Source organism: Elgaria multicarinata, chromosome 2, assembly GCF_023053635.1.
Source record: "Elgaria multicarinata webbii isolate HBS135686 ecotype San Diego chromosome 2, rElgMul1.1.pri, whole genome shotgun sequence".
NCBI lineage: Eukaryota > Metazoa > Chordata > Lepidosauria > Squamata > Anguidae > Elgaria > Elgaria multicarinata.
The window spans coordinates 119,123,399-119,334,605 of NC_086172.1; the positions used below are offsets into that span (position 1 = coordinate 119,123,399).

General features: G+C 41.3%; 1 protein-coding gene across 3 annotated transcripts; it reads left to right on the forward strand.

Annotated features, from left to right (window-relative positions):
- The first annotated feature begins 16,041 nt into the window (after positions 1 to 16,041).
- Positions 16,042 to 208,007, forward strand: TSPAN18 (tetraspanin 18). Of its 3 annotated transcripts, none has more exons than XM_063117449.1 (10): positions 16,042 to 16,111; positions 62,122 to 62,223; positions 174,910 to 174,987; positions 183,667 to 183,759; positions 186,120 to 186,314; positions 192,028 to 192,102; positions 203,142 to 203,240; positions 203,848 to 204,027; positions 205,181 to 205,264; positions 206,565 to 208,007. In XM_063117449.1, the coding sequence occupies exons 4-10, from the start codon at positions 183,697 to 183,699 to the stop codon at positions 206,610 to 206,612; spliced, it is 744 nt and encodes a 247-aa protein (XP_062973519.1). In that variant the 5' UTR covers positions 16,042 to 16,111; positions 62,122 to 62,223; positions 174,910 to 174,987; positions 183,667 to 183,696; the 3' UTR covers positions 206,613 to 208,007. The 3 variants fall into 3 exon arrangements, with proteins under 3 accessions (XP_062973519.1, XP_062973518.1, XP_062973520.1); XM_063117448.1 differs by lacking the exon at positions 16,042 to 16,111 and adding an exon at positions 16,437 to 16,517; XM_063117450.1 differs by lacking the exons at positions 16,042 to 16,111; positions 62,122 to 62,223 and adding an exon at positions 16,437 to 16,517.
- The last annotated feature ends 3,200 nt before the right edge of the window (positions 208,008 to 211,207 follow it).

Genomic DNA, 211,207 nt, shown 5'->3' on the forward strand with positions numbered 1-211,207 from the left:
TATGTATGGTTTTATGATGCCAATGGAACACAGAATATGAAAGGCAGAATGTGTTATGAATTGCTGACTACTGCCCCACGTGGTGAGCCATGTAACTGCAGCATTTATTTATTTATTTATTTATTTATTTATTTATTTATTTATTGCATTTATATCCCACCTTTTTTCCTCAAGGAACCCAAGGCGGTGTACATAATCCTCCCCCTCTCCACTTTATCCTCACAACAACAACCCTGTGAGGTGGATTGGGCTGAGAATCTGTGACTGGCCCAAAGTCACCAAGTGGATTTCCATGGCTTAGTGAGGACTAGAACCCGGAACTCCCGACTCCGAGTCCAACACTTTAGCCACTACACCACACTGGCTCTCAGAGAAGAACCTTCCAGATCTGGCTTGGCTCTACTTGCTATGGTTGGCTGTTGCCTCTTCCTGGGCAAGGGGTAGTAAAGAATTTCCTTTTCCGGATGAGCCTTGCTTAAACAACAAAATCTGCCTGAGCTCTATTGTGTCTCATATTTATGGTCTTGATCCTGTCTTTTGGTTTGCCATCAGATCCTGATTGCTTTTTAGTCTTTGGCTCCTGATTCTCCCTGAACCACTGCTTGTAGACCAGCCCTGAAAAACTGTTATTGAATTAATGTCACTGTATCGCATGTGAGAAGACACAAGAGGGGATTGTACCATAGACTCACTTCAACTGAAAGACATGCTTTAATTTCTCTCTATCTTTGTTTGTTGTCTGTAAAATGGGTTTAATAATGAAAATATGACCGTCTGCTGTACTCTCTCTTTATATTCTTTCTCCGGGAATAAGATGTACCTTTGACAACTCAGTGGCTGCTTAGTCAACAGTGGGGTAATAATCAACTTGACAGTTTATCTAAGGGGTACTCCCCACACAAGATGATAATAATCAACCTTGGTGTGGATTAAGATTAGCGTTGGGTTGACTATTAGTCCATGCTGAATTGACTCACTCATGTCCTACCCTCTTTCCCCTCCTCAATCCTCCTGCTAGTAACCCATCAGCCATTGCTGCTGAAAATATGACCTGCTGGCTGGACTAGAGCGGCACCTGACGTTTCAACCACTCTTGCCTTGTGACTCTGTGGCTGACGAAATAAGCAATGGTGGCCAAGGAAATAACCAATGGTGCCCTCCACACAACACGATAACCAACGGTGGTTCCAAAAGCCAACCCTGCACAGCGTTGGTTATTTGCGTTGGTTATTTCAGCCAAATAATGGTTAAAAAAACCCTACCTCCACACAACACAATAACCCACAAAGTGGAATAAATAACCAATCATTGACTATTTAAACCACTCTGCTGCTAAGATCATCTTCTTGGCTCACCGCTCTGACCATGTTACTCCACTTCTGAAATCTCTTGGCTTCCAATTCACCTCAGAATCCAATATAAACTTCTCCTGTTGACCTACAAAGCTTTTCACAGCCTAGCTCCTTCCTATCTTTCCTCTCTCATCTCACACTATTGCCCCACTCATGCTCTTCGCTCCTCTGATGCATGTTTCTTACCTGCCCAAGGGTCTCCACTTCCCTTGCTCAGCTTCATCCATTTTCTTCCGCTGCCCCTTACGCCTGGAATGCTCTTCCAGAACATTTGCGAACTACAAGTTCAGTCGCAGTTTTTAAAGCTCAGCTAAAAACTTTTCTTTTTTCTAAAGCTTTTAAAACTTGATTTTGATCTTTTATACTGTTAGTTTTACTCTACCCTGTGCCTGTTGGTGCATTCTCTTCCCCTTCTTATTGTTTTATTATGATTCTATTAGAATGTAAGCCTATGCGGCAGGGTTTTGCTATTTTATTGTTTTACTCTGTACAGCACCATGTACACTGATGGTGCTATATAAATAAATAAATAAATAATAATAATAAACCACTTTTGGTTATCATGTTGTTTGAACCCAGTCAGTGTCTGCTATCTTGATTAGAAACATCACAAAATGGACAGAATGTATTTAAGGAAACTAGGCTTGTCAACTTCTAACTAAATTATAGAGCCACTGCATTAGGATCTTGCAGAAGAGGTCTAACATCCATAAATGGAGTCAAATGGTCCTTGGGTCAGTACTCAGACACAGTTCCAGCTCCAGCATTGGATAGGTACCTGCTTTTGGTATTGCTGATTATTCCTTATTCCTGAATAGCCATCTTGAATTCAAGAATATTATTAACTAAATAGCTCAGTTGTGTTACACAAGGAGCACATAAAGCCTTGCTGGAAATAAGTTCAGGCTGGGGCCCCTTGGAACTGCCAACTGAAAGTTCCCAAACTCTGTATTGGAGGATCACAAAGACTGAACAGTTAATCAATGCTAGTTGTGCTCTGTATTATTTGTCTGTTACCCAGACAGCAATGGATAACTCTCCATCCTTGCCATCCTCTACACACAAAATAGCTAATAGAATATAACTCACGTTTAAAACTGCAATAAACACCTTTGGGCGATTAAATCCCATTCAGTACTCAGAACATACTTCTGTGTACACATATATAGGATTGTGCTGTGAGTGTCCTTAAATAACCTTTAAGCACTGGGGGAATGTACCAATTCCTACCCAGCCCAGCAGTTATTTTTCTGCAAGAGTGAATCTGAATGAGCATGGCAGATGGGAACTTCTTCCTTGAATGGGCTTCCATTGTTGCCTTTTCATAAGCCCCACCTCTTTGCAGTCTCTATAACTTGTCAGTATGGATTAGTCTGCATCACAAGAGATGAATGACCACCTTTTCCCCAATCATGAAAACTTTACAGGCATAGGTGTGTGCAAGAGCTGTGCCGGATATGCTCAGGCACACCTTAACATCTCACGCAATAAGCGTCAAATTGAGGGGGGCATTGAGTAGGGGTCCAGAGGGAGTTCCAGACACAGCTGGAATGGTCCTCTGACTGCCTTCTGGCTGCCTTCCAACTGCTCCACTGCCACCATCTCCAACAGTGTGCCTTTGCTCCCAGGAGCCACACTTCAAAGAGGCCAGGAGGAGGGCCCCTGAAGGCTAATATCACCTCATAAGATCATCCTCCAGCCAGTGTCACCACAAAGCCCCACCAATGCTGGGCCTTAAGGAGCATCTCTTCATTCCCCCTTCACCTGCAACAGCCCTCCTGTGATCAGGCAAACCAAACACAGAGGAGAGCATCAGTGTCTACAGTGTTTAATAAATAAATGAATAAAAAGAATGTCCTTTATTTATTTATTTATTACATTTTTATACCGCCCAATAGCCGAAGCTCTCTGGGCGGTTCACAAAAATTAAAACCACAATAAAACACCCAACAGGTTAGAACACAATTACGAAATGATTGAGTATTTATGATTGAGTATTCAATAAATGTTTGCCTTTAAACAGATTAAAAAAAAAATACCTGGGTGCATACCCTAACAAAATGTGCTGTGCATACCTATGGATATAGGCAGTTCTCTCTCTTCTATGAGTTTTACACATGGAATGCATAGGACCACTCCAGAATAAGTCAATGCCATTTTAGACTCTGAAATGCTTTGAAGAAAGGAATCTGGGAGCATGCAAGTTTTTTAAAAGCATTTCTTGTTAAGTCCATCCTAACCAAGTAGGAAACTGATGCAATAATCCTTTGTTTTTCCTATGTTTCATGCTATGTTTTTCTGCTTCTCTATAATAAAATTAACTGGGTCAGGCTGTAATATAATTATTCAGGGAAAATTCAGAACACAGCAGCTCCTATTAAAGACAGCCACAATGAAGATAAAGAATATGCCTCTAACTGAAGGAAAATCTATTATTCTTTTTAGCTTGGTCTGTATGAGATGCAGACTGCTCCCTGGCTTCAGAAAACTTCAGGGTCAATAAATGATCAGGCCCCCATCTTTATGGTGGCACTTTGCACTGTGAGTCTCCTTGCACCTGCCCTTGCGTTCATTCCCGGCATCTGCACGGGAAGGAAGGCAAGTGCGAATTTTTCGGACCCTCACCTCTGGAAAAGTAAAAATAAAAAGTGTGTGTGTGTGTGTTTATACTTAGCTGGTTTTGTGTTTGTTGTTTTGAGCCATCTCATGTCTGCTTTGCAGAGAAAGGTGGGAGATAAATTTTGTCAGCAGAACCAGGAGGAGAGTGATTCCCCATCTCCAAGCCGCCCTCAAAACCTGCTCCAGACTGCTGGTAAATTCTCCAGAGCAGATATTCAGGAAGTGCAGACGACTGCACGGCAAGGGAAGAGGAAATCGTATCCTGCTAGTAGATTTCCACTTTTGCAACATCATACAGTATTTACACAAAGAAATGAATATATGAACTTGTTATTATCTTCATGGTGAAAGATAACAAGTGCTTCAGAAAATTCTAAAGATTAATTGCTATGCCACTTCTGTAATACTACATTGTTTCAAATGCTTTGCTTTTGCTTCAGATGCTCTGTTTTTGTTTCTGGGGCATCTGTACTTCAAAAGGGAAAAAGGAAGGGCAAGGTGATTTTGTGAAAATGTAGGAATATTTCTTTCTTGCAGTTTTTGCTGATTTTTTTTTAAATGCCCAGTCTTCAAATGTTGACACTGTTGCAGAATTAAATTCATAATCAGAGTCCAACCTTGCAATAATACTAGTTTAACAGTGATTCTATATTCACATAATGCCAAGACTGGAGAAATGCCACAGCTGCGCTGATGGAAAATCCACTTTATCCAATGCACGCTCAGCCTGGGAGGAGAAGGGGAAACCACAGGAGGAGTTTTTTTAAAGTGTCAAAATGCTGGACGTGGCCATAGTGTCCCTAATCCTAGCCGTGCCAAGAAAGCCAGTCTTTTTTTCTTTTTTAAAAAAAGCAACAACAACCCTTGTACTGAAGAAAAATGGGGACTGGATTGAGGGTACAAAGTACACCTGAAGTATAACTATGGTTAACCTAAGGTTGGACAAAACAATGTGAGAGAAAATGCAACGCACACATGCAAGGCTGTGAGATTTTAATTCTCAGATTCTCTTCAGCTGATACTGGTGAAGCAGAGCAAGGGGAAGACAGCATCAAGGTTTAATTATAAATATAATAGAATCAAGTTTTAACAGTGTCCCTGCAACTTGTACATCATGCACACTTCACTCTGATTTCCCACAGTCTCTGATCTCCCTGCCAGGATCTGGATAAACTGTGTAGATTACTAATCAGCGCAGCTACAGACAGAGCTGTTGGCAATTTGAAAATTAGGTCACTTAAGTGTTGCTTTAATATCGGGTTAGGCTCCAATTTAAAGCACTCACATTTGAAATGTCAGACTCAGTTTTTAAAGGGGCTTATATGTGCTTGATTTGGCTCCATGGACATTTCATGGCATACATGCACATAATGTTAACATATTTGAGTCCCAAAGAACACAGATTGGTCCTGGGTCTCAGCATCTTTCTGGAAAAAGAGAAGCACTTAGGTTCCAGCAAACAGCACCCTGGGCAATTCTTTGTGCCCATCTGCCTAGGCACTGAACTGTGTTAAGTACAAGTGTAAGAAAAGGAACTAGAGCCAAGTGAGTTTCTGCAGTTGGGTCACTTTTGACATTTATTCCGTTAGAAAAGACATGAGTGGAAATAAGAGAGGAAAATGTAAAGAGGATAGAGGAATCTAAGGCTATGGGAGATGCTGGGAGAGGAGAAAAACACACAGTCAGAAATGGGAATGAACGAAGGACAGAAAACAAGGAACGAGTCAGAAGGGGAATGGAATGGAACATACAATAGTGTGGCCAAATCCATCTCTAAGGGCATGTCTATACCAGCCCTAAATCCCTGGATTGTTCCTGTGCATCCAAATTCCACACAGGGGATCCCAGGAGGAGGCAGGGACGATTCTTCCATTTTCCTGGGATAACCCTTAGGTGTAGAAAGGGCTTAAGTTTACTACCAGAAATGAGTAGTTAGATGTATCAACTAATTTACTCATAATAGAATTTCCTGGGGAGGAAGGGCAAATTATTTACATGGGGAGCAGTTAATCATGTAATCAGAATAACAAGTAAAGAATGCAATAGTAGTAGAAATGGGAACCCAATGTATTCTCATTTTTTCAGATCATGGTAATTAAGAGGACACTTGAACTATGTGTGCTGGGAAAGATATTTTGCCAACTCTCTCTTTCTCTCTTTCTGGCCTTAGCTAGACCTAAGGTTTATCCTAGGATCATCCCAGGGTCATCCCTGTTCATCTAAGTGACGCACAGGAGATCCCGGGAGCAGGCAGGGATGACTCCAGGACAATCCCAGGATAAACCTTAGGTCTAGCTAAGGCCTCTCTCTCTCTCTCTTGCTAGTTTTAAAAATAAATAAAAGTACAACATTTGAAAAGAAATAGATGGCAAAATATAAAATCAATTGAGTCTTTGGAGAGGTAACAACTGTCTATATGTCCAGCTGTGTACAGAGCTGCATGTGACCAATTGCCCCTGCAGCCCCTATCTTTGTTATTCCACTTTATCTTCTAAAGAGCAGCTTTGCTTCCAAGGAGTGTGAAAGGTTGCATATCTCTGTCTTTTAGCAACCACAGGATACACTCATTTGGGTGCATCCTCTGGAATGACTGGAGATAACATTGTGCAGCTGCTAAGTAAGTACTTCACTTGAGGACCTTTCCTTTCCTATAGTATCAGCAGAATAGGCAACCAGGAGGCAACATGCAGTGGTGATGCTGAGAACAGAATAAGTGTCCAAGGTAAAATAGAGGAATAAAGAGCTGCATGTGTATGGGACAAAGACTAAAGTGAGGATTAAGGGCGCAGAGGCCCATTTCAATAGCGGTGTGACAACAGCCTTGCAACAAACACATTTATAAAACCAGGGGGAAAGAGTGGCACTGGGGAAAATATGCAGGAGGATCCTCCAAAACTGCAAGCTAACAGAGTCCTCAGCAACAATTGCAGACGTGGCTCTGATGAAATCTAATAGTTCAATGGGTTTTCTAAAGACAAACAACCTCCAACATTATATCCTGGGGTTAAGGCTTGGAAGAGCAGTAGAATTCAGGAGCTGGTCACAAGGTTATTGCACCCAGCTGTAACTGAGGACTTAAATACAAAAAGTTAACTTCACATTTTTACCTGTGAACTCGACAGACTCCAGGATTGTGGGGGACCTTGGACAAAGTTGGGGCTTGTCTATACGGCATCTTTAACCTGCCATTAATGCTCATTTTCCCGTTTTATGTCACATGACAAAGCCGCATATTCACCGCAGTGCCAGGTTTTACATGAGATAATCGAATCCATGCTGTTGGAATGGTGGGGCCTTTGGACCCCAGCAAGTGGTCAACCTCTCTGCTGGAACCAGGCCTACTTGATTCTCCTATCATTTATGTCCCCTCCACCCCACCCCACCCCACCCCAATAGATTCCACAATGAGTTGCATAGAAATCATTCGGCAAGTGTTGCATCACAACTGCTTTGCCTCAACTAAGGGTCATGATATTTGTTGTTCCCTCTTTTCTTTACTTGTAGTGGAGACTGGAGGTTGGGTGTCTGCAAAGCTTAATGCCTTAGGGCAAGGGTGGAATACTTGAGGCCCTCCGGATATTGTTTGACTGCAACCTCCATGGCAAGGGCTGATGGCAGTCCAACAACATCTGGAGGGCCACTAATTCCCAACTTATGGACTCTGCCTTAAGGTTTCCAAAGCCAAACAGTCTCTTCCTCTAAGAATGTACCTGTCCACTGTGATCTACTTCTGAGGCCTTTCCCCAAATATTTCTTCTGAAGGGCTTTGGAGGACGGCAACAAGGGCGGGGGCCTTCTTGGTGATGGCCCTCCGATAGTGGGATGCAGTCCCCAGTGAGGTCCACCTGGTGGCAACGTTGTCATTTTTTCAGCACCAGAATGAGACATTTCATGACATGTACTGCACCTTTTTTTTCTTTTTCTTTTTCTTTTTTAATGTTAGTTGTTTTATTGAGTCCTGGTAGTTAATTGTTAATTGTTTTTAGCTGTTTTAAAGTGTTTCAAATTTTTGTACATTAAAGATTTATTATATTATGTGGAGGCAGTGACAGACTTTGTATTTCTGGGCGCAAAGATTACTGCAGACGCTGACTGCAGCCAGGAAATCAGAAGATGTTTACTTCTTGGGAGGAGAGCAATGACAAATCTTGATAAAATAGTTAAGAGCAGAGACACCACACTGACAACAAAGGTCCGCATAGTTAAAGCAATGGTATTCCCCGTAGTAACCTATGGCTGCGAGAGCTGGACCATAAGGAAAGCTGAGCGAAGGAAGATAGATGCTTTTGAACTGTGGTGTTGGAGGAAAATTCTGAGAGTGCCTTGGACTGCAAGAAGATCAAACCAGTCCATACTCCAGGAAATAAAGCCAGACTGCTCACTTGAGGGAATGGTATTAAAGGCAAAACTGAAGTACTTTGGCCACATAATGAGAAGACAGGATACCCTGGAGAAGAGGCTGATGCTAGGGAAAGTGGAAGGCAAAAGGAAGAGGGCAAGGGCAAGATGGATGGATGATATTCTGGAGGTGACAGACTTGACCTTGGGGAAGCTGGGGGTGGCGACAGCTGACAGAAAGCTCTGGCGTGGGCTGGTCCATGAAGTCACGAAGAGTTGGAAACGACTGAACGAATAAACAACAACTTTAGGGTCTTAAGTATCATAAACCACCCAGAAAGCTTTGGATATTGAGTGCTATAGAAATATAATTAATGAATGAGAATATCTCCATCTCAGAACTGCGCTGAACACACCAAAAATATTATAGCCATTGGTTAAGTGAAGATCTAATAACCTTCAAGGATGATGCCTTTCTTGCTCTAGAAAGAATGATCTCATAACTGCTTAATTATGTTGTAGCTATTATCTTGGTTTAAGCTGCATGACAAACCTAGACAATTTGGCAAAGAGAATGCCATGCATCCATGCAAAACTAATTTTGGCCTATCTGATGGAGTTACAAATGCCATTTCTGTAATTGTGGAAATATATCCCTTGGGATCGTCATATTTGCTACCAGCTTGCAGCATATTGCTGGGCAGGCTTTTTAGACCATTAAGCCTGCACCAGACACTGCAGCACATAAAGTTTCTGTCTTCTTGAAGCAGAAGCCAAAATGTTGCTACATTTGTACTCTGAATCCACCACATTAAGGACAGGAAACAGACTCTCAAATGGATTGGTGGAAAGTTGATGGTTATTTATATATATTCAAAAGTTATTTCGGAAGGGTGACAGAAGGGAGTGGGAATAAAGAAAACTGCCTTCTGGAAAATACCAAGGCTACCATTAACGTACTTTGTGTGGCTGCTGGATGCTTACAATGCCTTTGCAGGACACTGAGCAGAATGGGATGTTTGACTGGGATTACAACACATTTGCTCTGCAAGGGATTGCATAGATATGGCTAATGATTCTCCTGGAAAACCAGGCATTAACATTTTGCGCTAAGGATGCAAAGGAAGAGCTAGCTATAAAAAATGTGAACTGCTGAATTCAAAGTGCTACCAGAATGAGGTTTTAATTCACATAAGGGTCATGTTGTATAACTTTATCCTGAAAATAAAGGATCATTAAGTTGATTTTATATGAATTCGTAATCAGGGGAAAGTAAGATATGGTGAACTGTGCTCAGTAAAAATACATTGAGTGTTACTTTCTTTGGCTATACTGCTGCTATTTTAGCCAGTTATGGGTTGAAAGCTTTAAAATTACATCTATTGTGCACTGGAAATCAGTCTCATCCCACATTCCATCAATTTAATAAACTTCCATAATGCATGCTAAGCAGAAATACTGCCTTATCTATAACTCTGTCCCCAGCCCTGCTGGTGCAACTTTCCTTCATGGAATTCTGATGAAACCCGAGGGTGTAAAAAATAATAATAAAAAATACTGCTTTTACACATCCAATCCTTTTTTATACCCAAACTTCCAAAAAAACCTTTGATAAGCAACTTGGTGTGAGCAGGAAGAGTTACTACAGCATCAAGCTGCAACATGCCCAATCCCTAAAACAGGGTTATTGAAAGGGCCTGCAGGCTAAGGCCCTTTCTACACCTACGGGTGTAGAGGGAGGGAGAGGGGGCGATCCTGGACTTACCTGTTTCTGGGATCATCAACCTCAGTCCACATGGGCCACGTGACATCTGGGAGTCGAGTCCGTTGTGGCATCCATTTTTTAAAAAAATAAGAAGAGCTGGAGTGCACTTGTGCTCCAGTGAAAATTAAGGTAAAAAAGAAAAAGCCCCGACCCCAGTTCTCAACTCACCCTTGATGGCCCTGGACTCCCCCTGCCTAGCTCCTTCCCTCTGCTGGGACAGAGGGAAGAAACTGGGACAGGCGCCTGCACTGCACACTGTCCTCAGGATCATCCCGGACTGCAGGTAAAACCGGGATAACTGAAGTTTCAGTTATCCCGGGATCCCCTGTGCATCATATGGATGCACAGGGATGATACAGGGATGATCCCTGGAAAAACGGATGGTGTAGAAAGGGCCTGTGTCTGGCTCACTAGGGATCCCAATCCACCAATCATTTGGTGGTTTCCCAGCTCTTGCCCAGTTTTTTCCCCCATTTGAAAAGTTGAAATGCCTCTCCTAAGGCTTAGTTACTAGCAGTAAGTGAATTAAGGTAAAATTGGCTGACATTTTTGGCATTTTGGCCTGCTGTTTTTTGCCTTTGGCCCTACAGCTTTTGCCTTCAACCTTCCGCAACACTGGAATGTGGTCCCCAAGAGCTTCTCTGGAAACTGGGGCTGTAGCTAGACCTAAGGTTTATCCCAGGATTGTCCTGGGGTCAAACCTGTTCATCTAAGTGCCACACAGGGCATCCAGTGCTCAGGCAGGGATGAACCCGGGATTATCCTGGGATAAACCTTAGGTCTAGCTACAGCCTGGGTTTGGCCCTCAGGCTGAAATGGGTTCGGCATCCCTCCCCTAAATAGTGCTGCTTCCAAGTTTTGGGAACCCTCCTTGACTGCACATACCTCCTGCTCATCACTACTGTTGAACTATGCATTTATAAACCAATCTGCATTTATAAACCAATCTAATCTACATCATCACCCAGAGAGAATAAGGCATGCAGAGGTTACTGCTCCTTATCCTTGCTTCTCTCACTGCAGGCAAACAGGCAACAATAGCAAGGAGGAGCAGCAGCAGTTTCTCAACAATACCGATCCCTAGTGCCATCTCTGGGCATGTCTAGATGGGGCGATATCCTGTGGATCACCCCAGGATCATCCCAGTGCATCCACATGACAAAAGGGATGATCCCTCCCTTTCCCCAGGATATCACCCTACCCTTCTATCCTGACTTTCCCTGCAGTCCCGGGATGATCCCGAGACCGTGGGATGTGTGGCCGGGCATCCCATTTTTGTCCCGGCTCCTTGCGAGTAACTGCTAGGAGCCAGGATCCTCAGGAGCTCCGTGCCCATCAGGGGTGGGGTGGGGGAAGCGGGAATATACGCATGCACACACACACACACACACACACACACACACACACACACACACACATTTTTCGGTGGAACGCTCCTGCACTCTTTTCCAATAAAAAAGCAAAAACAAAATGGCGGGTGCGATGTCCTCTTCCTCCTGGGATGTTGCACGCTGTGTCTAGACACCCTGCAACGATCCCAGAAGCATGTAAGTCCAGGATCATCCCACTGTCGTGTGCTGTAGCTGCTCAAGTGCCTCCAAGAAGTCAGAATTAAGGAAAGTTCTTAGGCTAATCTACAAAGCTTTATTGCAAATAATTAACACTTCTGTAACACAAACTAGGCACCTTTATGGGAAAATCCTCCCTAGGCAATGCTATGCAAACTAAGCAAAACAATTGACTGTTCAAAGGAAAGAAAAGGCTTTTCAAATGTCTCAAGCTTCAAGGTGGAGGAGGGTGCGTACTGCGTAGATGCCTTCTCACACAATCTCTCCGACTGTCTCTTTGCTGCTAATCTCACTGAACGTTTTAACTTCTGGCGATTCTTAGCATCAAGTAAAGTTTTGGAATGTTCACCCCCTGAAGTTGACTCCCTGTCTCCTGAGAGCATAGGATCTGGCTTTGAGGAGACAGACTCTGGGAGGGGCACATTTGCAGCTGGAGGCTCTCCCATGTGAACTTCCTCCCCCACTGGCTCGGCATCTTCTGAATCAGAATCTGTTTCTGATTGATTACCTGCATAATCCAGTAGGGACATACATGACACCCACCTCCCTCCCTCTACACTGTATGGTGTAGACAAGTCCTAAGTTCACATTCATGGTTACATCATGATAGAATGTGGAACTCATCCAACAGAACCTGTCAGAAGCGAGATCTTACATTGTAATGTATGCTCCATTGTGATGAATGTTTGTGTATGTTCTTGGGCTAGAAGTGAACATTGCCTGATTTCACCAATGTTGCATGCTTTGGAGGTTTTAGGCCAGCTTTGACTTTTAGGATGTGGCATGCAACCAACATAGGCAGTGATGAAAGAGGAAAATAAGAATAAGTATTATGAGAAAAAATGCTGAAAGTTTTCTTTAAAAACCCAGCTAATGCTACATGGTCACAATGATCCCTTTTGGCCTTAAAACTGCTGTCAGCTACAGCAATTTGCAATCATTGACTGATCTGCTATGTGTAGCTCTGTTCCCATCACCTTTGGGTTTTTTCCCCTCCCACACTGCTTGGCATAGTGATTGATAATACACACAGATTTTTATGGGAAGCCAAACATTATTGCACATTCCTGTAAGTGAAGTACTAAATAATACTCTCCACAGCACAGGGGATCTGGAAACTCTACGTTTTGCTTATTAGTCAATGTATGAAAGCTTCACGTGGGTGGGTGGGGGTGTTATATGATAAATGAGTTTGGGCTAATACTCTTTTTTGCCCTCCCTCCTCTCCATTTCAGTTGCATCTGGATGCCAGATCAAATTTGCACTAGAAAGAAGAGTGTGGAGTTGCACTGCCCATGCCTGTCAAGTGTCCCTAATTTGAACCTAAATTTTAAACTGCCCTCTGGCCCTCATTATTCTTTCAGTCTCTGATTCTCACCATGTGTTTTGGTTCTTTTGGCTTTCCCTGCAATTGTGCCTAATATAGATGACATTGCCTGCAAAACTAGCCATGAATGGTCCTTTGCCCAGCTGCTTTCATTGCTTGGGTCATTGCAGAACATGAAGTTCTTCCAATGAACAAGCCCTCCCCTTGAACAAAACCCCTCAACTCTCCATTAAGTATGTCTTAAATATAGCAAGATGCACACCCGTAAATGTCCTTATTACATGGCTGTATAGCCCTAACTTTCATGACCCAGCTGAAGGAAGTGGGAGGCTAAAGAGGTGATTCAGGATGGAATCCCCGCAAATCCAGGAGCTGACTTGTGGAGGATGGGGAAAAAAGAACCAATTCACCAGAGATACACTACTTCTTTCATCTTCTCATCCATCACTGAGAGCCACCATCACTATGGTGGCTTATGTTGGTACAGCAACAATGTCCAAAATGGGTTCCGAAGATATCTACTAAATTAATTAGTTTAAAAAATCCATTTACAACACAATCTGATGCATGATTGTTGAGGATAAAATCACTCCATGTTCAATAGGGCTTCCTACCCTTTAGATGTGCAGTGTGAGCTTGCCCATCACTAGTGGTGCTGGGTGGAGGATGGGAAAAGTTGGGGAAGAATAGATGCGTAGAGCTGGCAAGGAAGAAATTTGGTCTAGAGGCTTCTCCCACCCAAACACCAACTGTAAAAAGTCATTTCATTATATCACATCATTTCTAAGGGCCCAAAGTCTTTCACATACATCTTAACAGCAATTCTTATCACATTTTGAAGAGCACTAAGTCTGTGTCAATTACTTGTCTAAGCCTTAGACAAGAACCAGCTATTTAAATATCTGATGAGAAACACATAGAATTCGTCTGTGCTTTATGTGCTTGGTGGGAAAAGAGGCCAAATTGGTAAGATTTGCAACTTCTCCAAAATAGAATTTGACTTTCAGCTGAGAAAGGTTTGTCACCCCTGGTCTAAGGCAATCAAATTACTTCCATGCTGCATATCTTTATTAGGGACTTCCATCAGCTCCCATGAAATACTCCTATTCTTGTGGAATAGCAAACCAGGAACACTTGAAGCTGCAGATGTGATGTCTCTTGACAGCAGGGATGAGGAATGTGTGTTCCTCCAGGTGTTTTTGGACTACAGCTCCATCATCCCTCACCAGTGGCTGTGTTGGCTGGGGCAGATGGGAGTTGCAATCCATCATCATCATCTGGAGATGACAAGTTTTCCTCACCTGCTTTACAGCCTATGAATGTGTTTAATAAACTTGTGATAGCTGACCTCCCCCTCCAAATTTAACTAGAGGCAAACATTACTTCACTTTTATATCCTGCATTTCAACTTACTGGCTGTGTTTTTTGCTGCAGCACACTAACACACACAGCTGCCCTCTGGAATAAGGAATGACCATTAACTTTTTCCAAAGTGGGAGAAAAGGGTGGGGGAGGGGCTGGGTAGAATGTCTTAAGAAAGGGATGGTTTCAAAGTGCGAAGGGGGGAAAAGAAATGTGATCACTAGGCCAGATTCAATTACCTCCACCTAAAAGTAAGTGAGATGGTTTCCCACTTGGAGTGAGAAAAAGGGCTTCCTGAGGAAACCTTCACAAAGGAAAGGAGATGGCCTCTTTGATGCCTCTTTGGCTAGCATAATTATAAAGTTCATCCACAATAATTTGCAAGGTCTCATAGGTTTGTGTATTGTTGCCCAATGTTTATTAATAAGAACACAAGAAGAGCCCTGTTGGCTCAAGTAACTGTCATATCTAGTCCAACATCCTTTCCCCACAGTGTAATTATCATTCCCCAACAACTAGTGTTCAGATACTCAAGGTAGTATAATAGCCATCCTGCAGCACTTCCAGGTTTGAAGGTGTCTTGGGTAAAGTGGTTGTTTCATGTTGCCCTGGCTGCTCCGTTGTTGCTGTGCTCTGCTGCCCTCTCCTCTTCCTGGCTGGTCCCACTGCTCTTTCTCTCTCTCTCCCCACCCCCCAATCTTAGCAATTGGAAGTGCCCCCTACATTTAGTCAGATGGGTGTGCAGTGCAGCAGAGCACCTTCACTGGACATGGCTGGAGACAAACAAAGAGGCAAACGAAGATCGCAGGTGTGGTTGGAGCAGCAGATCTGCTCAACTAAATGTTAAAAAAGAAAAGGCATACTGTGCGGTGACATGTGTCAGGCCCAGTATGTAGCTGCCCATGCCAGGCATTGACCCTGCACCTGTTTCTGCTGCCACTGTGTTCCCCATCTCCGCTGCTGGTTGTTTGAAGGGATCCCTAGGCTGTGGGGGCCCTGGGCTTGGGCCCCAAAGTCCAGTTCCAACAAAGCCACTGTGGCCTTCATGACTAGAAACCATAGATAGCCTTATCCTCTAGTAACACAGGTAAACTGATCCAGCACAGTTCTTCTTGTGCTCTAACTCCCTTTAAAGTTGGTGGCCATCACATCTTGTGGTAGTGAAGCCCATAGGCTCTGTGCGGGAAAGTATTTGTCCTACATCTCCCACCATGGGATGAAACCCGGTGAGAGGGCACTATTACACTCAAGTCCTGCTTTTGGGTTTCGTGTGGGCAGCGATGGTCCACTATATGAACAAAATGATGTATTAGATGGGCCCTTGGTCTCTTCTTATGCTCTTAGGTTATTTATTATTATTTATTACACTTTTATATTGCTCAATAGTGAAGGCTGTCTGGACAGTTCACAAAACATTCATTCATCTCCAGAAGGAGAACTAAACGTTTTCCGAGTGAGGGAGAGAGAGGCTGAGTTCGAACGACAGGCTAATCAATGGCTGTTTCCCATTCTGTTCCTTTTACCTCCCCACCGCCCGGTTGATTAGCGTGTCGTCCGAACTCAGCCAGTTAGTCGAAGCGGGGGGAAAGCAGGAAAAGGCAGAAACTTGTAAAGCTCTCCGGGAGGCTATGGAGTGGGTGGGTGGAGGGAAACAACCGTTTGCCCGGAGAGGGAGGCGGGAAAGACAGAAAACAGAGGAGGGCCGGAGACATTCCAGAAAACAAGGACAGGCGCTGAGATACCGCCAGGCAGGGACAGGACGCGTCTGCTGCTCCGCGCAGTGAGTGAATGCAGGGAACAATGCGCCGAAGACGCAATGGCCGGGAGGGAAGGGAAGCGGGGAGAGGGGAGCGTGAGGGAGGGGGCACGGCGGGGAGGTGGAGCTGTGGCTGCAGCTGGCGACTCCACTTCTCCCAAGCTGCTGGGCGAAGGGGATCCTCCGCACACGCAGCGAGAGAACGCCGAGCGGCTGCAACGGAGCTAGCAGCCCTTTCCTCGCGTCAGCGCGAGCAGCTCCTGGTAGCAACTTGGGCGCCACAGGCGGCGGCTGCTGGTGCCGCCCCCGCCGGCCTCTGGGCTCCTCGGAAAGTTACCTCAGCGCTTTGGGGAAGAAGCTGCAGTTACTGCCTGCGTGAGGAGGAGGAGGAGGAGGAGAGGCGGCTAGACTGCCTCCTGCTGCTCCGAGGGTAAGACCGGGTTGCTGCTTGGGCGCGCATTCCCTCGCCTCGGGAACAACTTCCCACCTCCCGCGTGTGCACCGCCGGGATTTCTTTTACCCGCGGCCCAGCCTGGCCAAAGCACCCCTCTGGGGCCGCTGTCCCTTGAAGCAGCCCCCTCCTCCCCGGCTCACGCTCTGGGGGTCTCATGGCCTCCCCCGAGGTCTCCTGGTCGGACACTCTACTTAAAGCTCCCCCTTTTCATTACTTTTTTGCTCTGGAGTTCGAATAGCTTTAATGCCCACCCCAAACTTTGGAGCGCTGCCGACCCTCTCAGACCTTCTTAAAAACGCGCTCCCCATTGGGGTTCTCCTGCGTCTGGGATTTTGCCCCTTTCCACGTTCTTCAAACTAGGACGCTTCTTCTCCATTAAGCATCCTTCTCCGCACACACATCGCCCTTTTCTCCCTTCCTGTATGTACCATAGCATTCTGGGCATGTCAGTAGAGGGGAAGCATCATGTGTCAGAGTCCTGAACCTTGGGCTTTTGACACCCCATCAGTTTTGGGATGCTTCCCCCCCCAACTCAAATTTGGCCACCCTTCGCTAGTAATTCTTCACTGTCTCCACCAAATGCTCTGCACTGTGGCTCTTCCACAAGGGCTGCCTGCCTTTAGTCCTTTTCTTTGCCCATATTAAAGTCGCACTTTCATGGATGCAGCTCATTCACAAAACTTCTTCAGGCGTGAAGTTTGGTGCTGCTTCCTCTAAAGTCTTCTTCTCTTCACGCTGCTACCTTCGGTGCTTCGTTCTGTCACCCATGTCCATTGTGAGAATGTGGTGCTGCTGTTCTTTTGAATAAGGCAAAGGTAATAGTGAAATCTCCTCCGCCTTTCCAACCCTTGTTATTTATTTTTTTCTTAAGAATGGGTCAAGTGAGTCCAAGCCAGATTGGTAGTGTGTGTTCTATCCCCCACCCCATCAGAATCAGTGGATGTTTACAACCTGTGCTAGTCGGGAGATAAGTGAGAAGGGGGCTTCTGCTCATTCCCCAGACAGGAGTGGTGGTGATGGCTGATCAGAGTGCTCTGTTCCGGTGTCTTTTGCATAGGAAGGGAGTTCCTTGGACCTTGGTTGAATTGCTGGAGCGTGCAGGATTCCTTCCTCACAGCAAACCTGATGTACGTGCTTTCCTTACAATTGCCAGTTAGTTCCTTGTCTCAGTGTTTGATAATAACAGGAAAAGAAGATGTATTTAGAGGTTTCAGATCATCCAAGCCAAACCAAACTTGCAGCTGGTCATAAAACATTTTCTTGATACTACAATCTCAGTGGGTGATCTCCTGTCCTGTCACAGTACATGGAGCCAAATTCCTACCCGTGCTGAACTAGTCTGTTGGCTTATCTTCAAAGATCAGTTTAGTGGGTTGTCACCTTTAATCATCTCGCTTTGTACTGCTTTGTGCTTGTACTGCTTTGTTATTGTGCCACAAACAGCAGGAGGGGAAGTAACTGAATATATTGTTTTCTTACTAGAGTTACTAGAAGGACTTGGAACATTTTGTCATAAGTATTCCTGTGCTTAGTTCTGGGCAAACTGTAACTTGGAAAGTTTCTAATGATCCAGGTGTCAGAGTTGTCTAGTTTTCAGATACAAGTCACGTATCAAATATGTAATTTAATATTTTCTAACATGGAAGAAATACCTCTAATAATCATTCAAGAATATCTCTTTTCTGCTCTGCACAGATCTAGCAACTTAACCATTGTTTCAGCCAAGTCTTCAGCTGCTAATGCTTTATTTTCCTAAAATATAGTGCAGAAAATTTGCTGGTATGATAAACGTATTGCAAGTTGGAATTTCTATTATTAGCTCTAGTACTTTAATATCTTATTTGTTCTCTTCTTAATTCTTAAACTATATTCTGCTTCTGATGCAAAATTCCCCAATGAGGCATCCTCCAGATGTGTTGGACTATAATTCCCATCATCCCCAACCAGCAGATGATGGGAGTTGTAGTTGAACACAACTAGAAAGCACTAGGTTGGAGAAGACTGTTGTATTGCATATGCATAATTTTTATGCTTGTCATAGTATAATTGTACTCCTGAACAATACTGTGATTGTTGGCTTCTGCCATTGAGGTTAGGAGAACAGGCAAAGGTTACTGAAGTTACTAGACCTCCTTGGGGGTGTATTGAATAGCTTGCTGATTCAAAAATGAAGAAATAGGCTGGGCAGTACCATTTCATGCTGCAAGTGTGTCTCTATTTGTATCCTTCCCTCTATAAACAGAAGTATCCTTACACATGCAAGCTTAGCATGTTGAGGGAAAGGATGCTAACCTAGCCTTCTCCCAGACCAGCTTGCCTTGTACAAGGAAGGGTTTGTTTTGTTTAGAAAGGGGAATATTAAAACATTTGATTCACGCCTGTTTTCTAAAGTGAAACAGTCCAGGAAGGGCAGTGGCAGCACTCTGGTGTATTTCTACACATTTGAGATGGTCTCCCTTGTCATGAATGTATTGATCAACTGGTATTTTTTGTGATTCCGTAACTATTGGGAACACTATAACAAAAATAGTATGTTTCCGTTATTCTATAGACTCTAGGAAAGGTCTACAGAATAACTGAAATTGATTGGGGAAAGTTGTTGAATTTCCATCCTTAAGAGATTTTGTAAAAGAAAGTTTAGACTGACATTTCTCTAGTGTTGACAATTTAAGGTATTTTGCCATTCAGTGGTATGCTGGACTTGGTGAATTATGGATTGAAACTTCCAAATCTATGATTCTGTTTTCTAATACACAGTTTTCTTGCTAGCTTGATAAAGTTTAGGACATGTCAAATTACTTTGAAATGAATGGACACAGATATATTCTTATGTTAGTTTTAAATGCCTCCCTGTATATTTTCATCAGCCCAATGTATGTGCACTTAACCTAGTAAAGAGCCAAAATGTATTTGAAAACATGCTTTAATTTTTTGAGCCAAACTTCGCCTACAGGGTCATATATAGGGAGATACTTGTTTATCACCTTGCAAGCAGAGAGGCTGGAGAGGCAGAAATACTACCTTAACTATTTTTGAAAATCTACATAAAACCAGGCTTTCACATGGGTTCGCATGTCACTTGAAGCCATGATGGTTTATAAGCTACACACTGTAGCTTCTTTTGAAAACAAGCTTGTGTTATCCCCCACATGATCAGACAAATAAGCTACTACGTTGGGCTTATTTTCCTCACCCCTCTTCTCATTACAGTCCTCATGCTTTGCCAGGATGGTATCCCAGCTTCCTTTGTGTTGGAATCCAAATCCTGGTGACTTTTGCGCTGCTGCTACATCACCTCCATCTCTTCAAGTGGCCTGTCTCACACTAAAGGTGTATTTTTTTGTCTCCAAACTATGCCGGATCCCAGCCATTGTAGGCACACTGCCAATCATTAGACACTTTTCTGATGTGCAAGGTACTTCTCCAGTGTGCAAGGTGCTTCTTCTCTGTCCTCCCACTACTTCCACCCAGTTCCCAGCTTTCAAAGTCATTCTCTTATGCCTGCCCATGTGCAGCAAAAGGGTGTGTGTGTGTGCAGGAGTGGGGGTGCGGGCGGTCTAACTCTTTGACAGTTTTCTGGAATGGAACAAAATTTTATATGTGGGGTCTTCTCATGGGGACCATCCAAGTGCTGCACTGATTAACTGTGTGATTTTCCTTTTTCATGGAAAAGTAATCAGAAAAGAAAAAAAAGGTATGGGTGGCTGTAACTCTGTAGAAATTTGCAGGCTGCAGTCAAAACTCACACACAGGTGTACCTGATGGGGACGTAACCAATGCACAGGGGAAATTTGCATGGCTGCTGCCGCACACTCAAGAATGTGTTTAAGATTTAGGGAGTTGGTAAGGTGCACTGCCAGGGGAAGGTGTGAGATCGCCAGCCACAAGGCAATGGCAGAAGATGCTGACCCTCACACCTTAGGTACATAATGTTTCTCTGTCTGATTGGCCAGCTGCGTGCTGGGGGTGTCTTCTTTGGTCTCTGCCTTGTTACCACTGATCTCACACTGGTTGGTAATCCTTACCCACTTCCTAGCACCTCCACTGCCATCATCCCAAGCTATTCCACAACACTTCCCACGATCCTGGTTACCAGCCAGATTTCCATGCTTTTTCCTTCTGCCCTGCCTGCCTGCATCCCTGCCTCTCCTCGCACCACCGCAGTGTTCTGTAGCATGGCCATCCGTGGAACACAGCTTCCCCTAGTATTGAGGCACCCAATGTACCATCAAAACCCTGTGCAAGTGCAAAGACATGTGAGTGAAAACACCCAAAAGGGGGTGGCAATTCTAAACCCTTGGAAGTTTATAGGAACAGGACAAAACTTTCCCATTGTGAGGAAGCACCCGAGACAGAACTAAAACCCTGTGCAGCTATGCCTCTCCATGGGAAACGTGGGATCTGACACTTTGGAAGTTTGCAGGGCACATTGCCAAGGGAGATGTGAAGGCAGTTGCAGGTGGAGAGTGCTTTGCTTTGCTAGGCAGATCTTGGAAACAGAGATCTGCTGGCAGGAGCAGAGTGTTTGCAGCCGTTTTGACCACTCTTGACAAGCGACTGTAGGCAATCTTTAAGGAGTGGTTTAAAGTGCCAGGCAACATGGTAAGTCATGATGGTTTAAATAAACCTTACTGCAGACCTTGGACCTATTCACATGCACACTGAGGGAGGGTGGATAGGGGAACTATGGAGAGCAGAGGGGTGGGAAAACCACTACAAGGGGGCTTGTCACATGACCAGGACCCATGCAGTGCTCCATGGTTCATTTACCCATCCCTGCTCCATGCATACATCTGTGTCCTCAGTGGCTGGACATCAGGAAAAAATCCTGATTGTTAGAGCAGCACGACGATGGAACCAGTTACCTAGGGAGGTTGTGGGCTTACCCACACTAGAGCCATTCAAGAGGTAACTGGACAACCGTCAGGTATGCTTTAGGGTGGATTCCTGCATTGAGCGGGGGTTGGACTTGATGGCCTTATAGGCCCCTTCCAACTCTACTATTCTATGATTCTATGGCTGGCATGGTAGGAAAAGGTGCATGCTGACTGCTGCAGCCGTCACTATGCAATGGCATCCATAGAGAAAGTCTGTGCCAGCTTGAGTGTCACTGGAAACGGTGAATGCTCTTGGTGGCCGTTTCTATGGTCGTGGGGATTTCCCCACTTAGCAGCCCCTGTGAACTGTGGAAAGTCTATCACATGACACAGGCACCCTCCCCATGGCCCCTTACCCCACTGCAGAAGGTAGGTAAGGGTGTTGGGTGTTTGACCCATTGTGGGGAGAAAAAATACCTTCCACAAAATCCTAATCCACCATGGATCGTGCTTTTAAGTGATGGGTCGGGTGTTTAACCCATCATGGGGAGAAAAAATACCTTCCACAAAATGCTAATCATGTTTTTAAGCAATCCATGGTGGGTTAGCGTGATGTCTAAACAGGCCCCATAGATTATCAGGGTGGCTTATTTTGACCACCATAGTTGGGGAAAACCGTTCACAGACAACATGAAAAACAAACCATCATGGCTTATTATTTATTTATTTAGAATATTTATATACCCATTGAAAATTTTTTAGAGCAGTGTACAAGATAAAATGAAAAATAAAAACAGAATAAAACAGTTAAAACAAAATTTAAAAGAAGCAAAAACAGAGATTCAAGGTTGCATATTAAGGAAAGGCTTCATAGAATCATAGAATAGCAGAGTTGGAAGGGGCCTATAAGGCCATCGAGTCCAACCCCCTGCTCAATGCAGGAATCCACCTTAAAGCATACCTGACAGCTGGTTATCCAGCTGCCTCTTGAATGCCTCCAGTGTGGGAGAGCCCACGACCTCCCTAGGTAACTGGTTCCATTGTTGTACTGCTCTAACAGTCAGGAAGTTTTTCCTGATGTCCAGCTGGAATCTGGCTTCCTGTAACTTGAGCCCATTATTCCATGTCCTGAACTCTGGGTTGATTGAGAAGAGATCCTGGCCCTCCTCTGTGTAACAACCTTTCAAGTATTTGAAGAGTGCTATCATGTCTCCCTTCAGTCTTCTCTTATCCAGGCTAAACATGACCAGTTCTTTCAGTGACTGGGTTTGGGTGACTGCAGCAGAGGAAGCAACAATTGTGGCTTCTCCCCCCACCTCTGCACAGGCCAGGTGTGCGACCATCATTTTATTCCCTCACTACAGAGAATATCATCCAAGCCTGGTGCGTGGCAGGGGGGCATTGTACCCACCCCACAACCTATGTCGTGCTGTAGAGGTTATAGGGTGGGTACAAAGCTAGCCCCAATACACTGCATTCAGAGGACACACCATCCTGCACGGCAGTACAGGGTATAATGCAAATGGCGGCCACGCACAGGGCAAGTGCAGGGGGAGCAACAATGATGGTGGCTTCCTTTACTGTGTCAGCTGTAATAGTTTGAACATGGCCACAGCCTGAGCCCTTAATTGTATTTTCATTTTTACAATTTGTAAATGCTAGGAATGTCATACATTATTTTATTTTATTTTTTAAAAATACCACCTTTAAAGGACCATATCTGCACATAGACTCTCACTCTAGTTTTTAAAACTTAGAAAATAAGGTTTATTTGTGTTACTTTCAAAGGGATTGTTGAACCTAAAGGGTATTATCACAGAATAATTTGTAAGTCGCAGAGTCCTCTGAAGAAAGCAGGGAAAGTTCTTCCAAGATTACAAGTTTCACTGTACAGAGAGTCTGGAATCAAGATTTCTTCCTCTCCTTTCTTCACCCATTTCATTTGTTTTAAATAGTAGTTCCATGTTATAGTAATTGTGTTGTACAGTACATTACCAATGTCCAACATAAGCAGCACTTTAACTGCAATACATACTGGAATATTAGTTTGGTCCCATTTCAGAGATCAAGCATTTGAATAATTATCAAGAGTATTAAAGTGCTCAGAGGAAAATAAAATAGATCTTTAAAGCAGAATGTACAAATAGTTTCCAAAACAAAGAATTAAAAGTTTCTATTTATAGCAATGCAAGCTTGGCTTAGAACTTAAAACAATCTTAAATTGCTCCTTTACTGACTACATCTTATGCAAACTTCATGGATTGGTTCAGACACAACAAAAAACATGTTTTCCCATTACATAAACAAGCTGTGGGATTGTGTACTCCTCTCTCCCCCCCCCTATTTACAACTGCAAGGAGATCACAATTTTTCACTTCCAATTTAGACAAAGTTTCCCATGATGTGCTTTGGGGAAATGGTGTTTTAAAGTATAATGGTTAGTGAAAACAAGCCAGTATAAAACCATTATTTCGTATCCTGGTTTGTTCTCATTAGAATGTAAACAAATCAAAGTTCCCTGCATTTAAATCTCACACAAAACTCATACAAAAATGGAAGCAGAAGCATCTGATCTCTTCCTCTGACATGCAAAAGAGGAGCAGATGGGAAGGAGAAGCATGCAAGCTAATGTTTGCCATGGCTCATTCATGATGGAAAACTATGATTTCCTGTTATGTCTGAATTTGGACAATGCTTCACCATAGCTTGTACTTGACCATTAATTATTATTGATAACTGACTGCAAACAGGATGACTGGGTTTGCACATCAAAATAAAGCCATTGGGAGCGGTCGTTAGGGGATTTGGAGCTAAATGCCATCAATACGCTGATGACACACAGCTCTATCTCCCTGTGACAACTGAATCAGGTGAGGCTGTGCAGGTCCTGGACCAGTGCCTAGACTCAGTAATGGGCTGGATGAGGGCCAATAAACTGAGACTGAATCCTGGGAAGATGGAAGCCCTGTGGCTGAGTGGTTCCCGAGTCCAGGAGACAGGCTCATTGCCTGTTCTGGATGGGGTTGCACTGCCTCTGAAAGAACAGGTTCGTAGTTTGGGAGCACTCTTAGACCCATTTCTGTTGTTGGAGGCTCAAGTAGCTGCCATGGCTCAGAGTGCCTTTTACCATCTATGGTTGGTTCGCCAACTACGGCCTCTCCTGGACAGGGATAGCTTGGCCACGGTGGTACAGACATTGGTAACTTCGGGGCCAGGTTTAAGGTTCTTGTACTTGTGTACAAAGCCCTAAACAACTTGGGACCAGGATACCTGAGATAGCGCCTTCTCCCTTACCAACCTGCCCAGTCACTGAGGTCATCCAAGGGCCTGCTCCTGGTGGTTCCACATAGATCCATCCTCCGATTGGAGTCCACCAGGGGAAGAGCCTTCAGCGTGGTGGCTCCCCTCCTGTGGAATTCCCTGCCTCTGGAGGTCAGGCAGGCGCCAACCTTGTACTCCTTTCGGCGCCTCCTGAAAAAACTTTATTCCAAGAAGAGAAGGTTGAGGGGCGACATGATAGCACTCTTCAAATACTTAAAAGGTTGTCACACAGAGGTGGGCCAGGATCTCTTCTCGATCCTCCCAGAGTGCAGGACACAGAATAATGGGCTCAAGTTAAAGGAGGCCAGATTCCAGCTGGACATCAGGAAAACTTCCTGACTGTTAGAGAAGTACAACAATGGAATCAGTTGCCTGGTGAGGTTGTGGCCTCTCCCACACTAGAGGCCTTCAAGAGGCAGCTGGACAGTTGGACTCGATGGCATTGTAGGTCCCTTCCAACTCTACTATTCTATGATTCTATGGGGGAGCCATTGCTGTCAGTGGAACTGGAGCTACTGAGATTACCTCTGATCCCTCCTACAGCAGTGGTGCAGGCCCCCTTTCAACCTGAGGGATGGATTCCATTTTGGTGAAACTTTCAGGAGCTGTATTGTAGCGGTGGGTGGAATTGAGGGCAAAAAAGGACAGGGTCAAAAATTCCAAAATACCAGCATGTTTTAGCTTAAAGCTCTTCCTGTCAAGATCTAAGCCTCAGGAGAGGCATTTCAATCTTTTAGAATGGGGAAAGAGCTGCACCAAAGCTGGAAAGCCACCAAGTGAACGTGGTTGGGGCAAAAGGGGCATGACCATCTGGAGAATCCCAGAGGGCTGGATTTGGCCCCCGGGCCTGAGGTTCTACATATCTTCTATTGCAGCAATGAGTTCCTTTAAGGTTATATACAGCCAATAAGATTCCATGTATCAAATGGTCTGATGTAATGATACATAACTTTTCTTAACATCAGTTGCTGAAAGACCCTTGCAAGGAACACAGCTTGGAAAAAATGAATATTTCAGAAGGCCACCCCAATAACCTGGAAATTTAAATTGTTTCAGTTAAGGCTTAATAAAACATACAAGCACAAGAAACCCCCCCTCCCCATCCTTCACCCATTTTGTCCAGAGTTGTCAGTTTGTTAATGTAGAAGTGCTAGTTCTGAAAGACCAGTTTTTCTCCCCTCCACCTCTCTAACAGCATCTTTATCCCAGGATGATATCATGTTTGGCTTCTTGTCTCTTGTTATAGTTTTTTAGGACGGGAAGAGAAGAAGGAAAATAATAATAATTGAAGTATGCTTGTAAAAGTGCTGATCAGTCCTAAATGTCCTGCCAAGTTCTGTAACTGTGTGTGTTTACTTGAAAACATTTAATACACAGTATGCTTTAGATCCATATTAAGCAGGTGAAAAAGGTATGTATAGAAAGGAGTGGAACTACATAAAATGACAACAATATCTGTCCCTGTAATTTTCACTTGTTTCATTATTTATTTATTTATTTGCTGGATTTGTATCCCACTTTTCAGACAATTAAAGCAGTGCACAGCAGTAAAAGAGAGAGAGGCTCAGTTCATGCAACACTTTTCTCAACAGTGGTGTAAGAACTCCACTGTAAAGTTGTTACATCACCGTTGAGAAAAGTGTTGTCTGGAGGGAAAACACCACCAGACGGTGGAGGTTTTTTCCTTTAAAAAAACCCACTCCACTCTGAATCTCCACACTGTGCAGAGGAGAGTTCCTGCACAACCTTTGTGTTCCATGTTGTCTGAAGGGCTCCATGGAGTTTCCTCTTGAGCTGGTTGGAGTTCCCAGTGGCCATAGAGTTCCCTGGCAAGAGCAGTGAAAGGAGCGAGTGCCGCTCTTGGAGAGCCACAGGGATTGCTTTTTTTACAGCAATGGCTGATGGGATACCATTGGGAGGACTGGGGGAGCAGAGAGGGCAAAGGAACTGTCAATCAAATGCTGCATTGACTTTTACTCCACTCCGCAGGAGGCCACACCCACACAACGGTGGAGTTGAAACATGTTGTGTGGTGAGTACCCTCTACAAATTCCACCGTTGAGTGGAGTTTTCCACTGAGTAGAGAAAAGTGTTGTGTGAACTGAGCCAAAGAGAGAGAAAGAAGTCCTGCCTTCAGGTTTACAAATGAAACAGACAGCATAAAACAACAACAACAACAACCCCCAAATCACACACACACACAAGGAAAGGGGAATGGAGGGAAAACGCAGAGAAGTGAGGTCAGGTCTTAAGGCCAGAATAAAGAACCACTATGAAAGTGGTTTGAAAGCAGTATAAAAAATGCAGGAGCCACACTACTGCTTTATAGTGGTATTGAAGTGCACTGACAACTGTTGGGGCCCATTGACACAGACCACATACTGCTTTCATACCACTTTCATAGTGTTATATCCTGTTTCGTGTAGATGTGTCATGAGCCCTAACAGTTGTCAGTGCACTTCATTATTACTATAAAGCAGCAGTGTAGTTCCTGCAGTGCACTTCAATATCTCTATAAAGCAGTAGTGTGGCTCCTGCCTTTTATATACTGCTTTCATACCGCTTTCATAGTGGAATATCCTGCTTGGTGTAGATGAGCCCTTTTAAGTGGGTTTTATATCCAGTTCGAGCCAGGCCAGATTCCCTTGCTGGTGTTCTTGCTTGAATAGCAATTGTTGGCTCTTGTTCCTTTGGCCGATGGATGAGGCTGAGGTGTTCTTTCCCTTTCTCTTTTGCAGTCCCAGCAGGGTAATGGTCAGTTGGATCAGAATGTTCATTCTGGCAGGGAGAGGAAAGTGAGTCCCCCACAAATATTTCTTCTCTGGCCAATAGGTGGGCCAAGTCGATCTCCCCCTTGGCTTAATCTTATTCCTGGGAAATACAGGATGTAGCCTCCCAGTGGCCCTAGGTCTCCTGGCTAATGGGAGAAGCCAGAGTGTGTTTCCCTTCTGCTTTGAAGTCCCAGGAAAACTGGTGAATTGTTTTCTTTTGGACACCTTATTTAGACAGTTTGGATTCTTATATTTAACATCCTACAACAAACCTGTTCTCCTTCCCTGCTGAATTGTAATTGCATTAGATCAATAAGGGGTTTCTTCTAGGGGTGTGCGCTATGCACTGAAAATTAGGAGATTTGACAGACCTCCGACGGACCTCTGAACTCACAGTGCGGCTAGGGGGTGGTTCAAAAACTGATGGAAACCCATGGTGCAGATAGAAGATCATCTGGAGCCCAAAATAGATCCATATCTGAAGGTTTTTTAGGTGACGTGTTTCATGTTGATGGATGGCTAACTGAACCCTTCCATATTAGCAAAGGGGGTGAAGGGGGGGAGTTTTGAGATTGACATCTGTGGCTAACCAATAGCCACACTCTCCTCCCTGTCCCACCTCCAATTGCATTGCTTTGGGGGAGGGAATTGCAAATGATAAAACCCATTTCCATCCACCCTGGAACTCATTCCTCGTGGAGCATTGGGGAAGGGAGGAAGAGGAGATATTCAAGAGAGAAAGAGAGAAAGAGCTCTCAGTTTGTGCTTGCTTGCTCTGTCTGCTTCATTTTTAGCTGCTGAGAGAGAGATAGCTGCTGCTTCCATTTTTGTTTTGTTTTGCTGGGTTGCTTTTCTCTCTGTGTGTCTGTCTGCTTTTATTTGCTCACCCCACGCTCACCCGTTATTGAATGTGTGTGTGTGTGTGTGTGTGTTTTCTTGTTCTACCCTATTACCACTACTGAGAAATTAAGAAAAAAATGTTTATCTTTCCAACTTTTCTTTAAATCCCAGTCTGTCTGTCTCAGTCAGTGTGTTTGAATCGAAGTTGTTTCAAAGCACCCCACCCCTGTGTGTGTGTTTTTCTGTTACCAAGTCTACTCCCCCGCAAAACTACATAAAAATATTTAAAAATCTCTTTTTCTTTCTATTCCAATACTTTATCTTACATTTCATGCCTGCTGTTAGTTAGTTATATTGTGTGTGTGTGTGTGTGTGTGTGTGTACTCTTCCACATAATACGAATAATAATAATAACAACAACAACAACAATCTGTTGTGAGTTCTGTGTTGTGTTTTCTACGGTCTGTCTAGTTTGAGTGTGTGTTGCAGCACACTTTTTTTTCCCTGCACCAGCAGCACACATTTTTTCCTCAATTATTATAGATTTATTATACCATTATGAGGCGTGCAATGGGTGCTGTTGCTGGCTTTGGCTGTGTTGGGAGAGGGAGCAGAAGGAGGGAAAAACAGGGTGGGGGAGCAATGGAGTGCTGGGGCATTGGCGGCCCCTCTTCCTGAAGGGTGGAGACGAGCCACCTCAGAAATCGGAATGGTGAACTTGCTCAGTGGGGCTCTGCGCTGAATTTTGGGGCAGAAAAGAACTGCTCTGCATACCCGTAGTTTCTTCCTCTTGTTCAGCTCCTATTATAGGTCATTAGATAGATGAGGAGGATTTAAAATAGCTTATTTCATGGAATTGGTCCTAGTAAACAGATGACGATTGTTGGTTTTGTATTTTTGTAGCTTGGTTGTGCCATTTAGGCCTGCCAAATCACTGTTCTGAAAAAGCTGACATTTAGGTTTTCTATCATAGCTATTTAGCTAGCTTCTGGGCCCTTAGTCCTGCCAGAGTTAGCATATTTCAATCTACCTATTGAATCGAAGGCTTTTCAGGTTGTATGTTGGATATGTGGTAAGTGAAGCCAAACTATACTTTGACATATGTCAATTGGCTGTAGCTGTGTATTACTGATGATGATTTTATTGGGCACTGTAGATGTGAGAATCACTTGCACTTCTTCATAGTAACTCCATGCCAAAGTCTGCATTGTGATAAATATTTTACATCTGGGGTGAGGCTGTGGAACCTTGGAGCTTACTTTAGGATATGAACGTTGTGGCTGTATATGAGATTTGCATATGATGTTGTTAATGTGCATATAGGGCCAAAAATATTTTCACGTTTGTAATTTATCTGCCCTAAGGCCTGCAGAACATCAGGATGTAAAAACAGGAAAACATATTACATGACTTTCTATTTCTGTAAATAAATTTCTTCTTGCCTTCCCCCATAAGTACAATATTTTAACATTCATCTCCTTGTTGCTTGATACAGGATTCTTTCATGGCTAATGCAGTATGGCTTGCGTTGTGGTAGCAGTTAACTTGATGCTACTAAAAACAAGACATTTTTTATCCACCCGTCCTCTCTTTCCAGTTTCTGGCACTTGGATGTATGACATTTCACCAGCAAATACTTGCCCAATTTAAAAACATGCATACACACAGTTCGAAGACCATATGTGCAGATAATGAGTTTAAGCTGATAAATAGCTAACAGATTTGCTTCAAATGAAGATCTTTCTACCAAGAAGATCCATTTTACTTCAGAATAAATAATCGAATTTGTCTTGTTTTAGTTGATTATGTCAAGTCCTGACTTTTCTCAATTTGTTGTAGGGAAATGTCATATTTGGACTATTCATTATTGATATACGGCTACTGGTCTTTTCTGTTGTTAGGATTTAATCGTCAGTTAGACGATTAAATATTGTTGCAAGGAGTGCTTTACATTGGACTTAAATGGAAAGAAGAACAGAACCTGGGTACTATACCATCCACACATGGCTCATGGTGCAACTTTTCATAACATCAGCCTGGGAAGGCTGAGAGCTTAGATTTGACTTGAGATTGTATGCCAGCATGTATATGAGATAGTCTGGGGGGGGGGGTGTGACGGGGTGACTGACAACCAGAGTACTAACTATTTTGGAATTTATTTTGGAGAAAACCTATTCTTGTTTTTCCTGTTCCTTCAAAAAGGTGAATATTTCTTAAGCCCAGAGCTTTAAAGGTACACTGAGATGCAAGTGGGTTGTGGCTGCAGAGGTCCTTATTTTACATTCTGCTCATGAATAGTGCCTATATCATGATTACTTCTTAGTAGAATGGTTCAGTCTGGGGGCACTACCTGCTCCTCTTCTAGAGTCCTTTTCTTGAGGGGGACAATATATAATCTTAATAGTGTAAAACTTTGTTTTTCAAGAGTGTTCTTTTTTTTTTACCCAGACACATAATAGATTGTCCATTCTCCTCTACAGAACTTCTTAATTTCACTTTATTTATTTGTTTATTTAATTTATATCCCACCTTTTTCCCTCCAAGGAACCCAAGGTGGCGTGCATAATCCTCCTCCTCTCCATTTTATCCTCACAACAACAACCCTGTGAGGTATGTTGGGCTGAGAATCTGTGACTGGCCCAAAGTCACCCAGTGGGTTTCCATGGCCGAGTAGGGACTGGAACTCGGATCTCCCAACTCCGAGTCCAACACCTTAGCCACTACACTACACTTTTGATTTGAATGTCCATAGTTTGCCTTAGTGGGACCAGTTATTTTCTTGTGATGAACAACTGGAGTGTAGCTTAACTGGTCATATGTCTTTTCTTCTAAGTAGGATAGCACTCCTTGCTTAGACAGTTTTGATTTCATCCCAGTTCTGATGTGAGTACTGCCATATTTTCTTCTTTGGCACATTCATCTGGAACACCTGCTCTAAGGTAGGTTCTTCATTAATTTCATCTTTCTAGTCTGTACTCTTTGAACATGTTTTGTCATGAATTTAATTAATCATTCTCCAATATGAGTGATGAAAACTAGCACAGTTAATACTAAACCATTGTTTTAGTATTAGATACACACGCAGAAAAGAGTGGGAGCAAAGCCTTGGGCTCATATGCTCCTGCTTCCTCTCTCCCCCTTCCACATGGCCAGGAGGACAAATAATCCAGGACTCATTTTCACTTTGCCTGATTCTTGGCTTGTTGTTATATGTGAACCAGGAACTGTGGTTTAACATAAAGTCTAGTTTGTTACAGAAGTCAGCTTCATAATGCTCGGTTTGAAGTTGGCTTGTTTTGGAATTGACTAAAGTTTGTTAAACTGTGATTCAAGGTTTGCACACAACAATAAGCCAGGAATTGATTAAAGTGAAACAGAATCCTAGTTTATTCCTCCTCCTGGCTGCACAGGAAGAGAAAAAAGGGAAAGCGGGAATGCACACACATAGCACTAAGCTATGGTTTTGTGTGAACGCAGTCACAGAGTTTGAAGCCATCACCAATTATTGCATAATAGTATATTAATATGCCCCATCCCTACTAGAAAGGCATCATACACTACATCTGGAAATACATCTACCTTTTGACCATTTGGTGGTTCATACCCCAACTGATTGACTGATTCTGTTCCATTCAATCTGCAATCTCCATTTTAAGATTAGGTCAATCTAAACTGCAGACTTCATGGTTACAACATCTAGGCAAATGCTTGGACTTTTCTGTTTCTTCCAACACCCCATGCTTTTTTGTTGTTGTTGCTTTTTTTACCGTCTCAGTTGATGAAAACTTCTGGAGAATTTGAAAGCTTGCATATATTTGTGGAATTTTGGATGGTAGTGACTAATAAAGGTATTGCCCAGCTGTGGATTTTGGAAAAATAAGTGGTTCTTTGCAATTTTGATTTTTTTAAAAAAGAATTGGCCTCTGATAACTTTTGGTGATCATTTGTGTAAACTGTATCAGTGCTGAAGTCATTGAAATAAATCCATTTGAGTTTTGAGAGTCGGAACCTATACAGGTCTTCTGATCTTAAGGGTGGTACATCGGTTAGTGCTCAGTCTCTTTGTTAATTTTGTGAAAAAGCTTCAGCTAGTTAAATGCTAACAAGATGGATCTGATTGTGTTCATCTAGGCAAGACAGCCAATATGTACCTTGGCTAGGAAGCCAATAGCACACTTCATTTCTGTTCTTTGCCATAGAGCACATGTGTTACAGCTTAAATTGGGATACCCTGAGAGAGCCACATTTCAAAAACTGGAATGTTGCCATTCTGTAAGTTTAGTATATTTTCAACAAATAACATAATGTAGATACATTCATGCAGTGCAGCGTCTTTACTACTTTCTAATATTCCTTTGGCACTTAACTGTCATACATCAAAAACTTTTCATGGAAAAGCAAGTACAGTAACTGTTTCCATAATAACTTTTAAAAGGCGTAAGGTGCATAGGGAGGGCAATCTTAAATTCAACACATGAACCATGGCTGTAAAAATGTTATGCGTAGCAGCAGGGTAAAAATTGTCCTACTTAAAACTGGGCATTATGCCACTTCAACTACAGATCATTCCTTCTATTTCCAGTGTTCAGGCATAAGTACTCTTGCCTGTGTAGCAAAAATGGCACAACAGATGCACAAGAAAGTGGTATCATGAGGCATGGCGGACCCCCAAGGAATGCAAAAGTACAAAAGAACTTTAGGGGGAAAACTCTCATGGGGGAACCCCCAAAAAACACCCCACTGAGTATTCTCACTGGCCATGGACTGTTATGTTTGTGTTTGGGGGAAGGGCTACTGGAAAACCAGGGTGAGGAGAGGGGGAATAGAATAAAATACCTTTAGAGAACATGATTTCCCCACACTCTTGTAGTTGCACCCAGTCCCATTTAAGTGTACATCCTAGTGGAAAATTGATGCACAGCAGAAATGGTCAAAGCCCTGTGTTTCTTGTCATTCTGATTCTTCATATGTTCAGATTTGCCATAAGAACATAAGTGCCATGCTGGATCAAGGGTCCATCTAGTCCAGCACTCTGTTCATACAGTGGCTAACCAGCCATTGGCAAAGGATGAACAAGCTGGACATGGTGCAACAGCATCCTCCTACCCATGTTCCCCAGCAACTGGTGCACATAGGCTTATTGCTTCGAATACTGGAGATAGCACACAACCATCAGGGCTAGTAGCCATTGATAGCCTTTGCCTCCAGGAATTTATCCAACCCCCTTTTAAAGCCATCCACATTGGTGGCCAACACTACATCTTGTGGTAGTGAGTTTCATAATTTAACTATGCGCTGTGTGAAGAAGTTGTTTTTATACTGTTGTTTTTCTATTTTTGATGGTTTTAAATTTTGTATACTTTTTTTTACTGTTTATGGTTTTTAACTTTTGTAAAACGCCCAGAGAGCTTCGGCTATGGGGCAGTATATAAATGTAATAAATAAATAATTAAATAAGAAGTACTTCCTTTTATTTGTCCTTGATCTCCCCTTTCTATGCCTTCTCTTATTTAGATAACAAGGTGTATCATTTTTAGTTCTTCAGATTTTTTTTTAAAAGTGTTAGAACATTTTTAGATCTTTGCATTGCCGCCAGCTTTTATCATGGCTACTTCTTTGGTTTATTCTATTTTAAAGTTGTGGTTTTATAATTATGTTTTGCTGTGTTATTGTATTGTATGGTTTTAAGCTTTGTTCTTAAACTGTCCAGAGAGTTTCAGCTAACAGGCAGTATAGAAATGTAATAAATAAATAATAAATAACATTTCCATAATTTAGTTCTTTCATTGAAGTCTCAGTGAGTGTACATATCCAATATAAAGTATTGCTAAAAGTGGCTATTGCTTACCTGTCAGCTTAGCCCCTTCTCCTCCTACTGGTTGAATTTCTGGGATGCCATGAACAATCTAAGGTCTGGTTTTGACGGCACAGCAACCCGTGGTTAAACAAACTGCATGTTGTTCAGAAACATCCTAGGTTCTGCCTGCTTCTGTTGCGCTAAATAATTCAGGGATGCTCCATCCCTGGGTTGGTTAGCACGATGTGTGAATCTGAAATTGTGGGTTGTTGGGGGAGGAACAAACCATATTTGGAACCCATGGTTAAACCCACAACAACCCACAATTCCATGTTTGCATGTTGTACTAAACAACTTGGGCAGAGTATCCCTGGGTTGTTTAGCACAGTGGGAGTTTCTTCCCCTCATTCACAACAGCCCATGGTTTGTTTAAACTGTGAATTGTTGTGCTATTTGAACTGTTGTGCTATTTGAACTGTTGTGCTATTTGAAAATGCAGAATTCAGCTGTAGAATGTTGACAAGCAATGCAGCTTCTTTAAGAAAAATGAAAGGTTAGTTTGTTTTTGAAAAACCTCTTCCATGTCCTAGACAAAAGGATGCTGTGTGTCCTATTAATAGGAAAAGTAGGGCAACTCAGTCTGGAAGGTCTGAGGAGGCTAGTGGGAAACTGGTCTAGACATAGGGGGCCTGAGGGGAAAAGTGAATTAGAGAGGGCAGTTTAATTAACAGGGTCAAAAAGGAAAATTGGCTAATAATGAACCACAGAGGGTCAGGGATAGCAGGGGTTGTGAGCTGCAGTTGGGAAATGGGGCAGACAGACAATACTGTAGGAGGCCAGACAACAAGGCTAATGATAATGTTTGACCTCCCTACTCCATTAACCACAAATGTAGTGGGTGGGGCAAAAAGCACTGTAGGGGGCATTCTGTGCAATGTGATTTTTTTATGCGGGTGGCGGGGGAAATGCCTACTTGGGAATCCTGATCTCTCTCAAGGTGCTGCAGCTGTTGCAGGATATTGCATTTTCCAGATATTATTTTGGCAAGGATTCTGTGCCCCACCCCCACAGACATTTTCCATCTAGTGGGTCCATTGCTATTGCTAATGCAAGCATGGTAATGTGGTTGTGTGAATGTAATGGGTGGTTTCCCCAAATACCTCTCCCCATTCCATTCAAATACAGGGACCTCGTTCCAGGTCATTCTGAGACTTCCCTATAATTATTTTGAGGGTTTGCATTCACCCCACTCTCTTGCTCCACTCTTTTTACATTGTTCACAGCTTTTCCCAGTGACTTCCCAAAGGGCAGAAGGAGCAGGACTGAATGGTTCATAAAACCTTATTTCCTGCTAGAACTGACAGGATTCTGAAGCCCATCTTTCACCATTGCTATTGCTGCTGCCCCTATAAAAGCACTTCTTGGCATGTTAGGCTGTGAGGGGGCAGTCAGGAGGTATGTGCACTCACATACAAAAAAAGGCCAAAGAGATGGCACTCAGGATTGCGCTGGAAAGGAACAACTCAACTTACAGTTCCTCCAGTTTGCTGGCATCAGTACAAGTTTCATTGTGGTAACCTTGGCACTGTGGAATGTACTCCCTGAGGAGGTCCCCCCATAGCTCATTTGCCTCCTTTTAGAGACGGGTAAAAATGTTTTTATTCCATTGGGATTTGGGGAGAGAGGCTCTTAAATTGCTGACTGGGGTTGTAAATTGTGAGCTTTTATGGCTTCATGAGCATTCAGTTCCATTAAGTTTGTTATGTAAATGTGTAGAAAAGCAATATATAAGTATTGTAAATAAAAGTTCACTCTACGGGTGCTGTAAAGTACAATTGCATAACAAATGTGGAACAAGGAACATATAGTTGGGGAGTGCTCTGGGTAGTGTGGAAAGTTCCCCTGTGCCAAATGATTATCTAAAAACACACCCATCCTTGAGCTAGAGGTTTGTTTATTTATTTTTAAAAAGAAGAATGTACTTTTCCTCTTGGAACTTGTCAGCATAAGAACATTTTATTGACTTACAGAGCCAGTTTCTAAACAAAGTCAGTTAGGAGGATTGCCCCTATTTAAGAAAACACTGTTTATGTTTAAGCAAAATTGATATGTCCATCTTAAATAGTTTCTTTATCTCAAATTATATCAGATGGTTCCCCTTGCCAAAATAAACAGGCATCTGTTGTATTTTAGGCTGGGTGCAGACAGTAGTTTCAAAGAGAGCTGGAAGTCAATTCAGAGCAGCTTCCCTTCCTGTGGTGTGCTCACATTTCTCCTGCCAGAGGAGATGTGGGGGTGCTGTAGTGGGGAGAAGAGGATGCAAAAGTCCCATTCCGCAAGTGGTATCCCTTCCACTGGTGGAACAAAGAGTCTGGATCCAAGCCCCTGCATTCGGGCAGCTGTGTAGTTGCAGATCAAGAAAACAGTTCTAGCAGTTTTCCTACCTACCTGGAGATGTGCACTGCCTTGGGCTGAATCCCCAAAATTGAGGCAAGCTGGGCTGATTCGGCCTGGATCTGAGTCAGAACCAGGTCAGCCTGAGGCGCTCCAAGGCTGAAGCAGATCAGTACCAAAGCCTTGGGGCACCTCAGGCCAATTCAGAGCGGCACTGGACTGCTCCCCCCCTTTCTGGAAAGCCACTGCAAGACTGACTGTGAGTCCATTGGACTCACCTCCCTCTTCCCCGCCCTCACCGGTCATAACACCACTGTTGCCTGTCGCCAAGACTTACCTGCAAATCTCAGCCATAAAGAAGAATGGCCCTTTACAGCTGCTGTAGTTTGTGTCCATAGATATAGTAAAAACACAGAGCTGCTGTGATCTTAACTATAAAACATGGCTCGGCTCTCTAGGAGGAGGATACATTTTACAATAAGCCCTGGCAGCGGTCGCTCTGGGTTGCGGGGAGTGGGCTGTGAGTGGGGAATGGAATGTTGCCAGCACCCAGGAACCTGCATGGCTGAGTCATTTTGGGGGTGGAGAATCTCACTCTGGCTTTGGTGCCAAGGTGAGGTGGGCACCCCTGAAGCATCCCAAGTTGGAACGGGGCCATTTCGGAGGCTCCAAAACAGCCTCCAAGGCGAGTTGAGGGGGGCTGTGCATAGCCCTATTTTGTAAAGTTAATGGCTCTAAATTGCCAATTCAAGACAGGACATTATGGAATGATCTTCCCAATGAGGCTCGCCTGGCGCCAACATTGTTATCTTTTTGGTGCCAGGTCAAGACTTTTCTCTTTCCCCAGGCATTTAACAGCATTTAACAATGCTAAGTTTGTTTGTTTTTTAATGGATCCCAGAATGGATACTGTTGTTTTTAATACTGTTTATGTTTTTGATGGTTTTAAATGTTGTATACTTTTTAATGTTCACTGTTTTTAACTTTTGTAAACCACCCAGAGAGCTTCGGCTATGGGGCGGTATATAAATGTAATAAATCAAATCAAATCAAATCAAATCAAATCTACATTACAGGAGGGACATCTCACAATAGTTGCTATGAGGATTGCAACTGTGGAGGGTGACAGGTAATATAAATCCTGCTAATCAAAAAGTCATGATGCTTCAACCCTACGGTGTCCGTAAAGGGCCATTCCTTTTTATGGCCACAATTTACAAATAAGTCTCAGCAATGGGTAATGGTGGTGCGGTGGGAGGTGACCAGGGAGGGTGGGGAAGAGGGAGGTGAGTCCAATGGACTCACGGCTGGCCTTGCATAACTGGCTCCACTACATCACTGAACAGAACGTAATGTAATACCAGTGGACATCTGTTAGCATCCATAGCAACTCCACAGATATGCACCAATTATGGCACAGTTTACTGACTACACCCCCACATCAACTATGTATGAAAGAGACCAATCTATGAATGACAGTGGGTACAAGTATCCATGGTATGAGGTTGTCCCACCACACACCCACACAGATTTAAGGACATTGCAGCTCCCTCAACAGTGTGAACCACAGTGTTGCACCTAGTATAACACCAGTCACTGACACACTCTAGCGATATCTGCAGATGAAAGTTTAGATCCTGCTATACTAAAAATACACGTGGCCAGAAAAAAACAAAGCCTGACCCTTTCAATAAGTAGACAAACAGGGAGGAAAAAACTCACAGTCTAACATAATTCAGCCAGCTCTACAGCTCACTTCTGAGAAGGCTTTTTTTTTTAGCAAGGGGGTGGGGGTGGGAACCAGGAAAAGGATTTACATCCTGCTGGGAGAACCATGTGTCCCTGAGGAGAAAATGCTTTTGTCAAAAGGAGTAAGGATACCCTGGCCATGAAACAATGGGATCCAAGTGAACTCTCACAGGGAACAAGCATTACCTGATAGAGTATTGACATGGGGAATGGAGAAGGGGATGTTGTCATCCCACCAGAAGAAAAATGGAATTAAGGCAAAACTTGCATTATGTGCACCCAGCCAACAATGATAATGTCAGAGGCACAAAACCAAAGGGGACAGGTCTAGAGGCTTTATATCACACTCAACAGAGCAAGTCTCTAATGATACAGCCATGGGACAAAAAGACACAGCATGAAGCAGCTGTAATCTCCTCGTGGCCCAGTCCAGAAATAGCCATAAATAGCAGGACAAAAAGAGCCACATTGCTACCTGTGGCCTAGTGAAACAGTTTAGGCTTGCATGCATGAGGCCCCAAGTGCAAAACCTGCATGTAATCACCCACTAAAAAAGTAGTGGCATGAGTGCATACACACTACTGTTCCACCAGCCGCTCAGTGGTTTGTGGACCATTAGCCCCATGTAGTTTATTGCTTGGCTCTTATTTGCCTCAGAATACCTTTCCATGTGCCCAGTTCCCTTCATCTCATCCATCCACATTGGAGAGCCACCTCTTGGAGAAGATAATTTAGCCATTGAGACAATGTTCTCTCATCCCCGTAGTAAGTTGTAGTGGAATTTTGTTTGGAGTGACTGTTTGTGCAACTGCATGTGACTATGCTGTGATCTTTGAAAAGTACACATGAGAGCTTGCCTGCCTTTGGGAATTTCATGGCCAAGAGTCTTTTCATCCTTTGCACAGTGCATCCTTGCCTTATGTATCCTTAGTGGGAGACATTGCTACTACTTGTTGGGGGGTGGGTGGGTGAGCGGGTAAAGCATTGTTAAGCTAATGCACTGATTTGATTGTATGATTAAATTTGTATCCCCCATTCCACCAAATGGTGCTCAAGGAAACTAACAGCAATGATAAAAATACAATAAAATATTACAAAATACAATAAAACATCCTACCTTTCCAACAAATAGTGCTTAAGGCAGCTAATAACAATAAAATACAAAGTAAAATAACAATCAAAAACATTAAAACAGGTCAGGTAAAACATATCAATAAAAACAATAAAAACAACAACACGTTAAAATAATTTCTGCAAACTTAATAATGGCCATAACTGGTTAGCTTATGAAACCATGGCCCCCAGAATAAAAAGTTATTTGCCAGCTGCAGAAGACCATCAGAGGCAGGGCCAGATGAGCCTCCACTGGCAAACAATTTCAAAGCCTCTCAAGTTCCTGCCAAATCTACTACAGATTTTGATGGGGCAGAAAGAATGGACTCTTCCAAAGATCTAAAAGCTGGGCAGGCTTTTATAGGAGCAGGTGGTCTTTTAGATAACCTGTATTTGGTATCTCTGTGCACTCTGTGTAATTGTACCTAGGATTGCATTCATAGTTCCAGTAAAGCCAGTGAGGTTAGGACTGCAAAGCTGTGCTTCCTTATTTGGGAGTGGAGGGTGATGGAGTACATAAAATATATGTACTCGCTTTCCAGGGCGGGGGATTTAGAAAAAAAATGGAAATTGGTGGGTGGGGGTGAATGGAAAAATCAGCAATACTCTCTCTCTTTTAACATTCTTTACAGATCTAAAATAACTTTGTTGCTTTAAGACAGCTTTTCTTAACCTGGTGTCCTCCAGATATTTTGGACTTCAGCACCCATCAGCCTCAGGCAGCATGGAAAATAGTCAGGAATGCTGGGCAGTGTAGTCCAAATCATCTGGAGGGCACCAGGTTGAAGAGGTCTGTCTTAGGAGCATAAAACAGCCTTTCTGTTCATAAAATTATTTAATGTATAACTTAGTTTGCTCATAAAATTATCACTATATATATTTTTAAAAAGTAAAGTCAATTAGAAAATTTGTAATTATTGTTTGAATAAATTAGATCTACATCAGAGACACAGGACTGTGTAGAACAAAACTCAAACTGTCAAGAATGCATATTTACTGTCAGGAATGCACAATGTTTGGGAAACTGAGCATAAATGTCTATCAGTAAAATATACTTTAAATCAATAATTTTAATAAAGATTGAAACAACTAAGTAGGTTGGGAAACTTACACAGAGAATTAAAAAATCATTTCCCCCCATGGCTTCATTAATGCCAGATATTTTACATCTCTAGTTTTTCTATGAGGGTGTTCTTATTACATAGGTTTTAGAAATTATTTTGGGGGATTAAAGAGTAGGTAACAATATATCAATATTTGTCTTAAATTCTAAAAGAAAATATTTCATAATACAAAGCTGTTTATTTTTTTCTGTTTTTCAGACCCCCTTCCCCCCCCCCCCCCATAAATGGTCTTTGAAAAAAACAATAACGTTGTATTTGAGAGAGTTGTTCCTTATCATCCAGCCTGTTCACTGAGGTCATTGGATGAGTGCTTCTGGTGGTTCTGCATGGACCTGAGATCCATTTAGAATCCACTCAGAATACAGATTTTAGTGTATTGTCAAGATACAGAGGAGAGGCGTGCTATGTTTTCCTTGCTCTGGATTTTGCTCCATGGGTCATAATGTTTTAAATATCTTTCTAATAAGGTGCCTTATTCCAAATTCATGGCCTAGAGGTGGTTTCCAGACTGATAGTGGTTGTAAGTATGCAGTTTAGTGCCAATTAAATATGATACTTCTGCTTTCAAGTTGTAGAAAGGACATGCCAGTTGTGAGTGATGGAGTCTCAAGAGATTAAGAAGCAACCAGTTATCAGAGTCTGAAAGGATTAAGAGTTTTTCCTCACCGTAGTGAAAGGATCAGAAGCTTTCAAAGCTTCTCATTTTGAACATTCACTAGTTGTTCTATTTGGGAAATATTTTTGAGGACTGAGAAGGATGAAATAAATACAGCAAAAAACACATTCCTTTTCTACCTGATAATATTTTCCTTGCATCTTATCTTGAACAAGATAAGTTTTTATTTGCTCAAAACAAGTTGTTTCTATTCAAAATTACTTTCCAATATCTCTCCCTACTTTTATTAACTTATACTTTGTTGCAGTGTTGTTTTGCTTGAAATCACTGTGTTCTTTACAATCTTTCTTTTATAGCCTCATTCTGCCTCCCACCCATCATACATTGTGTGTAGACTTTCTTTTAGATTTCCAGCATGTTTTGTATGAGCAATGTAAGTTTACTCAACTTTCACGCTTCCTGAAGCAATAGCCTTGACATTCTATGAGCTTTGCATTGCACTGAGAATATCTTGAATTCTTAACAAATAATAAATATTAATAATAGGGCTCTTTGAACTTGCAGGCTTCTTGCTACTTAAATCCACCTGTTCCTGCTACTTATCCTTTATTCAAAGCAATTACTATAATCCTCTTATTGTGATACTGTAGTAACTTACAACAGATGGGAATGTGACATGTATTGGATTATATCTCAGAGAGAATCAGCGGAACCATTATATATTACAGATTCTGAAACTCTGCAACACTGAGATGCTTCAAGCTGAGGGAGATTTGCAAAAGTGTAATAGAGATTCATAGGATCACCTGACTTTGTGTTGTCTGCTTGAAATCACTGTGTGCATTTGACTACCCATAGTGAATGTATGCCACACATAGCTGCAGGCATTGCTTTTAGAATGATAGTACTAATCCACATTTAGGATAGTTTGTGATTGTGTGCTAGAAACCCATTGCTTTGTCTAGTAGTGCATATATCATAGGCAGAGTTGTGTTGTATGCAGTGGTTTTAAGAGGACTGGACACCACTTGCATGATGCTTAGAGGAATAGGTCAGCAGACAATCAAGAAGACTAGTGGATGAACAACTAAAGCTCATCTAAAGCTGATAATTTTTGTACTGAGTCCAGGACACTATGGATCAAAAAGTGAGATATAACATCTTTGAAGGAGGTATATTGAAAAATTCAACTAATCATTGTATGTGGTGTGGGGAAAGGACATTTTCCCGAAGATTATACAATGATTCTATGCATGTGAGTTTATATCTATCTGTCTATGGATGTTGTGAAACTGAACTTTGGATTTCTGCAAGATTTTTGCTTTGGATGAACATCCATGTTCTCGCTTTTGCAAAGTGAAGGGCTGTAGGTTAGTGATAAAGCACATGTTTTTCATGCAAAAGGTCTCAGATTCATTGCCCAGCAACTCCAGTTAGGGTTTGGAAAGACCCCCATCTGAAAACTTGGAAGGCTGCTACTAGTCAGTGCAGACCGGCCTTTCCCAACATGGTGCCTTCCAGATGTTTTGGACTACAGTTCCCAGTATCCCTCACCATTGGCCATGCTGTCTGGGACTGATGGGAGTTGAAGTCCAAACATCTGGAGGGCGCCACGTTCAGGAAGGCTGGTGTAGACAAAACTGAACTAGAGAGGCGAGTGGCCTGAGAACAGTATAAGGCAACTTCCTATGCTCTTATGACCCAGGAGATGGTTCACTTCCTTGTGCTGCTCTGGCTGTGTCAACTTATGACCTTTTGAAATGACTTTTTGAATGACATGCACAACAACATTAGTATGTTTTTACCTGTATTATGGATTGTAAGGCTCAGCCAGCCACCAGTCAACACAACACTTTCAGTAGAGCATTTAGTGTTGCAGCACACGTCCTCTGGAACTCTTTGCTTATTTATTTATTTATTTATTACATTTTATGCTGCCCATCAGCCGAAGCTCTCTGGGCAGTGCACAATTAAAAACCATAAAATATAACAACTATAGATAAATTTAAAGCATTGAAAGTTTAAAAAATGCCATATAAAACCAGCTAAGTTAAAATCCAGGGAAAGCCTGTGTGAAAAGGTATGTTTTCAGGAGGTGTTTAAAAGATGTTACGTTTTCCGCCTCCCGAACCACATGAGGGAGGGTTTTCCAGAGGGTGGGTGCTACTACAGAGAAGGCCACAGTTCTTCAGGGTGGCATTCTATTCGTTTCTGAATGGCCAGCAGGACCTCCTCTTAGGATCGTAATTGTTGTCTGGGTGCATTTAAGGGAAGGCGGTCTGCTAGGTATGTTGTTCCCAAGTTGTTTAGGCCTTTGTAGGATAACAGCATAACCTTGAATGTGGCTCAGTAGCTAACAGGCAGCCAGTGCAGTTCTTTTAACACAGGGTTTATATGAGCAGAGCTAGGTGTCCCAGTGAGCACCCTAGCTGCTGCGTTCTGCACTAGCTGCACGTTCTGAACCACACACATGGGTAGCCCCACATAAAGTGCATTACAGTAGTCTAATCATGTGGTTACTATCTGCTATTCCTATTCAGGAACGGGCATAGTTGGCGTACCAACCAAAGTTGATAATGGGCGCTCCAGACCACCGAGGTCACCTGGGCCTCCAGTGACAAAGATGGATCCAGGAGCACCCCAAACTACAGACCTGTTCCTTCAGAGGGAGTGCAACTCCATTCAGAACAGGCAAACACCCCAATTCCCAGACCTGGGAACCATCAACCCACATGGCCTCTGTCTTATCAGGATTCAGCTTCAGTTTGCTGGCCCTCATCCAAGCCATAACTGTCTCCAAACACTGGTTCAGAATGTGCACAGCCTCTCCTGATTCAGATGTTACAGAGAAATAGAGCTGGGTGTCATCAGCATACTGGTGACACCTTTCCCCAAAACTCCTGATGACCGCTCCCAATGGCTTCATATACATATTAAATAACATTGGGGGAAGGATGGTGCCCTATGGCTTCCCCGACCCATGACAACTGTTATAGGGGAACCCTCTGCTTCCATGTCACCCTCCCTTCCACCTTGGCACTTCCTGGTTTGTAGCCACCCCTTCCCCAAAAATTAAAAATAAAAAGGTGAAGAAAAGAAAAAGAAAAGGAAAGAAAAAGGAGAAGGGAGAGGAGAGAATTAAGGAGCAACGACATTGGGCTAGTGCAAGTAGATAAGACCCATACGTGGTTGCATTCTGCCCCCAGTTGGTTGGAGCTCTTGACCTCTGTTTCATTCTCCTCCCCTGGTTATCACTCAGGGGGTACCCCACATGCCACAGCTTCCCCCACCTAAGCTCTCACCATAGGTCAGGGTCACAGGCCTGTCTCACACAGAGCCTGGCAGCCTTCTTACATCCAAAGCAAAAGGGAGGATGTCCCCCATGTGACTTCCCCAAGTGGCAACTCTTTACCAGCTGACATTAGAGAAGACCCCACAATTCTGATGTCTTATAACTTATCCCTTATACAGGCTTTCCCTGAAGTGTGACCCAGCCTACAGTGGTTTGTATCACACAATAGAACATGCGATTTTATTGCTGATTCATTTGTATTGTGTTGCTTTTATTGTTGTTTTTATGACATTGTATTTTATGTTCACCACTTTGATATCTTTGTGGAAAGTGGCATATAAAACGGAATAATAAAATTTAAAAAATAAATAAATCCCCAGGTCCAGTCATTATTATGACCAAAATCTGACTACCTGACTCCGTCCCACAGCAACTATTCCTCCCTCTGAAGCATCCATTCCCAGTGGGAAATACTCTTTCAAAAGGTTTATTATTTTGACAGTGCTTTGAGACTGGTTTGTGTGGAGTGCATGTCTCAAACTAGGATGATAAATTGTTAACTTGAGACCCCAGTAGGCCATTCCTGTGTGTCCCTTTGTAGTTTCTCCATCAAAGAGTTACAAATTTTACTCCTCTTAACTGATATAGAGAAGGAAGCTGCTCTCCGCTGCATCCTGCCAAATAAAGTACTCTGCTGAGTGAATAGAGTCAGAATTGAGAATAAATGTATACATCCTCTTGGATTACAGCAGTATTTTGTCCACACAAAGCACATGGATTTAAGTAAAATGGATTATATTATAAATACACAGGCTAAAAGTCAGTGGCGTGCCATTATGTTACATAGGAGCTTCTTTTTGAAATGTTGATGTGAGAGGGTTTGTTTACATATAATGAAAATTCAGAATTTGTTACCTTGTAACAATATTCCCTGTCTTAGAGCTGACCTACAGGTTATGGCCCTCACCTGAAAAGTGTTACTATGTAGTGGTGATTTCTTATGGGGATTGCACTCTATGGCAGCATTGCTGGCACCACCAGGAAACCCTCTGTGTCAAAGACTGCCAGATATCTGTAGTATTGCTATCGATAATATCCTTTTTGTAGCAACAGGGGTACAGGCTGTTCAGATAAGGGTGAAATAAGTGGAGATCCTCTGGACTTGCCACATTAAGGGTGAAGGCTCTTGATTTTTTACCAGTACACTTCAACATAGGTCTGCCATATTTGGCTAGCCTGGCTAGCCAAACTAAAAATGGTGGTCTCCAGTTTCCTCCCACCTGGTGGCTGGATGGCCAACAGAAAAACCTTTTCTGCAGTGAAGTCAGGAGGCAAGCACTCCAGCTTCAGTTGGTGCTTGGTGAAGGGGCTCAGAATCTCTCTCACAAGCAGGGCACTACAAGCACTTTCCCCATCTTTGCTTCTCTTAGCAGGAAGGAGCTCAGCCAGTCATCAACATTGAAGTTCTGCCCCCCTACTCCTGAGCATTGCCTGATGGAGCGTCCTTCTTTCTACCTATTCTCTTTAGGAAGAGAGAGAAGGGAATCTGCTTCTAACACCTTCCCCCAGGTTTCCTCCCAACCTTGGAGATGGGGAAGGGGAGAAGATAGTTGCAAAACTGCTGGGCCAGTTCCCAACCACCTCAGTCGATTCAGAGTTGGGAAGAAGGCTTTCTATTCATCATACTTTTCAGATGGTGGTGCTGCAGTCACTGGAGAAAAGCTATTGTTGAAGTCTGCACTTCAACCTTTGATTAGCTTATATATTTAAGGTTTTATCATAGATTGCATTAATTTGAAAAGTAATATGTAAAAAGGAAGGTTAACCATGAACCCTACTCCCTGCTGTGCTACTTTTCTGTGTGCAGGGATCTTTATTTTGTAGGGGGGCATTCAATCCTAACCTAAAGTCCAAGAATTTTTGTCCTACTTATTTTCTTTATTTGTGTAGTATGGCTCTAGATAGCAATGCTTGGCTCTGAGGCCAGCGTCTAGATTGGCGTAATTGTCAAGCTTTAAATATAGGATGATTCAGATGACATGCACTAAACTGTAGCCACTTTTAGTCTCTCTGCATAGCAGCTGAATTCACACAGGTAATTGGTTGCCTGTAGTGACAGGCCACACAGTGGAAACCAACATATTGAACACTCATGTTTGCATGAAAATATGAGTAGCAAGGGCACCACAAGACTGGATTCATTACTTGGTCACTCTCTGCCAACAATTGACTTTCTGTTTGGATGCTGCCGCGGCATGGTTCTCTTTAATACACAGAGCAATATGTCTGTGGTCGGTAAGCTCAGCAGGGTTCAGAATCCAGAGAGCTGACCTTAAAGTAATCACAGGGAAAACTGATTCAGGAAAGGATGTACAGCTTCGAAAGGATTGAAGCAAAATGTATGTGTGTGTGGAGTGTAGGGGAGACCAGTCCTTAGGAATGGGACTATCCTACCTGAGGTTGAAGGGTGGTGTTAGTGGTGGTATTGATGGAGATGGAGAAGGAGCCATCAGTACCTCATGGTGGGGATATAAATTTCCATGATGTCCTTCTGGTGTTTGGGTTTGTTAACGCCTGGGAAGAAAAGGCAAGCCAGTGTATTTGCTACACACCTTTCATTCTAAGACTGCTGCTTAGAAAAATCATTAAAGTAGCCCAAAATTCATATGACAGATATCTATGTCTAGACCATAGAAATTGACTAAAGGTCTGTAAAGTAATGGAAAGTGGGAAATTAGCTTCTTAGAACTGGACAAGACATGCTTTGGTTGTGTAATTCCTGAGTAATAGGAGGGAGAGAGAAAGATAAAGTGTAATTCAGTAATATTTATTTATTAAATAGTATTTTGATCTTTTGGGAGGAATGGCTTTATGTTGTAACCCAACCTGCGCCTTTGTGTTATAAACAGGTCCTCTTTATTTATTAAGAAGATTGGAAATAAGGTTAAACATGATAATTGGAGTCTACTACCGACCACCCAATCCAGGAGAAGACGAGGACGAAACTTTTGAGAAACAAATTGCCAGTGTTTCAAGGAAGTGTGATGTAGTAGTGATGGGAGACTTCAATTACCCTGATATCTGTTGGGAGACAAATACTGCCAAAAGCGGCCCTTCCAAGAAATTCCTGACATGTGTGGGTGATAACTTTCTCCTACAGAAAGTGGAGGAAGGAACTAGAGGATCAGTAATCCTTGACTTGATATTGACCAAAAGGGATGACTTAGTGGATAAAGTGGCAGTTACGGGAACTCTGGGGGAAAGTGACCACATCATACTTGAATTCTTGATTATGAAGGAGACAAAAGTTGAGTGTAGCCATACATGTACTCTGGATTTTAGGAAAGCTGATTTTAATAAACTCAGAACTATAATAAGTAAGGTCCCATAGCAAGTGAGCCTAATGAGAAAAGGAGTGCAGGATGGGTGGGAGTATTTAACAGGTGGCGCAGAAGTGCTGAAATGGCGTCAGGAAGGCTAAAGCTGAGAACGAGCTGACGTTAGTGAGGGATGCTAAAAGCAATAAAAAGGCTTTCTTCAGATACGTGAGTAGTAAAAGACAGAGGAAAGAAATGGTGGTTCAACTGCTTAATGAGGATGGCAAATTGATAACAGAAGACAAAGAAAAGGCTGAAGTGCTCAATTCCTACTTTGCCTCAGTCTTCTCCCTGGGAAAATTCATCCATCCCTGGGAAAATTCTGGAGCAGATTATAAAGAAGTCAATCCGTAAACACCTTGAAATCAATGCGGTGATCACTAGAAGTCAACATGGATTTGTCAAGAACAAGTCCTGTCAGACTAATTTGATCTCATTTTTTGATAGGATAACCTCCCTTGTGGACTGTGGGAATGCTGTGGATGTCATTTATCTTGACTTCAGCAAAGCTTTTGACAAAGTGCCCCATGACATTCTGATTAACAAACTAGCTAAAAGTGGGCTAGATGGAACAACTATTAGGTGGATTCACAGTTGGCTACAGAATCGGACTCAAAGAGTACTTATCAATGGAACCTTCTCAAACTGGGGAGAGGCAACGAGTGGGGTGCCGCAGGGATCAGTCCTGGGCCCAGTGCTCTTCAACATTTTTATTAATGATTTGGACGAGGAGGTGCAGGGAACGCTTATCAAATTTGCAGATGACACCAAATTGGGTGGGATAGCTAATACTCTAGAAGACAGAAACAAACTTCAAAGTGATCTTGATAGGCTGGAGTGTTGGGCCGAAAACAACAGAATGAAATTTAATAGGGATAAATGCCAAGTTCTACATTTAGGAAATAAGAAACCAAATGCACAGTTACAAGATGGGGGATACTTGGCTCAGCAATACTACAAACGAGAAGGATCTTGGAATTGTTGTAGATCGCAAGCTGAATATGAGCCAACAGTGTGATATGGCTGCAAGAAAGGCAAATGCTATTTTGGGCTGCATTAATAGAAGTGTAGCTTCCAAATCATGTGAAGTACTGGTTCCTCTCTATTCGGCCCTGATTAGGCCTCATCTAGAGCATTGCGTCCAGTTCTGGGCTCTGCAATTCAAGAAGGATGCAGACAAGCTGGAGCATATTCAGAGGAGGGCAACCAGGATGATCAGGGGTCTGGAAACAAAGCCCTATGAAGAGAGACTGAAAGAACTGGGCATGTTTAGCCTGGAGAAGAGAAGGTTGAGGGGAGACATGATAGCACTCTTCAAATACTTAAAAGGTTGTCACACAGAGGAGGGCCAGGATCTCTTCTCGATCCTCCCAGAGTGCAGGACACGGAATAACGGGCTCAAGTTAAAGGAAGCCAGATTCCAGCTGGACATCAGGAAAAACTTCCTGATTGTTAGAGCAGTACGACAATGGAATCAGTTACCTAGGGAGGTTGTGGGCTCTCCCTCACTAGAGGCATTCAAGAGGCAGCTGGACAACCACCTGTCAGGGATTCTTTAGGGTGGATTCCTGCATTGAGCAGGGGGTTGGACTCGATGGCCTTGTAGGCCCCTTCCAACTCTGCTATTCTAGGATTCTATGATTCTAAACTATGTAGTCTTTCTCCACTTCCCGTACCCCCAGTTTTGTAAGGCTAAAGGAAAGAATGGTTCCACTTCTTTTTCTTCAAAATCTGATTTTGGGGTAAAAAGGAAACAGGCCAAGTTCTCAAACAAAAAGAGCATCTCCATTTACTGAAAAGGCCTTGCCTTCATTTCAGGTATACTTCATAAACCTGCAAGTCATGGAATCATTTTACAATTCCTGGGAGTGATGGAATCATTCAGTTCTGATCCCTGGTTTATATGGCAGCCATTGCTGTGGCTAATTCTATAAGTTTTTGTTGGCTCAGACAGATCCTTTCACACAGAGTTTGCAATAAACCTGAAGCTGTACTAAACGTTTTTCTTGAGCTGTGCTTGGATCAAAATTCCACACACCCCTTTATGGAATGATGAACAAAAATATGCCTGTTAGTTTTAAATTGCAGATTATACAGGCTAAAACAAAACAGTCCTTTTAAAGACAAAGTTTTAAGCTGTTGCTATGTAACTGAGTTAAGTAATAGCAATTCTTCTTTCTCTGAAGCCAGCATATTTAAATTTTAGATACCATACTTTTGTGTTCAGAAGTTCTCTGTTATCCCCCCTATTTTTATTGTCTTTTCTTCAGTACAAACTTCACACATCTCTTTTAATTTCTGTAAATTTCATTCTTTTTTCCTGCATGGAATGAAGCATGTGTGGGGGAAATGGGTGCTGTGAATCAAAGACCATGAGAGCAAATCCCCAGTGTGCTTGCAGCAAAATGACAACACCCCCAGTTTGTGGTTCACATGCTGCTGATTTGTGCACATCATAACTTAAACGTATGATCTCTTTGCTAAGTCACTTAGCCTACGTGCACGCTCAGTTCAAGAAGGAAAAACTGACCTGGAATGACAAATAAGCCATAGAAATTTTATTGTGAACATGCTTCAAGACATAGGAAATTTGTTACAAAACCCTGGAGAATATTTAAGGTTGTTAATTTATAACAGACTATGAAGAAACCAACTCATTTCCCACTTGCCCCAGGCAAGAATAGGCTGCTCCTTAGGATCAGCCAAGTGACATAATGAATTGATGTCTCTCCCTCTCCTATACTGCCACCTCTTCTGTGTTGTGGCTTTCAGTAGACACGAAACAAACTTTTTTGCTAAATAAGATGCAACCTAAGATCCATAGACGTGACAGGTAGATGCCAAAGCAGCACTCCACTGATTAAGCATTTTGTGGTGGTGCCCACAGCAGTTTCTCCAATTCCCAAATGTACCCATGGGTCCAAAAAGGTTGGGGACATCCTGCTCTAAGCATTATTGCCATGTTTTTTTTTCCTAATGCCTAGAAGAGAATAGTCTGACAGCATGTGGTGTTGTTGCATTATCGATGCTAAGCCTGGATAGGATCCTGCCTGGGAACACCATGAATGCCACTCGAGTTTCTCAAATGAAAAATGTAATATAAATGTAATAAGTGAATAAACATTTCAGTGTTCTTTGACTTCTTAGAAGGAAATCCTTGTATTCTAACTTTATCTGATTTCCTGGCTCTTCTTTCTTTCTTTCTTTCTTTCTTTCTTTCTTTCTTTCTTTCTTTCTTTCTAGTTCAGAATTGTGACTTGTAGTAAAAGTAGGCTCTGTCTAGACTCTGAATTGCTTAGTAAGGAGGAGGTGAAACAGATGCATCAATTGTAAGCTGATGATACAGTAATTTTCTGGCTCTTCCAATAACTCTCTAAATGCATTTCAAAGAGGATTCAATTTATTAGCAGCATTTGTTGCTAGGTATAAACTCATGGACATAAATCAAAAGTGTGGCTGGTAGTAATGAAATGGCACAGTGTGCTAAGGCAAACAGTCTGAGTAGGGATCAGAAGCAGTTGCATCCTACCTTTAGATAACTCCATCATCAGAGTCAATATTTTAGAAGATTTATCACCTGTGATGCAGCAACTGGCTTACCTTAAACCTTCTTATTTAGGACCTTCTTATTTAGGAATTGAAAGTGCATGGGACCATTTATTTACCTTTTATCCGTGCCATCTTTCTTTCTTGGTAGAAAATTGAGGTGGTAAAGGATTCATTGGAATGATCCAGTCCTGCATCCCAATTTCATGCATTGCTACAAATGCTTCAAAATTATTGATTTCAGTAGCTTGCTAGGTGGGATGGAAGACTCTGTTGACTTCTCAGTCAACTCCATCAGTTCAGCCAATGCCAGCCAAGAAATAATAATGACTTGAAGAGAAGTCCAAGAAGTGATTGCATTGCTCAACCCTCAAGTAGGATTTGCAGTTCCCGCCAGAATATCCTTTTATGAAAGGATAAAGGTGAATTTAGATGCTGTAATTAAACATCATGGAAAATCCAGGTGTTGCACCTAAAATGAAGTTGAATTAAGTCCTTTATGAAAGCCAGATGTGCCTTTTAATTTTTGGGCAAGTATGAGTTACTGCATATAAAAATGCCTGGGCGCAAATTAAAGAGTAACTGGTTGGTAAGAAAGAGCAACTATTTTAGAATTAAGGACAATCTATGCACTTCATGTGTTCATAAATATGACGTATGAGACCCTTTTGTTTTACTTTGACTTGTCTTCATAAGTCTGGTTTTCATTTGCTAAAGTGTAATCTTTCTTTTGTAATTTCATTTGGGGGCTGTGTAGAGATGTAAATTCACCAGTTGAAATCTTCCAAGTTGCATTGTCAGAACAAGAAATATGTACAGCCCAATCCTATGCATGCATTTTTAGTCAAAAGTAAACACCATCAAGTTGAGCCCAAGGCTGCAGCTGAAATTATTTTAAAGCACGTCCAAGGCATAGGAGTTACAAGTATGCTTTTTAATTGTTATCTACTGTATTTTTCACAACCTAACTTCTGAGGCCTGTTTCTTCCCCTGGCACCCACCCCAAACAAATATGTTGTGCATACTGCAACTTTACTTTCAAGTCAATAATAGACATTCTGGGGGCTCATGAATTTCTAAAGATGAACCAGATTGTCATCAAGGAATTTACAGTGCTTGAAGATAATCACCCTGTTAATTTATTAATGACGTCCCACTGTGGAGAGTGGATTTGTTCTAGTAAGAGGCACCCTTTCTACCTTTAGCGACTGGAGCTGCTCCTCTTCCTCTTCCTCCTTATAAAGAATAGTAAGCTAGCTTGATAGCTGCCTCAAGCTTCGAAGGAAAGGCTGTAAGAGGAGGATTAATCTTTGGGCAATGAATTTTAAAGACTTACTTTTATGTATTGTGGAAAGCTATCAAAATGCTAATGGTTCTGCTGCCTTAGCCTTCAACAGACTCTCTTATTTCTTAATATGTTCAGTGTTTTGTAAACATTTAATTTAATGGTCTAGTGTTGGGAAGATATTAGTACACTTGTACCCATCATGAAATTGACCGTGTTTTGGAGGTTTCTGTTGCTGGTTTTACAAAGTGCTAAAACATCAGATCTGGGGAAGAGTTTGACCTTGATTTTCATGGAGGGAATGCAATCACCTACTTGTTGCATGATTGCTGCCCTGCCTGTTGCTTTACCATCTGAGGGATGTACACCTACCCCTTTGTGTGTTGAATGAATGGGAGGAGGAGGTTGTGGGGCTGTGTGTAGCTTAATGCACATAAATGGTTTTATAAGCAAATATAATGTGAACAAACTCTCCAGTCATTTGCAAGACTTTTACATATATTTTACAGTGCTCTGTGTGACAGGTGAATGAGGCCGAAGAATTCATCTGAAACTCTATAGGCATCTTAGCTTGGAAGCATGTGTGAAACATTTTTTTTTTAAAAAAAGGTTGTATTTTAATTAATTGTTGGATTTTGTTGTTGCAAAGTCATATTTTAGATCTGTATCTACCTTCACAGTATCAGCATTTGGAAAATGGGTCAATGGTCTGATCTTGTACATATTACTTGGAAGTAAATTGCACTGAATACAGACAGGCATCCTTCCCAATAAAGGCCAAACTTCCTGACTGTTATAGCAGTATGATAATGGAACCAATTACCTAGGGAGGTTGTGGGCAATCCCACATGAGAGTTCTTCAAGAGGCAGCTGGACAACCATCTGTCAGGGATGCTTTAAGGTGGATTCCTGCATTGAGCAGGGGGTTGGACTCGATGGCTTTATAGGCCCCTTCCAACTCTACTATTCTATGATTCTATGAAATTAGATGTGACAGAGGAGATACATGTGTCAAGGGAGATACATGCTTAGGATTTCCATTGTTGTTGTTTACTAGAGCCATGTACAAGTGGCTTCTCAGAATTTTCCACCCTATTTGTGGGAAGAGATATTGGTGGGGCAATTTCACTGATATACTCAAACAATTTTTCACAAGTATGCTAGGGTAACCATATGAAAAGGAGGACAGGGCTCCTGTATGTTTAACAGTTGCATAGAAAAAGGAATTTCAGCAGGTGTCATTTGTATACATGTTGCATGTGGTGAAATTTCCTCTTCATCACAACAGTTTAAGCTGTAGGAGCTATACTGCAGCTATACTGTGACCAGATTTAAAAGAGGGCAGGGCACCTGCAGCTTTAATTGTGAAGAAGAGGAAATTTCACCAGGTTCCCCATATATACAAATGACACCTGCTGAAATTCCCTTTTCAATACAACTGTTAAAGCTACAGGAGCCCTGTCCTCCTTTCCATATGGTCATTCTAAGGTAGGCATCACCATTGGTATGTAGAACAGCTTTTTTCTTTCTTTTCCTAAGGGTTTTTGGGTTTTTTGCATGACATCAGCTGTGTTGGCAGCCTGGCCCCCATTTTGCATCCTCCACAATTTCCCATATACTGATCATTACTCCAGGGCGTTGAGGGGAGGGGAATGCAGCCACCACAAAAAATTATGCTGAAGAAAATGTGGCAAAAATTCTGAAAAATGTCCTTTAATTTCTAGGAGGTAAGAAAAGAAGAAATATCAAGAATTTCCTGAAAGTTTTCTTTCTCCGATGAGAGGGGCTTCCATTTTTCTGTGTTATTCTCAGGGCATTTAATAATTGGTTTTGAATGTGTTTTATTGGTGGTTTTTTTAACCTTAATTAATCACTGTGAGGTAGCTATATTTTTCTGTCTATTTTCCTGTCTATATTTTTCTTTCTATTACACATCTCAACATTGCTGTACAGTCTTCCAGGCTACCTGCACTTTCTGATCGCAAAAGGCCCTAGGGGAGGAATAAATTTATGATATCTTCTTCTGGGTGGGAAGTGCAGGAAGCCAAGGAGGCTACAGGCTGTCAGAGATATGAAAGACAGGATGTTGACACACACTCCTAAGCCATCTCCTTAGCACAAGAACACTGAACCAAACCCATGAGAATTCTCTGAAATTTCTTCTCTTTTGAATTTCTTTTCAAAAACAATTCCCCCCCCCCTATCAAATTGAATGAGAAAGGTCGAAATTCTCCTGGGAGAAATTTTTGGCACAGCATTACTGTTTACTAATTAACAGCCTGTGGCAGCTACTTTGAAATCACTGGAAGAAGAGGGTTGAAACTTTCCTCCCATGCCTCTCACCCAATGTAAATCTCCATCCCACCCATAGCTCCTATTAGCAACATGAAGGGAAAAGGGGCATGAATAGCATTTTTACTCCCCTAAGTCTAATATAATTAGCAGCTGCTGCTCTGTGTGTGTTTAATTGTAATTTGTATGTTAATATTGTTGTAATATTGGAAAATAACTTGTGAGGTCAATGCACCCTGAAAGGCAGGGTAACAATCTTTTAAATTAATCAGTAGTAAATAATAGAAAGTTGGGATAGGAAATTTACATTGTTTTGCTAGTAAGTAACAAACAAACTCCACCCCAAACTCTATGAGTTATAGTTTGGACCTAACTCTGCATAGGACTGTAGACCTAGGGTGTTACTAGACGAGGCTGTAGCGCACGTTACCTTCGGCAGTCGCGTCGAGGCTTCCAGATGACGTTCACGACGATCCGTCATTATCCTGGGGTGAAGCCTCTTTATCCCGACTTTAAGAAAGTGAGTTCAAGTGCGCCTTTTCCTGCTGGGCCGCGGTAATTTGGAGTACGTGTGTGAGGATGTGAGGTCACTGCGGTCCGCACTGGTCAGGAAAAGGCATGCTAAGGGGAGTGGCCAGCGGCTTCGGTCAAGCCGCCTCCGCCATTTGCGCCCAGCCCACCAGCTGGGGCAGCGTGGCGGAGCGGCTTTTTTTTTTTATTTCCACAGTGACAGCGCAGGAACGGAGGACCGGAAAAGTGGCTGGTGCGCTGCTGGGGCATCTGCGCCTATTTTTTCCACTGCAACCTCTGCGTGGGTCAGTTTTTGGAAAGCCGGGCATCCCACAGTCCGCCTTCATGGGGAGTTGGTGACTCCTCGCGGTGGGCAGCCACCGTGGCCGCATAATGGCGGTGCTGTACGCTGCCTGTTGGTGTGGGTACCAGGCTGGCAGAGGGCAGAGCTGTTTGTGGGCTGCTGCCATGGCTACGGCCAGATGTGGGTTGGCTCCTTGGGATGGGTCAGAGGGCACAGAGGCGGTCATCGGCGCTGACACCTCAGAGGCATGATGGGAGATGTAGGCACAGAGTGCCCATGCAGACGATTGACTTCGGGTCATATTACACCCGCCACGACCCCCATCAGGAAGTGAGTGCATCAATGTTGACCCTCAACAGCACCAGCAGCACTTCAGCTGGCACTGGCACTGCCGCCGCCGCCGCTGCCTCCGGCTCCGCTGCCGCCGGGGCCGGCGTCGGCATCGCTGACGGCTGCGCAAGTTTGCGGTCTTTTGGACTTGCGCAAACCGTGCGCCGAGCGAAAAAAAAGCCGCGGCAATCAGGCCGGTGTGGCTGCGCAACCGTGCTCGCGGCAGCAGCAGCACAACCAGTGCAAACTTCCGCCACAAATCGAAGGCAGGTGTGGATGATGAGGCGTCACGGCTGAACGGGAAAATCCGCTTTCACCGCTCCTCAATGACGGAACACCCGGTAGGTCTAGCAAAGCCCCTAATATGCACTAGACCTTTATAGATGCTCAAAATGCCTATATGGACAGAAATGAACAGATAATGTAGAATTTCCTCACCAATATCTGCAGTCAACAACTTGCACCCATCCCTAGTCATCCAGAAGTGTGTAAATGTTTCTCTGTCGTGGAGGTAAGAGTAGCAACATATCAAATGAAACTGATAGTTGTCCAAGTATGTTTATCTCCTATGTATTTGTTGCATACACACATGAGCTGTATGGTGGCAGTTATCCATTCTGGCTCAGATTCTGTTTGCTGTCTTTTCTAAACATTTTTTTTTAAATAAATAAAAGTAGTGTTCCTTTGCCACTTTGAAGATACTCGATTATATCTATTTTACAGTTGATATTATATTGCATTTTTAGGTAACAGTCTTTTCTATCCTCTTTGAGATATCAACAAGAGTAAGATTCTGGTAATAATAAACATCTGAGATTGCCATCCCATTATCTTTCCATGAAATACCCTGGAACAATAGAGCTGCCAGTACTTACCTTTAATCATGCCTAGTGAGGCAATTTCAGACTCTGTGGGACATTCTGATTCACTGAACTGCAGCTTTGAGGGTTATAGTCACCATTAGGTCTTCTGATGAGCATGCTATAAGCTATTTTCACCACTAAACAGTATAGTTACACCAGCTACTTTCATCTTTTCTTCCTGCTCTACTCACCCGCTCTGTTTTCTCACCTTTGATCTTCTTACTTGCAGACAAGTTAACAGGATGTTGTGTCATTTTGGTCTAATGAATACTTATGGTAAACTAGGGAATGAATGAGAAATGCTGCACGTCCAAGTCCTTGGGGACCAGGTGGGTGTGTTTATAAGAAGCACAGGAACAAGAAATTGGTGTTGAGAATTGTCAATTACATCTCAGGGGATGAGAGATGCAAAATCCAAGCAGTGTCAACTTTTTATTGCTTCAGTGTCTGTTGGTGAAAAGCTTTACAAATTTCCTCTTGAATCTGGGTTTACATTTCTCTTCTCCTGTTCTCCATGACTACCATTACATACCTTTCCTTGCAATTTTTTTGGTCATATTATGTTATTTGAGCTGGACAGCCTTTGGTCCATGTAAATTTCTCACACATGCATTTTATAAGTCAATCAAGATGAGATTAGAATTATACGCGGTAATCACAATTATACTGGCAATTATACTCACTTTACTAAAGGCTGGGAGATTGCAAAAGGGGGTCCAAATTTAGATAGGGACTGAAGAAGTTGTAGTTAACAGTGAACAGTGTTGGACTTAGACTTGAATTCAAATGACAGGTGAGAGGCATAAACTCAATGTATAGCCTTGCATTAGCCATTATTTAAACTTCAGTTCTTCCTTATTATAGATTCTATAAAATCAGGATGCTATGCTACTAATTTGCAGGATTGTTGTGAAAATGCATAAGGTAAAGACATTGTATATGTCCTGAGCTTTAGGAACAGCTTGAATTATGAAGCCTCAGTCTTGTAGAACTGCTTTTTATATCACTGAATTGCTCTTTGGAGTTGGTGAAGTCACTGAATGCGTACTTCTAGGCTTGGAAGTACAAATTTCAGAAGGCTTATCATTCAATTATGAGATGAATGTTAGAACTCCTTAAACTTTCTCAACCGCCCAAAGAGTTTTGTGAACCTCCCAGAGAGCTCCGGCTATTGGGCGGTATAGAAATGTAATAAATAAATAAATAAAGTTTGGATTTTAATTTGTCTTCCCTTTGACCATCCTTACCTTCAACCCCACTTACCAGGCTTGGATGGCTCCAGTGACTGCAAGTCACAGAGAGAACGAAGAAAGGAAACTTTGTCCCCTTTCCTAGTCTAGACAAGGCCAAAGTCGCTCCTGGGAAATGTTTTTATTTGCTCCTTTGTAGGGATGTTGGCGGAATATGCAACAGAATCAAATGAGTTTAGATATCTATGAATGCAATCCATGGATTCTGCAACTGCCTGGCTCTTTCTCAGATGCACAGATTCTGTGGAATTGCGGACCATTTTATTTTAAACATTCTGGAATTTTATGCAAATGTAGTCATAGAAAAAAACATAAAATAAAATTTAAAAAAGCACCTGCTGAAAATATGCATTTCATAGGCTAAACCAGGAAAATGTGCATTTGGGGAGATTTGCACCTTTTGTGGGGTTTGTGAATTTGTACAAATACGAATTTGTGCAAATTTGGAAAATTGGAAAAGATTTGATTTTGTCAATAAGCAGATAATCCATGAACACAGATGGAATCAATCCATGAAACACAGATTAAATAGTTTTTACAAAATCTGTACATCTCAACTCCTTTGAAGTGATTCCATCTAGCCCACTATGATAGTAAATGTAATATCTGTGTGGATTACGTGCTCACTGCACAGCTGAGCTTCTCTAGTAGTAAAAGTGATCAGCATGTCATGCTTGATGCATTCAATAGGGGTTTGAGTAATGGTCTTTTGGTCTTGCAATACCAGGGAATATTGGTCAGTAGAATTTAAAGCTTCCTAGTATTGCCATCATACCATTGCAGTAATAACTATGTGAAGGACAGTTGGGCTATTTTGGAGCAGCAGAGGACTTGGCTATTACACTTTATCTTAATTCACCACCTTTCCTCAAAGGATGACTGATGTCTTCCATTATTCAATTTTTTTTATTACAAGTAGAACTTACCCTCTTCATATTGTATCCCCTGCCATGTCTGTCTAAAAACTGGGATTGCTCCAATTTGGTGCCATCTTCTGTTTGTATTGCTCTTGCAGCTATAGTCAGGATTTATTTCTCACATATGCCAGAGGTTTAGCAACTAGCATTTATGACATGGATCATTGCATACAGTGGAATAGGAGTGCAGGGGGAAAAATTCATATGCGCCTGGCTTTCCCTGAACAATGCAGATTTGGTTCAATGGGAATTAGGATTAATACTGGATTTACGTTTCTCATAGTTGGCTGGTAATAACCTAATCTTCTTAAGGGTTGCAGGCAGGCAACATTCCCCTCAATACAGTTAGCATTTTGAAAACCTATAAGAAATTGAATTTTGATACTAAGGGGCTTTAACCCTAGAGCCTTTGAAAATGCAGCACTTTGCATTACTATCTCTAAAGCAGCCCTTTAATTTTTTTAATGTATGACATTCACCTAGGTTTCCAGGACTGATACATATTTCAGTAATATTTTTCCATTTGCTGAAGCTTAGTGCTTGTGATGACTTTTAAAAATGCACATATTGCATCCTTCAAATTGACAAAATAAAATCTTCAGTTGCAGAGAAATGTTTATGTCAGGGCAGTGAATGCTTGGGTATTTAGGTTCATGACGCCTCTTTGACTGATGGTCTCAGTAGCTCTGGAGGTGGTGAATGGTTTGAGAGGAATAATTAAATAACAATTTTTCAGTTTATATCCAGCATGGCTTCTCAGTTTCATGTTGATCCAACTAGTAATGGCCTTGGAACTACAGTTACTTTGCAGAGTTAGAAGGAGAAGGGGAGGAGTGCCTTAAATTTAATTTGACTGAGGCTCAGGTCAGACAACACGTTTCTCAGTGGTGGTTTTAGAATTCCGTGGTGGAGTTTTTACACCACCGTTGAGAAATGTGTTGTCTGGTGGGAAAACGTCATGCAACAGTGCAGGTGTTTTGGAAAACACTCCACACAGAATATCCATGCTGTGCAGAGGAGAGTTCCTGCAAAACCATTGTGTTGCATGATGTGTGGTGGGCTCCATGGATTTTTCCTTTGTGCTTTGTTGATTTTCCCATGGACTACTGCATTCCCTGGCAAGAGTGATGAAAGGAGCAAGTGCCGCTCTAGGAGAGTCACCTGGATTGTGGTTTTTTTGCAGCAATGGCTGATGGGATACCATCGGGAGGACAGAGTGCAAGGAAATTGTTACTCAACTCCACAGTAGCCCACAGTCACACAACGGTGGAGTTAGAACATGTTGTGTGGGGAGTAGCTCCTAAAAACTCAACAGTGGGTGGAGTTTTCACACTGCATTGTCTAATGTGTTGACTGAACTGAGCCTGAGTCTTCTGTCCTACATGTATATTAGGAAGGCACTTCGCACATGTTTAAACATACATTAAACATATTATTACTTCTGTTTTGCTTTAACCTACTTTAATAATGTAAGTAGTCATAGCGTTACATAATACTATCTATTATCTTATATATTCTAGTAGTGAGCCATGTATCTATAAAAATAAAAGAGGTAGCATGCCCGTCTGTCTTTCGGTGCCATAGTTTCAAGACCATGAAACCCAGACACATGAAACTTCGCATGAATACTAAGGGGATACTAGGGGAGTGCATTTGCTATTTATTTTGTTTTTAAAATGCTTTAATGAATTTACCTTCAGGCTCCAAACCTCCAGAAAGAATAGAGTAAGTTATACTCAAAGAGCATATCTAACTGCTTAGAATAGAAAAACATCCAAAATTTAGGACTCCCAACAAGATCTCATATGTTTTGCAGGAGACTAAAAACAGTATTTATTTATTTATTTATTTATTTATTTATTGCATTTCTATACTGCTCAATAGCTGAAGCTCACTGGGCGGTTTACAAAATTAAGACAATTCAAAGGATAAAACAACAGTATAAAACCATAATATAAAATACAGTATAAAAGCACAACCAAGATAAAAACAGCAATGCAAAAATACAAATTTAAAATATTACAAATTTACAAATTTGAACATTAACAAAATAAATAGGAAGGTTTGTGGTTGGGTCAAACTGCTTTGAACCTCTGCTTAGCCCTCTGGAACTCTTCCATCTGTTTCCTGGTGCTTTCTCTCCAGTCTTCACCAAGATTTTCCTCCTGACTTGCACTTGCTTGACCTGGATTGGTACCTCAGGCAGTGCTGGCTCCAGGTAATGGATGGCCTGTGGGCAAAACACCCTGAATGGGTTCCCTCCCTTAGTGGGCCTACTTTCTCACCACCACTGCCATCAGTTGCTGTTGCTCCTCCTCCTCTTTCTCCACTTGCTTGATTGACAGGCAGAGAGCCAGTAAGCAAGCAGGCAATATATGTACTGCTCCTTCTTCTCACAACCACTGTTGTCCGAGCTGGAGTGAAAGGCAGGTGACAAGCAGATTGCAATGATAAAGAGGAGAAATAACTCCAGGGGGCTATTGATAGTGGCCCCCTGCTGGGATGAGGGCATCAGCAGGTGCTCAAACATGTCGACCCTTGATGCCAGCCTGAACTCCAGGGTTGGGTTTGCTCTGACCTCGATTCGTAGTCAAACTTGGAATGGAGTGTTGTTTCTAATCCAGTGTGAATAGAGAGGCCATTCCCAGTCGGGCTGCTGTTCAGCCTGCCTCTGAGCTTAGTGGAGCCAGGTTGCTTGCCCTAGGAAGTAAGTTGGGGAAAGGGTGAGATGGAAAGTTGGGTGTTGGGAAGAGGTGAGGTAGAGCTCTCCTGCACCACCATTTTCCTGGCAAATAAAATGGCAACTGGATTAAGATTTGTAAGCAGCAACTTCCAGCACACTGTCTCTTTACTGTATCTGAACATTGCCAGCATCCACTCTTTGTTCAATATGAACAGGAAAGTGCCAGATGTGTCCAGTTAAATGGAATGTGGCAAGGCTTTGTCTGCAAAGGTTTTGTTTTTGAAGGCCATAGTGGGAGAGTGGGGAGAAAGCAGCCTATCTGAAGCTGTTGATTAAAACACTAAAAACTATCTAATCACTTATTTTTTGTTTCTTTTTTTCTTCCACAGTGCACAGAAGTTAGTTGCAAGAACAAGATAGAGGGGGAAAATTGAAGATTTGTGTGGTCCCAAGAGAAAGGAAGGAGCCAAGTTATCACCAGGACACAAAAGGTTTGTTTGGATAACTGAGAGGATGAAGCCTTATACTTCTAAGAGCTGATTAGTCTCAAACAGGAATGCTGTCGTTTGAGTCGTGCACAGTCATATCTCCTTGGGACTCTGGAATGCCTTTTGAACTGCACTCTCAATGACAAATATCCTGAGATACTGTAACCTACACTGCATGAGAGCACCCATTCAGAGATTGGTGGAGCATGGCTCAACGTGTATACATTAATGGAGAGATTTGATAGAGTTTGTTCTGTGGAGTTTAGAAATGTAATTAATCATTTTAAGAACCTTCATTGTAGATAACCAGTGAGATGGTTTTTGAATAGAGCAAAAGAACCAGAAAAAAAGAATAAAAGTAGGATTTATACTGCCGGATATACATTGAAATACTGTGGCAGTGGGTGGTTACTTAGAGAGATGCATCTGATTCGGCCAATGACTATGCCAAATTAGCCTGCTTTGGACCATTTTGGGTGCTTCCTGAAGCAGTGGACTTACCTCTGAATTAACCAGAACTGAAGGTGGACTCTGCATGAGCTTTTGTTTGGCTTTGGAAAGGCAGACAATGTGGCCTAATCTACACCTGCAACCCTTTTGCAACGGAAGAGGGCTCCTTCTGAATGTTCCCCACTTCCACGATTGGCACTCATGGGGCACATGAGAACAATGTTTAATGCCATGACAGGAGTGCCATTGTGGGAGCACGTGTGCCCTGTTATGCCACTTGCACATGTATATCGGTAGAAGGTGTGCAGCTAGGGAGATGGGTATGGGGCAGAGGTTATTTTTTAATGACTTGTGAGGGATGCACACGAATGCAGATGCATAGGAACACATGGGGGGATATGGACTCTGTTGAATATGTGCTCCTGGGCAGAGATATGTTTGTATTAAAACAACAACAACCAGCACACTTGGCTGTAAAACATGCTGATACCCTTGCACATGCCCCTCACAGCTGATTGGCTGTTCGCTGAGCCCAGAACTCACAGCTAACAGCAATGGCCTCACAAAGGGAAGGCACACTGCAAACGTTCTTTGGAATGGACGTGAGAGAGCCAGAAAACCCGCAACAAAAGCAGTCAGGGATATTCCAAGAAAACTGAGAGGTGGAGCCAAGATCACTGCAGGAGCAGGTGAATGTCATGTGCTCTGTTAGTGTTCACTGAGATACAATCCTGCAATAAATGGCTGGTGTAGACTCCCCCTGTATCTCCAAAAATAGTGTCTTTTGGTTTCCTTCTCTAAATGCTGATGGGAGGGGTAGATGTTGAGTGACTGACAGGTCTAATGACAGCATATTTTTTCCAAGGGGCTCCAACCCCTGTGCTTTGTGGGAGGGCAAGGATGGGACTGTGGGGTGGCCATTCTTCCAATGCCACCAGGCTTTACTATGCAAAAAGCCATAAAATGGTCAATCATCACAACTCCCTAGCCCCTCCACCTTTCCTCCTGAAACTTTGTAGTTCTCTTGCCTGGAGACTCTTCCATGATGTGTGCCAGTATGATTAATGTAACCTTTGTGCTAATCTACACAGTGGATACCTTACTAAGCATAAAGATAATTTTAGGAAGATGTTCCATAAACATTAGATTTTGGTATTAGAAATATGTTTTCTACTCTATGTTTCTGTGTCTTTAGAGTTGTTTTCTTACTAATCAGTGCTGACAAACAGGCACTGGTTCAGATAACATATTTTAGCCAATACACACAGTAGAAGAGGCAATCAGTGGTCTTGTGTGTTTAGTTAGAGGAGAACTTGCTCTGTTCCTGTTAAAACCCCTCTGCTTCCCACAGCAATATAATACACATTTTGCTTAAATTGTAATCATAATCCTGTTTGTGGCCGGCCACTGGTCTCCCCACAGGAAGCATGATCAATATCCCAAGTGTGGAGACTTCATTGTTCTCTTACTAGAGGCAAAAGAGTGGAAGTTTAACCTCTTAACTGCCTTTCTGCAAGAAAGGGGACACACTTTTCTAACAATAAATCAGATATTGGAATATTATAAATGTCTGTCTTTTGTTTTGTGAAATTCAGCAGCAAGCATGTTGTCGAAAATTCTTTCAGACATGCGGTATTTTGTGTGGGATAAGCACTTCTCTTTAAAGCAGGGCTTCTAAGCGTCTTCTTTAAATAATCAAACTCATTGGTACAACAGGATGTTCTATTGCACATGGGTAAGCAAACTGGTTCTGTCCTGATATTTTTGTACTACAACTCCCATCTTCCTCATCAAGCATGGCCAATAGTCAGCGATTATGGGAGTCTTTGTCCAAATCACCTGTAGTAGAGGTATCTGGTTGCCTTCCTTTTGTTAAGAAGTTGTATACTACCCTTAATTTCACTTCTGTAAGACAGAAAATATGGATGCTTCCACTCCTACTGAGCAGCCAGTAGCAGCCTTCCCCAACCAGGGGAACGTTATGTATTTCAGCTACTGTCAGCTGCAGCCAGCATGGCCAATGGCCAGGGATGCTGGGAATTTTAGTCTAAAAACTTCTGGAGGGCACAAGGTTGGGGAAGGCTGCTCTATAAGGCCCACTGTCCAGTGGAGGAACAATTGGGTCATCTTTGGCTGTCAAACATAAGCATTTGCATTGCATGATTTGAGGCACATGCATCCTCTGCACAGGGATATGGCTAGATATTTTGACTTTGTACACACATAGATGTGAGAAGGTGTGTTTCTTTCTCTCTGCAATTAAAGGTATGTCAGGTTTCATTTTAATTATGATGGGGAACCATATGTTCAGTGTAACTCTTGTAACAAGAGTTGTTTATATTCTACTAATTCTTATTGCTCAAACTTACATGTGATTTTTTTGGGGTGCAAGGACATTATCTGTCTTGTCAGTATGATGTGGGTTTATACAATTTGGATCTACCAAAATTTGTAATGAATTCATTTCAGTTTTTTAAAGCATTTGCTGTCTGAAATCATCTGATGCCTGAGTGACTATTAGCTTGTAAATAAATAAGATGGAGTGCCCTGGCTCCTGCTTTGCTAAGCTGTTTAGCCTTCATCTGCATAAATGTTTACTCTAGGTGGGGAATAGTCCATGGAACTTTGATGCTAATGAACCTGAATTCTGAATGCTAGTGATGCTGCTGAAGGACTAATCCAAGAGGATACCAAAAACCCACTCTCTAAATAAATAAATAAATAAATTCTCCATATATTAAAAAGTTTCTAACTAAATAAATAGCTGCTGTTAGTTCAAACAAATGAAGCTGGATTCTGTGGCAGCTGACCTTTTTAGTTGTACCTCCTTTTTAAATGTATTTTTAATAGGAATAGCCTTCTTCAACAAGATACGATGTAAAGCATATGATAAATATTAATTCACTAGACAGTCAGTCTACTCTAAGAATACAGTGTACCTCTCTGTCTTTTGGCCTTCCTGATCTGTGAGGTCTATATGTTACATTTGCTTTTAACGTTTGCTTTGCATTTGTTATGATCAACTGCTGTTGTTGTTAGCTCTGATTTTAGAGATGCTTTAGCAATTCAACATGGGGATTTATTTATGAAATATTAGAGCTTTTGTTCAGACCAACAGATAGAGACCCAAAGGTCGCAAGTTCAATGAACAACATCTCAAGTTAAAGGGAGCTTCCCAACAAGGGTTTTATCTTACTATCACCTTGCCTAATTCATGGAATTTTATTGTGGATGGGGTACAGACATACCATCTTCCTCTCATAACACTCCCTTGTTTTCATACCACCTCTTCCATCTCTTTCCTTAGTTCAGAGGATCAGTTAAGAGGAAAGAAAAAATGGAATTGCTGCACAATACCTTCTGTTTGGTAGTGCTTTTATATCCTTTTGTCTGGAAGGAACATGAAGCTCTTGTATAGCAGGGAACGAAAGACTTTTGCCTGGGATCTTGCAGAGGAGAGAATTTTATGTATGTGTATACCAGATATATCCCCAAATATTAAAAATATTTTTTAAATAAAATTCTAACAAGATTATACTAAAATAAACTCAGTGTAATTAACTCAGGCACACAAGACGTTTTACATGGTTTCTGAAATGGGAAATATGCTTATACTTCCCATTTCATGTTGTATGCACAACAACCATGGAAAATGGCTACATCCATACCTTAGTGCATGGACAATTTTGCTAAGTGGACCCTTTGGGTTGAACGTGGAGATCATGATCAAAAGTAAGCAAGACACCAAACAGAAACATTATTGTGAATTATTATGGCTTCTTCTCTGCTAAGCTGTTTAGATTTTATCTGCACAAATATTTCCGGTCTGACCTTTGAACTTAATTGTTGGAAAATATGGATCATGTGTTCAATCCTGTACATGTTGACTCTGAACTAATTTCCACAGATTTCAGTGTGGATTACTGCCAAATGCATGTGCACAGAATTGCAACCTTAGGGCTTACCTAGATGTGATGGTGGTAGACTTATGTCTAGACTAGGGGAGGGGAACCTCTGACCCATGAGCTTAATCCAGTTTGCAGACATTCCCCATCCAGCCTGCAGAGGCTTTGTTTCCCTCCATAGGTCCTGGCCAAGCCCCTCTCCCAGGAGTCTACCAGGGGCTTGGGAAGGTGGCAGGAATTCTTCTGTTATTGCTAATCATTGAACAGAGGGAATGGGGATTATCATCCCATGTCCCAAGCCCTCTGGCAGAAATATGAGTTGGAGGGTAAATGTGATGTATTTACCCTCAATGCCATGTACACACCTACCTACTTTTCTATGTAGGAAAATTTTGGGAAGCCACACAATTGAAGCTGAAATTGATTTGTTCAGGTCAGGTAGCTGTGATTAGTAAAGTTTGTCATCCTTCCTGACAATATTGGGTCACTGTTTCTGTTTGAGAGCTTGTGGAGGAGGTAGAGTATTAATTTATAAATGAATATGAATGTATACTCTTATAAATATAACTTGCTACTGATCACACAGCCTCAGTGTTGATCTAAGAGTGGTAAATTTTTCACAGTGCAGTTTTCCTGCAGAAGTCCATTGAAATATTAATACCCTTCCAACTGTAGCTGCTATGTGTAATGCTCTTTCCACTTCTTATATCAGGCGCCTTACAACTTTATGTCTGTCGTTATAAAAAGATATTTTTGGCAGCTGTTCTTTCTTAATGTTCTTCCGTGCTTTCTCTTTCATTATAAATGCATGTACATTAAAATAGCATCATTATCCAGTTGAAAGTGTAATAGCCACTCTTTTTGTTACAACTTGTATAGTGAAAGTCTGTCTTTGCTTTAAGCACAATGGCTATTTAAAACCCAAGTCTTGCAAATTGTATTTTTTTTTTGCTTCTGTTATTATAGTGATTTCAAACTCCTCCCTGGGTGACTACATCTATTTTCTGTGGTGCTGACTAGGAATTAATGTTATATGCTAAATAAGTATTGGTTGAGTTACTGAAATCATTTTTATTTGGAGTATGCTATTACTTAGTTTTTTGTGTTTATTAAACTCATTTTAGTAGACTTCGTGTGGTGTAGTGGTTAGTGTTGGACTGGGACTTGGGGTATCCAGGTTCTAGTCCCCATTCAGCCACGGAAGCTTAGTGGATGACTTTGAGCCAGTCACAGACTATTGTGAGGATAAAATGGAGAGGAAGAGGATTATGTATGATGCCTTGAGTTTCTTGGAGGAAAAAAAGCGGGATATAAATGTAATAAATGAACAAATAAATAAAATATGTTTATGTTCTCAGAAAGATACTTAGTTATATGATCGTTTCTACTCTTCCTTTCTAGTACTCAGGACAGCTAAGAACACTTAAAATAACATCATCATCATCATAAAACTTCGATATTAAATAAAATCTAGTGGAGACACATAGTACAGATATTTTTATCATGTTTCTCTAAAAAGTAAAATAAAAAGGTCCTCTTACATAATGGGCCTTGCTAGACGAGGCCTTAGCGCGCCTTGAGAGCCGGTTTCCCTGCTGTGCGTCCACATGACGCACAGGGGAATCCGGCCCCAGGCCGCACTGAAGCTTCCTCTAATGCGCCATAAGTGAAGTCGCTTATGGTGCGCGGACCCGGCAGGAGGGGGGAGAGCAGGCATCGGGGATGGCAAGCGGGGAGGGCAGGTGAGAGAGAGAGCGGCGGGCGCCGCTGCCTGGGCAATGCCTGGCATGGAGGGGGTGCGCCGCCACCTGGGGAGGCGCCGGGCGCTGCCGCCCAGCCAAAGCCGGGGACAGGAAGGGCGGATGGCACAGGCATCAGGGATGGGAAGGGCAGGGGGGGCTGGGGGGATGTCTTGGGGGGGCTTAGTTTTTTTAAAAACCAGACTTACCTGATCCGGAGTCTTCGGGCCGCACGTGGCCCCTTTAAACTTAAAAAAAAATGGCGTACGCTGCAGGGATCCCGATGTCCCTGTGCGTCCCACGTCTGGAAGCCGCGGCAGGCACTAACGTCGCCCCGCCTCCCTGCCGGCTTATCCCGGCAGGTCTAGCAAAGCCCATACTCTTGATAAAATAAAACTCTTGTGCAGTACTTCACAAGTGTTCATACATTTGTTTTCCTAAATGGATATTATAGGAACATTTTTGAGTGTGAAGCAGACCAAACTCCTAACTGATAACCCAGAAATTTATTCTTGCCCATTTGTAAAGAAAGACGGAGAGTCTATAGAGCAGCCTCCCTCAACCTTGTGCAGTCGCATGTTCCATGACTATGGAACGTGCTGACTGGGCCTGAAGGAAGTTGAAGATCAAAACATCTGGAAGGCACCAGGTTAGAGAGGGCTACTATATGGTGAAATTTATATATTCTTGTGTGTTGAATCACACAGAGTAGTCAATAATAATAATAATAATAATAATAATAATAATAATAATAATAATGTGTTCTATTTTCTTTGAAAGATTTGTTGAAATTTGTTGAAATTGCTCAATGGCCCTGGTCTAACAGCACAATTGTTCTAAAACTCAGCAAAAGTTGAGTCTTCAACTGACTTTCACTCCTTTTGCCAGCTACTGTACAAAGATTTACTACACTCTATTAGTGAGTGAACAGAAGGCTTATCAAAGGCCTGTCAGGACTAAAGTGTCAGCTGGGACTCCCTCAGCCTGTTTGGGGAGGAACATGACATTAGTGAGGCGTTACTCTGTCAGCAGTGATCTGAGGGAAGAGTGTGCATTTCTGTTTCTCCTGGCTGCAGACGATTCTTTCAGCCAAAGCAGCAAGAGATTTAGAGATCATAAAAACACTTTTCATCTCCCTGTGAACTGTTCTGTTAACTGAAGAGGATGAATTGCCAAGTTGCAGTGGTAGCAGAAGCCATTGGTCTTTCTAAAAATGCACAAAGGCGCTGTGTCTAAGATTTATTTGCAAGGCCTGCTTCTTATCCAGAAGGGAAATGTAACAGTTGTAAAGTTGCAAATGAAAGAATAAGAGGAAGGGGGAAATGACTGACTTACCTTGTAATCTTTTTTTTAAAAACCTGGTCATTTCATCAGTTCAGATCTTCACGCAGCATGCAATTTAATGCTCTTGACTCAGCCAGTGAGGATAGCTCCCACATTGGACACTGTGAAGGTGCATGTGTAAAAATAAATAAAAATGGATTGATCCAGCTCTAAAGTTTCCAGAATTTTTACTAGTTTCCATAGGAGGTATTATTTGTTTTCAAGAAAAATGCCTACATTTCCAGCTGAGTTCAAAGTGCTGGTTTTGACCTTAAACAACTTCAATTGAAGGACCTTTGCAGTAGCAGCGTACCAGTTGTGGACACTTTTCCCAAGGAGGTTTGCCTGGCGCCTACATTATTTTATTTTCAGCATCAGACAGAGGCTGCTTTATTTTCCTGAGATTATTAATATTAATAGTATCATCATCATTTAGTTACCACTTATCTGCTAAAGAAAGCCATTAAGGCAGTGAACAACAATTTTAAATAATAAAAACAAGAACATTATAAACAGTGGAAACATTGAAACTACACATTTTGAAATACTAAATTGAAACAGATGCATCGTTATACCCTTCTTAAATAGAATGGAGCTAATCATAGTTCTTGAGGGAGCATATTCCATAGCTTGGGGTGCAACACAGTGAAAGCCCTTTCATGTATGCCTGGCAAATGAGACTTTGTAGGTAATGATGCCCTGAAAAGGATCTCCCCTGCAGATCTTAATACTTGGGCAGGTTTATAGCAAGATAGTTGGTCCCTCAGATAGCAAGATCCTAACCCATTTAAGGCTTAAAAGTTTAAAAACATCACCTTGAATTGTGCTCCAAAAGTAACTGGCAACCAGTGCAGGTCTTTCAGGACAGATGCAATATGATCCCAATACTGTTTTAATCCTGCTGACTGATTTGTGAATTGGTAGCCTTTCGTTAGTTATTATGTCTTTGGGTAGTATCCAAGTAGGTTCTTCCACTGAAGAAACTACATCTGTCAGCAAAACAGGGAGGGGTTTATTTCCCCTTCCCCCTACAGCCCTCCACATGTCTTCAAAGGGGAGGGGAAAAATAATCATAGAATCATAGAATAGCAGAGTTGGAAGGGGCCTACAAGGCCATCGATGCCAACCCCCTGCTCAATGCAGGAATCCACCCTAAAGCATCCCTGACAGATGGTTGTCCAGCTGCCTCTTGAAGGCCTCTAGTGTGGGAGAGCCCACAACCTCACCAGGCAACTGATTCCATTGTTGTACTGTTCTAACAGTCAGGAAGTTTTTCCTGATGTCCAGATGGAATCGGGTTTCCTTTAACTTGAGCCCGTTATTCCGTGTCCTGCACTCTGGGAGGATCGAGACGAGATCCTAGCCCTCCTCTGTGTGACAACCTTTTAAGTATTTGAAGAGTGCTATCATGTCTCCCCTCAATCTTCTCTTCTCCAGGCTAAACATGCCCAGTTCTTTCAGTCTCTCTTCATAGGGCTTTGTTTCCAGACCCCTGATCATCCTGGTTGCCCTCCTCTGAACACGCTCCAGCTTGTCTGTGTCCTCCTTGAATTGTGGAGCCCAGAACTGGATGCAATACTCTAGATGAGGCCTAACCAGGGCGAATAGAGAGGAACCAGTACCTCACGTGAAAAAAAGTAGATTTTTATGGGACGGGGTGCTGCAGGGGAGAGGAGACATTAGCTTTCATCCTTTGCATTTATATTTTAATTATTCCATTCCTTCTGGAAACTGCCCTTATGGTATATATGACTACAAATTGTCATATCTAATAGCATTGATGGTAAAGGGGTTGGTAACATGTGCAAAACCATTTTCAAGTGATGCCACACTGCTGGGATTGATCAGAATTTCATTTGGTTCATCTATATAAATAAAAATGAAAAAGACCGTTCGTTACTGTCGTTATATCTCCGAAAGTTCTTCACCGATTGCTTTGAAATTTTGACACAGCGTTGCATTCGAATACGCGAGCGTTGTTATGTAACTATGTTCTCTCTGGGGTCAAAGGTTTGTCTTAAAATCGAAGAAATAGGCCTCCTCAAAACCAGTCCTGCTGATCATTGTGACATCACCAACCAGTAGGCCAATCTGCTGCCTCTGCCTCCTCTCCTATTTGAATGTACTCTCGCAATTGGCTGAGTGAATATAGATGTCACACCTGTGACAGTTACACGTTCTGAAGAAAGGTAACTGCCAGGAGTTTCCAGTAACCTCCTCACCGTAAAAACATGCTTTTATATCTCCGAAAGTTCTTCACCGATTGCTTTGAAATTTTGACACAGCGTTGCATTCGAATACGCGAGCGTTGTTATGTAACTGTGTTCTCTATGGGGTCAAAGGTTTGTCTTAAAATCGAAGAAATAGGCCTCCTCAAAACCAGTCCTGCTGATCATTGTGACATCACAAACCAGTAGGCCAATCTGCTGCCTCTGCCTCCTCTCCTATTTGCATGTACTCTCGCAATTGGCTGAGTGAATATAGATGTCACACCTGTGACAGTTACACGTTCTGAAGAAAGGTAACTTAACAATATTATTCAATCTAACATTCAAAGCGAGGCAGTCACATACAAGTCCATTGACACTGTTGTGGAAGCAGATGAAGCGGTTAATTATCCAACAGAATTTTTGAATTCATTTGATCTGCCAGGGATGCCACCGCACGTACTGCAATTGAAAATCGGCATACCAATTATCATGTTGCGAAATATCAACCAGCCAAAACTTTGCAACGGCACGCGGCTTGCAGTAAAAAATTAATGAGCAACGTCATAGAAGGAACAATCTTGATAGGACCTTTCAAAGGTGAAGATGTCCTCATTCCTCGCATTCCTATGATTCCAACAGATATGCCATTTCAATTTAAGAGATTGCAATTCCCCATTCGATTGGCGTTTGCAATCACCATCAACAAAGCTCAGGGCCAATCTTTAGAATTGTGCGGTTTAGATCTAGACACAGATTGCTTCTCACATGGACAATTATATGTTGCGTGTTCTAGAGTCGGCAAACAAGACAATCTCTATATCTACACAGACAATGGAACAACTAAAAATATTGTATATCCACAAGCATTGTGAAATTAAACATATTAGAAAAATCCACTTTGTCTTTTCTTTCTTTTCAATTTAACCAGACTGAGCCACAGCAACGCGTGGCAGGGTACAGCTAGTATTTCAATAAGAACGTACCTCAATCACATTTTTTCCATAAGCAGGAGGGAAAGAACTTAAGATTTAATAATAATGAATGTGAGAGAAAGTGAAACTGACAGATTCATCCCTATATATTCAGCCATGTTTATCATGCTGAATTAGGGCTGCTACATTTCTTTAACGGTCCCCTTGTCTTTAACAGCTACACAGGAGGTGGGTGCAATATGATTCTCTCTGTGCTGGGAATACTGTACCAATTGAAATTGGCTAGTGGTGATGGATGAGAATTTTGTTTAGTTTGTTGATTTGTAAGAAATTACCAAAATCTGCAAATTTTAGACAGGGCATGAAGAATTTTGAGATTTAAAAAGTTTGAATGTGAGAGAAACAAAAATGACAGATTTGGCCTTCCCTAATTAACAACGGACTGGTTTAAGATTGGGAAAGGAATACGGCAGGGTTGTATACTCTTACCTCACCTATTCAACTTGTATGCAGAACACTGCTGGGCTTGACGACTCCAAGGCTGGAGTTAAAATCGCAGGAAGAAACATTCACAATCTCAGATATGCAGATGACACCACTTTGATGGATGAAAGCGAGGAGGAGCTGAGGAGCCTTATGACGAAGGTGAAAGAAGAAAGTGCAAAAGCTGGATTGCAGTTAAACCTCAAAAAAACCAAGATTATGGCAACCAGCTTGATTGATAACTGGCAAATAGAGGGAGGCAGTGACAGACTTTGTATTACTGGGCGCAAAGATTACTGCAGACGCTGACTGCAGCCAGGAAATCAGAAGACGTTTACTTCTTGGGAGGAGAGCAATGACAAATCTTGATAAAATAGTTAAGAGCAGAGACACCACACTGACAACAAAGGTCCGCATAGTTAAAGCAATGGTATTCCCCGTAGTAACCTATGGCTGCGAGAGCTGGACCATAAGGAAGGCTGAACGAAGGAAGATAGATGCTTTTGAACTGTGGTGTTGGAGGAAAATTCTGAGAGTGCCGTGGACTGCAAGAAGATCAAACCAGTCCATACTCCAGGAAATAAAGCCAGACTGCTCACTTGAGGGAATGGTATTAAAGGCAAAACTGGAGTACTTTGGCCACATAATGAGAAGACAGGATACCCTGGAGAAGAGGCTGATGCTAGGGAAAGTGGAAGGCAAAAGGAAGAGGGGCCGACCAAGGGCAAGATGGATGGATGATATTCTGGAGGTGACAGACTTGACCTTGGGGGAGCTAGGGGTGGCGACGGCCGACAGAAAGCTCTGGCGTGGGCTGGTCCATGAAGTCACGAAGAGTCGGAAACGTCTGAACGAATAAACAACAACAATTAATACTTGCAGGGGACTATATCTGTAATCCCTTGACTTTTCTCCAATCATTCTTGTTGGTATACTTTACTATAATAATTTATTATTTTGAAACAGTACTCATAAAAAAACCTAGATAAAATAATGCCAGGTTGTATCCAATAGGTGTGCAAGCAGAAGGCAGCTTGCACAACAGTTTTTTCTCTTCCCCCTGTAGCCCTCTTGCCCCAGTGAAAACCCAGTCCAAAAGTCAGGGAACCCTCCTGAAGAGGGGCTATTTTGTGGAGGACTACAGGGGAAGAGGGAATTGCCTGAAATCCTGTGAAGGAGAAAGGATCTTGTGCCAGTGGGAGCTCTGTTGGTCTCTGTTGGTCTCTGTTGATCTCTTCACCCAATTTCAGGTGATCCTTCCAGTGCAGCTCCATACAACACAGTCCCCACTGTTCAGGAGGACCCTCCAACCCTCTGGATTAAGAGAGTCTTGCACACTGTGAAGGGTTAGATTTCTCCCTTTAGATTTATATTGCAATAACTGTTATTTCATCCTTTCAGCTTATAATGCGGGTAATGGTAGCATAAAAGCACCTGCAATCTCGAGCAACTGTACTGAGAGTTCAAATTAAGCAAAAACATAATGCAAAATCTAGTATAATTGCTGAGAATGTGGCATACCTCTCATAGGTAAAAGCCCCAGAGTCTGTCCACAACTGGTTTGAAAGAAAAAGATAGTTATATTCCATCACGCTGCTCCTGATGATGAATGCAATCTAATGGCGGAGGCTGTAATGGCTTCAAAAGAGTGTGGTGATATAAAAATGTCTAGAATGTTCTTAAAAGGAAGAGATTCTTAGAATAATGCTTCCATATCAGCTTTTAGATTCCAAAGCCAAAAAAACTATTCAAAAACAGGCCTAGAAAACCCATCAACCCTGTCTACCTGCATAGTCCTGTACACCTCTTGGTCACACAGGATTCTGTGTTATTTGATTAGACGAGGGAGATCCTGGATCAGATGCCCACCAAGCCATAAAGCTTACTGTGAACTTTGGGTCTGTCAGTCTGTCTAATGCACCTCACAGGCCAATTGGATAATCTTAATCACTTTGTGGAGGAACCCTGGGATAGAAAGGATTTAGATAAGCAATTAAATACAAGATCTGTCCATTTAGATTATATTGCCTGCTTCCTTTCAATTTAATAATAAAGTTCTATAATTGTCTGTATTTCATGTTGTGGAGCTGGCACACAGATAGTAAAGTTGAAAGGAGGAAGCTCTTAGAATATATTAACATGTAATGGGTTGGGATGTAAGCAAAATTTGTTTGGTTCATATTTTAATATGAACTGACGTAATCCCGGAGTAATACGTAAACTGGAACACAATTATGCTTCTGTCTCCAAACTTCTCCAAATTTTGCAATATAGTTCTCCAATGAAAAGTGCATATATTAGGAAAATTTGCATACAAAAGTGCATGCAGTAGGAAAATGTGTTTAAAAATGCATACATTAAGGGAAAGTGCTTGCAAAAGATGAGTATGTTAGGGGAAATGGTGTACCAAAATGAGTGTTCATTTTCATGGACACAAAAATGTGTTTGGATTTCGAAGCAGATGTTAAAACAACCTTCGCAAACTGATGCAGAGAGAGGATGGAAACAACTTGTGCTTGAAAAAAATGTGAATGTTATAGAAAATGGAACAGACAGATCCATCCATCCCAGTAATGGAGCTTAGGGAAAGAGACAATATCTGGGTGTGTTGGTCAACCATTACAGGCTGCTTTAAGTATCTCTCTTTTCCTGTGGCTTCAGCACATTCTAATGACGAAGAAAAATCCTGGAATTTAAAACAGCTTTCCCCAACATGGAGCCCTCCAGATGTGTTGAGCTACATCTCCAGCCAGCCATGCTGGAAGGAGCCTATTGCCTGGAGAGTTGGAGTTTTCCTTCACAGCGCCGTTTTGCCACTGAACCCTGCGGTTTCACTGCTGTGGTGTAGGGGTGGGTAATCCCCACTGCAGGAGCAGCAGAGGCTGCATGGTCTTTTTCGCGGTCATCTGGGTCCTCGAGTCTGCTCCCTGCCCAGCTTCCAGTCACCACCAGTCCCGGAATGCCCCCTGCTCAACACCAAAGTGAGGTCATGCAACAGAAGAGCTATTGTGACCTTGCTTCAAAGGAAAAAGTCGGGGTACAACCCTGACTTTTTCAAGGTGCAATTTCGATGAAAAGCCCAGCAGTGGCTGTGAGTGGGCGGCTGTGTCATATAATTGATGCAGCGGCACCATGCAGCCACCACAGGGCAAAGAAGACGTACAGACAGACACCTGGAATGGGGATCATAGTCCATTGACATGACTCACAGGGATATAGGAGGGGAAAAGGGCAAGGACAGAAAAGAAGAGACTGGCGGTGCTGTGGTTATAGAAGAGGCTAATAGCTGGGCTTGAGTGAGAGTATGAGCGGAGAGCACATCATTGGAATGTTGAATGTACAGGTGTTGAGGGTGGAGCAAGTGCTGGGATTTGGGTAGTAGCTCAGCTTGAACGCTTCGGAGATAATTGCTGGGGCATTTAATGACTTGTAGGATTGCATATGGTAAGGGCTAATGGTTTTTTTGTCGATGCTATGCTATTTCTTGTTTGCATTTCTTTGCAAATGCCAGCTATTAAAAATGAGACTGTGAATAAGTCTTTATTTTGTGCCCCAGTGTTTAATTTATCCCGTTCTGCAATGTATCATTCTTTCGGGTGGCATTTGACACTTGGCAAATGATGGCATTTGCAACTTGATTGTAGAATTTAATCACTGTAAACTTGCACTTGACTTGCATTTGAAAAGAATTAATTATGGTTTGAATTTTCTTAGTGGACAAAGGCCCATATTTCAGGTATGTACATAAAAAAATATGTACTTCTTTTTTTCTTTTTTCTTTTTTGCTTAAGGAGAATAGGAAAAGGTCATTCCATTGCCACTCAGGTTACATCCTGAATAGGTGTAATAAAATATCCTGCCATATAAAATATGTGTACATTTGCTTTTGAGCCAGATGGGACTAATTTAATCTTTTGAAGGAATCTTGTAGTCTAACAATCACTTAAAGTCCACTTACTTTGACCCAACTGCAGCTTTCTTTGTGTGGGCTCAAAGTATATAGGGTGGCAGAGATGCATGCACCACTTCCACCCCCCAGTGCCCATACCTGTGCAGGCTCTCTCCATTCCATTCCCAACCTTGTTGCACTCAGGGAGCATTTTCCACTTGCAGCAATTAGGCTTGAAAGAGTTAACCCTTCTCTTCCCTAGCTACAATTTTCATGAATATTGCATATCCCATCTGCCCCCTTTCATTGGAGCCAATGGGAGACTTTTTAAAAAGCTCCAGTTGTTGAGTGAGATGTACAGAATCTTTGAAATCAGAGTGTGGTGCATTGAGGGAAGCTGTGATCTCCCAGCTGTGATCTCCATAAAGATTGCACTCCCTTGCATAGCAATTAGCCTCAGAAAAAGCATGACCATCATGTGGGGAGGGCAAGGAGGAGGAGGATGCAGGCCTGAACTCAAAGCTCCACAGGCTGTATCTGATGGTTCTCCACCCAATAAGGCATTATAGAGACGCTTCATGTCAACCCTCAGTTAGTGTGCATTAAGCTGTGCACTGCTGCAGTGTGCCTGGGCACATTGTTCCTGGGAAATCCTTTCATATCTCCACTGAAGAATCAGGTGGCTCTTCCCCTGGACCCCAGTATGCAAATGACTCATACTCTAGACTGGGTTCAGACAACACAATAACCATCAGTGGTTTAAATAGTTGATGGTTGTTTATTAACTCACCGTGGGTTCTCGTGTTGTGTGGAGGGAGTTTTTTTAAGTAACGGTTGGTTATTTGGCTGAAATAGCCAACATATAACCAATACTGTGCAGAATTGACTATTTGAACCACCATTGGTTATCATATGGGGAGGGGACCATTGGTTATTTCCTCTGCCCACGTTGGTTATTTTGTCAGCCACAGAGCCACAAGGCAAGAGTGGTCAAAGCAGTGGCTGCTCCTCTAGTCCAGTTGGCAGAATAGTTTTTCAGCAACACTAGCAGGAGGACTGAGGGAGAAAGAGGGTGGGGGATGAGTGCGTCCACTCAGCATGGACTAATAGTCAACTCAACATTGATCCTAATCCACACCATGGTTGATTATTATCATGGTGTGTGGGGAGTTCTCCCTAGATAACAACTGTCAAGTTGATTATTAGCCCACCGTTGACTCTTGTGTTGTCGGAATGCAGCCTGAATGTTTGCGAGGTGCATTTAACCTTGAGAGAGAAAAGATGACACTGGATCCTTATAAGGGAATTATAGATGGGGCCTCCCATTCAAGAAAATGACTTTTTGTGTTGCTGCATGTCTGCCACTTAGATGGCAAGGAAAGAGAGAAAGGATCTGCAAGGTTCTATAATGATCCTCTTTCATATGCACCGGTTTAGGAGTGCATATGAAAGAAAAAAATGGTTGCATCCTTCATGTTTAAGTTGTCTTGCAGCATTTTAAAATTAATGGAAATACCTGAGTCACATAAAGCTCTGATTCAGAAATCAAGCTAATATGATACTTTATTATTTCTTGACCGCAATATAGCAGCCAAATGAGAGCGATGTGTGTGAGTTCCCGAGAGGCTGATGTATGTTGTGTAACTCATTATCACCTTTGGAGGTCATAATGCATTGTAAAGGGCCAAGAAGAGGTATAAAAATGCATTAATATGAAGTGTGATGAAGAGCAAACACAGACTTTTATTACATTTCAGAATGTAATGATATCCTGCTAGTTGCCCCCAGCAAATTAAAGTCCTAGTGCAATACATGGTGCTCACCTGGCAACAGTCTCATATTTAGTAGTAGAAGGATTAAGATTAACTTTCTATATGGCAGAGATGGGGAATATTTTTTGGCCTGAAGGCCAGATCCCATTTTTGGAGAAGGTCTCCAAGGTCCACCTTGCTCTAGTAGGTGAGGCCACAGGCAAAAGTGGGCATAGTTGAGAAATCCAATCCCCTGCAATTGCGTTGTTTCCAATGTATAGTAGGAAGTGTGTCTACACAGAAGTAAGCATGACCATCATGTCTACTCACAAATAAGCAGAACAAACCTCAGCATGTCTACCCAGAAGTAAGTAGGACTGAATCACTCAGCAGCGCTTTCAAACAGGAGCCAGAATATCAAGTCTCTGCATGATTAATCAGAAGTAAGCATGAGCATCATGTCTACTCACAAGCAAGCATGGTAAATATCTGCATGACCACCCAGAAGTAAAGAGGATGAGCCTTTGCAGGACAAGCAGGACTGTATCACTCAGCAGCTTCCATCCTTGGGTCTTCCTGAAAGCAATTGATTGGAGATAAGAGCTTTCCCCTCTAGCAGAGAGAGCTTTCCCCTCTAGCAGAGAGGGTAGAACCATGGAAAGAAGATGTGGGCTGAAGCTTCCCCATCCTTGCCATATGGGATGGTCTCATCTTAGATGATTGAATCCTGCATAACTTCAGACCTAAATCATATACTTAAAAATACATTCATGTCATACATTTTATGAACTTACAAAACTGACATGCTTTATTAAGGCATTTGCTTTTCTTTCTTTCTTTTTAAAAAAACTAATACATTTATGTATCACCTTCCCCCCTCCTTTTTTAATTTATTCTCACAGTGATGCTGGGAGGCAGGTTAGTTAAAAATAAATTGAGCTGTCCAAGGCTATTTTGGGGCCGCATTCGGGCATCACAATGGCCCATGATGAGTTAATAAGCTACTTATTTTGAAAATAAGCTACTGTTATCCTCCACACAATCAGACAAATAAGCTACTGTGAGTAGTTTATTAAGCTACTGTACATTGTTTGACTCATCCCCCACCCCTTCTAAGGCTTCTTGCTGGTATCCCATCTTCCCTTGCTGTGGAAATATATTCCGCTGACCCTCGCACTGTGGCCACGTTACCTGCCTTTCTCTGATTGGCTGTCTTTATGCTAGGGGAATTGTCTTCTTCCTCCTGGCTCTGCTGGGAATGGGGCAGTTACCTCATCTGTTGATAATTGTGCAAAGTTTTTGATACATCTTGGCACCCCTGCCCAGTAGGTTAATCGCTCCCCGCCCCCCACTAGGAGAGGCTGTCTGTGAAGTTTGGTCCCAGTCCTACAAGCCTCCATGGAATTATGAGCATCACTCCCTTTTTTTTTTTTTTTTTGAAGTACCCATGTTTTCCCCTTCTCTGCCTGTAAGTGCATAGTGTTTACGCGGTGGATTGACACCCTGACCCCACTAGGAGAGGCTACCTGTGAAGTTTGGTCCTAGTCCTACAACCCTCCATGGAGTTTGGGATGTTTGACAAAACCCTTCTTGTGTTATGCTCTCCTGCCCCCAGCCGCTCATTTTTGCCGGGCACTCCCCTTAAAACCTTTTGTTCCTACTGTCACATTCCCCAAACCCTGTTTCAATGCCTGGCTTTGGGCTGTCTGGGCATCATAATCTGAGTTTCTAGTATCCACAATTCAAATCCAATATTTCTGCTAAGAGTGGGAAACTTGTCTTTCAAGTCCCATGATTTTCTGGCTTATAAGTCCCATGATCTCTCACCATTGGCTATGTTGGCTTGGGCTGATGGGAGAAGTTGCCCACTGCTGTGCTACACCATGTTTATCTCCTCTCCAAGAACACAAGTCATCAGCTCTTTCCCAGTCATATTTATATCACTGAAATAGTTTTTAGAAACTTTCAAAACCTATTTATACAATTTCTATTCTTTCAAGTTTTTTGTACTTGTTTTCATTAACATGGAAATCGGAACCTGCAGATAATTGGAAACCAGGTCCATAGATTGATGCATTTGTTTATGTTGTACACATTCAGCTGTGCATGAGGAGTATCCTTTCTTTTGCAAAAGTAACATAGCTTCACCAGCAATTTTTCATTCAAAGTTTATTGTGAAACCCATAGCACTCTCTGTTTCAGAAATTAAATAACGAAGAATGCACACAACTCTTCTTATGTCTATAGATACAAATAAAACATATCCTGTGGGAAGTCTAAAGAAAAGTTCAAAAATGAAAAACAAATAATATCCCCTTTTCTCTACTGAAAACCAAAGGAGTTATCTTTAATACAAACAGATAATGTCAATAACTGGTTATATCAATAGCTTAGATATAGCATTTACAAATTGCTTCCTATTCCTTGTAAGTTCTTGTTCTGCTTACAAACTACTTTTCTGCCTCTTAAATTCCACAGTTCTATGAGCATGAAAGTTATTTGGAATGCTATATAACTGTATTCACACCATTTTATGTGACACTAAGCAGATCCTCTTGTTTAACTTTACTAAGCTTAATCTTGAAATGTCTCTGATCTAGACAGTGCGGGAGTTGCAGGAATAATGATTACTTATCCCCAGGAGACTCAGTACACCCTGCATATTTAAAGATTATTTGTTGTTCTGAGATGTGGGAATTTGGAAGCCTGAGGATTAAACCTATTTGAAGTTGGTGGTGTGTGGTTGTTTCATAAGCTGTGGGTTTGCCTGCTGTTCCTAACTTATCTGAAATGTTTATTTCTCTATACATCTCTTTTGTCTTCTTTCCCTTAATAAAGAGATAGGTGCATTGCAATGCATAGCAGTAATATGCCAGTTGGCTTTCAATTAAATATAAACCTGTCAAGGTTGTGATTAAAAGCAGAAGGCTCCTGGTACCACTTGAGTAGGTAAACGATGAAGCAGTGTTGCTGTCCCAGGTCCTAGACAACCCATTGGTTCCACAAGGACTGAATATAAATATTTCTAAGTCAGTCCTGCAGCTTTGTCTGGACTCTGGCTTTGCTTGTATGTGTTTCTAGCCATGTTTTTCAACCTTGTTAGCCTACCTGTTCCACATGTCTTCCTGCCTACTTTCTCCCCTCTGGGCTAAACTACACATTACTTTAAAAACTTAATTAGCAGCTATGAGTATTTAAGTCACTAAAATAAGAGCAGGGGATCTGATCCAGATCAATACCACAGCATGTTTGCTCCCACTGTAATCCTTATATGGATTGGGCAGGGCAGGGCAGGGCAGGGCAGGGGTAAGCACACCTGCAACTTATATTGACTGAACATTATCCATGTATTTCAGTGTCTATTGCTTCTGTTTGCCTGCCTACCTACTCCATCATTAAGCCTCCATCCAGATAGATATCCTGGTTTGTGCATAACACTGCCTCTATATTGACCATCCTGTGAAACTACACAAGTGTTTCATCTGACTTGCTGACTGCTACCAGCTCCTGTTATATGTAGCAAGATGTCCAGACTGTGGCTCCTGGGATGCACTTGACTCCTGGTACATATGTTTCAGGAAAGTGAATAGCAGTATAATTGAAAGAAGCAGCTCTTTGTGTGTTTATGTATTTTTGGGCTGTGATAGAGACTGACCCTCTAGAGACATTGATACATGCCTACTTCTTCTGCCTGCATCAATTTCACTCTATCCAGACACACATTTTCTCTTGAACATACATGGAAGGAGGTGACTCCCTATGTTCTGCTAGTACGTTTTATGGAGAAACAAATGTGAAACCATTTTACATTTTATCAGATAAGTCTGGGCTGCTATGTCCTTCCAATGTATATTTTAAGAAATATAACCTTTCCAAGTAATAAAGATGTTGTTACATGTCTGCTGCTAATATTCTTCTGTAACGTGAGTTGTACCTTGATTTGTTTTTCATTTTCAAATGTTGCACAGCTGTAGTGATGTTTTGCCATAAAGGTTTGAAGCTAATTGCCTTGTATGTTTAATTAATAACTGATGCTTTCTGTCACTCAAGGAGCCTGGAGAACTTCCATCTGGACCGTGAGTGATTAAAGCCTGGAAGCCCTATTCCTAATTAAGGAGCAGGCTACTGGAAACCTTTTTCCATTATGATTAATAATGGCTGCATATTGCTTCCTCCCCCCTTTTCACACAAGGATTAGAAACGATAGCTTTCACAAAATAAGGTCTGAAATGAAACTAATACTGTAATAGTGTGGTGGGGTTTTTTGGCTCATAGAAAGGGCCACCCTTTCCCTTTCTGACTCTTTCCTTAGCTGCTGCATGTCTTCACAGACTGAGGCAGTCTCCAAGATCTCAGAGTAGAGGATACTGTGTCTTTAAGCTGTACAGTGCTGAAATGTTATGACAGAGCATCTCACAGGGGATGCAGTTTCCATGGCAACCCCACACTGTAAGATAAGCAAGCTGTATTTTTATTTTCTGAAAGGTTCAGGAGCAGAGAAGGAATGAGGCAATCTGTCAGCATGCGAGACTTGAAAAGAGAAAGCCATGTCTGTTCATCCAATGGCCCCAGCTGTTTTGTGTTTTAATTAGTGGACACTATTAAGACTTGAGCGGGTGCCTCTTACTATGGGCTTCTTTTCCTTTCCCTTTTAGGCCCTGGCAAGAATCTCCTCATTTAATGCAGTGAATAGAGTTCGTGGAAAGAGCAGCATTTGCTCTTTCTCTGAGCATATGTATCTCAAGTTCGGGGCTAGAAAACAGCTACTTCTCTGGGTTTAGGGACTCAAGTCATATTCTTTGGCTGTGACCATGAATTCCATGTGGTCTTTTGCCCTATAATGATCTCATGCTGCCCAGGTTATATGCCCACGCATTCGGTCAGATGATAATCCTGATTACAGTGGAGCAGCCTTCTACAACCTGATCCCCTCCAGATGTATTGGACTTTAACACTGGCTGGGGGATGCTGGGAGTTGTAGTGACAGCATCCCCTAGGGCTCTAGTGGAAGGCACTATCTTGGAGAAGGCTGCAATAGAGCTTTGGGTCCTTCGTGTTGTACAAATGCCCTCTCTGGCTTTCATAGAAGTGGATATAAAGTGTCATCCTGTCGTTGTAAAAGCACTCTCTTCTCATTCATGTAGTCATTGTCCACACACCCATGCCCAAAAGAACAGTAGTTCCTTATTTTCCCCTGTATATGTGAAAGAACCACCTTGCAAATGTAGCCACCAGTTCAGAGTGAAGAAGGGCAGGAGGTAAGGGGCAAAGACTCTTGTGGTGGTGTAGAACAAGAGGGTGACTCCTGCTCAAGATAAAAGGGGATTAGCAATTAGAAAAACATTTCAGTAGTAGTTAATGTGCCAGTCTCAGAGATGAAACTGTTGCTGCTGTCTTGTAAACACTCCCATGTGTGGGAGTTCTATTACATACAATGTTTTGACAAGATTTGTTACTGTCAAGCATTACTATGTGTTACCGAAATGTTATTATAAGTGCTACCAAGGCAGCAGAATATTGTTGCTAGCAGTTTTTTTGTTTATCTTTAGTGGAGTATAATGATCTTGTGAACCTTGCCATGATTTATTTCTTTATTACATTTCTATGCCACCCAAGAGCCAAACCTCACTGGACAGTTCACAAAAATTAAAACCATAGGGTAGTATCCAACTGTCCCAACACTCGTGCTAATGACAATGCGCTTGGATAAACCGACTATTGGTCAATGTAAGTAGCACTTGTTATGGCAATGCCAGAAAGCAGCAATTTGGCACTGAAATTTGGCAGTAAAGGCCACTTTTCCCCATTGCCCAAGCAAGTGCTAGTTCACATCATTAGCAGTAGTGCTGGGCTGCAGCTGGATACTACCCATAAAATGCAATATGATAAAACATAATATAAAATCATTAATAGTTAAAAAGCAGGAAAAAAACAAGGTAAAAACCACAGTAAACACCAGCAGATCTAAAAATGCAACACATTTTTTTTTAAAAAAAAACCCTGAAGAACTAAAAAACCTGGCAAAATAAAAAGACTTTCAGCTGGCGCCGAATAGGCCAAAATAACATTTTAAATGTAAACTTTTAAAAATGCAGAGTGATTTTATCAAATAACCAAAGGAATTTGAATTAATTTTGTTGTGATTTTTGCTTCTCAAAAACTGCTGTTTTGTCAAGCAATATGTTGCATAAAGATATTCCCATATATGGGGCTTTTGCCATGAGCACAAAAAGCAAACTCAAAACAATATATTAATAACGCTGACTGGAGGGTGGCGTGGAAAGGAAAACACACACACGAATTACACATACTTCAAGTGTGACATCTGAAGCAGGTATTCCCCATGCTGAGAATTCTAAGGTTTTGTCACAAATGTTGGTCATTTAACTCTTTTCTGGGGTAATGCAAATACCTCCCTTTGAAACTTACCTAGAAAGTGGGAGTAGGTTAAACACATGTCAAACAATCTTTCGTCTGCATGTTTTCAAAGGTGCAAAGCAAGCCTCGTTCAGGGCCATTTTGCATATTGCAATTACATTTCCCATGTTTCCTGGCATGCCTGGATGCTGCTATGCATGGTTGTGGCAGTATCCAGGCATTCAGTGTTTATGTGAACCTTCCCAATGCCACCCCCCACTTCAGTACATTTGGGGAAGGGGTGATGAGGTCTGGAGCCCTAGTGGAAGGCTTCAGGAAAATGGTAGGGTCAGAAGCTTCAAGAATTTGGTAGATGTTCTTCAAATAAATCTCATTTAAATAGTCCCATTCTGAATTGGACAATAATGATCCACACTCATTCCACCAATCCTACATTTGTTTTCTTTTGTTAGAATTTCAAATCTATTTATTTATAAAATCTGTCTGCTGCCCTCGGGGTGTTTTACAACAATAAAAAAATCAAAACAATAAAATAACAACCAAAAAAAATTATTATTATTATTATTTATTTATATAGCACCATCACTAAAAATATTAAAACCATCCCCCAAGGAAGCCTTTATCACTTTCTGGGTATAAGTTCTCAAGACAGGACTATTGGTTGTGTAATCAGCAAAGAGAAAAGATCCAGAGCATAGGTGGACTTGAAACAGCTAGGTAAGACCTTTGAAGATGAAATCTTATGTCTCCGTTCAGTGAAAATGATCTCTGAGTTTATTTTGAACAAAGCATCATTTGTTCAAGATCTGATCCTGACAGAGTTTATTTATGCTCATGCAATGTTAAGTTGCATATCCACATTAGAACAGCTTGAATTATGCCCCTCCCCTTGTTACCCAAGTTAGTTTAATTGGAGATTTGGGGTTGCTTTTTAAACTACATTCATGCTAAAAAAACACACAACCCAACTACTGTATTTTTTCTGTTTGAAATGCAAAGTTTGAATTATTTGTTTCCCATTTTAATATTGCCTGTGGAAGCCTTCAATTAGCAGTGTTTTCATATCTTTAGAAAGGTTGTGAACTGAACAGACTTGCATACATTCATATTTTCATCAGAAGCAGGTGGCTTTTGCATTTGCTCATTTCTGTCTTTTAAGTTTTGATCAGGATAAAGTAAACAAACAAATTTCCCTTCTGTTTAAAGGGATGCAAGATATTTTGCACTCCTGGCAGAAATCCAGTAGAGCTAGGAAAATTAAAAGCCTGAGGCTTTAGCAAGTGCTCTGACCTATATTTGCACTATTAGTTTAGCTAGCTGTATCTCTTGTGTTCCTGACCAGTTTCACATCCCATTACATCTTTTGGCCTGGATCAAGTTAATGTTCCCAGTTCCACAAACCATGGTGGTTTGCAGTGCGAATGAAAAAGAAGCTCAAGTACTTCTTCCTCCCCCGTTCTCTTCCTTCTTCTCTTGCATGCCCAGCTTCAGATGACGTTTTCTGGTATATTAAAGCAGGGATGGGGGAAAGTAGATTTTCTGATGTTTTGGACTTCAACACCCAGCATTCCTGACTATTGACTGTGCTGGCAGGGGCTTCTTGCAGTTAAAATTATAGATCTATATTCTGCCCACCCTGGGTATATTTTTCCGAAGTTGTCTAAACTGGGAAACTGTGTTTTAACTTAAGTGCTTCCTATAAACTAGGATTAATCCTGCTTTGCAGTCCTGGTTTGTAGGGAATACATAATTTTTATTTATTTATTTGTTACATTTTTATACAAAATATTAAATCATAGTTGCTTAATTCAGACATGGAAGTTCATGGGAAGCTCCCAGTTCAAAACTGGGGAAGTCCCCTCTGAAGTGGAGTTCTGTAGCGAAGGAGGGAAGGGATGAGGTAGCGGCTTGAGTTAATTCCCATTCCAAAGCGCCATGCAAATAATTGGAAACCAGGTTTTTGTGTTACAAGCTAGTCTGGTTCTTACATAATATTTTGCAGATAATGGTTCCTATATAACAATAAGTTAAGGGAAAATCTGAACAAACAGGAGTGGCTGAACAAACTATGGTTTGTTTACTGTGATGTGCCAACTGGAAATTGTAACTTGTCAGTTTCCTAGCAAGCCAGAGTCATAAGGCATCAATAAACCATGGTTTATGACTCTGGCTTGTTGGGGGAAAGACATATTAGAGTTTCTGGTTTGCACATCATGGTAAGAAAATCATGGACAGAAGGTCTTTGGCTTGTTCAGCCGCTCCTGCTTGCAGCAGGAGTGATTGAACCATCATTCACCAAACAACAGAATTCTTTAGAATTCTAACTTGTTATTAGGTGAAAACTGGTCCACTGAGTGACCAGACTTTCTCTTCCTACAGTAAAAATAAATTCTAGATTAGCTTAACATAGCTGTTGGCTGCATACTGTATGTACTCAGTGGCCACATGGCAAGCATATCGTAAGTATTCCCCAGTCTGGTGCAATCACCTAGTCCTTTTCTTCTATAGCCACCCACTGCATCTCTAATGGTGGGGCATCTAAAGAAGGGCCTTAGTTGATGATCTTAGTGCATGGATAGGAATGTGTCTGCATTGTGTAATATAGTTAAAGTGATGTGGTGGTTAATTTAGGTGATTCAGCCATGGAGCAAGGTTACTGAGTGATTTTAGGTTATACCATAGTATAACCCTACCATGCAGGATGTTTATGAGGATAAAATGAGGAGAAGAAAAGGTACTTAGAGGGCCCTGGAGGAATGGTGTGATACAATTGTAATAAATTAATAGGTCAAATTGTGTCTTGAAGAGGGCATTCAACTCTTCCCATTTGTGTTCTACATAGCTATTACTATGCTCACATCAATTTGGAAAATGTCTATCATTCATTCCCACAGATACATGCCCCCTGATGACCAAAAACCTATCCTTGTGTATATAATCTTTGACTTCTGACTTTTAATGGCATGAAGCATCAATTTGAGAAACTGCCGTACTAATGTGTAATCTAGGCTTTTAGAATCCATACATCCTTGGAGCTGCTTTACTCATTCTCTCCTTTTGGATTGGTGGTGCTATCTAGATTACAGTCAGCTCCTTATTAACAACTATTGGCTAAAACTACTGCTAGATTTTGGTCTGGCTCCTTGTTGTATAATACATAAGCATTAGACAGAGAAAACTGCCCTTAGCTTGTCCCTGCCAATTAGGATCAGGGTAAGTTAGCCTGTTCATCCATAGCATGTAATGGGAATGTGCAGCTGGACAGCATTAGGCGCTGCTTTCATTATCACTCATGCTGTTTCAAGGTCCCATCCCTATATTTTTTTTATTGATTCTTGCTGAGAAATCATCACCATAATCAGCTGGGTCTTTGTTTTTGCTTTCCTATCCTCCTCTCTTTCTGCTCTAGGGGGTAATGAATTATTTGTGCATTTAAACTGCTTCTCCCCAGGTAATTCGCATTACCTGCAGTTCAGTGTTATTGCTAATACACCACACATATTTCTCACTACATTGCTGTGTTTTCATTGTGCCCTGCTTATAGCTTTTAGGTTCATTTATGGTAAATAAAGATTAAAAACTTCCAGCAAAAACTTAAACGGAACTAGAAAAAAAAGGATGCTATTTATCCTATTGCCATCTCACACCCTAAATTGCTTTAGATAAAACCCTTCCAGAAATGTCTGGATAAAGTAGATAAACATGGAGTGTGCGCTACAGTTTGTCTTTTTCTGGGTTTTTCTGCTAATTCTGTTTTTATCTATTTGCAAATGCTTGTCACTAGCTGTAGCATTCTGTGCAAAAAATCACTGCAATAAATTGTGCCAGTTGTATCAAAATAATCAGGGGGTTTAGATTGCAATCTCTTTAAAGGAATAATTTTCTTCATATGTGTCTTGCCTTTCTCTATAAAATCTTTATTGCATAGCAAAAAATATTGCTATAAAATATATTGTAGGCAACCAAACAGAGTCATAAGGATGAATCAATGCATCATCAATAACAGACATGAAATTTTCTTGTCAATTATACTCATCACTTCTGCAGTCTATTATCTCATTGCTCAACATTCATGAATGAAATTTGGCCATACCCATTGCAAAATAAATAAATAAAACACATGCTTATTGGTATTGTTAAGCAAATAGATAAATTTCAATTTTGCAGACCAAGCAGTCATTTTGGCCATATATGCTTTAAAAATATCTCTCTCAGGGATCTATGCAATGGCAGTAAAGTACATATGTGATGATGCCTTCCACTCTCCAAACCACAAGGGTACAACCATTACTAATATGGAGTGTTATTATAGAATCCAGATGTAACTGGCTCGTCTTGTCCAGAGGAAGAAAGTACAGAATGCTATATGATGGCTGAACACTTTTAAATCTAAGAGAGAAATTGATTATGTATCTGTATAATAAAAAATTAAATAAAAGGTAAGATTTGACGACTTAACTACTCATCATGTTTTCTTCCATATCTCTCAATCTAGATTTTTAAAAATGACCTTAGCTTTCAATAAACATAGATTTAATAGGCACCCTAGCCAGTTCACATCCTAAATTGCTTCAGACAAAACCCTCCTTTGTTAATCTATGCTGTTCAGGAATTATGGGTTCCTTCGACACTATATTTCTGAACAAAATGCGAGTAGATGCTCATTGTCCGTATAATGTATTGTATCCAATAATTTAAATCGGATATATAATTTTAGAAGAAATTGGAAGTATATACATTTTGCATCTAAATATTGCAGCTACAACATTGTTTGGTGTAAAAGAAGTGATCTCAAAACTGATTATATTAGATTCTCTCCCCCCCCCCCCCCGCCCCGCTCCGCGCCATTTCTATTTCATAAAACAACTGAGAAACTGCCCTGGGTACAAAGGCATGCAGAACCTATTTGGTCAGGGTACAGACTCTCAAGCTTGTAGGCTACTTCTAAGGGATTCCTCGGATGGCCCTGCCCTCATTCGTCCAGATACAAATTGTTCGGTGGTCTCCTGGTTTTTGTGCAGTTTTTCCCCATTCTAAAAAGTTGAAATCCCTCTCCTAAGGATTAAAGCAAGAGCTTTAAGCTAAAACGTCATGGCCTTTTTAGTATTTTGGCCACACACCCTTTGCTAGCTGCCCTGTTCCCTTTGCCTTTGGTCCTGTCCACCATTGGAACGTGATCCCTAAAAGCTTCTCCAGAATGGAATTTGGCTGTCAGGCTGAAAGAGGTTCTGTGCTCCTGATCTAAATCTTTGGTGGTCCACACATCTCTCTCTCTCTCTCTCTCCTCTTCTTGCACTCACCACTACAATCAAACCCATCTTGGAACAGCCCACCCCCACCCGTTTCCTTCTGCCTCATTGCTCTTCCTAGGTCAACTACTATTTGTCAGTCCAATTCTCACTCTTCCTTCACAGCAAAGCCTCTCCAGACCACCATACTTGCTTGGGTGCTCCACTATTTTTATTTATTTATTGCATTTTTATACCGCCCAACAGCCGAAGCTCCCTGGGTGGTTCACAAAAACTAAAACCATTCAAATTATAAAACACAGTATAAAAACATGATATAAAATACACATTAAAAACTGATTCAAAACATACCACTAGCTGTTAACTTCTCCTCCTTCTCCCCCTCCTTCTCTCTTTTTCTCTCTCTTTGCCAGTCCTTTATTGGGCTGGATCTCTGCCTCCCTTCAGGGATTTGTGTTTTCAGAAATTGATTCCAAAATAATGTATGTGTTTTCCTTTTGAAATGTGCTAGGTGGTTGATGAAGTAAATTAAGGATTCTTCTGGTAGCTATTGGGTAGATATGTGTTCATGCCTTATGAAACTGAGTTGGATAGTCCATAAGATAAAGGAGATAAGGAGTAATGAGTTTTATTATTGAAACCATCTACATCCAAGCACTGCCAAAGAAGAAATAGTCTGACATGACCAGCATTTGTTGTCTCTACTGTAATTAAATGTCATTTGGTATCAAGCAGGTCAGTGACTAGGATATTTTTCAAGTCTGAGGCTTTTGTGAATTCTGATGAAAATATAGACATTTCCAATTTTAAAGTCTCTGATATTTGGACAGAGATGCTGGCTCTTCTGAGAGACAGTTGGTGAACAGGGTATATTCTAGCCCTTGGCATCCTTACTCAGTGTAATAGAAAAGTAGAAAATATTGTTAAGTTCCTTTACATGAGAGTAATAGAGAGATATAAGTGGGAGTATTCAACAAAATGTGTCTATTCCAGTGAACAGACAAATCTGGGTCTTGGCTCCACCACTGTGACAGCCATCTAGCTCCCAGGTAGTGGTGAAGCTGGAACTAGCCCTAGCTTAGGGTGCCATAACATATTGTCCAAACAACACATCTGTTAAGGAATGGCCCCTAACAGCTATAATTTCCCATCACTTTGGAACTTGAGTGAACATGGAAAGAACCTTAAGAAAACATGTTAAACTAAAAGGGTTTTCGATAATTGAATAGGGCTTTAGTCTTAAGATAACCTTTCCTTCTCTAATTCCTATTGTATTATCTTCTTTTCAACAAATCTCACTGTTGTACAGATACCTTGCTGTTTCCCCTGCCATTGCCATTCTCTGCTTTTTATTTTTTTGAAATATGCCTGAAGATGTTTATACAGAAGACACATTTACTGGAAAGGATTTACATGAATCCAGGTTAAAGAAGGTCTGGAACATGGGGTTGTTTTGTTATCAGGGCAGTTCGATCAATTAGTATAGCTTTATCTGCTGGATGGCAGATCTGTTTGCTGTCAACATCTGCAGAAAACAAAATTGCTGCTAAGGTTTATGGCAAGCTAAGATGTTAGTAGTCTGAAGAAGATTAAATAAGTCCAAAACATAGTCTCTATTGAATTTTCTTTGCTAGGCTCCAAACCGTCGGGTGATTTACTTGAGGCTCTTCTATGGAAGCCTATAAAACAGCTTGTGGCATTTTTGATTATTTCCGAGACACACTTAGTATGATTGAACTGCACTTCGCTATAAAGCGTTTCAAATGTTGTGCTTGGACCACTCTCATTGGAGCTGGTGCTCCTTTCCTCTGTGCAAGCCAGAGACGAAATGTGAAGCTTGTGGTGTCACTTATAAGGTGACACCAACAAACCTGGTATGTTTGTGATAGGGATGGGAAAGAAATTCATTTGGTTTGCATTTTATTATAAGCAGACTGAATCACACTTCCCAGACTAATTCACAAACTGGGACACAATAATCCTTCAGTTGTCACACTTCTCTGAATGTTGAAAGACAATTGTCCAATAAAGAAATGTGTACAAAAATGCACATATTAGGAGAAATTGCTTGCCAAAATAGGTATATTAGGGGAAATGAATACAAAACTGCATATCAGCTTTCATGTGGACTTACCACAAAATTTACAAAATTATGCAAAAATGGGCTGGAACTAACTTGTTTTTCAAAAGGTTTGAAAGTTATAAAAGACAAAACAGTCTGACTTGTCTATCCATAGAGTGGACACTCATGTTTGACAACAATTCTGATCCTCGGTTTGTTTTAAAGTCTTTCATACTGTGGAGCACCACATTTTGATCTGTAAAGATTAATAGAATCATAGAATTGTAGAGTTGGAAGGCGGCTATAAGGCCATTGAGTCCAACCCCCTGCTCAACGCAGGAGTATGCAGGATTCAGTACTTGTATGATGTGTTATGGTAGTGATGAGATTGAGGGCCTCCTGGCTCTTGTATTTCTTCAGAATTTAGCACTTAAAAGATTTGTTTTCTATAAGACCTTTCATATAAGACCTACCTGAAAATACAAGAGTGAAAATAGCAAAAATCCTGGTTGTGCTTTTTTATATTGTATTTTGTATTCGTGTTTTTAAATTGTTGGTTGTTTTTATGCTTTTCATGTTTTATTTTTTGCGAACCGCCCAGGGAGCTTTGGCTATTGGGTGGTATAAAAATGTAATAAAATAAATAAATAAATAAATAAATAGTAGCTGTAATGTTATGTGTCATGTACAAATGAGATGTTAAAGTGGAAAAGTGGGTCTCGTACTCGTGTCTGAGCTTTTAGTCTGTCTTTCAAAAATATGGCATCCAGGGTTATTTTTTTTAGAACAGCCTTCTCCAGCCTGTTGCCCTCCAGATGTTTTGGATTACAACTCTCAGCTGTCTGGGGATGATTTGCATCTTTAAAATTGTCCATTTGTTGTAAAACAGCACAAAGAGTGATACGTAACTTCAGAATGAGCCTTAAGACTGTCATTGAATGGTTGTTCTTCCTTTCCCTTTCTTCTGCCAAATGAATACAGAAAGGAGAGCTAGCCAGCTCTGGAGGACTATGTTCAGTTCAAATAGTTAAGTCTCTGAGGACTTTCCCCTTTTTAATGCTTTTTTTGTTGATGGAGACCTCAAGAGGATAATTCTTCCTTGTGGTAAGGCACATGATTGAGTGATTAATCCCAACCCCGCTGGCAGTAATGGCTTTGACATTTATGAGCGTTGGTACCTCTAAACAGTAGGGATTTTTTTTTAATCAAATGAAGAATCTTTGGTCTTGATCTGATAATATCTCCTTGTGGAAAAAGAGAGAAGAAAATGTCTTATGGAATTGAAATATAAATGTGCACCATTAGGATTTTGTCTCTGCAGTTAGGGGCTTCATCTCTCTTGCTTTTCTACCACTCTGTAGAGCAGCCTTCCCCATTCAAGTACCTTGCAGATATTTTGGACTTCAGTGCCCATCATCCTAAGCCACCATGGTCAATGGTCAGGAATGCTGGGAGCTGTAGTCCAAAACATCTGGAAGGCACCATGTTAAGGAAGGTTGCAGTAGAGCAAGAATTTAAAAATGGGCTGTATTTTATATGGGAATACCACTTAGAGATATGGGAATACCACTAAGAGATATTTTAAATATGTGCAGTGGTACATAAATCGATTGAATAAAAAACAAACAAACAGTGAATAATAAATAACAATCAGTTTTGTGGATTTTGTTGGAATAGTCTCACATACTAAAGATAGTATATGCGTCAACATTTCTCTGGTTTTAGACCTATCCATTAAATAGGCCAAGTGGCCTTTAAGCTATAGCCTTCAGTGCCATTTTCAGAAAACGGAGTAGAAGAGGATATTGAATTGCTTTTATATTTGGTACACACTGTGGGGGAAGAGATCAAAAATCCTCCCTGCTAACCATGATGTTCTGAAGCTTCAATTTTGGGCGTTGTATCTCAGAAATCCTCCTTCTCTATGTGCTATGTTTAATCTAAGAGCTGGATTCTACTGCTCCGGCAGACCTTTGAAAGTTTTAACAACCACCCATTATCCCAACTTTTGCAAGAAGAAAAAGCAAATGCTAGGTTTTGTGAGAATAGACAGCAAGTGAGGTGTTAACAAGCAAGGGCTCCCATGAAGTCTAGTGTCCAGAATTCCATCTCTGCACAACTCCGGAATCCCAAATGTCCAAAATATCAATTTTCCTGCTTCTTAGGATGTGTGTGTGCGCGCGCGTGGTTGTTGGTATGACTACCATATCATACAGATTAGTTCCTGCTTATGTCTAGAATGTTTTTTTTTAATCTTTGGCTTTATAGTGCAGGACTGGATCCTATGTGAGAACTCACTCATCTCTTTCAAAATAGGGCAGCTGTGTTGTTGCAACAGGCACAAAGACCCATTGTCCCAAAGAATCAGGAGGTTACTGACAATTGCTGCTAGATATTGAGTCTAGGGCCAACTCCTCCTTTTTACCCTATGCCTTATAGCAATGTAGGCAAGCCCATGTATGAGAGAAAGAAGTGCAAAGAGGAAGCCCATTGGAATGAGTCTAGGATCAATGCAATGTATCCAGAGGCCAGCAACACTTGCTGCTTCGGCTTTTGTGGGAAAGCAATACTTCTGCATGTAGTAGGAGCACAGTGACAAGCAGCATAGTGGGCTGGTGTGGGAGCCTCAGATGCGTAATGCTGCATGTGCAGGCCCATCCAGAAATATGTTTCTGCCTAAGCTGAAGGAAAATATGGTGATCTCTCCAATTCCACATACAGAAGCCAACTGTTGTGATAGCAGAGTCTTGCTTCAAAACTTACAACATCACAATGTTCTCCACTGCACTTCAGGGCAGCAGGCTAGCTTAGGGGGTACAGGGCAGGCCACATGGCACACAAAGCGTTGTCTTCCAGCACCTCACTGCAACTCCTCACCCTCAGCCAACTCCTCCTGCCTGAGGCAGTCACTGTACTCTGCCTAATGGTAGAGCTGGCCTACCTTCCGTTCAGCAATATTACACTTTTACATCAAATACACATTTCTTCTTCCTTGGCTAGCAACTTCTTTCTTGGCTAGGAACAAGTTGCCATCAGAGGTCTGTCGTGCTCCATCATTGCAGGCTTTTAAGAAAACCTTGAAATCATGTAATTTTCTTGATGTGACTGCTATTGCCATTATTGTTGTTGCTGACTTAATTGTTGGCTTTTAATGTCATTTTTATTGCTATTTTATCGTTTGTACTGCTTTTAATATTTTACCTGTTTTTATGCATTTTATTTCTGTCAGCCTCCTTAGGAGGGCTTCTGGCCTGAAAGGTGGCCACGAAATGTTTCAAATAAAAAATAGTAAGTGCCTTGTTTAAAAAGCACAAGCAATGAGGGCTTTTGTCCTCAGCCATAGGAGGTTGTGGAAATTTGATTACGCATAATTGTGTGTCATTTGAGTAAACATAGTATGGGACTTTTGTTTTTAAGTGTGATGTTTCTGCAAGCAGAGCAGCCTATCTGTTACAGTTAACGCTGTAGCAGGTGGTCTTTGCTTATGGTGCTTCCCCTTGCTCATGTGTGTTTCTGATTAAAAGCAGGTCTGTAGATAATGTTTTGTGGAATCCTCTTGTTATGACAAAGCAGTCTAGGATTTCAGGCCCAGGCTCTTCTGTCTCTCTCCCCTCTTCTATGTTAAACTGCTTTTGGTCTGTGCTGAATTAGGCCCACCATCCCTGCCAGTATTTGGAGGCTGTTTCAGCCAGACAAGGAGGTGTTTTTGTAGAATGTGTTCAACAAGAATATGCAGTGAGAAATGGGGCAAGGTGATTTTTACTAGGGGTGTGCACGGACCCCCCACTCCGCTTCACTTTAAGATCCGCCATTTTCGGATCGGCCCGCTCCGTCCCGCCCCCACTCCGCCTGTGCCCACTCCGCTCCGCTCGGAGCTCCGGATCCGGATCGGAGCTCCGGTCCCCCCCCATAGGAAGGGTTACCGGGCCCTGCCGCCATCGCCGCCCATGCGGCGACGGCGGCAGAGCCCGGTAAGGAGGAGGGGGGCCTTACCTGCCTCCGTCCGTGGTCCGTCACCATCTTCAATTGAGCCCGTGGTTCCACCAGGAAGTCTGGGCCGCAAGTGCGGCCCAGACTTCCTGCTGGAACCACGGGCTCAATTGGAGATGCTGACGGACCGCGGACGGAGGCAGGTAAGGGAGAGGAGGGCGGGGGGGGGGTTACCGGGCCCTGCCGCCATCGCCGCCCATGCGGCGATGGCGGCAGAGCCCGGTAAGAGACCAAGGGGGAGGGGGCCTTACCTGCCTCCGTCCGCGGTCCGTCGCCGTCTTCAATTGAGCCCGCGGTTCCACCAGGAAGTCTGGGCCGCAAGTGTGGCCCAGACTTCCTGCTGGAACCACGGGCTCAATTGGAGACGCTGACGGACCGCGGACGGACGCAGGTAAGGGAGAGGAGGGCGGGGGGGGTTACCGGGCCCCGCCGCCATCGCCGCATGGGCGACAGCGACAGCGGCAGGGCCCGGTAAACCCCACTTACCTTTCCGGCGGAGCTCCGGATCGAGGCGAAGGATCCGCCTTCACCTCGATCCTCTTTGCCACGCTCCGCCGGCCCCCCAATCCTCTTCGCCTCCGCCTTAAGGGCAGGCGAAGCCACCCGCTCCGCTCCTGCTTCTCCGGTCCGATTAGAAGCGGAGCACATCCCTAATTTTTACTGGATATCCTGTGCCTTATTGCTCATCTCTTCTGCAATTTTATTCATTTCATATCCTCATGACAAACCTTGCAATTTTCCTATTACGGTTAGGAACATAGGAAGCTGTCTTATACCAAGTCAGACTATCTGGCAGTAGCTCTCCAAGATCTCAGATTGGAATCTTTCCTAAACTAAAACTAGAGGTGCCAGGAACTGAACCTGGGCTGCTTTGTATGTAAACCATGTGTTCTTCCACTGAGCTTTAGGCCTTCCCCAGATTTCATTTCCCACAAACTTCAAAGTATTTGCTCCTCCCAAGGATAGAGGTACATTGTCTAAATATCAAAGGATTTGTGTCATTGACTGCTACTATTTAATACCAAAAATGCCTCTGAGAAAATTCACATGCCCTCCCTCCCATGGATTAAATATAATTTATTCTGCTTATCATCAAAACTCCAACCTAAAAAAACATTCTCCAATAGTAACCTATATTGTGCAAGTTGCACAGATTATATCAACATTATTTAATGTATTATATGAATTAGTCAATTCATGAAACAACTATCTACCAAAACATTTAGATTTATCTGCTAGAGTTATTACCAATTTATCTATCATGCTGTACCTGCTGTTCTGATTTAGGGTGCAATCCTATGGGTTGCACCATGGGTACTCGTAAGCCCCCAAATGTGGGGATTTACAATTAGCTAGGGCAGGGTGACAACAGCACAGAGGGGATCCTCTCTTCCATTCTCCGTTCACTGTGCTTTTTTGGCTAGATGGCCAATTTTGGCTTTCTAGCTGGGGACTTTGAAGTGGGAGGGGGGAGACTGTGCAGTGCTTAGGAAGCTGTCTAATCCAACTTCTGCAATCACCTCCCCTTTTCCACCCCTGGGAGCGCCCTCTTTGCACATGGTTTTATGAGCACGGAGAGGCAGCCATCACTGTTGACTCCATGTTGGCTGTGAGGGGGAGGGGATGGGGAGCACTGTTTCCTGACTCCCAGCTTGAAGCATTGTCTATAAGCTCAGAACCAGAAAACCAACAAATCCTGTGTCCCCCCAGATGTTCTCTAGGGGACATAGGATCGCTCCCTTAGTTGCTGCTTCCATTTAAAAATAAAAGCTTTGATTTCTGTTGATGTGATGTAAGCATGATGCAATGCATAGGTGAACCAACATATCTTCCAGTACCTTTGTATGAATGAATAGTTGCTTTGAGCATCTTGGCCTGGGGTGTGTGTTTACTGATCAAAGAGGAAGAAGCAAGAGAAACAATTTGCTTCAAATGTTATGAAGTGTATTAAGCCATATTTGAGACAGCAGATGGAATTTACAAAATTTCATGAAAGCTCCTAAAATACTAGTTAATCTAGAAGTCACTTGTAATTGTAACTGGAAAAACAACCCATAAGAAAATATGGGTTAGAAAGGAATGTAGGCATTTAAAGATACATCGACACTGGGCGAATATGTACAGCTGAGACTAGGTAGTGGATTCCTGCTCCATCCCTACTTGAACAGTGAGGCATGTATGGCAGTGTGTGGCATTCAGGGGGAAAATGCTTCCAACCTTTTACGAGTTATGTCAATTTGGTTTAATCATCCAGTAGCAAATGAAGACTGAAAGAATCCACAAGAGAATAAAGTCCAAAGCAGAAAGAATACTACATACTTGGATTAAGTACAATCCCTGTTAATCCCCTCCTCTCTGTCTACATAATAGAAAGGTTATTAACCTGACTGCAAAAGAACCCACTGGGAAATTCAATACCATGTGGAGGGGATTATCACACTTTGAAAAGAATGTATGATAGTGACCATGACATAATAAATGCATTAGATGCCTCTTTATGTCTGCAGAGAGTTGTACAGAAGCACCAATCACTTTGCACAAGGGAAGGATGAGGGAGCTCATTTTTAATGTTTAAATATCAGGCAGGAAATGAGAGCTCAGAGTCACTAATGAAAGGAGTTCATATGTTTTCATTATTCATTTTGCTTTCTTAAAGAGGCCAATAGGGAGTTGTATTAGCATTTGAGTTGTATTAGCATTTTCACATTTTTGCTGCATAGAATAAACTGAGGAAGGAGATTCAGTTTCTAAATCTGTGTCTCTGATGGACCTCCTAAAAATCTAAGTTTATCTCCAGACAGCCTTTGGCTGGAGACTATGCAAAGTAGAGGATGGTTCATTCAGGGAGTGTGGCCAGTTTAGCAAGTAGCAAATGCCTCAGTGATAGAGCTGGTAAATCCTTAATAGTCTAATGTATCCTTAAAGGTCCCAAGCTTGGAATAACCTTTCTACTGTGGGATAAAATGGAGGAAAAGCTGCTGATAGTCCAAGATGGGCAAGAAATTACTTGTTACTTTGAAGGTCATACTTTTCTTAACTCCCTACAAGAAGATGAGTGACCTTTTTGGGAGGGTTTGGAGAGCAAAGGTACTGTGTGGCAAGCAGCTTTCAAGAAAATCCCAAACCCCAGGTTATTTACAAGTCACTCAGAGTTAATGTGTTTCAAGAACTTTGGAACTTAAATCTCTCTTTTATGGTGGCCTGTTAATTATAGTCTTGATTAAATTATGTTAATTCTATTTTCTTCAGTTTCACCATCTGTGTAATGGGGATGCAAAATGCTACTTGAGAAACTAAACAGTGTTATTTTTTCTGGTTAAGCAATGACTGGGAACACTTTCAGAGGGAGACAACACACTCTGGTTTCAGGCAAAGCTGAAAATGTTCCTCTGACAGTACCCTTGGGGCTGACTAGACAGCCCTTTTGGAAAGTTATGAAGGAGAATTCTGTGGAGTGGTTGCAGCTGGATGTCATACAGCAGCTGGGTTGCAAACTCAACGTTAAAAGAAAGTGAAGAAAGAAGTTAAAAGAAGGAAACTCAAGACAGCTATCTGGCTTTAAAAGGAAAAAGGCTTATTACCAGACTTAAGTCTTGGCAATTGCAGATTTGTGTCTCCTTCAGTTTTTTATTCATGTACCACCAAGTGTGGGTAGTCAACTAGACATCAATGTGAGACAATGTCCCTCTTTTGTCCAAAAAAATCTATTTAAATAAAACCTCAAAGGAGACAGCCAGTGTCTGGGTCACCTTTGATTGGTGACCCCAACAGGAAGAAAAAAAACACATATCTTAAATGTGCAGCTAAGCATGCAGTGTAATATGATTACTCATAACTAGTGTGACCCTTCCAATCCATTGGGTTCTGCATTCACAGTGCACTATATATTTTCAGGCACTCCTTGATCTTTTTCAATTAATTCCCTGTTCTCTCTGTTCTAAAGGCAGTGGTCTTGTTTGCACACTTCATTATTCCACGCTTACGTGTGTGTGTGTGTGTGTGAAGTGCCCATAATCCATCCTTCCGAAAGTATTTCCCCCCGACTAGTACAGGATAGGGAGGGTATCACCTATGGGAATAAATAATTTAGCAAAAAATTAGTAACTCAGAGTAAGGTTTCTTGGCTAGTGCTTCATGGCTCTCAAGTTACCTCCAAACAAATTTATATGTAAAGTCATGTGCTGCAAGATCTAACAGAAATTCTGCTGTTTCTTAACTTTGCTTTAAAATTACAATTTGAGGTTATGTCTAGTTTCTTTCTCCTATCAACAAAGTTCCTTAGAAACCTAACTGATGGCAAATGTATAAAGAATGAAATGTGCATATTTTGGGGTGGAACCATTAAACAGGAAATAAGAATGGACTTTCCCAAGTGGAAGATTCTTGTGTTAATGAAGGCCTGCTAGTTGCATCTTAAAAAGGAAACAACCTGGCATCTTCTCCTGCTCTCATAAATTAAGCCTGTGTTGTTTACTCAGCAGATTTGTGCGGTTCTCTCCCCCCACAGCAAGAAGCTGTAATTTCAGTCATGTCAGGGAATATAAAGCTCTCTGAATAAAAACAAAGCACAGGAATCACTTGCAAGGCTGTAACATTATGAAAACAGTGGAGTTCATGAACCAAACAAAGTCAAGCCAGAGAGGTTGCAATCCCCCCTTGAAGTATCTCCAACTTTTGCCTTTAGAAACTAAAAACGTTAAGTCTCAAGGAAAACTGGAGTTTTGCAATTCTTTTTGGCATTTGGGAACAGGATGTCTAGAATCTTTAAGATGTTCCCACATGTAACCTGGTGGGAGGGCTGGCATGCAGTGGGCCAGGAGTGGTGGGTGCAGGGATGAAGGTGACAGGGACCCATTGGCAGCACTATGATGAGAGTCCACTGGAGTCCAGCACCTCACCTTGGCAGTGATTATTGTTGGGTAAAATCCATTTGGGTATTTAATTAATTAATTTATTTATTTATTACATTTTTATACCGCTCAATAGCCGAAGCTCTCTGGGCGGTTCACAAAAATTAAAACCATCATAAAACAACCAATAGGTTAAAAGCACAAATATAAAATATAGTATAAAAAGCACAACCAGGATAAAACCACGCAGCAAAATTGATATAAGATTAAAATACAGAGTTAGAACAGTAAAATTTAAATTTAAGTTAAAATTAAGTGTTAAAATACTGAGAGAATAAAAAGGTCTTCAGTTGGCGACGAAAAGAGTACAGTGTAGGCGCCAGGCAGACCTCTCTGGGGAGCTCATTCCACAATCGGGGTGCCACAGTGGAGAAAGCCCTCCTCCTAGTAGCCACCTGGCTCACTTCCTTTGGCAGGGGCTCACAGAGAAGGGCCCCTGTAGATGATTTTAAGGTCCGGGCAGATACATATGGGAGGAGGCGTTCCTTCAAATAACCTGGCCCCAAACCGTTTAGGGCTTTGAATGTCAATACCAGCACTTTGAATCGGGCCCGGACCTGGACTGGCAGCCAATGAAGTTGTAAAAGGACTGGCGTAATGTGATCTCGCCGGCCAGTTCCTGTTAGTAAATGGGCTGCCGTGTTTTGTACCAGCTGAAGCTTCTGAAAGCTTCTGTTTTCAAAGGCAGCCCCACGTATAACGCATTGCAGTAATCCAAATGAGAGGTTATCAGAGCATGGATAACTGTAGCTAGGCTATCTCTGTCCAGATAAGGGCATAGTTGGTATATCAACCTAAGCTGATAAAATGTGCTCTTTGCCACTGAGTTCACCTGTGCCTCAAGTGACAGTTCTGGATCCAAGAGCACCCCCAAACTACGGACCCGATCCTTTAGGGAGAGTGCAACCCCATCCAGGACAGGGCAAACATCACCTCGCCGGACAGATGAACCACCCGCTAACAGTACCTCCATCTTGTCTGGATTGAGTCTCAGTTTGCTAGCCCTCATCCAGTCCATTACCGTGCCCAGGCACTGGTTCAGAACAGTCACTGCCTTACCAGGGTTTGATGAAAAGGAAAGGTAGAGCTGGGTATCATCCGCATACTGATGACACCTCAGTCCACATCTCTGTATAACCTCATGTATATGTATAAGGCTTCACCTTCACATTGCTTCTCCTCCTTTGAGGTACATGTGGTGAGGCTCTTCGCTCCACTGCGACTGCGGGTTGCAGTTCTGTACCGCCCCCCAGGCTCGTCCTCAAAATTTATCTCTGATTTTGATTCGTGGCTGTCCTTTTTCCTCTCTGACAACTGTCCTACTCTTATCCTGGGTGATTTCAACATTCATGTGGATGACCCTCAAGATGCTGCAGCTCTACGATTTCGCTCATTATCTTCCTCTTATGATCTTAAGCTTTGGTCTGATGCACCCACACATTCCCTTGGACACTGTCTGGATCTTGTTCTCACTCGGAATTGCTCTGTGTTGGACTTTTCTACTGCTCACTTTCCGCTGTCAGATCATCACCTAGTTTCTTTCAATATTACTCACAATCCTCCTCCTTCACGTCCCGCTTCTCGCTCTTGTCGTGACTTGCAATCTATCAATTATGAGGCTTTTTCCCAGTCTCTAGCCTCCTCCCTTCCTTCTGTCTGTTCGGCTGTCTCCTTGGACTCAGCTGTCTCCTTCTTTAATTCCTCCTTATCTTCAACTCTTGATAATCTTGCTCCATCTACAACTCGGATAGCTCGCCCTTCTCAACCCCAACCGTGGCTCACCTCTTCCCTCCGCTACCTTCGCTCTTGTTCCCGGGCAGCTGAATGCCTTTGGCGTAAGACCAGGGACCGGGCAGACTTTGTCCATTACAAATTTGTACTCTCCTCTTTCTCTTCTGCCATCTCACTGGCCAAACAGCAGTACTACTCAACGCTGATCCAATCAAATGCTAGGCATCCTCAGCGGCTCTTTGCGTCCTTCAATTCTCTTCTGAAGCCTAATCCGCCATCTCTCCCCGCCTCTCTGTCTGCTAATAACTTTGCCTCTTTTTTCAATGCTAAAATCCAAACTATCCGCTCTGATCTGGCCAGCTCTGCTCCTCTTCCAGTTCCTGTTCCTCATCTGTCAGCTCCTCCTGCAAATTTCTCTGCGTTTTCTTCGGTCTCTGCAGATGAACTGTCTACAATACTGCGCTCTTCGAAGCCTTCCACTTGTTCTCGTGATCCGATTCCTTCTCGCGTCTTTATTAATCTTATTCCTGCTATCCTCCCTTCCTTGCTACATATTATTAATCTTTCTCTGTCCTCTGGTTCATTTCCTTCTGCTTTTAAACATGCTACAGTCTCTCCCATTCTCAAGAAACCTACTCTTGATAGGCTATCTCTATCTAACTACCGACCTGTCTCTTTGTTGCCGTTTGTTTCAAAGATCCTGGAGCGTGCGGTCTACTCTCGCTGTCTTGACTTTCTTTCTAGTAACTCTGCTTTGGATCCATTTCAATCTGGATTCCGTCCTCTGCATTCCACCGAAACAGCCCTTACTAAGCTCACCAATGATCTCCTTACTGCCAAGTCTAAAGGCCATTATTCCGTTCTTATTCTCCTTGATCTAACTGCAGCCTTTGACACGGTTGATCATGATCTTCTCTTAGATTCCCTTCATGACCTTGGATTTTGTGGCTCTGTCTATAACTGGTTTGCCTCCTATCTAGCGGGTCGCTCTTTCAGCGTGTTGGCTAATGGCAGCTCGTCTTCCTCCTTTCCCCTTTCAGTAGGGGTTCCGCAAGGCTCGGTGCTTGGCCCGTTGTTGTTTTCCTTATACATGTTGCCCTTGGGCAAGCTTATTCAATCTCATGGCCTCCAATATCATCTGTACGCCGATGATACACAACTATATCTGTCATCTCCGGAACTTTCTCCTGATGTTCACGATCGTATCTCGGCATGTCTTTCAGATATCTCAGCTTGGCTGCTTCATCGTCGCTTGAAACTTAACATGGCAAAGACTGAATTGCTTGTTTTTCCTCCTAAACCTTCTCCTCATCTCTCATTCTCTCTTACTGTCAATGATGTTACGCTTACTCCGGTCAAGGAAGCTCGTAGCCTTGGCTTTATCTTCGACTCCTCGCTCTCCTTTATTCCTCATATTGAGGCAGTAGCTAAATCTTGTCGATTTTTCCTGTATAATATTGCCAGGATTCGATCATTTTTGTCTGTCTCTTCTGCCAAGACGCTTGTTCATGCACTGGTTATTTCACGGTTGGACTACTGCAACCTTCTTCTCTCTGGCCTTCCTTCTTCTCACATCAGTCCGTTGGTTTCTGTTCACCACTCTGCCGCAAAGATCATCTTCTTGGCTCGCCGCTCTGACCATGTTACTCCGCTTCTGAAATCTCTTCATTGGCTTCCAATTCACTTCAGAATCCAATATAAACTTCTCCTGTTAACCTTCAAAGCTTTTCACGGTCTAGCTCCTTCCTATCTCTCCTCTCTCATCTCACACTATTGCCCCGCTCGTGCTCTTCGCTCCTCTGATGCCATGTTTCTCGCCTGCCCAAGGGCCTCTACTTCCCTTGCTCGGCTTCGTCCATTTTCGTCTGCTGCCCCTTACGCCTGGAACGCTCTTCCAGAACATTTGAGAACTACAAGTTCAACCACAGCTTTTAAAGCACAACTAAAAACTTTTCTTTTTCCTAAAGCTTTTAAAACTTGATGTTGTGCAGACTTCTACTGTTACTTTCTACTGTTAGTTTTTCCCTACCCAGTGCCTGCTTACCCTACCCTGTACCTGTTTGCATTCTCTTCCCCTCCTTATTGTTTTACTATGATTTTATTAGATTGTAAGCCTATGCGGCAGGGTCTTGCTATTTACTGTTTTACTCTGTACAGCACCATGTACATTGATGGTGCTATATAAATAAATAATAATAATAATAATAAATGTATATGTTAAAGAGCAAAGAGGATAGGATAGAGCCCTGTGGAACCCCATGGCTTAGGAGCCACGGCACAGAGCAATAATCCCCCAGCACCACCTTCTGGAATTGGCCATCCAAGTAGGAGTGGAACCACTGCAACGCAGTACCTTCAACTCCCAGCTCAGACAACCTATCCAGAAGGATACCATGGTCGATGGTATCAAGGGCCGCTGATTTAAAACATTTCTTGACCGCCTTTCAGGGCAGAACCCCTTGCAAGGTGGCTTACAACAATAAAATACATAAAAAGGTTAAAATATCAAAAGCAATCAAAACACAAACACAATAAAATAGCAATAAAAGCCAACAATAAAACCACCAGCAACAACGACAATAGCAGCCACAATAATAGTCATATCATGAGAACGCCACAGTAAAATAATATGTTTTCAAGGCCTTCTTAAAAGCCTGCAATGATGGAGCATGGCAGACCTTCAATGGGATCTTCTTCCAAAGGTGTGGTGCCACTGCAGAGAAGGCCCTCTCATGTATGATCACCCACCCAATTGCTCTCACAGGTGAGCAAATGAGAAGGGCCTCTCGTTCTGATCTTAAAGTAGGGGAAGGCTGGTATGGGTGAAGGCGGTCCTTCAAGTAACTTGGTCCCAACCCATTAAAGGCTTTAAAGCTCAAAACTAGCACTTTGAATTGGGCTCGGAGACACACTTGTAACCAATGCAGCCAGTGCAGTATAAGCATAATCAAATCGCCTCACCCCCACCAATACTCAGGCAGCCACATTCTGCACCAGCTGAAGCTTATGAACTGTCTTCAAACGCAGCCCCTTGTACACGGCATTACAATAGTCCAGCCTGGACATGACTAGTATGTGGATAACTGAGGCAAGGTCCATCCTCTTCAGATAGGACCACAGCTGGCATACCAGCCTAAGCTGGTAGAATGCACTCCTGGACCCTGCAACCACCTGGGCTTTCCCAGTGAGCTCAGAGTCCAGGAGGACTCCCAGACTGCACACATGGGCCATAGCTAGACCTAAGGTTTATCCCTGGATCGTCCAGGGGTCAAACCTGTTCATCTAGGTGACACACAGGGGATCCAGTGCTCAGGAAGGGGCGAACCCTGGATGATCCCAGGATAAACCTTAGGTCTAGCTGTGGCCATGGTCTTTTAGGAGGAGTGCAACCCCTTCTAATACCAATTGTAAACCTCATCCAAAGTAATTGGTTTCCCAACCCACAGTATCTCCATCTTGTCTGGATTAAGTTTCATCTTGTTCACCCTGATCCATCCCAATCAGTCACTATCCACTGGTTCAAGAGTTCCACAGCTTTGCTGGGATGTGCAGATGGAAACGAGAGGTAGAACTGACTATCATTCGCATGCTGATGACACTTCAGGCCAAACAGAACTTTGCAGCACCCTACAGGCTAATGGCCAGAAATCCCCCAGCATCACCTTCTGAACTGTTCCTCCAGAAAATACTGGAACCAATTTCAAACTGTGCCTCTCATGCCCAATCCAGATAATCAGTTGCATTAGCAAGTTGAAATTTTTCACAGCTCTTGTGAATTTATGATAAAAATGTTAGAAGACATTATTGGTAACAGGTGTTTGCAGATTAGGGCATACTTCATATTATTGAGATTATTTGATTATGATATATTACATTATGAATCTGAGTCCTCTGTTAGATAGTAACAGTTTTAGTAAATCACGAGTAATGATTGGTGAACTGACTCTGTCATAATTGATAATTTGCTCATTGAGTTAGAAAACCAACCCTATAAATTTGGATGAAAGTTGTATGTTATTATGAGTTTTTGAATTATCTTCAGATTTCCATGCAGGTCATTGAAGTGCAATGAGCCTCGTGTGGCGCAGAGCAGTAAAGCAGCAGTTTCTGCAGCTGAAACTCTCCCCACGACCTGAGTTCGATCCCAGCGGAAGCTGGTTTCAGGCAGCCGGCTTGGGTCGACTCAGCCTTCCATCCTCCCGAGGTTGGTAAAATGAGTACCCAGTTAGCTGGGGGAAAGGTAATCACGGCCGGGGAAGGCAATGGCAAACCACCCCGCTATAAGGCCTGCCAAGAAAATGTCAGTGAAAGCTGGCGTCCCTCCAAGAGTCAGTAATGACTCAGTGCTTGCACTAGAGGTTCCTTTCCTTTCCATTGAAGTGCATAATAGGAATGTGGTGTAAGTAATATGGTGATTACTTACTTTTCTGCACCATGCATCATGATACCCTTTTCTCTGGCTGTTATCACATGGGCTTTGTTTACAGCAAACAACATATAAGAATGCACAAAGATGGTGGAGTTTGGATATTTGGTCGTAAAGAATTTCCATAGGCAGAAAATATAAATTAACTTGTAATCAATCTTGGTTTGTATTACAAAATATTTTGTTGGAATTACAAACCTACTTGCTTTCACTTACAACCTGTCTAATTACAGGCTTTGGTGGCATCACTAGGATTATTATTTTTAAAAAAATAAAGTTGCAATGCTCTATGTCTTGGACCCTTGCTGCTCAGAAGCCCCCGAACTTGGAGGCTGATGAGATTCCTATGCAAAGCTGGCAGAATGGGAGAAGTGGTAGACATAATCTTTGCTTCCCTGTTGTCCAATCCTTGTCTTTTTCACTAGATGGGCTTTTTGCCAATCTAGCAAGGGCACTTGGGGGGTGGGGAGAAGGAGGCTGGAGGAGGTTTATTTATTATTGTATTTATATCCTGCCTTTTTTCCTCCCAAGAAACCAAAGGTAGTGAACATAATTCTCCTCCTCTCCATTTAATCTTCAGTTAATCTTATACTGTTGTTTTATACTTTGAATGGTTTTAATTTTTGTGAACCGCCCAGAGAGCTCTGGCTATTGGGTGGTATAGAAATGTAATAAATAAATAAATAAACAACAACTCTGTGAGGTAGATTGGGCTAAGAGTCTGTGACTGGCCCAAAGTCATCCAGTGAGCTTCCATGGCCGAGTGGGGACCAGAACCCGGATCTCCTGATTTGCAGTCCAACACTTCAGCCACTACACCACACTGGCTTATAGAAATCATATCTTGGCATCTCGTGTCTCCTCCCCTCCCTGACATCAAAACATCCCCTTTCCCTCCTCTCTGATGTTGATTTTCTGATCTTGTAGAAGCAGCTGGCATGGAGAACTCCATGCCTGCTGTGAGGAGTCATTGGCAGGGGACATAGGATTGCTCTATAAATGATTGATTTCTAACTTTTGAACACCTAAAGTTACCACTGAGCTCATAGATGTTGTTATAAACTCAGCCTTTATATTCTAAAGACAACTAATTCTAAGCAAACCTACTTTATATATTTACTAGAACAATTCTTAGATGGCTGACGTAAATTTTATTTTCATTGACCTTGCAATGTTATACATTTATAGTTGTGTGCCATAAATCAGTGCTACCATTTTAATTTAGTTAATCCTATTTGCAGGCAGCAACTTTTATCAGGCTAGATTTTTAAAAAATAAGGGGGAAAGGATTTAACTTCATAGCTAGGTTCAGTTAGGGTGTCTTAGGGCCTTGCTAGACCTACCTGATAATCCGGAGGAGAGGAGGGGAGATCTCGCATTAGGAATAACGCGAGATCTCGCCCTTATTCAGACGGGAGCCGCAACAAGCTCTGGAGGAGAGCTGTTGCGGCCGCCATTTTTTATTTTTAAAGAGGCAGCAGGAGCCTGGAAAGGTAAGTAGTTTTTTTTAAGTCTCCTTCTCTCCCCCCCGACCCCGTTCTCCTTCTCCCGCCCGTCCCCCAGCCGCAATGTCTGATTCCCCCCAATGTCCCCCAGCCCCGTTCTCCTTCTCCCACCCGCCCCCACCCACGATGTCTCATTCCCCCCAATGTCCCCCAGCCCCGTTCTCCTTCTCCCACTTGATCCCCACCCGCGATGTTCGATCCCCCACCCAATGTCCCCCAGCCCCATTCTCCTTCTCCCACCCACCCCCACCCGCAATGTCTGATTCCCCCCAATGTCCCCCAGCCCCGTTCTCCTTCTCCCGCCCGCCCCCCACCCACGATGTCCGATCCCACACCCAATGTCTCCCGCCCGCAATTTCCCCCCATGTCCCCGGCCTCCGTTTCCCGCCCCCCATGTCCCCATCCCCCGTTTCCTGCCCCGCCCCATGTCCCCGGCCTGTGATGGCCTCCGTTGTCGAGTCCCTGGCCTGTGATGCCTGGCTGGAGGATATGGCAGCGCCGGGCATCACAGGCCGGGGACTTGGCGGCAGAGGCCAACACAGGTCGGGGAAATGGGGGTCGGGAAACACAGGCTGGGGACTCGGTGGCGGTGGGAGCGCTGCAGCCCGTCTGCCGCTTTTCCTAGCTACTCACGGGAGTAGCTGAGGCCGGGACCGCAGGAACTGCTACAAGCGGTTCTGGTTAGCGCGGTTCCAGGGCGGCTCGAGCCCTGGCTGAGGCCGGGATCCCCTGTTAGTCATTTGGATGCACAGGGCCGAGCACGGGCCAAGCACTGCGCAAACCCTGGTCTAGCAAGGCCCTGTGTTAGAAAGGAAGTCTAGCTATTTCAGAAACAAATGTCAGTGCTGTAAAAACCAGTGCAATATTTGTGAAAAGCTATGCACATATGTGATTTCCTTCATTTAGCTCATCCAAATCCCACAATCTTTACGGCAACACTTGCACAGTTTCTGGTTATCCCAGTATGTGCAACTGTCAGCAGATCCTAAACTTGGATACTAAGGGTTGTCAGATGGGGATTTCACCATCAAGATTGAGCCAAAGACAGGAACTATAGGATAATAACTCAGATGAGGGGGGGGGAGTCATTTCAACACCATTAGGCCAGAGTTGGTCCTGTGGTGAGGCCTAACCCCTGTAAAGAACTTCTGATCAGGTTTGCTCTCAGGCCTTCACTACAGTTGTTCTCACATTGGTAACTGCAAATTCATGCAGATTTTGTTCATTATAAGTTCATCCTTCTCATTGACAAATTCAGAGGTCTTTGTTTATCCTCCCTATTATCCTCCCTGACTTTTCTGCTGTCTTTGATACAGTTGATTACTTCTTTTGCTTTAACCCCCTTTGACATCTCTTAGATGTCCATTATTCTTTTGGCAGCTGATTCTTTTCCAATCTCTCTAAAAACTCTTTCAGTTTTTCCATTGTGGGAAGCTCTTCCATGGCTTTCCTTCTCTCCATTAGAATTCCTCAGGGCTCTGTTCATGGCCACTACTATCCTCTCCATAAATATTATCCTATGGGACTTAGAACTAACTATGTACTGACAACATCCAGCTCCAGCTCTCTAGCTCCAAATGTCCTCCTTCTTTCTAATCCTACATCTCCAAGGACCTCTGATATTTCTGCTTGGATACTTCCTCATCTCAAGTTTGAGAAGTTCAAGATTTAACTTCTTATCTTCCTCCCAATCTTTCCTTGTTCACTCTCCTTATTTGTCATCATACTTCTTGTTGATCAGGCATGAAGCCCAGGTTATCCCTTTGACTCTTCTCTTTCCTTTGCAGCCCATATTCAGTCCATGACCAAATCATGTTATTTCCCTCTTTTACAACATCACAAAAATATAGCCCTTCCTCTCCTATCACCTCAGCAAAAATCCTGACCCATGCTTCATTTGCTCCACTTCTGATCAGGACTTCCTGTCCACTATACCTATTGATCACATTTGTGATTAGGGAAGGTTTTAGAGATGATAGAGGGTATTGTAATCATATGTTTGTTGTTGCCATGTTACAATCTATTTATGTTAGGGATAGGCAAATCTACAAACTTCAGTTTCACTGATTTCTCATCTTCCTGACTGCACATTCATTTTGCCACATGTTCATATCAATGTGCAAATATAGCAAAATTCAACAACAAAAAGTCCACATGAAAATTTGTATGCATTTTTGTGTCCATTTTTGTATTCTCATTTTTGTATGCACTCTTTTGCAAGTGTTTTCCCCTAATATAATGCATTTGTGCATGTAATTTCCCCTAATATAATTGGGAGTAGCGATTCCTTTATAAAGTTTTGTGTTTCTAGAAGCCCCTGAAGAAGGAATTGTATTTCTGAAACACACTGGGCAGAATTAACATTTCAGCTACTCTTGTTTTTGTGTGACGTCCAGTGCCGTTCCCTCTTGTTTGGTTTCATGGAACAATTAACAGGAGCTTCCAAGATGGTAGTCATTATTAATTGGCTGTCATTAACATGCTTCCAGAAAGACAGGACACCTTCCTAACACCAAATTTGGGAATCAAATACAGCTGTGAGGGGGGGAACCCAAGGAAACAAAAGACAGCTGCATATATTGGTAACTCCATACACATTTTTGGAGGGGAAAACATTCCTTTGTCAAGAGAAATGCTTATTATTTTAGCTTTTATGTGACTGTATATTATGGTCTGCATATGCATTCTTGAATGCAGTTTATTATATTGGATGATGCTTTTCAGAGTATGTTGGTTGTCATGAATTTTGAATTGATTTTACAGATACCTTCTCTTGATTAAGAAATATTATTCAAAACACTTCCCTAGCCACTTATAGGTTACCTTAGTTTTACGATGACAGTTTCCTAAAGTGCAGGAAGGCTAGCTTTAATATTTAAAAATCAGAAGTCAAGCTAGGGGTGGGCAAGTAAGGATCCTCCAGAATGCAACTCCTATCATCTTTAGGCAGTATAGTCAATGGTGAGGGATAATGGGAGTTGCACATCTGGAGGGTCATGTGTTTATACTTCTGCAGTAGGCATTTTAAACATTGGGGAGGTGTTCCATTGGATTCTGTGATCAAGAAGACATATATTTAGGCTATAATCCTGAATTTACCTGGAAGTAAGCTCCATTGAAAACAATACTTCTGGATAGGCATGTGTAGGATTGCACTGTTACGCTCCCCCCCTTTACACAATGAATCCTAGAACATGGAGGTGAGTGGGAAGAAAACAGGGGATCAAAGTGCTGAATTGTAATTTTAGAAATTGAAACTTCTTCTACCACAAAAAACAAAGCAAAAACCAAGACAAAGGATGGTCAGTGTCATAGTATTATTAGCAGCAAATTTGGCTCCTTGTCAAATGCAAAGGCAAGAATTGTTTGTTAGGAACAGCTGCATAGGCCTCACAAAGCCCCAACCTGGATGCATATATTACTTGCAGCAAAACAAAAATTGAATTGCTTTTAAGATTAGCATTTTGAGTAAAATTAGGAAAACTGATTTACTCAATCTGAATTGTAACAGTCTCATGGGCTGTTTGCCTATGGTAGATGTGCAGTGAACAAAAGCAGAATTTGTTATGAAATGTTGTTTTACTACTTCACATAGCAAGTAAACTATGGAATTCATTACCACAAGATGTAGTGATGGCCATCAATTTGGATGGCTTTAAAAGGGGATTGGATAAATTCCTGGAGGAGAAGGCTACCAATGGCTACTAGTCCTGATGGCTATATGCTACGTCCAGTATCATAGGCAGTAAGCTTATGTACACCAGTTGCTGGAAAACATGGGTGGAGGGGAGGGTATGTTGCACTTGTTACCTACTTCTAGGTTCCTGGTTGACATCTGGTTGGCCACTGTGGGAACAGAATGATGGACTAGATGGATTCTTGGTCTGATTTAGTATGGCTCTTCTTATGTTCTTATCATTGCAAGTTAATAAAACACATGCAAGAAACTTCAGTACCGTAGAAATTTACAAATCTGTCAAGTTTGGTTTTGTTCAGCTTCTCATTTTTCCAACCTTAAGTTCATTTTATCTCATTTCTGCATCAGTTTACAATTTTTTAATATCTTCATGAATTTTTTTTTACACATTTCTATGGTGCATTTCTCCTAATATACACATTTTTGTACATTATTTCCACAAATAAAGGCATTTGGTGGCACTTGTTTCTTCCGCTCTCATCTCACACTATCGCCCCACTCGTGCTCTCCGCTCCTCTGATGCCATGCTTCTCGCCTGCCCAAGGACCTCCACTTCCCGTACTCGGCTTCGTCCATTTTCTTCGGCTGCCCCTTACGCCTGGAACGCTCTTCCAGAACACTTGAGAACTACAAACTCAATCACTGCTTTTAAAACTCAGCTAAAAACTTTTCTTTTCCCTATAGCCTTCAAATATTGAGTTTGTTCTGACTCTATACTGTTAGCTTCACCCTACCCAGTGCCTGTTTACACTTCCCTGTGCCTGTTTGCATTCTCCTTCCCTCTTTATTGTTTACTACAACTTATTAGATTGTAAGCCTATGTGGCAGGGTCTTGCTATTTACTGTGTTATCTGTACAGCATCATGTACATTGATGGTGCTATATAAATCAATAATAATAATAATAATAATAATAATAATAATAATAATAATAATATTTGAAACTTCATTGCAAAATTCAGAAAGTGTGAATATCCAAGTGTAACTGTGGGCCTTGCTAGATCTACCTGTTAATCCGGTGGGGAGTAGGGGTGAGCCCACACTTCAGCTAGCATGGGCCGTCACCCCAGTCTACATGTGACATGCGACGGGGTAAGGGAAAGCCCTGTCGCGTCGGCCATTTTTAAAAAAACTTAAAGGGGCCATGTGCGCAGGAGCGCACCAATGATAAGGTAGGTCTTTTTTAAAAAAGGGTTCCCCGCTCCCCTCTGCCCCCGATTCCCCCCCAATGTCTGATGCCCCCCCGCTCACTCGCCCGCCTGCCCCCCTGCTCGCTCGCTAGCTCGCCTGCCCCCCGCCCGCCCCCTCGCTCACTCGCTCGCCCCAGCCCCCCGCCTGCCTGCCCGCCCCCACTCGCTCGCTTGCCCGCCCCCACTATCCCATCTGCCCCCCTGCTTGCCATGTCCGATGCCCCCTCCGCCCCCCCTGCCACGATCTCCGATCCCCCCTGCCACGATCTCCCCACCCTGGCTCTGCTCTTTTGCCCATCTCTCCCCCCCAGCCCGATGGGCACAGCGCTCGGCTTCTCCCAGCTACTCGTGAGTAAGCCGTGTAGATGGGAAAAGCCACAGAATTCCAGGCTCGGCCTGGGGCTGCGGAAATACCAGGCCACAAGCAGATCCGGTTATCCCAGGTCAAGGGAGGGTTTAGCCCGGGCTGACCCCAGGATCCCCTGTGCGTCATCTGGACACACAGGCGTGAGCCCGGGTATCAGCCCGGGCTAAACCCTTGTCTAACAACAGCCTGTGTTTTGCCGTCCATGTATGATTTTTGAAAATGCAAATTAAGTAGTTTCACATTTTTTAAAAAAAAGTTTTGAAAACTACAATTCAGAAGCCATAGCAGAAAAAGGTGGAGTAGAAAGCTTGGTACAGTTAAGGCTTGCTAGTGGAATAACAAGGAATATTTCTTTTACATGGTGCTTTAGGAAATAATTTCTCTTTCCACTTGGCATTCTCATTTTATGTACTGACCACAAAATTCATTAGTCTGAAGCTGTGAACCCTTTTTTAGTGGCTGTTAGCCAAGTCCTAGAGGTTGGAACTTAATGAAAATGCCAAGATACACAATATGCAATAACTGTGTTTATTGTGGTCACAAGAGCATAGATTACATTCAATGCATTTGAAGGGAATTTCACTAGCTCCAAGTCTTCATTTCTAGAGGAGAATAGGACAGCTCTCTATCCCCTTCCATAAATGCTTGCCAATGTCTTAGGTTCACTTGTGGTTAGCTTTTCTTTAAATATCATTGCTAAGTCTTTCAAAATTATTATTTTTGTTTTGTTTTAAAGTGAAATAATTATATTTTATGGAGACACTTTGTATGGTTAACAGCTGGGGATTGTTTACAGAAAGACAATATCTAGGAGATAGTACCCAAGAATATAAACTCTGTGGATTAAACTTTACATTCCAGAAAGGTCGTGAGGTTAGAAAGCATCCCTTGCATACCAGTTCATTTTTCATTTCTGTACCTATTCCGAATATTTTTTTTGTTAAGACATTGAAATTGCACGAGGTTCTACAGAAGGTCAAGAACTGGAACCTCCACTAAATAAATTCTCTTCTGCTGTTTAGATGGCAATCCAGAAGTCTACATGGAATATTCAGCATGTACAGTTTTAAAGCCCTTTCTAAAAGCAGCTTCATGTAATGCCCAAGCAACTCTTAAAATTTGTGAAATCTTTAGGAGAAGCCTTCAACATAATGAACAGAATTGCAATTGCAGTAGATGTGGAGGGTGGAAACCTTCGTGCAGAATCTCTTGAATGTGCCCCAAACAAGCTATTCAGATTGGCACCTTCAATGATAAGCTGTGCAGGGTCAGAATCCTCAGGGCCAAACTACAGAGTACAGCTGTTGAAATAAATGTAATGTAAAAGTTACACCTACTATGACTAGCATGGATTCGTGCATTGAGCAGGGGGTTGGACTCGATGGCCCTGTAGGCGCCTTCCAACTCTACGATTCTTCAATTCTCTGAAATGTAAACCCACTCCAATGTTATTTGAAGGTGTGGGAAGATCTGGCTGAAAGCCACAGCATAGAAAAAAGGGTTAAAATGCCTACCTTCCATGCTAGGATCCCAATCCAGATCAGGTCCCCTGCACTTACTTTAGACTAAAAAAAGAAAAAATAGACATAATTAGCAGCTAAAAAAAGACATATCCGGCAGTGTTTAAAGCGAGAGTAGGCAAACCAGTGCCAATTCAGTGTTGATTGGATTGCAGTTTTCATAATTTATAATGTTTGGGGAAGATGGGAGTTATAGTCCCAAACATCTGGAGCATACAAGTCTGCCTATCCTTGGTTTAAAGTAATGTGAACTTTGGCCCTCATATAACCACATAACTTAGCTTTCCTTTTTGTTTTTCAGTTAAAAATAATAATTTCTGGAAGTGTCAAGAGGCTTATTAATATGAGACTGCTCTGTGGTATAGCAGAGAGATGTGCAAGCGGGGAGGAGAAAAGGAGGAGGACATGGAAAAATAAAGAACATAAAACAGCCAGGTTCTAAAACAGTATAGGTAATTCATAGGCCTTAGCTAGACCTAAGGTTTATCCCGGGATCGTCCCGGGGTCATCCCTGTTCATGTAAATGACACACAGGATATCCTGAGAGCAGGCAGGGACGACCCCGGGATAAACCTTAGGTCTAGCTAAGGCCATAGAGTGGCATTTCTAACATGCAAGTTTTTGTATGTGTTTTGCTTTATTAACCCAAGGACTTCTTGGCACTTGCCCCAAGAGTACAGAAGAAAATAAAGGGAGAAGCTATAGAAAATATTAGAGGTGTTTACTGATTAGAATTACGTTGATGGTGATGAAGAATCATCTGCCTTTTAGCCAATGAGGTATTTAACCAATTTAAATTTAAACAAATCTACAAATCAACATAACTTCAATATAGGATATTTTGTTTGATGGGGGCGGGGCAGAGTTAATGGGAGAAGTCAACAAAGAAAAGTTTCCACTTGAAAGGAATACTTTTACTATTATCTTTCTGAATTCTCTATAACAGTAGCGCAGAAGGACTATAACAGCTGCAACATTTCAGCTGAGCCAAAACATTCATGAGTTAAAGTTAACAGCTCTAGAAAGTACATGCTAATAGTATGATGAGGCAGACTCCTTGGCTTCCCAAGACAAGCAAAAGGGAATTGCCTCTGAAAGGAAAAATATATTTGGAGACAATTATTTGTGCAGTTTATACAACTCTGATTGAAAAAAAGTGGAAGCAACAGTAACGCTGGTCTGAGGGAAGATGATGCAAAATGATCTGGAAGTTTGTCATTAGTAATACAGAGACTGTTTTATGAAACCTGCCTTTTCAGTTAGAATTATACTATTAGTGCTGTCATTTCTTTCCCCTCCCAGTTTTGGGGCAAGGAGGGTGTTAGGATTAATGAGAGTAAGCAATTGAAGAAAAATATCCTATTATCCCTACCCTTTGGCAAGCCAAGATAATTAGTGGAAGCTTTTGCAAGAAATATCATTTGTTTCAATGTAATTGCAAAATAATTATCTCATATGGTAAGGGTATTAACTGTGTTGATTGATAACATGCAGGTAATATATGAAACATCTGCTTCAGCAAGACATGTGCCACAACACCATTTTAATTGGTCAGGTCAGCGTTAATGGCCTTCAATTAAGTGTATCAAGTACTGTATTGAATATTGTAAGTGCTTGTCATAGACTTGTTGATGTGACATGAGAAAAATGATTTTCTCGCGATGCTTCTGCCTGAAGGTGGGAATCCTTCATATTTGCCCTTTTCAAAGAATTTGTGATTGGACTTATGAGCCTTTCTAATTAATTATATAGAACGTGATGCATATCTAATGGAAATTCTGAAAGAAACACAGAGCAGGAGAAAAGAAAGAGGGAGTAAGAGGTGATTATTCATTAAGTAGTTCTTCTTTATTCAGAAGAAATTTCTCAAACTAGCTCCTGCCTTGGATGAATACTCTTTTGGTGAGGTCCATCATCATCATCTTTGAAATGCTCAGTGTCCTGGACTTGTCAACATGTTCTTAAATTCCAGAGCAAGACTGGATAGCAACACTATGCCCTTCTTTTGTTTCCTTCCTTCCTTCCTTCCTTCCTTCCTTCCTTCCTTCCTTCCTTATTTATTTATTTATATCGTGCCTTTCTGCCAACAAAAAGGAACTCACAATGGCCTATGCCAGAATAATGAAATAATTATTCTATGAACATAATGCTTCTTGGGAGCTCTGGATTGATTTCCCAGTTCTGCTACAGATTTCTTGCATTAAATCTATTAGGCTGCCCCCTCCCATCCATTGAAAAGGAAAACAAAAACAAAAGCACTCCTTACCTTTCACCCTCTGTTTATAGTGTGTATGTATGTGTGTGTTGGTATAGCAGCAATGTGTCCATGAAGTTCAGATTCTAGTGTACAAAGCCTTCTCTGTGTGCATTATTCATTCTCCTTTTTTGCTGGCTATTATAGCTGGAAAGGTCTTTTGGATCTTTGTGTATACCACTTGCCGGCCCATGGGCATGTCAGGGTTAGCCTTCTGCTGGTCCCACAGAAGCTTGGAAGTGTGGCCTCATTGATCATAGGCTTAGCTTCTTTTGTCCAGAGGCTGCACATTCTTATGACAAAGGATGCCACATAATCCTCACAGCTCCATTGTTTCTTTATTTAAGTTGCTACGGTGCACCATTACAGAAAAAGCTTTTTTTTCTTTTTTTCTGTACTGCAGTAGTCAACACTATAACAGACAAGGGCATGTGTTCTATGTAGATTATGAGTCTGTTTTACTCTCTATGACATGAGAGCATTTGACAATTTAGGAAAATTCAAACCAATCATGAAATTACCACTACAAATTTGGTGCTGTATCCTGAGAACTGTGCTGAGTTCAGGAAAGTAAAAATTTCAGAAAAGCTAATCTGTGAGCCATAGGGAAAAAGAGACTGTTTAGATTCAGTCTGTAGTCCAAAGTTTTCTGTGAACCTTGTGTTTTTTCATCTGTGAAATAACACAGTCTATGGAATTGTGTCCACTTTGAGTGAGTTTGGTCTTCAATCCTGTATCTTGGGCTCAGAGCCATTATTATGTTTAGGAATAAATATTGATGATGATGTTACCCAGTTTTGTCCCATGGGATGGAAATCGTTGATTTTACACTGATCTTGCCTGGAATGCCAGTGAAGTTGGAATGAAGCAGTTAAATTTCTGTGTGAGGCTTCCTATATTCCTCATTACCATCCAGATAGATAGAGAATTCCTCTGCCTTTCTTGAAGCCTGTGGGATTTTAGCTACTTAATTATCCTTCTTTCTTGTTAAAGAAGATATCCTTTTATGGACAAAGAACTGTGTTTGACTTCTGTCGAAGAGACTTCCTTGAGCTTTATATCAAAGATTTCAAGCCCCCAAGAGCAGGAGGCCTGTTGCTGTGGAGGCTGTGCTTAGAAACTCTTTTATAATCAGATAGTTGGTGGGGAATAGTGGAGACTCTAGTTAATCATGGCTACCTGATGGAAAAATGTGTGGGCCCTTCTTTCTAACATAGCCACATAGTCCTCAACTGTATTTAATAGTTGTAACACCTTTATTCTTACTATTTGCTCTGCCTACCTGCCTTCCAACTTAGCTCACCTGGCTGGCCCCTACTTTTAAAATGCCTTATTTATTTTTTTACTTGAATGCTACTGAACTCTCCATGCAAGTAGTTAGAGCAAGAAATGGGAACAATTGTATTGGGGGGGAAATTCTTTCAAACATCTTCTATGTGAGTATGTACTTAATTTTTAAATTCCAAAATGTTTCATAGTTAGGCTGTGAAATGCAGTGGGATGACAAAAATTACACAATTGTGCAAATGTGCTTCATGGATTAATTTAAAAAATATATATTTAAAATTAATATTTCCATATTTGGGGAAGTTAGGGCTGTCATCAGACATCAGGTCCCTCCTTTGTTTCTTGGTTCACTATGAGATCCAAATCAGGCAAATTCTGGTTACTACCAAAAATAGTTTGCTTCTATACCAAAATAAGACAATAATTTATTCCCCATCATGATTTACTTATGTGAAAGGGCAAACTGTGTTGATAGGGGCCGCAAGGTTGTGTCTTTTACCTGACATTGTGTATTCTTCCTGATGAAGCATCCATGTGTTAGTGTGGTTGTTGGAGGCATGGAAGTTTTTGTGTAGACTTCTATGCGTGGAGATTTCCTCCGTGTAGACTTTTATGGGTGGAGGTTTTCTCTGTATAGACTTCTATGCATGGGGGTTTCATGCACTCCTGCACAATCCAGGATGGAGAGAAGCCTCCACACATAGAAGTCTATGTGCAAAAGCTTTCCCAGCTCAGATATCTACACTAATGCATGGACCATAATGGGTGGAGCCTGAAGGGAAGCCACAGATGTCAAGGGCGGGCTAAAGGCATGACCCCACAGTCCCTTTCAATATACTTTGCCCCTTTGTACACAAAACACATGAAGAGGACTAATTTGAATTGGTTTTAGTCTGGTTAGTGTGAACCTGGAAGCAGAGGATGGAATCATTACACGAGGAGATGATGAAGAGAAGCTGCATGCAAGCATTACATACATTTCTGACAGCTAAACAATGGCTTGGCTATAATTTCTCAATTGGGCTTTCCCAACTGTCTAGCTCACTACCATAACATGAACCCTTTTTCAGTGAATGTGAAAGCATATCTATTTTACTTTGTCAAAAGCTGATATGTAATCCCCTCCCCTCCCTTAATCTGGTTAGCTCTCTTGACTATTGTTATAAACAGCTAAATTTGCCCATAAGACTCGACATGCATCCGAAAATCACTGTGCCTCATAATCACTTGGCCTTTGCTAAATCTTGCCACCCTCTACTGAAATCTCTTTTCCCTACCACTAAAATCTGGAATAGCTTTCCTTCCTGCTGTCTGCTTCATATGGATGGTTAATTCAGTCCTGTCATGTATGCCTCCAGAGTTTTCAGAACTAGTAAACTATCTTTGTAAATAAACATTCCTTTCAAACAGTATGCTGCTGCTTTGAAATGCCCCATTGTAGGAGCTAAAATTATGATTTCTAGTGATCTTATCTCAGTGCCTGTCAAATTAGTGCCATGTTGGTAGCCATATTTTACCTTCATTTGATCTACTGAGATTTACATTGTGGCTGTCATAAAATGTGTGATAAAATTCCTGTGTGTCTGTGTCTTTCATTTATTTAGTGTTGCTCATCACAATATTAGTCTCACTTCATCCCATCATTCTCTTTTTGTATATAAGCAGCCAGAATCTATTCCTTCTCTCTCTTCTATATTACACACAAGCTTATTTATCCTAATATGCATAACTAATGCGGTTCATATGATCATGAATATCATTATAGAAAGCATATGAGCTGCATGGGAAGAGGGTGCTTAGAAAAACATACTAGCATGAGAAATATTCCCTCTGAATCCCATGTATTGAAATGAAAAATACAGCAGGTGAACTGAATAAACTAAAACCTTTAATGTGGTAGTCAGTTCATTGGCCTTCTCATTCCTCCTCTTCCTAGCCTGGCCAGCTCCACTGGCAAAAGGAAGTACCACAGCAGCTGGGGGTTCCAAGTGTGATTTCAGAATGAAACTCTTTTAACCATACGTTTTAAGTTGCAGCAATCTGAACCAACCAGACACTACCTTTGGGGGGGGGTGACCAATGAGGGCACAGGCATGGTGAAGGGGCTGTTTTTTTCCCCTCAGTTAAAACAGTTAAACATAGAAAATACAAAATGTCTCAGTTAAAATCATTTAAAGTCAAAAGCTAAACTTGCTCAATTAAAACATTAAAATCCAATTGCTAACAAGCTGGGCAGCATACTCAGTCAGGAAAGGCCTGGCTGAAAAGGTAGGTCTTTAACTGGTGCCTCAAACATGCCACAGCTGACACCTTCTGGAGCAGCAGCATGGAGAAAGGCTGCTTCTAGCGATTCAGTGGGTCTATATCAGGGAAGTCGATCCACTCACTAACCTGGTCCCAAGCTGTTAGTGCCTTATATGTCAGCAGCAAGACTTGAACCTGACTTGGTAAGTAATAGACAGGCAGGATAATGGGCAGACACCCCACTCAGCATCCTGGTTGCTGCAGTCTGCTCCAGCTGTAGCTTCCAAACTAAGCACAAGGGTAGACCCACATAAAGTGTAATGTGGTGATCTAAACATGTGGTTACCAATGCATGGATTACAGTGGCCAGGCTATCCTTGTTCAGGAAAGGGTATAATTGGCATACCAACTGAAGCTGGTAATAGGCTCTCCTTACCACAGAAATCATTGGGCTTCGTATATTTTTGTGTGTAATGACAGTTTATATCAATCTTACCCTGACCCAACCCTCTATGCAAGAAAGGCAATTGACCTAGTTAAAGCGTCACCAGCAGAGAAAGGGGACATACAGTCTCAGTTGCTATGTGTGGTCACAGTGTCCTCTATGAATTGCCACAGCATTACTTCTCGCCCAGAATGCTGCCTAGCACACATAGTGCCACCATGCCAAAAATAGCCAAAGTATGTATAAAAGAATAAAGAACTGAGGATGTGCATTCCAAACTAAGCTTTGGACTACCCCAAATCATATACTCAAACTTTAGAGAATACAGTCTCTCTGAGATGCCATAGCCTCATGTAAGGCCCAATGTTTAACTGTGGCACAAGATACAGTCAAGCATGGCATCCCCATGCCAGTAATATCCAATATATATATAAATGAATACATAACTGGAGGTGTTCACCCCACAGTAAACTTTGGGCTACCTCAGATCATACACCCAAACCACCAGTGGAATGTCTTCTATAAGATGGTATATCATCATATTTGTCACTGTGAGAGCTAGTGTGGTGTAGTGGGGGTCAGGAGATCCTGTTTCTAGTCCCCACTTGACCATGGAAATCCACTGGGTGACTTTGGGCCAGTCACAAACTCTTAGCCCAACCTACCTCACAGGGTGTTGTTGTGAGGATAAAATGGAGAAGATTATGTATGCTACCTTGGATTGCTTGGAGGGAAAAGGGTGGCATACATGCAAACCCACACCAATAATAGCCATGGACCTTCTCAGTGGCCACTCATAGGCTCTGGAACTCCCTGCTGAGGGAGACTAGGGCTCTTTCTACACCTAAGGATTATCCCAGGAAAATGGAGGGATCATCCCTGCCTGCTCCCAGGATCCCCTGTGTGTCATTTGGGTGCACAGGGATGATCCCGGGATGACCCCGGGATAAATGGCTGGTGTAGACATGCCCTACGTTGCCTCCCTCCAAGCAGGCAAAGTCATTTTTATTCAGGCAGGCCTTTAAACTGATCCTCTGCTGCAGTTTTTTTTAATTGGCTGGTGCTGCTTATTTTTTTATTGTTGTGAATTGTGTAAATACAATTTGTGTATTTGTTTTTATGCTTTAAGATTTTGTTTAAATTTGGTTTTTATTGTTAGTCGCCTTGAATGCCATTCTTTGGCAGAAAGGCAGGATATAAAATAAATACATGTATAATGATTAAGTAACTTGGGTTGTGTGTACCCCAAACAAAACTTTGGGTCACCCCAATCATCATCATCATCAGTTTATTGTGCTAGCCAACGGCCATGACAAATACATCCATAGAAAAGCATACAACTATAAAAGTACACAACAGTTTAAAATAGCCAAGAGAACCATACAGACAAGCTTAAATTTACTGTGATTAAAGCTCTCATTTCGCTCAGCACATTGAGTCTCCATGGCAGTTTATAGCAATTTTATCTAGTTCTCTCTTCCTAATCTTTTTCGCTGCCAGTGCAAACAGGGCCACTTTATGAGTGACATAACTGTTGGTATCACTAAGGAGGAAGAGAACTGTTTCTGCTTGGGCATTCATGCCTCCATATGTCAGCAGCGGTTTCAGGAGTCTCTCTCTTGGGTCCCTATACAAAGGGCAAGTTAACATATAGTGTGTTATGTCTTCCACTTGTTGTTGACCACAGATACATAATCTCGATTCAAATGGTACCTTGTGGTAGCGTCCATCCAGCACTGCAGTTGGCATCACTTGAAACCTCAATTCAATGAAAGCATTTCTCAGGGGCAGTGGCCTCAGTTTGGACAGATAACGTGCTCTATAGTGTTCTGTTTTTAGAAGAGGGAACCACCGAGAGAATTTAGAATTTTTAATAAGTTGCAGGTCCCTCCTGGAATCTACCCCAAAACACCAATCCCTTAGTTGCTTCTTATCCATGCTTAGAGCAAACTTCAATTCAGGGAGATGATAACTATACAAGAGCTTTTGGAATATTACTGTCCAGTGACAATTGTTATCCATTTCTAGAAAACACTTAGTAGGAAGACGTTCATTTTGCAAGATGGCGATTCGTTTAAAATATTTTAGCTGCGCACTCTCAATTCTTGCCCTAACTGAAGGACTACCAGCTTCTGTGCGCAAAAAAGCTGCAGGGGTACCAGATGGAAGAGAGAAAAGTTTTCGAAGGAAGTTGTTCTGCACAATCTCCAAGGCTTCGGTCGTGGTGTTGTCAGACCCCCAGATTTCAGACCCATAAAGCAGCTGTGGTATTACTTTGGTGTTAAAGATTTTTAGGGCAGGTTCGATCAACTGTCCCCCTTTATTATAATAAAACTTCATTAGAGCCCCTATAGTTTTTTGTGCTTTCAATTTCGCTGCCTCCCTATGCCCTTTCCACGAGAGGGACTCACTAAAGAGAATACCCAGATATCTAAATGAGCGAACCTGGTCAATGACCTGTTGGTCCAAAGTCCATTTGTGTGTAGGTCTGCGGCTGCCGAAGACCATTATCTTTGTCTTAGTATAGTTTATTGCCAGATTTTCAGATTTGCAATAAGAGCTGAGAGTACCTAAAAGCTTTTTCAGGCCCAAACGCGCGAGAGAGATTAGTGCTATGTCATCTGCATACATTAGAGTAAAGATCTTTCTGTTCATGATTACTGAGGAAGGGGAGTTTACTTGGGCTAACTGTGACACTAGGTCGTTAACACAGATGTTAAAGAGGGAAGGGGCCAGGAGACATCCTTGTTTAACTCCCCGGGTTGTTTTAAAGGATTCTGTTAGAAAGCCATTTAGGCCAACTCTAACCCTCATTTCAGTGTTACTATATAGCTCTTTTATCAGGTCACCCCAATCATATATCGAAAGCTCCAGGAGAGTGGGCCCTATGAGATGCCATAGCATAGAATCAGGTCCAATGGTTTGTTGGGGTGCAAGACCTTTTCAAGCAGTCCCCCATGTAAATAATAATGTATGCAGAAATGAATATGGAAGTGGTGGTGTACACCCCAGAATAAGCTTTGGACCTTCCAAGGCCAAACACACAGACCTGGGATAAGTGACATACCATCATGTCTGACTCAACTCTTCAATTGAGCACAGAACACTGACAAGCATGTGAGCGCATACCCACTGAGTGTAGTAATAATTTTTGCTTGGAAAGGCAAAAAGATAACTTGGGACACATGGAGCATTTTTCCAGAAGTCACAGTTGTATACTGGCACAATGCATATCCCTGATAATACCATGGTGCTATTTGAAAGGTTTGTGGTATTTCAAGGAGATCTAAAGTTACCAACATCTGCAGACTAGGTTTGAGAGAGAAAAGATGGTTCTCAGTGGCAACCAAAGTTGTTTTTTTTTTTTGGATATTAATGTTTGGTGTTAATATTAGGTCAGTGTTGGATATAAGATGATATCTCAGAGACAGTATCTTGTATTGTTCAGTAGCATTTTAGTGAACCACTTTCAGGCTTATTTATTTAAAGAGATGTTGTAAGAGTTTCATATTACATTGCGAGCATGTAGACTTCTTGTTTTTTGTCACTGTATATTCCATTTATTTATTTATTACATTTTTATACTGCCCAATAGCCAAAGCTCTCTGGGCGGTTCACAAAAATTAAAACCATGCAAAGCATAAAAACAACCAACAACTTAAAAACATGAATACAAAATACAATATAAAAAGCACAACCAGGATAAAACCACACACCATAAATCGGTATAGGTTAAAATATAGAATTAAAACAGCAAAGTTTAAATTTATGTTAAATTAAGTGTTAAAATTCTGAGAAAATAAAAAGGTCTTCAGCTGGTGACGAAAGGAGTACACTGTAGGTGCCAAGTGAACCTCTCTGGGGAGCTCATTCCACAGCTGGGGTGCCATAGCAGAGAAAGCCCTCCTCCTAGTAGCCACCTGCCTCACTTCCTTTGGTCATCTAATTCTATTGGGATCCTACTGACCACATTCTCTCAATGTTTATAAGCAAAGAGTATAAAAATGAAAAGTCACTTATTTCATGCCAGGGGTAGATGTAAGGGGGGATCATATCAGGAAATGTTTAGGTATTATCCATGCATCTCCATGAGATGTTCAATGTTTTTAACCCAAATAGCACAATTTGGTCAGAAATCCACTCTGCTAACATTCGAGCTTGAGAGAACAAAAGGCAGGAAAATAGTAAAGAACTGAGGAATAATCTATTTGCCAGTATTAAGGCAGTGAAAGCTCACTTTTCAAACTTTTGACTACTGTGCTTGCATATAATAATATAAACTTCCTTGTCTGAGCACCTGCCTTTGCTGCTTAGAAAGTTCCATTAGTGACCCTAATTACTATGGTGCGTCATTTAAAAGAGTCATAGGCTATGGATAGTTTTATATATATAAAAAAATTGTTCCTTCGTAATGTAAAGGGGGGAAAAATACCTGGTGTCACCAAATTCCTCCCCCCACCCCAGTCAGAAACATTGTCTGATTAACCTTAACCATATTTATTTATATAGCACCATCAATGTACATGGTGCTATACACAGTAAAACAATAAAATAGCAAGACCCTGCTACATAGGCTTACATTCTAATATAATCGTAATAAAACAATAAGAAACAGAAGGGAATGTACCAAACAGGCACAGGGGACAATAAAACTAACAGTCTAAAAGTAAGATCAAAATCAAGTTATAAAAGCTTTAGAACAAAGGAAAGTTTTCAATTGAGCTTTAAAAACCGTAATTGCTCTCTGTGTTTTGTGTTTTTACCTGTTTCTAAATTGATAGAGCCATTAATAGACTCTGACCGCATGATATTCCTTTGTCTTTCAAGCTCTGAAGAGGAGTATGCCTATGCCTTCATTTCCCCCCAACAGCAAACTATAACAGCATAGTTTGCAAGGATCCAGATTATATTGTCCTATTATATCTTCCTGTCCACATGCCGCTTGTGATAAATTGATAGATGTGAGTGGGTGGCTTTACTTCAAGGCTCTGTTTCTCAGCTGCTTGGCCTACCCTAAAGCTTATCCTCTGAAGAAGCTGCATGATCTTATCTCTCTTTTCAGCGTCGGAAGAATATGTGGTTATGGAGGAGAATTTAGTTATCAGGAAGCATGGATTGATGACATGTACTGGCTGAGTGTAGTTCATAGGTTGGTCCACAGGGCATATATCACTTTTGGTTCTGCGATTCTCAAACGATGGGTTGCTTTAGGACTCAGCGGGGAAAGAGGGACCTTGATTATTGTTTCAGTGGTTTGATTTATTGGTTTCATTCACTGATTTATTTATATTAATCATGTCTATAATATGACTTTCTGCCACTTTGCACCCTTCAAGGTGACTTACATAATTTAGGGTGACCATATGGAAAGGAGGACAGGGCTCCTGTATATTTAATAGTTGTAGTGAAATAGGAATTTCAGCAGGTGTCATTTGTATGCATGCAGCACCTGGTGGAATTCCCTCTTCATCACAACAGTTAAAGCTGCTCTAGCTATACTAGAGTGACCAGATACAAAAGAGGATAGGGCTTCTGCAGCTTTAACAGTTGTGATGAAGAGGGAGTTTCACAAGGTGCTGCATGCATACAAATGACACTTGCTGAAATTCCTTTTTCAATACAACTCTTAAAAATACAGGGGCCCTGTCCTCCTTTTCATATGGTCACCCTACATAATTACAAATGCCTTTACAATTGAAACTGTAATTGAAAATTGTGTTGCATTCTTCCGTTATGTCTCTTGGATATTAGTTTTATTGTATTGTATCAGTTTTTAAATAATTTCTTATTTATATTTATACTACATTGGAATCTCATTTGATGGATGGTAGAGAAATTATTTACATATTTAAATAAATAAATAATCATTAATATTGAAATCCAGATAAAACTAAGTACCCAAATGCATAATCCACTGTAACAAAAATAGCAGCACCAGCTGGATAGCAATAAAAATACTCATCCAACGAATGCTCAGGGAAATCAAACAATTTTAACTTGGTACGGATGACATAAAAGCCTAGGCAGCAAATGAATATTTCTGAGGAGGGTATTCCACAATTTCTTTCCTTGTTGCCTAGCGCTGAGAGGCTTGCCATGCAACTGCAGTGAGCAACCAAACCATCCCTTTTGCCACTCACAATGCCCGTGATTTTGCATTGCACAGACCTTGAAAAGGGTGATAAAGGGAGTAATTTGCCTGCTCATTTGTTTCAGCTGTCATCTGACATTTGGGGCTTAATAGGTTACATTCTGTCTAATCAAACCATAGTTTGCTATTATATCTAGCCCAGAAAACCATGGTTTGGATGACCCCTCCAGACTCAAAGGATAAGTGAAAAAAAGACGGAAGTGACAGGGAGGAGAGGGGAGAAAGTACTTGAACCCATGGCTTGTTCCTAATATTCCAAACCATTTCTTGGAGATTCCATTAATACTGCCAGTATGTTGTTGTTGTAGTAGTAGTAGTAGTAGTAGTAGTAGTAGTAGTAGTTATGGGATTTGTCATTCCAGAAATGAGGATATAGAAGCTTTTATTCTGTATATCACCAGGATCATCCATGGAGCCCATATGGGTAATCTTGTACCATTCTTTTTGCCATCCAGCTTCCTGAGCAGTGACTCTACTAGCCATACAACAGATATTTTATTCACTTTCCACCTTCTAAAGAAATACTTTTGGGTAGCAGGTTGGTAACTATTATAACTTGCTAGTGAAACATTCTGGACACTTAGCCTGAACTCTGTTCCATTGGACTTAGGGTGCTTTCAGACAAGGCTTTTATGGAGCCATTGTGCTGCTTTGTTGACAGAATTTGATGGGGGTTCAGATTATCCTTCTCTTATAACCCTCCAGTATCTCCTCACTGACTCTCCCATCTTTAACGGCAGAAAATCTGTTAAGGAGAAAAAGACAGAATAGCTGCACAATGCCTTCTCATTAGTAGCTCTAGGAGCCCTTTGTCTGGAAATACCCTTACCTTCAGATAATTGTGCATAGGATCGTAGCCTTCAAGTAAAGGTATACTTGCATAGTAGCCTTGCATGTATACCGAGACAGCAAAATAGAAACCTCTCACTTGTTTCTAAGCAGATATAATTCTGCAGTTTATGTGGGCTGAATGACCAATGGTTTTAGATTATACTCTTAAATAAACTGTGTTTAGTGGTAGATGCATATTTATTTATTTATTTATAATATTTATATGCTGCTCCTCATTCAGAATTTCAGAGAGGTGGACAAAATAAAATAGAATAAAAACAGAACACATTAAAAGTACATTTTAAACGAAACAAACTGCAAAATAAGCTGCTGGTGGTCATTAAGGGAAGGCTTCCTGGAACAATGACGTTTTCAGGAGAAGTCGGATATATTTTAATCGTTGAAGCAATCGGGCACTTCATTTGGCAAGTATATATGCATTTCAAAATGTGCAATTTGATTTAAATCAACAATGTTTGTTTATTTATTATTTTAAGGACTTTTATCCAGTCTTTTATCAAGGTAGCTTACCTTCCATTAAAACAATATGAAAATGATCTTGTTTCTCTGCATGGTAGCAGAAGTCACAGTGAGCTTTCCTCACTTCTGCAGTCTTAGGACAACTGGCAGATAGAGCACAGATCATTCTAATAGGGAGGTTGGAAGCAGACTTTTGTTTTTGTTTGTATGTATGTATTACATATCTATACCACCCATCAGCTGAATCTCTCTACATCTGCTTATTTTCTGGTTGGTGGCTGGGGCCAGGCTGGTCTTCCCCTGGCTATGCTTCTTCTGGAAAGGATGGAGAACAATCTCTCACTGGCTCATTTCCTTTCGCTAGCAGCAGAATCCAGAGTGTCCTGCCTTCAGTTCTGCAGTCCCATGGCAACTAGGATCCAAATTGCTTTTAATCCATCCATCCTTCTAGCATTTTTTCATTTTGTATATATGAACTCAATCCCACATCCTAAAGTTCCGAGGATGTGGGATTGAGTTGGTGTGCACAATTTTGCTGTACAATCCAGTAGTACAAAAAGATACTAACAAAAAGATACTAACACTGATTTGTCTTTGGTCAGGCATGTGCCAGACAAGAGATGCTTGTTTTAAGGCCATTGGTTGATTTTTCAGTTAGAATGGAAGCACAAGGCTGTGTGGTAGAGGACTTGAGACCCAATAACAGTGTCAGGAATGAATCGTACTACCAGAACCCATCCTACAGTAGAAAGTATAGTGAAAGATCTTTGGCATCAGGTTGCAGTCGATTAGATGGAAGAACATAAACCAGATGTTTTTAGTCCTTCTCAATAAACAGTAGATAATAGTATTCCTCATTTGATTGTCAAGTTGGAATAATATAAATGTTGAGAGGGTCGCAAATCTGTCTGTCATGCTGCAATCCCTGGTTCGTGGCATTTGGCCCCGTATTTTTCTGTTTTAACATTCTAAAATATCACACACTGGAGAAAATTAGAACATGTTATGGTTATGGAGGAAAGCAATAACCAGTACACATGATAGGGATCTAATTTAATACACTCCAACATCATGTTAGCACTGGGCAGCTTTCTTCAGTGCTAATGACATTTTCATTTGACTGGCCAGTGAAGTAAGTGCTGCGATAACATTGGACAGCAACACAGCTGTTGCTACTCCCCTGACTTAATGGCTTAAATGGATTACAGGAGTAATTGTGGGGTGGGTGGGGTGATAGTTTTAGGCCAGTTCTATCACTCCCTCTGCAGGCCTGAGGCCAAAACAGAGCTATTGAGAAACAAGAGAGTTATCCACACCCAGGGGAATCTGTGGTGGGTGGGGAGAAGAGTGGAATGACCTGTGTGGACGGAATGGCTGGCTGGAACTCTGAACCAGACCACTCCCATTAGGAACGAAGATACATTGAAAGAATTTTTACTGCGTCCTTCTTGAAAGCATATGCAGTTTCCTGGATAAATGTATAGCTCTGGAGTTACCAGAGCTATATAGATAAGAAAAATGCTAGTCACTGCTGGGGAAGAGATAAATTTGCTATAAATATGGTGGAATCAGTTTGCATTTCTCCATGCCCTGCCCTCTCCGCAAACACCTCCATAGTTTGCATTATCGTTGAAAGAGCCCATGTCTCGTGATATCTTCCCATGTTGCTCCGTGACAGTGGAACCTTGGAAATATGTGGTTGGAAGATTCTGCTTTTCCTAATTTTACTGGAAAGGCATAGTAAAAAGCCATGGAAAAATGATTCCCGCAATGCATTGATAACAGATGAAGGGTCAACAAAGAGGATGTGTTCATAGATCTTGCTTTATATGCTGTAAACTGTCCAGAGAGCTTCAGCTATTGGGTGGTATAAAAATGCAATAAATAAATAAATACGTTAGCATCTTTATTTTCCTGCCATTTACCTACAGCCTCCCAGATATATTATCACCATACTCAAACTCTTCTTTTTGATCCCTTCTCTCCAAACTCATCACCAGCTTTTATCTCCTTGCCTCTCTTTTTAATTTTTTTTACTCACTGTCTTTTGACTCAGTACGTTCTAAGCACAATGGCTTGGGTTTTTTCTTGTTGTTGTTTTTATCTCTCTCTGTATACATATATAACTGGCTCTGCCTTTTGGGGCCCAGAGGCTTTTTGGAAAAGAAATAAGAGACATCTTGGAAAAGAAATGTGGTATTAAATGTTCAAAGAACATAAGAGCCATGCTAGATCAGACCAAGGGTCCATCTAGTCCAGCATTCTGGTCACACAGCAGCCAACTGTCCACCAGTAATTCACAAGCATGACACAAGTGCAACAGCACCATCCTGCCCATGTTCCCCAGCAACTTGTGTATGTAGGCTTACTACCTCTGATACTGGAGGTAGCACATAGCCAGCAGGAATAGTAGCTATTGATATCCTTTTCTAGGAATTTATCTAACCCCCTTTTAAAGCCATCCATATTGGTGGCCATCAGTACATGTTGTGGTTGCAAATTCCATTGTTTAATTATGTACTGTGTAAAGAAATATTTTCTTTTATCTGTCTTGAATCTCCCACCAATCAGCTTCTTGGGATGACCCTGGGTTCTAGTATTTTGAGAGAGGGAGAAAAAATGTCTCCCTATCCACATTCTCCGTACCATGCAACATTTTTTACACCTCTATCATGTCTCCCCTTAGCCTCCTTTTTTCCAAGCTAAACAATCCCAGCTGTAACTTTCTCTCCTAGGGGAGATGCTCCAGCCCCTTAATCATTTTAGTTGCCCTTTTCTGCACTTTCCCCAGTATATATTAAATCTTCTAGCATTGTGATCACTAGGTTCAACAACATTTACATCCCATACTAAGTCGTGGCCTACACCATTTAGGATTAAACCCAGGTTTGCCTCCCCTCTGGTTGGTTCCATGACCACCTATTCTAGGGCACAGTCACTTAGGGCATCAAGAAATTTAACCTCTTTGTTGTGATTGGAATATGCATTTATCCAGTCAATATTGGCATAATTGAAGTTACCCATTATTGTAACACTTATTTGGAGGCTCCCTGTTTTTGTTTTCCATCTCAAGGTCACCTGAGTATTTTGGTCTAGGAGATGGTAGTATGTTCCTAGCACTACATTAGTTTTGGAGCTCAGTATTGTCACCTACAGTGCTTCTGTGGAAGAATCTACCTCTTTTAGGTTTTCTAGTCTGCTCATCACTATGCCTTCTTTGATTAATAGAGCCACACTTACCCCAGTTTGCTCTTCCCGGTCCTTTCTGTAGAGTTTATATCCAGAGATGACCATATCCCACTGGTTTTCTCCATTTCTGTAATGCCCATTATATCTAGGTTGTCCTTTAAAAATCAAGCACTCCAATGCTCCCATTTTGTCTTGGAGGCTTCTAACTTTTGCACAGGAACACCTATATATGGTGTTCCTCCCTAGATGTCACTAGCATGTGCATCTTTTCCTATGGTACTTGGGCCTCTTTGATTGGCTACAATGTTCTATCATATACTTGTGGCCTATTTCCTTCCCTTCTACATTTGGGCAATTGAAAGCATTTTCAACTACATCCTTTGTGATATTATTATTATTATTATTATTATTATTATTATTATTATTATATTTATACAGCACCAACAATGTACTTGGTGCTGTACAAAATATACAAATAAAACAGCGATACCCTGCCTAAAGGCTTACAATCTAAAATCACATTAAAACATACGAAGGGGGGAAAGGGTTCACAAAACAGAAATAAGAGAATAATCATAGTAATAAGAACAGTAAATTTAACCTGAACTAAATGATTCTCAGCTCCTGTCAGCTGTTCCCCAGGGTTTAGTTTAAAAGTTACTCTGCTACTTTTTTTTATGTTTAGAGCTAGCAGTCTGATTCCATTTTTATTCAAGTGGACCCTATCCCTCTTGTGCAGGCCTGGCTTATCCCAAAATGTTCCCCAGTGCCTAACAAATCTGAACTCCTCCTCTGAGCACCACCACCAGTGCATGTAAAAGAAGAAATTGAACAATGCAGACCTAAATATTCTTCTGGCTTTTGACATTCTGCTGTTTACCCCCTTCCCATTTATTCCTGACAGGTCAATGAAACACGAGGACGTGTAAGTTGCTGATGTAGCACCATCCTGTTCAGGGCACACTTATTTCAGCTTGTCTCCTGGAAAACGACAAATACTAAACTGAAAGTCTGCGTTTACCCAGCACAGAAGACTACGGTAAGGGGTTGCAGAAATGGTGGCAAGTTTCTAATGCCTTTAGGAAACTCCTTTGTTTACATTGGCTTGTAATGGACTATGACACTGTTCTGTATTATTGTTTACTTTTGTTGTTGTAAGTTTTTAATTATTTATTTATTTATATTACATTTTTTATTTTAGTGTAAACAGCTTAGAGATTTTATTATATTAAATGGTATATAAGTATTTCTGGGTGCAAAGATTACTGCAGATGCTGACTGCAGCCAGGAAATCAGAAGACGTTTACTTCTTGGGAGGAGAGCAATGACAAACCTTGATAAAATAGTTAAGAGCAGAGATACCACACTGACAACAAAGGTCCACATAGTTAAAGCAATGGTATTGCCCGTAGTAACCTATGGCTGCGAGAGCTGGACCATAAGGAAAGCTGAGCGAAGGAAGATAGATGCTTTTGAACTGTGGTGTTGGAGGAAAATTCTGAGAGTGCCTTGGACTGCAAGAAGATCAAACCAGTCCATACTCCAGGAAATAAAGCCAGACTGCTCACTTGAGGGAATGGTATTAAAGGCAAAACTGAAGTACTTTGGCCACATAATGAGAAGACAGGATACCCTGGAGAAGATGCTGATGCTAGGGAAAGTGGAAGGCAAGAGGAAGAGGGGCCGACCAAGGGCAAGATGGATGGATGATATTCTGGAGGTGACAGACTTGACCTTGGGGGAGCTAGGGGTGGCGACAGCCGACAGAAAGCTCTGGCGTGGGCTGGTCCATGAAGTCACAAAGAGTCGGAAGCGACTGAACGAATAAACAACAACAATTAACACTTGCAGGGGACTATATCTGTAATCCCTTGACTTTTCTCCATTCATTCTTGTTGGTATACTTTACTACAATAATTTATTATTTTGAAACAGTACTCATAAAAAAACCTAGATAAAATAATGCCAGGTTGTATCCAATAGGTGTGCAAGCAGAAGAGTCGGAAGCGACTGAACGAATAAACAACAACAAAAGTATAATACATAAGTCTGGTTTAAGGGCTAGGGGGACTTCAATATTCTTTCCTTGCTTTTATATAGAAAGGCTTATTCCTCCTTTTACATGTTTACAGGGCTTGACATCTTTTAATGTGCTGCTTGTTTAAAGAGATAGATGCCTTCCAGGTAAACATATTAACTCTTAAAGCATTGCAATGGTATTATCTGAGGTGTATCCCCAGACTTCTTTGTAATGATGGGGATTTCCTCCATTTCCTTTGAGAAAGTGTTCCTCTCAAGCACAACTCTTATGTTATCATAGCAATGCAGGAGACATTATTTTGGTAATGACTTGATGGAAGTGACGACATGGGTTGGGTGAATAATAATGTTCCTTTTGATTCAAATATTTCTGGCCTCCAGAATGTGTGACATTGACATATGAAGGAAACACATCTTTCATCCTGCCCTTATGGGTACACTCATCAAGATGATACAAGGGTGGAACAAGGGAAGTAATAAGATAGGAATTGACTGCATCAGATCATGTATGTTGCTAGGAGAGGCTGTAAGAAGTGATTCTCTATACAGTGTTTAATTTAAAACAAACAAACAAACAAAACGGAAGTGCTGAAACTTTCACATACTAAAAGCCCTATTCTCTAAAGCCCTATACAATTCAGGACAAGGTTACCTCAAAAAAATCTCCTTTATGCCAGGGGTGGATAGCTTCCAGAGGTCTGGGGGCAATTTTTGCCCCTCCCAGACCCGTAGTGTGGGCAACAGATCTTGAGGAAGCCCCTGCCCCCAAAAAATGTTCTAGAATGATGGCCACCAATTTGGATGACTTTAAAAGGGGGTTGGATAAATTCCTTGAGGCAAAAGCTGTCAATGGCTACTAGCCCTGATGGTTGTGTGCTATCTCCAATGTTCGAGGCAGTAAGCCTGTGTGCACCTGTTGCTGGGGAACAAGGGTGGCAGGGTGCTGTTGCACCATGTCCTGCTTGTTCATCCCTGGCCGATGGCCGGTTGGCCACTGTGTGAACAGAGTGCTGGACTAGATGGATCCTTGGTCTGATCCAGCAGGGCACTTCTTGTGTTCTTATGTTCTTAATTGCTGGTATGGTACTGAAATAAAGCAGGAAACTGGTCCATAGCACTACAAAATGCAACAGTGGTTAAATTTAAACCTTTTGGTGCTCCGTAGTGGCTACAGGCCGCCACCAAGGGCAAATTTGGCTTGCAAACAAGATAGGTTTGACCATTGTGCTGTATGGTTTATCAATTGTTTTATCTTTTTAAATTGTTTTAAACATTTTTATTTTGCCTGTGGTATTGTTTTATTCATTGTTTTATCTTGTTTAAATTGTTTTAAGTTTTTATTCAAGGTATTCAGAATATAAGTGGGATATAAATTGAAATGATGATGATGACGATGATGATGATGATGATGATGATGATGATGATGGGTACTCTATAGGTGCTACAGATGCCATTTTAGGGGTGGATGATTTTTAAAAAAATTTGGGGGGCGCTGTGGTGGCCACCACAAGGTGCAGTGGGGTTGGCCCAATACCATCCTCACAGGCCATTACAGTCTTTGGGAGGGGGGTGCTGTTGTCTGTGCTGTGGCCTATGGAGAGGTCTGTGGTCTCTGTGCTGACTGTGAAAGGGGGGGGGAGTTGGGGTTGATCTCCATCCCCCCTTTCTGAGATTGGAGTGCTGTCTTTGAACTCGGAGGGGTTTTACAAGTAAGCCTGTGTTCCCTGGGATGCTCTCCCAGGGACCACAGAATTGCTCCTTTAATAAACAATAATAATAGTACCTCATGGGGGCATAGCAAAGAAAAGATACATATATCCCATGATAAATATCACATAGGCTCAGGATGCAATCCTATGCAGAGCTGAGAGTTGTAGGACTTTTTTTCTGTCTGCTAAGCCATATAAGCTAGAAAATCTTCTTGAGTAAGCATTATAGCTCATGAGCTTTAAGTTCCCATGGATAACTTTCTGATACTTTTTTTTTACTCTTGGAAGGATTTCTCTTTAAATTTCTGTTAATATTATCAGTGAAATTGCATGATGGATAAGCAAAAAAACCTAGTGTGTCTTTTTGAATCCCCCCCCCCAAAAAAAAAACCCCTCACATTTTGACATAGTGAAGTAACCAAAATTGCTGGTTACCAGATGCTGCCAGCAGAGAATGAAAACTGTTGTGCTGTGCAAAATGGAGAGTATTTCTTCTGAAACTGCAGTCACTTCTGTGAAAGCATTGCTCTTTCCACTAGACTAGACCCTTTCAAGATACAATGCAATATTAGATAAGATGACTGTTTCATAGTAACAAGATGTGCTGTGAGCTTGTTGCAAGCAGTAGGAAGTGTTACCTTACTTAGTTAGGGTGACCATTTGAAAAGGAGGACAGGGCTCGTGTATCTTTAACAGATGTATTGAAAGGGGAATTTCAGCAGGTGTCATTTGTACGCATGCAGCATTTGGTGAAATTCCCTCTCTATCACAACACTTAAAGCTGCAGGAGCTATACTAGAGTGACCAGATTTAAAAGAGGGCAGGGCACCTGCAGCTTTAACTGTGGTGATGAAGAGGGAATTTCACCAGGTTCCCCATATATACAAATGACACCTGCTGAAATTCCCTTTTCTATGCAACTGTTAAAGATACAGGAGCCCTGTCCTCCTTTTCATATGGTCACCCTATACTAGAGTGACCAGATACAAAAGAGGGCAGGGCTTCTGCAGCTTTTAACTGTTGTGATGAAGAGGGAATTTCACCAGGTACTGCATGCCTACAAATGACACCTGATTAAATTCCCTTTTCCATACAACTGTTAAAGATACAGGAGCCCTGTCCTCCTTTCCATATGGTCATCCTAAGCTTATTGGTCAGCAAAAAGAGCTAGAATATGTTCCTATTGCAAGGAAATATAACAGATAGGATAAAGAAATTTAAGAGAAATAAGTGTTTTGAAGTGGTTGTGATGTTATACAAACTGGCCTGCCACTGTTCCTAACTGATCGAGAAAGTGTAGTTTATGGGCCAAAGAAGTATCTATGTTAGAGGTGCTCAGTTTTTGTCCCCCCAAACCCACCCATGAGCATACCACCCCACTCCCAAAATTATTGTTGCCCCCTTCCAAAATCATCAAATTTCAGCAGCACTTTGATAGTTAGAAAAAAGCCACATTTCCCCTTTAAATTAAATAATGCAGGTAGTATAATACAAGCTTGTACCCGCAGAACCCCCGAGAACAGTGCAATGTTTCATTAAGATAAGGTGGGTGCTCTCCACATGCCTTGTTTTAAGGGGAAAATGTGCCTTTTTTTCCCCTAGCCACTGCTGCATGCTGCTGAAATTCTGTGGCAATTCGGCAGCATGGCAGCAGTGATTTGAGGTTGGCAGGAGCCACACACCACACACATATACAAAGAGAAGAAACTGGGGGCTGCATGTAGCCCATGGACTGTGTGCTGCCCATCCCTGCTCTATATCCTTTCCTACTGCTCTGCTACCAGACTGTGGACAGTTTAGAATATAAGAAATGTGGCTAAATATATTTTGGAAACAAAGGAAGTCAAGCTGCTGTTTTTCTTTTCTTTTTTAAGAGCTGATTTCTGTCTTTTTCACCCCTACGTTCCTCTTTCTTAATCTACCATTTGAGACAGAAGCTCTTAAGATCCGCAGTTTGGAGGCAGCCTAATTGCCTGAACACTCCACACTCTCTCACCTGCATCTGAGGGGTCTTGCTCCACCAGGACAAAACTGGGCTATGCTATGTGTCTCTGCTGCTTCCCTTCCCTTTGAAGCCTGGCTGCTGAAGTGTTTGAACTGATAGGTGAAAGCATTAACTTCAGTGACATTTTAACCACAGTTGCTTGTCTAGTCTGAAATAAGCAATTTGAAAGGCTGAGAAGGACTTAGGAGGTCAGAAAAGAAGGCAGATAAATTGATCGAGGCCAAGGATTCACACATTCAAAGTGGTGGTCATGGGGAGCACTGCTGAGTCAGAAGCTGATAGTGAAGATACTTTTAATATCCTGCAATGCAGGCATTCATAGTATACTATAAATAAATTATTTCACGATAAGATATTTGTTCATTTATTTTGTTATGTTTTGTTGTATTCATAAAAAATATATATCCATGGCCAGCAATATTATTGTTAAAAAAGCAACTATAATAAAATAGTAAACAAACATGATAAAAACAATAAAACAAATCAGCAGTGAGATTGATTGCAGTGGCAACTAACCACTCATAAATGCCCTGGTAAATAGGGCTGTGCAAGATTCGGCCTCAGCTTTGAAAATTTGAAGCACAGAGGCCATTTTATGGTGGAGCTGCCATTTTATGATGGGTCTGCCATTTCATTGCACAGACCTAGGCCCCCATACAGCCTACCACTCCCAGCATGCAGTGGCTGGGACAGCTGTACTTACTGGGGCCCAGGAGCAGAGCTATAGATGCCCCGCTGTCGCCATTGCCTGCTCCTCCTTGGCGCGATCGCCAGCTTCGCGCCACCATTGCAGGCTTCTCCATGAGATCTCTGGCTTCTCCGCCAATAGGACTTCCCTAGCCTCTCGTGTTGGCACAGTCATTCCTTTCTCATGGAAAAGTGGACATCCTTTCTGTTGTGGAATTGGCAGCTCATTATTCTGTTTTTAAAAGGAATATAGGAAGATGAGGCAATTTACAGCTATAGAATTCTCATTAGTAAAAGATAAGTGTTTCCAACATGCAGTTGCTAATAAACTCCTTTTATATATGATTATATCCTGTGCAAATTACTTTGACAAGCAAAACAGGCTCATACAGAATGGCAGATGGAAGAGTCGAGCTGCATTTCATCAAGGTGTGGATTCCTGAAGCAAGCAGTAGAGTTGATGTCACTCATAAGGGATAATAAAGGCATTGGATTCCTTATTTTGATTGCTGCACAGGATGCCGTCTTGTTCTTTTGTGAATTTTAAACACTCCAAGTGAGAGAGGTGAACTTGTCTCAATTACGTTTTGATTTACTGTCACTCTTTTGCTTTAGAGATTCCACTGGGAATTGAAAAGGAAGCGTTTGTATGTATCAAAATACGTTTTGTGCCTGAGATATGGGAAGATTGATCCTTAGAAATCAGAAACATAAAGCAGAGTGCTTACGTTTAAGATTTAACTCTATTAAAATCAAGAGGGCTATTCCAATTTATATGGTTTGTGGTTTGGGCTTTGCACTTCTTGGCAATGTGATTTGAGCCTTGTTCAGCAAGAAGAATAAGCTGTCATGTTTTCCATTATATATTACTAGAAATTTGGAGAGAGCTGAGAGAATAATGCTTTGCTAATGAAGCAACTCAGTAGTTGAAGTAAGAGTACAAGGAGACTTGCAAAGTCTTCTCACTTAGGGCTTTGCTAGACCTACCGGGTGTTCCGTCGTTGAGGAGCGGTGAAAGCGGATTTTCCCGTTCAGCCGTGACGCCTCATGATCCACACCGTCCTTCGATTTGTGGCGGAAGTTTGCGCCGGTTGTGCTGCTGCCGGCACGAGCACGGTTGCGCAGCCACACCGGCCTGATTTACGCCGCTTTTTTTTCGCTCGCCGCATGGTTTGCGCAAGTCCGGAGGACCGCAAACAGCGCCGATCGCTTGCGCAGCCATCAGTGATGCCGCTGCGGCGGCAGCGGCAGTGCCAGTGCCAGCTGAAGTGCTGCTGCTGCTGCTGCTGCTGCTGCTGCTGCTGCGTACCAGCCCCCTCAGGCTGGACGGAGGGGAGCCAGTTGCCATTGGTGGATGGCTCACAGGGGGCGCGGCCAGCGAGCGCTGGTGCTGAGGGTCAACATTGATGCGGTCACTTCCTGATGGGGGTCGTGGCGGGTGTCATATGACCCGAGGTCAGTCGTCTGCATGGGCACTCTGTGCCTACATCTCCCATCATGCCTCTGAAGTGTCGGCGGCGATGACTGCCTCTGTGCCCTCTCCCCCATCCCACGGAGCCAACCCACATATGGCCGTAGGCATGGCAGCAGCCCACAAACAGCTGTGCCCTCTTCCAGCCGCGTACCCACACCAACAGGCACACAGCCCTTCATGCCTGGACCGTCCCCCTCAGTCCCCGCTCACCTTTACATCTTCGGCGCACCGTACAGCACCGCCATTATGCGGCCGTTGGGGCTGCCCACCGCAAGGAGTCACCAACTTCCCATGACTGTGGGATGCCCGCCTTTCCGAAAAGTGACCCACGCAAAGGTTGAAATAGGAAAAGCAGGCGCACATCCCCCACCCATCCCCCACACACCCCCAGCAGCACACCAGCCACTTTTGCGGTCCTCCGTTCCTGCGCAAACTGTCACTGGGGGAATAATAAAAAAAAGCCGCTCCGCCGCGCTGCCCCAGCTGGCGGACTAGGCGCAAATGGCGGAGCCGGCTTGACCGAAGCCTCTGGCCACTCCCCTTAGCACGCCTTTTCCTGACCAGTGCGGACCGCAGTGACCTCACATCCTCCCACACGTACTCCGAATTACCGCGCGCCAGCTGGAAAAGGCGCACTAAAACTCACTTTTTTAAAGACGGGATAAAGAGGCTTCACCGCAGGATAACGACGGATCCTCGTGAACGTCATCTGGAAGCCTCGACGTGACTGCGGAAGGTAACGCGCGCTACAGCCTCGTCTAGTAACGCCCTTAGATGCGACTCTATGCACAATGTTAGCAGAGTATTTGTCTAACGTTTCCTGGTTGCAGGAGTGGGACGAGATGACTCCAAGGTCCCTTCCAACACTGATTCTATGAACCTGCCCAATTAACATCATCTTCAGATACCTTGTTTAGAGTGTCTTCACCTTATAAAGTCAGAAGCTAGACCTTTTCGGTGATGGTGGCTACATTTGGACAACTTGATAGTCAATGGCGGGGTAATAAACATCTCAACAGTTGTTTATCTAGGGGGTACTCCCCAAACAACATGATTATAATCAATCGTGGTTTGGATTAGGATCAGCGTTGAGTTGACTGTTAGTGTACACTGAGTTGACACATTGACTGGGAATTTTTCCTCCCACTTGGTGGATAGTTTTTTGCCTACTCCATACTAGAAGTTCCATTAGAGAAGGGTGGATAAATTGGTTGTAGGGATGTGCGGGAATTTGTTATATTAGAATAGGGACAGTGAGCACTCTGGCACATTTTGGTGATTGGCATGTCTGAAGGACCTGCTCCTAGAGGGCTTTATGGCTCCCATGTCAAGATATGGAATGCCTTAGGAGATCCTCCTGCCTCATCCACTCAGAGTTTTATGGTACCGAGGGCGGGGGATGATGCAGGGCGGTCTCCCCACACTTACAAAGTGTCACATAAGAGAGGGGCTGGGTTTACCTAGTTTATCCCAAGCTCTGGTGTCTGTGTCCTTATTCTATGCTTCCTTCTCCATTCGCAACACAGTAACCTAAAGTGGTTCAAATAACCAACTCTGCACAGCGTTGATTATTTGAATTTGTTATTTTGGCCAAATAACCAATCGTTGTTTAAAAAACTCCCACCACACCACACAATAACCTATGGTGGGTTAAATAACTAACTGTCGACTATTTAAACCTACTTTGGTTGTCGTGTTGTTTGAATGCAGTTGGTAGATTTCCTCTGTTTCTTCACCAGACTTCCATCATTGTTGTCATTTAGAAAGAGATTGAAGTCAGTGCTGTTGATGCTTTACTCTATCATATTTGCTTGTTTTCTTATTGTAAAAAAGTTAGCTGCCTTTGTTTTTATTAAGAGGTGGGGTATAAATATTTTAAATAAAATAAATATTGACTCAGGATATGAAGATTTAATTTCTAGATTTAATGATGGTTAATAGCCACTTATGTGTATTTCTATCCTTAGCTCAGTCAGGATCCATAGATTTGGAATCTTTAGCAAGCCCTCACAGTTCTCTGATGGTTTTCTTCCTTTTCCCTGGCTTGTTGAGTTGTAAAACAGAAGTTTAAAGAGTTCCAGCTGCAACTCTCAAGTTTTAACAGTATCAGTAATCTATTGTGGGAAGGTCTGGTAACCTTAGTCACATTGAGCTGATTACAATTTTATCCATAGTTAAATCAATGGTAATCTATAGTGAGCATAACCTTTTTTGACAGTGTATTATGTGCAGTCATAAGGGTTAGGTTTTTTGTTGAGGTTGTATAGACTAAATTTTAAGTTGAAATAAAACCCATGTAATTCGTTCTGAAGAGATAAGTGATAAATAAACACAATGAATTTAAAATAAACACAGAATTTAATCACAATGTCACATTTTCAAATTAGTTTAGTCCAAAACTAAGTCTTATTCCATGAAGCCAGTGAGGCCCAGAACTCCTCATTTTAAAACAGCATTTCTTTCCATCAGGATGAAGCCATGAACCCACTCACTCCAAAGTTATCACCAGGACTGAAGATTGCTCCTTTGATAAATGTACTAGATTAGGGTAAAGGCAAAAGAAGCAAGTTAGTGAATGATATCATTAAGAGATATCTTAAATACAGAGGCTTCTTAGAGGCTGTTATTATTCTATGTCATCTGGAAGGAAAATCTTTTATTCTTCTCCCCAGGAAACTAGGGCCATTAAAGGGAAAAGAAAGAAAAATTACCAAAGACAACATTTAATGAGTACTATAAGCACCTGTAGTTTAATACTGTGAGTGGGAATTTAGAATTGCTTATCGGAGACAGAAACAAGAGGAATAAGACCAGCAGCAAGGAAACAAATTTCTTATGGTTATAAAGTTAAAAATAAATTAGTCCAAAGAAACTACAATAATAAGTTGTACGTCATGTAGTTCCGAGTCCCCATTTAACTCACCTAAGGTCTCCATCAACTGGAAAACAAATTTCCCTCTAGACAAAGCAGTAAATTTATAGCACTGCCATGATAGGCAGAATAAGATCTTCTTGTAAATTAAGTCTTATATAAAGGAGTGATTTACAAATCTCAAAAGGGGTTCTTATATTAATGATCTCTTTGGTCCTTTACTTGCTAGAGAAGAACCAGTACAAGTTGATAGCTATAATTACTGTAACCAATTGCAGCAACTCTCCAGTACAAAAGGCTAACACAAGGAAAGGAAATATGAAACTCACAAAATATTGTACTGAGATTTTCACACATGAATGCTTAGGATATATGACATTTAAGCACAGTGGCTTCAATCCAATAGTGTTGCTCTGCCAGTGGAAAGGAAACCATTGGAGGAATGGATCTTCCCTCCTCCCTGCAGCCCTTTGTGCATACAGTAGGGGTGTGCAAAGTGGGTCTGCTCTGCTTTGAAATTCAGAGCAGAGCTCTTATGAGTCGCTTCTCCGCTCTGATTTTTGGAGTAGCTCTGTCTCTGTGCACCATTGGATTATCCAGCGGAGCTACAACCTGTTTTCAAATAACCGTTCCATTATAGTCTATGGGAATTAACAAAAATGCTTACATTTCCATCATTTTTAAAGATATAGAGATGAAAGCACCAAGATAGCTCTTAAGTAAGGATTTAGCCATGCCAAGTTTGAAGTACAGTCGTGTGAAAAAGAAAGTACACCCTCTTGGAATTGTATGATTTTACATATCAGGACATAATAACAATCATCTGTTCCTTAGCAGGTCTAAAAATTAGGTAAATGCAACCTCAGATGAACAACAACACATGACATATTACACCATGTCATGATTTATTTAACAGAAATAAAGCCAAAATGGAGAAGCCATGTGTGAAAAAGTAAGTACACCCTTACTGCTTCCATAGGAATTAAGATGCTAAGTAGCAGGCAGGTGCTGCTAATCAAATGCCCATGATAATTGATCATCAGCAAGTATGACCACCTCTATAAAAGTCGAAGTTTTTTCAGTTTGCTGGTCTGGAGCATTCAGGTGTGTGTTAACACAATGCCAAGGAGGAAAGGTATCAGCAATGATCTTAGAGAAGCAATTGCTGCTGCCCATCAATCTGGGAAGGGTTATAAGGCCATTTCCAAACCATTTAAAGTCCATCATTCTACAGTGAGAAAGATGATTCAAAAGTAGAAAACATTCAAGACAGTTGCCAATCTTCCCAGGAGAGGACGTCCCAGCAAAATCACCCCAAGGTCAGACCGTGCAATGCTCAGAGAAATTGCAAAAAACCCAAGAGTTACATCTCAGACTCTACAGGCCTCAGTGAGCATGTTAAATGTTAAAGTTCATGACAGTACAATTAGAAAAAGACTGAACAAGTATGGTTTGTTTGGAAGGGTTGCCAGGAGAAAGCCTCTTCTCTCTAAAAAGAACGTGGCAGCACGGCTTAGGTTTGCAAAGTTGCATCTGAACAAACCACAAGACTTCTGGAACGATGTCCTTTGGACAGACGAGACTAAAGTGGAGAAGTGTGGCCATAATGCACAGCGCCATGTGGTGAAAACCAAACACAGCATATCAGCACAAACACCTCATACCAACTGTTAAGCACGGTGGTGGAGGGATGATGATTTGGGCTTGTTTTGCAGCCACAGGACCTGGGAACCTTGCAGTCATTGAGTCAACCATGAACTCCTCTGAATACCAAAGTATTCTAGAGTCAAATGTGAGACCATCTGTCCGACAGCTAAAGCTTGGCCAAAATTGGGTCACGCAACAGGACAATGATCCCAAGCACACCAGCAAATCTACAACAGAATGGCTGAAAAAGAAAAGAATCAAGGTGTTGCAATGGCCCAGTCAAAGTCCAGACCTCAACCTGATTGAAATGCTGTGGCGGGACCTTAAGAGAGCTGTGCATAAACAAATGCCCTCAAACCTCAATGAACTGAAGCAATGCTGTAAAGAAGAGTGGGCCAAAATTCCTCCACAACAATGTGGGAGACTGATAAAGTCATACAGAAAACAATTACTTCAAGTTATTGCTGCTAAAGGTGGTTCTTCAAGCTATTGAATCATAAGGTGTACTTACTTTTTCACACATGGTTTCTCCATTTTGGCTTTATTTTTGTTAAATAAATCATGACACGGTGTAATATGTCATGTGTTGTTGTTCATCTGAGGTTGTATTTACCTAATTTTTAGACCTGCTAAGGAACAGATTATTGTTATTATGTCCTGATATGTAAAATCATACAGTTCCAAGAGGGTGTACTTTCTTTTTCACACAACTGTAGGTCTGTTCATCCCTTGATTTTTATGATTTTTTTTTTAAAAAAACTTCCCCTCAACCCATTCCCCCCATACATAAACACACACACACACACCTCTGTTTCTGTGTTAATTCTCTCCTGCACATTTATGGAAGGAACTTTTCTCCTTTACTTTGCTGATGCATAGCAGCTATGCATCTTCAATTTATAAAAATAGAGATCTGCTGCATTCCCTAACCATTTGCTCTCCCTAGAGCACCCCCCCAACACACACACACACACACACTTACTTCACCCCATTAGAGCTGGTTGAAGTTCCTTTTAGGTTTCTGATTTTCTACTGCCTCCTGTTCAGGATAATTTGAGAAATTATCCATTTTTATTTTTAGAAATTTTAAGTGATGTTTTACAATAACCAACATTATTATTATTATTTATTTATATAGCACCATCAATGTACATGGTGCTGTACAGAGTAAAACAATAAAATAGCAAAACCCTGCCACATAGGCTTATATTCTAATAAAATCATAATAAAACAATAAGAAGGAGAAGAGAATGGAATATTTACTGGCTTAAGATGGGGAAGCATGGTCTATTATAGAACCAGGGTGGGGTCATATTATTTCTAATATTATACATCTGAAAATAACCTCCTTCTTTCAAGACTACAGAGAGGCCACCCCTAACTCATGCTAATTGGTATTGAGGGGGCTTTGCAAGCTGTTCAGCACAGCTGTTGCCTGGATGCTGCCCCCCATCCCTGAGGCAATATATGCAAAGACCATTTGTGGCTGATTTAAGTGAAATGTACCTGCAGGCAGGAGCAAAAAACCCCCACCTTGGGTAACTTGTAAGCTTGGAGTTTCCTTTTATCCAGCAATTATTAACTCCCCCTTCCCCAACACAAGCTCTTCAAGACAAATGAGTATCCTTGCTGTGTACCATATTTGAAACATTCCTCTGAGGAGAAACACTTTTCTCTGCCTTTAAACTCAGACATGGGTTTATCTCCATATTAAGCCTTTTATTTCAAATGCTGTTTCTGCGGCTCCTGCTGTTGCCAGCAGCCAGCCTAATTGCTGAATAGCAAGCTTGCTCAGGAGTGCGGTCAACCTGGCACCAGACTACAGCCATAGCATTGCCCTAAGTCTGAGATAAGTGCCAGAACAATGCAAGGAAGAAGATGCAGAATATTTAAAGCATGATGTTTTTCATTTAGACATGAAAACCACTTCATGGGCCTGCAAGAATGACAGCTACTGATTGGTGCATAAAATAACCTGAATTTTTTTTATCTGGTCCCATGCTTGGTAGTGGAGAAAAGAAAGGTCTTTAATGGTGGATTGCGAATCAGAACAGCTGTGTTTGCATAGAACCTCATTGAACTTGAGACTGAGCTGGATAAGGTGAAGATACAAAATATATATATATATATATATATATATATATATATATATATATATATTACACCTTGCAGTGCATGTGGTGATCAGGGATCATTTATTGCTTCTACCAGATCTCTTCATCTTCTGCTGGCACAATGGAAGGGGCCAATGATTTTTATTCATATTGAATCATATTTGAGGTTGGAAAGGCACTGTCGACTAGGATAAATGGATATCACACCAGATGCTGGCCTGAAATGTATGGCTTGGTACACTTTCTTAAGTTACGTGGACCTTTATATTCTTCAAGTAGAACCTGTGCAGACTGGTGTATCTTATCACAAGAGACAGCACAAGCACATTCCACATCGAACTCATGATATTCATGGAAGCAATAAAAGGGGCAAAAATCACATTTTCCTGCAACATGTTTGAGGTCTAGGAAAAGGCCAACGTGATAAGTAACTCTGTAAGTAGTACTTGTAGTAAGTAGTACTACAGTACCTGATGGAATTTCCATCAAGCAAAGGGGAAAGATTGAAGAACAGCTTATAGGTATTATATAACATCCATTTTAAAGGAAGTGCTCTGGCTGCCAATCCATTTCTGGTCCAAGTTCAAACCATCAGTAATGATGTTTAAAGCTGTAAATGGCTTGGGACCTCGATATTTGAGGGAATGTCTCTCCATGTGTACACCTGCCCAGATATTGAGATCTGCTGAGGGGGCTGTCCTTCTTTGCATCTACTGTTGGGTATTGTACATTATGTGGAGACACGAAAGAAGGCCTTCATGATGGTGGCAAACAGTTATTGAATGCCCTGCTGGTACTGATGCTGGATTAATTTCAGCACTAGGTTAATACCTGGTTATTTTCCTGTGCCTTTGGGTCTTATTGACAGTAGCTCGGTTCTGATTTTGTTGCTTGGGTTATTAATGCTGATTTCATATTGTTATGGATTTATGTTGAATTGTTTTTATTATTGTACCCTGTGATGAGATCTAACGATATTAGGGGGCGGGTTAAAAATATATATATATTTTTAAAAGACCCTGCAGTAATACCTTAACATACCAGGCATATGTACAAAGAAGAGAAAAATGGGATGGGGCAGGATCTTCCATTACATGCAACTTAGGCTTTTTAAATCAACAGACTAGCCCTGAACTGGAAAGTAGTGTATGTGATCCATGAAAATATATGGTACATACATTTAAGACACAACTTAGCCTCTGGTGGGTAAAAGAAAATTCTTATGTTCTGCCTGATTGACTGTAGCTAAATGATTTTATGGTACCTTATAACCAGAAGCAGTTTTCTGACTAACTATTGTTAGCTGGGGGAAAAGGTCATAGTGAATCTGTACTGACACATATCTCTTTGTGTATGGAGCTAACGCCAAATGAGCTCTGTAAATTTCATGCAAAAGCAGATTTCTTCTTGTTAAGAAAGATATAGTAAATATTTTATAATGTTGCTTTTAGAAAGAGTGTACCTGAAGAATCTAGAAATTCGTCTTTGCTAGATAGTGTTGAGGATTCTCCCCCATAATGTACACAACAATTCACTCACTGACCAAGTGGTGAAAAGGATTTGTTTTGGAACTTTTTAAACTTGTTTTTTCTTTCTTATTGACTTCCCAAATATCTGCTGCATAGAGAGCTAGGATTGGGAAGGGAGGTTTTCTAAAGTAACACAGAGAAAGGCATGCCATAAGAATTCTATTAGAAATGCATATACACAAATACACTATTTCAATGCAGTCTGCCTTTGCTATCAGTCATGTGGAGGAAACGATATTGTGTTGGTTCTGACATACATTTTTCAAAGTACTAATAAATGTGGAAAAATATAGGTAGAAAAATGTTACTTCAGAATAAATAAATTAATGTATATTTTCGCAGAAAAGATTTGCAAGCACAATAGTAGATCCCTGTAGCACATTGAATTAGAGAGCTGAAAGGATCTTGTAGGCCATCTAGTCCAGCCCCCTGCTTAATTCAAGAAATCCACAGCTCAACAGATGGTTGTCGTCTTGTGCATGATCCTTGAAAAATCCCCATGAGTTTTCTATCATTTTCCTCATGTACTCTTCAGTGGAAGAACAATGTTATATTGGAAAATTTCGAATAGCTGCAGATTTAGTGTTTACTGCTGTTCTGCGTATCTCAAGATCAAGGTGACAGAGATGAACTAGATTAATGTAATCCATTTATCAGAGGAGATTAAATGTTAGGATCACAAGAAGAAAAAGGTAATACATAACTGATATAGCCACATGGCCTTTGTATAATTGATTAACACAATAAAATGAAGTGATACATATCACATGATAAACATATTTCTGATAGGCCAAGGGCACAATCCTATGCATGTTTAGACAGAAAATAAATCTTACAACTCCCAGCATACCCCAGCCAGCTGCTGGCTAGGGAATGCTGGGAGTTGTAGGACCTTTTTCTATCTAAGCATGCATAGGATTGTACCCCAAGTGGAGTTGGGTAGGTATGGATTGTTTTAGGACCCGTTTTCTTTGCTGCTTCTAAACTTCAGTTATTGCAAATACTTTTGTTCTCTTAGAAGGCTTATTTGGCAGAGTTTTCAACATCATAAGACTTCCCCGAAATAATACCCATGTCTCATGTGGAGAACAACAGCATATTTGTCTCATCTCCAGAGGCATTAGAAATTCTTTCCCAGTGTAAACAATTTTAGAAACATGTCCAGCCTCAGAATTACATAAGCTTCACAGAAATTCTCAGTTTGTGATGGAATAAGAAAGCAGAGATGGAAGAAGGGAGGTGTGTAGTGAGGGAAACAGAGAGGCAGACTTTGTGCTAATAAGTGACCCCTGGCTAGGAGCTGTCAGTTAATGTTCTTTAATGAACTACTACTGTAGAATTCAAGACTGGAGCCAGAAGCCTAATAAAAGGTGCATTATTACTGCTGTTCAGATAAAGCCAGATAATTTTGCTGCTCTAATTTAAAGGTTTAATGGTTTGTTAATAAAATCTAAGTTGGGAATACAATAGTATATCAGCCCAGGGAGTTGTATAATGGCATTAATATGGGTAATAGAAGTTGTTGCCATAGTCTTGTTTTCTTATACATATACACCAGAAAAGGAATTCCTTTTTGTGCCAGTGTATATGTCTATATAAGTGCATCTATTGAGGACTGTTGTAGGTCATGGCAATATGTGAACATGGATTTCTGTGGAAATCAATCTGGTATAGTCTAGCATATGTATGTATTGGTGTGGTGATGCCATTTCAAGATAATTTGAATTAATTGTATTCATAGGTCTGCCTTGAGCACCTTCAAGTCCCACTAATTTAAACGAGAGCTTGATTAACCTGAGATGAAATTGTACCCTGAGACTTATAACTCATTGGCTATTTAACTTTGCGGATGCAAACATATCATCTGTTCTTCCATCAGTACCCATACATAATGGCTATTGACATTAATTATAGACAGCTGTGTGTGTAACTTCTCTTAACCCTAATTAAAGTAAATGGGAGCAATGCAATGGGTGTTAATAGGACAAAAGACAGCCAAGTTTTTACTTTCAAGTTCAAACACCCAGTAGCTTCCCTTATCACTTTTGACAACCTGTAATCACATAATCACCCATTGCACATATACTTTGACTTCGGTCTTTTCTGTTGTAATGTATGAAATGATGTTATTTTGGGAAACAATAAAAGGACAAGCAAGATTTCACTAGTGATTTCAATTGCCCTTATTAATGTCATTACATTCTGTCTGCTGCTTGGTAGATTATATACTGTATTCTTGAATCAGGGCCCATTAAGAAATAATTAGTTATGCTGCTGCTGCTGCTGCTTAAAAAAGTTATCTGGTGTTTTATTTGAACAGTAGGTGAAGCAATGCACTTTTTACTGAACTTTCATTAATACTGACAGCCTCACACATTAGCACAGAGAGTATCCACTCTGCTCTGAAGGCTACATTCCTTATGTTAAATGAGAAGGCCAACAATTACTATCCACAGGGTGTCTGCAAAATGGTGTCTATCTACGTAGCTATTTCTAGCACATACCTCTTTATAGTTATATTCTGTCCATGAAGAACAAAGCTTCACTTTGCATCTGCTTGTTTCAGAAATACAAAAAGAAGATAAGCATTCATACATATACTGGATACTAAGTTTATAAGAATGCATTCAGCCCATCATTCTTGTTGCATTGCATTTTAATTTTGCTATCCATTGTCTTGAAACAAATCTTTCTGTGATTCTTGTATGTATGCTATATCTCTTCCAAGCATTGTAGGCTTGGACTGGCGATGGTGTTATCCCTTTCTTTTTCTTTGATAGGTGAAATTTTCAAAATTGCACTCATATACCCCAAAATAAATATGATCCAATTTGCCCAAAAAGGTTGGGAGGAAAATCTTAGTAACAGGGTTGTGGTAAAGTAACCAGGACCCATGATCATCAATAACCATGATTAGCTTATTTTAAAGAAATGAGCAGATATAATTAGCAGGATGCCCAGAAGAATTAGTGTGTTCCAATCCACTGAGCAGGATTATTATTAATATTTTTCTTTGAACTGAGCTCACTATGCCATATTGCAAACTGCTCTTGAAATGTCTCTGGGTTTCAAAAGCAGCTTGGCATGTGATGTAGATACCTGCTGATTGGGAAAATTTAGCTCAGTAACTTTGGATTGTGGCTTATGTCTTTACACTGTGTGAAGGCTTGACCAGTTTCATGTCATATTCATATCCCCTAAAATGCAAGCAGACGTTTATCTGGTACTTGTGTGATAAACTTTTAGCCACCTTGCGCATTTGAAGGGTTAGCAATGCAAATGGTTTGGAACAAAAATACATCTTAGCAATAAGTTTGACACATTTGCTAAATGTCTGGGAAACGCACTAAACATAAACTATATTTTGATGGGTTAATCTAGGTCCTGCATTCACCATAAGAATATTTTCCCTGCTAAGCACAGTGCTATGGGTCTTTGAAGGCTTCTTGAAAGCTGCACTAGAGATGCTGGTAGATAAAGAAATAATTATAGGCCATTGCTGCACATGCATTAGTTCTTCTCATCATCCATTTGTAGTTCAGATTTGTTGTCTTTATGTTTGGGATGGATATTGTCTACCTGATACAGCAACTCTCCCTGTGGACCACGGCAGCAGATGGTTAGGCTGATAGTGCCTGTATTTAAACATCCAGTGATTTAGTAATTTGCTACCTCATTTTATCTGACCTTTACACACAATGTGAAGCCTGTTTCCCTTGTCAGCCTAATCTATGAAAAGAACTGCTGTATGTGGTGGTTGTGTGTTTACTTTATTACATGTTTTCTAATGCTATGCATGTGTTCCAACCCATTCACTGAAAGAGCAAAGTGTGTGTGTGTTTGTGTGTTTCTAATATGATTCATTTGCTCTTCTGAAATCTTTTTGGAATTAAAAGCACTTGATTCAATGAAATGAAAAGCAGTGTTTATCTAAAACTGTTGTATTAGCTTGTTAAGACCCGAGGTAGCAGATGTGTTGCTTTCTGTAGAATTAGAACAATTTTGTTGTCTATGCTTTTGACCTAAGAGGCAAAGTGATGTGTTTTTTCTGATTACATGGGCTAATTGAGCAAAAGGACTTCAGCTAACTTGATTTACTCTTACAAAAGTACCTTAGCTTTACTGTTGGCTTTCTTACTGGGATAAAATTATGTTTGCAAATGTATATACAAATCAAGCAATATCAGTCTGCAGCCTGTGTTGACACGAACTCCTGAGTGATCCCACAAAATCACCACCAGTTTCCATTGTACTTACACATTATATTCACTATCATTTCTTTTAGTCAATTGGGGTTCCTCCAACTAAAATAACTGCCTTGATTTGTTTTTTTTAAACCTGTTCAATTTCTTTAATAGAATAATGTTCTAACTGACCATTCACTAACTCGCCCTTAAAGATAGCTGTACACTTTACATGGTAACACTGATTGCTGTTTATGCACCTGTTTTACTGCAATATTACCTTCAACAAATTTGTAAATGTACTGTGGAGGACTTAGATATGCTGATATATCCCCCAAAACCCTTTCCAGGTCTCCACAGGGCTCAAACTTACATTAAAAAATCAATTTGCAGCCACCACAAGAACATCTGAATATTGTCTTATAAAACTATCAAAAGAACCCCAGTAGTGTCTGGGAAACAAAATTCTAGTAGCTCATGGCCATTGTGGCCATAATAAAGATTCAAAAATTTAGCCATTTCTTGTCACATGTGTCTGGGAATTGGGGCCCAGTTAGGGTTCTTTGAGAAGTGTACATGGGTATTCAAGGACAAAGTTATGTTAATATATGACTTACATTTTCGCTGAAGGAGCCACAGGAGTAACATAGATGTACCCCCAACTTTTAGGTTTATTAACTTGTCCCTAACAGCAAGTTAATAAATCAAAATATTTCCCAGGTTGTGTCCAATTTCAGTCCCAATAACTTTTGAGAGCTCTTAAAAAATACACATGCATGCACATGAACATTGTCATGGTGGTTTAACCAGACCAAAATGTTTACTGTTTTCTTCCCAACTCTGAAGTAAATTGTAATCTGTAAGTTTCCAATAAGAGTTTATTCTTGTTATGGGGTTCCGAAAGTGAAATGCAATCTCTGGGCAGATATTGTCAAGCTGCGTGAGGTTAAGCTTTCCTTGCCCCAGGCAAATTCCCTTGCTCTGGGGAAAAAAGGCACAGCTAGGCTGTAAACTATTATAAACAGGAAACTATCTTAAACTCCAAAGTGATTGATCTTCAGAATTATATGAGCAATCTGATTTAATAAACCTAACAATTTAAATGGGGCAAAAGTGTGACTAACTTTAAGTGCAATCCTGTGCATATGTGGTCAGAAGTAAGTCCCTTTGAGTGGGTATAAGGATTATAGCCTTATTCTTGATCCAGCCCAATCTTTTTAACTTTCATAGAAATCAAGCATATTTTGCAGTCTTTGTATTTTAAAAGATGTCAGTAAATAATAAGTAATTTGATTTTAAGAATCCTGTCTTTTGGGAGTCACTTGTATCTTATTCGAGTCACGTGTGGCGCAGAGCGGTAAAGCAGCAGTTTCTGCAGCTGAAACTCTCCCCACGGCCTGAGTTCGATCCCAGCAGAAGCTGGTTTCAGGCAGCCGGCTCGGGTCGACTCAGCCTTCCATCCTCCCAAGGTTGGTAAAATGAGTACCCAGTTAGCTGGGGGAAAGGTAATCACGGCCGGGGAAGGCAACGGCAAACCACCCCGCTATAAGGCCTGCCAAGAAAACGTAAGCAAAAGCCGGCATCCCTCCAAGAGTCAGTAATGACTCAGTGCTTGCACGAGACGTTCCTTTCCTTCCCTTCCCTGTATCTTATTCATTGTCCTATGGAATCAAAGCAGAGGTTATGTTTCCCCTCTAGAACAAAACATTAAGGTTCTTTCATGCTGCTGCTTGGATTCCCTGAAGAGCTTACATGAATTAATGCAGGGCACATAATATAGTGTTACATTGTAGAATTAATGATTGCAGTACTAAAAAGTAGGAAGCAAGAGGGATTGACTGAATCAGCAAGAAAGTCAAAAGAGTTTTCATCGTTTGAGATCCAAAGCTCTGGAGTTGATGGGGAAACAGAAAAACTCATGATCAAGCTTCTGTAAGTAAGGAAAGCATCGGTGAAGAGCACGCTCAGCTTCCGCCAGCTGTGCTGCTCCCCTTAGAAACATCGCATCCCTTCATTCCTCAGTGCACTCAGGGCTCATCAAATTGACAGAAAGGGAAATTGATTTTGTCACCTACACATGTTCAGCTGCAGTGAATAGAAGCACTTAGAAGCTGAAATGGACAAAGTGCAGCCTGCAGGTGACATGTGGCCCAGTTTTGCAATACTGCTCAAGATTTGTGTGTCAAAATTGTGATCAGTTATCAATCGTATACATTAGGATCTTTAAAAAATCAGCGAGAAATCTGTAGCTGTGGCTCCCTAAAAGAATCTACAGTGCAGCCTTTCTTTCCTTTAGACTTAAATGTTATTGCTGGAGGTCTTTACTCTTGCATAGTTTCTCTAAACAGGCGGGGAGATCATTCATCTTTGGTGCTTGCAAAGGGAAAATATTATTTGCTTTATGAAACATTAAACATTCATTGTTGCCTTTGGAGGAAAGCCTGCCCTGATATAGGGTATTTCTTCACTTAAGATTAAAAATAAATTGCATTTATTGATTGATTGATTCAAATGTTTTTATGCCATCTTTAAAAAAAGGATGGTATACCAAATGTAATATAAATCCTAATATGTTATACAATAAAGCATCAACATCAACTACAGCAGCTACTGGTATCCTGCAGATGTTTTGAACTTCAGTTCCCATCAGCCCCAGTCAGCATTGCTTATGGTCAGGAATGCTGGAAATTTTAGTCTAAAACATCTGGAAAGCACTAGGCTGGGGAAGGCTGAACTACAGCAATAAAAAGCAGGAAATACATAAAATACAGAGCTCATACCAGCCAATTATTAGATCGATTTTAAATGCCTCTATTTAGCCCATATGGTTCATTGTTTGACTATTCTTTAACTATTCCTTGTTCAGATGGACCCAATCATCAGCCCCTTCTAAAAGAACCAATTACATTCAGGCTAATTAACAGGATACTTGCTCTTATCTCTTGCTAGCAGACCACTTCTCTCTGTGATCTCTCTTCCCTTCCAACCTGCTGCACCCTGTTATTTGATTCCCACCCCCACCCCGCTCCTTGTTTCATTCTGCCCATGCTCACCATTCATGCTTTTCTTGGGGTTCTGGCTTGGAACCTGTTACTTGAACACAGAACTGATGATTGACTTCCAATGGCTGGCTAGTTTGCCCTTCTCCTTACAGCTGTGAAGGTGCTATGGCTCAGTGCTAGAGCACATGCATAGCATGCATAAGGACTTAGGTTCAGTCCCCAGCATCTCCAAGTAGGACTGGAAAGAACCCTCCCTGAAACCCTGAAGAGCTGCTGCCAGTCAGTGTCAACAATACTGGGCTAGATGGATTCATGATCTGACTTGGTATGAGGCAGCTTCCTATGTTCTTCTTGCTTCCCTTCATCTTAATTCCTAGGCCATTCCTTTGGTTCTTGCCCAACCTGTCTGGTGCTATTCTTTTTGGTCTCTATCTTGTTTGATCCATTCCCCACAAATCTTCCCAGGCCTTTGCTAGACCTACCTTAAAATCCACGACAGAGGAAGGGAGAGCCCACGATGCAACTATCGCAGGCTCTTGCCCTAGTCTAGATGTCGACGCGACGAGCTGAAGGAAGGGCCCGTCACGTCCGCCATTTTTTTTGTTTTCTTAAAGGGACGATGTGCATGAACGCTCGTGCGCTCAGGTAAGTGGTTTTTTAAAAAATTAACTTGCTTTTCCTGCTCCCCCACCCTGCCCCCGATGGGCATAGAGCTCCTGGGGAGCACTGCGCCCTGTGCGCGGCTTCTCCTGGCTACTCGTGAGTAATTGCGTGTAGCCGGGAAAAGCCACGGAGCAGGCTTACATGACTGCAGGGAAAAAGTGGGCCCAAAGGGGTAGGCTTTATCCCGGGGCCAGCGAGGTTTGATCCCTGCCTGAGCCTGGGATCCCCTGTGCATCATCTGGACACACAGGGGCGATCCTGGGTATCAGCCTGGGATAACCACTGGTCTAGCAAAGGCCCCAGAGTATAGGCATACCAACCCCTTCCTTCTGGTGAGGGTCTACTATAGTCGTAGTACAGAAACAACCATCAAGAGTGATTTGGGAGAGTTATCCATAATGTGTTCTAGGTAAATTCTGTTCATTAATTGAATCTTATTTGATCACTGCAAAAGACAGAGATGTAATTTTTAAGCTGAATGCAGAATGGTTTCCCAATTGGACCTTCTAAGGAATATTTAGTTGCTTGATGCATGTATACCATAGATTTAATATTTACAGTCCTGAAGCTTTCGGAATTGTTATCAGACTGGTTTTCATTTGTTTAACTCAGTACAATATACAGCCCTTTGTCAACATGATGAAGTCAGGAGGAGGAATTCTAAAAAGAAATGTGGAAGAATTTTAATGGATTTTATATATGCTGGCTGCTTTTCAGGATCTTGGCCATTTTCATTGAGTTTTAGGATGGAAATATGGGTTAGGGAAGAGTAAGATTTTTCTGAGAAGGAAAACAATAAGAAAACAGAGGCCTCGTCTACACTTAGAGGTCTTTCGAGAGAGGGGTGGGATGATTAGGAAGTATTATACTTCTGGGATTGTCCCTCAGGGGGCAGATGCCAGTGAGTTTTCCTGGAAGTAAAGACAGCTGCTCTGGGGCAAAGGGGTTCTTTTAGAAGTGGAGATGATTGCAGAACAGTGATCCTGTGTGAAGATACGATTTCTTTAAAAAAACCAAAACCAAAAAAACCCAGCTCTGGAAGATGCCGAGAGCCATCCAGGAGTTGGTGATAATGCTCTCCCCTTCACCCCCATACTCATGTGCTCCCCCTCACACAGCTGCTTGCCTGTTTGCTGAGCCCCGCTACTTGCAGAGAACAGCAACGACTTCAGGAGGGGGTGCACACCGCTCGCAGACCTCGGGATTGCCCCGAGAGATGGGGAAAATTGTGATAACTGCAGTCCCTGATATCCCGGGAGAATGGAGTGGTCATCCCTGGTTCACCCTGGGATCAGCTGTGAGTCATGTGGCCCAGTAGGGACAACCTCAATATTCTCCCAGGATAAATAGCAGGTGTAGATTAGGCCAGAATCAAATCAAACCAAACCAAATGAGACAAACCTTAGAAAGGTTTTCTGGCATGTTGGTCTATAGCAGTGATTAGCAGATGAGTTATCAGGCATCCAGTGATCCTGAAAGTGTGAAACAGAACCCTACAGCCTAACTAACAATGGCTGAGTGCCTGAGAGTATACATCTCTCTCTCTCTCTCTCTCTCTCTCTCTCTCTCTCTCTCTCTCTCTCTCTCTCTCTCTCTCGTGGTGCCACTTTGTTGAAGAAATTCAAAATATACTATGAAGACCACATAAAGCAGATGGCTCTTTGAGCCCTGAGGACTCACATTGGCACATAACAAAGGAAGACCAATGTTCACTATGGCATTTGTCACTGGGTTTAGGGAGCTCTATTCCACTTCATAAATGTGGCCAAGAGTCCTCCAGGAACAGCTTAATTAGTTTCCTTTTTATTTCTTAATTCCTAGAAGCACAGAAGTAGGCTCAACTGACCTAGATGCTAAGGAGAATCCCCATTCTTTTTGTGCTCCAAGCAGTGGAGGCAAATTTGTTACCATGGCACTCACAAGATGCCTCCCAAATCCACAGCCCCTGTCAGCTGCATGGGCTCTCAGCAGCACATCCTAATTGTCATTGTGCAGCAGCAAAACAATGATCACATATTTTCCCACAAAAACAATAATCAACAGGAGCTTCCCTTGCTTTTTAATATGCACTGAGCAAGTTAATTTGTAAGCTTATTACAACTTCAGAGAGAGAAGTTATTAGGCTGATCATTAGGTTCCTGTGGGTGGGTGGAGGAATGAGAGGAAACTAGGACACATTCAAACTAACCCTGTTCTTTCTTTCTTTTTTAATTGTGTGCTTTCAAGAGCATTTTCAGAAAGAAATATTTCAAGGAACAGCCATACTCGCTTTGCCAATTTATTTTATGCGAAGGAACGTCGAACAAAACCGAACAGAAAATTTGGTAGTTTCAAAATTGGGCAAACATGAGATTCAGAAAATGGCATGTCCTGAAAGTATCAAATTAAATTAATTACGTCTGATCTCTTTTCCAGAAACATCCGTCACTCTTGAGAGACATCCGAGTACATGACATGTGAAGTAAAGACACTTACTTCTATTTTATGCATTCTTTCTCCTGTTATATACAAAGGGCTTGCATAATGAGTTAGCTTTGGAATGCATCTTTTCTCTGCTATTTAAGTAGTTCGTTGAGACATTTCTTTCAAAAACTGGTTTGGGGGAGATGGAAATGTGCAAGCACTCCTATACATTGATACATCCAAGATAAACAGGGTCTGCATATTAACTCCCAATTTATTTTTTATTGAGAGATTCTGAAGTAGCTTTGAATTTCAGTCATGGTTGTTTAGGTATTTGCCCTCATTGGCTAGAGTTAGGAATATCTGCAGTAAATCCTGTTGCTGATGGACATTCTGCCCTTTCCTAATTTATACCAGGTGACTTGAATCAATTTCAGGTGACTTTAAGACCATGTTCACCTTCTTTTCATTGTGGAGAACATTAGGAGGCCTGTTTACATTGACACTGATTCCTCCATGCCTGGATGTAAACAGACATAATTGTGCCTTGTGTTTCGTTTAGATACTATTGATCACATTCCATATTGCCCATGTCCAATCCATCATGCTTGCAAGGGTTATTTGTAAATCTCTCACTGTTCTGTATTCATAGTGAAATTAATCTTGTTATAAAGGTCTCTCAAGCTCTTAGTAATGAATGACTCATTTGGGTGTACGCTTTCAGTCACTTCAAATCTTGAGTTCCATAGACATATATGCATATGTTCTCTGGGATTTTATGTTTGCATAATTAAGTGCAGGATTGTGGCCTTAACGCATAAGCCATATCTTTTCCTTTTCACCCCCTCCCTCTAGCCTCTTTCATCTAATTTTAGATTGCATACTGCACTTCATAAATGTGCCCAAGGCACTTGCAAGCAGAGCTTAATTAGCCATCCTTTTTATTACTTTATTCTTAGAAGTACCTTAACTAAAGTAAGTGAGAACAGTTCCTTATCATAAGTAAAATGCTACTGATGGTTCCCCTACTTCAGATGGTAAATAGTTGTTCTATTGATATATTGTTTTACAATTAGCCCACTAAGGCTGCTGTTAATACCCCAAATGGACTAGGGAATAAATGTCATTTAGCATAGTGGAACTTATTTCTAAGTCAACATTTATTTATTTGTATATTTGGGGGGCAAATCAACTCCCCCTCCAAAAAAACACCTACCCCTCCCAGAATGGCTTAAATAGACCAAAAATAAGACAGATCTTGCTCTTAGGCCTACAATTTATTTTATTTATTTATTGTATTTATATACCGCCTCATAGCCAAGCTCTCTGGGCGGTTTACAAAAGTTAAAAACAGTAATCATTAAGAGAAATATACAAAGTTTAAAAACATAACAAGCATAAACACAGTATCCTTATAAAAAACAGCTATTCTAGAGTCAGCATATGTTGTTAACTACCTGGGAGAAGAGGAATGTCTTAACCTGGTGCCGAAAAGATAACAAAGTTGGCACCAGGCGAGCCTCGTCGGGGTGATCATTCCATAATTGGGGGCCCACCACTGAGAAGGCCTTCTCCCTTGTTGCCATCCTCCGAGCATCCCTCGGAGTAGGCACTAAAATACATGACACAAAAGAGAAGGGGATTGGTAGGGAGGAGGAATTATGCAAACTCAGGCACCAGTTCTTTGTTAACATGCATAGGATCATGCTGTAAATCCATATTACTATGACTACTGAGATTTATTACTGTTGGAATTCTGTATGGCATTGGAATTCTTGTCATAACATTATCATCACTTTTGGGTTGTGCTTCAGTTAGTTCTACTTGTGAGAAGTCCTACCATGCTTGCTCAGGTCTGACTTACAGAACCTAATTCTGCATCCTAAGAGTTCTTCCCTTAGGAGTAATAAGTTGGGGAATTAGTCTGGTATTAAGAAATTGCTTCTCTCTGCAGTCTCTGCCACTATTCCCACTGGAAGACAGACTGCCTTCTGTTTGGAAGAGTTGCTCAGAAAACTCATACTGTAGCCAAATTAACAGAAGCCAGTTTGCATAATTTAGGACCCATGGTCTAGGTATGTTTTCTGGAAAGGAAAGACAGAGCTGAGACTTCAGGTCATAAAAAAGAAAAATGAGTCTATTAAGAGAGAGAGAGAGAGACAGACAGAGCATGGGTTTATAGGCTATTCCCAGTAGGGAAAGGAAGGAAAGGAGGTTTGTTACTTATCCTTAATCTCTTGAGATGAGTAATCTTTTGGTTTGGGGTTAGATCCAGGCAGGGAAGATCAGACATTCCCAAGGATCCACCATACAGAAAAATGGGATGATGTTGCACAAGGACAAACAACCAGCTGGGATTTGGGGAGACCAGGCATAAATTATGCCTAATCCGAGTGTATCTAAGTCCAATATTGAAACACTCATGAAAGATCACAGGCAAGGCATTGGGCTTCAAATGTTTATTCTTGAGAATAGGGCGATGACCTGGCGCTCATGCGGCAAAGGCAGGATCACACGGCACCGAGGCAAGACAATAGCTTATATACTTCCATGCAGTGGTCAGAAGGGGAATTGCAGCTGAGATCACTCAGCCACCATTGCCATGTGCCTTACCTCCTTGTTCCCAGGTGTGCTTTGCGCCTGTAGCCCCTCCCCTATTGGAGATGTGGTTAGGGAGCAGTCCTAAGGACTTGGCTGAGTTTAACTGATCAGTGTCATTTGAAACTGACCTATGGTGTTAAAGTGCACCTAAATAATGTCTGGGCAGCTTAGCCGGTGGAGTGGATTCAGCAGGATTAACTTAATCAGTGTCCTCTGGAGCTGACAAGGCTAAGGAGCTTGATGTGTGCCTTGTCCTGCTTGCATGGGGATAAATGGAGTTCTTACTGGGGGCATCTGGCCACTCCCCCCTCCCTGCCTTGTGCGCCCCTTTACCTTTTCTAGGTGTCCCTATGCGTGTTCCTGGAAGGGAAGCGGGGCTTGCGAAGGGGAAATTGTCAAGGGGAATGGACGTAGCTCTCAGTAGAGTGTCCTGTGTGTGTGTGTGTGTGTGTGTGTGCGTGCGTGCGCGTGCGAGTGGGTGCTTGCATGTACACGCATGTCTAAATGCGTGTTTGCGTGTCAGTATGTGAGTTAGGGGGAAATGGACATTCTAGATTTTATATCGAGGCCAATGTTTGGAATGATCAGAATATATCATTTTTATTTGTTGTCTTGCTACAAACCCCAACCTTTAACATACAGGTTTTGCCATTCTAGTTCAGGTTTTCTTCAGCCACTCAGAATGAAGAAACTGAGAAACCTTCATTTCTATACATGCTTGATGCACTGATTTTTAAAAAGTTAATTAGCCCACCAATTAACAAGCCCAATACTGAAGTGCTGTTTCCATTTTCTTTGGCAATCTTTGCTGCTCTTCTGATCGTAATTATAAGTACATATCAATTCTGTTATTTTTTAAGTGTCCTGTCATTATTAATTTACTTAGCTTTCACTATAACAATACCGATTTCAGAAAACCCATTGATTTTATGTGCAGTGCATTTAATACTTGCAGTTGTGGCGCAGGCTGGGTCCAGTCAAAAAAGCCTGGTGTGGTTGAAGCCTGGCACTACCTGTTTCATTAAGTACATAATTACTGTAGGTGCCTAATGTTGAGGAATATGTTTGGAAAACTGCATGTACATGTTCAGCAGAATGTGGTGGCCAGGACATCCCAACAATACAAATTAGGGAAGACATTCCTGGCCTCAAAAATGTCATGCCCTGTAACCTAATCTGCCTTTGATCATGTTTTTTGAATAATAATTGAAGATATTTCTTCCCCCATCAGCTCTTCCTTCAGGGTTGACTAAAGCTTAATTCAGATGTCATGCTAAACCATAGCTAATGAAGCTTAACTATGTTTTGGTGTGACCTCCAAATTGAGAAATAGTGGTTAGGGCCATTGCACCACAGAGATGAAAGGAGTGAGTTAATCAGAAATGAAAACATGGACAATTTTTCACTGGTGCATTCTTATCCATCACTCTCACTTCTCTAATCTGCCCAATAACCACAATCTCCAAGCCCAACTTCACATGGCAGAATAAACCATGGCTTTCCTGCATGCTTGGAACTCCAGCCATGGTTTGGGTCCAGGTTACCTGCGGGATCGCCTTCTCCCATACAATCTGCCCTGCACACTCAGGTCCTCTAGGAAGGGTTTACTCCAGTCAGCCACAACTAGGCTGGCAACTGTTACCCAGAGGAACTTTTCTTCTGCTGTCCCCAGACCGTGGAATGGCCTGCCGGAGGAGATTCGTCAGCTTAATGCTCTCTCAGTGTTTAAGACAGCTGTAAAGACTAGTCTCTTCCAGCAGGCCTACCCAGATGAATTTTAAGATTTTTAAGTTGTTGTGATTGTTATTTTAATATTGTATTGGTTTTATATGGTCTTTTAACTAATTTTATGTATTATATTTTATTTAGTGTTGTTCCCTGCCTCAATTCAGAGGGAGAGGCGGGAAATTATTATTATTATTATTATTATTATTATTATTATTATTATTATCATCATCATCATCATATTTTTATTATTATTACTATTATGGCATTTGAAATGGTAGTGGAGTTGTGGGATTGCCCATCACCAAGTGCTGAGATCACAATTTAAAACTGTAATGAACAGTGGGGATCTGCAGTGAAGTTAATGTCAATTGTACAACCTAGTGGTAAAAGGTAATTTTGGAGAACTCCTGACATTGAAAGTGTTGTTATGAAATATTTTCCAGATGAGCACTTAAGTGAATTTTAGAGTAAATTTTAGTGGCTTGTGTTGACTGCAAGACTCCAAAAGTCCATAATTAAGATTCAGGCCCTGATTCTCATTAATGGAAAAAATTAGTCTGGTATTTCCAGGAATATATTAGTAACTCTTTGAAGCTATATGGTAATATGATATTTTTAGTCAACGTGGAAGATCTTCCACATAGATATATAACAGATCCCTGGCTTCTGAGAGACAACAAATGCAAAGCCAAGAACGTTGGTTAGCCTGGCAGCAGCAGCACTTTTCATCTTTGGAATTAATTTAAATTTGGAGACATGAACTACTATTAATAATTCTATACATACAGAAATTAGCATCTTGCTAGAGAAGAGGAACACTAGCAGCACATTCCAAAAGCAGAAGGGAAAAAAAATCTTTCATAACTTTTGGCTCTCCCACATTTTGTTTGGCAATTCGTATGGTTGCAAAAGCTGCTTTTTGTGTTTCCAACTCACAACCTCATGAGTGACTCTGAGGAATGTTCAGCATATTAAGAGCAGAACTCATCAGTTATTGGTTAGTGTGCAATTTCCCTGTGGAGTGCTGATGTTGTCAAGGCAGCGAAACATATGAGGATAACTTTGTATTGATTTGTTCTGGTAATGTTAACACTAATAGCCTTCTGCTAACTAAAGAGACACAGTGATGTCTCATATTTTTCTCTGGTTTTGGAAGAACACAAAGTCCTCCATTTTCCCACATTTTTTTCTTTGGTTAATTTTTTTTTTAACATAAAGATGTTTCCCTCCCATGCTACATTAATTTATATAAATGTAATTACAGCCCTGCTAGATCATTCCAACGCGCCATCAAGTCCAACATCCATTTTCCAGTAGTGGGCATCCAGTTACTCTGGTTATCTAGAGACAGGGAATGAAGACAACAGCCCTGGCCCCATTATTTGTCCTCAGATTCTGTAGGTCCATCACATAAACAACATAATAGGACTAATTTATTTTGGGACTAATTTATTATAGGAGATATAATGCAAATAATTACCTGAATAAGAGCATTGTAATGTTCACCATAATGTTCTTATTCAGGCAAAGTTCTGAGTATTGGAGAGTTGGGATTTTTTTTTAAATGACATAATGGCTACCCCAGCTTTCTGCAACCTGTTGGTCTCCAGGCATTTTGGACTTCAACTCCTATCATCCCCAACCAACATGAATAATGAATGCTGGGAGTAGTAGTCCAAAATATCTGGTGGGCACCAGTTTGGGGAAGGATGGGCTACACTCAGACTAGCTACTTTGGGTAGTTGAGTGTGTGGCTGCTGATGCTTTCATGGCCTTTTTGCCTTAAAATAACAACAACAACAATAATATATTTCTTACCAGCCTCTCCCTCTGGATCTTTCATTCTTTCCTTCAAGTCCTTCTCCCTATGAACTGTAATACATCAGATAACTTGTTAAGATACAGAAATAAATACTTTATGGTATGCAAGGTCGCTGTTGAAATTTTGATAAGATCGTGGCATGCTTTGATCAGTTATCAAGTTGACAAACCAGGAAAAAGGAGAATTATTTGGGTTATTGTTTGGAGAAACAGAACAGTGCCAAATATGCTGAATGAAAATGTGTTTGCTAAAAGTATAGGGAGATGTGGAGGAATCCTTTCTGTATTGCTCTAAATAGTAGAGTTGGAAGGCCATCGAATCCTACCCCCTGCTCAATGCAGGAATCCGATTAAAGCACTCCTGACAGGTAGCTGTCCAGCTGCATCTTGGATGCCTCTAGTGTGGGAGAGCCCACTGCTTCCCTAGGTAATTGGTTCCATTGCCATACTGCTCTAAAAGTCAGGAAGTTTTTCCTGGTGTCCAGACGGAACCTGGCTTCCTGTAACTTGAGCACATTATTCCATGCCCTGCACTCTGGGATGAATGAGAAGAGATCCTGTAAGATAACCTTTCAAGTTATTATTATTATTATTATTATTATTATTATTATTATTATTATTATTTATTTATATAGCACCATCAATGAAGAGTGCTGTCATCTCTCCCCTCAGTCTTCTCTTCTTAAGGCTAAACCTGCCCAGTTCCTTCAGCCTCTCCTCATTGTTTCCAAACCCCTGATCATCCTCATTGCCCTCCTCTGAACCCCCGCCAGCTTATCTGCATCCGTCTTTAAGTGTGGTGCCAAGAACTGGACACAGTACTCAAGATGGGACCTAGCCAGTGCTGAATAGAGGGGAACCAGTACCTCGCACCATTTGGAAGCTATACTTCTATTAATGCAGCCCAAAATAGCATTTGCTTTTTTGCAGCCACATCTCACTGTTGACTCATATTCAGCTTGTGATCTACAACAATTCCAAGATCATTCTCTCTTGTAGTATTGCTGAGCTAAGTATCTCCCATCTTGCATTTGGTTTCTTTTTCCTGAGTGTAGAACTTGGCATTTATCCCTATTAAATTTCATTCTGTTGTTTTCAGAACAGTGCTCCAGATCACTTTGAAGTTTGTTTTTGTCTTCCAGGGTATTAGCTATCCCACCCAATTTTGTGTCATTTGCAAATTTGATCAGCGTTCTCTGCACCTCCTCATCCAAGTCATTAATAAAAACGTTGAAGAGCACTGGGCCCAGGACTGAGCCCTGTGGTTTCCTCTTGTTACCTCCCTCGAGTTTGAGAAGGTACCATTGATTAGCACTCTTTGAGTCCCATTCTATAGCCAACTGTGGATCCACCTAATAGTTGTTCCAAGTAGACCACTTTTAGCTAGTTTGTTAATCAGAATATCATGGGGCACTTTATCAAAAGCTTTGCTGAAGTCAAGATATATTACGTCCATAGCATTCCCACAGTCCACAAAGGAGGTTACCCAATCAAAAAATGATTAGTCTGACAGGATTTGTTCTTGACAAATCTAGGTTGGCTTCTAGTAATCACTGCATTGTTTTTGAGATACTTACAGATTGACTTCTTTATATTCTGCTCCAAAATTTTCCCAGGGATTGTTGTCAGACTAACTGGTCTCTAGTTCCCAAGTTCCTCCTTTTTGCCCTTTTTGAAGATAAGGGCAACATTTGCCCTCTTCCAGTCATTCAGCTCAGTGGTAGAGCATCTGCTTTGCATGCAGAAGGTCCAGGGTTCAATCCCTGGCATCTCCAGGTAGAGCTGGAAAATTCCTGCCTGAAACCCTGGGTGCCACTACTAGTCAGTGTCAACAGTAGTGGGTTAGAATGACCTATGGTCTTTCTTGGCATAAAGGCAGCTTCCTATGTTCCTAAATTGAGAATATTATTTAATTCCTCTGTTTTGCTCCAAATTTCCCCCAACCCCCTTTATCTTGGGAATTCCATACCCCCAGATTAGCATTTATGGGTACTGTCAATATATTTCAAGTCTAAAAGTGTTCTGTGGCCAAATTAGTTTGGAAACACTGCCCTAGGGCTTATTGCAGTTGTCTCTAAAGTATTATGAGATGCTTCTGCATGTGCAGCACTGATCGAAAGAATCCACTGCCTTTCTGCCACTTCTTTCTATGCTGTTTCTTTATATTGATGAGAGTTCTGATGCCAGAATTAAGTTCATGGTGGCTGCTTGTGACCTGGCAAGTGCATTTGTGGAATTCTGCATGGAGGATCTGTTTAGCTATCATGGCTGTTGATACACTCAACTTCCATGCATGAAATTGTGTATCAAACTAAGAAGTTCAGCATACAAACAATTTTTGTATTGTTGATGTTGCCATAGCAGGTTGGAGATATAAAGCACTGTATAAGTGCCAAGAGCACTTCAGCTATTGGGTGGTATAAAATGTAATAAATAAAATAAATAAAGAGGTTCCCACTACAGAATTGCTTAATTAATTATAGATCTTTAAGTATTCCAGCTCTTACTTCTGGCAAGATAATAAAGATTTTCCACCCACCTTTACACAATCTTTTTCTGTGATTGAATCTGCCTTTTCTAATAATAGGGCCCTCTCAATGGTCATTCCCAAGCTAAGCAACTCCCAGTCAAGCAGAGTTGGTTCCCTCTCTGTTGTCTTTCTACCGGCAGACAAAAATGTTTTTATTCCAGGCCTTTGGCATGGAACCTTGTCTGCTGATGATGAAGGTCTTGACTGGGTGGTTTATTTTTTAAAATTTGTTTTTGTGCAAAATTTAAATAAGTTTTTGTTTTAATCTCGATATTATTGTTAGCAATCTTGAGTGCCATTTTTGGTGGAAAGGTGAGAATATTCATTACTTAATTTAATTTAATCTTCTGAGGTTAAAACATGGTGAGCAGTTACTATACTTTGGAATGGAGAACTGAAGTGAGTTTAAGAAGCTTGTTAATTTTGTTTGAAACCAAGTGTAAGGTTGGCGGGTGTTTTAATATTAACTAGGAGCCATAAGTTTAATATTTTAAGTTAAGAATGTGCTCCCTGGGACATGGCAAAGAAAGCTGTGCTGTGCTGAGCAGTTCAGTACAGTCTGGCAGTGCAATATCTTCCCTTGGCTTCTGCATTAAAAGCTGAAAAAGTTGTTCCTGGCAAATGGGTCCTCCATGCAGTCACATTAGCATTTTAATGCAACTAGAAGCTGAATTGACTGTAATTTCATATCTCAATTCCTGGCTTTATATAGTCCCTTCTCCAGTGCTCTGTGGGGGCAGATTGTAGTTACACAGTTCTTTTTGGCATCTAATTGGATTTAAGTGCAGTAATGTAGTTTTGTCACAGGAATTACTCCTTTATGTAAACGCTACATTTTTTTTTTGCTCTATTATCTATGTATTCACAAGCTACAGTTAATAAGATGTATTATTTATTTATTAAAAATAAATAATATAAATAAATAAATAATGCCCTCCCAAGGCATCTTCCAGCAAAGTCAGAATACAATTACACATTGAAAGTCAAATAAAATTAAAAGCCATTACAAAATTATCATAAAAATGGTATATAATCATAGATTGAGCCAAAGAGATGAAAAGAATAATGCTAACCAGCATAAACCACTTAAAATCAGCAGATCCATAAGAACATAAAAATACCATTTAAACCTGCAAACCAATAGGATCAAAAAACATACCTAGAAAGAGCAACCTGAAATTAATAAGTCTTCAGTGCATGGCTGAAAGCCTGTAAAGAAGGGGCCATATACCCAGGAGTTGAGAGGGACCACCACATGCTCCAATAGGTTGTCCAAGAATATAAATTTAGAAACTTGTCTATAATATTCCAAATTCTTCAGTCTAAATTTGGAGTTGGGAATCACATCTTCTCTTGGGAACACATTCACCACCTCCAAGACCCAGGGCCAAGAAAGACATTACTTTAAAGTTGTCTCTAGCAACTGTGTCTTCTTTTTGTGTTTACACTAGAGTAGGTGCAAGGGGTATCCAAATCTTAGAAGTTCCCCTACACTCCAAGCTACAGTCTGGATCTGGACCATGGGACCTGCACCTACTTTAGACTAAACATGAAAAACGATGAAGCTGCTAGACACACATTTAAAACAATGTCTGATTTGGCCCTGAATTTACACATAGGGTCTGCAACACTTTCAGAGCTCCATCTTCCACCTTCTATTGAAAACATCTAGAAGGGTTCAAGGACCTTAGATCAGGTCAAGAGCTCATCTATACCTGCAGGCTTTCCAAGATGGGAGGTGGGATCTCAGGCTTTCCAGCTTCTGGGATTGTCCCCCAGGGTCCAAACGCCAGCGCATCTTCCCGGAAGTGAAGAGGGACATTCTCGTGTGGTTGTTTTTTTTAAAAGGAGACATTAGTGCAATTGCATGGGTGTGATCCTGCACCAAAAGTAAGTTGTTGTTGTTGTTGTTTTAAAAAACACACCTGGAAACTCAGTGCCAAAAAACATCAAGAACCATCCAAGGGATGGCAAAAATGCTCCCCACCATCCCCGATGGGCATGAACTCCCCCCGCACAGCTCAGTGCCCGTTTGGTGAGCCCAGCTACTCACAGGGGAGAGGGATGACCCCGGGAGCGAGCACCACACCGCCCATGGACCTCGGGGTTTGTGACAATAGTGTACCAGGAGAAGCTGCTAAAAGACATTCTGTGCTAAAGAATATACTTGTGCCTCTAGTGACAAACTTGGATCTACAAACTATGAACTTGATCCTTGAGGGCAGGATGGGTAGGTTGTGGCTGTGCAAATATTTTGGCCTGTAGCTCCCATCAGCCCTAGCCAGCACAGCCAATGGTGAGGATTGATGGGAGTTGTAGTCCAACACATCTGGAGTGCCACAAATTGCCCAATCCTGCTGTAGGGGAAGTCCAAGCCCTTCCAGAACTGGTTGAATACTACACATCCAGACAGGTGAACCACCTCCATCTTGTCTGGATTGAGCTTCAGTTTATTGGCCTTCATCCCATCCATCAGGCACTAATTAACCCCTTCTCTAGCTCACCTGAATCTGACAAGAACAAGAGATAGAGCTATGTATTAGCAACATGCTGATGACATCATTATAAATCTCAATGAGTTCATTTACTATTATTATTAATAAATATAATAATAAATATAATAATAAATTTTATGTTGTTGTTATTTAGGTGTTAAATAGCATGGAGACAATATGGAACCTTGCAGGACCCCAAAGAATAAATGCCATGGAGTCAAGCAGATGTCCCCCCCAAAATTAAATATTGTTTCTTGACTAAACAGTTTCTATCATCACAGAAGAGTTTGGGGAGATTCAGTTTTAACAAAGAATTGAGGGAGAGCCTGACTGAAAAAGAGGAGGTCAAATGGTAGTTAGGAAGAGAGTAGATTGCACTGGGGCGAATTGTTACAGATGGGTGAGACCTGGCTGCTTTGGCAGCTCCTGCCTCACCTTGGGTTTCCACTTGACATTGTAATTAAGGAAAGCAACCTGATTGAGTTGCAATTAGCCACAGCAGTTGCATGCTCACTCAAATTCTCCTTAATGGCTAAATCACAGTTATTCATTTTGAAGAAGTCCATTTGGTGAAAGCTTCTCCTCAGCTTTAGCCTCCAAGGGAGGGGTAATACATTGACATTGTCTAACACCACCAGATGATTTTGGTCCTCTTCTCTGATGACACAGCACATTGAACTCTCCCTCTCTTAGAAGTGCAGTAAATCTTTCAAAATATTGTGAGTTAAGAGAAAATATTTTCCCCCTCCCACACAAGCCTCTGAGGACTGGTAGCAGTATAATTATATGCACTCATACACACAGGCACAGCAGGAGCAGGAATCCTATCAGTATCTTTATTTCCCTAATGATAGGTTTATATGGAGCAGTTACATCTCTGAAGAAAAATATAAACTTGCTTTTAAGCAGCAACTATACACGTTGCAGTAAATGAAAGCAGATTAAGCTACTTAAACATTGCAACATAAAGGCTGGAGCAGAGTAAACAAAAAGGGATGAGAGAAGTGGGTCAGGCTACATAAGAAATGGGAGAACACATGGGAGGCAAAGTTGAGCACACAAACATGTAAACGTACCAAACACACATGTATCTTTAACAAGCCCTATTGTAATTCGTAGGAGTTGCATATTTGTACTTTTTTTTTTAAAAAAAAAAAATGTTTACGTTCTTTGCTTCAGTGTTGTTAGGGTTGGGAGAGAAATTGCTTCATTTTGAATATACGAATTCACACTTCTTTAACCAATAAGCAGATTGAAATGACTTGTGCGTAAAATTTCGCAGTTTATGTAGTTTTGCAACACAGTTCTCCACTAAAAAAAAAAATCATACAATAGGGGAATATGTGCACAAAGAATGTATACGTTAGGGAAAAGTCACACGAAGGTGCGTATGTTAGGGGAAATTACATATAGAAATACATGTACTGGCGAAATTGCAAAAATGCACTTTATGAAAAAGTGCATACAAAATACATATATTAGAAAACAGTGCACACAATAATGAATATTTTAAGAGACGTGTACAAAATGCATATGAATATTCATGTAGACTTAATAAAAATAAGTAGTACCCTGATGCAAAACTGGGCAAGAATGAATGTAAGGATGAGGAAATGAGAAACTGAAAAGAACTGAAACGGACACATTTGGCCATCCCTAGTTGTAACACAAATAGCTCGGAGGTCTGCACATATTCACCCATGCCATATCTTCATTAGGATTTGCTCCACTAGGTTCGCTTGGTTTTCCTTGTCAAATTTGGTGCTTCATCAACAAAGCAATCTAAAATTCATGTTAGAGCAATACCATTATTAGGGCCAATTAAAATGTCACTACACTTTAGTTGGTCCTAATAAAAGTATTTTCTTACTATGGATTTTAGATTTTTGCTTCTAATTAACCAAAGAGCTGCCTGCTCTTTCTATATATTAAAGAAATAGTATTCTGCACTTTATATCTCATATTTGTTTAAAGAAACATTTTGGAATCTGACTCATCCTTGCCATTGAGTTGCCACTTTCCTACACCAGGAGAGTTTTGTGTCTTTGAATTTCACTATGTATTTATTTGTTTTAATCTGATTCTGAACAGGTGCACCAATGTAGCAGCTCCCACACCACATTTCTTTGGGGCAGTATTTATTTATTTATTTATTTATTACATTTATATACCGCCCCATAGCTGAAGCTCTCTGGGCGGTTTACAAAAGTTAAAAAAAGTGAACATTAAAAACAAATATACACAAATTTAAAATCATCAAAAGCATAAAAACAACAATATCTATTTAAAACAACTATTGTGGGGTCAGTTAAAAAAAACCCTCAGCATATGATGTTAACTACCTAGGAGAAGAGAAAAGTCTTGACCTGGTGCCAAAAAGATAACAATGTTGGCGCCAGGCGAGACTCGTTGGGGAGATCATTCCATAAATGGGGGGCCACCACTGAAAAGGCCCTCTCCCTTGTTGCCATCCTCTGAGCTTCCCTCGGAGTAGGCACTCAGAAGAGGACCTTAGATGTTGAGTGTAGTGTACGGGTAGGTTCATGTCGGGAAAGGTGTTCCATTAGGTATTGTGGTCCCAAGCCACGTAAGGCTTTATAGGTTAAAACCAGCACCTTGAATTGGGCTTGGAAACGTATAGGCAGCCAATGCAAGCGGGCCAGAATCGATCTTATATGTTCAAATCTTCTGGTTCTGGTTATCAATCTGGCCGCTGGTGTTTGCACAAGCAGCTTCCAAGCCATCTTCAAAAGCAACCCCACATAGAGTGCATTGTAGTAATCTGAATTGGAGGTTACCAGAGCATGGACAACTGAAGCTAGGTTATCCCTGTCCAGATAGGGGCATAGCTGGGCCACCAACTGAAGTTGGTAGAAGGCACTCTGTGCCACTGAGGCCATCTGAGCCTCAAGGGACAGAGATGGTTCTAGGAGAACCCCCAAGCTATGAACCTGCTCTTTCAGAGGGAGTGCAACCTCATCTAGAACAGGTTGAACATCCACTATCCGGTCAGAAGAACCAGAGTTTGTTTCCAATTTTGCACATCACCCACAGTTTTTCTACTTCAATATCTCTCCTCCTCCCCTATTTTTAGATATTTTATAATGGCTTTTTTAAACAGCAAAATTATATGCTCATCTGACTATTTCCATTTTTAAAATGTCTTTCACAAATTCATTCAACCTCAAAAACAGCCAAGCCCTGAAAGGAGGAAATGCATATACATTGGAAATTTGAAAGTGAAGAACCAGGACACAAATCAAAACATAAAGAATGGGAACAAAGTATCATAGTTTAAGCTAGGCATATCTTAATACTTCTTTGAAACCTGCTTTTCATGGGACTTACGCAGAAGAAATTCCTAGTGGTTGTGCAGAAAGAGGCTAAATACCTTTGATATTTAAAATGAATGAACCACCCTCTTCACAATCATTTCAAACACCAAGTAATTGAATATGCACACACCCCACACAGCTACTCCTCAGACATTGACATGAGTCTTCCAGTGCAATCCTATACATGTCTACTTAGAAGTAAGTCCCATTGAGTACAATAGAGCTTACATCTAGATAAGTGGGTATACAATTACAGCCCTAGTTATGCTTCCACATACTTAAAGAAAATCCAATTTTCAGCTTGTATGTTCAAATATCTAGAACTTAAATACTTGGACATTTAACCAGTAATGAGATTGGATCACAAGTTGTCTTAATAGATTGTTTGCAGCCAAACAGTGCAGATTTAGAAGAATCATAAAGCAAAATGATAAATTCCTAATTGGAATATTTTATAATTATATCATAACTGGAGCCTGTACAAGCAATGGCTAGATAATTTACATTTGTTTATTTTTAAAACATGTAGTTGAAAGCTACAGTTGTTATAACAAACTGGCTGAGAAAATGAAGGTGAAAATAAAATTATGAAACATTAATGATTATGTACTACTCTGCTCTTGTGTAGCTTTCATTCATTTCTGGTGGCTTGTGCTTGTTTTACATTGTTTGCCACTCACGTAGAATATCTAAGATTTATCATTTTTTACAATTTATTGGCACAACCCATTTAAATAAATGAAATCCTCAAGCACTTCAATAGAGCTTGCGCAATAGAAGTTCCTGACACATTTTACTCTCATAACTTTTCTGTGAGTTATTTTATTCCCAATTCATAGACAAGAAACAGAGGCCGAAAGATAAGGGGGTCTATAACGGAATAGAACTCATGTCAAAAGCCAATACTCTATTCATTGGGTTGTTGTTGTTGTTGTTGTTGTTGTTTAATCCTATTTGTCTTTTTCATTTTTCCTGTTAATTTATAGTAAACTTTGCATGATGCTCTAGCAAAAAAATCAAATTGTGATTTGGGATATATGCTCTTTAGGCAAGTGAACCAACACAAAGGTTGATGAGCCGGGTTATGAGAAATCGGATGCTTCAGTGGGTGCTAAAAGCTTTTCATTAGTGCTAATGTACATCGAATTAAACATGCAATTAGACTAAGTGTATTCATCAGGGTGGTGTATTTTAATAAATGGTTTATCTAATGTGATTGTGTTTTATTGGCTTGTACATTAATTGAATACCTTTTTCTTATAGGACAAGCTTGGCCAATAAAAGATACATGGGACGTATAAACCATTAGAGGTCAAAAGAGACATTCAAAGAGCTGCATAGGTGAGACTTTTAAATTACTTTTCCTCACAGCAATTTAAAGGGACCATTTTCTTGATCCTTCCCTTTTCAATAATTTCACTATTTCTGTTCAGGCAAACATAGATGAAATCCAAAATCATATAAGAACATAATGGGGAAAGGTGTATACATATGTGTTGCTTTAATTGTATTAAATATTAACTAAAATCATAACATTTTGAAATAAGTAGTGCTTGTCAGTTATTCCCAAGCCCTTGTTCTCTGTGACTAGGCTCACACAACATGTTAACCCATGATGGGTTATTTTCCCAAACAACTCATGATGGGTTAGTGTGCTGCCTGTGGGATGCCCCCCTCCCTATGGTGGGATTTCCATGAAGATCATTCCTGAGAATGATCTCTAGTAAGGGTTCTTTTACCTACGGTGGTTAGTGTTTTGTCTGTCATGCAGGGTGGGTTATGAAGACCGCCTACATACCTGCTCAGCATGAGCAGCCAAAAACTCTGCTGCCACTCTGCTCCTCTCAAGCAATCTCTATTCCCACTGCAAAGGAAGCTGGGATACCTGCCCAGCTGGGCAGGGAAGACTACGGGAGGAGCAGGGGCAAGGGTGAGTGTGAAACTAGGTGTGAAACAAGGGTGAGGGGGACTATTCTGTGAAGCTTGTTTGCTTGACTGTTTGACAGGAGCAGAGTAGGTTGTTTGCATAACAACCTACCCAGCATAGCTTGCGTGATTTGTGAACCCAGCCTGTGATTGGGTTTGCACAATCGGCAGGCAGTTAACAAGCTTGATGCTCACATATTGGGGGAATTTGCATAATTTTCCTCAGCAACCTGGCTTGTCATGTCATGCGAACCTGGCCAGGGGGTCTTGTGGTTGTGAGTAACAAGCCGCCCTGGCCAGGCTCAGATGGCACAATAAGCGGTGCCGCTGATGGTAGTTATGGAAATCCCCCCAACATGTGACTAGCACATGCAGCATAGTTAACAAGTCACTGTGACTTGTTAACTGCCTGCTGATTGTGTGAACTGGGAGATTGAGTTGGTGTGTGCAATGACCTCCTCTTCCCCACTGCAGTCCTCTGAAAATGCTACACAGATGGTCAGGGGACCCTGATGAGTGGGGTAGGCTGTGGTATGGACAGTCTGAGGGGGAAAGGGGATCCTTCTGTGCTCCCATAAATGTATTTATTATCACTTTTATCATGTCCTACCTCCAAAGACTCACTTTAACATAAGGGACATATTAATAAGGAAAGAAATGATGTGATCCAACATATACTCTGCTGTCTTTCCCTTTGCATAGTCTCTGCAGGGATGTCATACTTGTGTTACAAGAAAGAACTTTGTCATAAGTTCATTTGTCCTACTGTATATTAAAGGTATACCAATTTGTGTGAAGTTGGGGAAAATATGTGAAATGGTCTTTATGGCTATTCAGTGGCAGGTATAGTGGTGATATGTGGTTGATCAAAAGACCCAGAGATCAGAAATATGCCTCTGGCACCCTTTCTCCATTAGGAAAGAAATTGTGAAAATAAATTCCCAATATCAGAATGCCTTTATAGAAATCTATGCTGTGTACAGTTCTGGTCACTGTATCACAAAAAGACTCTCGAGCTGGAAAAGGTACAAAGGCTAAAGCAAGTAAGATAAAGGTTAAACATTTGGGGCTTTTTAGCTTGGCAGAAAGTCAAGTAAGTAGAGACATGGCAGATGTGTACAAAATTATACGTGGTTTGGACAAAGATAGGAAGGTGTTTTTCTCCTTCTCATAATATTAAAAACCGGTGCCATCCAATTACTGCATTGGAGGCAACACCCCTCTGAAAACTAGTTGCAAGTGGAGAAGGACACATGGAATAAAGACACAAGACACCAGAGCTTGGGTTAAACTAGGGCCTCTATATTTAAACATCAAGGGAGATTCAACCCTTCCCTGGTTCCGCATGTGAAAGTGCGGGAATTTGTATGTCCTTATCTCAAGCAACCTGACTGTCTTTATGGGCGAGCCACTCTCCTAAGCAGGCATCGGGTAAACCTGGCCCCTCTCTTATATGCCACTTTGAAAGTGTGGGGAGACTACCCCACATCACCCCCATTCAAAGCCATAAAACTCTGAGTAGATGAGGCAGGAGGATCTCCAAAGGCATCCCATATCCTGACTCAGGAGCTGTAAAACTAGTGAAGAGCAAGGCCTCTGGACATGGCAATCACCAGAAGGTGCCAGAGTGGTCATCATCCTTATTCTGCTAAGCAAATTCCCGCACGATCAGCAAACAAATCAACCTATTTATCCACCCTCCTAATAAAACCTCCAGTATGGAGTAGACAAAAACCTCCCTACCATTTATGGGGAGGAAAAATTCCTACTCAGCCCTCCCCCGCAAAAGGAACGACTGGCTAAGTTCCATACTAGAAGAAGGGAGGGAGGGAGGATGGGAGACGAAAGAACCAGAGAGGCCGATGGTCAGGCAGTGACAGACTTTAAAGGCTCAGCCCCACCCTTGCCTCACGTGGCCCACATGTGTCTACACTTGAGGCCTTTATTCCCCTCCTCTCCATCACCAACAACCGCTTTTCCCACCCAAGCCGTGCTGGCTGAGCAGGCGAACAGACTTACTAGGGACCATGATTGGGAGGGTGCTATTCTACTCATGTCTTGTTTGTGCACTTCCCATTAGGGCATCTGGTTTGCCACTGTATGATCAGGATGGTGAACTAGATAGGCCTTCAGTCTGATCAATCTTGTCCCTTCTTATGTAGTGATGTTCTTACCTAATGGAGTGTGAATTCAAGCATTATTTGGTTCATCATATCTGGCTTCCCCAAAATGCATAATCATAGTGGAGAAAATCTTTGTGGCATTGCATTATTGTAGTGTTTTAAGCACAACTACAAAAGGCCTAGTTAGAATCATGGAACAAGAGAAGAGTGGAAGCAGGATATAATTGATTATGTTCAGAGCTTATGTAAATATGTTTGCAGGGCATTTTTGTAAATAAGATAGGTGTGAATTACCTCCATCTGTCCCTAAAGGCCTAATTAACTGTGACTTAGGGAGGGAAGAGAAAGCAGGGTTTGATTTCACTTGCATTGGTGCAAAATCAGAATAATTCACAATACACTGAAGTCAGTGCTCCAAGACTGAAATGCCATCTGCAAAGCAAACCTTTTAGTTGTTAAGGTTAAAGTAACTACCACTGTGGCTTATTTTCCCTTCAGTACTTGCTGTCATTTATCATGTTTCATTAGGCAATGTTCTTCAATTATTTTCTTCTGAAAACCACAACTGTCATCAATATCCACACACACAAAACATTCCACATCCACAGCATGGGACATCAGTAACAAGTCCTTTAGCCTTGGGTGAGGGTTGTGGTGGAGAGATCACATGAGGCAAGGCCTTGTAATGAGTAATTTGCCATAGTTCATGCACAGTGAGTCACAACTAGGCTAGAAAAAGCCTGAATGCCATAGTCACTATTTATACTCTGCCTAAGTATTTTGCTTCAGTTTTGAAAAGCAGCTATAAACTTAATTCTGAAGCATGTGGAGGTTGGAACATATTGGTGACTTAGGTTTATGGGAATTAAATCAGTGATATAAAGCTCATCTACACCAAGCAGGATATTCCACTATGAAAGCGGTATATAAAAGGCAGGAGCCACACTACTGCTTTATAGTGGTATTGAAGTGCACTGTAGGATCTACACTACTGCTTTATAGTGGTACTGAAGTCCACTGACAACTGTTGGGGGCCTTGACACATCTACACCAAGCAGAATATAACACTATGAAAGCAGTATTCGGTATGTGTCAATGGGCCCCAACAGTTGTCAGTGTATTTCAATACCACTATAAAGCAGTAGTGTGGCCCCTGCCTTTTATATACCGCTTTCATAGTGGAATATCCTGCTTGGTGTAGATGAGCCCCCTATAACAGAATTGAACAGTTGTGTGCGTGTGCGTGTGTAAATCTGTTCATTATTTTGGCAATGAATTCATGTGATTTACAGTAGTTTGCATGTATGCTATATTTAAGCTTAATCAATAGGAGTGTTCTGTGTCATGGTTTTGAACTTGTGCTGCATATGGGCTGGTTTTTTTTTTTTTAATGTGCAGAACTTATAGTAGCCCATTTTTACATTCTATTTTTCAGCAGTGCAACGTTTTTCTGTCGCTGTGTTTGCAGAATTGTTTTCTGTGTAAAGCCAAGTAGATCTGAAGCCCTTCAGTAGCTTGTTGAGAGCCACAAATCAGCTCCTTCTCTTGGGGTGCCGGATGCCTTAGGCGAAGTGGAAAGCATCCACCTGTCAAAGCTGTGTCAGCGAACAGTTTGGCTGCCTTAGGCAACTGCCCGGTTTAGTAAATCCTGATAGTGATGCATATTAGTTTGAGTAATACAACTACCAAAAACAACAAAGAGTGTTGTGCACCTTAAATATTGTTTGTTGTGGCATAGGCATTGACAATGGACTACAACACACTTTATCAGATGCAAGTAGCAAGACATAGGCTGAGTTCGGCGACACGCTAATCAACGGTTGCTTCCCATTCTGTTCCTATTACCCACCCACCCCAGTTGATTAGCGTGTCATCCGAACCCAGTCATAGTCATAGCTCAGTGGTAGAGCTCATGTTTGCATGCAGAAGGTCCAAGGTTCAATCCCTGGTATTTTCAGGTAGGGCTAGGAAAGTCTGAAACCCTGGAGAGTTGCTGCCCATGTCGATAATTCTGGGACAGATGGACTGACATGGCCTGACTCAGTATAAGGTACCTTCTTATGTTGCTATGAATAAGGTGGATTCTGTCCGCTATACTTTTTACACAAGACTTTTTGTTATATAATATTGAAAGCATCATGAGGTCTAGCAGCTGCTGAATCATTGGTTGTTGTTGTTGTCGTTATTGTTGTTTTACAGCTGAATGGGAAATATGTTTAATAGCTATTGCTTAAGCAACCTCTTTCACCATAAACAACAAAAGAGTCTTGTGGCACCTTAACGACTAACAAATTAATTATTTCATAAGCTTTTGCAGATTTATATGCTGAAACAGACTCCAGTCCACAAATCACTTTAATCAAGTAAGGGCACAATCCTCTGTATGTTTAGATAGAAAAAGTGCTACAACTCCCAGCATTCCACAGCCAGCAGCAGATTGCTGGGAATTGTAGGGTGTTTTTCTATCTAAACATGCAGAGGATTGCGCCCTTAATCATATTAATCAAATATCTATAAAGGCAAATAAATAAATAAATAAATAGATGAAACACAAAACATTACAGCAGGCACAAACTTAGAGAGGTATACCATATTGTGCCTTAGAAAAACAGGAATGCCTTTTCTACACCTGCATTAAAAATAATTAATTGTTTTGGATGTTTTTTGTTTGTTTGTTTTTAAATCTGCTGCTCTGTTAGTTGTGGGCACCTTTTTAATCTTCAATAATTATATTCCTAAATTTCAAGCTTTTCTCCCCTCCCCGGCAATACGTCCTTCTTTCTCTCGTCAACACTTTACACTCTGTTCTTCCAGGGTTCTGACTGCCTTTTTCATCAGGAATCACAAACCATGCTCTTGAGACCTGTGCGAGTGCAAATATACAGCAACATCTGTCTTCCTTCTCCCTAAAACTTTTGCACACATGGAAGAGAAATATTGCTGGAATAGTTTGCCTTCCATAAAAACAAGCTTTTGGAAAGTTATCATGGGGTGTGTATTTCTTCCCCCCACAGCCGTTCAGGGAGGATTTCCATAAGGATCCTTTAAGCACAGAAGGAGAATCCTTCTTATGCAGTAGAGAAATATCAGTGTTGTTTCCCTGCCTTCTCCCTGTAGCAGGCAAAGAATACCCGAGTGCTGTAGTATCAGTCAGCATTTGCAGCTCTCTGCCACTTTCTTTCCGGCAAAGACAGATTCTTTCTAGAGAGGGGAAGGTCTGCTTATATTTGTGAACATCTGTGGTGTTGTGTTTGCCTCTCTGCTTCCAAAGCCTGTGGTGTCTCTTGTCTCTCTTATGCATGCACGCACGCACACACACGAAAGAGCCAAATCTAATTTTCAAACAAGTTAGATGCTGTGCAGCAAACAAAATGCTCTGTGGAACTGTGTTGTTTACCTGAGGCTTTCTCCACCTACCACCACCATGCCTCTTCCCCCACAGTGAGCACTTCTGCTTGCCAAGGGGTTCATCAAGGAGCATAACTAAAGCAGATCAGTTACCATGGTCACACAAGGAAGAGCTGTGGTGCTGATGTACAGCAGCTCCAACTTCTTTGGATTAGGAAGAACAATAAGAGAGCGAAAGGGAAGGATTTATCACCCAGCCTGTGAAAAATGCTCTGCAAACCCTTAGATAATTTGTGTGTTTGCTTTTAACAGGATCAAATGTATTATTCTAACACAGCATGTAATTGAATGATGAATTTGGAAGTTACAGGGAGCTGGAGACCCGTGTGCAGTGTTCCAGCTATGGGCAATCTCTACAAAGCCAAATGTGGGGAGAGGGGGGGGCACTGTTATTGTTTTATTTATAAGTTAATCTCCCATCTCTACAGGGCCTCCTACAAAATAAAAAGCAAACAAAGCACATTTTTAAATAAAAATTCCTTAACTAAAAAACAAATAATGCAAAAACAGAAATAGCAACTGAACAAGTATAGAACTTATCAAAGATGCAAGCTTTAACTCTTTAACTCTTTAACTCAAGCGTCAAGAACTCACTTTGGACCTTATTTGGGTGGTCATTACCTCAGGTAACTTGCAGTAAAGATCCTGCTCCTTGCCCTCAAAGGTGAGGACCCTCACATGGGGTGGCCACACAAAGAATAGCTTTCTTAGCTGCAAACGTGTGTGTACCTTTCCTTGCAGACTTTATATGCTTTACTGAGCATGCATATTTGTCAGAATGGACTATTTCATAATGCTTTTGATCTTCAAGCATTATTTTATTAGTAAAAATGTTTATTATTAGCTCGCATCATGTGCTATTCCATGTTGCTCTAGTGATATGGTATGATGTTTAAGAGTAGAAGTTATGAATTTGGGAGTCCTTTGTTCAAATATCAAGCCACCGTCTTTCAGTTCTCTTGCATCAACTGTTATATTGGGATTACTTCAGGATTGGTTATCTAGCAATCTTTTTTTACTATGATGATAATCCCAGGGGAGGTTAAATGGGAAGTTATAGTCTATCCTTTCATTGTGTAGTACTGGGGTGGGCAACTTGCAACCCCCAAGATGTTTTGGCCTACAAATTCCATGATCCTGCACCATTGGCTATGTTAGCTGGGATGAATTGAAGTTGTAGGCCCAAACATCTGGCAAGCCTCAAGTTGCCCATTCCTGGTGCAGTAGTTTGCATTGGGAGAGCAGGAAATGTTATGTTGCAACTGGCTTTTGGATTGCAATTCTTTAGGTGAGCCTTCTTAAGTATTATGAAGGGGATTCCTCTACTCTGAACTAGTGTCTTAAATGCTAGAAAAAGAAAATGCAGCAATAGCTCTGCATTTGTCCAAAGTGAAAAACCTACATATGTTCCCTCCACTTTATTAGTTAGTCTGTCATTTGTTAGTCTGTATCATAACACTGCAGAGTGCTGAATTATTGTCATACTAACTAAAGACTGAACTTTTTATCCTCACCCAACATGTAAGTATTTGAGAGAGAAAGAGAGCAAGATTCCAGGTCACAATCCAGCATCTTTGTGAACTTGCATTCTTAACTATTCCCACCTAAACGTCATGCCTGTTGATTTCCCAACTCCTATGCCAGACCTTCTTCAGCTCCTGATGCCCCTACGATCTCTTGTTTTCCATCTTATTTCCTGCACAGTTTCTGGGACTGGGTTGCAAAGTCTGTCTGTATGATTCCCATATCTCAGTTCTTTGTACAGTGACCAGATGCAACAGAGGACAGGGTTCCTGCATCTTTAATAGTTGTGTAGTTGATAAGCTACATTGGCTGAAATTCTCTTTTCTCCACAACTATTAAAGATACAGGAGAGCTGCCCTCTTTTGTAACTGGCTATTTGATATCTTTGACCTTAAGAGATGGGAGCGTTATCAGGGATGGAAACATCTTGGAAAGCTGTTTGATCATTGCTTCTCCCTTCTTGCTCCGAGATTAACATTGAACCAAAAACTGAAGCAGTAACACTTCAGTGGCCCCATTCAGACAACATGCTAAACATGCTGCTTAACCACAAAATGGTTAATGGAATGCATTAAGGTTATTCTCTAAGGAGAATATTGGGATAGCGGAAGCTTTCCCTAACCCACAGCACTAGCAATGCCCTATGTCCATCTACCAGGACAGTTACCATAACTCCCCTTCTTTTCACTATAAATGCACATTTGCATAGAGCTTAGAGATTGCTGGAGAGTTTTAGAATGAGGAAAGAGTACTAATTTGTGAAAGGATGAATCTTTAGCTCTTGCCTTTTGAACAAGATGGTGAGTCATTTAGCCTTTTCTCATTAACCTTTCATTCCAATCCTGACGCACCAGGGAGAGAACAGGAATGGGAATTGGAGGTGAACATTACTACCTATTAACCTATGTTATTCTACCTGATTCAGATAGGAAATTCACTCTTTCTGCGTAATGAACTCCACAGGGTCTTGAACGAAAGAGGTGGATAAGGCTATGTAGATGAAACAAGGGAGTGCTAAAGGCCTGTCATTGTTTTTCAGGATTAATTGGATTGTGTAGCCTGCACAACCATGGAAGGGGATTGTCTGAGCTGCATGAAGTATCTGATGTTTGTCTTCAATTTCTTCATATTTGTAAGTATTCTTTTGTTTCCTCCCATGTACTTTCTCTTATATGCCTCTGCTTATGAGTTGACAGTACTGGCTGTATTTTGGTTGAGTCTTTAAGATACATATATACGGTAACAGCATCAGAAACATATCTATCATCTCTCATGAGAAGCTGCCAGGACAGTTTACAACTCATGGAGTTTGGCATCACTTATGAGGAGGGAGATTATTAGTGCTTTATCAGCTAATAAACATAATTCTGAGTGATTGGGGTTGTAGACCTGGCTTTCCAGTGTGACATTTAACTAATCACTGGGTACACTGGCAGTCTAGGGCCAGATCTACACCTTGTAATAAATCATCACGATCCCATCATGGTAACGCAATATCACCTGTACCTTAGACTTAGGCTGAGACTGCCGTGTTTTTTGTATTTTATGTATGTATTTTATTGTATGTTGGGTTTTTTAATATTATTGTGATGATGTTTTCTGCTGTGCTGGTCTATGACCGAAATAAACAAACAAACAAACATTTATACCTTGTAGGACACACAATCATTTTTGTTGTGGATAATGTGGAATAAAAAGCAGGAAATAACACTATGAAAGTGGTATATGGAATTGTAATGTGACCCAACAGTTTTCAGCACGCTTCAATATTGCTATAAATGAGTAGCTAGATCTAATCTAGGAATGTATTACAGCACAGAATATGGTTACATAGTTTCTTAAGGCAGTAACCTATGCTGCCCACATGCCAGCAGGACCCACTGCTAGCACAACAGGGAGGAAGCAGTTCTTAAAACAACCAGAAATGAGCAGAAATACTCATTTCTAGAATGGGTCATGTTAGCAAAGCTTGCAAAAATTGACCTAACCTGATCCAGAGACAAGTATTTCCAGTCATTTCCTGGTTACTTTAAGAAGTGCTAACTCCCCATTGTGCTAGCAGTGAATCCTGCTGGTGCAAAGAATTTAGCAAGAACAAAGCGGTAGTATTGGATATTATTTATTTTAATTTTATTTATTAATACATTTATATCCTGCCTTTTTCCTCCTAAGAACCCAATGTGTCATACATAACCCTTCTCTCCATTTTATCCTCACAACAACAACCCTATGAGGTAGGTTGGACTGAGAGTCTGTGACTGGCCCAAAGTCACCCAGTGAGCTTCCATGGCTGAGTGGGGACTAGAACCCAGATCTCCTGACTTCCAGTCCATCACTCTAGCCACTACACCCCACTGGCTCTATTACCCATAGTAATTCATAAATTACTATGAATCATAATTCTTTTATGAGAACTGGGTAATATGAAATCAGCAAGCTATGCAAAGCATACATAGTTATAGTTATTGTATCTGTTTCGTTTGTGAAACCCTTTGAGTACAGCATATTTTGGAAAATGCAATATACAAATAAATTGACTATGACTGTATTAATTCTTGTGCTGATCTCTATTAGGTCAAACAAATTTAACACTGTTAGTATGGCCAACTTAGCAATAGGAGCAGTAAACCAACATTATATGGTGCCAAAGCTGCATATTATAAAGTACATCATCTCTGAAGTTCAGCTTACTGTGATGGTGCTATTGTTGCTAAAGAAGTCCCTGTCTGGAAGCACCTTTAGGTACTCTATATGTCATGTGCCTGTGCTGTCTGTTCAGTACAGCTGAAACATTCTGAAAAAGTGTTCCCATTATATTCTGTTGAGATTTAATAACATAGGGTAAGGAATGCCTTATAGAATTAAGGGATATCTAGCACCCTTACCACATTCCTCTTTGTATGCCAAAATGAAAAGAAGTTTTGCAAAATGGAGTCTATGCATCTAATGACTATGTTGTCCTATTCCTTCTTCCATAATATGTTTTTTCTTGGATCCCTGCAGATATTCCTTGCCTGTAAACTAGTGGATTAGGTTACAAGGAACTACAAAAAAGGACTATGTAATAAACAAGAAGAGTAACACATAAATGGAGTAGTTGAAACAGTGGGTGCTTCCTGCTGAAAATAGTCCTAATAATGAAAAGCAATGGAGGGGGGAAATGTGGGGGAAACACTCTCTGAGCAGAATTAGCTTGTACTATAGAGAGATATCCTACTAATGGAGCAATTAAGAACATAAAAACATGAGAAGAGCCATGCTGGATCAGACCAAGGGTCCATCTAGTCCAGGACTCTGTTCACACAGTGGCCAACCTGCTGTCGACCAAGGACCAACAAAGCAGGACATAGTGCAACAGCACCCATGTTCCCAAGCAACTGCTGCACACAGGCTTACTGCCTTGGACACTTATGTTTGGTTAGAATGTTTTGCTGGAGTTGTGCTCTCTGGAATCCAATGAGGTTTATTTTAAATCTTTCCTTTTTATGGCAGCTGGGTGGTACATGTCTACTGGGAGTTGGAATATGGGTCATCGTAGATCCCACAGGATTTCGAGAGATAGTGGCTACTAATCCTCTGCTCTTCACGGGGGCGTACATCATGCTGGCCATGGGAGCAATGCTCTTCCTGCTAGGGTTCCTTGGCTGCTGTGGAGCCATTCGTGAGAACAAATGCCTCCTTCTCTTTGTAAGTGCTGCTACTTTTTTGTATTTGGTTTTCTTTGTTAGGGTGGGTGATAGAGTATTACTGGTACAGATTATGATGTTATATTGCCCACATCCTGTTATTTTCTTTGATTGCAAGGCACTTCTTGCAAAGTTGAGAACTAAGGGCATTTCATTTTATAAATGTTGTAAACTGCTTTGAGAACTCCAGTTGTAAAGATAAATATAATCCACTAAATATTCTGGTATTTATAAAATCGCTGCAGGAAATGTATGTGGGCCCCAGAAGTCCAGTTGTAGCCTTGTAGGGTGATAAACACACATTTAATATCAGATGTAGGTCTCATAGTTGGGACTTGGATGGGACTTAGTCAAAGCATACCTAGGATTGCAGCCTTAGAAAGGAAGTGGTGTGTGTGTGTGTGTGTGTGTGTGTGTGTGTGTGTGTGTGTGTGCAGACTAAGAGCTCCATCACACCTTGGAAGAAATGCTGGCTAACGCTGGCTACCATCGCTTCTCTGTGGACACTCAGTTACTTCCTGTTTTCAAACAGGAAGTAAACAAGGTGCACGAGGGCCATTCAGTCCCTCGTTGTGAACATGCTGCTTCTCCCACACACAGCAGGAGTGAGCAGGAACTTCGGTTTAAAAAATACTTCGTAGTTTTTCTGGTTTTTCTTGTGGCGCAAGGAAGACCAGAAGGGGTGGAAGGCGTGTGAGTGTGCTTAGTATTGCAGCCTTGCACTCCGTTTCTTGGATGCATTACTTCTTTCTCCATCTCAACAGTTCGTCTTCTGTGAAATTGATGTTTTGTTGTACTACAATTGTTGTGCAAAAATGTCTCAGACCCATCTTTGTATTCCATTTCTTGGGCATGTTAACTGTCCATCAGTCTCATCAATTTGCCTTCTGTGAAGTGGGTTACTGTGCTGGCAAATTTTCTAACATTTCATTTGCTAAGTCAGGCCAGATCTACATCTTGTGTCAAATCATTATGAATGTGAAATAAAAAGCAGGAAATAACACTATGAAAGTGGTGTATGGAATGTGGGTTGTGCCCCACCAGTTATCAGTGCACTTCAATACCACTATAAAGCAGGAGGGTAGATCTAGCCTCAGTTGCATTTCATTTTATTGCATACAGATAGGATGGAAAAAGCTATTTAAGATTTCTTTTCCTCAGGGAAAATGGGTTTTGCAGCAAATAAATGGCTATGTAAAACAAGTGTGTGTGTGCATGACCGGGGAGGGGGGTGTCATGCAAAGATTGGCCTAGGAAGGTTTTCATATTTTTTTCAAGGGATTTAGATGACTGTTACTATAGCTGAGTTAGGGAAAAGGTGTTATTTTCATGGACTGATAAAAATCCAAGTTCTCCTACAAACTATTCAAAAATAGATGAGCCACAGCCTTCCTGAGAGAGATTTTGCAGCCATACATAATGAATGCCTGGAGCTTTTAGCTCAAGTGTAAACTCAAGGCAGGCGTATGGCATGGATGAGAGGCAAGAGAGAAACATGGCATCCCAAGGGAAGTTCTCAACTCAAGTCTCTTTCCATATAGAGTATATTTTTCATGTTATAGTTTTATAAGAAATGTTGCCGTTGAATCTAATATGTTGCATCAAGCATGAGGATGTGTTGTGTTTCACAGCCCCTAAAGCTGTTCTAGCATTTGGACTCAGCATGTTGTTTTAGAAAACCCTGCAGGCTTTGTGGAAACATATAAATAAGTTAGCCTATGGAATATCCTAAAGCCATTTTCCTATCTCTTTGATAAATATCCATGCTGGATATTTGCATTTACAAAAAAAGAAAGAAAAAAAGCACTGTTAAGTAGAAATCAGTTCTGGTGTGATCATATAAGACGTCCCTGTTCCCTGCTTCTGCCCATTTCTCTCCATCACCACCACCCTGGTGGGAAGGGGGGGAGGGGAGAACAAACCAGTGCTGCTTGCTCTAATTGTTATTGAGTTTGCCCTCAAAATACCCCTATATGTAAGCCAAGTCACAGTATTACTTGCAGGCACAGGTGAGGAAATAAGGCTGAGAAAGCAATTTGCCCAAGGCCAGCTGGTGAATCCATGGCAGAAAATCTTTTATATCAAAAGTGGAAAGAGAGGTACCCCCAAATGATAGAGGAGTAAAAAAAAAGTGAGACTCAAGATATATATTTTTTTTTAAAAAAGTAAAAAATATATATGAATACTTAATTGTTAACACCCTAAGTGTTCCTGTTAGGAACTTCTAGTACAGAGCTCCCCAGCGCCACCTTGCAGTTTCCATCAGTTCCCTCCTACTGCAGCCTCAGCACTACATTCTGTAATATCCTGAAAATCCCCGATTCTCAAGATTGGCTTTTCAGGGGGCTGCCCCAGAGATGAGGGGGCAGGAAAACCCTGTTTCAGCCTTCTCCAACCAGCTGCCCTCCAAGTGTTTTGGACTCCCATCATCCACAGCCAGCATAGTCAATGGTCAGGAATGCTGACAATTGCCCCTACTGAAATCTGGGGGGCACTAGGTTAGGGAAGACTGCCCTATGTATAAATGAAACTTCACTCACAGAGCTTGGATCCAAGTCAATATACTCAGTATAGATATTAGGGATGTCCTTCAGATTAGGATGGGGCTCAAATCCCAAGCAGAATCATGGCCCCTTTGGAGTGTTTCTGGTGCTTCCTGAGGCTAAGGCCCTTTCTACACCTAAGGATTATCCCAGGAAAATGGAGGGATCATCCCTGCCTGCTCCAGGGATCCCCTGTGTGTCATTTGCATGCACAAGGATGATCCCAGGATGATCCTGGGGAAAAAGGCGGGTGTAGAAACGGCCAATGTTGGTTGTTCTCTGAAACGGACAGCTCTTGGGAATTTTGTCACCTTGGTAGGTGATTCTGTCAAAGCCCTGGTTGATCTCTGGAATGGAGAAATGTCTTGGGCAGTTGACATGATCCCTCCTGATTAGCCTCTCCCACAGAGTGGAGCCAATTGAGCCCCCTGGTTTTCCAGGGTGCCGCAAATGATGAAACATGTGGAACGAGTCTGATCAAACAAAGGCTAGAACTCATTTGTGGTAATGAGGGCAGCAAAAAGAAAAGAAAAAAGCTGCAGTTCTTTGTCATCAGTAGAGCTTTTTTACTCAAGAAGAGCAGGTGGACCATTCAATAGACCAAGTTTCACGACTTTGGAGATAAAATCAATTGTATCCATACCAACTAAGATTTCATAATTGATACAAGTCTGATGGTTGTAACTTTGGTACCTGCTCGTCTAGTTTAAGTAGATACTTAACAATTTGTACAGTTCGAGGATATGGACAGGGTTCTTGTAGAACTGAGGCTTACCACTTCTGAGCTGTACCCTTGCCCTTATTAGCTTATAAAAGTAGCTTGGGGCAAGGGACTTGCTGAGTGGGTAAGGGTATTGGTGAACATCTCTTTATGGTAAGGTGTGATTCCATCTTGCCTAAAAGAGTGGTGGTAAAAATTTTGTTAAAAATAAAACCTGGACCCCAGTATATTGGATAATTTCTGGCTGATCTCTATATTCCATTCATAGACAAGGTGCTGAAGTGTTTGGTGGCTTCTCAGCTCCAAGGATTTCTGAATGATGTGGTTTATCTAGATCCATTTCAATCTGGTTACAAGCCTGGTTATGGGATAGAGACTGCTTTGGTCACTTTGGTGGATGCTCTACGCTGGGTAATGGATAGGATCTCTTGACAGCTTTTGATACCATTGACTGTGGTATCCTTCTGAAGTGTTGGCCTGAAATGGGACTGGGAAAAAGTTGTCTGATTGCTCCAGTCCTTGTTGAAGGGGTGATTTCAGAAGTTGGTGCAGGGAGATGCCTGTTCGACTGCATGACTGTCGACCTGTGGTGTCCCTCAGGGTTCTCTCTTAACCCTCATGCTGTTTAACATATACATGATGCCGCTGGAGGAGATTGCCCAGAGCTTTGGGATTTGGTGCCACCAGGGTGCTAACACTCAAGTCTAGCTCTTCTTTCCATCCAAATCTAAAGAAGTTGTTCTAGATCTAAATTGGTGCCTGATGTCAGTAATTGATTGGCCGAGGACAAACAAATTTAAGTGTAATCCAAACAAGACAGAAGTGCTCAAAAGACAGATCAAGGAATAGGGTTGGATGGAGTTACACTGCTCCTGAAGACTCAGGCTTACAGTTTGGCTATAGTTATGGACTCAGTCTTGAACTTGGATGCTCAAGTTTCGATGGTGGACAGGAGTGTGTTTACACAGCTGAGGGTGGTGTACCAACTGCAGCCATTCCCAGAGATTTCTGATCAGACCATGGTCACATATGCCTTAGTTACATCCCATTTTGACTACTGCAATGCATTCTACATGGGGCTGCCTTTGAAAATGATTTAGAAACTTAAGTTGGTTCGGAATCCTGGCCAGACTGTTGATTGGGTCTGATTACAGGGAGCAGTCCCTTATCATGACTCACTTATTTTTATTTATTAAAACATTTGTATCCTGCCCAATATCATTGGGATCTCAGGGTGGTGAACAGATAAAACCAAACAGTATAAAACAATAAATTACAACAATTTCACCAGCTACTGGTCTATTCCCGGGCAGAATTTAATGTGCTGGCTATGACCTATAAAGCCTTTTATGGCTTAGGACCAACCTACTTGAAAGGCCACCTTGTGCCATAAAAATCTACCTGGGTCCTAAAATCTTCTGGAGGGGACTTTCTTTGAAGACTACTGCCCTCAAAGGCATGTTTGGTGGCTGCTCCTGGGTGTGGAACTCCTTCCCAGGGGAGGCTAGGTTCACTCCCTCTCTGCTGTACTTCTGCTTGCAGACAGAGACTATCTAATTCAAGCAGGCTTTTATTATGTAAAAATAATAAAATTGTTTGTACTCTGTCACTATGGTGTTTTTAATTTTGTTTTAATGTATTTGTTTTATGGTTTTTATCAAGTTCTGTTGTGATTGTAAGTCAGCTTGAGTGAGGTACAAATCAAATCAAATCAAATCAATAAATCACTCTGCACAATGCAGAACAGTTGAGAGGTCTGTCAATGGTACCAAGAGTATTACTGTAGAGCTCTAGCCTCCAATAGATCCAAGCCATCAGTCACATCTGCAGTGAAAGTATTGGCCATGAATTGTGAAACAGTAGGGTGACCATATGAAAAGGAGGACAGGGCTCCTGTATCTTTAACAGTTGTATTGAAAAGGAAACTTCAGCAGGTGTCATTTGTATATATGGGGAACCTGGTGAAATCCCCTCTTCATCACAACAGTTAAAGCTGCAGGTGCCCTGCCCTCTTTTAATCTGGTCACTCTAGTATAGCTCCTGCACTTTAACTGTTTTGATGAAGAGGGGATTTCACCAGGTTCTCCATAATACAAATGACACCTGCTGAAATTCCCTTTTCTATTAAAGAGGAGCCCTGTCCTCCTTTTCATATGGTCACCCTATGAAACAGATGCTAAGTGAGAAGTCGCATATATTCCATGGGATCAACAGCATGAATGATTCATAAAGTAAAACCCTAATTCTTGTGGCCTACCATTTGTCTAGGTATTTTCTTTATCTAAATATTTGGCAAATACGTTCCTCTGTAGCTGTAGATTTCTGAAGAGTGGAGAGGACACGTATCTCCTTCAATTTGCTCTATCGTATTGATTATTTTGAGATATTCTGACCCAGCTGTTTGCTATAGATCCACAGTGATTTTTCTGCCTTTCCTTTTTGTCTTTCAGTTCTTCATGTTTATTTTGCTAATCTTCCTGGCAGAACTCTCAGCGGCGATCCTGGCTTTTATCTTTAGAGAAAATGTAAGTATTATGCTAATAGCGTGATGGAAAGTTCTCTAAGATCCCGAAGTTTTGGTTCAGGTGGACCTCTATTTCGTAGCTTGTGTGTCTGCTGAGCAGACATTTGTTTAGGTTATCACTGGACCATTCCCTTTATTACATTTGGCCTAAACAATTTGCAGCCACCTATTGAATGTAAACAAACACAGTTTGGGTAAAGTAGATAGTTCAGTTCAGTTCAGTTTCTTTATTGTTTATAGCCAATGGCCATTACAATGTCATATGTGCAGACGAGATAGGCATGCTTCCCAAAGGTTTTAAGAGTTAAGAGGTTTATGCAGGCACATACTTTAAAAATAAATAAATAAAAGCTCATCATTAAAATTGAATTAATTGTAGTTTTACAGCACAGGGACAAAATTAATAATGGTTTGAGAGGTTAAAAGCACTCAGCCCAGAAAAAAGCTTATCATATTTTTTTTCATAGTCCCAATGTGAAACATCTGTAACATGTTGAGACAGCATGGTAGTGCTCATCTGTCCAATGTCATATTTACTGAAAATAGAGCTGTTAATTATACTGAGCTCAGATGGGACAAAAAGTCTGCAATTTCATGTTTAGACTGTCATATTTGACTTGTTTTAATTTTTTTTGGAAAAAAGTTGGTTGATTTATTTTCTTTTTGGTTTTACTGATTATGCTTTGCAGAGTTGCAGAAATTCAGTCCATAATGGTTATATTTATGAAATAGGAATAGACAGTAGTACAATTCTTTACACCTGTGGTTTTCTCTCATATTTTTTTTTCAGAATTGTATATATTTACCCACATTTCTCTCTGTGATGCAAAAGTAAAAAAAAAAGAGTTTAAAAAAAGAAGTGGATGAGGGAATCTGGGTGAAGGGTGGAAGAAGGGACTGGGAGCAATGGCCAGAAAAGAAGAAAAATATATAATAGGAACACTCTTTTTTTACTTTGTTTTGTTTTTATTTGGGCTATTCCTGGTGCGCTCTCTCTCTCTCTCTCTCTCTCACACACACACACACACACACACACAGTGTAAAATAGGCATATCTTTTGACAAATGCAAAGGCTCAGGTGATGAAACAAGCTGTTGTAAACAGATCTCTCTGCTTTTCCTTCCTGAAATCCTATGAATTTTTTCCTATCAAATAATGATGAGATAACATGAGACAAGACCATTATTAATTTAAGCATTTCACCATTTAATTATAGTTTGAGGGCTTCTCAAAATCAGGCTTTTCATCTAGATACTTACAGTTTAGTATTTTGAACTCAGTAGGTGTATACTTGTAATTATATATGGTTACCTGTATTACTATTTTTTAAAAAAACAGAACACTATCATATATATTGTAAAATAGAATTACACTAATTTTATATGGTTACAGTAAAGGCCATTTCTGAAATCAGATAGCCTGATTCCATGCACAAGGAGTCCACTGCAGTGTCCTTCAACAGTGTAACCCTGAGCTCTGTGGGCAGGGGAAATGGCCAGCGGATAGTCAGGGTCATTACCAGTGGAACACGAAAAATCAAGACTTGTTTAGTACAGACCAGAGGGACTAACGACATAGTATTGCTCATTCTAACCCAGTCTTCCGTAATGTGGCACCCTCCAGATGGTTTGGACAACAACTTCCATCAGCCCCAGACAGCATGGCTGATTATTAGGAAATTATGAAAATTACAGTCCAAACGTCCAGAAGGTGCCAGGTTGGGGAATGCTGCTCAACCACAAAGGACCAGTTGTTAGAGACACCCAGGTGTTAAGAAGCTGCTGGAGTGTGGATGTTAATTATGGATACGGTGCTTTCAACCCAAATTGTTCTGAATGCCATCAGTCAATGGCACAATGAAGCTATGTAGTGATTGCAGCTTAAAAGCAGCTCTTAAATCTGTGATCAAATTGCTTAATTATGCCAATTTATTGATTAATTATTTTTATCAAAATTGAAATTAAAAATGGCATTTAATTTAGTTTAATTGCAACATGATGCATGTTTGGACAGATAGAAAAATAACACAAATTCTTTGTTTATATGTGTTTGTGTTCTTAAACAATATGTAATCTATCTTTATGTCTTAGAGAAAGAAACACTCTCTTTGTAGGTCTTCAAAACATCACCTGTATTGAGATACTAGTATGTTTCAATTTGCTATTTTGTTAATTAATCTGGTAAAAGTAGAACCAGTTTAAGAAAGGCTTTTAATGGTTTGACAGCCCTAATTCTACTGTGTGTTTTATGTAGAAGGAATTAATGAGGGGACAAGTATAGAATGACCTTGCAACAAACTTAACAGAATTTAATATGGGTTTAGTTTATTCCAAAGAGTCTATATTTTTCTCATTTAAAAAGATCTTAAAGAAAGAAGAAAGGTTTAGAAAATCAAGGCTAAAACAGCCATATCTGTCCAAAGGTTAGAAAGGAAGACTATCTCCTTTGTCAACTTGTGGTCTACACCACTGAACAGAATGAAAAGAATGATACTTTGTAAACAACTTAGATGCTCCATTCCAAATAGTGGAGACCGGGAGAGAGCATTATTGCGTCTTGGTGGCAGCAGCTATTGCTCTATAAATAGTGACCACGTCCTGGGGGTCTGTTGTGCTGTTAATACAGCTCTTGTTTTCTGAACTAAAGTCTTTCATGAGAGTAGAAGTAGAAGACCTCACACAAAGCAGGGTGAAACCACACACATGCACAATGCACTGTATTATACATTTGGGTATTACCAATCCAGTATTCATTCTTTCTTTCTTTCTTTCTTTCTTTCTTTCTTTCTTTCTTTCTTCTTTCTTTCGTATCTCTACATACAAGATGCTTTCCTGTGACAGCACTAGCACCACCGACATAGTACTGCTGAGCATGTTTCAATGATTAGAAAGGAAACCCAAAAAATAGACAAAGAATCAAACTATGCTTAATGTTAGGCAATTAGCTCTGTCCTTAAGTGCACGCTTTTGTATTTATTTATTTTTTAAAAAATGTCCCAGTGCAGGGATGTGTGATTGGTTCGGGATCCCAGCTCCTGCAATTTGCATTGCCAACAAAGGTACCATTTGTTTTAGTTCAAATTGCAGATGTTGGGCCTGATCCAATTTATTTACTGCATCAATTTAGTGCACCCATCAGTCTTGCTGTCCTTGTACCACAAACTTGTTTACTTCTGCTGACGATGCTGGGAATTCCATTCTGTTTAAGCCCAATTTTTAGCATTTGTAAAAAAAAAAAAGGGGGGAGACTTATACATAGGTTTTATACATCTCTTTTATTTTATACAGAGTGCTTCCCTTTCCTCCCTCTTAACAATGAAGGCGGGCATTTGCTTCCCTCAGTTTCTGAGAAAACAGCGATATCAAGATGGGGGTGCCTTTGAACATGTCCAGAGTTCGGCCTCTCAAAGACATGCTGTTGTATCTAGTTATGATTTTAAAACCATACATGACAGATTGGAGGAGGCACCGCAAACAGATACAGCCCATTTATGTGGGTTGTTTCCTTTTATGTGGAATTCGGTTGACTGACTTTAGGAATCACAATGACCACCAAAGGCCAGTAAGTCTGGCCTCCCACCCAAAGCATGCTGGGAGTTCCACCCAAGGCATGCTGGGAGTTGTAGGCATAAACCTAAGTTTTTATTAAATTCTTTAAAAATACTTAAAATCCCAAAATTCATGTTTTTAGATTTTTTCTGATCCATGTACACAAAGACATGTCTGGGTGAACAGTATTAAGGCAGTACTGTATGTGGAATTGGGTAAACATTTCAGGATATACATGGCACACACATACTTTTTGCTTTATAGGTAGAGATTAGCTAACAGGGAGGCAGAATTAGGAATATGTTATTCTGATTTTTAAGAACTTCTCTGGGCACCTTTTAAGCAAAATCCAGATCACAGTAGTTATATGTAATTACTTTTTTGATTTTCTATTTATTTGAAATGCCTATCAACCAAGATTCTTCAATTCTCTTTATACACCACTGATAAATTAAAGTAAACCTAGTATAAAATAAATACCAGCCTAATTTTTTGTTTACAATGCTCTGTTACCAGTACTAGCAGCATTTTTGTTTTTGTTATACTATAGGTGTAAATTGAAGAGTGATGTTTGTTTTAATACAAAGAAAAGAGCTTCTGGGGAATTGTAGACTTTTCCTAACCTTCCCCCTCCTTACAGAGATCTGGAATGTTGAAGGGCTGTAAATAATCGTGCTGATAACCTGGGGTTCAATGCTTAATCGAAACTGATATAGTCTAGGCGTGGTCTCTCTAACCTGTCTTAGCACCTGCCAAACTCCTTGCCCCTCCTGATGTTTATTTTAATTCTTAAGATTTTAAATAAATTATTTGTTTATGGGGCAGGGGGCTTGCATGCAGCAAAGCAAAGTGCTGCCTTCCAGCACCATCTTTATTTTGTTTCAAAAGAATGATTTGTGTTTTAGAGCTCATATCCTACCTCTGCCTTGTAGTTAAGGTCTTGGTGAAGTTCCTTCTCTTTTACTCTCACCAATTTGTCTGCTGGGCAATGAGTGTATTGTGACTGGCCATGCCCACCATAGCAACCATTTTATGAATGGGCAAGCTCCTCTATGCCAGCCACTTTGTGAGAACACTCACAACACAATCTCAAATGTGCCCACTCACCTAAAAAAGTTGGGGACCCTTGATTAGGGAGTGGTCAGCCCTTAATTAGTACTTCAGTATCGCTCTCTTATATAAACTATTTTTGGATTGGTATCAAATACATGTTTTTCCTAAATTAATAAAGAGGTTGGATGAACATGCCCTAAGCTAAATATTTAGAGTGGTTGTGAAGCAATAATGAAATATGCTTTTGTCTACTATTATTGAAGCAGCCAGACCAAAATATGGTGGTGGTGGAACTAGAAAGGTGGAGATAATTAGTTGTGACCTCAAGTAATAGATTGGAGTTAAAGGATATTAAAATATCCTGATAAGTGGCAAAATGATTTCTTTGAATACTGCACTGTTCTATGTGGATGCATTCTTCTCGCATTTTCTTAATAGCTTCTTGGCTTGCGAGGTGGTATTATGGTTAATGCTCTGCTCTACATAGCCTGTCTCCCTCTGAGACAGAAGTAATTGATAGACACTTTACTGCTTGCCTTATGCTACAGCACAGCTTTATCTTGTAGAACATATTGAATCCAAAGCTCTCACATCACTATATGGGGTTAAATGATATAGTTAGAGTTGAATAATTAATAGCAGAGGGAAAAGAAGAAACTAAAAACCAACAACAAGGAAGATGTTCTCTACAGAGATTTGAAATGAGACAAATACTCAGTGAAGCAGACAGGCAAGGAGTCTGTTTCAAATGACTGAAGCTGTAGAGAAGATCTTTCCCTTGAATATGGCTGGACAAAGCAAAACAGAGAGACCTAGCAGTGCAGCAAGTTTCAGGGTGGTGAGTCAGCTTCTGCACTTTAGATAGCTCCTTTAGAGTTCTGACTGGTTCTGACTGAAACCCGGAGTGGATTCGTCGGCCCACTGACATTGGAGTCACTGGTCTAGGCTACTTAAAGCGGTATAAAGCAACATCAGAAATAAAGAGGTTTTCAAAGTGAAAGAGGAAACTAGTATTAGATGTTTAGAACTTGAGTCTGAAATAAAAATGGATGGTGAGTCTGAAGACCTGTGGTTGCTATATTTCTTTCCAACAGGTTGTGATGCTTTTCTTTAAAGGAAAAGGGTCATGGAAAATATTTGCAAGTCCAGTAGTAAGGGGCATACAAGGTGTGGTTTTCTCATCAGTGATATCTCACTACAAATATATAAATATATATATTATGTGCAGTTTGTCATGTGTAAGGCTGCTTTGCATGAGGCTAAAAGCTGCCATATTTTAGTAAATCGCCAAAATATCTCATAAGGAAGAGCAGCGGATTAAAGTGGGGTGCTTACCCAGTTCTTGGGAGAAGGTAAACATTGAAATCAGTCTGGATAATCCATTTTGTCCCCAAAGCCAGAGCTGAGCTTTGCCCCAAAATGGCAAATTTGAGATTGGTCAGTTGTCCTACACATTAGGATCCACGGAGGGCTTTTTCAACAGATATCTCACAACAGCAACTTAAGGCTGGATAGAACTAGGCCTTCCGCTAAGGAATCATTGCTTAGCCACTTGGCCGGGCTTCCTCTGACTGCTTTAATCAGCCAGGATAGGCAATGATTTGGCTGGTTTCACACTATCTTGTCTACATTGACAGGCTGCACATACTGAAACATATCCATCGCAACCAGATAAACAGGTGCCGAAGATGCCCTTGGCATCTAATTTGGAGTCAATGTAAACGATTTTATTTGTGAAGTGTTCAACAAAAGTATCACAGTGCCAACACATCCTCAGTTTTCTCTGGTCTTTGAGGTAACAGCCCTTTTGCTATGTGAAACTGGCTCCACAGCATGATTGCAGATGCAATGGTGGTGGGATTGTATGATTTTCTTTGCTGCTATCATCACCACAGGATAGTTTAAATAGGAAGTCTAGCCTGTACTTGGCAAGATTCAAGGCAGTAATAATTTATTAATTATGGTCCACCAACCACAGAGTAATATTCTTATATATACCTACCTACCTACCTACCTACCTACCTACCTATAAAGCGGAAAGTATGTGTGTGTCATGTATGTCCCTAAATGTTTACCCAATTCCATATACGGTACTGCCTTAATACTGTTCACTCAGACAGGACTTCATGTACATGGATCAGAAAAAATATAAAAACATGAATTTGGGGGTTTTAAGTATTTTTAAAGAATCTAATAAAAACCTAGGTTTATGCCTATAACTCTCAGCATGCCTTGGGTTTAACTCCCAGCATGCCTTGAGTAGGAGGCCAGACTTACTGGCCTTTGGTGGCCATTGTGATTCCTAAAGTCAAGACTATATATATATATATTCACTTGGCATTTAAAGGCCATTAATGCAGTCACTAGGCAAGCCTGTCTGGGAAAAAGAAATCCATAAGCAGGGTGCCACAACTAAGATGGCCTGCTCTCCAGTTGTCTTCCACCACACCTCAGATGGTGTTCAAAGAGTTAACACATTATTTAGGACGTAGGCCTATGCCTACAACTCCCTCTGTGAGGACAAGGAAAATCATGATGACAGCTGCAAGGCAGTCCTGGCCAGGTGTTGAGGGAGAGAGGGAGAGAGAGAGAGAGAGAAGAGACTAATTCAATTTGTTTTAAAGTTACCTCACAGGCCTAGGACAGGCCTACCTTGCAGGGTTGTCATGAAGGCAAGAGAGGAAATAAAGAAATTAATTTACTTTGTTTAGAGGTTAACTCACAGGCCTAACACCAGCCTGCTGCTTTAAGATAATTACTCCGCAGACATGGGGGCGTGGGTTGGTGAGCAATACCGTGTAGAAATTTGAAATTTGGCATGCTGACAGGTCTGGCTGTACAATGTACCAGAGAAAGCTAAAAATGAATTTTGGATTTTAAATAGTTTTAAAGAATTTAATAAAAATCACTTTATCGCCCTGAGCTCCTTGGAAAATGAAGGCGGTCTGGCTCCATTGTCATGGAGAAGATCCTCAGGAATAATTGTGGCAAGCTCCCAGGTCATATCACTATCCAGGAGATTAGCCAGGTCTTCAAGAGAATCACCAGCAGTGGTCGATCCAAGTAGCTTGTGCATTGAGGATGAAACTCATAGAAACTTTCTTATCCTAACACCAGCCTCTAGTAAGGAGAAACTGAGTTCTTGGTCAGCAGTACAGAGTTCAGGCTGCTTTCTTTCAATGGATTCTTTTAAAGCTAAAAATAAGCTGCACGCCTCAGTTGTTTAACTCTTTTTTCCTTCTTTGTCCAGATATTTGGAACAAAGTAAAATGTTATACATACTAGTGAAAGGGAATGGGTTATTTTTCTGCCAAATAAGCACAGTCCCAGCACTGGGCTTTGTTTTAGGTCAAATCTCATAAAAATCACAAACACAAACCTCAAACATTTCCTTTGGGATCTTGCCTGTCAAAATAAAGGTTTCACTTTATATTCAAATGACTCTTTTGTTCCAGAGCTGGTCAAAGGAAGCCAGTTGGGACTATTACCAACTGTAATATTAGTTTCAAAGTCTGCACTTAGGAAACAGACAAGCATCAATAAAAAGTCTGGGCGGCTGTCTCCGCAGGATGGAAGCCCAGGCGGGGTAAATTATGCAAAACAAGGGAAGGGAAACACAATGCTTGAGCATATGTGGGGACACCTTCTAACCCGGAGCTCCCTGTTGGGGCTGGCTTATTTCCCCAGGGAGCATCCCTGTCCGGTCTGACTAATAAGCATTTCCATATAAAGGTAATACAGCCTCTTCATATTGCAGTTGTTTAAGGTGTAGCTTTAATAAGTCCTCCACAAATCCTGTGAGGTCCGCCGAAGTTCCATTAATTTTTAGTAATAAAGTTCCAGGGCAAACAATATAAAAAGTCAATTGACCTCCAGTGTGTCAGTGACACACATTGAATTACTGAGAACTTGTTAACTCTCGCTGTTGGTGTACATTCCATTTATCGCTATTTCGTTACATGCACACTAACAGAAATAGCATGCTGTGATTTTCACCAAGTTTTGTTGAAGTGTGTGTTCTGTTATATTCTTGATGTGATTAAGGTCAAATCTACACCAAGCAGGATATGACACTTTGAAAATGGTTTGAAAACGATATATGGAGTGTGTCCTGGGCCCCAGCAATTGTTACTACTCTTATAAACCGTTTTAAAGCAGTAGTTTAGATCCTACCTAAGAGACATTTGGAAGGATTGTCTGGCAGTGGCCACAGAGAGCACCTTTATGGAGGAACTAGTTATGGGCAAACTCCCTTGGTTCGATAAGGATTTTGAATTCAGCTCTGCATATTCTCAGCCTTTAGTGGATAAATGACTTGATCTGTCATGAGGGAGAACTGGGCCCTAGACATGAGCATTCTGAAGGTTTGGCAGATATATCATCTATAGACTTACAGGAATGTAAAGTATCCTTCTCAGACTTTTGTTTTATAATTCATTTTGAAAGACTTTTATTTAATTAGAAAAAAATATGGTTAAATCCTGAATTAGCATATATTCGTACTTAACGTGTGGAAATTTCAGCATGTTCCATTGCTAGCACTAGGAATTGCTAGCAAGAGAATCCCCAGCCTTACATTTTGATGTGCTTGTGTATGAGTGTGCATGTGTGGGTGTGCTTGGCAGCCCCTTGGTGCCATCCGATGCAGCCCTCAGGACCAAAAAGTTTGTGGACCTCTGTTCTGTGGAACACATCCAACAAACTCTGCTCACCCTACGGGACTTCCCCTTCCTATCCTCTCCACTGCAGCCAGTCACATTCCCTCCCCAAATCTTACTCTGTAGGGCTGCAGGGCGGAAGGGAATCTGTGGACTCATCTACACCAAGAAGGATATTCCACTAAGGAAGTGTTATGAAAGCGGTATATAAAAGGCAAGAGCCACACTATTGCTTTATAGCAGTACTGAAGTACACTGACAACTGTTGGGGCCCATGACACACCTACGCCAAGCAGGATATAACACTATGGGAGCTGTATGAAAGCAGTATATGGTATGTGTGAATGGGCCCCAACAGTTGTCAGTGCACTTCAATACCACTATAAAGCAGTTGTGTGGCTCCTGCCTTTTATATACCGCTTTCATAGTGGAATTATCCTGCTTGGCGTAGATGAGCCCTGTGTTCCACTAGCAGATGTATAGAACTGGACACAACCCTGTGTCTTCCCTATTATTATTTATTATTATTTATTTATTTATTTATTTATTTATTTATTTATTTATATAGCACCATCAATGTACATGGTGCTGTACAGAGTAAAACAGTAAATAGCAAGGCCCTGCCTCATAGGCTTACAATCTAATAAAATCATTCCCTACTGATCCTTGAGCTGAACAAAAAGCACTGATTGAAGTTGGACCCCTTTAAATGCCATTACCTATTCAAACTAAATACAGAAACTGAAATTTCTGGGGAAATTGTATGGGAATGTTAACTCCTTTAGGATCTGGTCCTCACCAATGGAAAATAAAATCAGATAGAAAGGCACGCTTCATTGGGTGCACTTTTAATTCTTTATTAGTGCACATTTAGGATCATGGCCAAAATTCATGACTTCATTCAAGGAGTAAAATCAGTACCGGATTTAGGAACAAGCCAAGTAAGCCATGGCTTAGGCCCTCATGTTATGAGGGGCCTCTAATTGTGTTGGGCATTAACTAAAATGATTTATAATTAGGATCACTTTGGCTTAAATATGTTGGAAAGTCTGGTGTGACTTATAGCAGAGTTGCCTTACATAGAGAAAGTGTGGCAATGCAGTATAACAATAGGTGATACTCTTTCATTACCCTTCCAATTACTGTACATTTTCTCTCTTTCTTTTTATAGTATGGGGCCTGTGAATCTTGATATGGTTTAGGGCCTCAGTGTGTCTTAATTTGGCCCTGGGCAAAATGGTCAAGGGGACAGATTGCTATACACATCAAGATCTGGAAGTACATTGTTTTGAGTAGTATGAACATGCATCAACAAGAGAGCAATTCCTACAACGTAATCCAGAAAGGGAAGTTGCCTTGTCAAGTCAGATCATTGGTCCATTAGTTTAATATTGTCTATACTGACTAGCAGCTGGATTCAGACATGGGTCTCTCCCAGCCCTCTCTACAGATGGCAAGGATTGATCCGAAGAGTCTTCGCATGCAGATGTACTCTTACTATTGTGCTAAGCCTTTTCCCTCTAAAGCTGTTTTAGGGAAAATGGGAAGCTCCATCGTGTCATATCCATTTCTTTCCTAGTTCAACAAACAAAAATATATATCACACTTCAATTTAATTTATTAGTGAGTACCTGGCACACAAATCTTAGACTACCTTGTAAGGTTAGTTTATTAAGTGCTAGTAGTATTGGCTGCATATAAATACTGCTTGCTACTGTATTCTGCACTTTGAAGTACTAGCATGGATCAATTCTCATTTTACTTCATTCTCTGTGTTGCAGTTGACCAGAGAGTTCTTTACCAAGGAGCTGAAAAAGCACTATCAAGGGAACAACGAGTCTGACGTCTTCTCGACCACCTGGAACTCAGTCATGATCACAGTGAGTAATAGCTTACCTAGTGCGTCCTTTTGTGAATTGCCCAGCAGGGGTACGGCAGATGCTCTGCCTCTCAATAGGTACAATCTCCCTGTTAATAAAACAACAGCAGAGTTGGGGGTAAAAATCACAGCTGAAAACTGTTTAATATCTGTTTATTATCCATCCTTCATTACATGGCAGTTTATTAGATTGTTTATTAGATTGTAAGCCTATGCGGCAGAGTCTTGCTATTTACTGTTTTACTCTGTACAGCACCATGTACATTGATGGTGCTATATAAATAAATAATAATAATAATTATTATAGGAAAAAGACAATATAAAGTTGGCTACCAGAAAACCTTCTCTTACCAGAACATATGAGTGCAGCTGTAGGAGACTAGTAGAGCCCAAAATATGTTGTTTGCTGCTGTCTTTTGTACTAAATACCAAAATATGCATTCTTGTATTCTTGCAGAAGGTGTGTAGCCTCCCATATTCCGTTCATTTGCTTGGCCAATTCCTGCATATTCTCCTCAGATTTCACGTTATTTTCGAAAGGCTCTGTGTTGCCTCCTATCCTGAAAGAAAATAGTATTAACCATTTACTTGACTTTCCTATTTACTAGTTTGGCTGCTGTGGAGTCAATGGACCTGAAGATTTTGAAACTGCCCCTCGTTTCCTTCACCTGTATTCACATGATGTAGTTCCTGAAGCATGTTGCCAGCGAAAGCTCCAATCTCGTACTGGAGCATTCATCAACAAAGAAGATTGCCTCAAGGGGAATGATATGTACCAAAACCGGCAGGTAAGGGGTACACAGAAGTGGGACTTCATAAAGCAGTTTAAACTCAGGGGGGAGAAAGATACAGGGGTCCACAAGATCCTATCTTAAGCAGTGCTTTATTTGATAAAAGTTTCTCTGCCTAAATTAATGTAGAATTTGCCCCTTCCTCAGCCCATCTCTGTCTCTCTGTCTGTCTATCTTTTTATTAAATGAGCTGGATTATGGAACATTTTATGATGTTTGCCTTCACCGCAGTTCTGCTAGGCAATTCGCTTTTACCCACATTTTACAAATGGGGAACTGACACTGAGAAATAGTAACTTGCTCAAGGCTGCAGTGTATCTGTAGAACCACATAAGAAGTGAACCCAAGGAGATCTCCCAGATCCATAATAGTTCATTCAAGGGCAAAACATACATAAATGCACCTTGAACATAATGCAGAATTAAAAACCTTTTTTTCCCCATGACTGGTAAAAAAATAACTCAAGGCAGGGCCAGTCTCTCTACAGTCTAAGTGTAGGCAGCTTGGTTGAACAGCAATTTTTTCCAGTAGGTGACAGAAGGAAATATTCTTCTCTGCTGCCATGTTGGCACTCAACTCTGCTGTTTAGGAACAGCAGAAGCAAAGGAGGATTGAATGATCCAGGTGTCCAGTGGGCTGTGTGAATGTGTGAACTGAGAGCCTTTCAGAGTGAGGGTCCAGGATTTATTGGGGAGGGGGCATGGAGGAAAATAGGGATCAGCTGGTGACTCTTGAGAAGAAGGTTGGTTGGTACAACTGGGCAACCCACAGAAACTTGCACGATGAATGGTCATTGGCTTAAGGATTCACTATTATCTGGATATTATTTCAGTATTTCACTGACCTTGACTTGATATTAAATATTAGACACAAACTGGGTTTGCAGCTTAAAGGGGTACAAGTAAAAGAAAATTTTAAAAAGTTTGACAGTATCATAACCTACTAAGCTAGACAGAGAACTTAGAAACTTAAACTTCTTTCAAATTTGTGAAAGGTTCCACGATTTCTACTATCATAAAAATAGAAACAGAGGCGGTATAGTCTCACTCCAGGATTGTACCTGGATAGGGCTCTGTCACTTGATGTCTTACTACGTCATCAGAAAAGAACTGTAAAAACTCTGAATGAAAGTTTGTTTCCTTTTTTCTAGGGCTGCTACACTGTGATACTTAACTCCTTTGAGACATACGTGTACCTTGCAGGAGCTCTTGCTATTGGTGTTTTAGCCATTGAGGTATAGTAGGAATTGATATGCTAATGACCATGTAAGATGCCTTCATGTAGGTTCCCACCAGACCTCCCTGTCCGTATTTTTGTGTATTATCCTCAGAAAATACAAGGTGGAAGAGATTTTCACGTGGGCAAAAAAATTATCCTGCACTGCCCTCTAGTGTTAGGTATATCAAGCAACAGATGCATCACACTTGGAACACTTGCTCACGCTGAATGCATATCTGAAATTAATTCAGTGAATTTACTTGGTTTGAAATTATGAACAGTTTTCAAAATTAATATGTACTTAAAAAGGAATCATTTGCTTTGATTTCACAGGTTCAATAATTTTTCAATTCAGTAGGTTTTTAGAGTTTTGTGCAACCTTGCAACCTTCACCCATTCAATATTGTTTGACAGTGTTACTTTACCAAATAGTATCAAGATTCTAGAGCCATTCATTACATTCTTCATACACAGAACCTGTACATGAATAAGGGGTTAGCATAACAGGGCTGCTGACCCCTTGCCAAGATGTGGATGTCTGGAGGGTGTGGCTATATGGGACATAGGGGATGGAGTCAACAGTGTGATCCTCTTGTTCCGTTTTCCATGCGTGGGTGTCACGTGTAGAGAACTCACGAAGAGCGCTGCATGCAGGGGGTATCACCTTAAACTTAGTGATTAGTATAGCCAAATTCATTTCACAAATTTATCTCAGCTCTGGTTAGATTCCTTGAGTCAAAGGGCAGAAGGTACAGAGACTGGAGTGAAAGAAAGAGGCAAATGTGTCAGACATTACATGATTTTGGGTTGAGTCGAGTTAGAGAGACAGAAACTGGAGTGCAAGGGAAAGAGAGGAGTTTAAGGGGAAGAAGCTTTAAATTGATGGTTGCATCACAGGAAGGCAGCATAAGGAATTAAGAGAAGGGGTGATAAAGTGTTTAGCAAGATAATGTAGCTATTTGGTGGGATTCACAGAATTGTCATAATTAAGACTGGCATAGACAAGTCAGTAGAAGAATGCAGAGGCAAAAGTATCCAGCAAAGAACCCCTGGCCCTTCAACAGGAGAATGATGTATTCTTAAAAGCATACAAATTTGTAACAGAAGAGTAAAGAAACTAGGTTGGTGGGTTTTTTGCAGAATTCCTCTGGTGAAGGGCTCCTTTTGATCCTAAATTCGTCTTTGTGCTCTTTGATGGAGTTTTTATGCTGTGCTTATTCTGGAGTGCACTTTTTGCTGACTGTAGTTACGATTAACTAACTCTTTCTGTCACAACCCTATTTGACTGTTTTATCTTATTTTTGACTCCTTCACAGCTATTTGCTATGATCTTTGCCATGTGCCTCTTTCGGGGAATCCAGTAGGAAGCATTCCATGAGCAGCTGAGAGTTTTTCAATCACATGCTTTGAAGGAAGGAAAGAGAGAAGATAAACTTTATTTTTTGGTTAACAAAGTGGGGGGAAAATGACTGTAATATATGAATGACCAAAAGGATTGTACTTCAGGGGCTGGAACTTTGAGGTGCTGTGCACTACATTGCCTTCTCCCAGGGGAGTCATTCATCAGAAGCCACACGCAGTGGCTTGCACTAAGAGCCTGCAAGACAGGGAGGAAGTGAACTCTGGTGGTCTCCACGAAGCAGGATGTTGCATGGAATTCACATCTCTTCACACAATAGGGCCCATCAATTGGTGAGGAAAAGGAAGACCACCCATTATACACAAGATCTGTATTCAGCATCCTAAGGAACTGCTCAGCCAAAGCATTGTGACATACACAGGTCAGGCTAGTTTTAAGCAACTTGGAGAAAATGTTGCTTTGACACTGACTTACCAGCCCTCAGTCAAGATGGGCAGTAAACCATCACTTTTATTGCGGGGATGCAAGCTTTCATGGATTACAAGGAATGGATAATGTCTCCACATGGATCCTACAGAAGGAGTCAAGCCTACTGTGTTGGAAAACATGGGGAGAGGCATCCTTTTTAAGGCCAAGAGAGGGATATGATGAAATCAGAAGTTTTGTGCATATCTTTTCTTCGTCACAATGAGTTTTCTGTTCAGTATTCTGTGAGAAGAGGAAAGAGTAAGGTAGTTCTGCTGCCTCCCTCACCTTAAAATAAAAGAAAAAAAGAATAAAGTTTTCTCATCTAGAATGGTTGGTGCTGTCTCCCTTAAGGAGAACTATTTTGTTTTGTTTTTAAGCTTTTGAATGTTTTGTCATCACCATGGTATGTGCAAAATATGTTGCCTCATTTGGCCTTTTGTAGCGGTTGATTTAGCTTGTGGTCTTCATGTTTCAGTGTGCCTTTCAGCTGTGTGGAGAAATCCCCCAAATGGCAATGAAAACGATGAGAAACTTCTGCAGTTGTCCTTTGCACAATTTCATTGTGAATCTTGTGGCCTCACTTCTGTCTGCAGCAATTCTTACTTAGCTTTTTCCTGAACTGCGGGAAATACTAAAACACTCTAACCAGAATCTTTCCCCTCCCCCCCTTTTTTTCTTTTCTTTTTTAATGGATGGCAAGCTGTGATATCAGTTGTATGTTATCCATTCAGGTTCTCAAAGCCAAGTTCAGGAATGGGCGCAATGAGCAGGCCTAAGGGGCAGAACTGAAGTCCTAATATATTAAGGGTATCCTTGTTGCCATAGATTTTGATGGATACATAAATCAGAGTCAAAGTAACACTGAACAAGTGACAAACAGTGATGCAAGCTGGCAAAGGAAAAGGACGTGTGCTGCACCAAGAAGAAGTAGCAGGCTACTGCCAAAAGACAGGAGTAGCATGGGGTGACACCACATGCCATGAGACTTCGGGAAAAGCAATTGATGAGGTCTACAGGGAGCACATGGATGAGTATTTATCCGAGAAACACTGGAGTGGAGAAAACATCAATTCCCACATGATAGGAGGCAAGCAATTAGAAAATGCTAAAAAAATCAAATCAAAATCAAATGATAAGCTAAATCTTAATGTACTCTTTGACAATCTCTCCCACAAAAGGCATGGTTTTCATGTGCATTTAGTTAAGTTCTGCACAGTTTATACAGCAAGGAATATGTACAACACAATTAGAAAAAAAAATGATGCTTCATGTGCCTACTGATAATGCCTATATTTTGTTCTGAACCTACTGTGGCCAAGGAATTCATCCCACATTACTTGAAAAAGGTAGCTGAGGCAAATAGGTGTTTGAAAATAAGGTACATGTATCAGAGACCTGGGATTCAATGTGGGTCCCTGGTGTATACCCAGGTTTGCATGAACAGCTCTAATATGCTAGAGGGTTGAGTTGTTGTTTTTATAAATGAGCTCACCATAATATTTTGTGGAAGGAACTGAGCCAGGGTCTTGTTTGAGCAAAAACTCAAAATGTAGGCAGATCATAAGGAGCTGCCCTATACAGTGTCAGAACAGTTGGTTTATCTAGCCTAGTCTAGCTGATAGAAAGCAGCTGTCCAAGATCTTTAAGTCAGGGATAGGTAACCTAGTGCCCTCCATATGTTTCAGGCTACAATTCCCAGAAGTCCCAATCAGCATGGCCAATGGACAAGGATTATGGGAGCTGCAGTCTAAAATATCTGAAGGCCACCAGGTTTCCTACCACTGCTTTAAGAGTTTGAACCTGAGATCTTCTGCATGCAAAGAACATGTTCAACCAGTGAGCTATGACTATAGTGACAACCACAGCAGATGAGGGGAGGACTGTAGCAGCCATAGTTTAGGTCCCGAGCATCATCTTGTTCTTCCAGAATCTCACTTCTTGTGTCTATCTCGCTTTGTGGGCTTTTTCTCCTTGGCACTATTTTTCTTATTGGTTTCTATTTCCTCTAGTTACTCTTCGGTTTCCACTCCCTTTTTGCACCCAACTGCTTTCTCCTCTTGCTTCCCTAGCAATTTGTAATAATCCCAAAGTCAAGTCACCATCAACTTTTGTGGAAAAGAAGAGGTAAATCGCATCACAGAATTGTGGGAATGGTGGCTGAAACCATTGCTTCCTGTTATTAGAAAGCTAGTGCTTCAGAGGCCCTTGTCAAAGTGGAGAATATAGATGAAGTTGACAACTGCAAAAACCCACTTATAGTGGGAAGGAATCATTTGAGGGGAGAGGTAAGGATTGTATTCCCTAAGATTTTCTTGGACCACAAAATATTAAAATGGACAATCATCTTTTGACAAAATGTGCAACTATATTAATGTGCAACTCCATTAGCACTTCAATCGTGCAAAGTGAACAATTCTGCACCTGGTTCATTTTGGAATTCTTAAGGAATGCAAGCTTCTCACGCTGTTTTTAGTTGTGTTGTTGCTGTATTGTAGAACAGAATTCCCATTCCCCCAAACCTAAGCATGCTCGGAGGAAGCTCCAAGTGCAACTGATTTCCCAAGTTTAAGGTAGTGCTAATAGGTTGGAATCTTGAATATGCTAGCTTGGGAAAGTTGAGTTCCCATTTAGACCAATGGGACATCCAAGTAATGGGGGGAAATATCAGCGTCAATCAGGGTGTTAGTTTCCAGTGCTATAAAACCTGAGGCCAGAGCTGATGCACCTTTTGTCTCTAAGAATTTTATAGGCAAGGGACACAATCTAGCATGACATTCTCCTGCATAAGTCCCGTTGGAGCTAATGTGAGCAGTTGAGTTCTTGTACAGCTTTCATCCTTTTAAGTGGAGCTTGTGCAGGAGAGCTTCACACAGGATTTGTGTCCATATTCTATTTGTGTTTGTGAATCCAGATCCATCCAGTCCCTTCCACTGTCTGTTGTCACTGTTTGCAAGTGCCTGGGAAACAGGTCACGTATGAAGTAAGCATTGAAATCTATTTTAAATGTTCCTTCGAAAACTAGAGCTAATTTAACTTGTATTCCCCATTGTAATGCTTTTTATATTGAGGTTTTTTTTTTTTGTAACATAAAACAGAACACTACTCTGAAGCATTTTGCACAGTTTCTATGTGCATTTCTTTTAAAAAATAAAAAGATAAAAATAAAGACACTGACAATAAAGTGGCTTTACTTTTCACAGTTCGTGGGTTGTGTTTTTTTTAAAAACAAACAAATTCTGGAGTATAGTAGTCTTTTCCTTAGAGGAGTGATACCATGTTTACATCGCAAGAGTGAGCTTTACTTAAAGGTAAACGCAGGACACTAGTGCTATCTGGAATTGGGAATGGGATACTGTCAGTCTATGACTGTTGCTATTTTCATCCTTTGCCCAATTAGCAAATTGTACAGGCATTCATTTGTGTATTATACATTCATCATATTTCACGTGAATGCATAAATACAGCCATATTATCTACCCAAAAGCTATTGTATTTGAATATACCTTGTAAAAGCAGCCCTTGAATGCAAGCATTTTCCTAAGCACGTTTACTGGTTTTAGGGGAAAGTTAGTTGCAGAACTGGCCTCAGAATTCAAATATGTTTAGTAAACATGTAGATTCTTATGTAAGTTTAAAGTTGTTATCCTCAAAGACTGCTAATATGTTCCAGCAGACTAAACAAGAATGTAAATTTCTTGATTAACTGTTGGAAAGAATTCAAATACTGGCCCTGTTCAGAAAACACCTTAACTGTAGCTTTAATAAGGCTTTTTGCCTTATTCACTGTGGTTAAAGCCATGGTTTAAGGTGTCTTCTGAAAAGGGCCACTGTGGATTAACACTAATCTCATTTCTTTTAAATCATCTAAAACATGTGAGGAGGTGCCGTGAATAATATCTTTAGCTACATGCCCTCTTTGCTTAGGCAAGCATTCTTAATACTTTGATGCTTTGCAACAATCCATTCAAATTCAGACCTATGCCTTCCCCTAAAGCTCCTTACAACTGTACACAGCCACAAAAGAGTTGTGCAGACAGCTGCGAAGTCATACATACCTCTCAAAAAGCAAGAATGAACATTAATTCCATTTCTGAGCTCCTTCACAATACTTATTGACTCAACTATCATTCA

Coding starts and splice junctions, on each gene's coding strand:
- TSPAN18 (XM_063117449.1), top strand. CDS start 183,697: ATGGAAGGGGATTGTCTGAGCTGCATGAAGTATCTGATGTTTGTCTTC. Junction 203,241..203,847: donor GGAACTCAGTCATGATCACA/GTGAGTAATAGC, acceptor CCTATTTACTAG/TTTGGCTGCTGTGGAGTCAA. Junction 205,265..206,564: donor TTGGTGTTTTAGCCATTGAG/GTATAGTAGGAA, acceptor ACTCCTTCACAG/CTATTTGCTATGATCTTTGC.